At 42.2% G+C, this 268,400-nt stretch overlaps 2 protein-coding genes across 7 annotated transcripts; both read left to right on the top strand.

Annotated features, from left to right (window-relative positions):
- The first annotated feature begins 37,800 nt into the window (after positions 1-37,800).
- On the top strand, positions 37,801-113,436 carry lrp5 (low density lipoprotein receptor-related protein 5). Its single transcript, XM_056281346.1, has 29 exons — positions 37,801-37,944; positions 61,868-62,068; positions 62,610-62,826; positions 74,430-74,498; positions 75,027-75,155; positions 76,206-76,402; positions 77,090-77,221; positions 83,943-84,031; positions 84,125-84,343; positions 86,288-86,376; positions 86,498-86,669; positions 89,635-89,851; positions 90,069-90,222; positions 90,434-90,569; positions 90,914-91,158; positions 92,307-92,491; positions 93,773-93,921; positions 95,715-95,892; positions 96,581-96,777; positions 96,877-97,082; positions 98,781-98,971; positions 107,992-108,201; positions 108,535-108,660; positions 109,148-109,384; positions 109,728-109,838; positions 110,234-110,470; positions 110,836-110,975; positions 111,077-111,174; positions 113,022-113,436. Exons 1-29 carry the CDS (start codon positions 37,860-37,862, stop codon positions 113,344-113,346), a joined length of 4,941 nt encoding a protein of 1,646 aa, XP_056137321.1. The 5' UTR covers positions 37,801-37,859; the 3' UTR covers positions 113,347-113,436.
- Positions 113,437-120,438: 7,002 nt separating this feature from the next.
- Positions 120,439-229,852, top strand: ppp6r3 (protein phosphatase 6, regulatory subunit 3). Of its 6 annotated transcripts, none has more exons than XM_056282741.1 (25): positions 120,439-120,600; positions 141,605-141,791; positions 141,926-142,158; positions 142,800-142,986; positions 156,379-156,516; positions 162,813-162,878; positions 163,440-163,552; positions 163,872-163,985; positions 166,087-166,213; positions 166,681-166,833; positions 181,193-181,351; positions 187,037-187,101; positions 187,579-187,694; positions 189,504-189,589; positions 193,950-194,036; positions 196,587-196,633; positions 204,206-204,260; positions 204,899-205,029; positions 205,506-205,621; positions 208,172-208,367; positions 210,258-210,352; positions 210,621-210,801; positions 224,760-224,873; positions 228,653-228,727; positions 229,203-229,852. In XM_056282741.1, the coding sequence occupies exons 3-25, from the start codon at positions 141,932-141,934 to the stop codon at positions 229,252-229,254; spliced, it is 2,700 nt and encodes an 899-aa protein (XP_056138716.1). In that variant the 5' UTR covers positions 120,439-120,600; positions 141,605-141,791; positions 141,926-141,931; the 3' UTR covers positions 229,255-229,852. The 6 variants fall into 6 exon arrangements, with proteins under 6 accessions (XP_056138716.1, XP_056138715.1, XP_056138714.1 ...); XM_056282740.1 differs by having other exon boundaries at positions 196,554-196,633; XM_056282739.1 differs by having other exon boundaries at positions 196,536-196,633; positions 208,178-208,367.
- Positions 229,853-268,400: the final 38,548 nt, after the last annotated feature.

The raw sequence follows: 268,400 nt of genomic DNA, 5'->3' as shown, positions 1-268,400 counted from the left end.
GGACTGGGGACGTGGCAGTCGGTGCTGTGAGTTTCAGAGGAACATTTGTCATTGTTGTAGTGTGCATGAGGCACGAAGAGGATTATGGACAGCCATTAGTAGACATTAGTGTTTAGTGATTGGACTCTCTCCAGCACTAGCTTAGTACCGTACTGGATTACAGTACTAACGTTAGTGTATTTGTCAGTGAAGCTAGCTAGCTCACTGGTCGTAGTGGCTCGTTAGTTCTGCGCGCGTTCGGATGAACTGTTGGATGCTGAGCAGAGTACTCGGAGGACAGTCGTGTTTTTTAGTATTGTGACGGAAGATTGCTTGCCTGAGTGAAAGTTATTTCAAGAGCAGTGTGAACATTGAACGCATTGCATTGCTGTTGGCGCCATCTAACTCCTACAATGAGTCACGTAGACTACACGCACGTCACGTGGTTTGCCCTGCCGTACGGTCGTCTCTCCAGCGGCTCATCTCGTGTGCCCAGGATTCATCAGACTGGTATTTGTGTCAATTTCGTCATTACTCATTACTAGACTGTGTTAAAAAATAAAAACGAACTGTACTGTTTATGTTTGAACATTCACTGGTTTTGATAACTCAACGTTTAGAGTGAGTGTCTCGTTTGAGGTTTTGTTGATATTGCGTATGCCAAGAGATACTGTGTATACAAAGTCAAACTCTCTGGGGATTTTTTTGCCTTCTTTTTTTTTGCTATTGTCATCCCATAGTATTACATTCAATTAATACTAAACTGTTGTTGCCTATTGATTCATCTTTACTGGGTTTGGAGTTTAGAGTTTATTACAATACTTACCTGAGGGTTTATAAGTATTGTAACGTGCACGGATAAGTAGACACGTTGGTCCTTGACAACCAGGGCGGAGCCTTTAGTCGACTGGTTAACGTTGTCGCTTGCGGAGTGGGAGACACGGGTTCGCGTCCCGGCTGTGGCGGTTCCCGGGCTGCCCCCCGAATTCTCTACAGTGCTTTGGAGTTGTGTACTTACCTTGGAGTAGGGGCTTCTCAACTGTCCTGTTAGTTCTGGGGAGGGAGGGTTATGCTGAGTTGGACCCATAGTACAGCATACACTCTACACGTCAGGGGCCGCCGTATCAAATACCTTAGCGTGAAGCCCACCTCACGATATCTTCTAGGGTGTAATGTACTAACCACTCTGTTTAGCAGGATAGGCATCCACATACTTACCCATGTAGGTACTGAGACTAATTGCATTGGGAATGGGGACCCAGATCCCTTCACTAACCTAATCTTTCAAGGTAAATAAGTACTATTACTACCTCTACAAGGCGTGGCTTATTATGCCCGCTACATTTAGCGCCGCCATTTTTGTGTCCGGGTCACAGCTGCACAACCATAGACATATAAAGAGTAGACGCCGCATCGACCGCTACTGCCTATTGGCGCTGACGAGCCGTGGGGCCGCCATCTTGGACCGGTCACCCGCTCCACTCAGTGTAATGTGTTGGGCAGGCGCAGTGAACTGTCAGCGCAGTTAATCAATCATAACTCGCTGAATACCAAACTGATTTCCACGCCTTTTTTTGTTGCCGAAAACGTCATACATGTAGCTATGATACAGGACACATGGTTTGACGTATTTTAATATTCATAGTTGGCTTAACAGTAATAGAATATTCTGATATATGTGATGTATGATAGGCAGCTACCGTATTGTTCTGAATATAAGACGGGGGTTTTTACCCTGGAAATACGTATGAAAAAGTGGGGGTCGTCTTACATTCGAGGTCTAGACTTTTGAATGTCAATATACATTCTCACTCAGTCAGATTTGTTTCGAGACCGTTCTAAAATTAGACCACTTCGATGGTTAATGCAGTTATTGAAATGTTGAAATGGTTATTTTTTCACTATGAGATGGATAGTCTCAATAGACTACAGTTTATTTTCATTTGTATGCTATTTAAATACCATAAGTCATTCATTTACAAATGTATTTACATTTTTTTATTTAAATGTGACAATTTCATCTAAAATATATTGAAAACATAATTTTATTTAAAAGCTGTTAAACAGACTACCTTGTTTTATTCAATGTGTTTTTATTATCATTATTTTCAAATATAATGTTTTTCTTTATAAAACCAATAGTTGCTCTTCAAAAAGTATTTTTCCAAAAATGAGTCTTGAAAAAAAAGGGGGGGGTCGTCTTATAATCAGGGTCGTCTTATATTCGGAACAATACGGTATTTAGCAAAACACTCACTATAAAAAAAAAATATATATATATATATACACACACACACACGCTAAAATATGATAGAGAGGCAGAAGCAGATAGTGGCAGTAAAGTCAGCTATTTTAATAAGTTGAAGAAACAATATATGATTAGGCTATATAAATATATAAACAATATATGAACACATTATATATCTACAGTATATATAACAACAATATATGTTATAGAGAAAATGAAAATATATATAAATCCCCGCCCCAAACCATATTTACACATGTACAAAGTTGCTTACATAGGTGACCAGTACATTACACACGTAAACACTGACAACAACACAAAATATTTACATGTGAGGGTAGGAAGTATACAGTGTGTGTGTGTGTGTGTGTGTGTGTGTGTGTGTGTGTGTGTGTGTGTGTGTGTGTGTGTGTGTGTGTGTGTGTGTGTGTGTGTGTAATAAAGTGGTATAATACTGTAATAATACAGTAATTATATCCAATAGTATGATGTAATAATAAAAATAAATACAGATATACATATATATTTTAAAGAGAGATAAATATATAAACAATGTAGCATAACAATGTAGGGGAAAAAATAAAAGTTGCTAATTAAAGTTTGACATGAAACCCCTAAAACCCTTGAAAGAGAACTGTTTTGCAGAGTTTCTTTCTCGTGCTCCCTTTCTGCAGGTCAAGAGAGGTGAGTTTTGCAATGTGGTGCAACCGTATCTTGAGAAACACAGACACAACCAAAGACAACAAGTTGTAGTGGTGGTTGTCGATGCCAAACTGTGTCTCCTCAATGTGTTCCCCAAGCAGAAAAACATCCTCCGTGCCAATCTCCTCTCGGTCGATGTGGGTGACTGTAGACAGCTTTGGAGTTTGCTTTGTTGCAGCTTGGCGAATCACCCTCTCTGCAGCTCTCAGCACCTTGTAATAATAATAATACATTATATTGTGGTGGACACGTATTGGGGACAGAATTCACCCCAGGAACTAAGGGTTAAGTCAGGGTTGCCCTGGCAGGTTAACCCAGGGTTAAGTTATGGTTGTTCAGCCAGTTCTCTGATTATTCTTGCCGCCTCCGCTCAGTCGAGCTGTGGTTTTGTTGTCTCTCTGATTTACCGCGGATTAAAGAAAGTTGCCTACACGGCTAAAGTGTGAACCTACGGTCTTCTCCGTTCATTCGGCTCTACACTGGTGACCCCGACGTCGGTTTTCGGATAAGTTTTCTGAAACCACACACATTGCTACGAAGGGGCCCCCGGTCTACGCCAGAGCCAGGCGTCTCGACCCCGCCAAACTCGCCATTGCCAAGTCTGAGTTCGAGCACCTGGAACGCATGGGGATCATCTGCCGCTCTGACAGCCCATGGGCGTCCCCACTCCACATCATCGCTAAGCCTGATGGAGGTTGGCGCCCATGCGGGGACTACCGCCGACTAAATGACGCCACCACGCCCGACCTCTATCCTGTCCCGCATATCCAGGACTTTTCTGCAAACCTGTCTGGCAAACGAGTCTTCTCAAAAGTCGTCCTGGTCCGTGGTTATCATCAAGTTCCCGTGCACCCCTCGGACATCCCCAAGACAGCGGTGACTACCCCATTCGGCCTATTTGAATTCCTACGAATGCCATTTGGACTCAAAAACGCGACCCAGTCCTTTCAGCGGCTGATGGATTCAGTGCTCCGTGGCCTTCCTTTCATCTTCGTCTATTTGGACGACATACTCATCGCCAGCGCCTCCGAGGAAGACCACCTGTCCCATCTTCACGCCCTCTTCACACGCCTCAGCCAGCATGGGCTGATCGTCAACCCGGCGAAGTGCCGGTTCGGGCTGACGGCCATTGATTTCCTCGGGCACCGCATCACTGGGGACGGGGCGGTCCCCCTGCCCTCAAAGGTGGAAGCGGTGGCGGCCTTTCCGCGCCCCCAAACAGCTCGTGCGCTCAGGGAGTTCATCGGGATGGTGACATTCTACCACCGCTTCATTCCCCGAGCCGCCTTTATCATCCGGCCACTGTACGAGGCGCTGAAAGGCATGTCCCCCAACCAGGCGGTCGACTGGACAGCAGAGCGGGACCGTGCGTTCACCGAGACTAAAGCTGCGCTCTTCCAGGCTACCCTGCTAGCGCATCCTTCACCTACAGCGCCTATTTCCACAACCACGGATGCATCGGACTATGCTGTTGGTGCGGTTCACGAGCAGTGGGTGGAGGGGGCTTGGCAGCCTTTGGCCTTTTTCAGTCGCCAGCTTACACCCCGAGAGCGCAAGTATAGTACTTTTGACAGGGAACTCCTCGGTCTCTGGCTCGCGGTCTGGTATTTCCGTTTCCTGCTAGAGGGCCGCGAGTTTACTGCGTACTTGGACCACAAGCCCCTCATGTTTGCCATGTCCAAGACGGCCGAGCCATGGTCCGCTCGCCAGCAGCAACAACTCTCCTACATTTCGGAATTCACTACCGACATCCAGCACGTCGCTGGTAAGTCTAACCAGGTAGCTGACTGCCTCTCTAGGGCAGTGATTGGAGCGGTCCACCTAGGCCTGGACTATGCACAGATGGCCGCTGACCAGGCCACGGACCCGAGCATCCTCCGTCTCCGGACCTCCGACACGGGGCTCCGCCTGCAGGACGTTCCTTTCAGCGACACAGGTGTCACCCTCCTGTGTGACGTCTCCACAGGACAGCCCAGGCCCATCGTCCCGGACAGCTGGAGATGCCCCATGTTTGAAGCTGTGCACGGCCTCTCTCATCCAGGCGGTAAGCCATCCGTGCGCCTGGCCTCTGCTAAGTTTGTGTGGGAGGGACTTAAGAGAGACGTGAAAGCGTGGGCCGACTCGTGTGTTGCCTGTCAGCGGGCTAAGATACACCGCCACATTAAGGCGCCCCTGGAACGCTTCGCAGTGCCGGAGAGACGATTTGACCATGTCCACGTCGACCTGGTTGGTCCCCTACCCCCCTCCCATGGGTTCACCTACCTCTTCACTGTGGTGGACAGGACTACGCGCTGGCCTGAAGCTGTTCCCCTGGCATCCACGACGTCTGCTGATGTGGCCCGGGCTTTTATTGGGTCGTGGGTCTCACGTTTCGGTACGCCTTCGGACCTTTCATCTGACCGCGGGCCACAGTTTACCTCAGAGCTATGGAATGCTGTGGGTGAGGCTCTGGGCGTCAAGCTTCACCGCACTACCGCCTACCACCCTCAGGCGAACGGCCTATGTGAGCGCTTCCACCGGTCCACGAAGGCTGCGCTTCGGGCTACTCTCAAGGACTGCAACTCGGTCGACAAGCTCCCATGGGTCACGCTGGGCCTGCGGACCGCCCCGAAGGAAGACCTATAAGCCTCCTCTGTGGAGCTGGTGTACGGCACGCCGCTGCGAGTCTCTGCGACTTCATGCCAAACGCAACGCGTCCCTGGTCAGCTGTGGACCAACGAGCCTCCTTGCTGGATGGGGTCAGAGCTTTCACACCCGTCCCTACCGCCCAACACGGCACTCCGGTGTCCCAGGTGCCCCCAGGTCTGCAGTCAGCGGACTATGTGTTCATCCGTCACGACGCACACCGCCCCCCTCTGCAACCCCCTTATGACGGCCCCTTCCGCGTCCTGGAACGGGGAACTAAGCACCTGGTGGTGGATTTTGGGGGCACGGCCGAGCATGTTTCAGTGGACCGAGTTAAACCTGCTCACCTGGACTTGACGCAGCCGTTGGAATTAGCCCAACCTCCTCGTCGCGGACGTCCCACGGCTCCGCCTCCTCCCCCCGTGGAGGCCCGCGCTGCCTCTTCTGCTCCTCAGGCCGACCTCTACAGGCCCGCGTCAATGCCTCCCAGAGACACTCCGGCCCCTATTACCCGGAGCCGCCGCGGACGGCCTGTCGTCCCCCCGCGCCTGCCTGACTTCGATTACTAGGGCGAATTCTGGGGGGGGCTCATGTGGTGGACACGTATTGGGGACAGAATTCACCCCAGGAACTAAGGGTTAAGTCAGGGTTGCCCTGGCAGGTTAACGCAGGGTTAAGTTATGGTTGTTCAGCCAGTTTTCTGATTATTCTTGCCGCCTCCGCTCAGTCGAGCTGTGGTTTTGTTGTCTCTCTGATTTACCGTGGATTAAAGAAAGTTGCCTACACGGCTAAAGTGTGAACCTACGGTCTACTCCGTTCCTTCGGCTCTACACTATTTATATAGCGCTTTACATAGTGCTCAAAGACACTTTACAGAACAGAGAAAATAAGAACAAAGAACAAAGCAACTTTAATATACAAAGATTAAAATATTTTTTAAAACAAGATAATGAAATCAAACCTTCACTGTGCCTTGTGATGGAATCACTAGGCCGCCGTTGTTTTTCAGCACTAGAAGGTGGTAGCTCTCATCAAATGATGATGGGACAGCATCTCTGACAAGGCTCGCACGGCACACATCACAGGACAGCTTTCGCTCTACAACTTTTTTAGATAACTGCATATCGCGCCAATTTTTTGGGAGAAGGGAGAGGTCTTATAAACACACACATTGACTTAATTGCATCACGTCCTGTTTTGTAACTTCGAAAAAAGCTCTGTGCTAATTTCGCAGCGTGTTACTTTCGGCCCGGTTCTCCCCTATCTTACTGTTGTTAGGATGGATTACGTGTGAATAATACAGTCTGTGCCACCTGTGTAAAATTCGCTGGTCAATATAATACCAGTAACGTTAATATTGTTTTATTTGTACAATAGCATTCTTTTGTCAGTTGTAAAGTCAGTGTTATGGAATATGACTTATAAAGTCTCAGTTCATAGCCGGGTGAACACCGGCACTGAGCCTAGCTTAGCTAGCTGGCAACGATTTCGCAGTTGGACATAATTACAGTACAGTAATATTATATTCACAAAATACAACCAATAGTGATGTTCAATCTTACTTGTGAAAAGTAATCCCCCAAGCTCTGTTTTCGACGGTCCGTCGATTGGAGCAGGAATATGCTGAACAGTGTTCTGGCATCTTTCTCAGTCGCGTATTCTGCTGCTAGGCAACTCGTAGGATGACCGGTCCAAGATGGCGGCCGTATTTCTCGTGCCCCAACAGCCAATGCGGCGTCTACTCTTTATATGTCTATGTGCACAACCACTACTGCCAGAGTAGACTAGTTGTGATTCTAGAGTCTGTGGATGTGGATGCCTATCCTGCTAAACAGAGTGGTTAGTACGTTACACCCTATAAGATATCGTGAGGTGGGCTTCACGCTAAGGTATTTGATACGGCAGCCCCTGACGTGTAGAGTGTATGCTGTACTATGGGTCCAACTCAGCATAACCCTTCCTCCCCAGACCTAACAGGACAGTTGAGAAGCCCCTACTCCAAGGTAAGTACACAACTCCAAAATACTGTAGCGAATTCGGGGGGCAGTCCGGGAACCGCCACAGCCGGGACGCGAATCCGTGTCTCCCACTCCACAAGCGACAACGTTAACCAGTCGACTAAAGGGTCTGACCCGTTAACCAAGGGCTAACGTGTCTACTTATCCGTACGTTACACTACCCGCCTCTTTCGGGAAGCCCGTACCCGCACTTCGGCATATCAGCTCCCTCACGCCTCTGGGCGCACACGCTTCCGATGACCTCACGGTCTAATCATCCCACTTCTGACACCATTGTAGCGAATTCGGGGGGCAGCTCGGCCGGACCGTCACAGCCGGCTGTGGTGGCTACAATATGTTGTGCTGTTGGCTGTAACAACCCCGGACTACACTTTTATTCAATCCCAAAGGAGCTAGATCGGCAGAATAAATGGCTGGCTTCAATCATAAGGGACCACTGGCAGTCAACACTTTGTCACCGGTAAGTTACGCTTGCCTTTAACTTAGCTAATTATTATTTCTATCTTTTAGCTTCCTTTGCCTGGAAAACGCTTACAGCAGTATCATAAGCTTGTTATTTGCACACATTATGCTAATGTTAGCTAGCTAACGTTATGCTAATATTAGCTAACTAACTATTCAGATTGTGTAGTCAGCTAGCTAACGTTATCTTGCCCTGTGAGGGAAAAGAAGTAATGGTTAGATTTATTACACTAATCACTTGCCCAGCTATTTTTAAAAAAGGGAAAGTGTTAAAGCTAATAGTTCTAGCTTTACTTACCTCTGCACTTAGTTAAATATACAGTAAGGTAGAGAGGAACACTGGAGCAACCTGGGCAGTTGAATCCTTTTTATTAAGGTGCAAGTGAAAGCACCTTCATTCACTTGCACCTTAATAAAAAGGCTTCAACTGCCAGGGTTGCTCCAGTTTTCCTCTCTACCTTGAAGCTTGTCCTCACTGAGAAGCACCAGATTGCCGATCAGCAGATGCGTGCTGAGATCACCCTTCTTGTTAAATATACATTACAGTACTTACCTGCAGCATAAAGGTGAATAAGAGAGAAAAAATTCTGAGAGAAAAAGATGAAAGGGAAATTACCTGGCTCCGGTTGGTCAGTATGTTGATGGTATGCACACATGTAACATTCTACCATTCTTGCCTCTCTGTCTGCTTAGGGAGAAAAAACGACAACCCCATGAGCCCTGATTATTTACCCAGCCTGTTTGCACACACTTCAGCTGGACAGCGACATCTATGCCAACAGTAGGTTTGAACATACCCAGCAGATGAAACAGAAAGGACTGAGTCTTTGGTCCCTAGCAGTGACACTGACCATGAGACTGTGGCCCCTTCCAGCACCAGCGATGACACCGACAACACCATGCTCAAATGCAGCCTGCAAAGCTACAGTCAAAGCATTAACAAATGAGTGTGCTCGACTCAGAGCAGAGGTTCATAGTCTAAAGGACAAAGTTGATCTGCTTTCTTTTAACGAAGAGGCATTTAAAGGAAATTATGACAAGAATATTTAATAGTACATTAGAAGTCATGTATGTTAGACTGTCACCACTTATATTTTGGCCATCAAAAGAACAAATTCAGGTCAGTCTGCTCATCTGTTTCAGGGATAACGATAGCAACTGCACTTCTGTCATTGACTGTTTTGAAATATTTATAGAGAAGCCAAAGAACTTGAGAGCTCATGCACAGACATACTCTCAGTACAAGCATCAGAACACTGTAAAATATCTGATATCAATAACACCATAGGGTGTTACATCCTTTGTGTCAAGTGGCTGGGGTGGACGCACAAGCGACAAGCACATCACAGAAAACTGTGTGTCTTGAGAAATTGTCACCAGGAGATGTCATTCTTGCAGATAGAGGCTTCAGTGTCAAAGATATGTTTGACCTGTATTGTGCACAGTTGAAAATACCAGCATTCACAAAAGGCAAGCAGCAACTGCATCCACTGGAACTAGAAGCAACAAGGGGACTGGCTGCCATCAGGATCCATGTGGAAAGAGTCATCGGCCTGGTCAGGAACAAGTATACCATCCTTCAGACCACCATCCCACTGTCTCTCTGCCAAGCAGCCACTCAAGGACAACCTACCTCCCTTGACAAGATGGTAACAGTTTGCTGTGCTCTTTGTAATATTTCCCCATCTGTGGTCTCCACAGAATAGACAGGCAGTAGTTTCATGTAAAATATAAAACTGATACATCAAGGTAATAAATGTGACCTTTACTGTAACCTGTGGACTTATTGTATTTGGCTTTAAATAAACCAACAGTAATAGAGTTTACTTTTAACACAAAAGCAACCTTAACGTCTCCAGTAGTACATCATTAATTTCATAGTGTCTCCTACCATTTAAAAGAGTAACTATGTAGGGGTTAGAAATCATAAGTTGTCTGCCATCTAGCATATATGCTATCTTTTACATACATACATACATACACACACACACACACACACACACACACATATATATATATATACACTACCGTTCAAAAGTTTGGGATCACCCAAACAATTTTGTGTTTTCCATGAAAAGTCACACTTATTCACCACCATATGTTGTGAAATGAATAGAAAATAGAGTCAAGACATTGACAAGGTTAGAAATAATGATTTGTATTTGAAATAAGATTTTTTTTACATCAAACTTTGCTTTCGTCAAAGAATCCTCCATTTGCAGCAATTACAGCATTGCAGACCTTTGGCATTCTAGCTGTTAATTTGTTGAGGTAATCTGGAGAAATTGCACCCCACGCTTCCAGAAGCAGCTCCCACAAGTTGGATTGGTTGGATGGGCACTTCTTTGAGCAGATTGAGTTTCTGGAGCATCACATTTGTGGGGTCAATTAAACGCTCAAAATGGCCAGAAAAAGAGAACTTTCATCTGAAACTCGACAGTCTATTCTTGTTCTTAGAAATGAAGGCTATTCCATGCGAGAAATTGCTAAGAAATTGAAGATTTCCTACACCGGTGTGTACTACTCCCTTCAGAGGACAGCAAAAACAGGCTCTAACCAGAGTAGAAAAAGAAGTGGGAGGCCGCGTTGCACAACTGAGCAAGAAGATAAGTACATTAGAGTCTCTAGTTTGAGAAACAGACGCCTCACAGGTCCCCAACTGGCATCTTCATTAAATAGTACCTGTTAGAGCCTGTTTGTGCTGTCCTCTGAAGGGAGTAGTACACACCGGTGTAGGAAATCTTCAATTTCTTAGCAATTTCTCGCATGGAATAGCCTTCATTTCTAAGAACAAGAATAGACTGTCGAGTTTCAGATGAAAGTTCTCTTTTTCTGGCCATTTTGAGCGTTTAATTGACCCCACAAATGTGATGCTCCAGAAACTCAATCTGCTCAAAGAAGTGCCCATCCAACCAATCCAACTTGTGGGAGCTGCTTCTGGAAGCGTGGGGTGCAATTTCTCCAGATTACCTCAACAAATTAACAGCTAGAATGCCAAAGGTCTGCAATGCTGTAATTGCTGCAAATGGAGGATTCTTTGACGAAAGCAAAGTTTGATGTAAAAAAAATCTTATTTCAAATACAAATCATTATTTCTAACCTTGTCAATGTCTTGACTCTATTTTCTATTCATTTCACAACATATGGTGGTGAATAAGTGTGACTTTTCATGGAAAACACGAAATTGTTTGGGTGATCCCAAACTTTTGAACGGTAGTGTATATATATATATATATATATATATTACATGTCCTGTGATCAGATAGATAAGCTTTGTCTCCAGATGCTATATCTTTGTGTCGTTCACCCATCCTGCAACTGCATATTGATAGGCATCAGTACTCTTGAAAGCCTTCAGGCTGTCTCGGGTGTATGGGGATGGGTTGTGTACAAGGTAAATATAAATGTCAGGAAAAGTAAGTTGGGGCAGATGCTTCGTGGAAGTTAAGGGACAAAATAAAGCTAAAGATAATAAATAGGGATCGCTACCAATAATTGATTTTTTTTCCCAAATATTGCTCTCTTTCTCTCTCATTCAAATGTGCAGTGTTGGCGGTCATGACGGCAGTGATGATCACAGTACAAGTCACTCAGACACAAATATGGCAGCAGGCATTTCGGAAGTGACGTATTTGGTACCCATGAATACGCGGCGCTGAGTTAAGACTACCCCCCCCCCAAAAAAAACCCAACTCAAATTAGTTACTATAAGATACTGAAATAAGATTTATAACACTGAGTTGAGTTCTGTAGAATATCTATTAAATCAAACTGTACTTTTATTTTTCTGTGCTGAAACTATCATATCTTTTAATAACAAAGTCTAATTCTGGTTTAAGCCAGGTTTCCTGAACACATATGATTTCTGTTTTTTGTTTTTTAAGATCTTTAAAGAATCCTTCAAACTCTTGGCCATTCGCTATCAAACTTCTTGCATTCCATTGTAAAATAATCAGATTGTCCCATCACCTGGTCCTCCTGGCTTTCCATCTGCTTCAGCTTTTTATTAATATGCTCCTAGGATACATATTTTATACCCAAAAACTTAGCTCCCTTCACAGTTATTTTAATTTTCTCCGTTTTGTGTTTGACTTGATTGGAACAGTCAATAACATAGGCAATGAACAGAAACAGCTTATCCACAGTCAGTGCTGTGTTAGTTTTCTCTGTTTGACCGACTTCTGATCTCAAAGGTTGATTAACTCATCCCTTCTCCTTTGTGCTTGTACCTTTTTCACTGCTTCTGCAAAGCTTATGTTGTTAGTACTTTCACTTGCCCAATTCCCGAGGCCCTGTTTCTGACTTCACAACCACCATATGTTACCCTGTGTTGGCCACCAAAATTACAACACTTTTCCTGCACATTATCTTTGCAATCCTCAATTCTGTGCTCATCTCCACATTTGGGACACCTCTGCTCTCCTTTGCAAACTGCTGCTATATGCCCATATTACTGGGATTTGCAACAGCAAAGTGGAGGAGGGATGTAGGGCCTAACTGGAGGGTTCTAATATCCGATTTTAACTTTTTCAGGAATTACGGACTCCTGAAACTCCAGAAGCACAGACAAGCTATCAACTCTTTCGCCATTAATTGTTTTCAGCAACCTCTTTATTCTGCTCACCTTGCTCCCACAAATACCGCGTTTGAGTCTTTCCAAATCTTCACCCACCGGAATACCTGTTATCACACCCTATGTCACTCTACTTTCACCGAGAAGCCTTCTTTCACTTATCATTTTATTGCAAATACATTCAATATCCAAGGCTTTGTTTTTCTGTTCTTCCGTTTTACATGTTATTAACAGGTTCCCACCTCTCAAAATCTTAGCCATTTCCACCTTTCCTAGTTACTTTTTTAATTCTTTAGACAATGCTATTGGACTAAGGTGAACATGCTCATCATCTTTTCTGAATTTAAGGATTATTTTAAAATCCTCCCTCGCAGCCTTTTGCCAAACAACTCTCTTGTCTTCATCTGAGCTGCTCTCTTCCAAGCTTCTTTTACTATTCTTACTTATATCTCGCCTGTTCCCCCAATTTCCTCGTCCTCTCTTACTAGAAACTTGAGGCCAACCATCAAACTTCATATCATCATGCTCTCCATCTACCTGAGTCACCATCCTAATCCAGTCACAAACCAGTTTATGGCAACCGCCAAATCTAAAGTCCAAAAAAATTCATGACTTCTCTTTCCAGATTCCCTCCCGTTATTGTGCTTCTGCAAAACGATATAAAAAAAACGACCAAGCTAGGGAGCCAATCAGGGAAATGGGGAACAGGTGAGCAGGGCAGGAACAGAAATGACAAGCCAAATAAGGGAATGGGGAACATGAGAGCAACGGATGTGCAGGAACAGACATGGTAAGCCAGTCACGTGATAGGGGACAGGTGAACAAGACAGGGGCCGAAATCTACTACTATTACTTTCGGCTGCTCCCATTAGGGGTCGCCACAGCAGCTCATTCGTTTCCATTTCTTCCTGTCTTCTGCATCTTCCTCTGTCACACCAGCCACCTGCATGTCTTCCCTCACCACATCCATAAACCTCCTCTTTGGCCTTCCTCTTTTCCTCTTCCCTGGCAGCTCCATGTTCAGCATCCTTCTCCCAATATACCCAGCATCTCTCCTCCACACATGTCCAAACCATCTCAATCTTGCCTCTCTTGCTTTTTCACCATACCATCCAACTTGATGATGATGATGAAATAGGGTATGTGAAGTGGGAGGGCCCTGGGCCCCTGCTGCTATCTGCTGGAAGCCGCTGTAAAGCAATCTGCAAAGCTGTGCTAGAGCAGCCACTGCCAAATGAAATCTTTATGGTTGGAGCTTCTACCACAAAACCTCGTCCTGCAGGGGTACTGTTGCAGCCCATGATGATACCAAACAATGCTGTGGATGCTAATCAGTTCATAGTTGTGGTCCAGAATGAATCACTGAAAGATGCAACTATACCAGCTGGCACTGTTTGAGGTCACCTGTGCATTACTGATGTTGTTACAACAGTGTCAAAACAGCCACCAGTGACTAGGGAATTTGATCCCAGTTTGATTAACTTTATGGAGTCACCTGTTCTGGAAGAGTAGAAAACTGAGCTCTTCAGAAAAGAACTATCCCGTTCATCAGTTAGAATTCCTGTCTCTTAAGTGGGTGGTTGTTGAAAAATTCCATGATTAGCTATATGGAGTCCACTTCACTGTACGCACTGACAACAGTCCTCTGACATATGTTCTTACCCCAGTAAAGCTTAATGCTATGCGGCATCATTGGTTATCGGATTTGTCAGTGTATAATTTGGACATTATCTATAGACCAGGCAGGAACAACATTGACACTGACCTGTTGTCAAGAATGGAGCCAAGAGAAGGGGAGGCCAAATGGCAAAGCATCTCTCAGGCTGGTGTTAAGTCTATATGTCAACGAGTCGGGGTCCTTGGCTCCTCTGGAGACTCCCCAAGGTATGTAGAACAGCTTGAGGCTCCTCCTGACTGTATTTCAGATGTATATGCTTTTCCTACACGCATGCAGCTTTCACTGGGACAAATGTCGAGGCATGAGTTGATGATAGCTCAAGGGCAAGATTCTCTGATAGGACTAATGATTCAGGCCGTGAAGTGTGGCCAATGACCAGATTATGTAAAGTCCAATCTGGAGATGCTGCCTATGAAAAGAGAAATGGGAAAGTTGGTCATAAGAAATGGGCTACTCCACTGTGTGAGCATAGGTCATACAGGAGAGAAGTCACCAGCTTGTGCTACCTGCCAAATTCAGGGCAGTAGTATTGAAGTCTATGCACGATGACTTATGTAATTTAGGAGTAGAGAGGATTACTGATATGATCAGAAGTAGATTCTTCTGGCCAAAGATGGCTGTTGACGTTGAACAGTATATCAGAAACTGCGGCACGTGCACCACGAGGAAAGTCCATGCCAAAGAGCTGCCTCATTGCACCAAATGGTAAGCACCAGGCCAATGGATCTTGTTTGCATTGAGTTCCTCTCCATGGAACCTGATTCGAGAGGAATAAGTAATGTGTTAGTTATCACTGACCATTTGACAAGATATGCGCAAGCTTTTCCTACCAAAAACCAAAAGGTCCTTACGGTTGCGAAGATTTTAGTGGAAAAGTATTTTGTGCATTATGGCTTCCCGACATGGATCTATTCTGATCAAGGAAGAGACTTTGAGTCTCGACTCATCAAAGAACTGCTGAGGACATTGGGTATATGAAAATCATGTACCACCCCTTATCACCTACCGGGTGATCCCCAACCAGAACGGTTTAACCAAATTTTGTTGCCAATGCTGGGATGGAGCCAGCATGTTGTACACCTTGTTCATGCATACAACAGTACTAAATGTGACTCCACAGGATACTCTCCATACTTCCTAATGATTGGGGGAGAAGCCCGACTCCTAGTGGATGTGTGTTTTGGGACATGGCCAGATGAAAAGGGAGAAAACCAGCACTCCTCTTATATCGCCAAGTTGAAAGAATACCTGCAGAAGGCATGTAGAAAGGCTGCAGACGCACCTGCACAACAAAAAGGCACATGACAAGAGACTTGGGTTTCAGAACCTAGTGCCTGGTGACAGAGTCCAAGATGAGAAATCTTGGACTCAAAGGGTCCAAGAGTGTTGTTGAAAAATCTTGGACTCAAAGATTTTACATAAGCTTGAGAATCGTTGGTGTGATGCCAAACCTGCCTGTTTGTTAGGTGAAACCCCAGAGGGGTAAAGGCAAGTTGAAAACATTGCACTGAGATAATCTCTTGCCGATAGGAGAGTTTGTGCGAATTCCAGTGTTGGAGAAAAATTAGGATTTGCAGACCATACCAAAAGCTCGAGTAAATGTTCATAATAGACATAAGAGAGCCATAACAGACCACTCAGCACAAATGGGAGTGTGGAACATCAACTGAATCTTCTACTCTTGAGTGTTACTGGCCACATAGGCCATACAGAACATATCTGGAGAAGATAATTCAAAGGAGGGATGAGACCAGTACAGACAGGCCCAATCAGACAGAAGCCTGCATCCCATTGAATGACAGCCTCTCAGAAGGAGAAAACTCTTCTGGAAGATCATGATCCTGATATTGCCCCTGAGACTGAGTTGGAGCCTGAGTCTGTTTCAAGCGAAGAAGATGACAGATGACAACCTAGCAGTCCTAACAAAAAAGTGACTCCAAAGCAAGCTAGGCCTAAAAGATCAGTGAAACCAGTTGTGAGACTTACCTATGAGTCAGGAAAGGCTAGAGATCAACCTCTTACTATCGTACACAGAGATGTTACCATAAAGATTGAGAAAAGCTAGAGTAAAAACTGTTTACTGTTTAAACTACATCCTTCACATTGGTGTGTTATGAAAGATTAGTTCATTAGGTCTGATGAGGACAACAGACATTTAGAAGGGGAGGATGTAACCAGGTCAGAAATACCATACATGTAATGGTAATGTTCAAGAGAAAGTTAACATTAAAAGATACAGATTTATAGTTACAAATAATTTGTTTTATTTTGAAGAGTTCATGGCAGTAAGAGGAAGTGGTATTTGAGAGTAAGTGAATACTGGTCATTCATTGGTTAAGGGGGGTTGGATTAGGGAGACGGGGAAAAAGGAAGAGTTTGTGTGAATTTGGGTCATTGGCCTTTTGAGTGAAAAGTCAAGTCAATTTTATTTGTATAGCCCAATATCACAAATTACAAATTTGCCTCAAGGGGCTTTACAGCAACACAGCATTCTGTCCTTAGACCCTCGCATAAGGAACAACTTCCTAAAAAAAAAAAAACTTTAACAGGGAGAAAAAATAGGGAGAGACCTCAGAGCAGCAGAGGAGGGATCTCTCTCCTAAGACGGACAATGTGCAATGGATGTTGTGTTTACACAATTTACACAGTACAACATTGAAAGAGGATAACAGAATTATAATGGAAAGTTCGGAAAATAAGTATGTAGTTGGTGTCTTAGTCTTAGGTGACCAGACGTCCTGGTTTGTCCGGGATTGTCCTGGTTTCCAGCTGGGTGTCCCGAGTCCCAGCTATGTTAGCCTGTCTTTTTTTGGTGGGAGAGGATAAAAATCCTTCAATGTATCATGTCCGGCGAGACAGACAAGCTTGTGAGCACGTGCATATGCGGTAGACTTTTTAGGGTCCCGGTTTGCGATTTTGAAAATCTGGTCACCCTAGTTTTAGATTATCTACTCAACAGTCTTCGACAGGATACTCCTCCTACATATTGTAGCGAATTCGGGGGGGCAGCACCGTCACAACCGGGGCGCGAACTCGGATATTCCGCACCGCGGGCGACTACGTTAACCAGTCGACTGAAGGGCCCGACCCGTTAGCCAAGGGCTGCCGAGCCTATTCATCCGTGATCGTTACAATATCTTCCGTGAGCAGCTGGAGAGATTTCTACTTGAAGTTCATTGTACAGTCTCATTAGCCATCATGTTTGTTAGCATTCATTAGCAAAGGGAATGGACTCATAGCCCCTGTATAGCTAACCCAGCTAACACTATAGGCTTTAGTTCGTGTCCGATGTGGAAACTCTGAAGATTTTTCCAGATAGTGTTACGAGCTAATGTTACCAAGTCAACGCTCTGAGTTTCGGTGACTACACGGACAGACTCGCCGCCGTTGGATGCCTGTGTACTATCTTGTTCCTCCCTGGAGACTGAGAGAATGGTATAAGCTGCAGACTGGAGTCAGAATTCGTTATCAAGGTACAACACTTTTGTTTTGTTGCTCTATTAAGTGAAGCGGCCAAATATTTTGGGCCTCTCCACTCCCAAGCGTCGAATCAGGCCTGCAACAGGGGTTTATTTTAATATCTGCTTGTGTGTGTGTGTGTGTGTGTGTGTGTGTGTGTGTGTGTGTGTGTGTGTGTGTGTGTGTGTGTGTGTGTGTGTGTGTGTGTGTGTGTGTGTGTGTGTGTGTGTGTGTATGTGTATGTGTCTGTGTGTCTGGGCCCACTGATTTATGTGATCAAGTAGACTAAATATTATTTCATTTGTTTGTTTTATAACATTTATAAACGGGAATTCATTATTTGAAAACTGATTCCAGTAGGTTATTCCTTTTTTATAGAGGTATTCAAACGTAGGAAATGGATATTAGTGACACTTTCATAAAGGACTGATAGACATTTCATTGCAGTAGTGTTAGTTTAATTGCTCAAAGGTTGATTGCAGTGTATAGGTGTGATAGGAGAATTAAGAAAACATAGCCTATTAATGTATGCCCCGCAGCGGGCAGAAAATATGCTCGGTTACATTGGTGGCAGCGATGGGATCCGGAAGTGTCCGGAAGCATGCAGATCCTCAGAAGTCTCTTCAGAAAGTGGGAATAACAAAGCACGAGGGCGCACTTCCAGGAGAAGGTGACTACTGTAACCTACAAAAAAGACTCACTGGCTGATCACCAAGGGTTGGCCCCCCACCACCCACCAATGACTACTACTACTACTTTCGGTGGCAGTCGTTGGTAACCCAGGTCTCAACCGATCCGATATGGAAATCTTATTTATGATCCGCATATTTGATTTGGCAAAGATTTTACGCCGGATGCCCTACCTGACACAACCCTCCCCATTTTTCCGGGCTTGGGACCGGCACTAAGAATGCACTGGCTTGTGCATCCTCAGTGGCTGGGTTCCACCATCCACCAGTGTAACCGAGCATAATTCCGCCCAATGCGGGAATCGATCTGGGATTGTACTGCACCATGAGGCGACATCACTCACCACTCGACTAAAGGGGCCGACTTCCTGGCCATCGGCCAGCGAGTCTTTTATGGGTTACACTATTCAATTCAATTCAATTTATTGTCATTAAAAACAATGTGCAAGCACGTTAAAAATGAAATGAGGGCTGTGGCTTCACCAAACAGTGCAAGACAGACACAGACAAACACCGCAAACACAGTATAAGATACATGAAGACCAAAAGCTAAGAATAAGTTAAAAAAAAAAAAGAAGCAAGAGTACAAAATATTTAAAAATATCCACAGACATTCAGTGGGTAGCCAGGTTCAGGTGGGCAACAGCTTGTGGAAAGAAGCTGTTTTTGAGCCTGGTAGTGCAGGCTCAGAGGCTCCTGTAATGCCTCTCAGAGTGCAGGGGGGGAGAACAGTCCATGGTTGGGGTGGGTGGGATCTCTGCTGATGCTCAGACCCCTTCGAAGGCAGCGTTTGTGATAAACATCTTTTATGGCTGGGAGCTGGGTACCGGGGATATGCTGGGCCGCCTTGACGACCCGCTACAGAGCATTCTGGCCAGCTGGCCATCGGCCAGCGAGTCTTTTTGTGGGTTGCACTAGGTTATCAGACTCGTCAGAAATCAGTGAAACAAGAATGCGCGTATGGCCCGACACCATCTGCCAGTTCCTGTTCACGCATGCTGTGAATTGTGCTTTTTTTTTCTTTTAAATGTATTTCTGATTTTTCCCTTTTTCTCCCAATTTAGTGGCCAACTGATCCCTATTTTAGTTCAAACACCCACCCTCGTACTGCATGCGTTCGCCAGCTGCATCTCTCCAGCCAGCAGTCTCGAAGGAGATGCCTCACCACTTTTGTGACGAGGCGAATCCAGGCCGAACCACTGCTTTTTCTGACACACACAGAGACGCATTCATGTGTCGAACACAAGCCGACTCCGCCCCCTCCCGAAGACAGCGTTGCCAATTATTGCTGCTTCATCAAGTCTGGCCATAGTCGGCTCTGACAAGACCGAGGCGCGAACCCCGGTCCCCAGTGGGCAACTGCATCAACACAAAGCCGATGCTTAGACCGCTACACCACCGCAGACTGAATTGTGCTTTACAGGTTAATTATTTACCAATTTGAATTCTCCAGGAGGCAGACTATTAAATTAGCAAAATAAAGACAAAAATCACGCAAAAAAAAAGCCCCCCCCAAAAAAACAAAACAAAACAAAACAACAACTGCTGATTGCCGATATATTCGTCCAGTCGCCCAAGCCTCTCAATTTTGGACCGCCTATGTTGCGGCATCTTCTTGTAAGGCTCTCACACCTCTTGTGGTAAACCAACATAATTCTTCTTGCTATGGTACAATAAGAAACAGCCTTATTTTTGCTCATTTCCCTCCCTCCAAAACATTGTGGCTCACTTCTCTATCCGTTGCAGTGCAGCTGGAGTGGAACATCCTATGGATGCGAATACTGGCAACAGCGGAGATTGGAAAGTCTGAGCATTAGAGAGTATATAACCGGTGGCCCATTTAATTTCGATGATAAGGTGTTTTAATATTCGTATGAGATAACGTACTGAATTATATTGAATTGGCTACCGGTATTTACATGAGGCACCTGTATGGACACCTAGAGCCTGCATATATGGAGATGGAGCGGTTGACATCACAATCCTTATCGCGGCCATACTGGCAGCAAAAAGTTCCATGGAGTGCCAGTCTGTCAGCTGTAGTTCAATCAGCTGATTTGTAGCAACATGGTATCATAAACATGGTAGACAGTTGCTGTGCCCTGGGGTGTAAAAATAAATGTACTAAAGGCAACAGGAAGTAATTTTACCATCTTCCTAGGCATCCACAAAGAAGAAGTCAATGGATTGCTGCCATCAAACGGGTGAAGAGTACGAGTGATAAAAACAAAAGATGGGACCCGACTGCCAATGGAAATCGCTTGTGCAGGGATCATTTTATATTCTCCTATATTCTGCTTGGTTCTGCAACTCTGAAACTCTCATGTTTCCTGCTTCGTTGTCATACAAACTTGTGAGCGGCTGTGGCAGATCTAATGTAAGGCGTTACGGCACATAGGATGCTGCATGCTCTCTGACGGTTGACAACACCGCAGGTTTTATGGCTTTCCGTCTTTTTTACAGCACTTTGCAAGGGTGTCATACAACTGAGCTCTTTCAGCGTTGGTCATGGATTGAAAACCTGAGCTGCTTGCTGCACTGATGGTTGTCTGCTTTTTGCTGTTTTGAGAGTTGTTAAAAATTATGTCCTTTCCTTGCTGTTAAGGCACTTTTTTCACAGATCCCTCGCTTGGTATTGACCATTTGCATTTTTTTGATGTCACTACTACCTCTTCTGTGGCATGGTTGCACTGCCAGAAGCCAAAACAGCACAGCTGAAATATGAAAGCAACTCTCACCTAAACCAGCTGTGCAGTTACAGTGAGCACCCAGCACAACCCCATCCTTATGGATGACAACCCAGGGCTTCAGCTGCGGTTCATTAAGCCTCTGTGAATGAGTCACCTGTTGTGGGAATTAGATTGAAACATTTATGTAGAACACGTTCATTGAAAATAACGATATGGTTTGATCAAAGTGTTAAGGGGGTGGGGGGTGAGGGAGGCTGCTAAATTGTTCGTTACTACAGCTAACGTTAGCCTGAAGGGCTAATGTTTTTAGCCATAATGCTAGCCTAACCAAGGTAATCTAACAAAGTGCTTCGTTTTGAGATTACATCACACTTGCTTTTCCTGTAACAACAGAGAGGTCTTTTGCTGGAATATTCCAAAATTGGATACCTGACACAAATCCCGATTTCGTCCATTTATAGCCTTCCAGACTTTTAAGCCTTTAAAGAGCTGCCGGTATAGACGGAGGGGTAGTTGATCAAGTGGTTATATATGTCAGGATATTGGAGGTCGGGAACGTCATTTGTAACCTCAATCGGTTTAAAAAGGATGCTAGGAAGGTTATAGAGATCGGATATTTGTAATCTTTTAAGTTTTTTAGAATATAGTTCAATTTCGTGACTTTGACAAATGGGAGGTGTACTCAGACGCTACATACTTGGCGATGTCCATTGTACTGCTCTGGCAGTCATTTTTTCCTGCCAGTGGGTTAAAATTCTATTTTTTTGTGACGTAACTGCTACAGCTCTATAGTAGTGCCCAGAGGTCCTTGCTCAAAGTTGTCGCTTGCATTGCATGAGGTAGCTATAGCATTATAAAGCCTAGTGGTTACTCTCCAATAAGCCCTGAGATGGTCTGGCGGCCTGTCCAGGGTGTCTCCCCACCTGCCACCCAATGACTGCTGGGATAGGCTCCAGCATCCCCGCAACCCTGGGTAAGGATAAGCGGTTTGGATAATGAATGGATGGATGGATGGTTTACATAAACATTAAATTTTCACATCTGCATCAGTTTGTGTTAATGTGCAAACTAGCACTCGTGTGTGTGTGTGTGTGTGTGTGTGTGTGTGTGTGTGTGTGTGTGTGTGTGTGTGTGGCCACTCCTCGACAACAAACCTTATTCAACAATTAGGACTGCTTTTTGGCCATATCACAAATCCTGCATTGAATTTCAACTGATGCACATTGACTTGGACAGACTTCCACGTGTTTTTCGGTATCAGGAAGTTCATCATGATTGGAGCTGCACCCCGAATACTGTTCAGTCAGTCTCTGGACCGGGACAGAAAGAGGAACTTGCATCCGGACCCTTGTAATATGTAAGAATTTGAAATGGTTCGGTGGACTTCGGTTAATGGGTGATTGCTGTTATATTGTGATTTATAGTAAAAGTTATATGATTTGAGTCGGCCCTCAACATCTCACAGTTGTTTTATAATGTTAAAGAAATACGGCACAGTGGTGAAGTGATTAGCACTGTCGCCTCACAGCAAGAAGGTCCTGGGTTTGAACCCCAGGGTTGTCCAACCTTGGGGGTCATCTCAGGACATCCTCTGTGTGTGCGGTGGGTTTTCTCCGGGTGCTCTGGTTTCCCCCACCATCAAAAAGACATGCAAGTTAGGGTTAATACTCCTGTCTGTGCCCCTGACCGAGGCATGGCAAGACAAACTGGAGTTGGTCCCCGGGTGCTTCACGGCGGCTGCCCACTGCTCCTAGCTACACAACTAGGATTGGTTAAATGCAGAGTGTAATTTAAATTAAAATATCTCAAAATGTAAAAAAAAAAATCAAAAATGCATAAGAACACACTAGTGTCCAACGTGTGTTTCACATCGATGACACACCTCTCCATGTACAGTACCCGCTGGATCGAACACCCCCCTCCCCCCCATTTTCAGGGACCTCGTGATTTAAAAATTACGATTACATTATTGTGAAGCACTAGCTATGACCAACAGTGCGACAGGACAAAAATGAGGCCCAAAATGGTAAGGATTGATGCCAAACATGTTCTCTATGTGTGCAAAGGCAGAAAATCCATAAGAAAGCTTTAAGTTTCCACTGTCAGACTAAGTTTGCTCTGTTATTTCTGTAGAGATGTCCATTTAGTGACATCACATTCGGTTGAAGGGATTACTGGGCTTTGCTTAATCAGCAGCTTGTGCTCGACTTTACTAATCAATATAGAAAACCCATCAAGATCTCAGGAACATGTGTATATTACTTGATGGGGTTTTCAACATCTTCTCATGAAGGCTGTGGTTTCACTTTAGTTATATACTACTTCAAAGTGGCGTGGGGTAAAACATATGACTTAATAAAATCCATCTATACAAACAACATGTGCAGCATCAAGATTGGATACAAGAGAACATCATTTATTTCTCAAGAACGTGGGGTGAGACAAGGCTGTTGTTTATCACCTGCCCTGTTCAACATTTATATTAATGAATTGGCCACCATGTTGGAACAATCCACAGCACCTGGTCTTACACTTCACAACTTGGAGATCAAATTCCTGCTGTACGCAGATGATTTAATACTGTTAAGTCCAACAAAAGATGAACTTCAACAGAGTTTGAACATACTTGAATGTTACTGTCAGACCTGGGCCCTGGCAATTAACATCAAAAAGACCAAAACAATGATATTTCAAAAAAGATCCAGATGTCATAGAAAAAAATATCACTTTATAATTGGAACACATATAATAGAAAACTGTTTGGAATATAATTATTTAGGCTTGAAAATAAGTTCCATCCGAAATTTCAACCCAGCAGTCAAGGAACTGAGAGAGAAAGCAAGCAGGGCATTTTATGCAATCAAAAGACATTCACATTCAGATTGCAATTTTAATTTGGCACAAATTACTTCAGTCAATTATAGAACCCATTCTACTCTATGGACGCGAAGTGTGGGGCCCGCAAACAAACCTAAACTTTGAACAATGGGAAAAACATCCAATTGAAAATGCACACACTGAATTTTGTAAAAGCATCCTGCAGGTGCACAGGACAACAACTAATAATTCCTGCAGAGCTGAATTGGACCAATTTCCATTATTATTGAAAATCCAAAAACGATCAATTAAATATTGGCTTCATCTAAAAGAAAGTGACCCCCACTCCTACCACCACAAAGCCTCGCAGAGCCAAGAGAGGAGCAAAGACAAAGGTGACCTCACTCAGCTGGTCCTGACGCGCCGTTCCAGTCCAAATAGTGTTCTGCCTCAGGACCAGTCTGACGCCAGGACTATCAGAGTCAACCAAATTATAACACAACAGAAACAAAAAGACTTCACCTATTGGAACACAAAATCATACACACAAAGTAAAATGCAATGTTATCTGGCCCTAAAAAACAGTACACTGTGTCAACCTATCTGACCACAGTCACTGATGTTAAACACGGAAACATGTTAACAAAGTACAGACTGAGTGGTCATAGCCTGGCCATTGAAACAGGCAGATAAACCTGTAAGAAAACATGGCTGCCAAAAGAGGAGCGACTGTGCCAACAGCGTGGAGGAACTGCTGTAGAGACAGAGCAGTACTTCCTCACACAGCACCCAAAATTCAAACTTATCAGGGAACAATTTTTCCCAACATTCAGCAATAAACACCCTCAGTTTATTAAATCAGATAACGAAAAACAAAAAATTGTACTGGGGGAGATGAAAGAAAGTTGCGTTTTCGCAGGACAGTTTATCTCTGCCTGCCACCACACGAGGGAATCAGAATGACCAGGCTGATATACATCAGGCCTCAGTTTTAAGTTACCTTCTTTTTATTTATGTATTATATGTATATATTATTGTCTTCTTTCTGTATGTATATTTGTTAACATTCGTTATTTGTACAATGCTTTGGCAATACTGTATTTTGTTATGGTCATGCGAATAAAGCAATTTGAATTTTATTTGTCTCCCCACCTGCCACCCAATGACTCCTGGGATAGGCTCCAGCATCCCTGTGACCCCGATTGGCATAAACGGCTTGGATAATGGATGGATGGATGGATGGATAGAATATTGTCCAGCCTGTAATCTGACTTAGAGATATTAATGCCTCAAAAAGACCACGGACAGCTGATTTCAGTGTGTTTTGCAAAACGAGAAAAAAATGAACAACATTTATTTGGAGGAATCTGAGCAGCTGATCAGGTGCCACCTTTACATCAGGACATCCTGCCAAATTAATTTCAATTAGTCAGTGGAATTCCATGATGTGATTATTAAAAAAGTAAAAAACCACAGGGGAAAAAAAGAAAGAAAAGGGCAACCCAGTCTCACAGACAAAATGTTCGGACACAAGTTGTTTTCAGTTTCTGAGAAGATGTATATACTTCTATATGTCTGGCCGTGTGACACTATCATGTTCTGTCGCATGCATATGATGCATTTAAATGTATTGAGGAATGAGGACGTTGTTGAGGATATCTGCTCAGATCATCTGCTTTAGTACTACCAGATTAGCGATGGTTCAGTTTATTAGAAATGGTTATGTTTAGGTGAAGTGTAACTAAAACCTGGACCATTTTAGTGAGTTTGCTGACATTTACAGGTTAAAAACCCTTGGAATGCTAACAAGGCTGGGCTCGGTGCTCTGTGACGTTAGCATAGCGAGATAAACACAGTTGCAGCTAATAGCACTAATAATGGCTCTGTTTGATTTAGGGGCAATGGCAAACCTATCAGCACTGACAGGAAGACAGACCAACAGAGCCAGCCCTAACCGCTGTCAAAAATACTGTCAATGCTGGTTCTTTGGCACACCTACATCCAACAGAAGCACCATAACTGGCATTGAGTTAGGGAAGTAGCAGTGATTCATTGCTTTATTCCGTCCAAATGTATTTTTTTGCGGATCAGAATCAGGAGCAGCCAGTGTGATCAGATTTTCACACAGTACATTTACTTGATGGATATTCCATACCCATTTCATGTCTGGGGGGAGGTCAGAGCCTAGCACAAGATGATATAGACCTCCTTTGTTTGGGAGATTTGACCAACATGGTATAGACAGTTACACAATCATACACAATGAATGAATGAATGATAACTTAGTTTTTCATGTTAATTTTCTTTCAGTCTCCCCTTTTTATCATTTTTCATGCTATGTCAATCCTTCAAAACTTAACACCAAATGAAGACATCAGTTATAACGATGAATCAACAAAGACATTCTTGGCAGCAGGCATGGGCGCAAGTCCATGAATACTGGGATGGCATCCAGTGCTTCACCTGTGCCCCCGTCCATAGGATTAGGTAGTGGTTTTGTCAGGAAGGGCATCCGACGTAAAATTTTGCCAAATCATTATGTGGATTGATAAGACCAGACCGGATTGGTCGAGGCTCCATACGGAATCGGTTGAGGCTGACGGCTGCGATTGGTGCTGTGCCTTCACAGGGTACCGATGGAAACTGTAAAATCCGCTGTGGCAACCCCTGAGAAACGGAACAAGCTGAAAGAAGAAGAAGACATTTACTCAATAGATACTTGTTGGTATATATTGGGAATTTCACCAAATATGACAAATGGTGTTAAAATGAGTGTTTCCTGCTTTGCTGTGATCAAAGACATTGTCACAGAATATGGATAAGAACAATACACATTATTTTTCGTACTCCATTGAGGAAGGCAAGAACATAGTTGTACCCGATTCCCTTCTTACTGGAGCCCCTCCACTTGGCTCCTCCAGTAAAGACTTGGATCACATGTACGCTGATTTTAAAAGACTCTGCGAAAAAGACATTCGACTTCAATGGAACATTATCACTCTATCAGACTATTGGAGGGAACAACGTATCCCAAGAGGTCTGCGCATTAAGAAGTTTCCCTCTTTTGGATTAGAGGATGCTGCTTTTCGTGAAAAATGGGAGGCTATATTGAACAACTGTTCTTTTGATCTCATCTTGCTAATCATTGAACAAACGAAAAAAGAGAAAGAAAATGTACAAGCAAGAATGGATGAGTTAAAAACACAAATGTCACAAGCCAGTAATGCCTCACAACAATCTTCTTTTGAAAACGAGTTGAAAGAGAGTCTGGAGAAGTTCACCATGGAATTAAAACAGTACAAGCTGAAGAAATTCAGGAGGGATGAGAGAGACTACGTCGAAGGCAACATCTACCAGTGGAGAGAACTCACAAAGCGACAACCTCGCAAGCGAATGGTGTCTTTCAATCTAAGCACGATTGAAGAGGAGTCTGATGCCACACAAGCAACCACGTCTGCGGGTTTTTTAGGGACCCGATCACGCAAGACCACCAAAAGTCACCAGCAGAAACAACAAAGAAGAAGAAAATCAGGAGGGGGAGACATCGAACCAGGTCCACAAATATCAAGGGACAGTCTACAGAGTCGAACGAGAAATCAACGGTAATCAATATCTCTAAATGTACATTGACACAAGACTCTGTGAATATGCTATCAAAAGGACTAACCTTTGCCCCTATGTGTAATGCTGGTGAATTTAAAATAAAAGTGGACCTTTTTAGATTCTATAGGAATCTTCATTTAAAAGTGTGGTACCATCAAAATAATAAACACTTAAACAGCACACCTAATGTGAACTCTAATTCCACTTGTGGTGCTAAGACACTCTTTAAACCTAAGTCTAATTTCATGCCAATGTGCACCAATCCCACTTTGATTGCTTTTACCAAAAAAGTCTCACATGATATGGATGAAATGTTTTGTAATAGACAGAAAAAAGTGAAAGACAACCTTACAAGAAATGAGAGAGAAGCACTTGAATCTTTGAGAAAAAATGAACAAATTATTATTAAGCCTGCTGATAAAGGCGGTGCAGTGGTGGTAATGGATAAAAGTTACTATGTCACTGAAGCTCAAAGGCAATTGGGCAATAGTGTCTACTATGAACAACTGAAAGGAAACCCAATTGAGGCAATGAAAACTGAGCTAAGGGCCATCTTATCTCATGGTAAAGACCAGAATTGGATCTCAGACAATGAATTTGCATTTCTGATGAATGAGAATCCACAAATGCCATGTTTTTACATGCTGCCTAAGATCCACAAGAATCTGGAGCACCCTGAGGGGAGACCAATCATCTCAGGCAATGGATCATTGACAGAGCCGTGTTCCCAGTTTGTGGACTTTTTTATAAAACCTTTAGTGCGGGATCTCCTGTCTTTCATTGAGGATACCACTGATGTTTTATACAAACTGATGAATATTAACAATGCTACGGACTGTTTCATGGTGACTTTGGATGTAGCCTCTCTTTATACTAATATTGACCACCAGGAAGGCCTGTTAGCTTTACAGCATTATTTGTCATTCCGGTCTGATAGCGTACCACCTAACCAATTTTTACTCACTCTGACAGAATGGACTTTACACAATAATGTCTTTCTTTTCCAGGACTCTTTTTACAGACAGCTTAAAGGCACAGCTATGGGTGCGTGTTTTGCGCCGAATTATGCAAACCTTTTCTTGGGTCACTGGGAAGAAACATTCATATACAATCAATTGAATAATCATTTTTGTGATAAGATTGTATTTTGGGATCGCTTTATTGATGACATCCTTTTAATTTGGTCAGGAAGTGAGGGTGAACTCTTACAATTCCATGGTTATATCAATGCGACAAATTCTAACATTAAGTTGTCAATTGACTATTCCAAAATGTCTGTAAACTTTCTAGACTTATCGATTTCTATTGATGGGAGTGGCTCTCTACAAACCACAATATATAGAAAGAGTACAGACAGGAACACTTTACTCAGATCTGACAGTTTCCATGCCAAGGGACTTAAAGACAACATTCCCTTTGGACAGTTTCAGCGTTTGAAACGCATTTGCAGCAATGATTCAGATTTTGAAAAACAGGCCAAAGACATGAAATTGAGATTTTGTGAAAGGGGTTATTCCCCAATTTTGATTGATGATGCAGTAAAAAAAGCCCAGTTCCAAAATCGGTCTGACCTCTTAACGAAAAAGAAGAAAACTAATATGGTTAAAAACAATCCCAGACCATGCTTCATCACATAATACAGCCGCTGTGCCTCCAGGATGAAACAAATAATCAGGTCCAATTGGAAAATGATTAATAGTTATCCACTTCTAAAGGAAATTTTCCCAAATCCACCTATGACAGTGTTCAGAAAAGCACCTTCTATAAAAGACAAACTTGTCAGGAGTTACCTGCCAGGCTCAAAAGAAAAAACATGGTTGCATAAAGACCTTTGGGGAACTTATAAGTGCGGGTCATGTAAACACTCTGTGGGTGTCATTCAGTGCAAGACATTCCTTGACCTGAAAACCCAAAAAGAATACAAAACCAATGGCTTTATTAATTGTAATTCTGAGTTTGTTGTATATCGCCTACAGTGCCCATGTGGGTGCTTTTACGTAGGTAGGACAAAGAGGAAATTAAAAGAACGTTTTTCTGAACACAAATATGCAATAAGGATCAACACTGAAGATTATCCAATGGCCAAACACTATAGAGAAATACACCATAGCGACCCTTCATCCTTAAGAGTCCAGGGTATTGAGATGATAAAGAAATCTGTACATGGGGGGGGATAGATTGAAAAAGTTGCTGCAGCAGGAAACTTTTTGGATCTGGAATTTTAAGGCAATGGAATATCCCGGTTTGAACGAGGAGATAGACTATAGGCCTTTTTTATAAAAATGTCTAATTTATAGTCTACTGTCTTTCCGAGTCACTGTGAACATGTACCTTTATTGTGCTATGGTTGTGGGTGTGTGTACATTTAATCTGTGTTTTTGTTTTCTTTTTACAAAGAACTGTGTTTGGCACGTGACTGCGCTCTAGGATCTGTGTGAGGGGCGGGTCTTAGCAATTGGCTGCTTCAGATCCAATCAAGCAACTACCACCTGTGCTCTGTGCCTGCACAAAAACCATTCACTCCTGTTTTGTCTCACTATGCCCTGAAGAAGGCCCGAGCCGCTACGCATGGGCATTTTTAGGTCCTTTTTGGATATGTCCAAGTTCCAATAAAGACATTTTAATTACACGGAGTGCCTTGGTCAGAGAGATTTGTTCTCTTTTTCTCATCTGGTGTTAAAATAAAGTTGCCGACAGTGGTTTCAGTGGTTTAAGGATCTCAGAAGTCAGTCAATAATTACATGTAATAATCCACGTTGAATGCAAATTGGGGTTGAAAGCCAATCTCTTTGGATGTCCCCAGTTATGTCCTCATTTATCGATACATATTTTAAGAACTACAAACGGTTTGTTTGTGAGACTGTGCTGGTCAGGCCAGTAAGGAGAGGAATACATTGGTGGGCAGTGGGAGATCCAGCTACCAGTCACCCGTTCCTTGAATAAGCAGTGAGGGAGGTTTCTGTTATGCCGGGATCAGAGTACATGATTTCATCACAATTTTGACACAATTTTGTCATCGCTGACAAATTTCCAGCATCAGGCCCGATTATGAACGCTGGGAACAATGAATGGGCATCTGTACCCTGTGTAGTGGGACATAATAATAATAATAATAAATCAATCTTATATAGCACTTTTCTAACACTCAAAGTCGCTTTACAATAAACGGGGGGAAACAAGACAACAGATACGCATAACACAAACATACAGGGGTGGATGGGAAGGGGGGGCTACGAGAGGGAGAAGCGGCAGCCATCGACGATGCCAGCAGTGCTCTCCAACTTAAACAGATACAAAAGGGCAAGAAAAACAAAAAACAACAACACTATGGACATTGATTTTCTGTAGGGGTTTATTCCCGTAGCCTATTTCTCTCCCAAGGTAACCGCTAGGCAGTGGCACTATTTAACCCATAGCTGGGGGGCTGGTTCATGGACATCAGGGAATATCCACACACCGGTGGGGCTGCGTACCGCACGTCTAGGGGCCAGACCTCCTCCGAGTCCCTTGTAGTTCAGCCAAGGTCCAAGGTGTACCCAGTTACCGTGTATCGCCACGAGGAGGCACTACATAGGGCTTGCTGTAATCGAACTTGACATAATCGAAGAACAGCGATGTGGCATCTGGGACGCCCTATGACACCCCGACGAAAAGTCTAGCATGTCAGACTATTTTGTATTTTCTTGCCTAGTCTGACAGCTCCTATGACATGTTTCTTGACATTGACCAATAGGATGACAATAGGAGGGCTCTCTGGTGCACTTATGTAAACATGGCAAAGAGAAAGCAATGCTGCTGTCAGGTGGAACGACGAAACCGAGGAAAGGTTTGTTGAGCAGTGGCAACATTACCCCCACAGGCCTTTTTGACACTTCCTTGAGGGAGGACCATGACAGAGTAAAAAAAGATAGGCTAAAAGTTGGTGAGAAATAGCGGAGGCACTTGAGCAACCCGGTGAGTAGCTGGTTAAACTATACTAGATTATCATTCCATAGCACTAGCTGCAACAGTATCCATAATCGCTTTTACTTTCTTTTTCATGCCAGAACATAAAACTACCAGCATCACACATACCGTTTCTGTAGCCATGATTGACAATTTCTTGACCCTCCTCCCTGACTACCTATGAACTTGCGCAAGATTGTGAAAGGCAGCATAAGATGATCAGTCAGAGTCATATTTGTAGTGTTGCCAAGTCTCCCGACCAAGACATGGCAAGACTTTATGGCACTGTGATTGCCTAATCTGACATGGTGACCATCGTGAAAGACAAAAATATCGTGTAGTCTGATCCCAGTTTAAATGGTTTTACCGCAAGGCAATACCTATCTTAATGAAGGTGGTGGGTGGCATTGAGTCATTAGGTTTCACATGGCGTGCCATTCTTGCAAACCATTCACAGGCTGTTTCACACAAGCAATAATGCCTGTTTGTTTGGCGTTAGATGATTTTAAATTGTGAGAGAATCATTTGGCGTGTGACAAAAACACTACGAGGAGGAGGAGAGGCGGGCTAGTGGAAGACAGTCCAACTTATTAAAAATTCTCACACCTGCTCTTGCTCTCTCTTGCACATACACACATACATCATCACACCTCACAAAAAAGTATATACCCACACTCGTAAATACCCACCACACATGCACACTCACACACATCTCCCCAGGAGAGCTTTTATCGTTGGTGAAAAACAAAAGATTTATATGTGAAACATGGAAACTATTAAGAGCAGCCCTCTGAGAAAACAACCTTTTGGCATCAGAGGCTTGTTTTTTAGGTTGGGCGGAATAGGAGATTACATATAACTACATCTAATGATCTGATTTCTGCTCCTATACGTCTTATACATTATTATCCATCGGAGTGCTGTGGTTGCTGCTTTCTGTTATTACTATTGGCTGTTTGTAATGTCAGTGGTCTATCAACTGAAGCTTATTTGATTGGTGTACCACCCAATACAGGCCACAGTTAACGGGCCATTTCAGTGAAAAACATTATTTTCCGGCCATCTAGGTGGTTGAGGCGTGGGGGTGGGGTGGGTGGATTCTTTTGGGGGGGGTATATAAGTGTAATTAAAAATCAGAAGTTGATGTTTCAGATAGTACAGTAAAAATTGTCACTAAACTGAACCAGATTGATACTATCTTTGTAGTAGGTAAAATTTGGGATTTTTTTCTTCACATCACAAAATTTAATATAAATCATTGGCTTAATTAATTTTGTCCTAGCCTCCACTGTTCCACCCAAGTTGTAGCTGTTAATGCTGCTACTTGCTAGTCTCTGTAATACTGTGTTGTCCAAGTGAGGATATGTAAACTCTAATGACAGCTACCACCAGTAAGACGCCACACTTGATTCACACTATTTGCTTTGAATCTTGCAAGGTGCAATCGATACAGAGCTGCTCGTGGATCAAGCATTAGCATTGGAGCTATTTCAATGTCAAGTCAGTTTTATTTGTATAGCCCAATGTCACAAATTACAAATTTGCCTCAGGGGGCTTTACAGCAACGCAACATCCTGTCCTTAGACCCTCGCATCAGATAAGGAACAACTCCCTAAAAAAATAAAATAAAAAACTTTTAACAGGGAGAAAAAATAGGAAGAAACCTCAGGGAGAGAAACAGAGGAGGCATCTCTCCCCTAAGATGGACAGATGTGAAATGGATGTTGTGTTTACAGAATTTACAGAATACAACATTGAAAGAGGATAATAGAATTATAAAATATATGAAGAATATGATGAGGAGGATGCCAAGCAGTGTCCAGATGCCACCGGAACAGCCCAGGACCCGAGCCAAGCGACCAGCATCACCATTCCATTCCATTTTCCAAACCGCTTATTCTGCTATCAGGGTCGCGGGGATGCTGGGGCCTATCCCAACATTGATTTGGTGGCAGGCAGGGAGACACCCTGGACAGGCCGCCAGGCCATCACATGGCCTTGCACACAAAATAACACCATGTTAAAAAAAAGAAAGAAAAAAAAGAGACTTTGCAATTGTAACAACCGTAGTGGAAAAACTCGTTTCTCTGTTCTCCAGTGTATGCTCTTTTTATCATGAGCCCAGACCATCATCATGGTAACAAAAATAGGCCCAATTCCCTTTTAATGTTTGGGGGAACTTTGGAAGGTAATTTTTCACAGCTTGCAAAGACTTAAGGCTGTCTTTCAAATTCAGTTTCAACACAAAACTTAGTTACCTTGGTATTGAAAATGAAAAGAAAAGACTCAAACAATGTGTGCCTGTCTTCATCGGTGCCACCAAAATGATAGAGTGTCTGGAGAGCCTCCATTTGTTGTTCTCTATCTGAAGAACTTCTGGCACCCACACTCTGTCTTTGAACATTTTTTTCCTGGCTCTCCTCTCACACCATTGAGCTGGAGGTTCTGGCTACATCTGTGAGGGGATGGTATCAGTTAACATTTCAGGGGCTTGATGGCTTGAAAGATGCGTAAAGACTTGGTCCCTGTTTGTTCATATCTTGTTTGTTCATTTTGTCCACCACTACTGCGAACCTGAGAGTCTGACATGTGTCTGTAAGGAAAAAGACCTTGTGTATGGAAACCTCTCAAGTTTGATGCTAGATTATCCATGTTATGCTTAGCACAGCATATGTCAGCTAGTTTGAATTCAGTTAATTTTAGTCTAACAAGAAGACATCTATCTATCTATCTATCTATCTATCTATCTATCTATCTATCTATCTATCTATCTATCTATCTATCTATCTATCTATCTATCTATCTATCAATCTGTGGGTATAGATATGTGTATATAGATACATCCAAGTATAGACAGATCTAAAATCTTGCTAATGAACAATTTCAACTGATTTAACTATTGATTGTGATAGTTTTTTTTAAAAGTCCTAAGTAATAATTTTACTCCATACTTGCTGATGCAGACGAGCACAAAACTCTTTGAGCTTTATCAATACCTAATCCTGCGGCAGACTTGCTCGGAATACTGTGATCTTTTTCATTTATCATCCATGTATTTTGAATGTTGTTATGTGACTGAATCAAAGTTTGCTTTTAACTTACTGCCATTTAAACAACATCCTGACTCCGGCCTCAGGCAGTGTTTTTTAAGCTTCACCTGTTTGTTGTTATCCAGCAAGGGAGATAGGTATTTGTTACACACAGCCAGTTACTCCTAAGCCTTGGTCTTTTATAGAGAGCAGGCAGACCAATGCAGAGATCCTTTCCACAATTTTGGATGGGGAGAAAGAGCGGCGTGTGGATCAAAGATATGTCTGGGCTGTGCTTGCAGGTGACTGAGGAAAGAAAATATGTTTCATTAAAACATTCTTTGGACAGTAGCCTAGTCTTGAAATATAGAATCGGAGAAGGTAGAAAATATCCTTCCCAGTGGATTGCGGGGATCTTCTCTGGGATGTCTTAGATAGCAATACTAATGAAGATCAATTTGGGCGAGATATAGCTGGAAAAAAAACACACAAAGGAAGCATCTGCCCACTGCTTACTTGACAGGATGTATAAATACATGTCCCATAATCCAGTGTGAGCATTCACATTGAACACCAACGCAGATGAAAAACTTATGTATTAAGCCATGTCCTGACCTAAGGTACTAACTTGATAGTGGATACCATTGAGGACATCCAGCCACAGTGTCATGAATCTACTGTCTCATTTCACAGGCGGTATTTTTCTATGAAACTACCTAAATCAACTATCATTAACAGTTTAAGAGTGGGTATATCATTAGGCTTGTCAAGTCAGCCCCTTCCCTCACTGGTTTTTCATTAAGGTCCACAACATATCAAGAGGGCTTAACAGTGTCTTTATGCACGCTCAATCCAGGTAAGAAAAATCACAAAGTTGAATCAGTTCATCTGGACACAACATTTATTGAGAGAAACATTTCATCACTCATCTACTAAGTGACCTCCTCAGTCTCAACTGACTGATTCAACTTTCTGTGAGGGCTTACCAGTGACTTTCAGCCTCCAGGGACCACCATCTTCTCTACACCAATTCTCAACATACTGCAAAATGGCATGCCTGTGTTAACTCAAGCCTACATTAAATATATTTCTACATATCATCTTGTATCTGCACAGCTAGCACCCGATACGCCTTCACGGACCACCTAGTATCTGTCTACCAGGTCTACCTTAACCTCAGCTGCAATATGTTAAAGGAATGGCAGACTCCTGGCTGGAAATAGCTCATTCAGCACAGAGAGTGGATAAAGAGAGGCATCGTCCTTCAAGTCATCATCTTGCTGTTTGCATCTACTTCATGATAAAGCTTTTGTGTGTCCAGACACTACCCACAATGGATTTTGCAGAGCAGATAGGATAATAAATTATATATATATACATATCACCTATCTGACCTGACTGTACCAATGTAATTTCCAGCTGATTATGAAATGTTCTATGTCAACCCTCTGAAGCACCCTAGCTATATGTCTACCAAGAAACGGTGATTTGCATCATCATTATTTTTAATTTTCATGTTTTTCTTTATTCCTTTATATCATTCAAATGCAAAAACCAAAGACAACTATGTGTACAACTGCTACTACAACTAATAATATTCCTGCTCTATCAGTTCATGATCTATGACTAGGAATAGCTGCCTGTCTCTCACACGCACAGAAAGAGAGGGAGAGATGAGGAGCACATATGCTTTTTGTTTATGGAGTCTTTTGATTCAAGGCCAGTTTGGGATGCAAACCAATCCTGAAGAGAGATCAGCTTTATCAGTGCTGAGTTGATGGTAGGTGTGTTTGAAAGGGGGGACTGTACATGTGGCTTTTTTCTGTTTGTGTTTATCATGAGTCCAAACATTCAACAATATTTACCAGGTCCGTCATTTCTTTTATTTTATTACATACTAAAGCACGGTGCTTGTTATTTTCCAGGCTATGTACTGTTTTGTGCCATGGTAAAGAACAAGACAACCCAGATGTCCAGTCAAGCAAGACGTTTTGGGGTTGAGCTAATGTGAATGAAGAATAAGTTAGCAAATGGAGGGACCCTTTTTGTCATTCTACAAAAAAAAAAAAACAAACAAACAAAAAACAAAAAAAAAACTGAAATAAGACATTTGTTACAATATACATTCCCACGAAACACCACAGAGCTACATTTTAACAGGAGAGGGGTCCATGTTCATGGTCACTCATTCTAAATTGTGAAGCATTCTTGGCTTTTATTCCTCCTTTATTAGTCATTTCTTTGAAGACAAAGCAGGAATAGACTGGCTTGCTGCAAGGATCACAAATGCTGACCCACAAGTGTTAGTGAAACATGTTTCTTGAATTAGCCCTCCGGTCAGTCAGAGGAGAGCTGCTTGTTCTTCCCAGTGTTCTTTCTTATCTTATAACCTCACAACCTTTCTTATCTATTCAGGGGAAAGTTCGTGTTAACGCCAATTAAAGTGCACATACCCCGTTTCTCCATGTCAGGCTTTTTGAGGTGGCAAAATGAGCTCCCGCATAAAAAACGTGTTTTGGTTCCGTTTGACGACATGGGTTCATTTCTGAAGTCTCTTTTGAATTCGGCGGAAAGGCGTTAAGGGGAAATACCAACTCCGTCGCAGAGTTTTGCGAAGATGCGCAAAAAGTGCGCATATGACAACGCACCACTGCAACACATGACATTGGCAGACATGAACAAATTTGCAAAACCGAAAAAGTAAATAAAGATATAAACAAATAAACTTTGCTGCCGCTGTCTGTGACGTCACGCAGCTTCCGCTTGCCTCTCTCCTTCCCTGTTTTCTCTCTCCCTGTTCTCTGTTCTCTCTCTCCTCCGTCTGTCTCAGATTCAAATTCAGAAGGGCTTTATTGGCATGGGAAACATACGTTTACATTGTCAAAGCAAGTGTGAAATAAAACAAAAATTACATACAATCAATGGAGATCTACAAGAATGAAATGTGTAAACAATGTGTCACGTTGCAACATTGTAGTCAAATAAAAATGGTAAAGTTAACTTTTAAATACAAAGTTACAAACTAAAAAATAGTGATTTTGCTGTTAAAATATGTGTATATATACTGACAGCTTAAAACAAAATTAGAAAAATGTGGACATTGCTGTTAACAGAGATACATCTGTCTATCTGGCTCTCTCTCGCTCATTCTCTCGTGTGCGAGCTCACCAATCACAGCATAGAGGGTGGCGCGCATGTCTATGGTGGCGCGTGCACGCCGACAGAACGCACCGCCGATTCTGTCTCTCTCACGAGCTCACACGTTCCCAGACGTCACCCGCGGCCGAACTTCCCCGCAACTTTTCTTCAGGAGCGAAAACCCACAGAAATGGAGCCGCGACTATGGATTTGAAGCGCAGAGGATTTACGATGGGCTTTTTACTGGTGAAAATCCTGCTTTGGAGCTGCCTGGTCCCGATAGTTAAGGGTAGGTTCACTTGTTTTGTTTCCTTTTTTGTTTCGTGTGTGTGTGTGTGTGTGTGTGTGTGTGTGTGTGTGTGTGTGTGTGTGTGTGTGTGTGTGTGTGTGTGTGTGTGTGTGTGTGTGTGTGTGTGTGTGTGTGTGTTCGGGCTCCCTTCGAAGGTAGCTAGCAGCACGATGGAAAGAGAACATGGATTCCTGGAAAGACACTGGGAAGTTATCAGGCTACTGATGAGCTGTGGACTACCAGGGGGGCGTAATAACAGATTAGTTACGATCGGAAACCTTTGAGTGAATGCGAATTTGTCTCCTTTATCCTTCTAACTGAAATGAATTTTCCCGTCTTGTATAGATGACACGTTGCTCCAAACCCTGATCCCCAAAGTAGAGTTTGTAAGATCCCCCGGGCCACACAGTTGGGGAGGTGTTAGCGAGAGAGGGAAAAAAACTATACTTTTGAGTGTAGAGATTAATCTTTTAAGGCCAACGTATGCAAAATCAGAAGAAGTTCGCGTCAAACTGAATTAACGCTGCTTGTTGAAGGGGGCAAAGCAGGACTTAGTTGTAAGCCAGCCTGGTGTGTCTTCTCGGGCCTTGGTAGCTTCCACCGTCTCTACTCGGTGTCGGGTGTCAGACGGAATTTCTGCTTCGGCAAAAGAAGTTGAATATCGGCATTTGTGTGTATGCGTGTAAAAGAAGGAAAAGAAACACGCTAAATGTCCACTTTCCCCCATCCCCGGAGAATCGTGTAACTTACTTGCTCCTTTGGATGAGTTGCAATCTTTACCATTAAGTCGATCGAAATGTTAATCTATCGCGCAATCCTTCAGTGTACTGCTCCGCTTCTTAAGGCTGCAACGAGTTTTGTAACGAGTTGATTCCTTAAATAAATCTTCCCCGTAAAATAATATATATATATAGCCATATCTATAGATATAGCTATAGATAAAGGTTGCACGTATGGAAATGTCCGGTTTCAGGTGGGTTTTCTTGAAAGCCGTGTGTGTAGTACCGTCCGCCGAAACAACCTTCCACTTGTGTTGTGCAAACAAATCAGTGTTGCGGGTAAACCGGTTATTAATAGGTGTTAAACATAACGTACAAGGTAAATGCCACGTCGAGTTCACACACAGAATCCATATTTATGCTTATGCTTTAAATGGGATCTGTACGCTTTACACGCTTTGCACTAAATGTGGGGGGAAAGACGACGCTTGAGCGTGAAACCATTTTACGACTCGGCTGGAGTAAACCTGTTGGCGCATTGTCCGATGCCTTCAAGGATGCACACTTTGAGGTGCCGAGTTAGGAAAATGTCAGCCTTTGCCGATAAGTTTACGAGTAAACGCTAGCAGGGGGCTGCCGGAAGGTCCCGGGTGAAACAAAGTGGAGTACCCGCGCCCCTCCCCCACTCTGCCCAGATCTCCGCAATCAAAAACACAGAAGGCCAGTTTGGCTCTTTTTTTTTTGATGTGGTTTGACACCCCATCCCCAAAAGACTTGGCTCCCTGCTTGCAAACCTCAACACACCATGCGGCGAAAAAAATATACTCTGCGGGCCTCCGTAGGTGGCAGATGTCAGCAAATGTGCAACTTCTATGCTGCCTTGCTGTTTGAGCGTGTATGGCTTGGTTGCCTTGGCTGACTGTTGTCTCTCATGGCAGCGACCGACTTTTTTATGTACAGCCACACATAGATAGCACCTTTAACTCACTAGCCACGTAATTGTTTAATCTAACGTGTGTAAAAGAGATCGAGGGATGTCTGATAAGATGATTCAGAGATGCGATATCTCAAATTCAAACGATTTTAATACTGGAGTTAAGATACCTTTAAAGAAATCAGTATTTAAAGAGAACACTGCATAGTCAACACGTTAGGAAAAAGGTCAGACCAAGCTGTTCCAGACTGGACTGACCATTTTTATATGTCCTCCTGATGTTTTTAAATAGCCCCTTTTCCATTCAAACGGTAAAAAAATTGGACTTAATTGTAAAGATTTGGTGGTTCAAGTAGGGTTAACAAAATGTGTTAATATGTTTTAGATGATACACATCTGTTTTTGTGGCAATGGGCAACAGACAATGTTTGAACAATGTGGTCATCAAAAATGCACTGATTCTGAGACGCGGGGGTCTGTTTTGAAGAGACAAAAGGCAGTTTTTGCAATGTAAAAGGTCGTTATGACTAGTATGAAACATTTATTCAAACCTTGATAAAAAATGAGTTATATATGTTACTTGTAGGCCTGCACCCATCTAGTCTCTTGTAGGTACTGGTGTTGGGGCAGAAACAAGGAAGGGGAAATCATTTTGGAGCCAGATTGAAACACAAAATCGAATCGTCAAAGAAGCTAGATAATAAAGCTGCATTGGATAATAAACATAATCTTAAAAAAAAATAGAAAACAGCGATTTTAAAACCGTTGGGACATTATAACAAGCATTTATACAGGCATATCTTTCTTTTCACAGAGCCTCTCTATCATCGTCCATAAAATCCTCTGTGCTAGTGTTGTGGGGCGTAATTTCTACCATCAGAAACATAACTTAGCCAACAGAATGAGGATCTGTATATTGAACAGTGTGTTCAGAGTAGATTGCAGTATTCAAAATTCTGCTAGGATGTATTTAGTTTTACCGGCAATCAACTGATGCCACGATACATTACTTGGAAGCAAGAAACAAACTCGGTTTCACTTCCGCCTCAGAGATGAAAAAAATATCAGGAACAACTGCAGATGTTTTTCATGTGCTATAACCGTTGCAGATAGAGGTTGAAAAGGTTGAAAATCGGTGAAATTTCCCTTTAAGCATAAGACATGGAAGACACTATGGCTTTCAAACACTTGGAGGCTGAGTGCAAGTCAACTAGAGAATGGCCAGGCTCTTCTGTGATGACCTATGTGTACGCCAGAGGAATTCTGTCTGTTTGAGCCACAGAACTGTCAGAACAATGTAGAAGTTGCTAAGATGCATTTGCAGATAGGAAATCCATTTTGTTTTTTCCTATCATCAGTTTTCCTAGTTTCATTTCTTTTATTCAGATTCTTTTCTTGGTACTAATTTTTTTTTAAATTTCTGATTTTCCCCTTTTTATCCCAATTTAGTGGCCAATCGATCCCTATTTTAGTTGAAACTCCCACCCTCGTACTGCATGCGTTCGCCAACTGCATCTCTCTGGCCGGCAGTCTTGAAGGAGACGCCTCCCCACTTTCGTGACAAGGCGACGCCAGGCCGAACCACTGCTTTTTCCGACACACAGAGGTGCATTCATGTGACGAACACAAGCTGACTCCGCCCCCCCTCCCGAAGACAGCGTTCCGGCCATAGTCGGATCTGACGAGACCGAGGCGCGAACCCCTCAGTGGGCAACTGCATCGACACAAAGCCGATGCTTAGACCACTACACCACCGCGGACCTTTCTTGATACTAATTTTTACTGCAAGAAAGTTTGTGTAATCGGCTTCAATAAGAAACAGTAAAGCAAAATAACATTTTGAGTTTATTTTAATCAAAGTCCTCAAAGTAATCGAAACTTTCAGAACAGCCATTGTCCAGAGTCCTAGATGTCTCTTGGACACTGTTCTGCCCTGAATTTAGCTGGTAATGCAAAGTTTCTTAGTTTTTGTTGACATTGTTGTCTTCTGTGATGCTGGTCACTTTGACATTTTTTTCTCTGTCCCATAAAACAAACCCACGTTTTGCTGCTTACTGATGTACAAACAGGTGCACAGTCATGTGCACAAAGACATAGAAGTTTGACCAGTTTTTGGGTGGAGCAATGGATGGTCTAAGGACAAATTACCATATCTTCCTAAATATATTCAATTTTGTAATCCTCTCTCCCAAATCTCCAAATTGATTGCACTTGCGTTTTTATATCTGAAATCCATTTTTATGTCTGTGTTCTGTGATTCCATCTGTGTTTGCTGCATGGTGGAGAATCTTGGGTGCTAAGCTAGACAATGAGAAGATGAAGCAAGACTGAATGAATTAAGGGGCATCCAGGTGGCGTCGCGGTCTGTTCTGTTGCGTACCAATATGGGGATCACCGGTTCAAATCCCTGTGTTACCTCCAGCTTGGTCGGGCATCCCTACAGACACAACTGGCCATGTCTGGGGGTGGGAAGCCAGATGTGGGCATGTGTACTGGTCGCTGCAGTAGCGCCTCCTGTGGTCGGTCGGGGTGACTGTTCAGGGGGGAGGGGGAACTGGGGGGAATAGCGTGATCCTCTTATGCGCTACGTCCCCCTGGCAAAACGCCTCCCTGTCAGGTGAAAAGAAGCAGCTGGCGACTCCACATGTATTGGAGGAGGCATGTGGTAGTCTGCAGCCCTCCCGGATTGGCAGAGGGGGTGGAGCATTGACCAGGACGGCTCGGAAGAGTGGGGTGATTGGCTGGATGCAACTGGGAAGAAAAAAGGGGGAACCCCCCCCCGCCCAAAAAAAAAGACTGATTGAATTGAATAAACCGTCTGGCATACACATAGTGATAAAAGATTGTGGTAAATGATGACCTGTCTTTTTTCTTTTTTTACATTTTCGACTGATAAGCTTTTGCAAACTGTTTTAGTGCTTTTTGTAAACAGAAGAATGAGCTGTCCTAACAAAACAGACAGGAATTCAAATGGTCCTTGGGATTTTAGGAACACTGGATTTTGGAATTTCATTTTTATCACAAACAGCTTTGAGATGTAAATATAATTGCCCTGCTTTCACTTGCGTCTCATGATCTGAAGGCAGGCAATGCAAAACTGTTGAAAATCCTGACATACTCTGCAATTAGTGGTAGCTGGTTTAGAACTGGCCTACATACAAGAACAGAACCACTATAGAGGTGCCCACCAAATACTTGTGAATTGATATTGTCATTATAATCAACATGAAATGCTTTAGGAACAGAGAGAGCGTGCCAAGTTCTCCATGACATTGTGAAGTGTGCTAGTGCTCTCTCTAGAAAGGGCAAAACTAATTTTAAGGTGTGAAAAATGCAGACCAAACAAGCAAATCCTGATCCTGATTAAATATTGTAGGATTAGACAAGGTTTATAATGTTTGGATCCCTTATCCCGTCTTGATTTTTTTTGGATACATGCAGTCAGAGTTAAAAACATCAGAGAGGGTATATTCCAGGTGATATAGATAGAGAAGTTATTTGGAACAACTATCAGCTGTAACTGGAAAGATAGGAAGCATGTTTTTGTAACTTTGGGGTTCAGTATAACATGCAAAATGTGAAAAGTACTGTAAACCAAGTGAACAAAACAAGAAGTGAAAAGAAAATGTCCTTTGTGTTTTTCTTTCATGCTAACCATATTGATAACTAAGCAGTGGCAGCTGGCGCTAACACTTTTTGGGGGGGGGCAATAATAACTTGTGGACATTAAAGCAGCTGTCAGGTGTGCTGTGCCAAGGTAAATTGTGCCCCCCCCCAAAAAAAATTGTTAGCACCAGCTGCCACTGTTACTAAGTCAATTATGATTTAGACTTGAGATTCCCCAAGTAGAAATCAAACCCCTAACCTTGCCAGTTTTAGTACCATGCTCAAGGCATATACTGCCATAACACATTGCACCCTACTGAGAGAGCTACACAGGACCACATGCTTGTACACTGAGCATCTAACAATTCTGACACCAGGTAACATGAAATAGTGCCTTTTGTAAATGCTTAGATAGTTCCTTTCCAGATTTGGTGTAGCCCACCGTCGGTTAATATCAGCATGAAATAGAATGTTTCATGCAAATGAGGTTCCAGTGATGGGAAACTACAAGATAAACAAGACCAAAGTTTTCCTCACAGGTATATTAGTGGCTACCTATATGCATTTGGAGTCCCATTAAAAAAAAAAAATCTATTTCTGAGAAAATCCACAGTTTATTAACCAGAGGACAACCTTCCCTCTCTCTATCCCTCCCATCCCTGTTCACTCTGCTTCCACATGCTCAGCACATGCAAGAAGTCAAAGTAAATAATTGTCCTTACTCTACAGAGCAACAGTGAGGCAGACACACCAGCACAGATTTCACAGATATTTTGCAAGCATTCGGTGCTAATTGTGTGACTTGTTTGACCTTGGTGGTCGACTCTGCAAAAGAAAGCGTTGCTTGTATCGCCATAGCAACTGTGCTATTACAAATTACAAAGATGGACTCACCGGGTTAACTAAAATGAGATTACTATTTTTTTTTCACTATTTTAAGCCATTTTTTTTGTCAATGGGTCACAGCCTGCCAGTGCAGATTACCACCACAAGGATATATCAGACCTTTGGAAGCACTGAAGGCAGTGTTCCTTATGAAGTGAAACAAGTAAAACTGTGCAGTCTTTTAACACATAAAGAATCAGCAGTCGCTGCAATTATGAACTATAAATGCAACCCTTAATCAATCAAGCCTCTGAGGTGCTCTGTGATTCCCGTTGGGTACCATTATTGTAGGGAATCGGTGTTTGTTGGATTCTGAGATGTTCAATAGTTCATAGGGTGTTAATGCCACTGTTAGTGTTAAGCACATATTGTTATGGGCCAGGGTTTTATTTGTTCATTATCTGCCGCTGGATTTTCCTTTGAACTGAATCCAAAAAGTTGGTTCACCTTTCTGTGAAACCAATCAGTCTGAAAGTTTCAACATGTTGCCATTTTTTTTATTGGGGGTATGATGTCTCTCGTGACAACTGTGTATTCAGTGTCAAAAGTCCCAACTTTCATCTTTGTGTTCAAATTTTTTTTTTATATTGGCTAATGCACAGGTCCAAGCTTGAGCACTGGACTCCTCTATATGAAAGGCATTACTGGACTCGGTCCTGTACTTGTATGTATGTTGTTTTTGTACTCCCAATTGGAAATTTGCCATTTCCTGCTGCATTGACCTTTAAAACTGACATTTTATTTCGATTCCCTTACATGGTTCAGGGTCCATTTGTATTTCAACTCAATGGAAAAATGCATAGGGTTGTAAAAAGAGCATTTCTCACTGCATCCAGTGATATTATAATGGACTACTCTGCTTTTTATATAGCCACAGTTGCACCATGTTGAGATATATTCTGCTTGGCTTTGAAATTGCAGTACAAATCTCTTAAAAATCGCTTCCATGACCTAGCTCAACATAATGGGCTCTATTTTTCTGAAACTGGGCGCAAGCACACATGGACATGGTGATTTGGTGACCTGAGATGCAAGCATAGCCCTGGTGCAGTGGGTAAAGGGGTTGGATTAGGATGAACACATTATAAGTAGGAGGAGTTGGGGCGTGCTTCAACTTGGCCAATCAGATCAGCCCCCTTCATACCCTTAAAACTGCTCTACTCCTCGATTAACTTGGATGTATGAAATCCAACGGTGGTAAATTCTTTGCCTGTACCTCCGCTGTGATGCGATGGGCTTTTTACTGGGGAAAATCCTGATTTGGAGCTGCCTGGTCCTGATAGTTAAGGGTAGGTTGACTTGATTTGTTTCTTTTTTGTTGTTTTGTGTGTGTGTGTGTGTGTGTGTGTGTGTGTGTGTGTGTGTGTGTGTGTGTGTGTGTGTGTGTGTGTGTGTGTGTGTGTGTGTGACATTGACTTTTATTTCTCATCTAGCATTTTAACTTTTTTTTAGGATTTGACCTTATAAGGAGCTCGGCCCCCAAGAGATTTGAGCTTCTTTTTTTTTTAAAATAATCAATTAACTAGTCAGTTAATTAAATTGTAATGTGTGTGAAAGAGATCGAATGATATCCGACAAGATGATTCTGAGATGTGTTATCTTAATTTCAAATGATTTCAATAATGGGTTTCAGATACTATTAAAAAAAATATTTAAAGAGAACACTGCCTTGTCAAAACCAGAGGCATTGTTAGGATCTTGAAACAAGTTATTTCAGAGTAAAATGAGTACAAGATGTGAGCCATTGCTCTACCAAGAGGTCCCAGTCAGGTCCGTAGGCTGGCTTTCACAACATGACATCAAAATAAATTAAATGAGTGCAATCTGAGTTCTTCAGCTTCATTATTATTTTTATTTTCAGCAGCAGGAGTAACAACTTAAGAAAAAATAAGAGCCTTGACATTGATGAATAAATTCTACATACAACACATAAAACAAAAGAAAGCGGGAGGAAGTAAAAGTAAAGAAAATGAAGAAAATTAAATACGTAAATGAAAGGGAGGGGAATCCTAGGGGTTCTCCACAAGTTCAAGTTCTGCCATCAATTCAGAGTGCCATAGCATTGTTCTTCTCCATTAAGCTCAGTGATGAGAAATAATGACACAGTTCCCTATGAAATATGAGGAAGTTTGGCTGCGGTTTCAGGAATCTGTTCTTCTCTAAAAAGAACTTTCCAATCATTGTGTTAATTGCCAAATCATGTGTTGTTCCATCTTTCACAAGAACACGAAAAATCACATCCTTTTCTTTTTTTAGTTCAAAGAAATTGACAAATTTAGGAAACAACCAGTAATACAGGTCTTCCCAAAAGGCAAACTGACATTGATAAAACACATGTTCTGTTGTTTCAATGTAGTTGTTACAGTCTAAACCAAATTGATGTCTTAAAAATTCTCCAGAAGGATATATTCCATTAAGAATTTTAAAGTGTACTTAATTGGAAACTTAAAGAATTTTGTTCTCAATTTTTCAGCTTCATCTTTGGAGAAATAATGCAAAAGCGAGTTTCTGTTTGATGAAAATGGATATAATTCTTTGACAAAGACTCTCCGGATTGTAGTATTGGGCAATTTTAGACCGATGAGATCATGTCCATTCACCAAAAGTTTAGGAAGGTGCGGATCTACATTACTTTGATACAAGTTATAAGACATCACTATTATAGAGTGTGGGATTTTTTTTGATAACAGTATCATATTGTTTTCAGTTCTCATAAGATATAATGTTTCCTGTATTTTCCATTAACTGCATTACAGGCCATATTCCTTTCTCAGGCCAATTTTTATAAAACAAGGATTTATTTCTACATACCACATACCTGCAATTCCACAATGGAGTGGTATGAGGACTAAAATTTTGCTTGTAGATCATTTTCCAATATAGTAATATCTGTTAATGAAATGTTGATAATTTGATAGGGAGTTTTTTAAGGTCATAATTACATTTAAGAAGAAAGTTGATGCCTCCAAGCTTCGTAAAAATTTGGCTTTGGATATGGAATCATAAGCTGTTTTCATTTTTCACAAAGGACCTTCACCAATTTATTTTTGTAGTACCATTAACACAGTCAATGCAATTGCCCTCCTTCCTCAAAATCTTTAACCATAATTCCTTTTCTAATATGGTGTGTTTTTCTTTTCCAGATATAATTAAAGTTGACCTGGTTTATTGCTTTCATTACATTTTTGAGGCGTGACATTGAGTAAGCTGGGTAATTGAATCTTGAAATGCAATCCATTTTTGTGAAAAAACTCGACCAAATTTGGAATTTGTGAAATTGGGCTATACAAATAAAATTGACTTGACTTGACCAATAATAGAGATGTCTCTTTGAGACCACGAATTCAGATAAAATCTAGATTATTCCAAATGTTGAGATTATCCAGAGGGTTATCCTTTGTAATGTGAATACCTAAGTATTTAACAGGAATATTATGAATTGTTGTCAGAGGAGAGTTATGAATTGGAAGTAATTCACATTTTTTAAGGTTTAATCTTAAGCCAGATGCTTTAGAGAAGAAATCGATTGCATTGTGAATTTTTGGACTTTGATTACCATTTTTCATGAATGTGTTTGTATCATCTGTTGGCTGATCATCAGCTGTTTTCCTAAGGCTGTCAATTTTTCAAAATCTGATTTTTTTTAAAAGAATGGAGAGCATTTCCGCTGCAGCGATAAAAAGCAGAGGAGAGATGGGACAACCTTGTTTAATTCCTTTGTCAATTAAGAATCTTTGAGCTGGACCTTGTGGTAATAAGACTGTAATTAGTATCCTTATAAATGAGTTTAACTAAATTTATAAAGTTTTCTCCTAATCCAAACAATTCTAAAATACAAAACATAAACTTGTGTTCAATCATGTCAAAGGTTTTAAAAAAAAAGATAAAACCTTCACCTTCAATCAAATAGTTGTAATCCAAATGGTCAAGTACAAGTCGTATATTGTTATGAACTGAGCTTTTATAAAGCCAGATTGTGTGTCTGAGACAATTTGTGTGATACCGGTTTTCAATCTGTTCGCATAAATATGAGTTAGAATTTTATAGTCATTATTAAGCAGGGTTATGGGTCTTAAATTGCCAATTAAGTTTGGATCTTTATCAGGTTTGGGAATGAGGGTGATGATCCCTTGCTTCATAGTTGGAAGAATTTGGGTTTCGGAGATTTCTATTAACATATAGAAGAATGTTCTTTGAGATAGTCCCAAAAATACTTGTTGAAATTACTTGTTAAGCCATCTGAACCCGGGGATTTGTCTAAGGATGAACATTTCATGGCTTTTTCCACTTCACCCATATTGATCTGTGCATCACATACATTTTTAAAGCTCTGGTGTTTGTGGTTGTCCGTATTTAAGGTTAGCTTTTCTGTAGCACCGACGAGAGTCGCGCTGGGACTGCAGTTGGTTCCTGTGAATTTCTCATCTTTACAGGTTGCGCGAGAACTTCCGTTGAAGTTGCAGAAGTTGTTCTCTTCATAACGTTGTTGGTTGAAACTTCCAACATCGGGTAGTCGTGATCAATCTAGACGCACAAGTCAGTCTCTAAACGCTTTGCTCAACTAGACACTGAGGACATTCTCCCAGCTTTCGTTGCTAAAACTGGGTGGAAACAATTAGAGTTTAAAAAAAAGTTCATTGCAGAACCAATCCAAAGTCTTTAGGGCGAGGCCGTCACATTGGGGCGGTGACATGCAGAAGTCGTGTGCTTGTAAACACTGTCGTGCCAGTAACACTTACGTTATAGGATGGCTCAGGCGCAGTCACCGAAGAAAACTAGACAAACAATACACAGTCGGCGAGCTTACATTAATTCAAACTCACCATTGCTCTACAGTGTGTACTTCGTCAACAGCCACTCCAACCAGCCGCTCCCGAAATAACGGTGTTTGTAGAAGCCCTCTCCACTTTGCTTGGCCAACAAAAGTTTCTGGTGTGCAAAACACAAGGACTTTTGCTTTCAAAAACTGCACCTGCTCCATTATCGACAGCAAAGGGCATATGACCAGCACCATAGATTTCTCTCCCTGTGCGGACAACAAGTCGCAGACAGTTGGCCAGGCTTGACAGACCAAGCTTTTCCCGTAACCAGTTGGTAAACTAGCAAACGCGTCTTTCTTGTCCCTGGTTAAAAGTTTTAAACAAAGCCGCTGTAAATCCTTAACTGCACCAATCTTGTGGACTGAGCACATGTTCGATAAAACTGAATCAAATGAGCTAACGTTACTCGGGACATCCATTTTCGGTGTTTTAAAAAGCTCTCCGCGTTACAAAGTGATTCGCTGTATCTCCAGTTTGTTCCACTACGGAGGAGGATGGGGAGAGAGCATATTGTAACGTGCATGGATAAGTAGACACGTTGGTCCTTGACTAACGTGTCGAACCCTTTAGTCGACTGGTTAACGTTGTCACTTGCGGAGTGGGAAACACGAGTTCACGTCCCGGCTGTGGTGACGGTCTCCCGGGCTGCCCCCCGAATTCGCCACATTGATGTCAGAAGTGGGATGGTGAGACCGTGAGGTCATCGGAAGCGCGTGCGCCCAGAGGCGTGAGGGAGCTGATATGCTGAAGCGCGGGGACGCACTTCCCGAAGGAGAGGGAGAGGGAGAGGGAGGTGGAGGTGTAACGTGCATCGATAAGTAGACACGTTGGTCCTTGACTAACGGGTCGGACCCTTTAGTCAACTGGTTAACGTTATCGCTTGCGGAGTGGGAGATACGGGTTCGCATCCCGACTGTGGCGGTCTCTCAGACTGCCCCCCAAGATTTGCTACAGTATTTTCCGGTAAGGCGTGTCCTTGACAAAACGTAAGGGGCGTAGCAGTAGGCGTAGGCCTTTTAGTGGTCGTTCTCGCCGCCGTTCTAGCAACTATCTTCCATTTAGAAATCCCCAGACGATTGGTAGGCGGAGATCTCCGATTGTCTGGTATCGCGAGACTATGCGCAGTCACGCTTGCTTGGCCTGAGGCTGCACTTAGATTAGCGTTAGCTTCTGTCTTTCCATGCGGCATAGTAGATAGAAGAACTTTCAGGTCCAGCGTTTTACTTTGAGGTAGTCCAATTATTTGTTTAAATGTTCACTTTAAGTTTTTTATCTCGTTTGACTGGCAAAACTTGGAAATTCTCATGAAAATTTAGGGGCAATTGAGCGAGAGCTTAGAAACGGCTGCTTACCCGGTTCGCCGTCTTCCGGAAGCCGTGTATGGTATTGTAAACTACTAATAAATTTATGTTTTCCGTTTTGTTTTTCATGTAAATGTTTTAACTTTTAAAATTTTATTATTCAAGTTCCACAATGTCTCTCTGAAGTTTAAAATAGTGTACCGGGCATGTATAAGTAGACACGTTGGTCCTTGACTAACGGGTCGGACCCTTTAGTCGACTGGTTAACGTTGTCGCTTGCGGAGTGGGAGACATGGGTTCGCGTCCCGGCTGTGGCGGTTCCCGGACTGCCCCCCGAATTCGCTACATTGGTGTCAGAAGTGGGATGGTGAGAACGTGAGGTTATCGGAAGCGCGTGCGGCGTGAGGGAGCTGAAATGTCCTGAAGGAGAGGGGTAGTGTAACGTTGTCACTTGGGGAGTGGGAGACGCGTGTTCGCGTCCCGGCGATGGTCTTCCAGACTGCCCTCCGAATCCGCTACAATAGTATTATAGTTGTTAAACATTAGCGATTTATTGACGTGGTATGTCCCCCCTCGACCATTAAGGTCTGCAGATGGAGCCCTGCTAGTTATTCCCAGATCTCGGTTGGTTACAAAGGGTGATCGGGCTTTTGCTGTGAGAGCCCCCACACTATGGAATGCTCTTCCTGCTGAGCTAAGACGAACTAAGTCTTTAGCTTCTTTTAAATCTCGTCTTAAAACTTTTCTTTTTATGAAAGCTTTTACAAATGTTTGATGATTGTTTTTATTTTTACTGTTTTTAATTTTACTCTTATTTGATCTTACTCTTATTCCTGCTTTGTCAGGTTTTATCTGTTGGTTTTTTTCTGTGACGCACTTGTAACAATGTTTTAGAAAGGTGCTAATACAATTATTATTATTAAAATTTAATTTTGGTGTCAGTCGTTTTCTAACAGACACGCTAACATATGCAATGCATTAATATCTCAGTTGGGTATTTATTTGAAAAAATATAGAATTTAAAAACCGGCAGTCATTTTGACCGCCCATGGTTGTTTTAGGCAAGAGTGAAATCCCGGTCGTTCTAGTGTTTAAGCATAAGACATGGAAGACACTATGGGCTCTAGTTTCCGGGTTATAGCGCGGTCAAAGGTGCTGGCGCTAGTTCACGGTGCCAGTCGAGCTAAGGTATGGCTAATACTTTTTTGCTAATTTCAGGACATGTCGCACTGGTGGTAATCGGTCGCAACAGAGTGGTGGGGGCTGTCTTCAATTACAGCCAATCAAATCAACTCCTCTCATTTCCTTTAAAAGCAGCGTACTCTGTCATGGCGAACTGCAAATTTTGTAATGAATGGTGAAAGTCCAGACCAGCTAAGGCAGAAAAGCTTTTCCGGGGAGGAAACTGATGTTCTTGTTTGGGAGGTGCAGAGTCACCAAGTGCGCATACAACAGACATTAACACCAGTTCCAATGTGATATGAGACAACACGCAAACATGATTGACAGGTTACCATTTAACATGTCTTCGTTCTCACCAGCATCTTTCTCTCTTTCCTACGTATTCTATGAACACAACGGGAGACCTTACATAGTTGTGATCATGGATCAATTAGGCTAGGCTATCAGTTCGTTCTTTTAGGTTGAATGAAGTTAATTGAAATCCCTTTTTTGTATTCGTTTTTGAGGGATAAGCCTTCACATGCCATTTCAGTAACTTTTGGCTGGACCAGCTGGCGGGCCAACCCTACAAGCACAAATGTCTCTGACTGACTGACTGACTGACTGACTGAGTGACCACGTTAGGGTGACTGAGTGAGTGATCATGTTTAGAGTGGTTGACTGACTGTTCGGTTTGACACGATTGGGCTGCTGGATTAGGTGACCAACAACGTAACTGAAGTTATATATGATTGGTCAAGGGAGCACCGAGAGGCATGAGGGGGAGCGCACAGTTAAAGCACTCCAAATAACAGTCAGTCTGACAAAACACTCATTGGCGAATTCACAAAAGGATTGCGCAGCATTTGTGGCCACTAAATCTGCACAAATAAGACAAAAAGAAACCGTGTAATTCTCAAAGCACCCGCAAAGGTTGAAATGCACCCCTAACTGTGCTACCAAGTAAATAGTGTCTCAGTGCTCTGGTGCTAATTGCACATATTTAAATTAGATAATATGCATGCATTTGGCACAGAATTGGCCCCTTTGTATGGAAACGAGCCTCATTGCCACAAAAAAAAAAAAGTCCAATTCACAAGCACCAGCAACAATGGCCACACACAGAGTGAAAACTGCGTATCTTCAGAGTTGTTGGTAACTGACGTCTACACTTTCCAGTGATCATAGCAGCAGTGATTGTAGCCAGGTGAAGGCATCATCATGCCAGGCGTGCTCGTGAGTGGATATTTCGCAGGAGAACATCACATTGATTTAACTGAGACCCAAATCATTCACAGACACAGGTTGCCAGGTCAAACAATTCTTGCTATATATACTTGATGACATCAAGGATGAATGACATTGAACCTGCCTACTGTGTTCTTGGCGCAAAGCCACCATTTATACTTTGCCACAAGGATAATTGCAATCAGACACAAAACAAGGGCAAATTGAACTCAGCTGCAAAACTTTATGGCTTTGTTTGTGCTGTAATGTCATGCCAGCAGCCATAATACCAACATGTACCCTGGTTCTGCTGAATGACAGAAGCTAACCTGGTGTGGGCTTTGATGGCACTTGGATGGGCGATCTCCTGGGAAAACTAGGTTGCTGCTGGAAGTGTTGTTGGGCTAGTAGAAGCCAATCTTCCCTCTGGTCCTACTACTACTACTACTACTACTGCTTTCAGCTGCTCCCGTTAGGGGTTGCCACAGCGGATCATCCGTTTCCACCTCTTCCTGTCCTCTGCATCTTCCTCTTTCACACCAGCCACCTGCATATCCTCTCTCACCACATTCATAAACCTCTTCTTTGGCCTTCCTCTTTTCCTCTTCCCTGGCAGCTCCATATTCAGCATCCTTCTCCCAATATATCCAGCATCTCTCCTCCGCACATGTCCAAGCCATCTCAATCTTGCCTCTTATGCTTTGTCTCCAAACTGTCCAACCTGAGCGGTCCCTCTTATATACTCATTCCTAATCCTGTCCTGTGGTCCTAATAAACAACAAAAATCCCAGTGCAGTGACGGGGACACCGTGTTGTAGGAGATGCCGTTTTTCGGATGAGACTTTAAACTGAGGTCCTTATTCACTGTGGTCATTAAAGATCCCATGGCACTTATCGCAGAGTAGGGGGTCCCCTGGTCTCATCTCATCTCATCTCATCTTCAGCTGCTTTTCTGGGGTCAAGTCACGGTGGCAGCAAGCTAAGTAGGGCACTCCAGATGTTCCTCTCCCCAGCAACACCCTCCAGCTCCTCCTGGGAGATCCCAAGGCATTCCCAGGCTAGATTGGACATGTAGTCCCTCCAGCGAGTTCTGGGTCTACCCCAGGGTTTCCTCCCAGTTCACGAGTGAGGGTAGGATGGAGCGGGAGATTGACAGATGGATTGGTGCAGCATCAGCAGTAATGCGGACGTTGTGGCTCAGCCTTAGAGATAGGGTGAGGAGCTCTGACATCCGGAGGGAGCTTGGAGTAGAGCTGCTGCTCTTTCACATCGAAAGGAGCGAGTTGAGATGGTTCGGGCATCTGATTAGGATGCCTCCTGGGTGCCTTCCTTTAGAGGTTTACCGGGCACGGCCAACTGGGAGGTCCCCTGGTGTCCTGGCAAAATTCCTAACCTGGCTCTCTCCATCTGGCCACCTAATCATCCCCCAGTGTAATTGGTTCAATGAGTCCCTCCACCTCAAGCTGATGTGTGGTGAGCATTCTGGTGCAAAATGGTTGCTGTGCATCACCCAGTTGGGTGCTACACATTTGTGGTGGTTGAGGTGAGTTTCCCTCCTTCACTGTGAAGCACTTTGGGTATCAAGAGAAAGCACTATATAAATGTAATCCATTATTATTATTATTATTATTATTATCAAGAGAAAGCACTATATAAATGTAATCCATTATTATTATTATTATTATCAAGAGAAAGCACTATATAAATGTAATTCATTGTTATTGTTATTAATATCATTATTATTATATCATTAGCACAATATCATTTTTGAATCGGACCTTGAGACAGGGCAGATAGCGGTTGAAATTGATGGACAATTCATGGTGCTATCAGCGGCTGCAATCTATTCTTTGCGAATTCGCCTGTCAGTACAGAGTGACTCTTAGAAAATGAGAGACATTTGCAGATAGAAACAGATTGATTGATTGATTGATTGATTATTTACACATATGAAAATTTAAAAAAAAGATACAGTATATAATTGGAAACAGATTGTAATGGAGAATTGCCTACAACCCTCAAGGGGCTTGAAAAGTGGCATTCTCCAGGCAGCATGCTACGAGAAACAATTACAGCAATGCGGTATGCACAATTTGTATGTATCTGTCAATAATTCCAGACACAGCAAAAGACGGAGACACAGTTCAGCACAGCACCCGACAACAATGCATCCCATAAACACCCATGTTACACAAGTACAATGAATCAGTCAAAGTCACAAGACACACACACATGCGCACACACACACACACACACACACATCAAGAACACTCATTGAAAGAGGAGGGGGAGTTAACAGATAATTAGAATAGGTATACTTGCAATTAAATTAAGTTCTCTTTCAAATCAAACATCCCAAGATATGAGTGTAAAGTATTGTTCTTACAACTATATTTATAACCCTTTTTCTTTACTCAAACATAGCTTAACCACGCTACTTCAGTAAACTTTAACAAAAAAATATTACTGGGACCACTACAGAAAATTGCAGATGAACATTTGATACCCAGGAACTCACATTATAGACACTACCACTGACTATCCCGGTAACAAATTGGCCACAATTTCGAACATTGACCATACATAGTTCATCCATATATTAGGTTTTGACCTAGTCTTTGTAAACCAGGAATGACAAAACAGACAGGAATTCAAATGGTCCTTGAGATTTTAGGAACACTGGATTTTGGAGTTTCATTTTTATCACAAACAGCTTTGAGATGTAGATGTAATTGACCTGTGTTCGCTTGCATATCATTATCAGAAAACACAATGCAAAACTCTGGTGAAAATCATGACATAGTCTGCAGTTAGTGGTAGCTGGTTTAGAACTGGCCTACATACAAGAACAAAACCACTGTAGCGGTGCCCATCACGTACTTGTGAAAATTGACAATTGATATTGTCATTATAATCAACATGAATGCTTTAGGAACAGAGAGTGTACCAAGTTCTTGACATTGTGAAGTGTGCTTGTGCTGTCTCTAGAAAAGGCAAAACTAATTTTAAGGTGTGAAAAATGTGGACCAAACAAGCAAATCCTAATCCTGATTAAATATTATTAGTATTAGGCAAGATTTATAATGTTTGGATCCCTTATAACTTCTTGATTTTTTGGGTACATACAGTCAGAGTTTAAAACATTAGAGAGGGTGTATTCCAGGTGATATAAATAGAGAAATGAATTTGGATCAACTATCAGCGGTAACTGGAAAGATATGAGGCATGTTTTTGTAACTTTTAGGTTCAACCTGGCTTAGACAAATTACAAGTTTACTCATAGTCCTGATCCTGTGACTCGGTGAAAAAAAAGCTCCTGTCCCGTCCCACCCATTGTATTGGTAGTGGAATTAACTCCCATCCCTCAGGTTTGCAGATGAGATGTCAGGATCTAGTCTAGAAAGTTTAGACTAGTGTATATATCTCTCTGGACCAGACAGACATTCACTTTATGAAGTATTTTAAATTTTCCCTGCATCATGATGAGCGCAATTTCAACAATTTTTTCTGATTAACTTATTCAAAATTTTGGATTCATTTAGTTGTTGCTATTGGTTTAATGATTTATTTCAATGGGGTAAAATGCTTAGGCTAACGTCCATTATGACACATTTGGATAGATGTTCCTGTGCATCCTTGACTAGACTCTAACATGAAAATTGCTTAATGCACCAACATCTGAGCTTAAATGTGGTCTACATGCAACAGAGGTGTAAGCATAATTGCAAGTCAAAATAGACAACAGCCGGCATCTGGGTAGCATGGTGGTCTATTCCGTTGCCTACCAGCATGGGGATCACCAGCCCGAATCCCCATGTTATCTCCAGCTTGGTCGGGTGTCCCTACAGATTGGCCATGTCTGCAGGTAGGACGCGGAATGTGGGCATGTGTCCTGGTCGCTGCACTAGCGCCTCCTCTGGTTGGTAGGGGTACCTGTTCAAGGGGGAGGGGGAATTGGGGGGAATAGCGTGATCCTCCCACGTGCTACGTCCCCCTGGCAAAACTCCTCATTGTCAGGTGAAAAGAAGCAGCTGGCGACTCTACATGTATCGGAGGAGGCATGTGGTAGTCTGCTGCCCTCCCCGGATCAGCAGAGGGGGTGGAGCAGTGGCCGGGGTGGCTCGGAAGAGTGGGGTAATTGGCTGGATACAATTGGGGAGAAAATTTCAAAAAAAAAAAAAAATAGACAACAGAATATCATTGATACAACCACAGCTGCACCACGCCACCCATCTCAGTGCAGGCGGGTTCCTTTCGAGCCACGAAACTACTAAACAGACGTGATCGGAATTCACCTAGCGGTTCAAGAAATTGCTAATCAGCCTGCATTTGCGCCTCCACTGGTTCTGCAAAAGCTTGAAAAAAGAGCCCAATATGTCACTTTTTCACAGAGGGGAAATGGTGACAGAACGAGCGCTGTCCTAAGTCTCTTCCTACTCATGTTGTGTGCTATCATCGTATGATCTATCCTGTACAATATATCTGAGCGAAGCTGTAAACTGAAGTGATGAAAGGAATGAAAACCTTTTGTTTATCAGGGCAAATAAAAAAAGTGAACCACACTACAGGGTTAGTCTGTTCCAGTTTGTGAGGGACAACAGCTTTCTCAGAGAAAGATGAAGTTCATCCTTCCAACTGGCTGTTATTGTTATGTCTTTTTTAAAATGTAGTATGTTGTGCCTGTATCACTATGAAGACCTCTTCAGATGGTCGTTGATGACAAACGGCCCTTTTCCCCTGCTATAGGGATAAACCGTGCTTACGGATTCAAAAACTGTTCCTTTCTTTAAGTGAAACAGACACTTAACTTTCAGGAAGTGTCCATTTCACCTGTGTAAATGTTCCATTTTCTTAAAAGGATTTTGTTCTTAAATGGGATTCTGTTTTCCATATTAGCGTCTTTTGTTGTTCCTTCGATTCTATCATACATAAACCAGGAGTAAGTATGTAAAATCTCAGTGTTATTAACTGGGAGAGGCTCAGCCAAAATTGGGCCTTATACTCATCAGAGACATGGAGGAGTTCTCCTTTCTCTGAGGTGGCGGGTTAGATAAACCAAAGCAACATAGGTCATTGCAACACTTAAGCTGTCTGGGAAACTATGACCACTGAATGTGTCACTTGAACCTCGTCATCACTTTATACATTAAAGATAAGCAGTTGTGTTGTTAAAACAGCTTATCTGTTTAGCAAGTCACTGTTTAAAAAGTGTAGCCTCAGACAGGCTCAGTATTCTTTCGAGATACTCTTCTTGGTTTTATATGGGTCGTTAATCTCTAATTAGCACAAACTGTAGTTCTGGTGTACCATTTCTGACCTATGTTCTTGCACTGCTGTTGCAGGTTTTTGTGTGTGTTTTTTTTTGTTTGGTTTTTTTTCCTTCGTTTTGTTTGCCTTAGCTTTCTTTTCTGTGTGTTAGGTAAGAGCAATTTTTAGTTAATAATATGTTGTGTTTCCTTCAAAAATGCACAGGTCACCAAAGTTAATTTTTACTGATTTCATTTATTTATCAAACTTTTGGTAGAGAAGGTTGTGTGATCCGCAGGCTGTGGTGCAGCAACCTGATGAGCCTTTGAACTGAGGGAAGAAGAAAAGTAATTACCCTCGTTTAGGGTCGCACATGTGGATATCCAAAAACCATAAGAAAACCTATTGCATTTAATTGTTAAAAATGGCTCATGTAAGGGAGTGGTTGTTTTATGACTGTGGCAGTGTGTCTCAGTGCTGAGGAAATTGACATTGTGGTGACAAACAAGTGTGCCAGCCCTCGCACCCTGCCAAGCCAAAACCACAAGCTTCTTCTCCATGGGCATTGGGCCATCTACGATGTCAACCACTACCGCGTCACTGGGATAACATCTGCACACTGTATATCTCACTGAGTCTCAGGCTGACGTTAAAAAAAAAAGGTTTTTGGGCTTAGAGTTATTTAACGTTTTTCCATGTTCTTCTTAATACGGTGGATATGTATTTGTTTCTCCACCTGTATCTCCTCGTGACGGTGTCTTTTATGCAACTTAAGGTTAGAAATGCCCTGAAACCTTTATCAGAATCAGAATCATGTTTATCGGCCATGTAGGTTTGCACATACATGGAATTTGACTCCAGTTTCGTGGCTCTCTCGGGGTACTTAACATAGAATAACAACACTACAAACACAACAATCTTCAGATATATACACAAGGATTGACTTACACAGGTGGAACAAGAGGTGATAACGTGCAGTGGTGCAGAGAATATATCTGAGATGCTGAAATAGATGTTAGCAGGTTACTTACATACATGCCTGAGGTAGATGGACATGACAGAGCATACTAGTATACATATAATGTACAGTCTACTACTACTACTTTTGGCTGCTCCCGTTAGGGGTCGCCACAGCGGATCATCCGTTTCCATTTCTTCCTGTCTTCTGCGTCTTCCTCTGTCACACCAGCCACCTGCATGTCCTCCCTCACCACATCCATAAACCTCCTCTTTGGCCTTCCTCTTTTCCTCTTCCCTAGCAGCTCCATATTCAGCATCCTGCTCCCAATATACCCAGCATCTCTCCTCCACACATGTCCAAGCCATCTCAATCTTGCCTCTCTTGCTTTGTCTCCAAACTGTCCAACTTGAGCGGTCCCTCTAATATAATCGTTCCTAATCCTGTCCTTCTTCGTTACTGCCAGTGAAAATCTTAGCATCTTCAACTCTGCCACCTCCAGCTCCGCCTCCTGTCTTTTCGTCAGTGCCACTGTCTCCAAACCATATAACATGGCTGGTCTCACAACCATCTTGTAAACCTTCCCTTTAACTCTTCCTGGTACCCTTCTGTCGCAAATCACTCCTGACACTCTTCTCCACCCACTCCACCCTGCCTGCACTCTCTTCTTCACCTCTCTACTGCACTCCCCGTTACTTTGGAATATATATAATAATAACAGTACAGTACAGTATATACAAAATGGTTGGATTTATTTGACAGTGCTAAGCATCAGTTTGAGTGACAGCCCATGGAAAAGGAACTGTTTTTATATCTGGTTGTTTTGGGGTACAGTGCTCTGTTGCGCCGACCAGAGGGGAGGAGTTGGATCAGGTTGTGACCAGGGTGTGATGGGTCTGCAGTGATGTTGTTTATTACATTATTTACCACTACTAGTCTCCCAATTAACAGTTGAAGTTTGTCACTGGCCTTTAATCTCTTCCTCCACTTGTTCGCCGCAAATAAGTATAATAATGTTTTTATCATGGGGACCGTACGAATTTAGGCCAGGCCACACCAAAACACACTAAACCCAACAGAAATGAAATCATTTCAGGCAGATCTCCACTACTCTCTTTTCTTTCCCAGTTATGATTGTGTACGTATTTTAAGAGTGTTTTCTTGTTTTAAAAGGGTATAAAAATGTGTACTCCACCTCTCAGTAGAGTAGAGACAGTTGCCAGCTTTCTTTTATTTTAATTTATTTTTCCCTCTTTTTTTTTTTTAAATGTGAAGCAACTCGTGAACCTGAAAGGAACTCACTCATTCAAACACAGTTAGCCAATCCATCTTTTTTTTCTTTTTTGGGGGGGTGGGGGGGGGCAAAGAAACGAAACATTGATGTCAGCAGGGCTCTAAAGTTCAAATGCTTTAATCAAAGCATGAGAGGCTTGCCAATGAAACCAAACAAATAAAATCCATCCATTATCCAAGCCGCTTATCCTATTTAGGGTCGCGGGATGCTGGAGTCTATCCCAGCAGTCATTGGGCAGCAGGCGGGGAGACACCCTGGACGGGCCGCCAGGCCATCACAGGACACACACGCACACACACACACACACACACACACACACACACACACACACACACACACACACACGCACACATTCACACCTAGGCACAATTTAGTATGGCCGATTCACCTGACCTACATGTCTTTGGACTGTGGGAGGAAAGTGGAGCACCCAGAGGAAACCCATGCAGACACGGGGAGAACATGCAAACTCCACAGAGAGGACGACCCGGGACGACCTCCAAGGTTGGACTACCTCAGGGCTCAAACCCAGGACCTTCTTGCTGTGAGGCGACCACGTCAATCACTGTGCCACCTTGCCACTCCAAATAAAATCCAAAAAAAAACATAATTGTTTCAAGATCAACGCTAAAATTAACAACTTGAACCCAAAAAAAAAATCCCAATGGATCGTACCATTTGTTTCATGTGTATGAGCTGCTTGCAGCTCGAAAACAAGAGCTTGTAAAAGCCTCACAGGTAATGGGCAGAAGTAACAAAAATTACCTGAATCAAATTCCTGCTTTATTTTTCGAGTCAACTGACCATTTCATTTCTTGTTCATTTTCATCGCATCCATGTTTTTCAGTTAGGTTTTTTTCCCCCCACCCTTTTAATGTTACCCTTAATGATAAATGACAATTTTGTATTACAGTTGATGAAAGATGGAAGGTGCTGGTAAAAAGAAGAATAGGATAGGCAAATACTTTTATTTTATTAGGGTTTAAACAAATACACAGGGATTTTTATTGCTGTTGCTTTCATTTCACACATTTAATAATTTCATCTGATTGTAACATTTAAGCTTTGCTACCCTCGTGCAACTTCTCTCCAAACATAGTGGGTTTATTGAGTCGGCCATTGGCTCCAACCTAGTCACGCTCCAAGATCTGTGTGTCTATCAGTGCCTTTTTATTAATGTTATTACTTATTTTCTGCATACGTTGCTGACCTGACCCCTTGTCAAAAGGATTTCACGGTTCAGAATGGCTCAAGGTTGTTTTGCACATGTGTGACAAATACATTGAACTAGAACAATCAGGCACAAAATCAGCCCTCCCCCTTTATCAGGAGCCCGAAACAATAACTGAATTGTACCCTTCAACATACACTCCTTCTTCCAACTCTTTTCAACTACTGTAGCCCCCACTGCCTCTCCCAAAACTGATCACACCATCTACTGTATGTGTCAAGCACCTACAACAATATTGATCCTTGTCAATAATACTTCTTTTGAGTACATTATTGAATGTGAATACCACATAGTGTGACTACTGTATAGTAGAGGGCACTTTTTCCTTAAGCTTGTAATATCGTTGCTCTCCACATTAATTTCTATTGTCATTATCCAATATTTGCACTAATTAAAATTCTAAATTGCTTGTCTTTTTATAATTTTATGTTATGTAAAGGGGTTTCTTGTGAGAAACCCATTGAGTGGAATTCCTGGCATGTGAAAAGTTCCCTGTGAAATAAAGCAGGTTCTGATTTGGATCCTCTTCTCACCTTCCAGGGTCCCCTCTCCTTCTCTTCGCGAACCGTCGTGACGTGCGCTTGGTGGATGCAGAGGGCACGCGAGGGGAGTCGGCAGTCGTTGTTAGTGACCTTGAGGATGCTGCAGCGGTGGATTTCCTGTACTCAGATGGTCTCATCTTCTGGACAGATGTCAGTGAAGAAGTTATCAAACAGACCCACTGGAACCAGTCATCTAACTGTAAGTCTGCTTACTTTTCACTGACTTTTTCTTCTCCAGCCTTCTGTCCCTTTTTAGACAGACCCACACTTGAACCATCCACCTAGTATTAAATGGTTTACTGTGCACTGTTTGTTTACTGTCTGGACATTTTCACTAATATTTTATCCAGTGAGCTTATGGTCTTAATAAGTTTGTAGAGGCAGAACTAAATCTGAAGACTTTGTAACATGAGTGCGACTGACTTAGTCCGAGCTTTAACTTGGTGCCCTCTTTAAGGGTATACAGTAAGTCATTGGTACTTAGTCATGTGCCATGGAGGGCTATGCGTATGTGGGTTTTCTATCAAACCCAGCCCTACACCAGCTAATTTAACTTTTTCCTTGCAATTCCGTCGACCACAGAGGAGGATGAATTAGCAACATCAGATGGTGCAGTGTTGGGTTGGAATGAAAACCTTCACACACAGACAGTCCTCCATGGCATGTGACTGTTTATCACTGATATAAACATTGGAGTCAGAGTGGTCTGATATTAACAGTATGTTGTATTGCTTTTCTAGCACTTAAGGAGGCCTTAGGAACAGGCCAGACTGTGGTTGTATCAGGATTGGATAGTCCTGATGGGCTGGCATGTGACTGGCTGAGCCGGAAGCTTTACTGGACAGACTCGGAGACAAATCGGATTGAAGTAGCTAATTTGGATGGAACGTCCCGGAAAGTTCTGTTCTGGATGGACCTAGACCAGCCCAGAGCTATAGCTCTTAATCCTGCACACCGGTAAAAAATAAACATTAACTTAAATATGTACTATATCTATGCATAGAGCTGAAGGTAATGTGACTTCCAAGCGACATTAATAGTGACACACACAAACACACGCACTCCATATATATAATGTGTCTCATATTGGGGATTTGGAAAATACAGAATGTGGAAAAATGAATGGAAAAGCTTAACAATATGTAAATATCAAGGAAGTAAAGAGTGAGCAGTAAGACCACCCTTCTAAACAGCTCAAGTGCTCCCTGGAATGCTGGCCACAAGTTTTGAACTTGATGTAGTGAGATACTGGACATCCTTGAGAAGGAAAGCATTCAGACATTTATGGGAGAAAGAAGGTAAAGAATTTCCAAATAAAGTGAAACGATCAGATCTCGTGACCTAAATGATCAGAAATGATCAGCTCTCAGGCCTGATGCAGTACAGTACATTTAGTACCATTGTGTCTTCTTGTGGTTATTGGTTGTTCATTGATATGAGCACCAACAGTAATCATAGAGATGATAAATATCTGATCTTCTCTGCAATATCACTCTCTATCACTCCAGATGAACTGATTCAACCTTCTTTGATTAATCACTCTCTAAATTAAAATGGTTTCGTCACTGAATTATCTAAATGATAATAGATGTTTAGTCATTTCAGGTTGTTACATGAGAAAAAATAAATCAAAGAAAGTTGAATCAGTTCATCTGGACACAACGTTTGTTGGGAGAAACATTTCATCACTCATCTAAGTGACCTCTTCAGTCTAAACTGACTGCAGGTGTCCCCACCCTTATAAGCAATACAGTTGCATAACGACCGAAACCAATGATCAGTTTCATATGCAAATATCGGCGTGACCATTAACTAGAGTTACAATGGCCATGTGTACTATTCACAGAGGATTTGGGAATGATTGCAACCACAGCATTGTAAGATGGTGACAGATGTACTCTTAGTTCAGGGATGTTGGTTCCCTTTTCACATAGATGGCCTCTTTGACTCCCTGTTCAATGCATGCATAAAGACATGAGAGAAAATACTCTTCGTCCACTGAAGAGCAGAAAACATGGACTCCTATGCAAGTAATACCTCTGAAGAAAGACATTTACCAATTTTTTTTCGAGGGAAGGGCTTCCAATGAAACAAGTACTGTTCCCTTTACACCAAAATGACACACTGATAGCCAAATCCAAGGGGGGGGGGGGTGTCATGAACAACAGGAGTTAAATTGCTTCCAAGATCCCCTTGCAGCTAAAATATGCTTCTGCAGAGGTACATGTGAATGTCTCTGTGTTGCAATGCAAAGAAAGGGTTTTTTAGTTTCTCAGTAGCATTGCCACGCCACTTGCCCTTTGGCAATCCCGGTATAAAGACCACCAACATTTTTTTCTAACTTCAGAATACACTCCCCTAAATTACCCAGTAAAACTCTCACTGTACCTCCTCCCTCAGTGATCAATAGTTCTGCCCCTATTCCATATAGCACACAGAACAGATTTTCCACAGAGTGGCAGCTGTTGAGGTACACCTTCGTGGTCCTCGTCCCCGAGTCCGTTGATGTGAAGAAAAAACAGTCACCTCATTTTAGGAGATTATATGCTTTTATTAGTCACAGATCTGGAGACACACAGCCAATCCCGAAAGTATGTCTGCCTTCCTTTGTGTGTGTCGTGCATTATATGGACCTCTTGTTTTCCCTATTACGTCACAAATGGCCTTGCTTTCTTACCGACTTGTTTTACTTCTCTACAATATCCCTTCTTTCTGCCTAACCTCCCCTCTCTGTTAGCTATCCCCCGTTTGGGTAGGGAGGGTTCATCTTGTTTTGACGTGTCGTGCCTGCCTCAAGGGTCTCTCTGTTCCAGACTTCTTACCTCCTCTCGCTGGCCTTGGTTACACAAGCATTACTATCTACATGTAGCAAATAATATAATTCACATAATGACATTTAGTTAACCCACCATCGTTTGATATATATGGTTTATGGTTCCAATAATATTTTAAGTATTACATTTCCCCCTTTTGATCTCCTACCAGAGATCACCAACTCAATCAATTAATATCTTCATCTAGGTCCCTTTCCACAGGTGTCAGTACCAGAAGGGGCATCATGGGAGGTGGAAAATCCCCCTCTCGACGTTCAATTGCTGTAACTATTAGTCGGTTAATGAGAGATCTAAAGCATGGTATGAAACAACAGCCACAGGTAACCAAAATTCCCATAAAAACGGCTAGGGATACAAATACTGACATGATCAGTCCCTTCCATTTTCCAAAGAAGTGAGTCATCCATTTTTCAAAAGGATTGCTAATACCCGAATGATCGTGCATAGTTTTTGAAAGGGTACGTAGACCCTCTAGGGCCCTGGTCACTGACCCGTCGAGGGCTGTGTTATTGGGGATAAAGGTGCAACACTGATCTCCGAACATTGAGCATACGCCCCTTTTTCCAGCCAGCACCATATCTAAAGCCATTCTATTTTGTATAGTCATCAAAGAAGTGGCCGCCAATTGTTCCGACAACCCGGCCACAGCATCTCGCGTCAAGTTGGCCAGGTGGAGTATATTGTGTGTCATTGACTCCTTTACGCGGACACATTTCTAATAGGCCAGGCCCTTCCTCATTCCCTGTACTGGCAGTGTGTCCCGCCAATCCGAACTCGATCCCTTTCTGTCGGTCAACTGTTTGTTCTATCGAGATCATAATGGTCTTACCATCTCCTCCTAATTGAACTTTCATATATTTGCCGTAATCTTTTTTGCGGTGACTCCCTATGTCCCCTGTGTACACGTCTACATAAGACCATTTATAACAGCTGGGCCACAACACCTTCCGGCATATGTAGACTGGCTGGTTTTTCAAATAATCTTCCTGACCTTCTGGACATGGGAACAGGTCGCAAAGCCTTACCTGATATGTGGCAGTGGTGCCTACTGAATGGGTCCAATTAACCCATGAGTTATACCACCCCCTTTTCCCGCCTGGGCCCTGACTGCACCTGAACTCTTCCCCCTTTTTCACTTCATCTCTTTTGGCTCTTAGAAGGGACTGATCCAGGGCCCACAACCCTAAACAAAGGCATACCATCATAGTCATTATCCCCATTATAACCCTTGTTCTCCTTGTCTTCATGACTGTCATTCGTAGTTATATCTGTTAATACATTGGTCTGTCTAGTCGTCCGCCCCTCGGTTCTCCGTCTACGTCTACTTCTGGTCGGGAATTGTGATCGTCCGGCTAGTTCATCTATGACCTAGGGGAGAGGTTACCAGCACTTTCACCCTGACTTCTGCTAACAGTGTCGGCTTCGGGGAGGGTCGGTGAACCTTCGAGTCCACCCGAAGAGGTGGACTCGAAGCCAAACCCTAATTTTGTTGTTTGCACTGTGAGGCAACTCTTCCAGCATACTGTCTGTGTGCAAAAACGCCCAATGAATGAGTGATAAGAATCTGACTGTAAACATGAAATATTACATCAACTAAAGTCCAGACTCAAGAATGAATCGTTCACTCATTCTTTTTTTATAGCCTAAAGCTACTTCTTGTCCTTGGTTATTCTGCTGCCCTACTTCCATTGCTCTGCTTTAGTATATTTATTTGTTGGCTGAAGCGATCTTGTTGGCAATGCTGAAAAACATCCAGTACAATTATATGGTGCAAAAAGACTATTCTGTCTCATTAAGCCTTAGTATTTTCCCCTTTGAGTAATGAAAATAAAACGTGTGCTCAGTTAAACACTAATAAGTAGATTATGAAACATTGTGAATATGCTTATGGCTAATGTTGGCTAATGAGAAAAGAAAATCTCAAATGACTTACACATGGCATCACAACATGCTTACCACACATGGGGCCAAGAAGACCTCGTTATGCTTGAACTGAAGGGAGAGAAATAACAAGTCTTGACAACATTATACTTGTGTCTGAATCCAGATCACTAGACTGTATCTAAACAATTACCTTATGAATTTGTATGCAAGAGGCTCCATTGACAGCTACAGACTACTGCATAATGTCAGCTGGAATATTGCTAAATTTAAGCCCCCCCCCCCATTGAGTCTTGTGTAGGGCAATGATAGACAGACAGACAGACAGACAGACAGACAGATAGATAGATAGATAGATAGATAGATAGATAGATAGATAGATAGATAGATAGATAGATAGATAGATAGATAGATAGATAGATAGATAGATAGATAGATAGATAGATTGATTGATTGATTGATTGATTGATTATTTGCCCTCAAGGAGGAATTTCTTTTCCACAGTAGGTACATACATAGTACAAACAACTAAAACATACAGAATTATACAAAATTGAGGATTTACAGGGACACTCCATTACAGGGGTCACACAACATAGACATAGATTGACACTCTACACACCACACACTGGATTTCTTGTAACTTAATAGGAGGCTACTTATATATAGCTCGTATGGCTGAAGGAACAAAGCTCTTGCTAGCACACATGACAATTCTGATACAGCCCAATAATTACAACAATTTTTACAATTATTATAATCAGGGCAATACAGTAGTAGTTGATAAAGATTTAAAGGAGAGGGGTGATACAATTTGTTACCTATTTCCTTGTACAGTTGCTTGTGCATATCATACATCAGAAAATCATACCTCAGTATGATTACCTGAGTAATTGGACAGAGGTGTGCCACTCACCTTTCAGCTCTGGTTGTGTTTGTCAGCTGTGGGTGTGTCTGCATATAGGACACATTCACAGACATAAGGAGCACTGAAGAAGGATGTAAATCTGATTGCTCAAACCACCTGTGTTCATCTTGATTGACATCGAATCTGACTAACCATTAAGAGGCAAGGTCAGCATTAGTCCTGTATTAGTCAGATTCAGCATCAATTAAGATATTATTGGCGAATTATCTCACTCACAAGCTCTGACGTATGAACGCGTAACCTTACTTTCACTGTCAGTGTCAAAGTGGAGAAGAGGAGACGAAAGCCGTGACTAACATTAAGATCGACTTCGCTTTAATTTCCCTTGAGTGTTCAGAGACGACAAACAACAAAAATGGCAGGAGCCAAACGATCGAAAACTTACCATTTCCACAATGAATGGGAGGAAGATTATTTTTTCGTTTATTCCAACGCAAAATCAATCTGTCTGACCCGCAATGCTATTGTGGCTATACCAAAGAAGGGTAATTTGAAGCAGCATTTTAAAATGGTGCACAAAAGCTATGATACAGATTTCCCAGTGAAAGCACCTCTATGAACCAGAAAATTGCAGGAAATGAAATCTCAATTAGCAGCGCAACAGTCAATTTTTATGAGACCCAACACCAAGGGTAAAGCTGCAACGATAGCATCGTATCACGTCAGTCATGTTCTTGCTAAGCATAAGAAATCTTTCAAAGACGGCAAAATTATGAAAGAGGGGTTTTGTTGTGGCTGCAGATGCACTCTTTGGTGATTTCAAGAATAAAACAGACATTGTGAATGCCATTTAAGATGTTCAACTATCCTGAAATACTGTTACACAGCGCTGTGAGGAAATGGCTGAGAATCTTCACGAGCAACTGAAGGACATTGACGCATGCGAGTGTTTTTCCCTCCAGTTCGACGAGCCAACCAATATGGTAGATGTAGCACACATGCATTTTCATTAGAATGGCCTTTGAAGACATTAGCGCAAAAGATGAGCTGCTCACCATTTTGCCATTTAAAGGACAGACTAGAGGCAATGATATTTTTCAAGCATTCATGGAATTCGTTAACCAGAATAAACTGCTCCTTTTTAAACTCATCTCCATTACAACTGATGGCACATCTGCTATGGTAGGCCGTACTAATGGATTCGTTGGATTGTGTGATTCTTTCCCAGACTTCCTTAATTATCATTGCATAATTCACCAACAAGCGCTGTGTGGGAAGATCTTAGACATGAAAGAAGTGATAGATATTGCTATGAAGATTGTTAGAGCAAGGAGCCTACAGAGGCTGTTTCACGCACAGATGGAGGAGACAGGAGCAGAACACACAGACCTTTTGCTGCACATGGATGTAAAGTGGCTGAGCAGAGGTACATTTTTGGAGAGATTCGGTGAGTTGTTGCCTGAAATCAAAGATTTTCTCGAGCTCGCTGAACATGCTGAATATACACAGCTAGAGGATAACAAGTGGCTTTTGGATTTGGCATTCCTAACTGATCTCAGTAGCATGCTGAATGAGCTGAATGTAGAACTACAGTGAAAGGATAAATTTGTAATAAACACGATCAGCTCAGTCAACGCGTTTAAAAGCAAGCTCCAACTGCTGTCAAGTAGGCTGCAATGCAGTGACCTGGGAAACTTTGCTCACATGCAGGCAGAACTTAAACGTTAGGGTAACGACACAGCACAGCTTGATAATGCACATTATGAGGAGCAAGTTCAGAGCATATTGTCAGAGTTTGATAGGCGCTTTACTGACTTTGCATCCATTGAACCTTTTGCCAGCCAGCTGTGTTTTTCATTTGGAAGTATTGATGTGGATGACACTGCCTTCAAAGTGGCATCGCTGTTTCACCTTGGAAGCCCTACAGTGGAGAATGAGATCCTCACACTTCAAACTGACATTGAGATTAAATCCAGGGTAACACAAGGGATGAAGAGAACGTTCTGGGAACTACTGCTGTAGGAAAAGTACCCCAACTTCAGGAGATGCGCCATGAACTTCACTTTTTGGATCAACCTACCTGTGTGACTCTGCTTTTTCTCACGTGACAATCATCAAGTCGAAGTACAGATCCATAATGAGAGATGACCACCTTCTGGCCTGCCTAAGGCTTGCAACCGGCTGCTACAACCATGACTATGAGAAACTAGCTTCCTCCTCCCAGTGCCAGCGGTCCCACTAAGTTAGAGAATGACATTTGTTTCTACTTTTCTAACACAGAGAACTATACTGTATAGTGCCTGTATTATTTTCTGTTTTTCGTGTGTATTGAATGGGTATTATAGTAATATGGTTCCATATTTGGGCTGGTAGATCTTGGCTGGCTGACAATTGTAAAAGAAGATCTTGGTTCAAAAAAAAGGTTGGGCACCCCTGTCATAAACCATGTATTTGAGGGCATCATGCAGAGGCTCACAGTCTCTAGATAGGTGGTATACACAAAAGCAAAACATGCACACAACATTAGTTTGTAGCCTATTTGATTGCTTGATAAAAGGACTAGACAATGGATTTTTCCTTATTCCGCCCCATTAGCTTTGCCACATAATAGTACCCTACATTAGTTTGGAGCCAACTATACAATAGAATTATTCAGGGATGACAGTTTGTTTTGTAGGTCAATGTGGGGTTCCTTCAGCCTCATCTCCGTGGGAAAAATGAATGAGCTTTTTGACAAATGCCCAAAATAAAGGCTGCATGATGTTCTTATAAAATGTATGGTCAAGGTTGTTGGATTCCCTTTAATTTCGGGGAAGAATCCCCAAATTGCCTGGATAAAACATCACTGACAGTCAGTGTGTTTCTGTTTGAGCTTATGTTAAATAAGGGATCATTTTTTGCCTCTTTATTCGTCTTTGTTCCTCCTTCAGTAAAGGGTATAGTAAAATGCAAACTTTCAACAGTCCAATGCTCTGAGAGGTCACTTGACTAAACAATACACGGGTTGATTGCAATGCAATGGTAAGATTTCAATCCCATTTAGCCTATATTGAACCCTTTGAATGAAACAATATGTTTGTGGAGTGAGTCTCTTTCCAGTTGTCTCCCTCTTTGGGTTTTTTTATTGTGGCTCTACTCGGCTTTGTTTTGGAACATTGGACTGTAAATTCCAAACCTCTTTTAAAAGCGTTTATTTGTCCAGTCCAACAGAGGAGAAATATGAGTTGTGAGAGTGTCTGAAGTGGATTCCATCAGCAGATTGAGAAAGTCCTAGTTTGCCTCCCAAGCAGCTGTGGACAAAGCAAGGGTTAAAACAAAACCTCAGCTCTAATAGGAGAAAAGAATGTGCTGATCAACTGTCTTAAGGGAGGGTTAGCACTGCTGATGCCTTCTCACTACCAGGCCACCGCTAACTGGCTAGGTACTTTCTACATGTTACAGTATAGCTCTACAGCTGGCTGGTATGAACATTAGCTAGCTTGTCAAGTCAGGTTTATTAGTATAGCCCTAAATCACAGTTGCAGTGCCTGAGGGCTTTACATTCACACAATGTAAAACTGGTAGATACAGTAGACAACAATGGATGTCACCCTCTATCCTTAGACCTTTGATTCGAATGGGGAAAAATGTCCACAGAGAAGCAAACCTCAGAGAGAGCGCCAGTGGAGGGATCTCTTCTCCAGCTTGGATTAGACGTGGAAAGTTGCTGGGTGGGGCAAAAAAGACAACGCGGTACCAGATTTGAAAACGAAACACTTAAGAAAAGCACAAAATTATTATATTTAGTAGTAGCAAAAGGAGGCATGGGGAAACGTGGATGCTGAGATAACCCTACAAGCAGAAGCATGTCATGTATCCTCCCCAGACATTGCCACAGAGCAGGAGTGTCTCATGCAGAATCACTAGACGAGTGCCACAGAGCCCTGGAAAAAAGAATGCAGCTCTCACACACTCACAACTCGGATGGATTTTTCCGCACCGGAGTCAAGGGTCTAAGGATAGGGGGTGTCCTTTGAGAGTAATTTGTTAATTTTGGCTATACAGATAAACTTGACTTGAATTGGTAGGAAGACACAGTTATGCAACTGTATTATCGATTGCAAGCCAGTGTATAGCCAAAGTAATCAATGCAACTAAGACCTACGTCCTTGACATAGTTCCACTTAAGCGTAGAAGGACATCTTGAATAGATAATAAAACTTAAATAGATAATACCCAGCCAATGGGATCACAACCAGGATTATTATAGAGGATAGGGGTTTTACTGGGTAAAGTAACTAAAGGCTACCTGACAGCAGTATTGAAAAATGGCCAGGAGCAAAAGGCAGTTTTTGTGTGAAAAGCGGGACGGGACAGAATCAGAATTAGAATCATGTTTATTGGTCATGTATGTTTGCACATACATGGAGTTTGACTTCAGTTTCATGGCTCTCTCAGTGTACTTAACATAGAGTAACACTACAACACAACAATCTTCAGATATGTACACAAAGATTAACTATATACAGGTGAGAGACACGGTGGTAGAGATAGTTTTATGCATATGTTCGCATATGTTCTAGTACTCGATGTAGCAAGTGACACAAAAAAAATCCATTTTCTTGTAAAAATCAATTGTTTAGTGCAAATTTTAAAATCCTTTTTGTTTAGATCGTTAGATAGAGCTATGTATAGTAGAGCTATAGTCGGGTCTGTGTAATTGGCAAAATGGATGTCAAATTTTTCATTTCAGTGTAAGTTGAAGCAACAATTTAAGAATTATTTAAGAATTTATTTTGATAAAGCAACACAAAAATACAGACTTGTGTTTTTAATCACTTCAGTCTTTGTGAAGTTTGTTTTATTTTGTTCCTTCTTCATTGCCCCAACTCCCTCTTGTTTGGGCTTCAGGTCTGTAATTGCTTTTTTCTGTTCTGTTGGCCAAGGGAATGGCAGATTTGTCTGCCAATCTGAAAGTGTGTCAGCACACACACACACACACACACACACACACACACACACACACACACACACACACACACACACACACACACACACACACACACACACACACACACACACACACGTGCATGCACCACAGCATTTAATTAGCCAATACTGGTTGTGTGACAGGGCGGTTCATTGTACCTCACATCAACACACTGCTCTCTTGAGGAGGGCACGAGAGCAGTGGGGCTTTCTTAGTGAGTTAAGGCTTATGTCCTGCTTTCAGGACTGTATGTTCAAATTAAGCATCCTCTTCAATCAGCCTCCATGTTGTTAACTCAAAAATGGAGACCGAGTGATGGATTGAAAGAAAGACAGAATGGAAAAGGGAAAGAATGATTGGAAATAGGTTAGTGGGAAGGATTCAAGAGGGAAGAGAGGAAAAAAGAGATGAACAGAGAAAGACTGGGAGGGATGTAAGGCATGAAGGAAGCAAGTAAGGCAGAGGAGAACAATGTCAGTGCTTGCTTACTGTTTTAAACCTTTATTTGATATTTTGGAGCTAAACATTCAGGCTTTATGGTTCATTTTGTGTTTCATTACGCTGTCTCTTTGGGCGGGATTTGGGCTGTGTAAACTCACGTGATTCTTGGGTATATTGAGATATGCCGGATTGATGTGCTGCTATTCAGACTTGGCCTGTTTCAGTCCATAACTGAGGATTTTGGGCGTATCTTTTGTTGTGTATAGGTTTATTGAAAAACTTGGTTTGTTTGCCCTTCCTATTGTTATGATTGAAAACAAAGCACTGGACTTTTATGTCAGTGTGCCTTTCTGCTGAAGGATTGCCTTAAGGTATTGTGTGCCCTCAATTCTGTTTTGTTTAGGACAGTTGCAGACAAAAATTCAACTGGAAACCTGACCATGGGACTGAATTTGGATAGAAAAAAATCCAATAAGATGTACTTAACAAAATCTGAGGCAGTTTTTGGTATTCAAAATTGTTAGTTCTCAAAGACAAAGTACAGTCTAATTGTAATACTCAGTGCATTTAACGGCACATGAAATAACAAACATCCATTAGGTGTTGTCTTTTCATTCTCTTAGAATTTGGCCTTGTGTGTATTGTGTCGTGATGCTTCATATGTTTACGTGGTGGCATTCAGACTTGGTATTTTGTATCCAGATATATCGAGCTTGTGTCCAGATGTAAGTGAACTGGATTGCTGTTCACACTGGCATTACATTATGTCTGAAATGGTTCAAATGCATCCTGAGTGATCAGACTTCAAGACCTTTTGAGGACGCGTTGCGCGCGTTCAAAGTCAGACGTGTATTTAGAGCTGCCTACTTGTGATCGCATCACTCAGGATGTAATTTAAAACCAGATCTGAGAAGCCCCAGAAGGAACTCCTGCAACACATAAAACCATCTTGACCAGATTCTGGTCAACATATGGGCATGATAAATTGAAGTAGACAGGAGACAGGCCTGAGATATTCTCCAAACATCCCCCCTCCATATTCCCACGTGTAACTAAAGAGTTCATAAATGTTGGGGCATGCATGTGGCTTTTAGATCGTAGTTTGGATGAGGCATAGTGTCTTCCTCTGTCTCCTCCTCTCTCTTACTAACAATATGCCCTGCCAGATTTGCAAATTTAAATTTTCAGCTAGCAGACAATACCGTGAGAGAAGAAGTTTGCATTACAACAATTCTGACAGCATTACCTAAAAATCACGGCAAGGACAAACTGTCAGGGTGGGTGGGGATGGACTTGCAACTTACTTTAAGTTATATATCACTTCTGTATGTCACACACATAGTCACAAACATGCACATTGCAACTATTTATTATAACGTCACTTTGGACAAAAGTGTTTTCTAAATGAAACGACTGCTGGGATAGGCTCCAGCATCCCCGCGACCCTGAGAGCAGGATAAGCGGTTTGGATAATGGATGGATGGATGGATGTAACTTGTATAACTTTTAAAATTCTTATTATGTAATGTAATGTGTATTATGTTTCCCTTGGTCTCCCTGTTTCCAGCTACATGTATTGGACAGACTGGGGGGAAGAGCCAAGGATAGAGCGAGCGGGCATGGATGGTACCAACAGGTGGGTACTATTATCCACTCAGCTGTCAGCTCAGCCAACGTATTCTCATTGTATTCACTGTTCTGTGCATGACTGTTAGTGTCTGTACAAAGCTGGAGACCCCCAAAAAAATCCAACTGTCAGCAATTGAGGGAAATGAGTTTACCTCCGCAAGACTGTTAGTGTCTGTACAAAGTTGGAGACCCCCCAAAAAATCCAGCTCTCAGCAACTGAGGGAAATGAGTTTACCTCCATACTGCAGTATCATCAATGTTTTGGTTTTAGCCCAAGACCATTGAGAAATGTGTTCTAGGTGTAGTAGTAGACTAGGAAAGTAAAAGAGGCAACAGTGGCAAAAGATATGAGTGGAGATGTAAGGTTTGAAGAAAATAGATAAACTATCCATACTGTATTGACACATACATTTTCCACATGTTTTACATATGTAGAGCTCCTGGTTTCTTTTGATCTTCTATCTGAAAAATAATTTGGTCCTCTGAGTAACAATCATTTTTGCCCACTCTTTGTGTCTTTCTCTGTCTTTAAAAGGAAAGTGATAGTGGAAATGGGTATATACTGGCCTAACGGTCTGACCATAGACCTGGTGGAACACAAGTTGTACTGGGCAGATGCCAAGCTCAGTTTTATTCACAGATCTAACCTGGATGGATCTGCACGGTATGAGCCCAGTTGTTTGTAAATGTTTTGGGTGTCAGGGGTAGAAAGACGGGGGTGTCCAGGTGGCGTGGCAGTCTATTCCATTGTCTACCAACACAGGGATCACCAGTTCGAATCCCCGTGTTACCTCCGGCTTGGTTGGGCGTCCCTACAGACACAATTGGCCATGTCTGCGGGTGGGAAGCCGGATGTGAGTATGTGTCCTGGTCGCTGCACTAGCGCCACCTCTGGTCAGTCAGTCGGGGCGCCTGTTCAGGGGGGAGGGGGAACTGGGGGGAATAGCATGATCCTGGCGAAACTCCTCACTATCAGGTGAAAAGAAGTGGCTGGTGACTTCACATGTATCGGAGGAGGTATGTGGTAGTCTGCAGCCCTCCCTGGATCGGCAGAGGAGGTGGAGCAGCGACCGGGACGGCTCGGAAGAGTGGGGCAATTGGCTGGATACAGTTGGGGAGAAAAGGGGGGGGGATAATCTAATTTTATAAATAATTCTAATTAGAAAATAACATCACCATTCAAATGACATTGACATTGCTGAATATGGCGGTACGGGACAGGTCTGCCACACTTAAAATACAAGCATGCTAGCTGCACTAGATTATCCCAAAATTCAATGCAGCATTTAGACTGTTAACTACTGAGGTAACAAAGCCCTTTCAGCTTGTTCAAATTTCATCAAAAGCACCTACATATGTTCACCTGCCAGGAGTATTTTCTTTTCCCTTTTTACACAAATCTGTAACAAACACATCCACAGTCTATAAGGGTGATTTTTTTTTGTCCCTTACAGGAGAAAGTACGAGATTAAATTTCCCCTTTAACGTGTTTATGCTGTAGCTGTGCAAAAACCACACTGAAGACTAGTTTTTAATAAATATAATGAGAAGAGTGGCACTTAGATTTGGAAAATGATTCGTAACAACAAAGTTCAAACTAATTGTGATGCTTTTTAAAACATTGTATGGAACTAAGATGCTTGCTCGAGAAAGTAACATACAAAACTCTTCAACTATTTCCTGTTGATTCCTAATGTTGACTTTACCCCTCCAGGGAAACAGTGGTTGAAGGCACTCTAACGCACCCTTTTGCCCTAACACTGTCTGGGGAGACCTTGTACTGGACAGACTGGCAGACGCGTTCCATCCATGCCTGTAACAAACACAACGGAGATAAAGCTCGAGAGATCCTGAGTGGGATATACTCCCCTATGGACATCCAAGTGCTGGGACCACAGAGACAGCCGTATAGTAAGTGGCAGTGCATGGCAGTGCACTGTTGTGTGAGTATAGGAGAGGCTGAAAGTCTTTTTGGAGAGGGAAGCATATAATGCTGTGTTTTACATGTCTGCTCTTCACAAAATGAGCATCTTTCAACAGATTGTGTTAAAGAAGTTTTAAGTAAATTCTTAAGAAGTTTTGATGTCCCGTGAATTACAGTGGTTATAGAAAAATATTCTAAAAATTTGCAGCAGTTTTTTTGTTTTTACATTTTATTTTATTTTAATTGTTAAGAGTGAAGAACAAAGATGAAACATAGAAAGGAGGAGGAAATATTAAAACATATTGCATTGGTTGTATGTAGTTCAATACTCTGACAGGTACAGAACAGAGATTCCCACAGTTCTGCGGGTTGACCACTCTGCCAGGTATTCTGCCTGTCTAATCAGAAGATCTGAGGAACGTTATTAACAGCCTGCCAAGTAGAAACCCAGCAATACTGTGGGCCTCCTTTGCAACAGCAGTAAATACCAGAATAGTCTCTGACTAATGCTGATAATTCAAGAAACTAAGGTCATTCACCTGGGGTACAACAACACTTGCTGTGGGACTGGTCACAGAACAAAATCAGCATTGCTTGTTTGTTTGGGAAATTAATCACATCTTCTCTCTTGGATTTCATCCTTCTTCTCTCTTGCTCTCTGGCCATCTCCACAGTTAAGACCTCCTGTAGTGAAAATAATGGAGGTTGCAGCCATCTCTGCTTGCTTTCTCCCATCCAACCCTTCTACAGTTGTGCCTGCCCCACCGGAGTCCAACTCAAACAAGATGGAAAGACTTGTAAACCTGGTATGTTGCCACATTACTATTATCTAAACACAAACAAAAACAGACCATTAAACTTGTCGCACAACTCAGAGAGAGTATTCTGTCTGTCTGTCGGCTAGAATCAAACCGCCAACGATTGCGACTATGTGGCCATATGGTATGCGCTCTAATCATTTGGCTACTGAGGTGCCCCGGAATTTGCATGTTTAAAATACCAGAGTATCACTGGCTGTTAAAACTTTGATAGCTCACTGATTATTTTCTCTTTTGTTCAGAAATGGTACCGAGTTTAAAAACTTACCAGAACAATGACTGTTTAGATACAAGAGCTGATGTGTAGAACGTAAAAAAAAGAAAGAAATTCATTTGCGTAATTGCCAATATCTATGCATATGTCTTAACCTGCTTACTCCTGAGAAGCATTACTAATAGAGAATCAGAAAACTCATTTAAATGTACTATACACAGAAAAAAATGGCTACCTAACACAATTTAACAATCTTAATTTGGTGGCTGACATATGCTCACAAAATTGGATGCCTAGACACAAGGATCTGCACTCTATTCATAGCAGGATGCAATCTTTGTTTTATCTTCATTTCAGTGATACCGATATAGTTGAATCACACACATTGGCACAAGGGAATGCGCAGATGGTCATTCTCACTGTTAGATATCTTTCAGGATTAGAAAAAAAGTTGGAATAAGGAAGTAATTTTTCAGATGACCAGTTGTTAAATAACTAATAATATAAAAAAATTCATAACCATTTTTATGGTGCAATAGAAGTCGACACAAGCGGCAGTGGAATTGTGCACAATGTTTATTTTGCAATCGACTATTACCATCAGCTAATTTACATTTTAAAATTTATGTCAAGTAATTCAGTCTCGTTCCAGCTCTGATTTTTTTTTTAATCCCATATTTGACTTTTCTTATCTTCTGTCTGTGTGCTGTGTGTCTGGGAGTTGACTTGACTTATTTGATTTGTGAAGACTTGACTGGCTTGAAACTGGCCATTGACTAGAAATGACTTGTCTGATTCTGTGGGGTTTTGCCAAGGACTTGTCAAAGACCAGGAAGCTGAGGACTTGAGACTTGTGACTTTCTCACTATATGTGAGTTATTTTTCCATCTTATTCCCACGATCACAGTGCAGTAAAGCCTCATTATATCACGAGAAAGACCACGTTGTGATAGTGGATTTTTTTTTTTATCTGTGTGGGTGTCTGTTAAACAATGCTATGTGAAGGCATTACGTTTGCACGGAGTCCAGTCACTTATACGATGTTGACAATCAACACAATAGCTTATTGTATATAGAGAGAGAAAGCCTATTGGGAGAGGGGGAGAGAAAGGGAGGGAGGGAGAATATGCGCAAGCATCCACGCCTCTAATTTGTTATGCTTGGCTGGTTAAATTGAAGCCATTTGTTATTGTGGCAGCTGGGAGCTGTGTGTGTGTGTGTGTGTGTGTGTGTGTGTGTATATGTGGTGTTCCAAAGCTTCGTGTTTATGTGCTGGAGGTCCTGTATCTCAAGTGAAATCAATCAATTTGGATCGGGATTTGAATCACATATGCCTTTCCTCTCTCCTTCCCTCCATCTTTCTTGTCCTTTCTTTCCTTTCTTTTTTATTGGCCTCTCTCTCCAGTCATTTAGTTAAAAATGTCACTGTTCTCAACGTTCAGCCTGATTGGTCTGGTGTTTGACTCTGATTAGTTGATCGGGTACAGCTGGGCATGAGTAACAGATGGGAAAGAGGCCAGCGAGTTTTGAGGTAAATGAGAGAAAGAGAGATGGAAAGGTAAAAAGAATCAGTGAACAAGAGAGACTGTTAATTGTTTCCCAGGAGGTGAGTATGGCGACCCACTTAAATCAGACTTAAGCGCTTGAGGATCGCTTGAAATGCCACAGCTATTTCTCCTCTAATTGGTCAGAGCTGAGAGGGTGTGTGATGATGGGATTTTCTCTAGGGCCGGAAAATATTTTACTCCAACCTCACCCAAAACCAAAGTAAAACATTTTTTTTTGGTGTCTAACAGAACCTAAAATATACAATCTCTTGCCCAAGTTCAAACATGAATATAAGTCCGATCTACTACTACTACTACTACTTTCGGCTGCTCCCGTTAGGGGTCGCCACAGCGGATCATCTGTTCCCATTTCTTCCTGTCTTCTGCGTCTTCCTCTGTCACACCAGCCACCTGCATGTCTTCCCTCACCACATCCATAAACCTCCTCTTTGGTCTTCCTCTTCTCCTCTTCCCTGGCAGCTCCATATTCAGCATCCTTCTCCCAATATACTCAGCATCTCTCCTCCACACATGTCCAAGCCATCTCAATCTTGCCTCTCTTGCTTTGTCTCTAAACCGTCCAACCTGAGCTGTCCCTCTAATATACTCGTTCCTAATCCTGTCCTTCTTCGTTACTCCCAGTGAAAATCTTAGCATCTTCAACTCTGCCACCTCCAGCTCCGCCTCCTGTCTTTTCGTCAGTGCCACTGTCTCCAAACCATATAACATAGCTGGTCTCACAACCATCTTGTAAACTTTCCCTTTAACTCTTGTTGATACCCTTCTGTCGCAAATCACTCATGACCCACTTCTCCACCCACTCCAACCTGCCTGCACTCTCTTTTTCACCTCTCTACTGCATCCTGACCATTCCACTGTCCTCTCTCTCATTCACGCATAGGTATTCTGTCTTGCTCCTACTGACTTTCATTCCTCTTCTCTCCAGTGCATACCTCCACCTCTCCAGGCTCTCCTCAACCTGCACCCTACTCTCGCTACAGATCACAATGTCATCCACGAACATCATTGTCCATGGAGACTCCTGCCTGATCTTGTCCGTCAACCTGTCCATCACCATTGCAAACAAGAAAGGGCTAAGAGCCGATCCTTGATGTAATCCCACCTCCACCTTGAACCCATCTGTCATTCCAACCGCACACCTCACCATTGTCACACTTCCCTCATACGTATCCTGCACCACTCCTACATACTTCTCTGCAACTCCTGACTTCCTCATACAATACCACACCTCCTCTCTCGGCACTCTGTCATAAGCTTTCTCTAAATCTACAAAGACACAATGCAACTCTTTCTGGCCTTCTCTATACTTCTCAATCAACATTCTCAAAGCAAACATCGCATCTGTGGTACTCTTTCGTGGCATGAAACCATACTGCTGCTCGCTGATCGTCACCTTTCCTCTTAACCTAGCTTCTATTACTCTTTCCCAAATCTTCATGCTGTGGCTGATCAACTTTATGCCTCTGTAGTTGTTACAGTTCTGCACATCGCCCTTGTTCTTGAAAATCGGTACCAGTATGCTTCTTCTCCACTCCTCAGGCATCCTCTCACTTTCCAGGATTGTGTTAAACAATCTACTTAAAAACTCCACTGCCATCTCTCCTAAACATCTCCATGCCTCCACAGGTATGTCATCAGGACCAACTGCCTTTCCACTCTTCATCCTCTTCATAGCTGCCCTCACTTCCTCCTTGCTAATCCGCTGAACTCCCTGATTCACTATCCCTACATCATCCAACCTTCTCTCTCTCTCATTTTCTTCATTCATCAGCCCCTCAAAGTATTCCTTCCACCTTCTTAGCACACTCTCCTCGCTTGTCAGCACATTTCCATCTCTATCCTTGATCGCCCTAACTTGCTGCACATCCTTTGCAGCTTGGTCCCTCTGTCTAGCCAATCGGTACAAGTCCTTTTCTCCTTCCTTAGTGTCTAATCTGTCATACAACTCACCATACGCCTTTGCCTTTGCCACCTCTCTCTTTGCTTTACGCTGCATCTCCTTGTACTCCTGTCTACTTTCTTCATCTCTCTTACTATCCCACTTCTTCTTTGCCAACCTTTTCCTCTGTATAATTTGCTGTACTTCCTCATTCCACCACCAAGTCTCCTTGTCTTCCTTCCTCTGTCCTGATGACACACCAAGTACCTTCCTAGCTGTCTCCCTCACTATTTCTGCAGTGGTTGCCCAGCCATCTGGCAACTCTTCACTACCACCCAGTGCCTGTCTTACCTCCTGCCTGAACTTCACACAACAGTCTTCCTTCTTCAACTTCCACCATTTGATCTTCGGCTGTGTCTTCACTTGCTTCCTCTTCTTGGTCTCCAAAGTCATCCTACAGACCACCATCCGATGCTGCCTAGCTACATTCTCCCCTGTCACCACCTTGCAGTCTCCAATCCCTTTTAAATGGCGCCTTCTACATAAGATATAGTCCACCTGTGTGCACTTTCCTCCACTCTTGTACGTCACCCTGTGTTCCTCCCTCTTCTTGAAATATGTACTCACCACAGCCATTTCCATCCTTTTCACAAAATCAACCACCATCTGTCCTTCCACATTTCTCTTCTTGACTCCATACCTTCCCATCACCTCCTCATCACCTCTGTTCCCTTCACCAACATGTCCATTGAAGTCCGCTCCAATCACCACTCTCTCCTCCTTGGCTACCCTCTCCACCATGTCGTCCAACTCACTCCAGAATTCTTCTTTCTCCTCCATCTCACACCCAACTTGCGGGGCATATGTACTGATAACATTCAGCAATAAACCTTCAATTTCCAGCTTCATACTCCTCACTCTGTCTGACACTCTCTTCACCTCCAGCACGCTCTTGACATACTCTTCCTTCAGAATTACCCCTACCCCATTACTCCTCCCATTCACACCATGGTAGAAGAGTTTGAACCCACCTCCGATACTCCTGGCCTTACTCCCCTTCCACCTGGTCTCTTGCACACACAGTATGCCTACCTTTCTTCTTTCCATCATGTCAGCCAGCTCTCTCCCTTTACCAGTCATAGTGACAACATTCAAAGTTCCAACTCTCACCTCCACATGCCTACCCTTCCTCCTCTCTAGCTGCCTCTGGACATGCTTTCCCCCTCTCCTTCTCCTTCGCCCAACAGTAGCATAGTTTCCACCGACACCCTGCTGGTTAACAGTACCGGTGGCGGTCGTTGGTAACCCGGGCCTCGACCGATCCGGTATGTAAGTCTTATTTATGATCCGCATATTTGATTTGGCAAAGGTTTTATGCCGGATGCCCTTCCTGACGCAACCCTCCCCATTTGTCCGGGCTTGGGACCGGCACTAAGGATGCACTGGCTTGTGCATCCTCAGTGGCTGGGTTATGAATATAAGTCCGATATCGCTGCTAATTTTCTAATGATTGATTGCTGATCGGGTTATCATCAACAGTAAGAACCCAAGCCCTTTTCTAAGGTGTTTTGGGGTTCAAGTGTTCAGGTCTTGGCGTCAGTATTGCTCATTTTGATAATATGGTCCAACCGATAGGCCTGAACTGATTTTGGTCTTTTAGAAATCTATTAAGTAACACTTCATATGAAGCCCATGTTTATAAACCATCATGAGTGGACTTATAATGTAGTCTCAACGTGTTTATAATGTTTTATGACACTCTGTACAGCCCAACCACTTCATGAGGCATTACAAAGATCTAATTATAAAGAGTAATTGACAAAGGTTATAGTGGTACAACCCATTTAACAGAAAATCTGTATTACAAAACTGATTCTTGGATCTCATGCCTCAAATATATCTTCTGTTTTGCCAAAATTAACATCGCTAAAAAAATTTAAAGCTGCAATCCGCAATTTTTCTCCATTAACAAGTACTTATTCTATCCATTTGAAACGTGATGACAATGGGGCGATTCTACTAGACAACAGAACAGTATTCCGATATAGGAGGCAGCAAGAAATAAACCTTTTGCAATTTCTTTTCTCGGACTACAGATGGGATGTAGTGGCCATTGTGGCTCATGCCGTCCACTCAGCAGTAAACAGTTCCCTCCCTTGTAAAAAAAATGAGATCCTTGGAGCAAAGCTAACACAGACAATCTAATGTATTACAGACTTCTTCAAACTATATGGGAACACTGTTCTACAGTAATATTGATCATCTATCAAACACAAGCATCGCCACATTGGCATCACATGTCAATGTTCTTTTTCCTGCTGTTGTTTTGAACACGTACATCTTTTCTGCAGCACCAGTTTTCATCCTACCTCATCAAAAACACAGCAACAGCAGTTTACAAACACTGACCCAATGGTCCAGGTGGATAAAATAGTGATTTATTATTGGAGAAAATTCGCAGGATTCAGCTTTATCTATGACAGCATTGACAGAAACCTAAAGAAACTGCACTTAAACAAGTTAACGAAACAGTTCGCATTTGTATTTTGGTCTTCTAACTTAATATTTACAATAAGTATTTTCAGGATCAAGAAAAATGTTATCAATGTTGACATTAGTTATGAGATCGAAGTTACAAAATGGCTTTATGGTGCACGACACCCCCCCCAAACCCAAGCCCAAGTTCCAGTTTGCCACTGAGGCAAATTTGTAATTTGTGGTAATGGGCTATATAAATAAATTTGGCTTGACTTGAGTTTTTTTTCCCATTGGTTTTCCTTAGAGATTTTATAAAGGATGCTTTCAAATGACTGTGATATGTTGTGTCTCATGTCATGACATCTGAAGTCAGCTGAAAGCATACAGTATAAATCACAGAAAGGTGAGTCGGTTCATCTGGAAACAACGTTTAGTGGGAGAAACCTTGTCCAGATGAACCCATTCACCTTTCTGTGATTTCCTTACCTGGATTGTTGAGCATGCATAAAGACATACAGTATAAAGGTCTTTCCAGATTTCTTTTAAAGATTTTGTTTTACTGTCCAACAGGAGCAGAGCAGGTTCTCTTGTTGGCACGGCGGACAGACTTAAGAAGAATCTCACTGGACCTGCCAGACTTCAGTGACATAGTACTACAGGTACATGTTGACATTTACTCACTCTCATACGTCTCCTGTTGTGTTCTACGTTCTTTTCTCTGATCCCTTTGCTAATCAATTAATCTGTCGCAGGTTGATGACATTCGCCATGCCATAGCTATAGACTACGACCCGATTGAGGGTTTTGTCTATTGGACAGATGATGACGTTAAGGCTATCCGGCGCTCCCACATCGATGGCAGCAATGCCATGACATTAGTTAAGACAGAGATCAACCACCCAGACGGCATTGCTGTGGACTGGGTGGCCAGAAACCTGTACTGGACTGACACAGGCACCGATCGCATCGAGGTAAACCAGAGCCTCCCAGTTTATTTTGATTATTTATTCACTGAGAGAGTTGCACTTTTTTTTACACATATCTCACCTTGAAAGATATTTGATTAACTTTATAATGTGATATAGTATACAATAGCGTTTACTAAATATGAGTAGTTTCTCCCAGGCCTCCATTCTAAATACTCCTATTTTTCTGTGGGCTGTGTCTGCGGCTTCCTACCCGCAGACACAGCCAATTGTGTCTGTAGAGATGCCCGACCAAGTCGGAGGTAACGCGGGGATTTGAACCGGCAATCCCTATGTTGGTAGGCAACAGAATAGACTGCTATGCTACCTGGACGTTAAGAATATTCTTTTAATGAAAAAGAATGAGCCTTAAATAATGAACACCGTTAACTCTCAAATACAAAGAAGACAACATTCAGGGCAGGGGACAGGGGGGAACCTGGTCTAGATGGAGATGAAGAAGAAAATACCAGGCTAAAAGAACACTTACAGGGTGAGAATTTAAAACTAGCAGTAAATGAAGATTGCTTTGTGTGGAGTGAAATGAGGAACATTGTAGGCTATAAGAACATAAGCTTGGTTATAGGGGGAAGAAACCAGGAGAGCATTAATGAGCCTGTCTAATTTTGGCTCCACCTAACACTCGACACCTATACACTCATGCTGCCCAACCTCCAAGCCCCTGTTCCCACTTTGAGCATTGTGGCAGGGTGGAGTGTGGACTGGCTGTCCTGAGTTAGTGTAATTAATTCAGGATTAATTGGCTCCACAACCCAGACAAAGGCACACCACTCTTCTGAGCCATCACGGTTGCTGCTTCCCGCCCTCTGCCGATCTGGGGAGGGCTGCAGACTACCAAATGCCTCCTCCGATACATGTGGAGTCGCCAGCCGCTTCTTTTCACCTGACATTGAAGAGTTTCACCAGGGGGACGTAGCACATAGGAGGATCACGCTATTCCCCCCAGTTCCCCCTCCCCCCCAAACAGGCGCCCCAACTGACCAGAGAAGGCGCTACTGCAGCGACCAGGACACATACCCACATTCGGCTTCCCACCCGCAGACACGGCCAATTGTGTCTACAGGGATGCCTGACCAAACTGGAGGTAATGCGAATTCGAACCAGCATTCCCCGTGTTGGTAGGCAACGGAATAGACCACTACACTACCTGGATGCCTCCCCTACAAGACTTTTAAATGGATGTCTGTTTTTAATCTTTTCAATGGTTTTAAACTGGTGTTTTTAATTCTTTGTTTTAATAAACAGGCTCTTGCGCCCTCATTCTCCATCCATATCTGTCTCTCTGTGCCGGAGAGCCCCGGTTGCGATGCAGATTTGCCACAAGCATGATTACATACTAACAAAAACCCAATCTTAAAGTGATAAAGGTGTTATTCTTTTTGTAGAAACGGTCATGTAAATGCTTTACTAGGTTATCGTTATTGGGGTAAGGGGAAAATCAGGGTAAGCATAACCTAATTAGGGCACCAAGATTTAACAACACATGGAAATGGAATAGTTCACAGGCTTATTAGTTTCTTGAAACTGTTAAGTTCACCAGGCGTCATGAAGGGGAAGTTGTTTGAACAATACAAAAATGGCAAAATGCAGTGTTTTTTGGGAGACATGAAACACGAAATTGCTATTGATGTTGTACCGTGGTAAACACCGTACAGCATGGCAGCATCAGTGATCCCAAACAATGGGTTCATGATCCAGTGCTTGTTGTGTCTATTTATACTTTGCATGAACGTATGTTTTTGTCATCCAGCAGACATTTGCACATACAGATATTTTAATACCAGATATAAATAAAGCTTAAAAGCAAAGTCAACAACATCCAAAAACACTAAGCAAAATGATGATCTGAGTTTCTTACAGAATACAGTGATGTAAAACCTTTTGTGTGATCAGAGGGTGTTAAAATGTAATTGTTATATGGTACCCTAGGTGACCAGACTGAATGGAACATCTCGAAAAATTCTGATCTCTGAAAACCTCGATGAACCGAGAGCCATCGTCCTGGACCCTGTGAATGGGTAAGGGTGTGTGTGTGTGTGTGTGTGTGTGTTGCACTGTCTTATTAGAATTAATATTTCAGATGATTCACTGCTGTGATGATTTCCCCTCCTCTCTTTTTTCCCTCTACCACTCTGGCAGCTACATGTATTGGACAGACTGGGGTGATCGTCCCAAGATTGAAAGAGCCAATTTAGATGGTTCTGACCGGATGGTTGTACTGAACAAGTCTCTGGGTTGGCCCAATGGACTAGCTTTGGACCATGTGGCTGGAAAACTGTATTGGGGGGATGCTAGGACGGACAAGATAGAGGTAAGTTTCTCTCAAAGCAAATTTCCCTCAAGGTCCCCATGAATTAACATACATTTATTCTGTCCTCTTTCATAGTCTAAGTATTTTGAACAAAAGAACTTGGACAGCCCCCACCACAAGACTTACAGTTTGTTGGTGGTCTTTATGTCTGTTAATCTGTCGCTCTGTCTACAGACCCATTTCTCTCTGCCTCACTTTGATTTTCTCCTTGTTTGTTTTCTGTATATTGCTTGTTGCCAGTCCACCAGTCTTTTCCCCAGCCTATTTGTATATCATCCTAACACCATTGGTAGATGTTGCTGAGAATTCAGTATTGACAAACCCATCCTTACCTGCAGAAAGATGAAGAGAGGAGAGCAAGTGTCTCCTTGCATCTTCCTTCTTACACCTGTTACTGTTTGTCTATTTGGTGTGTTTTTCCTACCCCCCCCCCCACACATCTCCCCGAAGAGGTCTTGAAGCAGAGTGTACTTATCAAATATTGGTCATATTTTGAAGCCTCTCCAATTGGAGATGACTGAGCACTTAACTTTCCTGACACTTCCATCCCATATGCAAATCTTAAACTTTGCTCAGTTGATTTGCTTCATCAGAGACCTGTCACTTTGTGGACAAAAAGATTTTGGCCCATGTTGACCTCAAAAATATAATTTTACCTGTTTTAGAAAACCTCACAGCCAGTTGGTGCAGGCTCACTGTACTGTGTTGATTAAACATTGTGGAAGTTAAAGGACTCGTTTGGTCTCCAGGGTATTAACTGTGTCCTGCTTACAGTGTCAGACAAACTCGTTGGTATCTATTTTGATGTCTGTGCATGCAGTTAGAAGTTACATTGGATGCTGAGTTTAGCCTAGCTTAGCTCAATTGCTGGATGTCTACTGGGATCATTTGCAGCTCCTCTCAAAAGAAGGGACATGCACCTCATCTGAAGCTGATCTTTAATACTTTTTACTTGTTATCCTAGTGCTAACAACTTTTCTTAACCAGTATGCTTATCATTACATGCAAAATCCTAAAACTTAGATTATAGTTTTGAACTTTTTTCTATAATACACATATCCATCTTCTGCCATGGCTGTACGTGAATTGGAAGTTGAATTACTGGCTTACACTATTTAAAGCAGAACTGGTAGGATTTCCCTAAAAACAATGCATAGACTCATACAAAAATAATCCTTCTCAATCATCACTTATGACCCACTAGACGTGTGTGGTGGTGTCTTGTATCTGCAGAGACCCTGTCCTCTGCCTGTATTTTCTTATTTTGCTGTGTACTGGACGTTACTAGGTGTTAGCCTTTGGGCAGCAGGACTATAAAAACGTAACGACCAGGTGCCAGCTCGAGATCGTAAACGCACATCCAACAGTGAGGCGAAATGCCAAGTGGACAAAGCTCGTTCCAAAACCAGAATGAATCCGGGGTTGGCTTTCACACGCTGGCAAGCACTGAAGGAGAGGATGGGGATGAAGAGCGACGCGGAGTTGGCCTGTACACCAGGATGTGTTCTGGCCACTGCGGTCAGGGGGCGTGCCCTTCTGGTGTCGTTGAGCCGGGGAGGAGGGGCCAACTTTGAATGTTGTGTTTACAAACCGCAACCGTCAAATCCTACTGATTGTACCTTTAACTTCTGAATTACAGTTACAATTTCTATGGTGAAATTTTAAGGTTTATTTCCCTTCTTTTTAGAGGAGCTGCTAACAATCCCAGTAGACATCTAGCAATTTTCTATTTTATCTGTTTTCTATTTTATTTTACCTTAGTATAGTATACATCTGTATTATCTTTTTTTCTATTTTACAAAGTGACACCAAGTCTGAGAAAGGCTCTATACAGATAAAACGCATTGTTATTTTTACGATTACTAACTCAGCCAAACTTGGCTAGATTCACTGTTCAACATACCTTGAAATTGAGTGCACAGACATAAGAAGGTATCCATGAGATTGTCTGAGTGTGTAGCACACATACAGTAGTAGTAAAATCCCCAGAAACCAAACTATCCCTTAATCGTTCAACAAATTATTGAAGTCCAAGTTGTTTATTTGTTTGTGATTAACCTAAACACACACTAAGTGAGAAGTTGCAGTTAAACATAGTATGTCCACGATAAAAATTTATGTCTATTTAAGTCACACTGGGTTCAATAAAAGCTCAAGCAGTGGCGAGGGAGGGTGAGCATGGACTGTAATTGCAGCTCTCAGTTGTAACTCTCACTTGCTGCATGTAATACATTCATACAAGTATACCACATTCTCTCTCTTGTTAACAAGCACACACACACACACACACACTCATAAACATAATCGCACACAGTGGAGATTTGTTAGCAACAATCCCGACGCCAATTTTCAGCAGCCGGGTAAAATGTACCCTGTGAGTGGAAATATTAATCTCTGGACTTTGGCTGATTGAATGCTCAATCTCGTCGTTTTTCACCAAAAGGTTGCACAGAGCCAATCTGCCGTCTCCACTGAAACATATGACCATGTCATTGCTCTTGTCCCAAATCTGAAAACTATAACAGCGTCCCTCAAGGGCCAGTTCACCATGTCTGCTGTTATGACTGGAATTAGATTTATTAATAATTAGGTAAAATGTATTTGTGAAGATTTAATAGCACACTTAACAGAGAAATAAAACCAAGGCAAAATTACTTCAGATATGTCAATGAAATAAACAGCATTAAATACCTAAATGAGCAAATAAAGACATTGCCATTTTTACACACCGCTATCCATTTCTTTCACAGATTATGCTTTTCCTTTGTTGTGTTCCATCTTTCCTTCTCTTTTATTCCCTCTCTCTCCATCCTCTTCAGCTCCTTAGAGGAAAAGGGAGAGAAAGAAGGCAGTGAGAAATATGATGTACTGTGAGATTCCAAGCATGTGATTTTTATTTTTTGATAGACTTGAAAAAAAATCTTTCACAATTTTTTCCCTTTCTCCCATCCACTTTCACCTTCAGGTGATTAATGTGAATGGCACTAACAGACAGACTCTGCTGGAGGACAAACTACCACATATTTTTGGATTTACACTCCTTGGGGACTATATCTACTGGACTGACTGGCAGAGTCGCAGCATCGAACGAGTCCATAAAGTAACAGCTGTGCGAGAGATTATCATTGATCAGTTACCTGACCTGATGGGGTTGAAGGCTACCGAAGTGACAAAGACGTTTGGTAAGCGGGATGGATATAGTGTATATAAAAGGCGACAACAATCAGAAAATAATGTTCTGATTTTTTACATCAAAAAATAGAATGGATTCACTTGCATTGCAGCCACCACATTTCTAGCTAAATGCTTGCTTTTGTGTTGGCATAAACAGTTAATTAAAACCCTTTTTTTCCATTTCCCTTTCTCCATCCCTCTCTCCTCCTATCCATCTCTATCCAGGTACGAATGGTTGTGCAGTGGATAACGGTGGTTGCAGCCACCTGTGTTTCTGGCACTCCCAGAGTGTCCACTGCTCCTGTCCTATAGGCCTGGAGCTTCTGTCAGACCTGCAGACCTGTGTGGTGCCTGAGGCCTTCCTGCTTTTTACCAACAGGTGTTTACATTTCCTCTATTCCAGACATTGAATACATGGATGATAAATAAATACGGATAAGGAAAGAAACAAATATAGTCTGTACGGGTACTTAAAGTGTAGTAGATAGATTTTTTTGTAGGACTCGTGGGATTTCTGTAATAGAACCTAAAATTCATTTTTGCATGGGCACTGCATCACACCATTTTTTCTTGCCCCATTCTCATCCAAGGGACAACATAAGGAGTATCTCTCTGGGTACCAACAGTGATGATGTTGCTATTCCTCTGACTGGCGTTAAAGAGGCCTCTGCTCTTGACTTTGATGTTGCCGAAAACCGGATATACTGGACAGACATACAGGCTAAGGTTTGTAGGGATTTGTAACCTTAATTGATTATAAACACAGATGTGTAGCTCTAAGCTGGACTTTGATTTTTCAGAAATCAGAATTGTACCAAGATGGCTGAAGGTGGAATTGCTAATGTTTAATTGAGCAAAATGTTACTGTCCTTACATACACTTAGATTCCTCAGAGGAATATGAAATATTAGATTGACTAACAGGTTAAAATGAGATATGACATTTTGAGAGCCTTTCCATTTGTAGTCTTCAGTTAAACAGGAATTTTAAACTGCTTCCTTGCTCTGTCTCTTTCACACCATCTTTCTCTCCCCCTCCTTTATGCACACTTTTTTTTCTCTCTGTCTCAGTCAATCAGCAGAGCATATATGAATGGCAGTTCAGTAGAACATATCATAGAGTTTGGATTGGACTACCCGGAAGGCATGGCAGTAGACTGGATGGGTCAAAACATCTACTGGGCCGATACTGGCACTAACCGTATTGAGGTAGCCCGTCTGAATGGGCAATACCGCCAGGTTCTGGTGTGTAAGGATCTAGAAAACCCAAGGTCATTAGACAATCCACGATCATTGGCACTTGACCCAGCTAACGGGTAAGTTTTTGAGATTTACTAAGAAAATAATGATTTTATACAGAATTGTGGCCAAGTACAAGGGTTGATCCCTATCCGATGGGGTGGTCAGGCTTGTTACAAATCTCCCAACCTACACCTTTATGGCATTAGTTTCATTGTACTAGCCATAACAAAGTCCACTATCTTGTATACAGCTGATTGATGTGAGGAACAACAAATTTTATATTTTTTGTGAAATTCTTCTACTGATATTTTGGCGATTTTGTGATCAAGTCCATTATTTCATACCGTAGATAACACATTCTTATAATGAGTTCCTTGAGGCAGTCAGTTTGTATCAAGGACAGCATTAGCTTGGTTGACTCTTCACAAGTAGGGAATGGAGGAAATGCTATGCTTTGGTACATGAACCTTTTGTATGAAACTTCCTACCAATTGATGAGGATCTAGGATTTGAAGTCTGTTCCTGTAGTTCTCAATATATGATTCTTAAAAACACTCAACACAAAGAGAACATAGCGAGACCATACGTCATGCTTTTATGTCACCGTGAGTTTGAATGCCCTGTTTAGCTGCTTTAACACACAAAGTAGAGAAGCTGAAATCTGTTTGAAATTCTTGTTACCAAACTAGAAGCAACAGCATGTCTGCACTGGTTGCTTATCTGTATTCTAAGGAGTTTTGGGTTTTATTGACTAATCTTGAGACTTTAGATGGCCTAGCCATGAGGTGTCTTTCCAAACTTTTGAACCTATATGAGCCAAGATGTAGCCTGTGATTGCCAAGCCAGGGCCCTCTCTAGCAGTTGCTTACTCAAGGTTAAGTGTAAACATGGTTTTCACTGTCAGGGCCCCCTGAGCTCCAGAGTGATTTTTTTTAGAGTAGCTCATGCTGGCAAAGACAGACCTAATTGTAATTCTGGATAAATTAAAAATGTTCTTGTTTCATTGCTAGGGTAAGGGTTTGTTAAAGGTTATTCCTATAGTGACTATTTTTCACTGTCTTCTGTTTTTTTTTTCATCTTCCTCAAATATTTAATTTTTAGGTGTTGCGTGTTATTTAACTTTAAAAAGTACCATGCAGATTATTATTATTTTTTATTATTATTATTATTACCTCAAGGGGTATGTGCTTGACTGAGTATCATACTGTTGTTTTCTCCCAAGCTACATGTATTGGACAGAGTGGGGTGGTAGGCCTCGTATAGCTCGAGCCTATATGGATGGCAGCACCATCGTAACCTTGGTGGATAAAGTGGGGAGAGCCAATGGACTCACAATTGATTACATTGACCACCGACTGTACTGGACTGACTTAGATACATGCATGATCGAGAGCACCAACATGCAAGGTATGGACACACACATATATGTCAAACATGTAGAGAATGAATTTGAAGTCCTTAGTTTGAAAATGCAGTTCAGAAAATATGGCATTTGGCCATTTTTTCAAATGTTAAAGGCAAACACAAAAATTGGTATATTATCCCAAATTTTGCATCGATACTCACACCCTTGTACCCAAACAGACATGGATATGGACATAATTTACAAAGTCTGTTCTCTCCTTTGACTGACTTGTATTTGACTTGATCAGGATAACAGCAGCAACATGAAAGGCCAACAAAGCTTACTGCTGATAAATATACGTATAATCTTAACAAAACTTGTGAGGCTGTCAAGAGCTAGTATTCTGCATCCAGAAATATCCAGGCTATGTTTAGATCAAGGTTAAACAGTTTGCTGTTCACACCTGGCATTAGAGTGTGTTTATAATGCATCATGAACAGCCACTTGTGGTCGGATCTTGGCTCCCTGCTCAGTAATCAAATAACCATGTGCATCACTTCTGTTAATGTAATATACCAGGCCCACCCTCAAAGTCAAAACAATGCATATCTTCACGATGTGACATCAACCGCTATGATGTTTTTCTTGTTGCTACTCATTCTGACATGGAAGTGGATTTTCACTGCTGTTGTGTCCCACTCCCGCAAGACTACTCACATAGCGGATGTGATACATTAGAAAAATCCTCTCATCTTGTCCTGGCCTGGCTGAAGCAACAAAAGTGATTCCTGTCCCATTACCCCCCCTATTATTATTGTCACTATATATTTCTTCATGTCTTTTCAAAAGCACACATCCTCCACTTGTCCTTGTTACTCAAGGTGTCCCCCAGGGATCTGTTACCTCTCCTTTTCATAATCTACATTCTCCCCTTTGGTCCTATAGTTTGCTGCCTAACCTACAAAGCCCAGTATTTGTCTCACCTTCTTCAGCCATACACCTATTTTTGTACGTTGAGGTCTTCTAGATGCTGGTTTACTCACCGGCCCTAGATTCAAGTTTTAATGCCAGGATACATTTTAGATACATTTTAATGTCAGGTTTGAATGGGGCCTTTGATCCTCTACAAGACTGTTGCATAGAACCACCAGTCTGGTTCAGTTGCTCCTCCTTCTCCTCCTTCATCCAGCATGGATCTCCTGGTCTTCCTCCTGAGGCCTTTAGTGGATTATAGCTGATAATTATAAATAACTGTTGTGAATTTCCCATGTCCAAGGTCCTTAGCATTCACAATGTTCAGATTATATTCAAATTCTCCTCTGTTGCTCCTCCTTCTGTTCCAGGTCTTCAAAGAGAGATCATATTAGATGACCTTCCCCACCCCTTTGGTTTGACTCAGTACCGGGACTATATCTATTGGACGGACTTTAACTTGCGAAGTATTGAACGGGCAGACAAGCGAAGTGGGCTCAACCGCACTGTGGTTTTGCAGGTACAAACAACTTGCTGGTTTCTTTTCAAATGGTTATTCAACAGATTCTATAACAAACACAAAGGTGCATGTTAACACAATGACATTATTTAGGTGGACAGATGGTGACTTTTAATAGTAGTTAAAGCTAATGGTCCAAGGTTACACCCACAAATAAAAACTGAAATGAAATGGCTTTTAAAAATAATTGTTTATGTTTTTTACCCTATCTTCACATTACTTAAAATGTTGAAGGGACTACATCCACCCTGGGCTGTTTAATGCATGGAAGTCCCCAGCCTATGACAACAAAGGGCCACCAAAGCTGATAAACATTAACGTTTCAACAAATAAAACTGCAGTAGAATTTTGAATTACTATTTTAATTTGCCTCAATCTGCACAATAGTGCACAGCACTGATGATCTGGGATGTCAGTCACAGTAGCAATAGCTTAGATGTGTTAATTTTATGTGTTGAGTGACAGTGCTGACAGGAGTGTTGTGTGTGGACTCAACAGATCATATAAAGGAATTGTGTTGATAAATTATATTTGACGTTATATTTAGCTTATTTTTCAAATGTAAATGAAAATGGATCTCCTGATCCAAAAAGACATGCAGCAAGTTTTAACACTAACATTTTTTTAGATATATGACCAAAATTGTCATCCAAACATCCAAACACGGTCTCCATAATCTGTCACTATTAATTCAACCTTTGTAGCAAGGGAAAATTAACAGCAGTTAATTCTCCATGGTGGGAGTCACAATCAGAACCATGGACAGCTCATATTGGTCAGCCAAACAAAGTACTAAATAATTTGGTAACGCTTTCCATTAAGTGCATGTAATAAGTTTTAGTTAATAGGTAATAGGCCCTTATAAGTCCTTAGAAAATGTTTATTAACATCATTATATGTTAAGACTATAATAAGTGTTAGTTAATAGGTAATAAGGCCCTTATAAGTCATAACTTTTGCATTTTGTGTATCAAAATTATTTTAATAACTTCTTAATCATGAGGGTGCTTAGATGGTATGTGCAGTTTTATGCAGATTGGATGAGTGTGAAAAAGTAGTTTTTGCACATTTCGCAAGCACCACCTAGTGGCTGTAAATGTGTTTATGATGCTATTAACACATACTAATGTTAATAAGAATTTTATATGGACTTATAAGGGCTTTATTACCTATTAATTAACACTTGTTACATGCACTTAATGTAAAACATTACCAATAATTTTGATTCAACATATCTGTCAGGCCAGGTTTGTTACAATCACGACATTGATTGTAGAATTCAATGATTGTAGTGATGATTATTGTGTCCAAAGTCATTAGTGGACACTACAGTCAATGTTGAAGTTACTGGTAGCACTCCAACCAACAATCTGCCATTAAAATCACATAATTCAAAAATAATTTCTTGTCACATTTCCTACTGTGCCACATTAAGAAAGTGTCTTCTATCAAGCTAATGTAGTCATTTTTAAGGATTGCCAAGCCTACGATTAGTTATTGGGCTATTGTACGATCTGTTAGCTACCAGCCTCATTCTCTCTATAGTGCAGTCATAACTTTTTCAACCCTTCTTTGTGTGTGTGTGTGTGTGTGTGTATGTGTATGTGTGTGTGTGTGCGCGCACGCACGTTTTGAAAGAGTAGGTAAATTTTTGTCTATTTCATTGTTATTTGAGTCTTTCTCAGTCACCCCATTCTCACAGTAAGTTGGAGTTAATGAACATTATATTGCCACACTCTTCTTAGCTGATTAATTGATTGATTGATTGTCCCAATTGATTGATCTATACTCAGGGCCAGTTGGAGTTAATGCTGGACATCCAGGTATTCCATTCATCTCGCCAGGATGGCACCAATGACTGTTCTCAGAACAACGGCCACTGTGCCCACCTCTGCTTAGCATCACCTGCTGGCGCGCAGTGCCGCTGTGCTTCACACTACACTTTGGACCCTGACGGACACAATTGTAGCTGTAAGTACCCTACAGAGGAAGAGTTGAAAGGAGTGGTGCAGGGACAATGTTTTGACAAATGAATGGATAGGTGGGTTGGTGGAATTTGTTTGGGCACACCCATAACAACTAATATAATATCAATTTTTTTTTCTTTTACATTTTTAATTTCTACTATTTTTCAGAGAAATACAGTAATATTCACTGTTTAGTAGAAAAAGTTCGAGATTTGATAGATGGATTGAAGCTGGCGGTATAGAGTGGAGGAAAGGGTGTATTGAATGGATGGAGTAATTTCTCAGATCAGTTTTCTGTTAGCCAGGCTCCACGACAAGCACGCATACTCTGTCTAGGTCAGACACGCACTGTATCATGCTTTTGGCAAAGGTTGAAAGCCCTTTCTTTATTGGTCTCTTCATGGGTCTTTCGATATTTCTCTTTGTTTATTGCGTGCTTCTTTTGCCCTTGGGACCATCTGTAATTGTAGTCTTAACTGATCACATCAAGTGAATTCTTACTGAAGGTTAAGACTTTACTAGCTGGAATCTTACCCTACTCATTTTTTGGAAAACTTGGGCCTTCAGACTCCAAGGCCCAAGGCCTTCAGACTTCATTTGGAAAACTTGGGCCTCCAGACTTCAAGAGGGAATACAGTATCTGCAATACGAATTCTCTTCATTACAATGTCAATATCTTTGTCTGTCTTCAGCTCCATCGAGTTTCTTGCTGTTCAGTCAGAGGTCCAGTATTAGCAGGATGGTCCTGGGAGAGCAGAGTCCAGACATCATCCTGCCCATCCACATCCTGCGAAACATTAGGGCGGTCAAATATGACCCGCAAGAGAGACTAATTTATTGGCTGGATGGACGACAGAACATACGCAGGGCCAGGGATGATGGAACTATGGTAAAGACTTGAGATGGATATATGGGTAGTGAATTGATTCACTGGCATTTGAAAATGAGTCCAATGTTTGAATGTTATAATTTCTGTATTTGTCTCTAGTCTGCCACGGTAGTAAACAGCATGGTTCAGCCAGAGGAGAACCAACCCCATGACCTGAGTCTGGACCCCTACAGCCGCCACATCTACTGGACCTGTGAGACTACCAACACCATCAATGTCCAGAGAATGGATGGACAGAGCGTGGGTGTAGTTTTAAAGGATGACACGGACAAGCCGCGGATTATCGTTGTCAATGCAGAGAGAGGGTAAGAGCATTTTTCATCTTTGTTGCATCTGTGGCTCTACCACACACAGGTTGTAAGGAACAAGACTAGCAGGCCCAGCAGAGTGATGCAACATAAAGATCTAAAGAGGTGACTACAGCTTTCAAGGCTGGTCTTAAATGTTGACTGCTCACTCATAAATGGCTTGTTTTTCATTGATAAACAGAAAGGTGTTCTCAAATGTATGGGTATTTAATTTCAGCAAATGTATTACAAACTTTGTTGCATTCATTGTCTGTATCACCAGCTCAGTCTAATTATGCTGTGTTGCTTGATGCAAATACTCTTCTGCTCTAATGGCAGCAATGCAGCAGAAGCACTAATGACAGTAAAAAGGCAGTACGGCCAAATGAATACTGTAAGCGTTGCATGTGGAATAAAGGTATTAAGGATAATTTAAGTAGAGACCTTTTTTTTTTTGTTAAAAATTCTAAATGTGATTGTTCATGTTAACGTAGAAGTCAGGAAAACAGAGAGTATGACAGAGAAACTGAAGCTAGACAACATGAGCAACCCAAGGATGCAATTGGACAATACTGAGAAAATGGAGGCTAGAGAAAAAAGAAAGAGGGAAACATGAACGAACAAGTGGAAGATATGACGACAAAATGAGGTTAATATGAGCAAATCATCGATTGAGAATGATGGTGAAGGCAAGTTCATTTGTGCAGCACATTTCATACACAAAGGCAATTCAAAGTGCTTTATATAAGGCATAAACAGACCATTAAAAAGTACAGAATAAGATACAAAGAAATGACAAGAAAAAAATGTAAGATAAAAAGGAAAAAAGACATTAGAAAATTAAAATGTGGAGAAATAAAATGGCCTGAATTTGTTAAACAATAAAAGCTAATCAGATGGAGGCAGAGCCTCACAGTAAAACACACCGAAATTCAGCCGACAAGTATAACAATTTTAACCGGGGAAAACTCGGTGCCCCGATGGCTCACCGGGTAGAGCACATACCAAATAAGGCCGAATCCTTACCACAGCGGCCTGGGTTCAAATCCGGCCCAGGCCCTTTACTACATGTCATCCCCTCTCTCTTTCCTGTCTCTCTCAACTATCACTATCTAGTTAAAAAAAGGGTGGAAAATGCCTACAAAATAAAATCTTGGGAAAAAAAATCTTGAAAACTCACTTGAACAACACATAGCCTGTAGAATTAAACGAAGTACCTCTTAATTTCTTGCATATTGTAAGTCTGCATAACACAAAGTTGCAATTCAAACCGAATGACAAACGTTCAAACAGTCACTGAATGAAGGAGGGAGAGGACTGTATTGTCTGGATGTATGAAAAGCTTGTGCATGAACCTTGCTACTGATTGTTGAGGATCAAGGAATTAAAGTGTATGGTCTTGTAGAGATAAGCAGATAATGCAAATCAGAAGTGGAAGTCTCAGGATTAGTTATCCTCTTACTGTTTAGGATGCACTGGGGTCAACCATACTGAGAAAGTGTGCTGTCACTCTGTTATAAAGAGTTTTGGATTAAATTACAGATGTTTCATTACATTCTTCTGTTACACACATACTAATTTGCATCAAACAAGAACATCGTTAAATTTGTTAAACATAAAAACAGGTAAAACAACTTTGTGCTTTCTTTGAATGTCTTAACTCTTCTCTCTGTATCTCCCTCCCTCCCTCTTTGTCTCCTCCCCTTCTGTCTCCAGGTATATGTACTTTACAACAGTACAGGAGCGCTCTGCTAAGATAGAAGGAGCCAGTTTAGACGGAACTGAAAGGGAGTCTCTGTTTACTACTGGTCTGATCAGACCAGTAGCACTGGCGCTCGACAACAAACTAGAAAAACTGTTTTGGGTTGATGCTGACCTCAAGCGTGTTGAAAGCAGCGACCTAACAGGTGAATTATCATCTACTACAAAGGTCAATATAAAATGAAAGTAGGATCAATGGGAGATAATGTGTTTTGAATAGCAGCATGTCAGCTGTTTATACTTATAAACAGGATCTGATGTCTGATATGGTAAGGTACTTATTAGATGATTGGTCTTATGTCAACTGAGGGACTTGTTTCATATATATTGTTACTACTGGTACCTACTGCCCACATCCTTTTGCTGCACCACTATCTCTCTTCACTCAGCAACACTGCAAGAAAATGACCCCTACTGGTAAAGAAATGTAAAGATAACTGTCCATCAGTTGGCTTCAGGGATGGAACATTTATACTTTTAGTCACTACCTGGCTTGTCTGAAAGAGAGCAGATCGGTAATAACAGAAACAAAGCAGGCAACAGAGCTACTCAAATGTAATTTTCCTTAACAGCAAGTAGTGAGAAAAATAACAATTCATAAAGGACCCTTGACAATTTCTGGCACTATGTCCCCCGAAGTAGGGATGCTGGCTACCATTCACAGAGCCAAACCCAGAACTGGCACTTATAGGCAAGCACGCCTCGTATGGGTAAAACCTCCCAAGTTGGATGGACATGGTGTAAAGAGGCAAATTTCGACCACTTAACTTGTACCCCTACCCTCTGCAGTGTAGTACAAGCCATGCAAGTTGCAGGAGCAGGGCAGATCTTCATATTGTTATATTGTTCTCTTAGCTCCTGTTTGCATGTTTAGCGTAGCAGTAATTCATTTACATTTGACAAGCTCAAACTGTTGACAAGAATTCAGCCTGCTAAGTAACTAGTGATTGCATGAGTACAGTTAGAATGTCTGTTGCCTTATTAAGAGTGTTGCTCCAAAGGAAACATTCAGAGCACACTTGTAGCACCCTAGACCACAGGGGGTCCACGACTCCTAGGGGGTCCTCAGAGTTACTGCAGGGAGTCTGCCAAATTATTTGATCCCAAACTTTTTTTTCTTCCAAAAATATGTATGAAAATACACATTAACATAAATACAACCTATAATAAGCAAAGATAAATCTTCCTATTCATTGAAAAAATTACAACATTGAAGATGCCATGAATCCTCGTGCAATAATGTGATCACCTTGAAAGCCGAGCACCAGCTAGCTATCCTGTGCTAAACCACTCTATGTGCAACACCAATAAAACACCGGAAGTATTGCATGCCATTTTAGCCAAATAGCCTAAGTAAATATGATTAGCCTAAGTATGCGGCCATTCGTACGGTAATGTGATCTACAATGGATCGCTTTGTAACTTCTCAACCAAGAAACTCTGACTGACCCTGCACTTCATCATGAACCACTGGCGAAAGTTCAGAGGATGAGGCTAACACAACTGCTAACAGCCATGCTACAAATGAGAGAAGACCTGAAAATATTCAGAGAATTATCTCAAGTTTGGATTTACCTTTAAAGAGACTGGGGGTGTTGAATTACCAGTGTGTGTCATCTGCTCTGCCGTGCTGTCAAACGAAAGTATGAAGCCATCAAAGCTGCAGCGCCGCTTGGAGACAACCCATACTCACTTGAAAGAAAAACAAGTGGAATACTTTCAGGTCCATCTCAAATCTCTCAAAGGCCAACAGACATGATGAGACAATTGGCTAAAGTTGCTGAGCTAGCTTTGAAAGCCACTTATCAAGTTGGTCTTCGGATCACTCAAAACAAAAAGCCATGCACAACTGCAGAGGATTTAATATTGCCTGCAGCCAGTGATATGTGCAAAACAGTGTTTGGGAATGCTCAGTACGTTAATAAACTGAAAAGCGTTCCATTGTCGGACACAACCATTGCTCGCTGTATTGATGACATGGCATCTGATGTGAGGGTGCAACTAGTAGAGAAACGGAGGTTGGCAGAGGCTTTTGCATTACAATTGGATGAATCCACGGATGTGTCAAACGACGCTCAGCTTTTGGTGTTTGTGTGGATTGTTGACCAAAATGAAATGCAGGAGGAATTTTTGTGTTGTACGCAGCTGCCTGAACGCACAACAACTTCTGAAATTTTCAAAGTGATCGATGGTTTTTATCAGAGAAAATGACATACCCTGGGCAAAATGTGTTGTGATGTGCACTGATGGTGCAAGAGCCATGGCTGGTTTAAAAAGTGCACTAATAGGTGCACTAACGGCGCTTGTCAAAGGTGTGGCTTGCCAAGTGGCATGGACGCATTGCATGCTACATAGGGAGTCTCTCGTTCCCAAAGAAATGGGTGCTGAATAGTCAGACGTCATGGACTCTGTCATGAAAGCTGTCAATGTTGTCAAGAAGAGTGCTTTGTGAATGCATGTGTCTTTTTTCCTCTCTCTGTGCTGCTGCGGCAGAAGAACACACGGTACTTTACCATTCTGGGGTTTAATGGCTTTCCCGTGGAGCAGTGCTGTCGCGCGTGTTCGAGTTTCATACGTCTATTCGGGAGTTTGTACTTTGCCAAAACTGCGCAGAACTGGCTGCAAATTTCAGTGACGATGTCTGGGTTACTAAACTTGCATATCTCGCAGACATTTACTCTGAGCTGAACGGGCTCAACAGTTCTTTACAAGGCCGCAATACACATGCTATCCAGCTGTATGACAGAATGGAAGGCTTTCTGAAGAAAAGGAAAAGATGGAGGGAGTGAATCAGGGAGGGCACATTTTCCATGTTTCCATCAGTGGATGAGTTGGGAGATTCTGCAGTGCTCTTGCCTCACGTAACGCGCACAATTGTTGCACACTTGGAGGCTGATGATGTGTCCTGGTGGTGGCAATGTCACCTTGGCAGACATCTCCAGTTTGATCTCCACTGAATCTGTTGCAGTGCAAACACTAGGGATTTTTTTGAATCTTGAATATCTGGAGTAAACCAGTGACCGCTGCGAAAGGGCAGCTGACAATCAGGGAAAGACCAGATGACGGCCTGGAAAGACTGCTGACAGGAGGGAATAGACCCCAACGGGGCTGGTATGGGCTAGCGACTCATACTTGCAGGACCCAACGCTAGTTAGCGTTCCTGGATCCACCCAATATTGCTACGAAAACTTTAAGGAGAAGAATACCCCCAGAGTCTGCGAGAGCGGGGGCGCAAGATGACTCACAGGTGGATCACACGGTAACGGAACAAGGACAGGATTTGACAACGAGTCGGATGACCAGCACTGCAACCGATGGATCATCAGCACTGGCAGGACAAAAGCTGCACAGCTGCATCTGTGGCTGGTCAAAGGTTACATCAGTGAAGGGTCTTAAGATCCATCAAGGCAAAAAGAAGTGCCTTAGTGAGCTCGGTAAGAGGCCTCGCATTGACCAATACTTCTTAAGAAGTAGGCCAAATCAGTCAAGTGAAGCCCGGAGGCAGGAGAACCCCCACAGTCCTCAGGGTATCAGCACCCCAGACGAAGCTCAACTTTGCATAGACCCTCCAGTGGACTCCGGTCTGGAGCCCGGCCAGCCACAGCCAGCAGCAGAGAGGAAGATGGAAGGAAGAAAACCTCAAATCCTGTGGCCCAAGTCCAGCCAGAAGATTGAGTGGGAGACCATCAACTCTGACCTTGTCCTCTTACTAGAAGGTCAAAAGGGAACAGTTGAAAGAAAACTGGAGAACATGGGAGCCATCATTTACAGCTATGGTGTAGAGAGATTTGGGGTAAAGGAGAAGATACCCAGTAGGCAGAAAGACCCTTCAACCCAGCCCAAATCCAGGAGACAGCGGGAAATTGACAGGTTGGTGAAGGAGAGAAGACAACTGAGGAAGCAGTGGAGGAAGGCCACAGAGGGAGAGAGGGTTGGGCTTGACGCACTGCAGGCTGAAATAAAGCAGCGTTTGACAAAGCTGCGAAGAGCAGAACACCTCAGACAACAGCATAAGAGGAAAGAACGGGCTAGGACTCGTTTCTACAGCAACCCTTACAGCTTTGTCAAGAGCCTTTTTGACAGCAAGAAAAATGGGAGCCTTAGAGTCCCCGTACGAGATCTGGAAGAGCACCTAAAGAAGACCTACTCTGATGTCCGGAGACATGAGCCAGTCACCATCCCGGATGACATGCCACCAATTCACCCACCTGACCACCATATGGACACAAGACCCCCCACATGGAGCGAGGTGGAGAGGACGGTAAAGCAGGCAAGATCGATGTCAGCTCCTGGGCCCAATGGTATTCAGTATAGACTCTAAAAGAACACTCCTGGAGTCCAGAAATACCTCTGGAAGCTGATGAAAGTGGCATGGCAGAAAAGAGTCATACCCAGGGCATGGCGAAGAGCAGGAGGCATTCTGATCCCCAAGGAAAAGAACTCTTCCTGCATCAGCCAGTTTTGCCAGATCAGCCTCCTTAATGTAGAGGGAAAGATATTTTTTAGTGTGATGGCCCAAAGGCTCTCCACATTCCTGCAAAGAAACAACTTTGTTGATACATCAGTGCAGAAAGCCAGGATCCATGGCTTCTCAGGATGTCTGGAGCATGCTAATATCATCTGGCACCAGATACAAGCTGCCAAGAAAGAACGGAGAGACCTGCACGTGGTTTTCTTAGACCTTGCCAACGCTTTTGGATCAGTTCCTCACAAGATCCTGTGGACGGCGTTTGATTTTTTCCATGTCCCCAAAAATATCACAGAGTTGGTCAAGACCTATTTTCAGGATCTCCAGTTCTGTTTCACAACACAGAACACCACCACCACTTGGCAACATCTGGAAATGGGCATTATGGCGGGCTGCACTATTTCCCCTCTGGCATTCACCATGGCAATGGAGCTCGTCATCCGTGCATCTCGATGGGTGGTGGGAGGTGAAAGGTCCAGGAATGGCCTGCGTCTTCCACCAATCCGGGCGTACATGGATGACTTGACCACCATAGCAACAACAAAACCATGCACCAGGCGCCTGCTGCAGAAACTCCAGGAAAACATCAAGTGGGCACGAATGGAGTTTAAACCAAGTAAATCTCGCAGCATCTCCATTGTCAAAGGCCAACTAGCAGATGAACGGTTCTGCATTAGTGATCAACCAATCCCCACAGTCCGGGAGAAGCCCATCAAGAGCCTCGGACAGTGGTACAATGCAGACCTCAAAGACACCCAGCAACTGGAGCAACTTCGCCAGGATACAATCAGTGGCCTCAGGCAAATCAACAACACTGCACTGCCCGGGAAGTTGAAGCTTTGGTGCTTTCAGTTTGGGCTGCTACCCCGACTCATGTGGCCAATAACCATGTACGAAGTCTCACTATCTCATGCCAATCGCTTAGAGAGGCTAGTGAACTCGCAGGTGAGGAAGTGGCTTGGACTGCCAAGGTGCCTCAGCAGTGTTGGACTCTACAGCAATGGAGCCCTCACACTGCCAATTTCCAGCCTGGTTGAGGAATTCAAATGTGCCAAAGTGAGGCTGGACATGTCCCTCACAGAATCCCGAGACCCAGTAGTGAGAGGAGGTGCTCCAACCCTAGCAACAGGGAAGAAATGGACCCCGGCTGCAGCTGTACTGGAGGCGAAATCTGCCCTCCGCCACCAAGACGTAGTAGGCCATGTTCAACAAGGCAGAGGCGGCCTTGGCCTGGGAATAAAAACACCTACCTGGCAAAAGGCGACTACTACCGAACGGCGAACTATGGTGGTTGAGGAGGTCCACCGACAGGAAGAAGCAGCCAGATGTGCTAAAGCTGTAGCACAAGCCAAACATGGTCGCTGGATGAGGTGGGAGGGTGTTGAAAAGAGGAAACTCACATGGAGTGAGCTCTGGAGCATGGAATCAAACAGGCTGAGTTTCATCATCAAGGCCACATATGATGTCCTGCCCTCTCCCATAAATCTAAATCTCTGGTTTGGAGAGAATCCATCTTGCTCCCTGTGTACAGCCCCAGCAACCCTCAAGCATATCTTGGTTGGCTGCAAGACCAGCCTTACCCAAGGCAGATACACCTGGCGACACAATCAGGTGCTTGGCAGCTGAACTCGATTGCAAGAGGGTTTCCATCAATGCCCAACCCTTCAACAACCAGGAAGGGCCCCGGCGGTTTCCAGCTTTCATTCGAGAGGGGGATAAACTGAAGGCCAACCCTTCACTTCCCAACTTAGGCTCACTAAAGTCAGCCAGGGATTGGGAAATGCGAGTGGACTTAGGCCAGAAGCTCATCTTCCCGACAGTGATTGCAACAACCACCTTGCGACCAGACCTCGTCCTCTGGTCCAATTCTAACCAGCTCGCTTACATCATTGAGCTCACAGTCACCTGGGAGGATGCAGTCGATGAAGCGTACGAGCGTAAGAAGCTGCGGTACGCCAACCTAGCAGCCGAAGCAGAGGACAGAGGCTGGAAGGTGAAGGTGCGCCCTGTGGAGGTGGGTTGTAGGGGCTTTGTTGCCAGCTCCACAGCAAAACTCCTGAGGGAACTAGGAGTCAGGGGGCAGGCCCACAGGAGAGTGATCAAAGAGCTAGCCAACACTGCTGAGAGGACTAGCCACTGGATCTGGCTCAAAAGGAGAGATGCCGTCTGGGCTGCCAGGGTGAACAGCTAACCACAGGTCACGCACCCAGGACCGATCAACCTGTGGTGGGCCTGCCTCAGCAGAGGGTGTCTTGTGATAAAAGACCGAAACACCCTGTGATGCTGAGGTACACAACTGATGATGTGTCCTGGTGGTGGCAATGTCACCTTGGCAGACATCTCCAGTTTGATCTCCACTGAATCTGTTGCAGTGCAAACACTAGGGATTTTAACAACCAGTCCTTTTTTGAATCTTGGGAATGATGAGTACGTTAATAAACTGAAAAGCGTTCCATTGTCGGACACAACCATTGCTCGCTGTATTGATGACATGGCATCTGATGTGAGGGTGCAACTAGTAGAGAAACGGAGGTTGGCAGAGGCTTTTGCATTACAATTGGATGAATCCACGGATGTGTCAAACGACGCTCAGCTTTTGGTGTTTGTGTGGATTGTTGACCAAAATGAAATGCAGGAGGAATTTTTGTGTTGTACGCAGCTGCCTGAACACACAACTGATGGTGCAAGAGCCATGGCTGGTTTAAAAAGTGCACTAATAGGTGTACTAACGGCGCTTGTCAAAGGTGTGGCTTACCAAGTGGCATGCACGCATTGCATGCTACACAGGGAGTCTCTCGTTCCCAAAGAAATGGGTGCTGAATAGTCAGACGTCATGGACTCTGTCATGAAAGCTGTCAGTGTTGTCAAGAAGAGTGCTTTGTGAATGCATGCGTCTCTTTTCCTCTCTCTGTGCTGCTGCGGCAGAAGAACACACGGTACTTTACCATTCTGGGGTTTAATGGCTTTCCCGTGGAGCAGTGCTGTCGCGCGTGTTCGAGTTTCATACGTCTATTCGGGAGTTTGTACTTTGCCAAAACTGCGCAGAACTGGCTGCAAATTTCAGTGACGATGTCTGGGTTACTAAACTTGCATATCTCGCAGACATTTACTCTGAGCTGAACGGGCTCAACAGTTCTTTACAAGGCCGCAATACACATGCTATCCAGCTGTATGACAGAATGGAAGGCTTTCTGAAGAAAATGGAAAGATGGAGGGAGTGAATCAGGGAGGTCACATTTTCCATGTTTCCATCAGCGGATGAGTTGGGAGATTCTGCAGTGCTCTTGCCTCACGTAACGCGCACAATTGTTGCACACTTGGAGGCGTTCGAGGGTCAATTTGGGAAATACTTTTCTGTGACTGACTCCTGGCACAGCGGCAAGACATGGATACAGTTTCCATTCAAAGATAATGCCGCAGATGGCTCAAACTTGACAATGACAGAGGAGGATCAGCTCATCAAACTATCCATGGACAGTACATACAGAAACATGTATGAGACAAGACCACTCATCCAGTTCTGGATCTCTTGCCAGAAAGACTTCCCGCAATTGACAGCAAAAGCAATGAGGAGCCTTTTACCTTTTGCAATGACATAACTGTGGATTTTTCCTCCCTTACCTACCTGAAAAGCAAGTACAGGTCAAGACTGCAGCCTGAGGCTGATATGGCCCTCTGCCTGACAACCTCCATCTGCCCTAGAATAGACAAGCTGTGTGCCACTCACCAGGGTCAGACCTCTCAAAGTGGGAACTGTGCCATCCACATATAAAGTTAAGCTTAATGCTTCATTGTCCCTCATTTTAATGGGGGAGGGAGTGACAACAATAACTGTAGCACCCTCAAAATTACAGCGTGTGTGTGTGTGTGTGTGTGTGTGTGTGTGTGTGTGTGTGTGTGTGTGTGTGTGTGTGTGCTTAATAAATGAGCAAAATAATCCAGTGAGTCAAGTTAATTTTTTACGAGCCTGACATGAAACAGGCTTGTACTGACTGTCTCATAAATAATTTACTGATTCACTGGATTTTATTTATATATATACACACACACACATTTGTGGGTTTTTTATGTTCACTTATTCAGTTCACTTCAGTACAAGTAATGTAAGTCAATGTGCATCCTTGATTTTCCTAAATAAAAAACAATTACAAAAAAACATGTTCTATAAATATATAAATCTGTCAATAATTATTATTTTAATAGCTTAGTATCGTATACACCATTACAAAGTACTTTTATACATGGCACTGTAGGCCGTCCTGCACATTATTGTTGGCACGATTTCATAAGCAACACAGTTTTATATGATATGTAATAGGGGGTCCCTCCGCCATGTCTCTATCAGCCAAGGGGTCCTTGGCCTGAAAAACATTGAAGACCTCTGTCCCAGACAAAGGTGCAGCAGAGCTATCCAACTTTTTTGTGGTAGTGAATGATAAAAACTAGATTCCACTCAGTAATGAGGGTAAATGTCTCAGCCCACAATTTGTCACAGCTTTTATTACATACTTGTGGGAGGTTCTGGCAGGTACATACTTTGTCAAGTTTTACTTCTGGACATGCCAGCAGTTTTGTTAGATGTATGTGTCAAGTGGTAACTTATACACTGAAGAGGCAGCAACATGTAAACATTTTTAGTCCGAGTTTATTACAACACCATTGTCACATTCTAATTGTCATTGTTATTATTTCTTCCAGGAGCAAATCGTATTGTGCTGCAGGACTCCAACATCCTTCAGCCAATGGGACTGACTGTCTTAGGGGACCACCTGTACTGGATAGATAGACAGCAGCAGATGATAGAGAGAGTGGACAAACTGACTGGGGACAGACGAACACGCATCCAGGGACGCATTACATATCTGACCTCCATACATGCTGTAGAGAAAATGGACCCACAAGACTTTGGTAGGAACAGCCTCTCTCTGTGTCAGCATTACCTCACACATGGCCATGCACTCTATGGAAGCATTTGACCTACAGATGTGTTATGGGTTGGCTGTGTGCACATCAAGAAGCTGGCTAAGACTTTATAATATCTAAAACCCAATAATTTTGTACTCTTGATTCTCAAATACTCTGAAGTTATTGCACTGATTGTTGGATGGAAAAATTAGTGACAGTGCTGCTCTTGAAATAAATGATTACAAATTTATATGGCTGAACCCTAAAGTTGGCTGTTCTTTCTTTCCAATGTGAAGCATCCATTTATACTTTTCTCCATTTTCCTCTCCTTTCTAGAATCCCACCCTTGTTCCCGTGATAATGGGGGATGTTCTCACATTTGCATTGCCAAGGGCAACGGCATGCCACACTGCTCTTGTCCCATGCATCTTGTTCTACTACAGGACCTGCTGCACTGTGGAGGTAAATTAACAATTCGGCTAGAAAGCAGAACAGCTTTAGGTTTACATTTACATACAGAAAGGATGTGGAGAAATTTAGTCTTAAGAGTTTTTTTTTTGTTTTTTTTCCCCTCAAACTACATTGAAAGCCTAAAATGTAGACAAACAATATAAATAAAATCTTGGTTTGGTGTGGTTTTCTTGTCTGTCAACAATGGTTCCCATCATTCATTTGGTTGGTATATCCAGGCTTTAGATCAATTAAATGCTTAAATTGCCACTGTCAGCTCCAATGACCTCCTATGCTATACAAGTGTGACTGACTGTATTCCCAGTTTCCCTGTTTTCCCCATCTCTTTCACCCATTCCTTTTCCTTTTCCCCATTCCCTTTCCTCCATTTTCTTAAATTCCCCTTCCTCTCACTTTTTTTGTCCCACATTTTTGTTATCCTTCTCCATTTTTCTTAACTTCTCAAACCTGTCTCCTCTTTCCTGTCTCTCTCTCGCAGAGCCTCCAACCTGCTCCACAGAACAGTTCACTTGTTCTACTGGGGAGATCGACTGCATCCCCATGGCATGGCGCTGTGACGGCTATGCAGAATGTGACGACGGCAGCGATGAAGAGAACTGCCCTGTCTGCTCGGCCTTCCAGTTTCAGTGTGATAAAGGGGGCTGTGTGGACGCACAGAGGCGCTGTAATGGAGAACCAGATTGCGCTGACCATTCTGATGAACAAGATTGTGACAGTAGGTCTCACAAAAACTTGGGAAGTAGTAATGTTTGGATGTGTTAGTGGGGAATATCATAGATGAGGTGTCGGCAGAGCGATGTAAATCACCAGATAGGGCTTTTTTTTTTCTTAAATGATGACATGAACGTGAGATTTTTAATCCTTGCTCTGGGGGTGCGGGTTACAAAAGGTGGTAACAAATGATAGATGACAGATGGGGATAGATGAAAATAATCGGGGTCAAAGATTTTATTCTAGAAAGGATGCTAATGATCAAAAATAAACAATAATGTGTGTGGTTGCTGCTAACAAACTAAAAAACAATTAAACTAACTGCCTCCCCTCGTCTCTGCTCCCAGCTATCTGTGCTCCTAACCAGTTTCATTGTGGTGACAGCCAGTGTATCACAAAGAAACAGCAGTGTGATAACTACTCTGACTGCACAGATGGATCAGATGAGCTGGCCTGTGGTGCGTGCGTGCGCACACATACACACACATACACACAGTATATAAGGACTTTTTCTCTTCATTCAAAAAGTTTGAAATGTTGTATTTATTTAAAAATGACATGTGAAGTGGTTCCACGCAGCTGTGTTAAGTACATTCTAATCCCGTGAGCACATTAATTAATCAAGTTGCTTAGAAGTTAATTAACGCAACTGAGTGGAACCAAACCAGCTCCAACATTTCAATTTTTTTTTGAATATTCAGTGACTTAATCTCAGTTAACCATTTTTATTTTCCTCTTCTTCTATCTACCCGTTATTTCTCTCCTTTCTCTACCCACTCCCCCAACCCTGCCCCGGCTCTCTCCACCAACTCTCCTTGTCGCTCTGTCCCTCTCTTTCACTTTCCGTAAATAGAGTTCCTACCTCACCCCTCTAGTAACCTCCCTTCCAGCACCTCCACCATTGGACCAGTCATTGCCATCATACTATTGGTATTTGTTATCGGAGGTGCTTACTTTGTGTGTCAGCGCGTGGTATGCAGACGTTACAAGGGTCCTAGTGGGACTTTCCCTCATGAGTACATCAGTGGTACTCCCCATGTCCCCCTCAATTTCATCACCCCCAGCAGCTCACAACATGGAACCTTCAAAGGTGGGTATCAATAGAGGGCATTGTTGTTATGTTTGATTTAATCGCCTAATGTCATTGGATAGAGAACAGCTTGATGTCTTGGTCATGAGTTCTGGGTGAGTTACTTGACTCAGTTCTCACAGTGTGAAAATAGTTTTTCTTGATCGACTGATATCTTAAAAAAATCTGCGGCAGGAAAAGTTGGGATTTTCATTAGATGGTGGTGCATCACCAGTTCCATGAATTACTACTGTTGCTACAAGATTGATATCGTCTGTGTTAAGTTTGATGAGTCCTGTCAACCTTACAGGGCAGCTGCAGCCATAGAGCTGTATCATATGTTGTATTAATTTCATGTTAACAGTTCTTCTGCTTGATATGTCCAGGTATATCCTGTGGTAAGTCTACGATGAGCTCAGTCAGTTTAATGGGCAGCAGCAGTGGAGCTCCGCTATATGATCGGAACCATGTGACGGGTGCATCATCTAGCAGCTCATCATCAATCAAAGGAGCCTTCTACCCTCAGGTATACAAACATTAACACATGCATGCATTTTGATGTATGGTAAAGTTACACATTGATTATTACAGCCTGCCTGCAATAATTTGTTTGTTTTGTGTGTAAAGATACTGAATCCTCCTCCTTCGCCGGCTACTGATCGCTCCCTCTACAACGCAGAGATATTCTACTCTTCAAATAGTCCGTCAACCACCAGGTCATACAGGTAACACCACCACATGCACCCGCTCTCACTCATTCCTGCATACCATCCACACATGCTCATATAAGTAACACACATTTGCAGGTATGTTGCATTGGGCAGTTTTCTCTGTACCATATGGTATAAGCGCAACAAAGATGTTGTTAGCTCCACTCCATCAATGTGTTTTAAAATTTTTGATGTTATTATGAAACTACAAAACATTATTAATATTATTGTACATAACTGCTCATACACTAATGTTAAGGGACTCGGTTAAATGAATATACATACACAACAATGCAATGCAATCGCTGACATTGTAAAAGAGCAAGTGTCACTGTCTAGCCATGTTATGGTGCCAGCTGGTAGTGAGTTCCTGCATTATCTTAGGTAAGATAGAATACTTTTTACAATAATGAAGGCTGTTTTACCTCTTAATAGCATCACAGGTGTAGATATTATACCAAGAGAAGACCCTACTCATTTGTATAGAATGGCCTAAATAAATTTCAAGGCCTATCTTAAACCTTAAATGGTCTCTGGTGGCACTTTGCAGTGTGTATGAATTGGTGCTAGCTTTTACTGTTGTGCCCTTACTTATTCAAATACTATTATTATTGGTGTCTACTGTTGAGCCTTTTTCCACTTGTACTCGCCATTTTTATGCCCTCTTGGCATGATTTCCCTGTTTAACTGTTGTGAACCTACTTTGATTTTCCTAATGTCTTGATGAGCTGAGGTGTACCTACACTATACAAACTCTTGGTTGTGATATGACTACTGGTCAACTACTCTATGATGCCACTTGGTAACATTTAAATTTATCCAGAACTGCTGACTCACTTGTAAGGTGCTTTGAAGGACAAACAAATCTGCCAAATGAGTGATTGTAATACAAATGTTGTATTGATAACACACACAACCCTCAGATAAATTGCACAGATAACACACAGGCACATAAATTAACATGTGGTGGTGAATTTGAAAATGAGTTAAAAAGTACATGTGCCAGCAGCAAGGCAAAGGAGATAGATAGACAGACATCCATGTATATACATACATACGTACATGCATACACCACACACACACACACACACACACACATATATATATATAGTATATATATTTAAATATATAGAGCGTTTTTTTTTTCAGAAACCGTCAATGGTGTTGATAAGAGTGCTCAACTAATGAGGAGTGGAATATCAGTAGTTGATATATCAATACAGATGCAGGAAAAAAAGTTTTAATACATTGCAGTACAGGCCTGTTTCGTGCGTCGCGCACTCGTCAGCTGCTAATGTGGCTTAACAAAGAATCATACAGTTTACGTTGCCCAGCGTCATGCCCCTAATTTCGGTTGGACAGCAACCAATTAGATGAGGAAACATTTAAACTATAACAACCAATGGGGTATGTAGTGATGATGCACAGCACCCAATGGTGGGGTAGAAAACATTATAAACAATGGGGTTAGGGACTGGGGCTTGTTTTGAAAAGCATTTAGGGACCAGGGCACTGTTGAAATAGTGTACATTTAAAATATAACAAGGTAATTTATGTAAATCATATGTGGGTGGTGTTGGGGCACATTTGGAAGGACAGGCAATAAAAATATTTTTAAAAAAACCTCTAATAAATGTCACATGTGTATCATCTAATGGGGGGGGGGTAATAAAGACATTTCACTTATAGTTACAAAGGAGATATTTTTTCGGTGTCTACAGCTGGTGGCCAATTCGTTTCTATTATTCAATGTCTGTCTGGTACAACCAATAATAAACCAAACAAAAACTCAGTGGGCCAGGACAGAAACTAACTCTATTTCTTTCATTCAACTGTTGAACCTCACCCCTTTCTCTTCCTAGGCCCTACCACCCAGTCCATGGTGCTGCCCCACCCACCACACCTTGCAGCACGGACGTCTGTGACAGTGACTATACCCCACATCACCCCATGGCCAGCTCCACCTTGCCAGCATCCCGCTGGAAGACAGCTGGCAAAATGACTCACATCAAACACAACAAGTACTACATAGATCTGAACTCGGACTCAGACCCGTATCCTCCTCCTCCCACCCCTCGCTCTCAGTACCTCTCCGCCGAGGAGAGCTGCCCGCCCTCACCCTCCACGGAACGTTCCTTCTTCCACCTCTGCCCCCCGCCTCCATCCCCCTGCACTGACTCATCATGACCCCTCCTTCTCTGTGGGGTAAACGAGCAAGGGAATCTTACAGGAACAAGGGATTTTAAACTGTTAAATCAACTCTCAACCAAAATAGTAAAAAAGAAAAGAAGAACTGAACTGGCCTCTTTGCCACCATTACAATGGAAATATTCAGTGCCTTCCCATCCTGAACTTCTCACTGATGTTGTTTTGTCAGTGGCAGCACAGCATCAGTGAAGAAGTAGCTGCTCATGGAGATGGAAGAGTTAAAGGACCTCCAGGGCTCTAAGGCGATCGTCCAACTTTTTGGTCATTGCAACATTCCAGTCATCCAGAAGCCAGGTCCTGCTGTTTCAGTGAAAGCAGTTTCGTGGTACCAATAATCTGTGTAGCAATGTTGCATTTATGCATATTTTAGCAGTCAGTTGTGATGTCAGCCATTAATATGTCATAACTTTTAAGTCCTTATTTACCAAGGGGAGGTAGAGTGATTATGTACTCCAGCTCTCTGGGCCTTTTTCAGTAATGGTTTACTCACATTTACTTTATTACATACATTCACTTCTAGGGGCTATGCAGTAAATTTTTTGACTGTTTACCAATGGCAGCTCCATTTCAACAGTTAATTGGAGATGGGTGCCTTGTTCAATTGCATAACAGCGACATTTAGCCAACTCCAGTTTTCATCCTATTCTGTATCTACCTTAACTTTATTGGCAGTACTGGTATTTAAACTGGTGACATTTCCGTCATACATCCACATTTCTGAGCTTAAGGCTGCTATTGCCCCACATGCTTTTGCATCATTGGCATAAGGGGTGCAACAATTTCTTTTTCAGACAGACCTTGAAATGAGAATGAAGAGACTAAGCCCCTTAAGGAGTCTGGCCCAAAATCTAGAAGCCGTGATTGTGAAGGCATTTCACCAAGACTTTGAAGCAACAAGAACAGACTGCTTTAACAACTACAGGCCAAACAGCATTTAATGTACATTTTAGCCTGCAGTTGAGTAAAAAGGTGAGATAGCCAGCTGGAAACTAAATGCTTAAGGTCCATGTTTTGATAATAAGTGGTGCCTCATGATCTCAAAAATATATTATTGTGGGATGCCCGGGTGGCACCACAGAGTAATACGCTAGCGTTCCAATGCTGACCTTCACAGTTTGAATGCCAGCATTTCCTCTGGCTCGACTGGGGATTTCTGCACAATTGGCAGTGCTCTTGGTTGAATAGCCAGTAGGGGTAATGTGTCCCACCATTGCATTTAGTAACTCCAATAGTTGGTGGGGAACCTGTGGCGGGTGGATCTGAGTGAAATAGTGTGAGCCTCTGCTTGTGTTGCAGTCCCCCGAAGAAACCTGTAGCTGGCAGGTGAAAAGAAGTGCTTGGCAACTCCACACATGACGGAGGATGCACATGGAAGTGAACACCCTCCTCAGTCACCATAGGGGTTGTGCAACAGTGTGGCCTTAGGAGAACGGGGAATTGGCATTGTCAAAATTGAGACAAAAACGTATCATTGTTTATGTTTTTTTAGTAATAGTAATGAAGTCAATGCAGTATTCTTTTTTTAATATTGTTTCATTTCAGCTTCCCATACATGGCTTAGTATGATGTCAGTATGATATCAGCTATATCAGTATGATATGGCTCACGTTAATGACTGTCCTCATTCCAACATGACACTGGCCAACATCTGAGTGGAACTAGAGCCATAACCTGGTGCTGCTGTTCCCAGTTGAGCTAAAAGAAACTGATATTTGAAGTGTCCTTTGATGAGAATGGAAATGTAATAGTATAAAATAAAATTATCCCAGCGTTCCTGATACGGTCGCAAGAAGGAACTTAAATTATGCCATTGCAAAGTCATCAGATGCCACACTGTAAACACATTAGACACCACAGTGGTGCTATATTGTCATGGTATGGGCATATCGTTAGCATTACTGAACAGCTATGTTATACCAAGGGCAGATTGAAATGATATAACTTTTTTTGTAGTGGAGTGTGGGTGCGGGAGCGTTTTAACAGTTGCACCTGCACACACTCCACCACACTTTTACTGCAAACCTATACTGAAGCCTTCAAACACTTTCAACTCATTACAGCCGTGCAACACAAATGCCCAGGTGCTTCGCATGTGTGAAAAAAATCACAATATAACAACCATTATCCGTTAACAAGAGTGGACTGCCAAAACATTTATGAGTAAAATTATGAGTAACTTTGTTCAGAAAGATTCCGATTTAAAACAAAAGGGTTTACAATTACCACTACCTTTTGGCTATCGCACATTTGCATTGAATTACAGCTACCGCACATTTGTCGACTAAAGCAATTAGTTCACAGAAGTGTGTTATGATATCACTAAGTTTCACTTGTCCGCCTTGACAGACAAGCCAATTTAGCGTTTTTGAGGGAGGGAAATTGAAAAAAAAAAAAAAACACACACAAAAAACTTCTAAGCAATTTTTGTCAGGTAATGGAAGCTGAAGCTATTCCCTCTACTATGCTTAAGCTAAACTTAGCAAAATATATGATCGTAGTTATAATGTTGAGAGCTATACAATGAATGTTTTTTTTTTCTTTAGCACTATGTTTCATTACCTTGTCAAATATTTTTCGTCTATTGTTATCCCAAGCTTTGACCAACAGTGCTAACGCCATACCAAAACAAATCAAAGACACACGCTCACTGTGATACACTTTCACTAAACCTGTCTCCACATCGGGGCATACCCCTCCCCGTAACAAATCACCCAATGTGATGATAACACAAACTATGCTGCTACAACTTCTCAAGGAGTTATGATGTAGGTTTGACATTAGTGTTTGATGGGTGGAGCAGCCTGGTAACTGGCTGCCCGTGGTGAGTCACCGGTAACTCTTGAGCGGTGACTAGGAACTGGTGTATGTATTGTGATGATCCTACCACTGCTACTTGGGGTTATAATGACACAGTTCTGCTGCTTAATCCAGAGCCAAAAGTTGGGGACACGGCTGTTGAAATTCAAGGCATGGACCACCTTATCAACATCCCAGCTTCCTTCAGTGACTGAATTGTCTTTCTTTCTTCCAGCATTTTCGTAGGCTGACCAGTGCCAGGACTGTATATAGAATTAGAATAATATGAACAAAAATAGATGAGAAAAAATAATTATTTTCCTATTTTTCAATGTTGTCTAATGTACAGCTAGACTAGAACTGTGGGCAGGACATGCCTGCTGTATGTGTGAATGAATGAATGAATGGATGGATGGATGGATTTGAGAACAAATGAATGTGTTGAAAGGTGGAGGAATGTGTGGATGATTAGATGGGTAGACTGGTGCAAGAGTGTAATTCATGCCTGATGTGTGTTTAACATATGATCGTGTATAAATATATGGAAAATTAGATTAATAATTATATGGATAATTGGGTTAATGAATGGGATAGGGCCAAATATTTTGTACATTGTAAATGTACAGAATAGTTTTTTGTTTTTTAGAAAATGTGTGTCCCTTGCATTTTAAATTTAGACTTTTCCCTCATTTGAAACTTTTCCTTCTGTATGGGTGAGGGAATCTGTATTTTTACAATGAAATGCTTTTTTTCAGTCACCCGATGTATAGAGAGACAAAGACATGCGTGGCAGGAATACACTTTTCAGATTGCTTTGCTTTTCTCCAAAAAGATCTTTCGTAATTAAATCACTACTTGATGAAAAAATGTCATGGTTTTTAAAGTGAGAAGATGCTGTATATAAGTGTAATTAAGTAAATAATTGAGTCCTAAGAAGTCAATAATTTTCATTTGTGAATTTGACGCTTTTTATACCATCACCTTATTTTTTTTAATTTTTTTTTTTTACTGTTCTGTTTACCAAAAGTGTGTTTTGCTGCTATCGTGTACATTCAATATCAACTACTATGAATATTATGCAGAAATTCCCAAATGACCAATACCACAATGACAGTAGCGCATAAAGCTATTTTACTATTAACAGCAAATTATTCTTATAAGCAACTTGTCATTCATAGTTCTTTGTGTGAAGACCATTATGTATGTATGATTTTATGTGATTTTATTTTTTATTCATGAACTGGTTTTCAAAACTGTAATGGCTTGGTTAAATTTCAATTATCTTGATATCTCTCATTGAGACAAATCAGAGACGTATCTAAACCCACTATCTTCTTCATATTGCCATGTGTTGTTTTTTTTTTGTTTTTGTTTTTTTACATCTATTTCAGATATATTATTACTGGCTGTTATTTGTCATCATTGTGCCCTGCAAAATAATTCGTACACATCTATACAGAGCTACACAGCACTTTACAGGAATAAACCGGCAACATAAACTACAATTGTGTACAATAAGCAATGGCAATAAAAATATTTGTTTTAATAATTTTGGGCTGTAAAAGTAATTTAAAAGAAGACACCAAGATAGCAATGCTGACCTCATTTGACAGGATGCCTCAGAGCCTTGGTGGGGGAAAGCTTGATCAGAGCAGACGATGGACAAGCAAAAAGAGATCTAACGTGCCATTAAAGTGACCGATAACATTTTGAAGTCAATTTTAAATCAGATTGTTAGCAATGAAGAGCAGCTTAGAGGAGCCAAAACGATATTTCACCTTTGTTACTGTCAGGACATAATCTGCATGTTGATGCGTGGATGTTATCTGCTGGTTAACACCGGTAGGGGGCAGTACACTTAACAAGCGAGACACAAAGCATGAATCAAAATGCTGTCAAAGTAAGAGGGAACACTTATCTAGGCTAAAATTTGAGTAATATTTTCAAAAATATTGACAAAGTTGTTGTTAAATAAACAAAATCCCGTATCTCCAAAATGTCCAGAGCTTCCAAGAATTCTCAGAAAGTAAGTGGATTTCTTTCTTTTTCAGATACAGTTAAAAAAAATATATAATGTGCTACCTGCATCGCTTCCTCCAAATAGCTTTGTTTTCCCTATTTTTAGGCCATTCGTGTGCCTTAAAAAAAGATCAACTCTGTTTTGTAGCGCATGTTCAAATACAGTCTTAATCCTCATGCTGTTGAGCATTTTTCATTTAAATTCATATTGGACCACCAAGACTGGTATTGAACTAAGCAGCTATTAGGTTTCACCGTGCTTTGAATGTCAGTCCAGCACTTCCACAATGCACAAGACATTAATTCAGGTATTCTTTAAAACATCCATCCATCTATTATCTGAATGGTTTATCCTGCTCTCAGTGTTGCTGGAGCCTATTTCAGCAATCATTGGGCAGCACGCGGGGAGACACCCTTGACAGGCCCGCCAGGCCATCTCAGGGCCCTGTGTGGGCCCGCCCACACACACACACACACACACACACACACACACACACACACACGTACAATTTAGTATGGGAAATTCACCTGACTTACATGTCTTTGGACTGTGGGAGGAAACCCGGAGCCCCCGGAGGAAACCCGTGCAGACACAGGGAGAACATGCAAACTCCACACAGAGGATGACCCGGGATGACCCACAAAGGTTGGACTACCCTGAGGCTCAAACCCATGACCTTCTTGCTGTGAGGCGACCGCGCTAACCACTGCACCACCCTGCCACCCTTCTTTAAAATAATGTAACAAAAAAGGGTGCAGTAAGTGAAAGCACTAACATCTTGAACAGATGCATTCAATGAAAAAATAGAAAGCATCAGAAACATGAACAAATAAGGAAGACAGAATTTTTTTTCACCCAGGGACATTTTTTGTATTTGTAAAATAAAATGTTTTGTGTTTTAAACTACTTCCTGGATCCCACCTAAATTATCTTAGATGTAGTCTTCATTTGAGCACCACCTTAATACAAATCTAGAGCTCTAGCGCATGAGTGACTTTAGATAGATATATAGATAGATAGATAGTGAAACAACTGATCTTGATGGATCTTCAATGTAACTTCTAATTAACTCTCCACGCTTAGCCATCAGAGGTGAAGTGATACACTGTACATGGTGTAGTCTCTCTCTCTCTCTCTCTCTCTCTCTCTCTCTCTCTCTCTCTCTCTCTCTCTCTCTCTCTCTCTCTCTCTCTCTCTCTCTCTCTCTCTCTCTCACACACGCTGTAATTTTGAGGGTGCTATAGTTATTGTTGTCACTCGGACCAGCCCAGGGAAAACTTGGAGGAACGCTACCTTTTAAGTTCTCTTTCTGTTGGGAATCCACAGATCATTCGCTCTAAAAGTCATAATCCAATCACAGTATGTTGCATGTGCTTGAGTTTCATTTAATGAATTAATAAGCATTTAATTAGTTAATAAGCCAATAGGATCCCTTCATTCATCCAAACAGCAGACGCTTAGACTGCGGACAAGCCAACTCAAGAAACAGTACATACATACGTTTTTGTCAAATGGAAAGTATGCTTGTTTCAGAATTTTCACTTTCACATCCAATAATCATAATTCCTTAATAATGTTGTCTGTAAAAATACGATTGTTCCCATTTCCAACTGACGCAGTGTGAAAAAAACATTCAGTAAAAAATAAATGACCAAATACTTTAAAAAAACGTTTTAAACGAATAAACAATGTGAGCTTAGTTACTTAACAAAATGTCCAAAGTGTAAAATAATGTCTTGTAATATCATATACCTTGCAATATGTTTGATATAATTACTGAGTATTAATACATAGTAATGAATCACGAATATCCACTCGGTCAAATGTAACGCCGATCAAGCGTGTGAGGTCTTCACCAGACAAGTTGAGGTACTGCATGAATCAGAGGGGTCGAGGACACATGTACCGGATGTACCCGGAAACTCGAAACACTCGAAAGGCTCGAAAGCTCAATTCGCTGAGACGTCTGACTCGAATCCAATGATTCAACAAAAAAGAATCGAACTGTCTGCCAGCCAGCCTATTGCTTGCGGCTTCATTGAACCAGGGATTGTAGGAAGTCTCGGTCTGGGTAAGCTCCGCCCACAGTGACCAGGTGACGCGCTCAGTATCCTATTGAACACCGCTGAGATACTTGAGTGGCGGGTGTAAAACCAATGAGATCGTTGCGGCCAGTTTGAGTGACAGGCCCTGTAGTCGTAGTGGGGGAAGGGGTTTCCAAAGTTGATGTAACCGCCATCTTGAAAAGTGCTCTCTCATGATCTACCTTTTCGCGCCTGGCAGATAGCAGTTTTATAGACCCTTCTTTTTTTTGTCAGCGTACTCGGGCGATATTTGTGTATTCCTTTTATTAACTGTTCGGGTAGATGGCTAAATAAGCTACATGCCGGAGACTCGTCGTGTGTCGTTGTTTATTGGTAGGTACACTTGCCAGTCGTGTTGGAATAACACGAACTGTTTTTAGCAGCAGTTCTTACGATAGCCAGCTAACGTAGCTACCATACACTGGCTAGCTTGAATCATACCTATCCATCTTGCTTGCTCTCAGCTATGTAGTGGTTAGGCTAACAAACTAACGCTATGTTGTGAAGTTTGCACCAAGTATTATTGTTGACTACCTGTAAACACTGACGCTGATTTGAAAGCTTTCTGGCCAATGTTGTTAAGCTGATTAGTTTAGCAGTTATTGGCTGGTACCTAGTCAGTTTTGCGAAATTTCAGCTAACGAAGTTAGCTAATGACAGCTAAATGTCGGCTCAAAACTAACGTTCGATATTTGTCTGCCTTCTGCATCAAGTGTGTATCTGCATCGCTAGCTAAACTTGGTTCGTTTTGTCCTTTAGACCGAAAACTGAACGAAATGTTTCACATCAAACGCAAGAAACACCTAATCCAATCGGTTACCATGTCAAATGCCATTTCCCCGTTTGGCCAAACTAGGGTAACGACAGTCAACATTGCATTAACCAGTAAACTTGGCTGAGGAGCTCAGACTAATCTAAGTGGGACATCCCCAGTATTCTAATACTTTGTAGCTTAATGGCGATTAGTTTTGCCACCTCACAGAATTATTTTATCCGCAGGATTTAACTGATTTGTAGTCTAATTGAGTGCTTTGGTTCTGTTTGCTGCCCTCTATGATGGTTTACTAAAATATGTTGTTGGCTCGGAGTGAACGACTGGAATATTTAATCCCTTTCAGTCCAAAGAGCTTGAATTCTATATGATACTGTGGTTCTGGAGCAGTTTTGTCCCATCTTTGTCAACCATCTAAGATTATGTGGTCAACCATCTTCCTCTTTGTAGAAAAGGGCTATAATTGTCATTGTGGATGTTTCCTGTTTCTGTCTTGTCAAAAAGTCATTTTCACTGGTAGGTGCTGGCGATTTGATGAGAAATGCTGCAATATCCTTCAAGCTCCCATATAATCGTGATCTGAAGAGTTAAATGTAATTTTAATGCAGGCTCATCTGGGGCACATTATTTGAAGCTGCATGTTTGTGAGAACCCTAGTGTCCTACCTAAAGATAGTGGAAAAAGTATTGGCAAAGGCAAAAGGTCTCTCAAATCTGGACTTGATGAGCAGTGTGTTTTAGGTAGCATTGATCTATAAGGTCTGTAGAAGGCAGATGCCATGGCTTTTAGGGTCAAGCAAAATCAAACATGCTGTTTGACACAAAACATTGTACATTTGTACTTATCAGCCTGTGGCTGCTTTGAGTAGAGTAGACAATAGCACTTTAGTGCAGCAGTAAGGAGCTTATAGATCACCACAGGACTTAACCTTTTATTTTTCTAACTTTTAAAATGTAAATTATTTTTTTCTGGCCATTTGATTTATGTGGTATATTCTAGGACTGAATGAACAAATGGAATGGTTTAAAATCCATTTTGAGGTGAGTTACCTCCTTAAATGTGAAGCGCTTTGGGTGTCTAGAAAAGCGCTATATAAATGTAATGATTATTATTGTGATTATTATTATTATCTTTATTCACAAATGATTTATCAATTTACCTTCAGAACCTTGGTGGCATTGAGATTGCCATGTTCCAGTTCTGTAGTTCCAGACATAGTAGCCATGTAGTCCTTTAAATTAATTTGCAGTTTCTTGCACATTAGGTAAACCCCACTTGCAAATCATTTAATTGTTGAGGTTTCTGAGTGAGGTATATTGGCAACTGTTGAGTTTTGGCTGAAGCTGGTACATTTATTTACTCATCAATGTTGAGGTAACCAGCAATGTTTGAGTGGTCTCTTGGTTTTTTAAATACATTTTTTTTTGTGGGTGGCGCAGTGGTTAGCACGATCGCCTCACAGCAAGAAGGTCCTGGGTTCGAGCCCTGGGGTAGTCCAACCTTGGTGGGTCATCCCAGGTCGTCCTCTGAGTGGAGTTTGCATGTTCTCCCTGTGTCTGCATGGGTTTCCTCCGGGGGCTCTGGTTTCCTCCCACAGTCCAAAGACATGTAAGTCAGGTGAATTGGCCATACTAAATTATCCGTGTGTGTGTGCGTGTGTGTGTGTGCCCTGTGATGGCCAGGTGGCCTGTCCAGGGTGTCTCCCTGCCTGCCGTCCAATGACTGCTGGAATAGGCTCCAGCATCCCCGTGACCCTGAGAGTAGGATAAGTGGTTCAGATAATGGGTGGAAAAATATTTGTCTTGTAAACCTGTGAAAAAGAATGTTGGATTTTAAAATTCTTCCATGGCGATGGCAATGTTTTAACTGCAATTCTGAATTAATTTAGAAACCTTCATCAAGTATTTTCTATGTATCACTGATTTTTGAGGATTTTACATAGTGAAATTTAAAGTCAAACTTTTTTTGACCCCAGTGTTTTAAATTTGAAGTTAAGACAGTATTTCAAGCTGTACATGTCAATTTTTGACTGAAGGCAGTATTAGCTGCATATTTGTATTATATATGCTTGTGTTTTATTTGAATATACTTTTGTAATGAATATACAGCTCTGTGATTACAACTCAGAATCTGCCATTGGACCTCTAAAATGCTGCACTGCATATCGAAAATGTTTAACTTGCATCAAATTCATGAAGATAAAAGAAAAGAGAAACACTGAGTTGTGGATGGGGTATGTGTGAAGACAATACATCAGGTGTATTGTCAAATTCATTTTTAGGTGGGCCTAGTGTTTGTTCCTTCAACCAGCTTTCCATCTTAAGGGAAGCTCATGATACATCCATGGAAAAGATCAGTTAGATTCTACAAATTCCATCATATAAGGGCACATTTATTTATTCTCCCCTTTTCACCCCAATTTGCCATGTCCCGTTTCCTTTTCTACTTATGTCCCACCGTTGCATGACCTTACTAGTGGTTGGGAGGGTGTAGACTTTTATGTGTATTTTGCAGCACATGTAAAGCTGGCCAGCCACTTTTTTTTTCTCCATCTGCCAGCTACATCTCCAAGATCCACCTGCAGATGCACAGGTTCCCAAATACTTGTAGGAGTCACTAATAGCAGTGGTGAGACACATTAAACCCACACTAGCTACCCATCCAGGAGCACTACTAGTTCTGCACCCTGGGATGCCAAGCCAGAGGTATCAATCGGGTTTGTACAGTGAACCTCAGCATTGGGAGGCAAGTGTTCTTAAGGCAACGTTGTTGCACGACTAGGCCACTGAGAGAGTTCAGAGATGGAAGGAAGACAGTTTTAGGTGGAACACAGGCTTTATTTTCATGCAATGTCTCTGTATGCATGCTTTGTACAGGCAGGTATGCAATGGGGCTGGAGCTGCTATCTCTCTGGTTTGTGTCCACCTGTGTTCTCATCTGTGTCAGTGTCAGTCTAGGACCCAGCCTCACTGCAGAATATAAAGTATAGCATGTCAGTTGAGTATACCTGATAACTAATCAACTGCTAACGGGTCTGCTGTCCCATGACCCCCCCCCACTGGCGGCTGAGGCTAAATCACACCCCACTATCACACACATCTTTTAAAAAGACAAGTTTGTAGGTTTCTACTGAGCTATGTTCTTCACGACACAATAAAATGCTGAAGGTGAATAAAACATTTGGAGCTTACAGTTGAAGTGTATCTTTTAAAAGATGTACTGTTGATATATGGCATAACAGCCTAACTCATAAGGACACTCCCTTAGCTTTGCATTATTGTATGGGAAGAGTAGTGGGCATTGACTTTTGGCATAAAATTGTCCAATACTTGTGTTTTTAAATGTGCCGTCCCCATACAATACAGAGTAAAACATTGTAAGAAAGCCCAACATCAGCCATTGTAATTGGCAATAAATCAACAGCGGGCCTCTTACTCAGTAGCTTTCTGCGTAGAGTGACTGGAAAGGATAAAAGTCTACATCAGATTACATTTATGGTATGAAAGATTGCATTGGAGAAGCAATGGAATATTCGAATGGAAGTTGTATTCAGAGTTGATCTAAACAGTGTAATCAAGACAAAAGTGAGTAAACTTTTTTACAAGTTTGTAGCTGTTATTACATTCATTCCGATACAAGGTTTACATTTTGTAATCTTTTCTGTGGCTTCACATTTTGGTGCTGAAGACTTTCCGGTAGACTTGGTATATGACATATCAAGAAGTACGAGGATAAGAAAAGGGAGAGGGGCAAAACCCATGGCCTATTGATATTTCTATTAACATAAACTAAAGCAAACAACAGCAGTACGTTCATCAACAGATAAATGGCAACACGTCTGCCATTTTATTTATTATATCCCATTCATATGGGATTAGTTTTATAGGGTAACTGTGGTAATACAATATTGTCATGGGTCTTCAGTAATTTAAGTAAAAAAAAAAACAAAACAAAACCTGACGGTCTTTAAATTTACAGTCAAAGGAGTTGGATTGTGATTGGCAGGATGTAGATGTGGCATCCACATCAATTGAAATCTAAAATCCAATATGGCATCCAAAAGAGCGAAAACAATATGGACAAGAAAAACCCTTTCCCTTGTATCTTTTTGGAGTGAGTAAGTTTCAAAGTCAATTAGAAAACACTATAACCACATGGTATGGGAGTCCATTTTGGGGAGGGTATGCCAGTTGTACCCCTCTGCTTGTACAATGTTTGACTGGAGAAAGTGCGAAGATTACACGATTTATTTATATATGTATTTATTTATTTTACATTTTCTTAAGGTGCATATGTAATAAAAGTGTAAATGGAATCAAAATATAGGCCTAATTTTGAAATCTGAATATTTTTCAACATGTGAGTCAAAATTCTTCTAAACAAATTGTTTTAAACAGCTTGCGGACTCTTGAAATGTCTCAAATTATGTTGGTGTCCATCAATGTGACTGAAATTATGAGAGCACACGTTAGTTTGCTGAAAAACATGAGCTATTATTGGCTGGAATCTATTACTTAGGTATGGGGGGGGGTGACCAACATGGCTCATCTGGATGGCATTAATATGACTGAATAATACTGTAATAAACGATGTTACCCCACCTTCCTTTGATATACTAATCCCCACTGAATGGGGCTTGCATGTCAAATATTGGCCCAAGACCAGTCATCAGGTTTTCAATGCTGGCATTCGTTCTACTCGGCACATGAAGCCATTGCTACCACATGAAATGGCATTTAGGACGTTGTGAGTGTCCCTGATTTAACACGTTTCTGAAAGAAATGGACTGTTGGGTTGGATTAATAAGGGGCGGGTGGTCAGTATGATTGACATCGGTCTACTGTGTACACCGATGGGACTCATTTCCTCCAGGGAAAAAACTAATAAAGCCCATCATGACTGGTGCATAGTTGATAAAGTAGTCCACATTAAAATGCCTCCCTTCTCGAAGTAAATGAATTCCAACCATTGTTTTCATTGTAGCCGTGGAGTTTTGGACAATTGAAAAGAGTTTTTTCTTTTGGGTGTAGATGCAACTGCAAGTATTGTATTTTTTCCTATTCCATAAGGTTTCTGTGATGTACAATATCTTTTACAGAGGGAATTTAGTTATCCATGTTGGCTATGCTGTATAACCTTTTCCTTTATCAATTGAACTTACAAAATGTTTGTGTCATAATCTTAAATTTGTACAATCTCCACGAAAATACTGGTTAGTTATTTTTTGAAGCACAGGCGCTGATAATCCTGGGATAGTAATACGTAGTTAAGAATGCTATTCAGTCTTATACTGAATCTAAGACTGTGGTGACACTGCAATAGATTATATCCTTGACAATTATCACTTGAAAATCTTGGGTGTTTTTTTTTTTAAACCTGGCCCAACTGTGTAATTTGGTCAAATCTGATGGCATACTCTGGTATGGCTTGAGGCTGTGTCAGCCGATGAAACAACAGTATGAAAAAAAGGTGTTTCTCACAAGTGTGCCTTCCAAACAATAGCATGCTGCTGCCATGATGCTGTCAGTGTTTTGTTTAAAAAAGAAAAAATGAGAGAGAGAGGAAAGGAAGCATTCCACTTGGTCACAGAGCATTTTCTTTTTACTGACACATCTTGTGTTTCTGTGTTAATATCACTCCTCACTTTTTGCAGGTGGCCAGGTGTTGTATTTTCTGTAAATGTTCTGATTGTTCAGACTGGAATTGACTTGCAGTGCCAAACACACATGGAAAAAGTTAAAAAAAAATTTTTTTTAAATGTTTTGCAGCATAAAACTGCTTTCCATTGGCAGATTCAATATCATTTATTGTTACGTCTCTAAGTACAAGAGAGTAAAATTCTTGACTGTTGCGTTGAATGAGCGAAGACTTAAACCATCTAGATTTTTGCCGACTATGCAAAGTAGTTATCTTCGTTTTGAAAATAGTGTGGGTTAAAAAAACATGTATAGACCTTAAGAGGTTATGCAAACTCAAAATTCATAGTACTTTCAAAATCGTCCATATAAGGCCTATATGCACCATCTTTATGTAAGTCAATGTCTGTACTCCTTTTATCCAATATATTGCTTTCTCCTCTGATTATCTCAGGATTGTGCTATACTGAGGATTCTTTTTGATTAATGATGTTAAAATTTGTGTAGCATTATGTACCTCAGCCAAGACCCTTCTGGAGTAGGACATGATAAGGTTTGATATGCTGTGCAAGTGTTGAAACAGTGGATCAGTGGGACTGAATTGAGAAGATAAAATGTAAAGTCAAGTAAGTTCTCAGGTGTTTTGCAACAGAAATAACTTCTTAAAAATACATCTGATAGTAGTCAACCTATTTATTGTGTTAACATCTTGTGGTTTTGCTTTTTGTCTAAAGAGATTGTGGTTACTTAATTTTCTCTGTAGTCACTGTGATATAAGCCATCCACCACGGTCCAGTCAACAACAAACTGCAAGTGTGTGGCATGTGCCATCAACAGTGTTGTATCTCTCTTGCATGGATTTATTATGACACAGTTGCATTTTGTTGACAAAATAACAAAGCCACACATTATTGTTTTGAAAACTTGTAAAGAACATTTGTTGCAAGCTAACCTTTCACTGAAGGGGGTGGGGGGTGGAGGGGGTCCATTGGTTGGGTATTCATGATTAGAGGGCGGCTTGCCCACTAATGGCTATGGTAGGCGAAACGCTGCACCACTGAAGGTAGTCTGGCTTGATTGTGATTGGATCTCAGATAGAATCATCCAGATGTAAATGCAACTTGCCTGGCGCTTGTGTTGATGAATAACATTATTTCAAATGACGGAGAGGACCACTGCTTGGAGTGAGCAGTTATTGTGCTTGTGCTTTGTTTTTGATTGTCCATCATTTAAATGTTCTATCAGCATGCTTCTTAGAGCTGGAGTCACAGATGTCCTGGAGGGTGGGCAGCTTGCAGCTGATTGGTGTTCTCCATTAGCTGGTCAGTACTGAATAGGGGTGGGAATCAGAGTAACTCACGATACTATCATGATATGTTGCCCACGATAACAGTAGTATTCACAATACAGCGATTCTGCAATACTCGATACATTGCAAGACAATCATCTACAATATATCACAATATCCTTTTAACTGAAGAAGAAAAGATACCCCTAAAAAGGCAAAAAGCAGGAATTGTGTATTCACTGCATTGTGGTGTCAGTTTGACAGAATTTGACAACTGAAATGAAACATTGTACAACAAAGTGCATAGAGTCTTAGCTTGGTGCCTCTTTAGCACGCACACACACACTGACTGCAACTTGTTGATGTCCACGTGTGCTATCATTAAAATGTAAAATAGCCATAAACTGGTAAAAGGCATAACTGCCAGAAAGCAGAACAGCTCTTGGGTTAAAATGGTTAAAGGGAGGATTCAACTATGCCTCACTAAAATATTATCAATCTGTGTAAATTAACTCTATAGAAAACTTAAAAACAAAAAAAATACATTAATACAAAAAATACACATTTCTCTGTCACAAAATAATCACCTTTGCTCTCGTCTCTACATACAATGCTGGAATAGCTTTTTCAGTGAATTCGACTTGGTATGTTATATCTTGGTTCCAGTGTTTGAAGCATTTGGCGAAATCCTTCATTTTTGACTACACTCAAGGCTCAGCGTTTTCGGTTTTTATTTTTCAAAGCCATCCAGCATGCCGAATTTCGCCACAAGACGACACTGTTACATAACCTCACATGAACAGGAACAACTTTTGGATCTGTGGAAACATAAAATCCGGGTGAAAATCAGTTTAGACCGATATGCTTCTTTTAAAAAATCTGGGTATTTTTTGGTGAAAATCGGTAAAACCCGAAAATGCTGAGCCCTACACTGTATGGGCGAAGGTCTTTGCAAGTAAACCCAGCAATAGACTTAGTAATACTGGTAGCCCTAGGGGATGTAAAAGGAAGCTTTGCTTTAAACATCGTATTTATTGTAGGCTGACTTCCAGTTGTGGTCACGTTAGCCGTTTTCTCCACAACGAGATCAGGATGATGACGAACAAGGTGGCTATGCATGTTCGTGGTGTTGCTCCTGTACTTAACTTTCACGAGACAGTTCTGGATAGCTTGTCTGTATCGTAGTCTTTATCGATTTTGTTTGTCCCATCAGTATTGTAAAAGCCGAAGTGGGCCCAGACTTTTGACTTGAAAGATGACCATGCCTCTATGATTTGCTTTCTCCCGCTGTCCACACTGTCTGCCATTTTCCCCCTGTGGGTTTCTTCTTCTTCACAAGTTTACCCTCATTAATTTGATAAGCGCTACCACAAGGAGTCGGTAAGTCAAATTGGTGAGGGAATCTGTTTAGAGTGCTTGCATATTCTAATAAGAAGTATCGATATTTGGCGCCAGTGTATCGATAATGTATTGCAAGAGGAAGTAATACAATATATTCCCGTATTGATATTTTTTCCCCAGCGCTATATAAAATGTAACTTGGTTGGTTGGTTGAACCCTAGTGCTGAAATCTGGCTCTGTTCTTGAGGCTACTCAGTTAGTTGAATTAGATAGATATATGTTGATAGAAGATTAAATTATGGCATTTTAGAATTAGACCATCATTGCCTGTGTGTGCTTGGAAGGGCTTCTTCAGAAATCAACTGGGATCTCTACTGTTAAAGATCATTAAGCGCTAGGTTGTTTTGGCTGCGCATTAAATCCATCTATTATACCTCCTGTATGTTTTCTAACACCTCACTATCGTGTTTTACCCCATTTACCATGTCAGAAGATTTCAGGTGCTTAATTGATAGGTCCTTGGAAGTACAGAAGTTAGTGGAAAGGGAGTAGAGGAGAGAGTACAGTGGAGCATCATGTGCTGAGAGCCAGGGTGCACACAACATCCATTGTGTGTCTGTCTGTCTGTCTTGGCAGAGCGATCCCTCCTCTATTGCTCTCCCTGAGATTTCATCCTATTTTTTCTCCTCCGTTAAAATGTTTTGTTTTTTTTTTTTTTTTTTAGGGAGTTGTTCCTTATCCCTGATGCGAGGGTCTAAGGACAGGACATTGTATTGCTGTAAAGGCCCTAGAGGCAAATTTGTAATTTGCAATATTAGGCTATACAAATAAAATTGACTTGCTTGACATGTGCTTACCCTCGAATCAGGTTGGTGACCCATTGACAAAGTGTTTTGCAGTCAGCTGGGGAAGATTGTCCTGAAGGAGCTCAGGCACAATGGTGTTGAATGCAGAACTGAAGCCCAGGAATAGTATCCTGGTGTAGGGCCCTGGTTTTGAGATATTTCCTGTATGCTCTGTCTTTTTTGGCTGGAAGTAACAACTTGTGTATTGTAGGTGTCCATGGTGATGATTTGATGGAAGTGTCGAGCATGAAAAGGCTTATGCTGCATTAATGTGGAATCTGGCAAATGGTAGACGGCAAACCAGAAGTCATTGTGGATGAGAGCAGGATGATAAAATCAGATGACAACGACAGATGGCACTGCTGTCCAAAGTTAAAAATGTTTCTTTTTGTATTTTTCTCCCCAATTGTACTTGGCCAATTACCCTATTTTCCGAGCTGTCCTGGTCACTGCTCCACCCCCTCTGCCGAGCCGGGGAAGGCTGCAGACTACCACATGCCTCTTCCGATACATATGGAGTCGCCAGCCGCTTCTTTTCACCTGACAGTGAGTAGTTTCACCAGGGGGGTGTATCGTGTTGGAGGATCACACTATTCCCCCCAGTTCTCCCTCCCCTCCGAACAGGTGTCCTGACCGACCAGAGGAGGCGCTAGTGCAGCGCCCAGGACACATACCCACATCCGGCTTCCCACCCACAGACACGGCCAATTGTGTCTGTAGGGACGCCCGACCAAGCCGGAGGTAACACGGGGACTCAAACCAGAGATCCCCATGTTGGTAGGCAACAGAATAGACCACTACACTACCCGGATGCCCCAAAGTTAAAATATTTTAACTTTTTGATGGAATTTACATCCGGATTTTATGTAGCACATCACAAAACAGAAAAGATGGTGAATTGATTTTATAGGTAAATGGATTGACGGAATTACTGTATATAATGAAATAACACAAACATAAAACACATTTGTACAATTGATTTTTTTCTGGAAACAATACATCACCATAGCAACCCATACATTTTTTTTTTTACTGTTATGTCACACAGTTTGTGTGTCCATTTCACCGTTACCATCCTGCCGTTTACAGTCTCCCCGGATTCCATGTGAATGCAGCATTTGAATACAGCTTCGAAGTTAGTTTACTGGTGTGGCGCTGTCAAATGTATGTTTGTTTTGGATATACCAAAGGGATAAGGTGTGTTCTTCAGGCAAGTTGACAATAAGGAAATGGGTCAAGTGATGGATGGCTAATGCAGTGTATAACGTAACATTTTTCCCAACTGGCCAACTTGGCCAGTAGATCACAGTTTTACCGGCCCCTTGTTTAATTTCACTGGCCTGGTAGGCAAAAAATGAAAATAACTGTTTTCCATCATTTTGGTGACTTATAAATAGGATACATCTAATTGCTTCCTCATATAATGTGTCAAGTAAAATAAAATTGATTCTTGTATAGAACTGATTAATTTTGATAACATTTTAACATTATTTTTAAACATTTGTTTGTGTGCCTTCGACATGCCACATCGATGATTTATTGGGATACCGGGTCTATTCCATTCTTCTTTAGAAGAGTGACCATCTTTTTAGAAGTGGTGAAGGGCTGCTGACGATGTGGTAGGCTGTGTTAATAAGCTTCTCCATCCTCTGGTGAAGTATTCACCGGTCTTGCCCAGATGTTAAGCGAGCCTGATGACGGGCCATCCACAATCCGCTTGGCAAGCATACACGACAAGTGGTTTCTATTTTTGTCGTGTGCATCAAGAGCATATTTTCAATAATTGTCAGTCCCGTTAAAAAATGAAATCGGTCTTTGCAGGGAATCGCCAGCAAACTACAAAACATACCATAGTTGCTGTTTTCCACCCACGAATATTGTTGCTTCCAAAAAGTAGAAAGCCCCTCTTTCTTTTCGTAGCCTCATATGTTTCTTTCACGGACATTTTTTTGAGTATGATAGATGAATGACACTAGGGCGGGAAAGATAAAAGGTTATCTACCCATGACTGATTGCCCTGGATAAATTTTTTCTGGCCTCGGGCCATCGGTTGTGTTCGACCCTGTAATGCCTACTTCAGATGTCAATTTTATCAAGAGCTCAATCAGAAGACAATTCTTTCATAACTGCATTCATTATTAAGCAAAAAGGTTAAGTGGAAAACCTTGCTCAGCACTTTTAGGAGTACATAATTTGGTTGTAGTCATGGCAGACTGCAATTTGAAAATATAAGCTATTACGTTGGTCATTACTTTTCATCTTTATCAGAAGTCATCATTTGTAATAGAATTGTATGTGAAGAATTTTGTAACAAACTACCCCTTAAATCTGCAAAGTTTTGTATTGTGGATTTTTTTTAGCACCATGTGTTGTTACAGTAGTTGTTCCAATAATCCTTGAATATTATTGGGGAGAAGGCATCCATACAGGGATGGGCAACATGATCCAAAAAGGGCCGGTGTGGGTGCAGGTCTTTGTTCCAACCAAGCAGTTACACACCTGAGTTTACAAATCAAGGTCCTTAGCAAAGACTATTGGTTGGCTAATAGAATCAGGTGCGTAATTGCTTGGTTGGAACAAGACTATTGGGTGACTAATAGAATCAGGCGTGTAACTGCTTGGTTGGAACAAAGACCTGCACCCATGCTTACCCTTTCTGGATCATGTTGCCCATCCCTGATGGAATATGAGTCATAATCACTTTATATCTAAAGAATAGCTTCCTGCACATATTTTTAGTTTTTTTTTTCAGTTTTAATTTTCACTTAAATTTGTAGTTGGTGCACATCAGAACCTAACTTCTTTAAGTTAAAAAAAATGTAATAGGTTTTGGAAAAAGGAACATTCATTATTTTGATTAAATTTGGTTGGGTCAACAGGTTTTTAAGGCTTTTGAATGAAATAAAAACCAATCGTGACTAGCCAAAATTTTAAATCTCATCTCATCTCATCATCAGCAGCTTCTCCGGGGTCGGGTCGTGGTGGCTGCAAGCTAAGTAGGGCACTCCAGATGTCCCTCTCCCCAGCAATGCCCTCCAGCTCCTCCTGGGGGATCCCAAGGCTTTCCCAGGTCAGATTGCACATGTAGTCCCTCCAGCGAGTTCTGATTCTACCCCGGGGTCTCCTCCCAGTTGAACGTGCCTGGAAAACCTCCAAAGGAAAGCGCCCAGGACGCATCCTAATCAGATGCCCGAACCACCTTAATTGGCTCCTTTCGACGCGAAGGATTAGCAGCTGTACTCCAAGCTCCTTCCGGATGTCCGAGCTCCTCACCCTATCTCTAAGACTGAGCCCAGACACCCTATGGAGGAAACTCATTTCAGCCACTTGTAGCCACGAGCTCACCTCACTACCCAAAGCTCTTGATCATAGTTGAGGGTTGGAACAAAGATTGACTGGTAAATTGAGAGCTTTGCCTTCTTGCTCAGCTCCCTCTTCACCACAACGGTCCGGTACAACATCCGCATTACTGCTGATGCTGCACCAGTCCGCCTGTCAATCTGCTACTTCATCCTACCCTCATTCGTGAACAAGACCCCGAGATACTTGAACTCCTTCACTTGAGGCAACAACTCTTCCCCAATCCGGAGGGAGCAATCCACCATTTTCCGGCAGAGAACCATGGCCTCAGACTTGGAGGTGCTGACTCTTATCCCAGCCATTTCACACTCAGCTGAAAAACGCCCCAGTGTGTGCTGGAGGTCATGTTCTGATGAAGCCAACAAAACCACATCATCTGCAAAGAGCAGAGATGTAATTCTTAGGTTCCCAAAACGGACAGACTCCTCGCCTTGGCTGCACCTTGAGATCCTGTCCATGAATATCACAAGAAGAACCAGAGACAAAGGACAACCTTGTTGGAGTCCAACTTCCACCGAAAACAAGTTTGTCTTTGTGCTGAGAATGCGGACAGAGCTCTCACTTTGGTTATACAAGGACTTGATGGCTTGTAGCAACTGCCCTGGTACCCCATACTCCCGCAGTACCTCCCACAGAGTGCTCCGGGGTACACAGTCGTAATCCTTCTTCATGTCCACAAAACACATGTAGACTGGCTGGTCAAACTCCCATGCCTCCCTCAGCACTTCCGCAAGAGTAAAGAGTTGATCCGTTGTTCCATGGCCAGGATGGAATCAGTATCGTTCCTCCTGGATCCTCGACAGTCAGTCAGAGCCTCCTTTCCAGCACCCTAGAGTAGACTCTCCCAGGGAGGCTGAGCATTGTGATGCCCCGATAATTGGAGCATACCCTCTGGTCCCCTTTTTTAAATATGGGAAACACCACCCCAATCTGCCACTCCACATGTACTGTCTGACCTTCACGCGACACTGAAGAGGCATGTCAGCCAAGACAGCCCAACAATGTCCAAAGCCTTCAGGATCTCAGCATGAATCTCATCCACACCTGGCCCTTGCCACCGAGGAGCTTCTTAAGTACGTCAGAGACCTCTGCCAGGGATATAGGTGGGGCTTCTCCCGAGTCTTCAGACTCTACCTTCTCCACTGACGCCATGTTAGCCGGGTTCAGGAGCTCCTTGAAGTGTTCTCTCCACCGCCCAGCAACATTCCCAGTCTGGGTCAGCAGTTCCCCTCTCCGGCTTGACACAGCCTGAGTCAAGCCCTGCTTCCCCTTCCTGAGTCGCTGGATGGTTTTACCTGAACTTCCTTGAGGCCAACCGAAAGGCCTCCTCCATAGCCTCACTGAACTCCTCCCACAGTCAAGTTTTTGCTTCTGTGAACGCCGAAGCCGCAGTTGCAGCCCTCCTGGTACCTGTCTGCTGCTTCAGGAGACCTCTGGGCCAACCAAGCCCAAAAGGCCTCCTTCTTCAGCCTGACGGCTTCCCTCACCGCCAATGTCCACCAGTAGGTTCTTAGGTTGCCACCTCGACAGGCACCGATGACCTTATGACCACAGTTCCTACCTGCCGCATCTGCAGTAGAGGCTTTGAACATGGCCTACTTGGACTCCATGTCCCCAGCCTGTCTCAGGATACGCAAGAACTTCTCCTGGAGGTGGAAGTTGAAGACCTCACGGACAGGGGCCTCTGCCAGATGTTCCCAGTTCACCCTCACTACACGCTTGGGTTTGCCAGGTCCATCCGGCAGCCTTCCCCACCATCTGACCCAACTCACCACCAGGTGGTGATCAGTTGACAGCTCTGCTCCTCTGTTCACCTGCGTGTTCAAAACATACGGCCGCAGATCTGATGATACGACCACAAAGTCCATCATTGATCTTCGGCCTAAGGTGTTCTGGTACCAAGTACACTTGTGAACTACCTTATGTTCAAACATGGTGTTTGTTATGGCCAATCCATGACTCACATAGAAGTCCAATAACAAGGGTTCCAATCAGGGAGGCTGTTTCTCCCAATCATGCCCCTCCATGTTTCTCCATCGTTGCCCACATGAGCGTTGAAGTCCCCCAGCAGAACTATAGAGTCCCCAGTCGGAACTCCATCCAGGACATCGCCCAGAGACGCCAAGAAGGCTGGATACTCCAAACCGCTTTTGAGTGCATAAGCACACACAACAGTCAGAGCCGTCCCCTCCGCGACTGCGAGTCGCTGGGGAGAAGCGGCGACCCGCTCAGAAAAGCGCTATAAAAATGCAACTTGATTGATTGATTGATTGATTGATTCCCCGGGGAGAACTCCAACACGGTGGTGCTCAACCAGGGACTTGTGAGTGTCCCCACACCTGCCCGACGCCTGTCACCTTGGCCAACTCCGGAAAAGTAAAGAGTCCAGCCCCTCTCCAGAAATTTGGTACCAGAGCCCATGCTATGTGTGGAGGTGAGCCCAACTATATCTAGTTGGTACCGCTCCACCTCCCGCAGCAGCTCAGGCTCCTTCCCTGCCAAAGAGGTGACATTCCTTGTCCGAGGACCAGTCTACGATGCCAGAAGTTGGCACATCCCGGTCCCTGCCTTTGCCTGCCACTCGGCCTGCATTGCACCCTACCCCAGTGCTCACCCCGCGGGTGGTGGGTCCACAGGGTGGTGGATCCATGTTGTTTTTTCGGGCTGGGCCCGACTGGACCCCATGGGCCAAGGTCTGGCCATCAGACGCTCGTTGGCGAGCTCCCTTCCCAGGTCTGTCGCCAAGAGGGGGCCCCAGTTTTCCTTTTCCGGGTGAGGTGCTGTGGCCCTGCTGTTGTAAATTTATTGGGTTTCTCGGGAATCGCTCTTAGTCTAAATCCAAAAGTCTAAAATTCTGCACAGTAATTCTAAACAGCTTTTCACTTGAAAATGCGAAAACCTGAATGTCAACTTTTCCACCTGAAAATGTTTATTAATGATGGTAATGTAACTTTCACTGAAAATGAACTAAACGTGACCTAAATTCAATTTAATCAGACTCCTCTTCAAAGTCAGAGGTCTTGCAGTCACATCAACAGAACAAACATTATTGATCTTTCTTTTAGAATTACTAAGCATGTTTGGTCCATCCTTGAGTCCTTTTTCCCCTCCCTCACATAAAAACTATATACATACAGCATAAGTGTTGTTATGTATGATGACTTGCGCAAAATTGACAAGTTGAACAAAACTGGCATGTTTGCTTGTGCTAGGTCTTCTTGCACAATATTACCTTAGTGTAGAACTGCATTTAAGTACTCAAAATGCATATTTTCTTCTTCACTCGTTACAAGGTGATAATTTTAAGTATCCATACCTAAAGTTTTATTGTAGAAAATATGCTGTCTAAAATATTTACTTTTAAAAGGAAATAAAGTGTAGACTCACCTCAGAATACAATAACCTGGGCCAAATGCACTTTGAAGTTACTGATAATTTTTCGAGGAAGTGCCCTTGGGTTTTTGAGATAGGACCAGTGTGACAAAAGCGCTCTACTGTACTGTTTTATAGAAAGTGCAAAATGTTTTATCTTGTTTAATTCTTGTTTTTGTTTACAATGAAACACCTCTGATTTATCTAGCTTGTTGGCACCTATGGTCTGTAATAGTGTTGTTAGCTAAATTAATCTGTTCATTTTCTCAAGTACTTTTAGATGACAAGACTTGAGTTTAAATGACTTGTTTAAGAAATTCGTTTTCAATATTATTCAATTTTGTATATATTTTGCTAGTGTTTTTTTTAATCTTTTTTTTTTGTCTTTTTCCATACTATACAGTTTTTTTTCCCTGTTGTACACTAAACATGGCTGAATTAACCACTGTATTGTTAATTGACTATTACAGTAATTTCTAACCATGTGCCATTAAGGTTCTGAGTATTCAGATTTTCAATACAACCAGCACCACACTTGCTAATTTAACTAGTCATTATATTATTACACATTGGGAAAACTAATTAGTTATGTCAGCTGGTGTATTAAATCATTGGAGTGAAAAGCTGCCCACTTTAGCGTTCCATGATGAAAGATTGGAAATTATGGGACAATTTCACCCATAATTGATTTCAATCGGTATTGTGAAGCAAATTCACAGTTAATTGATAATCTCCTTAAAGGTATGACGAGTAGGGTTTGTTGGTTGTGGTTTGTAAACACAACATTCAACGTTGGCCCCTCCTCCCCGGCTCAATGACACCAAAAACACGCGCCCCCTGACCACAGTTCCCAGAACACATCCCAGTGTACAGGCCAACTCCGCGTCGCTCTTCATTCCTATCATGTCCTTCAGTGCTCGCCAGCAGGTGAAAGCCAACCCCAGATTCATTCAGGTTTCGGAATGAGGTTTGGCCATTTGGCGTTTCTGCTCGCTATACGTGTTGGTGTCTTTTCGGCGCTGTGTCCACCATTGTCATAGCTTTCTCTTGGATGCGTGTTTACAATTTCGAGCTGGCACCTGGTTGCTACGTATTTATAGAGTCCCACTGCCTGAAGGTTAACACCCATTAACATCCTGTACCCAGGACAATAAGAAAATACAGACGGAGGACAGGGTCTCTGCAGATACAGACATTGCCACACATGTCTAGTGGGTCGTAAGTGATGATTGAGAGTGATTATTTTCATATGAGTCTACATAGATTTTCAGGAAAATCTTGCTCGTTCTACCTTTTTAACATATTCAGGCTATACCTATTTCAGCCAAATACAAACAGTAAGTTAGAGGCATTAAATAACTTGGAATTAAATAACTTGAGTATAACAGCTGTCTAACATGAAGTCATTAATTGGCTAATGATACCCTGTAGCTGTTTAATAAGACGGGTCACTGAGCTTGCTTAATTAAATGTCAAGGAAAGAAAACCCCAGCCAAAATGTAATCTATAACTGAAATTTTATGAATACAACTGATGGACAACAAATGGCAGTACTGTTTGAACAACAGAATCGGCCCAATTTGAGTGTATGGACAAACTCCTCTGCCTGTCTATTCCAACGGAATAATAATGTTTTGCTCTTGCAGGACTCCACAATTTATAAACCATTTCTGAGTTGCCATATTAAGAGACAATAATGCAGTTATTTAAAATAATAAAAAGTAAAAAAAAAATCAGGATCCTTAACCAAAGCACCACTAATAAAAAAAAAAAACATATCAGAGTTTAGTGCAGGGGTGCCCACACATTTTCGGCTTGCGAGCTACTTTTAAAATGACCAGCTCAACATGATCTAGTTGTACCAAAAAAAAAAATCCTATCACTGAAACTACATAGAAAATGTACTGTGCATCATTGCATGGACCCTCCACAGCACAATATATTTTCAGTAGATTTAGGGTCCCTACCTTATTCTGATGACTTGCACTGAATGGGATCAGCCAGGGTAGCGTGATCTGTACAGTAGCTGCTGGTAGCTAGTCTTAAGCAGGCCTCCAAATGATCATCAGTCATGGTGGAAAGGTATTTGGACTTAATAATCTTCATGTGGGAAAGGCTGACTCACATAAATAAGTTGAGCTGAAAAATGTAGTCAGTGAGGTAGCACATTTCCTGTTGTTTGGATACTTTGCCTCTGTAAGTTCCAAAACTGTCCAGCATGGGCCTACAACTTACAATTGAATGTCAGCCTGCAGTGACAAGATCTCATGCTCCAGCACAGATGAGTTCATATGAAACAGTGTTGTGACTTTTGAAGCCAAGGAATCGACCTCAGTGTCTTCTCCAAATGGAAAGCATGTGAATGTAGAGATCAGCTCAAGTAAAGCTAAGTCTTAAAAGCATTTGTCAAAGTTTCACCAGACATTTTCAATCTGCTCTGTGTTGCGTGTACTGTCAAGCTGCGCACGTTCCTTCTTTTGCTTCTCCAACTCAGTTGTGATCTTTTGAAAGTTTCCTAAATCATGGCGCTGCAGCTTTGAAGACAGCAGTTGTAGTTTTCCTTTGGAAGCTTTAACTGAACTGATTATGTTGACCACGGGTCTTGCCTTTCCTTGCAGCTCTTCATTGAGCTCATTCAACATGTTGGTCAGATCTGTTAAAAATACCAAATCTAGAAGCCACTGATCATCATAAAGTTGTTTGTATTCTGCATGTTTAGTGCCAAGGAGAAATTAGTCTCTCTGGTAGGACCTCTTGATATCTCTGCAAGAATTTGCCCCTCATCAGCCACCGGACGTCGGTGTGTGGCAAGAGGTTAGTGTGGTTGCAGTCAGCCTCCTCCAGATACGCATGAAACAGTCATCTTTGAAGATATCTTGCCCAAATAGAACAGGCAATTTTCATTGACACATCCATGACCTCTTTCATGTTCAGCATTTTCCCTCACAGTGCTTGTTTTTGTATTATGCATTGATAGTTCAGGAAGTCGGGAGATGCATCCTCTACCTTGCATTTAGCAGTGAATCCATTAGAACAGCCCACCATTGCAGGCGCACCATTGGGGGTGATTGACAACAACCTAGACTTTGGGAGCTGGGTTTTGTCAACAATGTTGAATGTCTGAAAAATGTCCTCACCTCGAGTATGTTCTGTCATTGGTACCATTAATAGTTAGTCTTTTACTGTCATGTCTTTTAACACTTGCTTGGCATTCCCCTCATCGTATTTTCTTTTTATATATCTTGTAAATCCATATAATTGTTATTATCCTGAGTTTTTTTTTTTTATTTTATTTTTTTTACACGGTGATGCTGGTCGTGTGACTTGGGTCCTGGGCTGTTCCGGTGGCGTCTGGACACTGCTTGGCATCCTGCACCTCATATTCTTCATAAATTTTATAATTCCATTATAATTCTGTTATCCTCTCTCAATGTTGTATTCTGTAAATTGTGTAAATCCATCTTGGGAGAGAGATCCCTCCTCTGTTGCCCTCCCTGAGGTTTCTTCCTATTTTTTCTCCCTGTTTTTTTTTTTTTTTAGGGAGTTGGTCCTTGTCCGATGAGGGGGTCTACGGACAGGATGTTGTGTTGCTGTAATTTGTGATATTGGGCTATACAAATTACTTGACTTGAACACCATCCTAATGAAAATTCACAATTGTGCTGTATCACGAAGGTCTGTGGACTCATCTAACTTCAGTGAAAAACACTCGCAGTCTGCTATGTCCCTCTGAAGTTGCTGCGTGAAATCATCAGTCATCATTGCACAGCTCCGTGTAACCGTGCTTCTGGATAATTGAACGGCTTTGATAGCGGCTATTTCAGGTTTGTTTTTAAAATTCCAAAACGAGTCCGCTGCCTTAACAAAGGCCTCTTTTACCATTTGTCCATCTTGGAAGGACTTCTTATATTTAATGATGGTATGGCTCACCCGGAATGATGCTTCGGTGGCTTCCTTTGCTTTTGATTTCAGCTGTGTGAAAGTTGACTGCTGTCGGCTTAACTGATTTCAGTTCCCTCACCTTTCTCTTTATCAACTCGCTTTTGGCAGGGAAGTTGCAGTTGTAGCTTTTGTGAAGGGTTCGAAAGTGCCTCTCTGTGTTTCCTTTCTTCGGGATAGTGGGGCTAGTTTGGCAGATTAGGTAAAAACACACTGCGAAGAGGATATGATGGGAAAAAAATTCCTTCCATTCTGCACGGAAGTGGAAAGTTTTTCATTTCTTACTTCGTCCCGCACTCATTTTTATATTCTTTTGCTGTTATTAATTTGAATTGGTAGGCTAGATTGCTATGAATGAGGTTAGTTTTCTACAGCTAGCTTGCGTGAATTTCGCGTGAGGGTGTGAGGTTAGCTCACTGCTGTTAGCTTGCTTTGCATTCTGGGTTTGCAGACTGGCTTCTCTTTACGTCAATCAATTGGCAGATGACATTGACAGAAGGGAGGAAAATGTGGGGGAAAAAATGATTGAAAGACGAGGTTTTTTTTTTGTGGCACACACACTACCAGCATTGCCATTGCAATCGACGTATTGGGCACCCCTGAGTGTATCAGAGTCTAGCAGTGTTTGATTGGTTTTTATGCATTTTGAATGATTTCCCTTTAACTCTTGTTTTTCACAGTTTCTCTCCTGGCTGTGTTTTTTTTTTTTTTTTAATTTCAGCATTTATGCTGTAAATTAATATATGTCTCTCTTGTTTTCTTTCCCGTACATGCCCTCTCTCAGGTGTGTGCTGTTAATGTGTTTAGGAGCTGCTGGGCTGTGTCGCTGTATGTGCCAACTGTCTGTGAATCACCATAGTCTCCTTGCCTGTTTGTTCAACCAGCCTGGAATGGGATAAGACTCTTAAAGAGTAGAAAGCATCTTCTCTAAGTTCCACTCCTTGGACTCCAACGCACATATACACATAAAGGTGAGCAGGGTGAGCAAATTCAAAAATTGAGGTCAAAACTGAAAGAGGTTTTCTAAATTTGACCTGTACACCATTCATTGTAGTGATTGCACATCTGCTTATCAATAAAAGGTAACTGTTTTCCCTGATATCAGAGCATCATGTTTTGGAAGTTTGACCTTCACACCACTTCCCATATTGACTCGCTGCTGGAAAAAGAAGATGTGACTTTGACAGAGGTGATGGATGAGGAGGATGTCCTTCAGGAGTGCAAGGCCCAAAACCCCAAGCTGATAGACTTCTTGCTGAGACCACAGTGCATGGAGGACATGGTTGCCTTCATCACTCAGGAACCGAATACTGATGTTGACGAAAAAGTCAAATACAAGTAAGGAAGAGGGATGGGTGGAGGAGTTGAGGATTCATGCTAATCAAGGGTATTAAATTTAAAACAATGCAACTCTGCAACTCTTTACATTTTGTCTCATGAGCTTTGAAAAAAGAAAACTGCCTATGATATCATTTATTAACATTTGGCAAACTGACATTCTTTTTGCCATCAAATCATCAGCTTTTCTTGCAGAGTAAGGATTTCTAATTTTAGAGTTACTCTTTTTTGAGTACTATGATTTTTAAAGCAATATGTTGTACTTAATTGTAAGTAAAATAGAAATCCCAAATTTTGTCCAAAATACAAATTCTGCTTTGGCCAACAGAGCAGTGATAGCAGTGACAAACACAATTGTTAGATTTTTCAAATATGTCCGACACGACAGCATCAAAAAGCCAGTTTTAATCTTGTATGCTCAGCTGGACCAATCAGTAAACTCCCGGGAGCGATTTAGGCAATGCTGAGCAGTGCTGTATTTTAAAAACAACAGCACTTAATGATGATTTTTATGTTAATTTTAGCCATATTTTTATCCTTTTTAATGCTAGCAATCATGTATCATCAGTGCATGAAAGTATGAATTCGATTTGGCTTTCAACCTTGCTGAATAAAGCTAGTTATTCCTGGTTTTCCTTTAGATACCCTAACATATCATGTGAGCTGCTGACATCAGATGTAAGCCAGATAAATGACAGACTAGGAGAAGATGAAAGTCTGCTGATGAAGCTATATAGTTTCCTCCAGAGTGAACCGCCTCTCAACCCGCTGTTGGCTAGCTTCTTCTCCAAAGTCCTCACAATCCTCATAGGACGGAAACCTGAAAAGGTGAGTACAGCTGAGGAGTAAGCAGGGTGTGCCAGACTTCTGACCGACTAAAGGATTCATTTGTATTTTTCCATTTATTTACTGCCATTGTGTTTCATAATGTTTAAGATTTCTTTTTGAGGCCATAGCTAAGTTTCACACCTCCATCACACCCCTCTGACACATTAGGTCCTCTAACCAGAGATTCCTTAATGGACCCTGGTCTAAGGCTTCATGGCGACCATGGTATGGCAGTCCCTGCCTGCAAACGCTAGAACAACCCTCCCCTACCTATTAGAATGTACCCCACTATTGAATCACTTGAGTCTCACCAGAAATACATTTATTTTCCCCTTGACCCTACCTGTTTGTTTTTTTTCTTAGTTTACTTTTTCCCCTCTTTTTTTTATTCATAGTGCTTTAGTCAAGATCCTAATTTTTTTCCTCCTTTTTAACATTTTTTTTTTAATAACTGCATTATTGTCTCTTAATATGGCGACTCAGATATGCTATGCAAATTGTGGAGTCTTGGGAGAGCAAAGCATCATTATTCTGCAGAATAGACAGGCAGATGAGTTTGTCCGTATTTTTTCAGATTTAAATGACTCATACAATTTAAAAAGTCTACTCTCAAAAGTCTGAGCTAATTAAAACCACTTGTAACTTCATCTTGCATTGTCTGACCATTTGACAAGGTTATAAGAATGTTGTATTTAATGCACAGGATTTCACCACTGTTTTGAGAGTGTATGTACAGTATGGGGGTGGGGGGGGGGGTGGAAAGAGGCAAGTTTGATGAAACATTAAGGTCATTGTGGTTAGCAATTAGACATGTCAGACAAAGCCCATAGGTTTACCAACAGACACTGTAGCATTAGCTATAACAGGGGCCACATGGAATTTACATGGAATGATACATAGATGGATGTGTAAAGAGGCACCTAAATTTCATTGTAACAAAAGGAGGGAAAATATGGTTCAACCCATACTAAAATCAGCTCTCCCAAACTGAGCAATTGGACAAAAAATTGTGATTGTCAAGAGGAGCAAGAGGCCAGCTACAGTGCTTACAAAGTTGCTGAGCACATTGACTGAAATGGGATAAACTGTCTGGGGGCCAACATTTTCTCCAGCACATAGATTCAGACTCTTAGAGAGAATAACTAGAGGGAAGGCCCTTCTGAGAAAGGCCAAAATTAAGTCACGCATGGGGAAGATTTTGCATTTTGATAGCTGTGCTCTTTAGCTTGAACACAAGTGCTTTGTTTGGCACAAACCAAACACAACCTAACGCCCATCCCTACCATCAAGCTTGGTGGTGATAGCTACTACATGCTGTGGGGTTGTGATTCATCACAAAGGACTGGAAAAGTTGTAGCCATTAATGGCAAGGTGGATGGAACCAAATACAGGCACATATGTGAGTAGATTCAGTTTTAGTTGGCAAAAGATCTGCATTTAGGGCAAAGTTTAATGTCCCTGCAGGACAACGACCCAAAGCACAAAGAGGCAATGCTTCAAAAAAGAAGTTTCAAATTTAGTTACGACCAAGCCAAAGCCCAGATTTGTATCTGAAAATCTGTGGTGTGATCTGAAAATGGCCATCCACTAACACGCCCCATCTACTTTGGCAGAGTTGAAAAATATTTGCATAGAAATAGTAAAAAAAAAAAAAAAGAAAGAAAGAAAGAAAAATTAACCACAAGTCTCACACAGAACACTCTTGGATGTAATTGCTGCCAAAGGCCCATTTACAAAGTAGCCATTCTGTGGGGCTGAATTCTTCTGACCATTAGATTTGTCTTTAATTTTTGAAAAATAAAATCAATGTTCTTTGCTTCATAAATGTTTCGAATTTGTGTTGGTGTAGGGGAAAAATATATAACAAAGCATTGGAAATGTTAGTACATTATGCAAATCCTGAACAAGTTTAAATGGTGTGAATACTTTTTGAAGGCATTATATTTTCTGTCATTGCACATTACTTTAGGTGGCTTTTTTAGAGCCTGGGGTGGCTAAGTTGCACATGTCAAGGTATTGCTTCCACAAATGTTCTGTTATTATCAGCCACTGAGGTGTATTCAGAAACCCATTTTAACAATGTCTTTAACTGTCCGAGAAAACGTCTTTATACAAACCCCAATTCCAATGAAGTTGGGACGTTGTGTAAAACGTGAATAAAAGCAGAATACAATGATTTGCAAATCCTTTTCAACCTATATTCAATTGAATACACTACAAAGACAAGATATTTAATGTTCAAACTGATAAACTTTATTGATTTTTGCAAATATTCACTCATTTTGAATTTGATGCCTGCAACATGTTCCAAAAAAGCTGGGACAGGGGCAAAGAAAGACTGGGAAAGTTGAGGAATGCTCAAAAAACACCTGTTTGGAACATTCCATAGGTGAACAGGTTAATTGGAAACGGGTGAGTGTCATGACTGGGTATAAAAGGAGCATCCCCGAAAGGCTCAGTTGTTCACAAGCAAGGATGGGGCGAGGGTCACCACTTTGTGAACAACTGCGTGAGCAAATAGTCCAACAGTTTAAGAACCACGTTCCTCAACGTACACTTGCAAGGAATTTAGGGATTTCATCATCTACAGTCCGTAATATCGTCAAAAGATTCAGAGAATCCGGAGAAATCTCTTCACGTAAGCAGCAAGGCCGAAAACCAACATTGAATGCCTGTGACCTTCAATCCCTCAGGCAGCACTGCATTAAAAACCAACATCATTCTGTAAAGGATCTTACCGCGTGGGCTCAGGAACACTTTGGAAAACCATTGTCAGTTAACACAGTTCGTCGCTACATCTACAAGTGCAAGTTAAAACTCTCCCATGCAAAGCAAAAGCCATATATCAACAACACCCAAAAACGCCACTGGCTTCTCTGGGCCTGAGCTCATCTGAGATGGGCTGATGCAAAGTGGAAAAGTGTGCTGTGGTCTGATGAGTCCACATTTCAAATTGTTTTTGGAAATCATGGACGTCATGTCCTCTGGGCTAAAGAGGAAAAGGACCATCCAGATTGTTATCAGCGCAAAGTTTAAAAGCCAGCATCTGTGATGGTATGGGGGTGCGTTAGTGCCCATGGCATGGGTAACTTGCACATCTGTGAAGGCACCATAAATGCTGAAAGGTTTGGAGCAGGTTTTGGAGCAACATATGCTGCCATCCAAGTGACGTCTTTTTCAGGGACGTCCCTGCTTATTTCAGCAAGACAATGCCAAGCCACATTCTGCACGTGTTACAACAGCGTGGCTTTGTAGTAAAAGAGTGCGGGTACTAGACTGGCCTGCCTGCAGCCCAGACCTGTCTCCCATTGAAAATGTGTGGCGCATTATGAAGTGCAAAATAAGACAACGGAGACCCCGGACTGTTGAGCAACTGAAGTCGTATATCAAACAAGAATGGGAAAGAATTCCACCTACAAAGCTTCAACAATTAGTGTCCTCAGTTCCCAAAAGCTTATTGAGTGTTGTTAAAAGGAAAGGTGATGTAACACAGTGGTAAACATGCCCCTGTCCCAGCTTTTTTTTGGAACGTGTTGCAGGCATCAAATTCAAAATGAGTGAATATTTGCAAAAAAAACAATGAAGTTTATCAGTTTGAATATTAAATAACTTGTCTTTGTAGTGTATTCAATTGACTATAGGTTGAAAAGGATTTGCAAATCATTGTGTTCTGTTTTTATTTACGTTTTACACAATTTCCCAACTTCATTGGAATTGGGATTGTACATGCTCAATAATCCTGGTAAGAAAATCAAAGAAAGTTGAATCAGTTCATTTGGATAAAAGTGTCCTGAACCGATTCATATTTCTTTGATGTCCAAGAAAATGAAGCCATCTGTTAATTAGGGGACAGTCTTCCCTTGCTGCAACTGTTCTCATCCCTGTTCATTCTGCTTCAGCATGCTCGATACATGCGAGAAGAGGATATCCATAATTGCACTTGTTCTGCAAAGAAAGAGACAACAAGCACACATTTTGGGGAGATTTTGCTGGCACTCATTGCTTATTGTGTAATTATTAACTGGCTTTAGCAGTCGCTTTTGATTTCTATAAAAGTAACCATGCTCTAGTATAGTCACAGTAACTGTGCTACACTTAGAAAGACAAATTAACTTTACCTAGGTTAAACTACATATTTTTATACAATAAAACACTGTTTAATATTGCTAATATACATACTCATGGATTAAAGTTCTCCGTTACAACGACAGATTTCCATCAATTGGATTCCAGAGAAGTCATGTATGAAGTCAGTGCAGGGTTTACAAATGGCCCTTTCAAACACAACGCGATTTGAGCTGCGTTCACCGCAGGGTTCAGTGCACATTTTTACAGAGCAAAATAGGCAGAATTTTCAAAACTTATAGCAGAACAAGTTTGTTATTATCTCTTTGTTTTTATATTTTATCTTTTCCTCCGATTTGCCTTCCATGTCTGGCTGGCTGCCTCGTTTCTATTGGCCACACAGGTATTTATCGCAGTGTGTTGCGACTTTGGGCGCAATGCAAAGTTAAGGCGCACTGTGCTGCGCTTTTCTCAACGCAGCAAAAAGCTGTTGTGGTGCAGCCCAAGCCATTGGTAATAATAGGTTCCAGAGCACAACGGTGCAGTTGTCAAGTTGTGTCGGAAAGCCCCGAGCAGTGCCTAAACTGAATGAATGAAAACAAGACTTAATTAAAACCTAGTATATGGCTGGACCATGACTACATTTATTTAACAGCCGTTTTTGCGTGAAAAGCGGCTGTTTTGACATCAGATCTGTGAACAGCTGATGAGGTAATAGAAAACTGTTCGCACGGCCAATGGGGAAACTCCAACTGATCCGTCCGACCAATGGTGAAACCCCAGCATTAACTCAGGCACTCACTCACCGACAACCACATGTGTAGGGCTGGCACCGTTGTTGTGGTCCAGCCAAAAACTATGCTGAGTTCACAGGAAGTTGAATCAGTTCATCTGGACACAACATTTATTGAGAGAAATGTTTCACCACTCATCTAAGTGACCTCTTCAGTCTCAACTGACTACAGTTATCCCCACTCTTATAAACAATACAGTGGCATAATGACCGAAACAACGATTGATTTCATATACATATTGCCGTGACCATTAACTAGCGTTACAATGGCAATGTGTACTATTCACAGAGGATTGAGGAATGGTTGCAATCACAGCATTGTAAGATGGCAACAGATGTACTCTTAGCCCCCCCCCCCCCGTTTCAGTGATGGTCATTCTCTCTTCACATAGAGATGGCCTCTTTGATCCCCCATTCAAACCAGTGTTCCTCCCTATCAAGGATGTGTGCGTCCTCATCCTTGAAAAAGTGGCCACTGGCCTGTAGATGGATGTAGACTGTGGAGTCCTAGCCTGACGTGTTAGCTCTTGTTTATTGTGCCATCCTCTTGGCCAGTGTTTGTTTGGTTTCCCCAATGTACAAGTCACGGCAATCCTCCCGGCACTTAACAGCACGCACTATATTGCTCTGTTTGTGCCAGGGGACCCGATCCTTGGGGTGGACCACTTTCTGGCGCAGTGTGTTTCGGGGTTTGAAAGCAGCTAAGATGCAGTGTTTGGAAAATACGTGTCTCACCTGTTCCAAAACTCCCGCTACATATGGAATCACCACTGGTGTATGCTTAGGCAGCTGTTATCCTTCTCCTCTCCTCAATCGGTTGGTGCACTGTTTGGGCATCTGGCTTTGACGAACGGCCGCTTGACCAGGACCTGTTTAATATGGGATTTCTCCCCTTCCCTGGCCGCTGTGTTGGTGGGGATGTTGTCAGCTCGTGGTACAGCGACCTGATGATTCCTAGATTGTGTTGCAGTAGATGATTGCAACCTGCTGGGATTGCAACCATTCCCAAATGTTAATGGTCACAGCAATTTGCATATGAAACCAATAGTTGTTTTGGTCATTATGCCACTGCATTGTTTATAAGGGTGGGGATACCTGTAGTCAGTTGAGACTGAAGAGGTCACTTAGATGAGTGATGAAACGTTTCTCTTGATAAACATCATCCAGATAAATTGATTCAGCTTTCTGTCATTTTCTCACTTTTCTTCTTCTTGCTGCTCCGGAGAGAAAAGATACAGTTTTGGCCTTAATATAAGACAAATCTTCCCCCCTGAAACTTAGGTTTAAAAAAGTGGGGATTGTCTTACATTTCAGGACTAGACAATTATAGGCTATGGTCACACATGCTCGAATGCAGGTGAATGACCATCGCCTGCTGAGGCGAAATTCGTATTTTGTCATGATGAATGTGGGGAGTGCAGGATTTGACGCACACGGAAATTGGTTTTCCGGTTTGTCGTCCGTTTGAGCAGTTGGTGGTTTTGCGACAGAAAAATTCACACTGAAGTCCAGAGAAAGATAAATGTTTTCACTTAATTGTTTCATTTGCACACGTTAGCATAGTTTCATGGACAGATACGGAGAAAGAACATTGGTGTACAAGTTATATTTTTATACCGCGAAATATGAATTAATGATGTAAATACATTTTCCATTCATTCATGTTCAATGCCTTTCTCCCAATCCACTGTCATCAGGCAGCCTCTCTCTTGTGGGGCAGTTTTTGTAGTTTTCATGGGCAATGTCAAGCAAGCAAGCAAAATTTTATTTATATAGCACTTTTAAAAACATACAGTTACAAAGTGCTTTACACTCCATACACAAAAAAATGAATAAATACATAAAATAAATTGAATGATTATAAAAACATGGCATTGGGAGTAACGGACCAAGCTAAAAAAATTAAACAAAACAGAAGTCGGGGTGGGAATCTATCAAAAGGCTTGCCTGAAAAGATAGGTTTTTAGAAGCCGTTTAAAACAGTCCAAAGATTCAGCAAATCTGATGGATTGGGGGAGATTATTCCAGAGGCTTGGGGCCAAGACTGCAAAGGTGTGGTCACCTTTTGTTTTGCAGTCGGAGTGAGGAATGGATAAAAGACCGAGGTTTGAGGATCGGAGTGGTTGGGAACTGGAATGAGGAATGAGAAGATCAGAAATATAACTGGGGACAAGATCATGCAGTGCTTTAAATGTAATCAATAAGATCTTATAAATTATTCTGAATTTTACGGGAAGCCAATGGAGGGATGCAAAGAAAAGGGGTAACATGGGACCTACGGCTAGTTCTGGTTAGTAGTCTAGCAGCTCCATTCTGAACCAGCTGTAGACAATTTAAAGTAGCTTTGTTGAGGCCAGAGAAGAGGGAGTTATAGTAATCTAGACAGGAGAAAATGAAAGTGTGAATTAATTTTTCGATATCCTTAAAAGTCAAAATATTTCAGATTTTTGCAATATTTTATACCTGAAGAAAACAAGACTGGACATGCTTAGTAACATGGTGATTGAAAGACATTTTAATGATACCAAGATTTTTAGTGGTAGGTTTGACGTTTGAATGAAGTGGACCAATAAATTGATCAACTGCAGTGGCAAAGTTCTCAGGACCAATTAGAAGAACTTCAGTTTTGTCGGGGTTTAGATGGAGGAAATTAAGGGACATCCAGTCTTTGGTGGCAGCTAAGCAATCATGGTGGGAGGACAGTTGATTCAGGTTATTGGGTTTGGCAGAGAAATAGATCTGAGTATCATTGACATAACAGTGTCTTGAAAGTGACTAAACAAATGACCCAGAGGAAGCATGTATAAAGAGAAGAGGACTGGCCCAAGAACAGAGCCCTGGGGGACTCCACACAGTAGGGGAGCTGACAAGGATACAAGATTGTTAATAGAAACATAAAAATATATATTTGTGAGATAAGAGCAAAACCAATTTAACGCTGTACCAGAAATGCGAACCCAGTTAATAAACCCAGTTATGTTGTACAATACCGGCTGGTTAGACACAGCAACAATCAAAGTCACCTCTATCCTGGCTCACTAAGAAAACTATAGCCAGTTACAGCCAAGTGGGGTCACCCACACACACTTCTTTGCAAAGCTGAACTCCACACGAAGTGAATTTCTTTTGCCACCAGAAGCGAATGTTTTGTTTGTCCCTACGCTCACATAGAATGGAAGTGAATGGGAGGTGAATATTCATCAATTATTTATTTATTTATTTATTTTAGATGTTCCCCCTTTGTCTCTCCGATAATACTTGGCCAACTATCTCACTCTTCCAAGCCGTCTCCGTCGCTGCTCGACCCCCTCTGCTGATCCAGGGAGGGCTGCAGACTGCCACAGTAAGGAGTTTCGCCGGGGCGTAGGACATGGGAGGATCACACTATTCCCCCCAGGCGCCCCAACCAACCAGAGAAGGTGCTGGTGCAGCGACCAGGAGACATACCCACATCCTGCTTTCTACCTGCAGACACGGCCAATTGTGTCTGTAGGGATGCCCGACCAAGCTGGAGGCAACACGGATACGAACTGGTGATCCCTGTGCTGGTAGGCAACGGAGTAGACCGCTACGCTACCCGGACGCCCAACCCGTGCATGTGTGCAATTTCGTGCATGTGTGACCATAGCCTTACCTGTTCATTCATTACAACAGATATTCTTTTTGAGTGAAGATTACCAGTGTAACTACGGTATTTTACAGTCTTGCAATATGGGTTGTTGCAGCCTTAATTTTGTTAGGCTAGCGAGTGTTTTTAGTCTTGTCAGCACTGAGTGTTTAATTAGTCCAGTTTAACCTGCACAAGTTTCTGAAGGCTGCTGTAACGTGTTTTCCTGCCACAGAGGAAATGAATTCATGAATGAAAACGAGTTCTTAGTGTCTCCCCACGTCTTTACTGCAGAAATGAACCAGTGAGAAAATCTGGCAAACAGCCGAGAATTATGCCTGTCACAGATGAGGAGCTCAAAAAGACAGTCTGAAAAATGTTAGAGAAAATAATTATGCGAGAGGAATGAGTGAGAGAGATCGCTGTCAGCTGTCAAGTGGCTACTGGGAAAGTGAGCTGTCTTACAGACGTCCAACCAAGCAGCAACTTTGGTAAGCAGCCAAACGCTGTTACATTGTGAAATGGCTGTGAGAGAATGGGAAAATTGCAGTTCAAATCCATGTACTTTAAGGCTTGTTAAGTCTTGTTTTACCAATGTTATTTTGTATGGCACACAGTGCGATCACTTGAAAAAATGTGAAGGATTACCTCAGGACATGGCAGTTAATTCATCAGTGAGCATATATATTTTTATTTTTATTTTATTACTTTATTGATCCCCGTGGGGAAATTCTTCCTCTGCATTTAACCCATCCTAGCTGTGTAGCTAGCAGCAGTGGGCAGCCACCGTGCAGCGCCTGGGGACCAACTCCAGTTCGTCTTGCCATGCCTCGGTCAGGGGCACAGACAGGAGTATTAACCCTAACATGCATGTCTTTGATGGTGGGGGAAACCAGAGCACCTGGAAAAAAGCCTCACAGACATGGGGAGAACATGCAAACTCCACACAGGAAGGACCTGGGATGACTCCCCCAAGGTTGGACAACCCCGGGGTTCGAAACTAAGACCTTGCTGTGAGGTGATGGCCTAACCACTGTGCCACCATGCCGCCTGGTGTTTTTTTTTCACTTTTCTTACCCATGTCTAAGTGTACTGTCACAAACAATAACCTGTGTTATGTTTTGATAAATATTGTAATGATTATGGTCCAAAATGGTGTGAAAATGCATATTTTCACAATGCCCAAACGCCACGACCAAACACCCCCCCCCCACCCCATAAGCCACCACAACACCTATACCTTCCAGAAGATGGTGCTGTTAGTTTTGTGTTTGTCTTTTTCTGTTAACTGATAAGAGGCTCACTTAAAAACAAAAAAAATGTTTTGTTTGGTGTTATCTACTACTGCTACTACTGCTTTCGGCTGTTCCTGTTAAGGGTCGCCACAGCCGATCATCCGTTTCCATCTCTTCCAGTCCTCTGTATCTTCCTTAGTCACACCAACCTCCTGCATGTCCTCCCTCACCACATCCACAAACCACCTCTTTGGCCTTCCTCTTTTCCTCTTCTCTGGCAGCTAGCTCCATGTTCAGTATCGTTCTCCTAATATACCCAGCATCCCTCCTCCACACATGTCCAAACCATTTCAATTTTGCCTCTCTTGCTTTGTGTCCATAACGTCCAACCTGAACTGTGACTCTAATATACTCATTCCTAATCCTGTCCTTCTTCGTCACTCCCAACGAAAACCTTAGCATCCTCAGCTCTGCCACCTCCAGCTCCACCTCCTGGCTTTTCATCAGTGCCACCGTCTCCAAACCATACAACATAGCTGGTCTCACTACCGTCTTGTAAACCTTCCCTTTAACTCTTGCTGGTACCCTTCTGTCGCAAATCACTCCTGACAGTTTTCTCCACCCAATCCACCCTGCCTGCACTCACTTCATCACCTCTCTTCTGTACTCCCCATTACTTTGAACAGTTGACCCAAGTATTTAAACTCATCCATCTTCGTGACCTCTACTCTTTGCATCCTCACCATTCCACTGTCCTCCCTCTCATTCACACATGCATTCTGTCTTGCACCTACTGATTTCATTCCTTTTCTCTCTTTTGCATACCTCCACCTATCCAGGCTCTTGTCAACCTGCCACCCTACTCTTACTATAGATCATAATGTCATCCGCAAACATCATAGACCACGGAGACTTCTGCCTGATCTCGTCCGTCAACCTGTCCATCACCATTGCAAACAAGAAAGGGCTCAGAGCCGATCCTTTATGTAATCCCACCTCCACCTTGAACCCATCTGTCATTCCAACCGCACACCTCACCACTGTCACACTGCCCTCATACATATCCAGCACCACTCCTACATTCTTCTCTGCCACTCCCAACTTCCTCATACAATACCACACCTCTCTCGGCACCCTGTGATATGCTTTTTCTAAACACATGATGTAACTCTTTTTGATCTTCTCTATACTTCTCCATCAATACTCTCAAGCAAACATCGCATATGTAGTGCTCTTTTGTGGCATGAAGCCATACTACTGCTCGCTAATCATCACATCGCCTCTTAACGTAGCTTCCACTTCTCATTCCCATATCGTCATGCTATGGTTGATCAACTTTATACCTCTGTAGTTGCTACAGCTCTGCACGTCACCCTTAGTCTTGAAAATCAGTTTGCTTCTCCACTCTCAGGCATCCTCTCACTTTCCAAGATTGCGTTAAACAATCTATTGAAAAACTCCACTGCCATCTCTCCTAAATACCTCTATGCCTCCACAGGTATGTCATCTCGACCACTCGCCTTTCCACTCTTAATCCTCTTCATAGCTGCCCTCACTTCCTCCTTGCTAGTCCACCGCACATCATGATTCACTATCCCTACATCGTCCAACCTTCTCTCTGTCTCATTTTCTTCATTCATCAGCCCCTGAAAGTACTCCTTCCACCTTCTCAACACACTCTCCTCACTTGCCAGCACATTTCCATCTCTATCCTTTATCGCCCTGACCTGCTGCACATCCTTCCCAGCTCGGTCCCTCTGTCAATCCAATCGGTACAAGTCCTATTCTCCTTCCTTAGTGTCCAACCTCTTGTACAACTCACCATACACTTTTTTCTTTCCCTTTGCCACCTCTCTCTTCTCTCTTGTACTCCTGTCCACTTTCTTCACCTCCCTGCCTATCTCACTTCTTTGCCGACTTCTTCCTCTGCATAATTATCTATACTTCCTCAGTCTACCACCAAGTCTCCTTGTCTTCTTTCCTCTATCCTGATGACGCACTGTCATCTGTACAGTACAGTAATGTCATCAAGGTGAGTACCTTCCTAGCTGTCTCCTTCACTATTTCTGCAGTGGTTGCCCAACCATCCATTAACTCTTCACTACCACCCCATGCCTGTCTTAACTCTACCCTGAACTCCACACAACAGTCTTCCTTCTTCAACTTCCACCATTTGATCCTTACTTTGCCTTCACTCTCTTCCTTTTCTTGGTCTCCAGTTGTCCTACAGACCACCATCCGATGCTGCCTACATTCTCCCCTGTCACCACCTTGAAGTCCCTAATCCCTTTCAGATCGTGTCTCCTATATAATATATAGTCCACCTGTGTGCACTTTCCTCCACTCCTTAAACATCACCGTGTTCCTCCCTCTTCTTGAAATATGTATTCATCACAGCCATTTCCATCCTTTTCCCAAAATCTACCACTGTCTGTCCTTCCACATTCCTTTCCTAGACACCGTACCTGCCCATCACCTCCTCATCACCTCTCTTCCCTTCACCAACATGCCTATTGAAGTCTTCTCCGAGCACCACTCTCTCCTCCTTGGGTACACTTTCCACCACTTCATCCAACCCACTCCAGAATTCTTGTTTCTCTTCCATCTCACACCCAACTTGCGGGGCATATGCGCTGATAACATTCATCATCACACCTTTGATTTCCAGCTTCGTATTCATCACTCTGTCTGACACTTTGTTCATCTCCAACACACTCTTGACATATTCTTCCTTCAAATTTACCCCTACCCCATTTCTCTTCCCATTCACATCATGGTAGAAGAGTTTGAACCCACCTCTGCTGCTGGCCTTGCTGCCCTTCCACCTGGTCTGTTGCACACACAGTATGCCTACCTTTCTTCTTTCCATCATATCAGCCAGTTCTGTCCCTTTACCAGTCATAGTGCCAACATTCAAAGTTCCGACTCCACACTCTTACCCTTCCTCCTCTCCCTCTGCCTCTGGACATGCCTTCCCCCTCGCCTTCTCCTTTGCCCAACAATAACATAGTTTCCACTGGCACTCTGCTGGCCAACAGTACCGGTGGCTGTCGTTGGTAACCTGGGTCTCGACCGACCCAGTATGGAAATCTGATTTATGAGCCGCATATTTGATTTGGCAAAGGTTTTACGCCAGATGCTCTTCCCAACAAAACCCTCCCATTTATCCAGGCTTGGGATCGGCACTAAGAACGCACTGGCTTGTGCATCCTCAGTGGCTCAGTTAAATAAAATAATGTTATGGTGGTGTTATAATAAGATAAATAAACATATGCAGTGCATATGAATATGACCTGGCCTGAATCCATGCTGATCATAAGGGACTATTCAGGGATTGCTTTAGGAATTATATGAAATTGTTTGATGATCCTGAAATATGAATTCTGTCTTTGTTTGCCTGGGTGACTTCCTTTTCTTCTGATTATGACTGGTGCTGTATCCTCTCTCATGTGGATCTCTCTTTTATTTTATAGCCATTTTATTTGTATTAGTGGGGTCACTGGTGAAATGTCTCATTTGATTTAACTACCAACCTTTCAAAATCAATAAAAAAAAAATTGAATTACAAAAAAAAAGAATATGACACACACACGTGAATTTTACTGACTTTTGTGCCACCGGCTTTTTTACTGGAATCTCTTCAATAGCTAATGTTAATGTTCTCATGTGGTCTCTGTATTTTTTGTGTGTAGATTGTGGACTTTCTGCGGAAGCGGGAGGACTTCGTAGGCTTGGTGATCAAACATATTGGGACATCAGCCATCATGGACCTTCTTCTTAGGATGCTCACCTGCATTGAACCACAACAACTACGGCAGAATGTTTTCAATGTAAGTAGTAAGATGAGACTTCACATTTGGTTTAAGATGGTGGATTGTTTTTCCAACTGCTGTAAACTTGAACCTCGATTTCCTGTATAGTGATTTTATTGGGGCAGTACACCCATTTAAAACAACTACCATTTAGTGAACATTTGTTTGTATATTTGATTTCAGGTTTTTAGATGCACTCAGTTGGTCCAAAACCGAAGGCTTCTCTCATGAAGGAAGTTTAACTCGATCATGTTTAGGGATGACCGCGCAGTTGCCTCACAGCAAGAAGGTCCTGGGTTCGAGCCCCGGGGTAGTCCAACCTTGGGGGTCATCCTGTGTTATTCGCTGTGTGGTGTTTGCACGTTCTCCTCATGTCTGCGTGGGTTTCCTCCAGGTGCTCCCGTTTCCTCCCACAGTCCAAAGACATGTAGGTCAGGTGAATCGGCCATACTAAATTGTCCTTAGGTGTGTGTTTTTGTGTGTGTGTGTGTGTGTGTGTGTGTGTGTGTGTGTGTGTTTGTTTGTGTGTGTGGACCCTGTGATGGTCTGGCGGCCTGTCCAGGGTGTCTCCCCGCCTGCTGCTCAATGACTGCTGGGATAGGCTCCAGCATTCCCGCGACCCTAAGTAAGGATAAGTGGTTTGGATAATGAATGAATTAATGTTTAGGGATGGGTTTCGTTAAAAGTTTCATTGATACCACTACTTTTATCAGTAGTTTCATTACATTATCAATACTCTTATTAGTTCTTTTAGTTTATTTCTCAAGAAAAAAATTAGTGGAGGACAGAATGGACATTGGTTTACTATTCTATATCTGCTAGCATAAAGGGACTTTGGGCTTGGCTGGGACCAGTAGAAGATGGAGGAAGGGTGGGCTGAGTTTTGGTGGCTGCAGCCTCAGCCAGACAATCTACAAAAACCTGCTGAATTTCTAAAACATACACGCAGCTAAACAATTAGCTAATTTGTCAGCTTTCATATAATAGCTTGTTGTAGCAATTCATTATTAGCCTGTCAAACTCCATATTTATAGCTCTAATATAGTATTAATGTGATGAATGAGGAAAACAACTGTGTGGGATGGACTGCAAACATAGCAGTGGAAAACTACATCTTTATGTTTAGGTTGCTGAACAAATGTTTGGATAATTGTATTGCCTTGCAAGGGTTTTATTACACTTGTTGCAATGAGCATTGTTGTCAACTTAGGGGAAGTGCAACCACACTAGATTCAGGAAGCTTTGTGACAATGTAATGGAAATTCTTCTTAGACATGGCTTATACATCAGACAACACAATAAATAATGACAAACAAAATTAAAGACAAGTTATTCAGCACGTTGTGGAATGGATAAAGTGTTTATTTTAATTTGGAGCACTTTGTTCTGTCATGCTGATAAGAACACCTCTCACTGTATGTAAGAGCCAGTGGTCTATAATAAACTCTGGCTAGATAGTGTAATGATAGAACAGCCGCTATGACTGAAGCCAATGGAAATTTCTCTGGAGCCATATTTGTATTCCTCAAAAACTTAATTGCGTCTGGGGTTTCTTTCGGCTTGTTACTATGACTAGATGTGCAGCATACGGTTGCACGACAACATGGGGGGGGGGGTTGTAATAAAACCAAACACAGACTATGGTTCTTGATGAAACAATTAGTCGATTGTCAAAAATTAATCCATTACATCTTTGGCAGTCAATTAATTGTTTCTCATTCACTAATATAAACGTCAAACATTCGCTCATTGCAGTTTCTTAAAGGCTTAAGATTTGCTTGCCTTCCTTTGATTTATATCATTATGAAATGAATACTTGGGTTTGTCTTTTGTTTTGGCTATTTGTCAGACTAAACATTTTTAAGGCATCACTTTGAAATCTAGGTATTCATCAGTATTTTTGACTTAACAGACAATGATTAATCGGAATTAAAGTCGATTTTGGAAAAAAAATCATTATTTGCAGCCCAAGTGATGGCAACGTCAAAACAAAAGGTGATTTAGCATTGATTTATGGTTGTAATGTTTTTTTTATCTTTAATTACTGTTAACTGCATGTTCTGAGATGTAATGTTTTAATGGCACATGGTATGAAGCACATTCGTAATCATAATTTACAACAAACACAATAATAGGCAGTATAAATGTTTAACAGGCGGGAAACAAGTTGTTGGCTATGTCCATCTACTTATCTGTGTCTGCTGCGACAACCATGATCAGAATCAGAATCATGTTTATTGGCCATGTAGGTTTGCACAAACATTGATGACATTGTGATCTGTAGCGACAGTAAGGAGCAGGTTGAGGAAAGCCTGGAGAGGTGGAGATATGTACTGGAGAGAAGAGGAATGAAAGTCAGTAGGCGCAAGATGGAAAACATATGCGTTAATAAGAGAGAAGACAGCGGAATGGTGAGGATGAAAAGTATAGAGGTGACGAAGGCATATGAGTTTAAATACTTGGGGTCAACTGTCCAAAGTAACGGGGAGTGCAGAAGAGAGATGAAAAAGAGAGTGCATGCAGGGTGGAGTGGGTGGAGAAGAGTGTCAGGAGTGATTTGCAACAGAAAGGTACCAGCAAGAATTAAAGGGAAGGTTTACAAGATGGTGGTGAGACCAGCTATGTTATATGGTTTGGAGACAGTGGCACTGATGAAAAGGCAGGAGGTGGAGCTGGAGGTGGCAGAGTTGAAGATGCTAAGATTTTCATTGGGAGTGACAAAGAAGGACAGGATTAGGAACGAGTATATTAGAGTGACAGCTCAGGTTGGACGGTTTGGAGACAAAGCAAGAGGGGCAAGATTGAGATGGTTTGGACATGTGCAGAGGAGAGATGCTGGGTATGTTGGGAGAAGGATGCTGAGTATGGAGCTGCCAGGGAAGAGGAAAAGAGGAACGCCAAAGAGGAGGTTTATGGATGTGGTGAGGGAGTCCATGCAGGCGGCTGGTGTGACAGAGGAAGATGCAGAGGACAGGAAGAGATGGAAACGGATGATCGGCTGTGGCGACCCCTAACGGGAACAGCCAAAAGTAGTAGTAGGTTTGCTCAAACATGGAATTTGACTCCGGTTTCATGGCTCTATGTACTTGACAGAATAAAACACTACATAGGGCTTAAAATATTCTGGCACTGTGCCGGATTTCCGGCGTGCGGCGTTTGGCTGTGGGGGAAAAAAAGTGTTACATTTTTAAAAAACCGTCTTGATATCATCACCATCACTTTCGAGTTTATGAGTTCGTCTGCCAATGATATTAGAGGAGCACAACTCTCCTGCTCTCAAACTAACATTATTAGCCAATCAGAAGTAGAATGGGGCGGGTCTTGGAAAAATGTGCTTCAACAGAGTCCCTTGCTGCATAGATGCCCCGAGTAGAGAGATGTCACTTCAAAGGAGAGTAGGATGGAGAGTAAGTTCATGAATCCTGGGGAAGATGCCCTCCTAGTTGATAAAGGATTAAAAAATAAATGGCGCTGGCTGTGGATAGAAGAGATAGGGAAGGACGGTAAGCCTTTTGGTAGCTGGTGTAAGAAGTTAAGAGAAGCAGGTGCTTGCTTCTGCACTTTGTGCTTGAGAAAGCTAGTATATGCAACTAGCGGGAAAAAAGTGCTACACGTCGTGAGTTAGACCCCACTCATAGAGCAGCTGTTCGTGCTCTCCAACACACAACGCGGTTACCGGGAGCAACAACCACAGCTGATGTACCAGCATCAATAACTGACTGTGTGTGTGACTTGAAAATACGCTTGTGCACGTTCATCGTAGAGCATGATCTGTCTTTCAAGCTCGCCCAACCCCTGGTGAATTTATGCAAAAAAATAGCTGAAGACAAAATTGCTTTGACAAAACTGGATATCTAATCAGCATGCCAGCTATTTGAACACACGGCATAACACCAGAGTATAAAAGACATATTTCGGAAATGCTAAAAAACGGCATGTTTTCCTTAAATGTCGACGAAGCCACCAACCACAACATGGACAATAGTCATGGTCCTCGTTCGTTTTACTATTGCCACCTACTGACCTTTCTTGTTATTGCAGTTTCAAAAGGCCCACCATAATCTGCAATCATTCATTTCCATATAATGTTGTTTTTTTTTTTTACCCGGATGTGTCCACACCACAGGACGACAACACCCCCCCCCCCACACACACACACACACACACACGAAGTTCAGGCTCAGGATTTTTTTTTTTTTTGCTTTAACCCCTGACTACAACACAACAGTCTTTAGATACATACACAAGGATTGACTATATACAGGTGAAATAAGAGGTGGTAAGGTGCAATGGTGCAGAGGATATGGATGATGTAGGGATTACCAAGGTGGCGTTGCAGTGGCTTCAAAGATTTTACGTCATTGTCAGTCCAGAGTTTATTATAGATCAGTCGTAAGAGCACAATCCCAGCTTCCACTCAAAGACAAGTGCTGAGAGACAGAGCAGCAACATGATAATCACAACATTTCCATCAATTCCTTGAAAATTGCATTTGATGCAATGGAAATCTCAGTCCCTAATTTCTCCAGTACTGATAGTGGAACCGATAACACCAGACTTTATCAATTCTCTGGGTTTTACTAATTTAATCTGGTTTCAATTAGAACCTAGTTTGGGTGGGCATCCCTAATCATGGTATTTTTGCGATACCCAGTTATAAAAAAGGAAATAACAATTAAGGTGACCTGCCCTATTGAAAGTGGATATGAAATTTTCTGTCTAATCAGTTTTGCTGTAACAAATTTAGTGAGTCAAGCAAATCTTGCAGGTTTTTACATTGTGACATGTGAAAACCTGCAAGATTTGTCTGACTTGAGGCTAAGCTATTAGTGCATTTACATAAAAATTGAGGGGTATTTACCATAGCATGCAACGTGGACAGTTCTAGAGCAGTGTATTTCTCGCAAGAAAAACATCACTACTACTAATTATGAGTGATACAAAAAAACAATGCCAACATTACTGCCAAGGCCAGAGAAGATTGCTGGAGTAAAATTTCAAATAATGTAAATGTTAAAACAAACAAACAAACAAACAAACAAAAAATCTCTTTCTTACACTTTTATTTTAGCACTGGTTTTTCTCTTAGATGCTTGTTTAGATGCACTTCTGACCTCTGATGACTTGTAGTTCTCCTGATTTCCTACATTAAATGCACTTATTGTAAGTCGCTTTGGATAAAAGCGTCAGCTAAATGACTGTAATGTAATGTAAAAAAGGACTTGTTTTGTAAGGTTATATTAAGCGGTATGAGGCTCTAGTTGAGAAGGTTGCCAATTCCTGCTACAGAGTATCTGTAATATTAACTTTTACCAAAAGTAGATCAGCTATTACAAAAAGGGGTTTTGACAAATTTTGAAGCTCTTTGCCGTTCATTTTAGCTATACAACCTACTGTGGTGATATACAATTCTAAAAGGTGAAGCAATATTGTATGAGTGCAAACCCAGGGTTAAGCCCAAAGTTACCTTTTATATCTATTGATTTTTATTTATGAGACAGCCCCCTTGTGATAATGGGTAGGCACAACTTCTGTTTTGGTTTTGCTGAAAGTTTTCCTATTCCTGGGGGTAGGGAAATATCAGTTAGGTGCAGACAAGGTGTTGTACTGGAATGGTGAGATGCTTGAACCCCAATTTCCCACGGTTATATAGTTGTTTTTATTCCTTGAACACATTTTTACTCCCTCAGAAATAAACATGGATGTACATACATATGGTGGTGAAATGTAATCTTGAGTTGTAAGGTATTACGAATGTCATGTCACTTTGGCCTCTCCAATGTTAAGATGTAATGCTATGCAATGTACTAATGGACCTTGATTACGCTGGTGTAAAATTTAATCCTGGTGGTGTAACCTGCTCCTAAAAAGGTAATTTTATAACATTGTGCCCTGTCATTCTCCCTACAATAATAAGCTCATTTGCCTCTGCCTCCATTCTTCATGTTTTAAACATGCACTTGTCTATTCCCTTCTTAAATAAGTCTTGTCTGGATGCTTCTTTTCCCTATAATCACAGGCCCGTCTCGTAAGTCTCAAAATCGTACTTGAGGAAGTTGTGCAAATTTATCAGGTTTGATTGCTTGAGAATCAAGGATCTCTTTATTATGGTTCTAATATGAGCTCTATTTGTAACAGTACAAAGACGCATCACTTTCAAGAACGATTTGTTGTCAGTGGAGGCTTTTCAATGAGATTTGGTTTTTTTTTTTTTTAAGGTGATGGGCTAACCAAAGTTGTAAGACAATATTTGTTTTGTGCCATAACTTTTATTGATGCATTTGCTTCCTCTTTGTTTTTTGTTTTTTTTATAGTGGTTGAATGAGGAGAGGGTGATCCAGAGACTGGTTGACATGGTACAGCCTTCTCAAGATGAGGATGTGAGTCTCTCAAACTATTGTATTCTAGTGGAAAATGTGACAGTTCACAAACAGCAAAAGTAGCCCTCTTTCCTTTGAACATTATCAAGTGTAGGGACACTTTTTATTATCGGAAGTCATGTTATGATTGTGCTTTTTAGTTACAAAAGTTTTGTGCTGCAAACTACACTTCAAACTAAACTGGGATCAATACAAGGACTAATAAAACAAAAAAAAACGTAATTATTTATCTGTGCCGTTGAAGTTATAAGGAAAATTGTCACTGAATGTTCTGTTTTGCACTGCACTAAATAGTTAATTGCTGTATGTATTTTCAGCAAAGAAATACAAGGAAATACAGAAATACAGAAAGAAATACAGGTTTTGGTTTTTCTTAATTTCTAATTCAAATATTCAGTTTGATTTGTGAGGTTATCACAGATTTTTATTTTTATTTTAACAGCAAAGTTCCCTTCAAGCGTGGAAATGTGCAGAATATTGATACAGTATTTTTTTCTTGTTCTTCATTTTCTTCGTCCCATATTAATTTGCCCCATTTTCACATCTTCTTTGTGCTTCCAGAGGCACTCTAATGCATCCCAATCCCTGTGTGAGATCATCAGACTTTGCAGAGATCAGATGTTCCAAGTCCAGGGCTGTTCAGAGCCTGACCCATTGCTGGCCACACTGGAGAAGTATGCACTCATTATGTGATAAAAAATAATGCATCTTTTTGTAGGTACTGCAGTGTTTGTAATTTTTAGAATACCATGAACACTAAATATTCTATGGATTGGAGCCACCTTTATAAAGCATTTCATGTGAATAATTAAGCTAATTAGCTGACCCCTGTCATCGCTTGATCTTGTCAGAGCCAGACGCTAAAACTAGCAACATTTCGCAGTGTGAACTGAAGCTAGTGCAACTGTGAGAGATACTGAAGTCAGTTTTCACCTTAAAAACTCTTTACCTTCCCCATCTCTCTTTGTACCCCCTCTGTTTTCCTCATCTTAGGCAAGAGACAGTGGAGCAGCTGTTGTCCAACATCTTTGACAAGGAGAAAAATGAGTCGGCGATTGTCAGTGTTATCCAGATCCTCCTGACATTGTTTGAGACCAGGAGACCAGCGTAAGTTCAATTGCATAGACTTTTTCTTTTTCTTCTTCTTCTTTTTGTTTTTTGCATTTAAGGCAGAATATAAAATGTTGATGAAAATGGGCTCATTAAAATTGCCATTTGCAATATACCTCAGCATCAATCAAAGACTGATTTCTTGCCTTTTTAAGTTAATTTTCAGATGATATAATTGTTGGATGACATTTAGTAATCTGGCCACTCAACTAATTTTATTTGGAATTTACTAATTAAAACTTGATATTATTGGGACAAAATGTATGATGTTTTGTGTTAAAATAAAGATCAAAACTTCGATACTTTACAATTGTGGACACTTAGTATATTGATTATACCAGCATGGATTGGTAATTGAAAATGTATGTTTTAGGTTAGAATTTAGTTATTGCTCAGTTCTGCTAGTGATGCTACTGTAGTCTGAATGTTTTTGCAGAGTTGATCTTGAAATCATGGTTTACCAGGGCTCCAAACTAACTTTTTACAGTGGTTGCACTGGTGCACCTAACAATTTCATTTAGGTGCACCAGCACATAATTTAAGTGCGCTCAAATTTTTTTGCCACACCTTTTATATAATAATACTATAATACATTTTAACCATTACCTTTTTTGTCAGATCCCATTCACATCGGTAATTTCTTAACCCATTATGTAAATGATTGTAAACAGGAATAAAGGTGCAGACTCTTGACTTCACTCGTTATTAATGTACTGTTGCTTATAGTTTTTTATACATGGGAACGGATCAAATTTACAGCCCAAAGATGCGGAGATGGTGTACACCAAGGCAGATATAGGCAACTAAGTGCCATGAAGTTCCAAGAGTGTGCAGGCTTTTTTCCGGCTAATCAAAATATCGGGGATTTTAGTTATTAGCACATCTCAGGGCTCCAGACTAACTTTTTGCATTGGTTGCACTAGTGGACCTAACTTTTTCATTTACGTGGACCAGCATATAATTTAGGTACGCCCAAAAAAGGTTCACTGCCCCTTTTGGTGTCGCAATAATACATTTTAAGCATTACCTTTTTGTCAGTTCCCATATGGATTGGTAATTTCTTAACACATTATGACCCGATGTTGTCGGGTCTGTGGTGGGCCTTTCAGGGCTAGGGGACAGGTGTAACGGGCACCACAGCATTTTTCTTGATGAAAAAATAATCATAGTTCTCTTCGTTTTGCATTACCAGTATGTTTTAAGGTTGTGATGTTGCTCAAGAAAGAGTACAGGGCGCAGTCTCACACATACACACATGCCTTATTTTTTATCTCACCTGCATTCTGCGAAGACCTGCCCTACTCTGCCTCTGATTGGCTAGTATTCATTGCCTTCATTGGTTGGATAGGTTAGGTTCAAGCATGAGGGTTGAGATGCTTAGGGTAAGAATGTCAGGGTCAGAGCCAATCATAGGAAGAGCGGGATGTATTCGCAGAATGCGGTTGGGAAAAATAATGCTCTACACACACAGACAGACCTGCTAAATTTCAGGCACACTAGTGCAACCAATGAAAATGTTTAGTCGCACTTGACAGATTTTTGATCGCATGTGCGATCACAGTGGTCATATCCTGGAGCCCTATTTATCCATTACTTTGATAGTGGAAATAGCCTATTAATGGGGTTTTTATTATAAAAAAATTTCACAATTGAAATGCTGTTGGTTACACATTTTTTAAGCTCTGTTGCATGCACTAAAGCTTGAATTTGCCAGTGTTGTTCAGAATGACTAAACAAAACATTAATTGTAAATGTGTTTATCAGTATTCTGATGTTAACCAATTATTAGGAAATTTTAGAAAATGTAACATACCCATTTTGCTAATATACCAATGTAATCTATGGGCAGTAAACTAAGTAAGAAAGGGGCTAAAGTGTGCTGATTTCATCCTCCGTATCATGCCCAATACTGTCAGAAGTGCAAATTCCAATGTACTTCCTTAAGTGAGTGGATTTTAGTATTTTTATGTTCATTGTTGCCATTAGTTTTTACCCCCAACACACCTTAAATGTATCCTACCAACAATAAAACCACCAAGGCAGTGTTGGTAAACCCATAGCTAATTGTTACTAATATTGTTAGGTCTCTATTTTTCAGGTTTGAAGGTCATATGGACTGCCCTCCGGGAATGTCCAACCCCTCATTTTCAGTCAACCACAGCATTCTGGAGGCTGTTAGACCTAGACTAAAAGACTTTCACCAATTGTTACTGGAACCTCCAAAGGTGAGGAACAGAGAAGACTAAAAACATGTTCAGTCAATGTAAAGTCACTCAAGAAATTGAGTGAAATTGAGTATCACACAAACCTAGCAGACCCAAGTATAACACAGTCACCAATATTCTCTCTGTATATAGTTGTGTGCAAACTGACTGAAGGTTTTAAGTCAAATTTTTCAAGTTTTTTTTAGCATAGATTTTCTTCCTCAAAGTGATTGTTGGATTTGTCTTATTTTTTGTTATATTTGTCATGATGGCAATCAATACTACCATCCTTAACCCATACCAACATGTTTTCAGTTCAAACAATGAAAGAAAAGTCCCCTGCCCCTTTTTTAAGTTCCTTTTTTATGGGCTAGATCGAGTGGGTGGATTCATCTGTGAAATGTGTTTACAGTATTGAGTGAAATTAGTTATGACTGTCTTCTAAGTAGGTTTTGGGCAAGTTTATGTTGTCTTCTCTCCACCAACAGAAGAGCATGATGAAGACAACCTGGGGTGTGCTGGATCCTCCAGTGGGGAATACCAGGCTAAATGTGGTCAAACTGGTGGCCAGCCTCCTTCAGAGTAACACACACAGCATTAACAATGAACTTATCAACCTCAACACACTGGGAGTCATTCTCGTAAGTAACATATTTACACCATCATCTTGCATCAAGGTTGCTACAAAACCAGAATTTGTATTTTGATACTGATACTAGTTAAAGGAAATACTGCTTCACTTGTATTGACTTTTAAAAGCACAGCAAATATGATAGTTGTGTATCTATTGTACCACTAGCTTGTTCGGAGAAACAAAAAAATGTTTGTCTAAAAACCAAAATATAGATATAGCCTTAGCTGCACGTTACCATTCTGTGTGACTGTCTGTTGTGGCTGTTTTATCCACTCATGAGGCCATGCAATGTTTCACAATATCCAATGATTTTCGAGTTATCAGTCAAGAGTGACTACCTCATGAGCAAGGCTGTGTTTTCGGTTTTAACTGATTTTCACCGAAAAATACCCAGATTTTTTAAAAGGAGCTGATCGGTTTAAACTCATTTTCACCTGGATTTTGTTTCCACGGAGCCAAAAGTTGTTTGTGTGAGGTTACGTAACAGTGTTCTCTTGTGGCGAAATTCTGCATGCTGGATGGCTTTGAAAAATAAAAACCGAAAACGCTGAGCCTTGCTCATGAGGCACCGTGTAGTATCCTTCGCACTAGATTAAAGAAGTCTCCTCTGAAATATGTAATGAAAGTTTTTTAAAGCTGGCTAAGAAACAAGCTCAGTTGAGAGAGGTGTGAAAAATAAATGCAGAGTGGCATGGTTACCAGAGGCTCGAGTTTGGAAACCGGTTGGCACTTGGTGTCAAAAATTGAAAGAACCCAGCGCTCATCTCTGCACTGTGTGCGCTTGAATAAACTTATTGTACTGCAGTAGCTGAAAGAAGTTGCTCTTTTGCCACAAGACTTTGTGAATTGTGAATGTCCAGAGATCTCAGCTTCTACCTAAAAATGTAGATATGCTGGGTGGCACGGTGGCCCAGTGGTTAGCGCTGTCACCTCACAGCAAGAAGGTCCTGGGTTCAAACCCCGGGGTTGTCCAACCTTGGGGATCATCCCGGGTCGTCCTCTGTGTGGAGTTTGCATGTTCTCCCCATGTCTGCAGTGGGTTTTCTCCGGGTGCTCCGTTTTCCCCCACCATCAAAAACACATGCATGTTAGGGTTAATACTCCTGTCTGTGTCCCTGACCGAGGCATGGCAAGATGAACTGGAGTTGGTCCCTGGGCGCTACACGGCGGCTGCCACTGCTCCTAGCTGCACAGCTAGGATGGGTTAAATGCGAAAATAGAATTGCCCCAAGGGGGATTGATAGAAATAGCAAAAAAACTGGGGGGGGGGGCATAAATTCCAAGCTAGGAACACAGGCCAAGACTTTGTTTATTTGAGGAGTATTGTTCATATATTTATTTGATTTAGGATTTGTTTAAAAAAAATTTTTTTTTTTAATTTAAGACAAAAGAGTTTCAGTTTCGCTTTTTCAAAGAAAAGGAAATATGCATTGTTTTGCATAGTTTATAACCTACCACAGAAAGAAAGGATTCTTAAATTTGATAAAGAAAAGATGAGAAAATATATTTTGTCTATATTTGTCTGAGAAATTCAATTTACTGTTTTGTTATTTAAAACAAAATAACTAATCAATTGACTATTGATATAGTCAATCATTGTGTATATATCTGAAGATTATTATTCTATGTTAAGTATACTGTGAGAGCCACAAAACCAGTTAGATTCCATGTGTACAAACTTACACGGCCAGTAAATCTGATTCTGAAAAGATATTTTCAGTTTGACTTTTAAAAAGAAAATGAAATATGCATTGTTTTGCATAGTTTATACCCTACCTCAGAAATAAAAAAAAATTAATTTATAAAGAAAAGAGAAAATATATTGTCGATTTTTGTCTGAGAAATAAAGGAATCTTTTTCAGTCATAATTTCTTTTCAATCAAATTTTGTAAAAAAAAAAAAAAAAAAAAACCCGTCAAAATCATGTCGTGAATCGTATTGAATCGTGAGTTGAGTGTATCATCACGTATGATATATAGATGAAAATTTTATTTAAAGGGACCTTTCATGACACTCAAAGTCACCTTACATCAAGTACAATAAAACAAAGCAGTAAAAAACGTTAGTACATTCAACAAAACACACAATAATCAATACTCAAGTCAAGTCAATTTTATTTATATAGCCCAATATCACAAATTACAAATTTGCCTCCATGGGCTTAACAGCAACACAACATCCTGTCCTGGGACCCTCTCATCGGATAAGGAACAACTCCCTAAAAAAACCTTTAACAGGGATAAAAAATAAGAAGAAACCTCAGTGAGAGCAACAGAGGAGGGATCTCTCTCCCAAGACGGACAACACGCAATGGATGTTGTGTTTACACAATACAACATTGAAACAGGATAAACAGAATTATAATGGACTTATAAAATGTATGAAGAATATGATGCACAGGATGCCAAGCAGTATCCAGACGCCACCAGAATAGTCCAGGACCCAAGCCACGCGACCAGCATCATCATGTTAAAAAAAAAATTATATGGATTTATAGGATATTTTGAAAAAAATGTGATGTGGGGAAGGCCAGGCAGCGTCCAAGTGGTGACCACCATCACCACGGAGACCTGGGAGGAGAACCGACTGCACGTGCACACAAGGGAGACTCACATGACACTATTCACACAGAAAGAGAGAAAGGAGAAGACATCATTCAGAGAGAGAGAAAAAAGACAGCGCATACACCAGAAGGAGTTAAAAAAAATTAATGAATTTTATGCTGTTAATGCTGTTAAAGTGAGTATACTGGTTTAAAAAAGTATGGATTTTAAGAGCAGTTCTGAATTCTATAATGGAATCCAGTAAGCGGATGTGATAGGGAATGGAGTTCCAGAATTTGGGTGCAGCATAAGAAAGTCCTGAATATGGAGCTGCCAGGGAAGAGGAAAAGAGGAAGGCCAAAGAGGAGGTTTATGGATGTGCTGAGAGGACATGCAGGTGGCTGGTGTGACAGAGGAAGATGCAGAGGATAGGAAGAGGTGGAAATGGATGATCCGCTGTGGTGACCCCTAATGGGTCCTAACAGGAGCAGCTGAAAGTAGTAGTAGTAGTAGTAGTAGTAGATAGGAGAAAGCCCTGGCACCCATTGTGCTGAGGTTGATGGCTGGTAGTGCCAATAGACCTGCTGGTGAAGACCACAGAGAGCGAGATGGAATGTAAGTCTGAAGGAGGTCTGTGAGATTAGCAGGGAATAGATTAGGAAGAGCTTTGAATGTTAGTAATACAATTTTAAAAGTAATCCGCTGTGACACAGGAAGCCAGTGTAATTGAATCGGCAGGGAAGAGACATGGTCAGTGGACTTTGAATGTGTAATAATCCAGGCTGCAGAATTCTGGTTGAGTTGAAGTATGTGAATAAGTTTTTTGGGGATGCCTGTCATGATCTCATTGCAGTAGTCAATGCATGATATGACCAAAGCACTGACTAAGACTTCAGTGGAGTGTTGTGTTAAAACAGGGTGTAGTCTAGAAATGTTTCGTAGATGGAAAAAGGCAATCCGGGAAACATTGTTTATATGACTGGAAAAGGAAAGGGTGCTATCTAGGACCCTGAACCCTAATAAGTGGCCCGCGGGTTGCGAGAGCCAAATGTCTGGCCTGCACCCACCCATTGGCACTAACGCACCTGTCATTACATGTGAAATAAAGTGTGCAAAATGTGAAATAAAGTGTGTGCTGCTCTACTCTATTTTGACCACATCCCACACCGTACACTTGACCTATGCCGTAGAGCCACATGTAGACGTAAGACATACTGCACTCTCTACGGTCCTCAACTAGATAGACAGAGCTATCCATCCATTATCCAAACCGCTTATCCTACTCTGGGTCACGGGGATGCTGAAGCTTATCCCAGCAGTCATTGAGTGGCAGGCAGGGAGACACCCTGGACAGGCTGCCAGTCCATCACAGGGTCATTTCATCATCACAGGGTTATTTCATGTTATGCAGAAATATACGCAGCATTGTTTGCCAGAGAGAGATGGAGGATTGGGGTCGATGAGTGGAGACAGGTTCTGTTTTCATTTTGATTTTGATTCTCTATTCACCTGCACCTGTGGAAATTTTACATAATGGACTTATAGTTTTAGTTAAAACTGATTTCAGGTCCGGGTAGTGTAGCGGTCTGTTCCATTGCCTACCAACACGGGGATCACTGGTTTGAATCCCCGTGTTACATTACATTACATTACAGTCATTTAGCCGACGCTTTTATCCAAAGCGACTTATAATAAGTGCATTTAATGTAGGGAATCAGGCGAACTACTAGCATCAGAGGTCATAAGTGCATCTAAACAAGCATCTAAGAGCAAAACCAGTGCTAAAGTAAAAGCGCAAGAAAGAGATTTTTTTTTTAATGAGTGAATACAATAAGTGCTAAGAACAAGTAACAGGGTAGTAGTTCTTGAAGAGGTGAGTTTTCAACCTGCGCCGAAAGATGGGCAGCAGCTCCACTGTCCTGACATCAGTGGGGAGTTCATTCCACCACTGTGGGACCAGGACAGAAAAGAGCCATGACCAGGTCGATCAGCAGCAGGGACCTCTGAGCGACGGGGCAGCAGAGCAAAGTGGTCGAGTGGGGGTGTAGGGCTTGACCATGGCCTGGAGATAGGAAGGAGCTGTTCCTTTCACTGCCCTGTAGGCTAGCACCAGAGTCTTAAACTGGATGCGAGCAGCTATTGGGAGCCAGTGTAGGGACATGAGAAGGGGAGTTGTGTGGGAGAACTTAGGGCGGTTGAACACCAGACAAGCTGCAGCTTTCTGAACAAGTTCCAGAGGTCTGATCGCCGACGCCGGGGCACCAGCAAGGAGGGAGTTGCCGTAGTCCAGCCGGGAGATGACCAGAGCCTGGATGAGCACCTATGCTGTCTCATCGGTGAGGAATGGGTGAAGCCTCCTGATTTTATAGAGGAGAAACCTGCAGGAGCGAGCAACTGATGCAACGTTTGCAGCAAACGACAGTTGGTCGTCCAGGATCACACCCAGATTCCTCACAGTCCGTGTTACCTCTTGCTTGGTTGAGCATCACTACAGACACAGTTGGTCGTGTCTGTGGGTGGGAAGCCGGATGTGGGTATGTGTCCTAGTCACTGCACTTGCACCTCTGGTCGGTCACCAGCTAAATCACAGATAATCAATAACTATTCTAAACCAATAAAATCACCTGCGTGAAAAAGTGCAAAGTCGAGCAGGAAAACCGTCAGTCCAAATCTGACTGGGCTGATTAGTTTTGTTTTATTTTACCGGACCAAGCCAATGCCAAACCAGCATGCATGATATGCATGCAGACTAGCTATTTGCAAAGCAGATAATCTCAAGCGGCAATTCAGCACTATGCATGCTGCCAGTTTTAATGTCAACTACCCTACAAAATCAGGTCACCGCAAACAAAAAATAGTAGATATGATAACATCTTACAAGCACTCCATTTCTACTATCTGTAAATCAACATTGGCACGAAAGAGTGCAACAGCTGCGTCATTGCATGTTTCATGGAACCTTGCTAAAGCTAAGAAGCCATTTGGTGATGCTGACTTGGTTAAATGCGTGCAGTTGTTACGGTTGGTGAAGTTTTAAGTCACGGTGAGAAAAACAAGAAAACAGTTGTGGAGCTATTAAAGCAGATGCCATTGTCGGCTAACACAGGAACAAGAAGAGTAACCCTTTTAGCAGAGTGTTTTTCCAATCTACTCACCGATTTGAAGAAAGCAGATGCCATATCACTAGCCATAGACTCGTCCTGTAACCGAACCGATATGGAACAACTATCTGTTTGCAAGATTTTTTGATGGGAAGACCTTTCGAGAAGAGTTACTTTGTTTGCTTCCTCTTCCTGGGGTGCACAAATGGGGAAATCATCTTTAATGAATTAACACAGTTCTTTGAGAAGAATGGCTTGGATGAGAGCAAAATTGTGTCCATTGTCACTGATGGGGCTCCATCAATGGGGGGACAACACAAGGGCTTGGTAAGCAGGCTTGCCACTGTTAACCCTGCACTCTTAGCATTTCATTGCATTATTCACAAATCAATGTTGTCCACTAAACTGTGTGGGGTAATGAAAGAGGCGATGAATACTGTGACAAGACTGGTAAATTTCATTCGCGAGAGTTCTAGTCTGCAACTGCCTTTTCAGAGCTTTGCTGGAGGAAATGTCAGTGGAACACAAGGATCTTCTGCTGCATAATGATGTTCGCTGGCTGAGCAAAGGCCATGTGTGGGAGAGGGTGTGCGACCTGCGCGATGAGCTTGTGTCATTTTTATCTGGACTTCAGGTCTAAAAAGCCTAAGAATATCAGAGGTTTTTAAGTGAAAATAAGGTGATGGCATATGCTATTTTTTGTGTAATATCATGTCTCATCTAAATCACCTTAATCTGCAATTACTAGGCAAGAACCACGCTGTTGCAGACATGTATGAGGCGGTTGAAGCTCTCCGGTCAAAGCTGAACCTTTTGGAGAGAGACATTCACGGGAGAAAGTTGCATTTTCATGTCTGTGGGAGCATTGCGAGAACAACGAAATGGGGGAGGATCCAGCGATGAAGAATTTCATGACAAGCCTGACAGAAAACTTTCAAGGAACGATTTGAAAGCTCCCTTAAACTCTCGGTTGACATCCTCCTCATCCTGAGACAGCCGTTCTCTGTTTTGGCTGATGGCCACTGGACTGCAGAGGCCAAAATGCTGGTACCTTTCATAGATGAGGCAACTCTTCAGATGGAGGTATGGAGATGGGAACATCTGATTTAGTCCATGGGCCAGACGATATTTCGGTACACTCAAGGTGGCAAAACTTACTTATAATTTTTGAAAGGATCCATGTCTGTAGATGATATTTTGGTATGATAACCATTCCTGAGTGGCAGCTGTATCACAGTTATCAGCTCATGAAGTTAACCACCCACTAAACTAAATTGCATTTTAGACGCTGGTGCATATCCTGGTTTAGCCTCATGGTCAGGACATTTTTCAATGTTCTATAATATTGTCTTTGGTATCATTTTAAAGGGGACCTTCTTAGCTTTCATTCAAGCCCTGTTGTGGATGTTTCTCACAAATATAGAGGTCACTTGAGCTCTTCAACCCGTCAATAACACACATCTTTCTGCAATTTTCGCCTAAACTATATACTTTCTTTTAGCCCTGTGGCATCTAGGAATATCAGGGACACAAAACACAAAAACTGGAATACTGACAGGACTGTAAAGATTCAGGAAATGTATAATATACCCATACTATTTCATTGTGTGAGGTGATTGTGAGCCTTAAATGAGAACTAGACCAAAGCCAGTTAGGTCACAAACTGGTCTCTATACATTTGTTTAAATACACAATCAAAATACATGATAAAAAGGAATACCATAGTGAGGTAATGAACTATTTTAATATTTTAAACAACATTGACATTTACATATACTTAGTCAATGATACATGTAATCCCATATCATTAGTGGGTATATGTAATGGTAATGGGTAGGGTAATGGGTATATGTGAATATGGTTACATTATTGTTATCAAGCTCTGGGTAACCAAGTCCAGAATCAACATCCTGTGCATCAATAGACTACTACCACAGTAATACCATCAGAATCATCACACTGTCATTCATCAAACTGCTCGTTTCTCTCATCATCTGACTCCCCAAGTTCAAAGTCCAGTTCTGGACCATCCTGCTGTTTTTGGTTACTGCAGGTCTGTAACCTGCACATGTCTGTGCATGGAAGTCCATTTGACAGGCACATGCAGCTTGGCATTTTGCATGAATGCACACACTTGCATGTTAGCATTTCCAAGACCACATCTGGTGCAGGTGGGGAGCGCATCCAGTAAATGGCCAGCTTGCCTTCATCGTCTGTCCATCCATACTCAGTAGGGCTTGGCACCACAGGGTTAGCCTGCAGACAGCACTTCCATATTGCTGCCTGATAGTTGGCTCGTTGAACATGCATAAAGAGACAGTCTCTACATGGTGGCAGCTGGCTGGACTCAACCTCTCCCCTTTTGGTGCAGAAGAGCTGGTAACGCAGTTTGTTCACCTCGGCAGTGCTGCTATTAGCAACATACATCCGACAGGTGAACTGCTCAATTTTCTGGAACAGCTCATCACTCACATTCCATGTCTGTCCCAGTTGACTAAAAGTCTCTTGGCAGGAAGTGTGCTTTCTCACTATCTTCAGGGCATTCAGCTTCCCTCGACCAGCGAATGCACTGACAGTGTCACAGCCTGTGAAGGCATGTAAGCCAATTAGGCTGTCACAGATGCTGTCTCCAAGTGAACTTGCCAGTTTGGTGATGTCGACAAACCGTGTGCGGTTCTGAGTCCCACACTTCTGGTAGATGGGACAGGTGATGTCCTTCTGGAAGCCAAGACAAAGCACCATGACATCAGTGTCCTCAGCTGTGATGATAACTGACTTTGAGCCTGCATTTGCTGCATGCAGGAGCAGACGGGTGTCAGCTTCTTCATGTGTGGAGTGCAGTTCTGCTGCTTCCTCACACCCATCTTCTGTCAACTTGTAGCAGGTTTCCTCACAGGTCATGTACAACACCTTGCCATGCAGCATAGCTCTGTATCGTGGGAGTTTCCACTCTTCCACCAGAAACTTGATGAGACTGGTCTTGTTGGAGGAACTGCACAGAAATTTTCTCCACTGCTGGACGTGGTGTCCCCCTGCAAGATTCTTGTACTGGAGAGTGATGTCTCCACCCCGGTTCAGTCGTTCAGCATCTTTGATCGAAGTCTGGTGATAGACATCAAAAACAACATCAATCCTCCCACTCTGTGCTCCCTCATGGAGGACCTGGGTCAAGGCTGACTGTGCCACCTGTGCAAAGGTTTTGTTGTTGCCATTCATTTTTTGGACCAGGCTCATCCCATCAATGATGGAAGTAGATGGGATTGGGATGTCTTCTGCAGGAGATGCATTCTTTTCAAGCTCTCTGGCAAGTGCAGCCTTGTTTGTTTTTCGTAAGGACCCATCAGCATTTGCCAGTGCCCATGGTAGTGGGCCCAATGGGTAGGCAAGGACATCCTTCAGATTCACCTTCCTGCTTTCAGCCACCAGGATCATGTGACTGAAAAGGTTTCTATCTGCCTTCAGAACCACATCCTGTGCTTTCTTTCCATGAGCTTGTTTTGTGCTGACATTGGAGAATGTTTTCAGACTTTGCTTGGTCATCTTGTCGTGGAATTTCACAGGTGGTGGGTCTGCATCTAACCTTGTTTGCTGGAATGCTTGGTAGGCCTCTTCTCCTTTCTCAAGAGCTCTCAAGAGATCTATGGTCACATCAGGTGGAGCCATGTTGCCAGTGGAGAGGCTAACCAAATCAATCTCATCAGGGGACATAGGATTGAGCCAGTTATTCTCCATAAGGTCCATGAGAGACTGGACATCTGCTTCATCTCTCTTGATCCTTGGACTCTGTAGATCTGGATGAGACCATTTGCACCTGCCTTGACCTGTCAGGTCTCTCAGCTGTCTGAGGTACATGCTTCTATACTCAGCTGTGAGATAATATTTGGTCACAGCTCCTGGCTTCAAGCTGAATCCCTTTGTCCCTCCAGCTGTTTGGGTGTCTTTGTTCACCGTTTCTTCTATAGCTTGGTCAACAGGGATTCGGCCAAAGGGATTGGTGGAGCCCAGTTGGACTGAGAAGCCTCCTTCCATGAATTCTGTGTACACATCTGGGTGTGTGATGGGCAGCTCAGACATCTGAGCGTAGTAGTAGGGGAGGTAGCGTGCATAATTCATCCTGTCATAAGCAAAGCACCATGGGATCATTGCTCGAATGCTAGCCAAGTGTAGCATCCAGTCTCCCTCTCTGGATGCTCGGATGAGCCCCAACAAGATTTCAACCATGTCCAAATAGGACATCCAGAAGTTCGAGAGGCTGCCGTTTCCACCTCTAAGGAACTCACGGTAGACTTCAAATAGATACATGATGCGTGTACAAGAGCTGTTCTCGAGGACCTCCTTCAAAGCATGTTGTGAGACTTCTTTCCCAAGGCTGTCAATGGTCTTCAGTGTCTCATTCAGGTGAACCATGTCATTCCTGTGAGTTTCTTCCAACCAGGACAGGAAACCATTTAAGGTCAGTCGCATGAGAGCCTCATACAGGAGCTTGTGTAGTCGCACTGCCCTGTTGTACTTGCGGCCATCCATAACACCAGCAATTGAGCCTTCTGCAATCATGCCAGACTCAATGCAGAGGTCTTTGAGTCCAGCATCTTGGAAACGCTTTCCTATTGCCAGCAGTGTGCAGATGGTGTGGAATACCCCAAGCCTAACGATGATATCATGGAACTTGTCATGGTGTTTCCATGTGATCTCGACAGCCTTCGCATACAGGGCTTGGTCAAAGACACAGACAATCTTCCTCAGGCCTAAGCACTGCATGATGCTCAGTGACTGGTTAAGCACCTCGTTGACAGTAGACATTTGTGTCGCTGGAGCATTGATGGTAGGCAGATAGCCTATATTGTCGGGGATGACCGTCATCTCTCCTCGAGTCAGGATGTTGAAGCCTGTCCAGCTGCTGACTGACTGTTCTTCTTGTTGTGACATGCGTGCTAGGACCCAAAGAAGGTTTTTCTCTCTGGCAAGCTTAGTATTGGCTGCAGTATCGGCATCTGACTTTTTGCTTTGTGGTGGCCCTACCCGTTGTCCAGCATTGTAAGTTGGTAACATTGGTGGGGGTCCATCAATGCTTCTCTTCTTTGTTTTGGGAACAGTGGGCATGGGTTGGACAGGAAGTGGGTTGACTGGCGTTGCTTGCACCGCAATCCCATTGACTCTGTGAGATGTTCCCTCACCACTGACAGTTTCTTCAAGACGGTCGATATTGTCCCAGGCTAAAGTTGTGAATATGCCAGGATGGATGTTAGCTGGAAGGGCAATGCCACTCCCTGATGATGAGAGTTTCTGGAGACACAGGGCAGTGTTGATCTCTTCCATCTGTGAATAGGACACACTGTGACCAAGTCGGTTGAGGATGTTTATCAACTCTACATTTCCTGTCAAAGATTTGACACTGAATGGCAGAACAATGTGCTTGGAAGGCTTGGTATTTCCACATGTCACTGCATATACTATGTCATGGCCAAATGTCTGCAGAAGGCACTGCACTCTCTGGGATGCATGATCAGGATCATTTGAGCCTGTGAGTAGAGAGTACAGGAAGATAATGAGCGACCCTGGAATGGTAGGACATTCTGCTTCTGGTTTGACTTCAGGCGGCCAGGTTTGAGGAACATCTTGACTCTTAATGTCTGCTCTCAATTTGATGGCTGCTTTGGCTATAACATCTTGTGCACTGACACTTTTCAGGGTCTGCAGCTCCCTTTTGAGAGACTGATTTTCTTTGGCAAGTTCCCTCATGGACAAGTTATCGGGATAGAGGAGGAATTTTCCTTTCTCATCAGGGAATATCTGCAAGGCTCCAGCAAACTCACTCTCCAGGTTTCGCCTTATGTGCTTCTTGGTTGATTCCTTGACTTGGGCAATGCCTTGGGAGTTCATTGAAGCTACCAGTCTAGAAGAGAGATCAGTCATTGTCATCACTTGAGGATTGCCAAAAAGCTCCATCCTGATGAAGAGGAACAGCTCATTGTATGCCTTATTCACAGCAGCTTCATACTGGGCTGCAGCATCATCATCTTCATTGCTGGCAACCTCTCCTTTGGAAACCTCTTCTTTGGTGTAAAGTCTATAGCATGACCTGTGGTAGTGCCCTTCAGCTGCTACAAGGTCTCTACTCACAATGGCAAGGATTCTGCTGTCCCTTTTCTTTGTGGCTGCACTCCTGATCTTTGCATCAGCTCGCAGTTCTCGACACTGCACCAGTACTTCTCTCGTATTCTGTCTCTTGGAATATTTGCTGTTTTTCTGACAAAATATGCACTCTGCATCATAAGTCCTAGATGTACTTGGAGCATGTCGAGCTACTCTCTTAGATTGTTTCTCTTCAGCAGAGACACAACTTTTCTTTTCTTTTGCAAGGAGGCCATCAAGAATTTGCTTCATAGTGAAGATACTGCGACACTTTCTGTGGTAGTAGATTGCTGGAATCTGTCCCTCAGGAATGTCTTTTGCCAGTTTCAAAACTGGTGCTTGATTTCGTATCTGAGCTGCCCTGAGCAGAGTTCTCCATGAGTCGACACTTTGTAGTGAAACCAGCTTATCTGTATCATCAGAACAGTGGATAATGCACTCCACCCGTGGGCGCTTTGGTATTGGGTAAAAACTTGCTTGTTCACCAGTGGCCATATTCAGTCAGTTTTCACCTGCCACATACAAACAAATACATGTAACTTAGGTGTATGAACACTACTAAAACAAAGTTTACTTTGCTTCACCAGCGTCATATTACCATTATTTATCTTACATAGCCACAAATAGATACATTACCTAGTTGCTATGCAACAGCTGTATTTTGTCCACATGAGGCCGCTAAAATCAACACAAGATGAAAGTTCCTCGTAGCCACTTTAACTAATCATATTAACATATACATTAAAAGAACATGCTAACATTATTGGAAATGAGCTTACAATCTTCTCCAGAGTGAGACAAGAAGATAGATACCAGTTTCCTCTATATGTGTTTAGTAGAAAGCTATCTGGCTGCACGTTAGCCTAGCTTAGCACAATGAATGGAAGTACACAGTACTGGTTATCCTTGGTTGTTGGCCAACTAAGAACTGTCCCAGAGTTTAAGCTAGGCTAATCAGTACCAGGGGTGTTGAAATGCTATATTTGTAAAAATCTGGGCAAATACACAATCGTGAGAGGCACAGAAACAGGTTTCCTGAAAGAAAAATGAAATAGCTGCTCATTTGGAAAGGTTATCATGTATTATTTTACTTCTGTTAGTGTACCAAATAAAATGGCACCAGTGAAGTTGTGTCACCTTGGGTGATATCGATATCTGGTCTGACCCAAGGACTAACTGGCTTTGGTCTAGTTAGTTTCTTAGTAATAATGCCCTTCTAATTTAAGGTTCACAATCACCTCACACAATGAAATAGTATGGGTATATTATACATTTCCTGAATCTTTACAGTCCTGTGAGTATTCCAGTTTTTGTGTTTTGTGTCCCTGATATTCCTAGATGCCACAGGGCTAAAAGAAAGTATATAGTTTAGGCGAACATTGCAGAAAGATGTGTGTTATTGATGGGTTGAAGAGCTCAAGTGACCTCTATATTTGTGAGAAATATCCACAACAGGGCTTGAATGAAAGCTAAGAAGGTCCCCTTTAAAATGATACCAAAGACAATATTATAGAACATTGAAAAATGTCCTGACCATGAGGCTAAACCAGGATATGCACCAGCGTCTAAAATGCAATTTACTTTAGGGGGTGGTTAACTTCATGAGCTGATAACTGTGATACAGCTGCCACTCAGGAATGGTTATCATACCAAAATATCATCTACAGACATGGATCCTTTCAAAAATTATAAGTAAGTTTTGCCACCTTGAGTGTACCGAAATAGGAAATTTTGGACTCTGGCCCATGGACTAATTTGCTCAGAGCACAACACAGGGACGTTGGGGTGAGTGACTTTTGGATCAATGTGGTTCCCCAAGCTCGATTCAGAAACATGAGAGCTATTGCAGTGCTCCTACTCACAATTTTCCCCTCCACGTACACGTGAGTCATCGTTTTCTTCAATGAACTCAATCAAGAACCAGGAAAGGAACAGACTCTCCAATGCACATCTTGGCTAGTGCCTCAGCCTTGCCACAACAGAATACAGGCCCGACATTAGAAGGATTGCCTCATACTGTCACGCTCACTTCTCTCACTGATTGGTGAATGAACATCCATTTATTTTTGTCCGTTTGTCCATAATTGAATGGTTGGTTTTGGACTTATTTTGTTTCAAGAGTACATTTTTTTTTGTGTGACCCTCAACACAGGCTTTGAGAATCCCAGGCCTGAATTATTACTACTACTAATAATAACAATGATAATAATTAGAGTAATTAATAATAGCTGCAACAAAATCTGCACATAAAACAACTTTTACTGGTGCAATGGGTGGGGGGAAACCTGAACGTGTTGGCCCTTGACTTGACATGCATGACATGATTTGGCCCTTGGGTAAAACTAATTGGGGAACTCTGATCTAGGATCACACCAAGGCTCTTAGCGTGAGCGGTAGCAACAGCAATGGGGATTGAGCAAATATTAGTTTTTGAGAGTGTAGATTTAGTGCCAATGAGGAGTAGCTCAGTTTTACTACTGTTGAATTTGTCATCCATATCTGTATATCATCCATAGTTGACTGCTTTGCTCATTTAATGTTTTTTTGTTTTCTTTTTCATTTCCCTCCTATTTCCCCTCTCTAACTCCAGGACATGTATTTCAAATACATCTGGAACAACTTCCTTCATATCCAGGTGGAAATCTGCACAGCTATGATTCTGGCCATGCCACCAGCCTCCACAAACAGGCCTGACAACCAGACAGACACAGAGCAGGATCACGTCAGGGAAAGCATTCTCATCAGACATGTGAGATTGAATTAATGTTTGCATCCATTTCAACGTTTTAAAGTCTTTCAAAAATGTCAAACTCAACAAACAGAAAAGATTTAACTTATTGAAGGAAAACGCCCATTTCACGCCGTGGCCATCTTGGATTAAAAAAAACAAGTGGTGGGAACTTAGCCACGCCCCCTTCTTACTCAATCGGAAATCAATGCAGCCGGGGCCAGCAGCAAACATGGTTTGGACTACCAACCTCGAGCACCTACAGTCATTTACCACAATATGACAACTAAGCTGGATCTTTTCTTTTTCGAGTACTTTCTGCCTCTCCTGTGCCAGTGAGGAGAGACACACACACAGGGCTGTATTCAAAGAAGGACTCGCTACCAACTCAAATCATCAATTGTTTACTAAACTAAGATAGTGATTGCTCATCTCAAGGTGTGGGCTGAAAAATGGAACTGTACTGAAATGAAGTTAAATATGTTTCAATCTATCTAAGGTTTGTGTGCACTATTTTCTTATCAGCTGAATTTAACAAAGGTTTAAAACAGTGGTCCCTGAAAATTTGTTAGGAGAGCACACACAGTCCACAGTTGGTTGACTGTTCCACTTAGTGAAAGGGGTATGACTCCATCAAAAATGTGGTACTCCTTTATGCGTCTCATTGACCGTTCGACGTGTATTCTCAAGCCAGCAATACTCTGTGTGTCTGTGAGCTCATCACAGCTAAACTGTCCACTTGGGCCTAAAAATGCAGGGATGACAAGTTTTACATCTATTTCATCGAGCAGGTCTTTGATAAGGAAGCCCTTATCGGCCATGACCTCATCACCTGACTCTAAGAGGTCCAGAACACCTGACCTCTTAGTTATCTCCTTATCAGAAATACATCCTGTGTATAGATTACTTACCAGGCTAAGTGACCCTGAGGGAGTGATCCCAATTAGGGATTTCAGTGTAGTGTTACTTTTATAATGGGAGTATGTCATGGTGTTCAAAACCTTCGAATTAGCTGTCTCAATGCGGATCTCAGTGCAGTCTAGTATCACTCTTGTGTTTGGGTAGAATTCCCTGAATACTGGTGGCATTAGCTCGTCTACTGCTGCTCTACTAGGCCATATTGGGAGGGTCCCTAACCTAAAGAGCAAATAGTTGGCCCACGTCGTACAGTTCCTGCTGACTGTGGCCGGCGATACATTGAATCGTACAGATAAATCCAGAGCAAAAAAGCCCTGCCTCACATGGCACAAGAACAGGAAAAACTGATCAATCAGCAATAAATGCTCTGCATGGAAGCCAGACACAGAAATGTGTTCTAGGTTATGGCTGTTCCTTTGCATTTGAGTCCATCGCACCATGGACTCTGCAGTAGGCTGTAAAGCTAGGAAGAGTGCTTTGAGGGTGTGGTAATCCTTAAAACCAGTGTAAAACCTGATCAGATTGGGCGCACGCTGGAAGCGTTCTAGACCAAAACGCTCACTTTTCAGCTTTTTATTTTCGTCCTCCAGGAAAGCGATGCGTTTCTTTACTGCGTCAAGCTGGTCTTCCACAGAAAGCGGCTTCACGTCGTAGTCATGATCAGGTAGAGTCGCCCAAACCTCACTGGACACATGAGGATATGTCATACATGTGGGAAGCAATATAAATCCACACATTTTCCTGTTATCAAGATGATGTGTCAGAACAGATCTATCCACTATTGAAAGATTAGTGAATATATATATATATATATATACACTCACCGGCCACTTTATTAGGCACACCTGTCCAACTGCTTGTTAATGCAAATTTCTAATCAGCCAATCACATGGCAGCAGCTCAATGCATTTAGGCATGTAGACATGGTCAAGACGATCTGCTGCAGTTCAAACCGAGCATCAGAATGGGGAAAAAAGGTGATTTAATTGACTTTGAACGTGGCATGGTTGTTGGTGCCAGACGGGCTGGTCTGAGTATTTCAGAAACTGCTGATCTACTGGGATTTTCACACACAACCATCTCTAGGGTTTATAGAGAATGGCCCGAAAAAGAGAAAATATCCAGTGAGCGGCAGTTCTGTGGGCGAAAATGCCTTGTTGATGCCAGAGGTCAGAGGAGAATGGCCAGACTGGTTCGAGCTGACAGAAAGGCAACAGTAACTCAAATAACCACTCATTACAACCGAGGTATGCAGAAGAGCATCTCTGAACGCACAACACGTCGAACCTTGAGGCAGATGGGCTACAGCAGCAGAAGACCACACTGGGTGCCACTCCTGTCAGCTAAGAACAGGAAACTGAGGCTACAATTCGCACAGGCTCACCAAAATTGGACAATAGAAGATTGGAAAAACGTTGCCTGGTCTGATGAGTCTCGATTTCTGCTGCGACATTCGGATGGTAGGGTCAGAATTTGGCATCAACAACATGAAAGCATGGATCCATCCTGCCTTGTATCAACGGTTCAGGCTGGTGGTGGTGGTGTAATGGTGTGGGGGATATTTTCTTGGCACACTTTGGGCCCCTTAGTACCAATTGAGCATCATGTCAATGCCACAGCCTACCTGACTATTGTTGCTGTCCATGTCCATCCCTTTATGACCACAGTGTTCCCATCTTCTGATGGCTACTTCCAGCAGGATAACGCGCCATGTCATAAAGCTCGAATCATCTCAGACTGGTTTCTTGAACATGACAATGAGTTCACTGTACTCAAATGGCCTCCACAGTCACCAGATCTCAATCCAATAGAGCACCTTTGGGATGTGGTGGACCGGGAGATTCGCATCATGGATGTGCAGCCAACAAATCTGCAGCAACTGCGTGATGCTATCATGTCAATATGGACCAAACTCTCTGAGGAATGTTTCCAGTACCTTGTTGAATCTATGCCACGAAGGATTAAGGCAGTTCTGAAGGCAAAAGGGGGTCCAACCCAGTACTAGCAAGGTGTACCTAATAAAGTGGCCAGTGAGTGTATATATATATTAAACAATGCAGTTTTGAAAAATTGTATTGTACTGACAGTAACAACTCACCTATCTCCCTCATGTTCCTCTTCATGTTCCTCTTCATCTTCTTCCGCTATTAAGTCACCAATGCGACTAAAAACAGGAGCAAACATTTTTCAACGTCAAACTTCTGTCTCCCTTCTAATGTTTTAGTCACAGTGAAACTGGTCACCCCAATATTATTTAACGGGCTGTACATGGTGCAGCCTCTGCAGCTCAATGCATACAGTAACGTTAAATGTACATGCAACCTCTGCAGCTCAATGCATACAGTAGGCCTACATGTACATAATGTCTGTTGCAATAATAGCAGGAGGAATTAACATTTAGCCATATGGCATCTTAATGTGTCAGTTGAATTTAGGATGGTACACAGCAGTACGACATGTTGCTTCCAGCAGTGTTTTCAATTAAGTAAGAAGGGGGCGTGGCTAAGTTCCCACCGCTTGTTTTTTTTTTTTTAATCCAAGATGGCCGCGGCGTGAAATGGGCGTATAGATTAACTTATTTCAGTGGATTGAAATATAGTGGATAACAATAAAGTGGATAACGTTTATAATGTACGTTTTATAGTGGAATGGACAAGACGGCTAAAAGGTCATTGATGATGCCTGTTGACACGGCTGTCATATTGCTTTATGGTCCACATAATGTGTTGCTTTGTTAGTTCATGTGCTTTGCTGCACATGCCATTTTCAACAAATGGTTTTGACAAAACATTTTCATTTGGAATGTGAAAATTTACAGGAGTTTGGACGTTGTATTATTTCTATAATTACTGTCAATTTACATTGATGCTCATAAGGTAATAAACAGCCAATTACAGAAGACATAAGTATAGACTGCTCGACTGTTAAAAGATATTATCCCAAAACTATACTTGACACAGAATAGGCGCATTTTCTACTGCCAAACAATAAACAAGTTAATCTACTAATATGGGCATAGAATGACAGCAGGCTACACACTGCGGCCATTAGATGTGCAGTGTAAACCTGGCCTCAGAGTCCCCCTTTGCATGCTGACAAAACAGCACTGATAATAGTTTGCTCCATTATAGCGATTACCTTTGTGTCAAATGGAGTAAATTCCACCAGTGGCAGCTACACTTTGCCAAGTGCACAGCAATGCTTTTTTGGCCCCGATTTTAATGTCTGATCACTCCTTTAATCATTAACACTACAGGGCTCAGAGCTGATTGTATTTACCTATTTTGCAACATTTTGCCACTCAACACATCCCCTTTTTGTTGAATATTCCAACTGACCCAGATGTTTTTTTCTGGTCTCTACCTCATCAGCTACCATCTCTCTTTCACAGTCTGTGACAAGGTAGTTTTCTGTGAAACGAGGGCTAATCTGCATTTAAATATTCAAAAAGGGTGTTTCAGCATGCATTTATGCCTACTTTTAGATGGTAATAGGTTGTAACTAACTAGGCATGTGCACATGTCAAGTTGCTTTGGGATTTATAGAGAACAAGTACAAGATTTGGCATTGGTATTTTTTTATAAGTTTGATCATTTTCAAACTTGTGCAGTTTTCTTGTTTTATTCATGTGCATCTTTTTAGTGTAGAATGTTTTATACATCAGGCCTGAGGTGATTTCACACATTAGTTTGTCCTCAGGTGTAAGATGCAGGGCTCCAGGGTGCGACTAAACAAGTACAATTAAACATTTTAATTGGTCGCACCAGTGCACCTGAAATTTAGTAGGACTCGTGTGTTAATGTGTGTGTACGGGCGTTATTTTTTCCTTACCCGCATTCTACAAAGATATCCTACTGCATCTTCCTCTGCCTATGATTGATGCGACCCTGATATTATCACCCTAACCATCTCACTCCTCATGCTTAAACCTAACCAATCTAACCAATGAGGCAGAGTAGGGCAGGTCTTTGTGGAATGCGGTTGGGAATAAGGTATGTGTGAGACCGTGCCCTGTACTCCTCCTTGAGGGACATGAAAACCTTAAAACATACTGGTAATTCAAAATGCAGAGAACTTTTGATTATTTTTTCATCAAGAAAAATGTTGTAGTGCCCGTTACACCTGTCCCCGGCCCAGCCCAGACATGACATTATCAGGTCATAATGTGTTAAGAAATCACCAATGCGTATGGGGACTGACAAAAAGGTAACAAATAAAATGCATTATCGCGGCACCAAAAGCTGTGGCAAAAAAAATTTGGGTGCACCTAAATGAAAAAGTTAGGTGCACCAGTGCAAAATGTAAAAAGTTAGCCTGGAGCCCTGAGATGTGCATATCAGTAAAATCGCCTGAAGTTTTTATTAGCCAGAAAGAAAATCTGCATATTCTTGGCACTCCATGGTACTTAGTTGCCTATATCTGCCTTGGCGTACACCATCTCTGCGTTGGGGTTATAGATTTGACCCCTTCCCATATATAAAAACTATATGTAACAGTACTTTATGAGTGAAGGAATCATGTATTCTATTTGCACTTTTCATGTTTGTTGTTGTGGTTCTCTCAGATTACCGCACTATAACCTCACTGCCACAGAGAATCAGATCTTGTTTTGTTTGAATTCATCAACTGTTTATTATTATATATATTATACCAGAAAGGACAGTGCCTGGTTAACAAAAAAGTCTATATTAAATTATTCTTGGAAATTGTTGTTCTCTTTAACCACTTGCCATTAGAAGTACCACAGGATAAATTTTTGCTAAAAAAAAAGGTTTGCCTCTGTCTCAGCTGTTCCAAAAGTGCCAGTTTCTTCAGAGAATTGTGGATGCCTGGACCTCCAATGAGAGAGAGCAGTGAGTATTCCACTGTTCTATCAGAAATGAAGAAGTAGTAAGAATAAACAAAAATAAAATGTTTACTTTTGTTGTCAGGATATCAACTATTCTGCAATCTAAAGAGGTGAAACAGGATATGTACAACTACGTCCGAACACAAAAGAGCATTGACTGTTCTGCTTGTATGTTTGATCCCTTGTTGTTCTCCTTAAGTAAAGATCTTTGCTGAAATTTTGTCAAAAGGACTGAAAAATGTATGGTTAAGATTAGACTTGATGTTAGGTTGGGTTGCAGTTGTAGAAGTATTCATTACCTAGACTACTACTACTTTCAGCTCCTCCTGTTATGGAAATAAGCAGAATGTCCTAAATGTGTGTGTGTGTGTGTGTGTGTGTGTGTGTGTGTGTGTGTGTGTGTGTGTGTGTGTGTGTGTGTGTGTGTGTGTGTGTGTGTGTGTGTGTGTGTGTGTGTGTGTGTTTTTTCTTCTTTTTTTAGGGCAGAAGGTGGTTGTCGGCGAGGCTACATGGGTCATCTTACCAGAATAGCTAACTCTATAGTTCATAACTGTGACAAAGGTCCTAATGGATCGCAGATACAGCAGCTTATCTCTGGTATGTACTCTGGAGTTTTAGGTTTCTCAGTATTGTTTCACTCCTCATTTTTGACTTTTTTTTTTAAATTCAGGTTTGTTTTTTGTTTTTGTTTTTTTTACCCGTTAGCCATTGTTTTTTTTTTTAGCCCCCACTGAATGGAACAGTGGAAACAGACAGGAAACGGGGCATAAAGACAAGAAAAAAAAACATAGCAAAGGTCCTGAGTCTGACCCAAACCAGGATGCTGAAGTCAGGCTCAAATCCACTTGATATAGGCGATCTCGCTGAGCTGCCAGGACACTGTCTGTTTCTTTTCATTTTACTGCCACTTAACACTAGATCATTTAAGTCAGTGGTTTTCAGACTAGTTCTCAGGGACCCACTGTACAACCGGATTTCTATTCTGCCAAGGAAATTTATTACATTCACATTTTAGGTATCCCAACCTTCTAATCAGAAAACCATTTGTACACTAGGTCTGCTTCTAGTTTAAGGAAAGCTGCCATTTTTTCCAGGGGGAGGCCTTTATTAATTAACTGGCCAGCTTTCTTCCTGTGCCATCTATTAGCTGTATTTAATTCCTTCATTAAAGTCTTCGCATAATTTAGAGGAAGCTCCTGGACTGCTTGTAGTTATGCCGCTTTTGAGTTAGGTCTGCTGTCCTTTATTTGTCTTTTTAGGATAGGGTACAAAGCCTGAGAGCATTAAAGATATGCCTGAATAAAAATACTCCTTTCAGAAACACACAAATAGTAACTTTAAAATGAATAACAAATGCTTCTGATTAGTAGGAAAAATATTCAGTTCCATTGCTGGTGATGTGAGCCAGCCAAACCAAGTTGTGAGTAGTGCATCAAAGTCACAGATTGGTTTGGTATTTGAGCTGACATCAGCTGCTCCCCTAGAAAGACAGTCACCACTGTTCAGTGAGGCTGCAGTCTTTCTTGTGCTTGCCGTGGCTCAAGCTCATATTCGCGGTGAGTGGGAGAGAGAGCACTGCAAGCCAGGTCCACCGTCCAGCAGCAAGCATCAAACATGGATGAGCTGTGCATGTCACTGTGCCTAACAAATCACTGATTCCCATTGTCTGCCCAAGAACTTTCTTGTTATTTGTTTTATAGAAGTGTTAAACTTAAGCAAATTCAATAAGGTTAAGTTTCTGAATCATTAAACTGATTAAGGTAACTGGTGTTCTTTTGTCTGCTAGATTGGAGTTCCCAAATTTAGGGGCTGGGGATTGTGGTTGTTGTGTCAGTGTGCATATTTTAAATGTTCCATGAGAACTTTAAAAGTTTATTTGTTCGGTGTTCCCAAGTTGACAGTGGTGGTGGGGTTCTAAATACATATTTTACATTTCAGGTTACAGTTTTCAAACCTAGGTGTTTAGACTTCTTATAATGTTCAGCTTTGATTTGATTCATTTTATAGCTTTTAATTTTAGTAATAGGATAAGACATGGCAATATCCATGGCAAAGGATTTGCATCTAAAATAGGCTCTTAGTTCAAGGTCAGTTTTGGTTTAAGCCCTGCCCACTTCCGGTTTCTACATAGATACAATTACACATATTGTAGTACTGCAACAAATTCAAATACAACTAGTGGCCCCACTGCACACCCCTGGAGAGCATTATAGCCATGTTACATAATTGCTGCAAGTACTTCGCACATTCACCACATTAAGATGTTACCCACAGAACATTAGGACTGATATGTACACTACCCTGGGGTCTTATTGTTAAGCGTTACACGTTTAGCATGTCTTAAACATAAGCAACGCTAATGATTCATCCTCTACTATTTTCTGTATGTGTATATCTGTCTTGCAGAACTCCCAGAGGAGGACAGAGAGAGATGGGAGGCCTTTATTTCTGGCCAGCTGGCTGACACAAACAAGAGAAACACTGTTGATTTGGTAAGTTAAAACACACCTAACAGTTTGGGTTGCCCAAGACGACACTCAAGTCTATTCAGAACGTTAGAATTCACAACATCATCGGTGGCCACTCAGGGTCCAGTATGACTGTCCTCCTTTTAGGTCCCTGTGGGTCTTCATGTGGGCGTAGAGGCTGATCCTGGAGTGGCATATTTTGGGGCAAGGGTGTGAAGAAGTGGTTGAGGATGTGGTTTGGGCCTTTCTGATAACTTGCTCCTTTCTGAGTCTGCGCTCGTTTTCAGCAGCACAGTGGGGGTCATGTTTGTAGCACCCTCACAGACAGCCAGTCTCCAGACCTCCCTGTTTTTTGCTGCTTGTTCCAAGATGTTAGGTCAATGCCAAACTTTTTGATGTGGGCCTTGATGTTATCTTAATATTGCTTCTTTTGTCCTCCTGTGTCACGGCATCCTGTCACGAGCTGAGATAAAAGGACTTGTTTTGGGAGATGAGAGTCAGACATGTGGAAGACATGACCAGTCCATCTCAGCTGATGTTGTGCAATGGTGGCAGTTATAGTAGGCATTCTAGCCTCCTCAAGGACACTGAAGTTGTTGCACTTATCCTCCCAGCTGATCTTAAGGATCTTCCTAAGGCATCGCTGTTGGTATGCTTCGAGTTGCCTTCAGGTGCCTGTTATATGTGGTCCAGGTTTCTGACCCATACAGTAGGATGGGCAGCACTGCCACTTTGTACGCCAGGATTTTTGTTCTGGCCTTAAGGTCACAGTTTTCAAAAACCCATTTGCTCAATCTTGAGAAGGCCCGGCTGGGACAACTGAGACGACGATGTATTTCAATGTCAATGTGGACTTTGGAGGAGAGAAGGCTGCCAAGATATGGGAACTGTTCCACATTTTCGAGTCTGGTGTTGTCTACAGAGATGGACGGGGACAGAGCAGGCATATTTCTGTTGGGTGGGGATTGGTAGAGGATATGAGTCTTTTTTTATGTGAATGGCCAGGCAAAACTGCTTGTGTGCCTTTGCAAAGGTGTCCAGTATGCTTTGTAGTTTCTCTTCTATGAGGGACACTAAGGCGTTGTCATCTGCGTACTGCAGCTCAGTGATAGATGTGGTGGTGGTTTTACTTTTAGTCCAGACTCTGTTACTGTTCAGAAGATTTCCATCAGTTCTGTACATGATTTTTGACTCCCTGAGGCAGATTGGGACCTGTGAGGTGAAGTATGGTGGCTTTGAAGACAGAGAACAGAGTTGGGACAATGACACAGCCTTGTTTAACTCCTGTGTGGACCTTGAATGACTGTCTTGTCTCCATAACTGTTGAGTACTCTAACAGACATATTGCCATGTAGTAGTAGTACACTAATATATTTGTTGGGGCAGCGTATTTTTGCCTAAAAAAATTCCATGGGTGTGTATGCACACATTTGCTCATAGTAACGATTGATACATGAGACCCCTGGTGAGTCACAGAATCAAAAGCTTTGGTTAAGTCTATAAAGGCCATGTATAATGGTTGATTCTGTTCCTGGGCTTTTTCTTGGAGTTGGCTAGCGGTAAAAATCATGTCCATGGTGCCTCTGTTAAGACGAAAACCGCTCTGGGATTTTGGCAGAATTTCCTCTGATATTGGGAGGAGTCTGTTGGCCAAGACCTTAGCCAGGGCTTTCCCTGTGGTGGAAAACAGGGAAATGCCATGGTAGTTTTCGCACTCAGCTTTGTCCCCTTTCTTAAAGACAGAGACAATGAGTGCGTCCCTAAGTTGCGCAAGGATTTCCTGTTTTTCCTATATTTCAAGTAGCAGGGAATGGATATGTCTGAGGAGTGTAGGTCCACCTGCCCTCAGTACTTATGCCGGTATTCCATCAGGACCAGCAGCCTTGTTTTCATCTTGCTAATGGCATCCTGGACTTACCTTAGACTAGGTGGTGCTGCCATGTTCTCCTCTTTGGGTTGTTGGTGGAGTTTGAGGGCATCCTCAGGGCTAGAGTCCCATTTTAAAAGGTCGTGGTAGTGCTCTTTCCACTTCTCTTTGATTGACTCATTGTCTGTTAGCAGTGTGTGCCCATCTTTGGAGTGAACAGGGGTTAGGCGGTGGTGGCTGGGACCATATATTGCTTTAGTAGCATCAACGAAGCCTGTAGTATCCCCAGAGTCTGCACGGTGTTGGATCTTGAGGGCCTTCTTCATCCACCACTGGTTCTTCAATTCCCTGACCTGGCTTTGGATGGCTGGCTTTGCTCTTGCATGGGAAGCTAGTGTATTTTGGCAGTTGATGTCATTCTGCCAGATGGTAAAGGCTTGCCTCTTGATGTTGATTAAACGTTGGATTTCGAGGTCATTCTCATCAAACCAATCTTGGTGGTTCTTCATCTTATGTCCAAGAGTGGTTTTACAGGTGCTAGTGATTGCAGTCCTGAGCATATCCCAGTGGCTTTCAATATCATCTGGATACTGCTTAAGCATTGATGTACTGAGCATGGCCTGGAACTGTTGATGAGAGGAGGTATCAGTAAGTTGTTCAAGGTTGAGCTTTGGGCAGTTCTGTTTTTTTTCTGCACCCCTCTTTTCCAATGAAGATGGATGGACAGAGTGGAGCAGATAAGGCGGTGGTCAGTCCAGCAGTCATTTGCACCAATCATCACTAGTGTTAAGTACCTCTTGCCGGTCTCTTTGATGGACAATAATGTAGTCAATGAGGTGCCAAATGATAGAATGAGGGTGCCTCCAGGTTTTAAATTTGCTGATGTTGTGAGTCAAGTGTTGGAGTATATGCACTGATGACGTTGATGCTTTGGTTATTTACAAGCACCAGTCGTATTGTCTTCAGAAATTCATTGATGCCCAGAGGAAGCTCAGCAAGGTGGCAAATGAGGCTGTTTTTGATGGCAAAGCCCACACTGAATCCTTGGCTCATCAGCTGCTTTTCCTCTCTAGGGGGAAAGTGTAACCACCCTTCACCTCTTTCAGCAGCCCTTGGTTGGCCAATCAGGTTTCAGAGAGTGCGGCAATATAAATCCAGAATCTTCTCAGCTATGGAGCGATGATGACAGTACGCCGTTCAGGTCAATTGCTGGGTTGATTATCCATGAGGACTTGTATGTTCCAGGCTCCGAAATATACGAGTTTCTGTTTCTGACCACATGGTGGTGATCCCTTTGGATGCGGTGGTCCAGACAGGAGGTATGAGGTAGACTATGTTTAGGGCACCTTTTCTAGCCCCCTCCCCAACCGGGGTGAGCAGATCCTTAATAGGCTGCTTAGTCATAGGTGCAGCACCCGAGAAGCCCCTCTGTGTCAGTCCCAGGGCTTAGCGACTGATGATACACCCACCGCCTTTGTTCCAAGTTGTGGCTAGGGCTTCCAGACTTCAATGTCCTGTCACCATCACCTCTTCCTGATCACCACAGAGCTTTGACCCAGGATGTTTAGGGGTTGATTCCCTTGCAGGATGACACCTGCGCGTAACAGCTTTTTTTATGTGGAGAGGCTGGTGTGCCTGCAGCTACCACATGGTCCTTGGCAGGAGGTGGCCAGAGTCCAATGGCATGGAAAACCAAGACAATTGGTGACCACCCTCTGTTGCAGCCTTCTTCTGCCTTCACTGCCATTGTGACCTGAAGACATTTTCTGCCAATTCTGCTGTTGAGGTCTTTGTTGGATTGCGCTTCAACTGGAACCTCCCTCTTGACCTATCCACCTTTGGTGACCCTACCAGGAGCCAAGCTCTGGACAGTATAGCTCTTGGGATCATTAGTAAGTACATGCAAGCTTCTCCACCACAGCATATTGACGATTCAGGAGAAGATGGCCTACAACACTGTTGAATTCTGCATCAATAGACAACCTATGGTGCACAAGCTTGACTAGCCACACAATACAGAAACAATTTTCAATACTTGTAAAAATATTGAAACTTCATTAAGTCTGTGAATGTTCTCATTCATCCAGGTCATGGTTATCCAAGGGAATTGAAACGGATATATACCAAGTCCAGTTGCATTTGTTTCAATTCCTTTGGAAAACTTCATTAAGAGTTCCATTAACATTGCGAGTGTGCTCGTGTGTGTTAGTGTTAGTGTAAGTCTATACACTACAAAAAAAGCCACAAAAACAAACATCTGTTCTGGTTTTCAAAAGCCACAATTCAAACATGTAACACAATAATTCACTTTACAAACATGTATATCTCAACTAACAAAAGACCTGGTTAACTCTTAGGTCTTAATCAGGTCAATTTAATTGTTTTTTCGTTTTGTTTTTTTTACCCATCTTCATTGAGGGCAATAGTCCCCATAAAAATTATGTCAAGATGATGTCTTGGTTTAAGAGAAAGTAAGATCATTCCTATCAAGTGATTCCTGCTCATCTCATTCTCTAGGTAAACACACACCACATCCACTCATCTAGTGACGATGAGGTGGATTTTAAAGACAGTGGCTTTCACCAAGACTCCTCTTTACAGCAGGTAAGACATACAGATATCATGCAGGCCTGCAGCCACACTGTAACTTTGCAAATCTAGAAACACTTTCCATCATTTAGATAAGAGATTATAAACTAATGTAACCTGTTTGTTTAATGATGAATTTGTTAGAACTTTATCTTTATTCAGTGAATATCTCATAAATTAATAATAATAATACATTTAATTTGTGGGTTCCTTTCAGAGCACTCAAGGAAACCTTACAGAACACAGTTAAAAATATTCATCTGTTCTACTTAATGCATACTTGTAAAACAGCCATATACTTGCAGAAAAATTTGCAAGAACGCCAAAATATAAAACCCCCTGACAATTAAAAAAAAACTTCTTTCACGTCTCTAAATGCAAGTTTTGTATTGACATTTAGAAAGACATCTTCCATACGATCTTCATTGAACCTGACCTTCAGTTAGTTCTCCTTTGCTTTCTCTACTTTGACCATAGGCCAAGGTCTTAGTCTATGCCAACATCTCTACATTGAATATATTGTATTGACCTTAAGTTTGTTTTCTAGTGCTGTACAGCTACATTAGAGTTTTTATCAAAGAAGATTAAATCAGTTCATCTGGATACAACGTTTATTGACAGATAGGTTTCATCACTCAACTAAATGACATCTTCAGTCTAAAGTGACTGCAGGTATCCCCACCCCTTATAAACAGTACAGTACAATACAGTGCCTAACGACCGAAACCAACGACCAATTTCATATGCAACTATGGGTGTGACAATTGATCATGTGTACAATTCACAGAGGATTAGGGATTGTTGCAATCACAGCATTGTAACATGGCGACAGATGTATTATGACCGAAACCAGCGACCAATTTCATGATCAAATATGAGTGTGCCCATTAACTAGTTTTGATGGCCAAGTGTACCATTCACAGAGGGTTTAGGTTATAGTTAGGTTATAGTTGCAATCACAACATTGTAAGATGGCGACAGATGTACTCTTACCCCCCCCCACCCCCCGGTTCAGGGATAGTCATTCCCTCTTGACATAGATGGCCTCTTTGACTCCCTGTTCAAACTATCGTGCCTCCCTATCAAGGATGTGCAGATCCTCATCCCTAAAATGTGGCCACTGGCCTGTAGGTGGGTGTAGACTGCGGAGTCCTGGCCTGACGTTTAAGCCCTCCTGTGTTGTGCCATTCTTTTGGTCAGCGTCTTGTTTAGTTTCCATAATGTACAAGTCACTGCAATCCTCTTGGCACTTAACAGCGTACACTATATTGCTCTGTTTGTGCTGGGGGACCTGATTCTTGGGGTGGACCAACTTCTGGCACAGGGTGTTTTGGGATCTCTGTTCAGACCTCTGTTCAGACGATGGTTTGAACGGAGAGTCAAAGAGGCCATCTATGTTAAGAGGGAACGACCGTCCCTGAACCGGGGGGGGGGGGGGGCGCTAAGAGTACATCTGTCGCCATCTTACAATGCTGTGATTGCAACTATTCCTCAACCCTCTGTGAATGGTACACATGGCCATCAAAACTTTAGTTAATGGGCACACCCATATTTGATCATGAAACTGGTTGTTGGTTTCGGTCGTTATCATCTGTCGCCATGATTGCAACGATCCCTAATCCTCTGTGAATAGTACACATGATCAATGGTCACACCCATATTTGCATATGAAACTGGTCGTTGGGCACTGTATTGTTTATAATGGGCGGGGATACCTGGAATCAGTTTAGACTAAAGACGTCACTTTGAGTTGAGTTATGAAATGTATTTGTCAATAAATGTTGTATCCAGATGAACTGATTCAACCTTCTTTGATTTTCTTAGCTGGATTATTGAGCATGTATCAAGACATTAGAGGTTTTACAACTATGTTAAATTGTTTTTGCATCTAATTGCTATAGCTTGTTTGCAGTCACGTGATTCTGATGACGCAAGAGGTTCAGATGGAGGGCAGGAAGTGAAAAGCAGAATGGACAAGATGGAGCTAGTTTAGCCCGAACTGTGCTAGTTTAGACGATATTATGAGAGAAAGGTATAAATAGAAAGTAAGATATGTTGGACATGATCCTTATGTTATGAAGAGTGATTTTTTTTTTTTTGACGAAGTGATCACTGCGCACGCGCATTATCTGACTCCGCTCCTCCTGACTGCAGACAACGGTTCGCAAGCCATTTTTTCCGGTGTTTTCGGTCAATTTCTTGCATTCCCCCCCCCCCCCCTCATGAACATCAACTTTTGGTACGCAATAAAAACTTCTTGTGGTTTCTCAGTTAATGATGCAAAACATAGGCATTTCGAAAGTTTGTCACTTCCTGCCCTCCATCTGTAGTTTGTGATGTCATATGCAAACAACCTATTGCTTTCTTGTGATTTTAATTATTTTGAACTAACCTATCAATCCTACATGTACAATTTAAAAAAAATGTATAATTGCTATTTAATGTATTGCAAATACCTGACATTCCGTGTAGAGCCAAGACTATATCATTATCGTTGGTCCTGGGCTTTGCCAGGCCTTTTCTGATTATCAGATGCAACAAATTACGTCCAATTTTATTGAGCAGTTTGGCTTCAATGACGAAGAGTTTGCTGATCAGGACGATGTCGTTGAGTAAGTACTCATTCTGCATGATTGTACTTTGTTTCTATTACTGTGTAACAATAAAGGGACAAAGTGCCAAACACACAGCAAAAAAAAAGTGTGATTAATTTCCTAAAACCTCATGCATTCCACTTTGTAGTTATTAGAGATAATTTTACCCAAATTTTGAAAGAAAATTTATTTATTTATTGTCCTGAAATTTATAGTCATTTTTGTGGATTAGGGGTTAGTCTTACTTGAGCAGCAAGTGCTTTCCAGTCAAAATCAAGAGGGTGCTGCGTCATCAGTTAAAGATACCTTCGAGTGGGTAGCCCTGTTGTAATGGAAATGCAAATCCAAGCTGCACTGGTCTGATGCACGAGTCATGCCAAGCCAGCACGTGTATGGAAAAGTAGCTTAATTGTATACTTTATCTGGCTGCTCTACTATATCTGCCTGCTCATATCATGACATGCAAAGTGGAACATCTAGTGTTTTTGGTTCACTGTCCCTTTTCTTTAATACTAACAACTCGATCCTTGGTCTGGATGTGTATCATCGACCCTGTTTACACTTGGTTTTAATCTGCGTTTTGAGTGATCGGCTCACAAGTGGACAGTGAGACACATTGCGATTTACACCTGTGTCTATCATGCATCTCCAAATGCGTCCTGCTGACCACTTGTGATCAGATTTTGTTACTCCGAAGAAGATTTTCTATTACGTCCTTATCGGGGACGCATCAGGACACATTAGCGTTTACACTGCAAAAGATATGTAGTCAGATGTGTCCCAGACCACCTCAGCAAGTGGTTTTAGTAACCAGGTCACAAAATGTTTTAGTGGTCGTTTACACTTGTATTTAACGCTGTCCACTTGTAATCCGATCGCAAAAATACACATTTTAAAACAAGTGTAAACGAGGTTACAGTCTACTATAAAGTCTGGAGGTGTGGCTCAAGTAGCACCAACAAATAAAACAAGGCAATACAGCTTTGCATTACAAATTTTCACAAAGTCAAAGCTAACAAAATAAAAAATACTATCTTGGCGGGGGGGGGGCAAACACACACTGACGGTTTTAACCTTAAAGGGGAAGTTACCCAACTTTACACATCAGGATCACTATGGAGTATTACATAGGATGGGAAGAAATTTTTAAAAAAAAACCTCCTGTCTCTTCGGTGAGCAGCTTAGAGTGAGAAAATTACCTCAGTGACATCACTCAGGTAATTTCAGTTGGTACTAAAGGACAAGTTTAGAATAAGCCGTTGCCATATTTTTTTTGGGGGGGGGGCTTCCTCAAACTTCTACTGGGGATGTGTGTACTTTTATCTGGTTGATGTTAGTTGATATTGGGTCTTAGTTACACTAGTACTTTTCTTGTAAAGCAGTTGTGAATTTAAAGTTTAGAGTATTTATAACGATAGCTGCAGTTTTTTCGAAGTGCTGCCTCGATTCGCAAGGGAAAGAGAAGACACTAGCACATAGCATTCTGAGTAATTAAGTATTCAGGGTTTATAGAGACCAATGCTTATTTGGGAATACATTCCAGCATTTCTTTGGATGTTTTGCATTGGTTTTGAAAATTATTTTTGTAAATTGTTTCTACATTCCACAAACTTCATAAACTGTAACACTAGAGCGAGTAACGTCCCCTTTAAGAGGGTATTGCAGGTTGGGTGTGTGAAGTGTTAAAACCTGGCTGGTGAAGCATCTGGGTGGCATAGCGGTCTATTCCATTGCCTATCACCATGGGGATCGCCGGTTCGAATCCCCGTGTTACCTCCGGCTTGGTCGGGTGTCCCTACAGACACAATTGGCCGTGTCTGCGGGTGGGAAGCTGGATGTGGGTATATGTCCTGGTCGCTGCACTAGCGCCTCCTCAGGTCGGTCGGGGCACCTGTTCAGGGGGAAGGGGGATAGCGTGATCCTCCCACAAGCTATGTCCTTCTGATGAAACTCCTCACTGTCAGGTGAAAAGAACTGGATGGGGACTCCACATGTATCGGAGGAGGCATGTGGTAGTCTGCAGCCCTCCCCGGTTCAGCAGAGGGGTTTGTAGCAGCGACCGAGACGGCTTGGAAGAGTGGGGTAATTGGCCTAATACAATTGGGGAGAAAAAAAGGGGGGGGTGCTGGCTGGTAGAGGCTGTAAAATAAAGCTGATACACACCAAAGCTTAAATTAAACAGGGTATTTCTTTCAAAGTAGGCAGTAACTAACAAAAGATTAAGATGAGATGTGGTTGGTTTTTGGTATCAATAGTATTGGTAGTGGAAGCCTAGAGGTTATTTGGTGCAAATTTAGTAAGGTGGAAACAAAAAATAGATGACAAACTGAAGTGTTTGATTCCTTTCACTGGACAATGAAGATTTTGCTTCCTGAACACTTTTGGGTGTATTGTATAGATTTTTTTGGGCTGCTGATCGTGAAAATCACCTTAAAAAATTTCTTATCACATATCGTTTTGTAGATATAACCTATTTTTGTGATTTCCCGTCATATTTTAAGTCTGCTAGTATATTGCCTACAAAGCAACCTGTTATGGTCAGTCCAAGCATGCACTCAGTGTAGGTATTATGCAGATGTTGTCTTCGGCATGCCTGGGCATGCTTAGTCAGGTTAGATGCTGGCAGACAGGCTATAAAAGCTGCTCACATTTACAGATGCTGTTTGGATGCCTGTTGATGCACATGTTCTTCAGGCAATAGCATAGTGAGTATACTTAACAATAGGATTTATTTTCTTCAGGAAGATTTAATGCAGCAGAAATGTCTGGTCAATGTTGCAACAGCTGCGATACATTCTGGTACATCTGTGGCGAGTATACACTTAAGGCCCAAAGACGAACCATGACTGCACATATTAAGAAAGGCTATGAGCTCTACTTCAGGTGAAAAATTGGTGATCAAGAGAAACCTTGGGCTCCTCACATTTGTTGTGCAACATGTGCAGTCAACATGAGAGCTTGGCTCGGTGGGTACTCGGAAGCCAATGCCATTTGCAGTCCCAATGAAATGGCAAGAACATAAGGATCACGTGATGGACTGTTACTTCTGTGTGACCAATATATCTGGCTTCTCTACTAAAAATAAGAAATCTATTGAATACCCCAATCTGCCTTCAGCCATGAGACCAGTGCCACATGATGACGGTTCGCTGGTACTGAAGCCATCAGATACATGGAGCCTAGATTAGACAGATGAAGATGCCACAATGCATGTACCAGATGTGGAAAATGACACTGATCCAGATGTTGAACCTTTATGCCTGATTATCCTCATCTAATAACGCAGCCAGAGTTAAATGACCTGGTCGGGGAGTTAGATTAGTCAAAAGCTAAAGCAAAACTACTTTGCTCAAGATTACAAGGATGGGGTTTGCTGTCACCAGGTACAAAAATTTCTGTCTTTGGGAACAGTCAAAAACATTTGACAAACTTCTTTATGCAGGTTGACAACCTCTGTTTCTACACTGACATTGATGGGTTGTTCATGGCTTTGGGTTGTGTGCATGACCCACAACAATGGCGTCTTTTTATAAATTTGTCAAAGTTAAGCCTGAAAGCTGTCCTGTTAAACAATAGCAATGTCCACCCTTCAGTATCCATTGGCTATGTAGTATACATGAAAGAAACCTACACTATCATAGAACTGTTGTTGAAACATGTACAGTACAACAATTATGACTGGAACATCTGTGGTGATCTAAAAGTATTGGCACTGCTACTAGGAATGCAGCTCAGATATACAAAGTACTGTTGTTTCCTTTGTGAATGAGATAGCTGTGCTAAAGAGTCACATTACATTAAAAAGAACTGGCCGCTCCATAGGTGTTTCATTCCAGGGCAGAAAAATGTGGTGCATAAACCACGTGTCGACCCAACAAAGATATTTCTGCCTACTTCGACTACTACTTTCGGCTGCTGCCGTTGGGGGTCGTCACAGCTGATCACCCGTTTCTATCTCTTCCTGTCCTCTACATCTTCCTCTGTCACACCAGCCACCTGCATGTCCTCCCTCACCACATCCATAAACCTCCTCTTTGGCCTTCCTCTTTTCCTCTTCCTTGGCAGCTTCATATTCAGCATCCTTCTCCCAATATACCCAGCATCTCTCTTCCACACATGTCCAAGCCGTCTCCATCTTGCCTGTCTTGCTTTGTCTCCAAACTGTCCAACCTGAGCTGTCCCTCTAATGTAATCATTCTTGATCCTGTCCTCCTCCTTCATTCCCAATGAAAATCTTAGCATCTTCAACTCTGCCACCTCCAGCTCCACCACCTGTCTTGTCAGTGCCACTGTCTCCAAACCATATAACATAGCTGGTCTCACAAACATCTTGTAAACCTTCCCTTTAACTCTTGCTGGTACTCTCCTGTTGCAGATCACTCCTGACTCTCATCTCCACTCACTCCACCCTGCCTGCGCTCTCTTCTTCCCCTTTCTTCTGCACTCCCCGTTACTTTGGACCCCAAGTATTTAAACTCGTATGCCTTCGTCACCTCTACTCCTTGCATCCTCACCATTCCACTGTCCTCCCTCTCATTCATGCATAGGTATTCTATCTTGCGCCTACTGACTTTCATTCCTCTTCTCTCCAGTGCATACCTCCACCTCTCCAGTCTCTCCTCAACCTGCACCCTACTCTCGCTACAGATCACATTGTCATCCACAAACATCATAGTCCATAGAGACTCCTGCCTGATCTCATCCGTCAACCTGTCTATTGTCATTGCAAACAAGAAAGGGCTCAGAGCCGATCCTTGATGTAATCTGACCTCCACCTTGAACCCATCTGACATTCCAACCGCACACTTGACCATTGTTACACTTCCTTCATACATATCCTGCACCACTCCTACATACTTCTCTGCAACTCCCGACTTCCTCATACAATACCACACCTCCTCTCTCAGCACCCTGTCATATGCTTTCTCTAAATCCACAAAGACACAATGTAACTCCTTCTGGCCTTCTCTATACTTGTCAATCAACATTCTCAAAGCAAACATTGCATCTCTCGTGCTCTTTCGTGGCATAAAACCATACTGCTGCTCACTAATCGTCACCTCTCCTCTTAACTTAGCCTCTTGGATAAGAGGCAAAACGTCTTCACGGATATATACCAAGTCCAGTTGCACTTGATTCAACTCCTTTGGATAGCTTCTATTACTCTTTTCCATATCTTTATGCTGTGGCTGATTAACTTTATACCTCTGTAGTTGCTACAGTTCCGTGCATCACCCTTATTCTTGAAAATCGGAGCCAGTATGCTTCTTCTCCACTCCCCAGGCATCCCCTCACTTTCCAAGATTTTGTTAAACAATCTAGTTAAAAACTCTACTGCAATCTCTCCTAAACATTTCCATGCCTCCACAGGTATGTCATCAGGACCAACTGCCTTTCCACTCTTCATCCTCTTCATAGCTGCCCTTACTTCCTCCTTGCTAATCCGCCGCACTTCCTGATTCACCATCCCCACTTCATCCAACCTTCCCTCTTTCATTTTCTTCATTCATCAGCTTGGCTCTGTTTATCAGGCCGATACCTCCACAACAGAACTTTTTCTGTCATTCTAGGTAGCTCTACTTCCTCTATTGCTAAGTTGAGTTGTGGTGTCCCTCAAGGCTAAGTTCTTGGCTCTCTTCTTTTTTCTATATACATGCGTCTTGGTCAGGCTATTCAGAATCATGTGTTTTACTATTTTTATGCTGACAACACTCAGTTATACATGACACTAAAACCCACAGAATCTTAGCAGCCTAGCAAATCTCACAACTTGCCTCTCTGATATCAAATCCTGGATGTCCCAACATTTTCTTAAATTTAATGATGATGTCTGACATCATTCTGTTCGGTCCCCCAAATTCCATCAGGCTTTTTGGTATTAATCTTGGTGGTCTGTCAAATAGTATTAAGTGGGCTGCTAGGAATCTAGGGGTAAGATTTGAGGCTAATCTCTGTTCTGATAATCAAGTTAAAAATTTTGTTCACTCGTGTTTCTTCCAGCTCAAGATAAACTCTAAAATTAGGTAATTTTTATCAATTGCTGATCTACAAACAGTTGTACATGCTTTTATCTTTTCTCGGCTTGATTATTGCAATGCATTTTACTTGGGTACCAGCCAGGGCTCCCTCTTACATCTCCAGTTGGTACAAAATGCCGCTACTCAACTCACCGGGACAAAGAGGCATGAACACGTGTACCCCTGTGTTTGCCTCCCTACACTTGCCTCCCTGTTAGATTTCAAATTGATTTTAAAATTTTGTTGCTCACTTTTAATGCCTTAAACGGTCTTGCTCTTAAATATATCTCTGACTTATTGACCTGGTATGCACCCTCTCGACCTTTAAGATCCGCAGATGGAGCCCTCCAGGTTATTCCCAGGTCACAGTTTGTGACAAAGGGTGATTGGGCTTTTGCTGTTAGAGCCCCCACACTATGGAGCTCTCTGCCCACTGAACTCAGACACACTAAGTCTCTAGCTTCTTTTAAATCTCTTCTTAACACTTTTCTGTTTATGAAAGCTATGAGAAATGTTTATTTATTTGTTCTGTTTTTATTCCTATATATTAGGTCTTGTTCATTTATTGTCTTTACCTCTGTGCTCATGTTCTTAAGTCTTATTCTCATTTATGCCTGGTTTGGTTTTATTTCTTTTGTAAAGTACTTTGTAACATTAAGAAAAGAGCTATATAAATAACGTTTATTATTATTTTATTTTTATTATTATTAATAAGGTGCAACAACTCCGCACATTTGGATGCAAGCAAACGCCCCAGTAATAATAATAGTAGTAGGGTACAAATAGTACATATCTAACTGATATTGATATGATATTGAACCGCTTGGTAATGTAAAGTTTAACGTCAAACCAAAACAGGTTTTCAAGTAATAGTACGTAAAATATTTAAGACTTCATTTTGTTAGAGATTTTAGGTAACAGAATCTCATAATGAGTATTTAGACAATAGAATTATGTGTCACAATATGACAATATCCAGATTTCATCCCAATGCAATAACATCAAAAGAAGATAAATGATGATATTGAATTATTGCCCAGCAATGGATAAAAAGGACCTTGAAAATTCCTGGTCACATAAATTACATGTATCAAACCAAAATCAATTCAGTTGCATTTTAAGTCCTTAAGACAGAACTTTAATTTTATGACACTTGGAAGTGAAGCCTGTCTCTGCTTGCCACCAGTCTCTTAGTTTTAACATCTTATATAATAAAGGAGATGTTTCTTCAGCACTGGTTGGGTGGGCACAAATTGTCATGAGCCCATCTATGATCGCTCTTCCTTTTTGTTAGACAAATTTGAAATGCACTGTGTATAGTAATGTGAAGATAAAAATGTTTAGGATCATTCAGAAGTCCTGGGTTTACTTTGACTGTAGTTGTGTGTTTCCTTTTTGTTATTTGTAGGGTGCTATCATATTTTGTATGGAGCTGGGTTGTGTGGATTGAATTTCCAAATACTGCCAGTAATTCAGTTTTGAATGGGAACTGGATACTGCTGGGAAAGCTTTTTTTTTTTTTTTGAATGCCATGGCCCCCATCTAAACTAAACTTTTCTCTTTGCCATTACAGTATTCCCTTTGATAGAATATCAGACATCAACTTTTCACTGAGTACGAATGAAAGTGTAAGTATTTTGATGTTATGTTTGGTTCATAATAAGTGGATATGAAAATTACACTAGAAAAAGAAAAGGTGTTCTCATCTTAATATTACTAGTTTTGTGAGGGGAAAACTACTACAGAGATTACCCACTTATGTTTAGGAAGTTTTTGAATCATTGCTTGTGAAATTGATTTTCAAGCCAGTGTTTATTATATTCAAAAGAAGGATGGGAGAAAATAAGAGTTAAAGATACAAGCAAACAATTGCCAATTTAGTGAGCAGTTATGGCACTGGTGATAGCATGGTACTGCAGATATATTTGAACCAAAGCTTAGAGCAAAACAGATGCTTTTCTAACAATATCTTAATTTCCCTCTGTTAATAATGCTATATAATCCTTTGTGGTCTTGTCAGAAAAGGTGGATCTAAAAAGTCATGCTTTGCACTTCATACAAGCCGCCCTTTTTGAAACTTTTCTAAAGCTATTACATTATGGTATCCAAAGATTAGGTCAGTATGGACATGGCCTACGTTAAGAATTAAGAGCTTATATAGTCTTTTCTGAAGCTGTTTAAAGGTGGTTGTATGGACTACAGCCTTACTGTGTAGTAGCATGTTCAGTAGATTTTAGTCTAAATATAATTGCCCTCTGTCTTTCAGGCAAACGTAGCTTTGTTTGAAGCGCGCTGTAAGGAGAAGATCCAGCAGTTTGAAGATGCTGGTTCAGATGAGGAAGACATCTGGGATGAAAAAAATGTCACCTTTGCACCTGAGGCACAGAGACGTCCCAGGTCCATGAAATCCCACCACTATTTCCCTTTTCCAAAGAAAACAAAATAACCTTTTAATAATGCCTTATACTGGGACCTCCAGTCATCCCAATGGTACATTGGATAGTAAATAGAAACTGCAACTTACCCGTTTCAACAGAAGTTGGCATCAATACTAGAATACTTTGCTCCCTAATTACTGAAATTAAGTCTAACAATCCTTGAATTGGTCAGACTACAATGTTTGACTGGCGATAAAGCAGTGCATGCAATGGAGAGAATTATTAAAAATGAATGAAACATCTGTTTATTGTACACAGAGACAAATGTGAACACACCACTAAAAACTAAACTATTTCAGTGTTCTCATTCAAAAATGCAGGCATGACAAATTGTAAAAAGATCTCAAATTCAGAGGACACAACATGGATAAAGATCCATTCACTGTGGAGACAGAAGAGGTATTGGCCTAATATGTCTTTTTCTGTATGCATCAGGAATTCAGGCAGCACTGACAGTGAAGAGAGTACAGATTCCGAGGAGGAGGATGTGAAGAGAGATCCATTTGAGGCTTCCAACCCCAGCAGTGATGACAGAATGGAAGTTGACACAGGTGTGGGTTTTTATGTGTTCTTGTGTCTTTGGAGGTGTGTGTAGAATGCCATTCAGAATTGAGTTTGCCTATTTAAATATGCAATAAATATTAAGCCTTGTATTTTCATCAAGTTAGCAATTTATTGAAGGATAGCCCCTTGAGTTGTAGCGTTTCATTTTCAAGGGGCTCCTATAGACAAATACAAAATTATAAAACAGGTACAAATAAAAACAGCATTACATAACAAACATACACTCTAAATAGTACACAGATAGACAACTCGCTCACCTTCTCCCACCCACACCCCCAGTCCTTGTACAAGAAACGTTGGATAAATGACCCGGATAATAAATCAATTACATCACCAAAAAGAGCAACTGAAGCAGTTTGTCTTCAAGTACACACAAATTCAAAGCATAAACAAGTTGAGAAAATAAAGATGTCCTGAAGCAGTGGAAAGAGGTAATAGATCGCAGAAAAAGAGGAAGATTATTCCAGTCGGATGTAACTTTATATTGGACTGACCTGCGTCAGACTTTGAAAATTCTGGGGATCAAAAAAAGGGATTGCATATGTCTGAGTGGATAGGAAGATCTACACAGAACCAAAACTGTTTCAAATAGGAGGGACAATTAAAGTAAACACATTTAAAGATGAACTAAACCCAATGAAATTGCCTTCTAGGTTTAAGCTGCAACCAATGAGTTCTATATGGACACCTCAAAACAAAGCTACATAGATAATTATACACAACATTAAGGGGCCTAAGAAAAGTGTCAGAGGTGTTCTGATAGAAGATGTCAGCATAATAAATAATAGGTCTTATCAACTGAGAAATTATTATTTTTCTGACTTGAAATATAAAGCAATTAATTGAGCAAAAAAAGTGAACTCAGGCAACCATATATTCTTTCATAATATCAATTTGGGGCTTAAAAGAGAGTTCAGGGTCAAGCCAAAGTCCAAGATATTTGAATGAATCAACTTTCTCAAGGGGTGACCCATCATCATAATACATATGCAAATCAAAGGGATATGAACGACCGTCACATACCAAATACCATGCTGCAGGACTTCTTATTCAGTAGCAGTTTGTTGTTATAAAACTCGTTTTAAACCAAATTAAAAACAAACTGTAAAGAATTCTGGATTTGTAATATAGCAGAGTTGGAAGTTAAATAACTGTCATCAGCAGAAACATAAACAAGACAATTGGAGCATATTTGAAGCAAGTCTTTAATAAGAATAAAAAAAAAAAGAAGTGGTCCCAAGGTAAAACCTTAGGGAACATCTTTTTCAACAATTAGACTGTTGTGAAACAAATTAAAAATGAACTGGAAAGTATTCTGGATTTGTAATATAGCGGAGTTGGAAGTTCAAATAACTGTCATCAGCAGAAACATAAACGATGATTAGAGCATATTTGAAGCAAGTCGTTAATAAGAATAATAATAAAAAAAAGTGGTTCCAAGGTAGAACCTTGTGGAACACCTTTTTCAACAATTAGACTGTGAACCTTGAAAAAGAAGTGGTACACAGAAATAATAAAAAAAATTGAGCTTTGATTTGATGGATGCTGAGATCTTCCAAATGAAGATAGTCATAAAAATCTTTCCTGACAAAACGTAACCTGCATAATAATTGCATTTGGTTAGTTGATGCTTTCCTAGTCATTATTTTGTATTATTAGATGAAATTGTGTTGGCACGGTGGCGCAGTGGTTAGCGCGGTTGCCTCGCAGCAAGAAGGTCCTGGGTTCGAGCCCCGGGGTAGTCCAACCTTGGTGGGTCATCCCGGGTTGTCCTCTGTGTGGACTTTGCATGTTCTCCCCATGTCTGCGTGGGTTTCCTCCCACAGTCCAAAGACATGTAAGTCAGGTGAATCGGCCATACTAAAGTGTGTGTGTGTGTGTGTGTGTGTGTGTGTGTGTGTGTGTGTGTGTGTGTGTGTGTGTGTGTGTGTGTGTGTGTGCGTGTGTGCGCGTGCGTGCGTGCGTGCGTGCGTGCGTGCGTGCGTGCATGCGCCCTGTGATGGCCTGGTGGCCTGTCCAGGGTGTCTCCCCGCCCGCCACCCAATGACTGCTGGAAATAGGCTCCAGCATCCCCGTGAGCAGGATAAGCGGTTCAGATAATGGATGGATGGATGGATAGATAAAATTGCAGTATAAAATAAAGATGTAGATCTTAAAAACACTTCTCCTTTTATAATTCGGGAAAAGATTCTAGCCTTCATGCCACTGCAACGTAGCCTTTTAAATGAATTGGGTTTGCCAACGCTAATATTGGATAATGGGACTAAAATGAGCCATGCTTAACATACCAAAATTGAAGCTGGCCTAATTTGTTCCACCCAGCATATACAGTACACTTTAATTTCATATCTTTGTAACCATCTACGTCTACACAATTTATCCAACATGTTCTGTTCAGTTTGTTCTAGGGTTCTACTGTGCTTTTGTTCACTGTTTCTACTGCTCTCACATATGATGGATAGAACTGATTGAGTTGAAATTGTTCCAGAGTTTTTATTACTTTTGTGGTCTTTGTTTATGTTTTGTTTTGTTTTAAGGGCCAGTGTGGACAGCTAATTTTGATGACATCCCCATGGATACAGGCAACTCCACTGTACCAGCCTCTAGCCCCAACAATCCTACCTCTTCCTCTTCCATGGCAGTGCTCCCTGAAACATCCTGGAGCCCTTCTTCAGCTGCTCCCTCGAATTCAGAAATGGGCTGGGCTGATTTCTCCAACTTCTCCCCTGTCAGGTAGAACAGGGCCCTCCCAAGTGTTGAGGTCATCAGAAAGTTCCTCATACCAAAGATTTACATTTATGAAAAGGGCTAACTGGATATAATGAGTTGTTTGGTCAGAATTTTACAATAGTTTGCTTGGTTTTGAGTCGGATATTTGAAAAATATTGTTAAATGTAGTTATTTACATATTGATATCAGAAATCTCTTCACACTGTACATGGCTTCAGCTAGGTTAGGTTTTGGTTTGAGACAGAAGTTTTTGTCATTTGTAGCAACCTTGATCCACTTCATATATTATATTTTTTTCACCCAATAACAACAATCAATTCTTTTCAAAATACAACCAGAAAAGGGCTAACTAATTTAGATGGGACCAGCCGGGAGATAGATGAAATAGCAGAGTCCTCAATTGGCTCTGAGAGGTTGTTTACAAATCAGCTATAATCTGATTGGACTAAACACCCAGTAAGCCTGTCTGGGCTGGAGTGTTTGACTACAGTAACAAAGGGACTGCTTTCTTGCAGGTCTTTCGGTTTAACTAGCGACTGTGTTAAAGCAACATAATGCAACTTTTTTTTTACCTCAAAATAACAGCTTCAAAATCATTTTGATGGTACACTGACCTGTAATAGGGAGAATGGTGTTTCTTTCATTCCTACTCCGTACCCTGAACGCCTGATCTTGCACTATTTAACTTGGATTGAGGGGGGTACGATCTCCCAAGAGTGACCCCCCCCCCCTTGCTCCTAGGGTTGCAACATCATTGTACCATCAAATTGATTTTGAAGCTGTTACTTTAAGGTTAAAAAAAAAAGGTAGTATAATATTGCTTTAACTGGTGACTTTCAGCTGAGTTTGTCCATGGATGTCATGGTAATGGCAGCTGTTCAAAAGCCTAAAAGTCTTAAATTATCTTAAATTGAATGATTAATATAGTATATATTCGTCTATTCCTTTTTGTCCTACATTATCTAAATTAAACGGTGTCACAGACAAGAAGCATTCACATTTCTTGACATTACTTTCAATGTGGGGAAAAAATATAGATTAGCAGATATAGTGTCTATAACGTTACAGGTTAAATGATTGAATATGGGTCACTGTTCGATTGAGGATAAAGATATAAAATACAGCCGAACTGCCAGCTGTGGTTTGTTTCCCCACATTATAAGAAATGTTACGAGGTGATTGACTCACGCTGAGCACAATTAAACTTATGTAAACGGTTAGCATAAATATTAAAACAGATGAGTATGTATTTAAAATTGATTAAAATAAAATTAAAAGCTTTGAGGAGGACACTACGTGTTGTGTTCGTGTTTTCAGCTGCTGCCGTCACTAAAGTCACCAGTTAACATGGTCACTTGTTAAACCGAAATACAGTGATAGCAGGAGTCTCTACTTTTCTAATTACCTTAAATTCTGTTTATTTAACATGTCATAATGTAGAAAATTACTGTGTATTTAACATGGAATAACATAGAAAATTATTGTTAAAACCAAACAAATCTATTGGGACCACAGCGCCCTCAGCTTAATAACTACGTAGATACATTGCCACTACTTTATTACTGCACAGAGCTAAAACCACAGATGAATGATTAGTCCACAACTATGCACAATGCTGACTAGTGGTTTTGATAGTTGACTATTCTGTGAAACCATACCATGACCTCAGGCATTCTATTTTTTCAATGTATTGACAATTCAAAATTAACTGAAAACTGATTTATCACATTCTAATAAATTACATCCATAGACACTGCAAAGCCTTGGCCTTTTTAAATAAAATGAAGTGCATAATAAATCCATGCATGTCAGTGATCAAAGTGTAGGGTTTTTTTTATTGGTTTCTTCTTCCTTTGTCTGCCAGTGGTATATTGTATTTGTTTTCACTCCCAGCCCTAAAGATCCTCTGAGGTGCAACTCTCCCATAGCCATGGAAACCAACGTAGAGACCATAGACCCACTGGGAGTCAATGTACCGATGCCAGAGGGTGAGATATACAAAAATTCATACTTATATTCACGTAGCCTACTATTTAGAGACATAGACAGTGAGATATACACAAATTCATACATATAATCATGTAGTCTATTATTTAGAGACAGATTTAGACCACTATAGTCTACACACATCTATAGAGCTTTATAGTGACTTTTGTTGATCATGGAATACCTTTGAAATAGCAGCTATTGGCCTAAGATATTTGCTGTATAAAAACTTAAGTAGGACTCGCTATCATCCTCCCTCTTTACCTCTAGACTGTGAGGGTTGGCCAGAAGATAATGTGGCCCCTCCCTCCTCATCACCTAAAGGTTGTAGGAACGAGGAAGAGACGTGTTGTGAGCAGCGCAGCATTACAGAGACGGTCATCAATGGCTCCATGAAAGAAACTGTCAGCCTCACTGTTGATGCCAAGACTGAGACTGCTGTCTTTAAGAGGTTAGATGTGCTCACAAATGAATACACAGAAGACGACAAGCCTCTGTAATAAATATTTGAGACTACTGTAATCAACTTCTTAACATAAAGGTGTCCTGTCCAAAGTGGGAGCTTGTCAGTACACTTCCCATTGTTGATGTACATCTGTATCTCACTTTTAATGTTCATACATTGGGGTTGCTAAATTTGGTGCCAAGTTACTGTTACCTTGACCCAAAAAAAAAAATCCTTTTTGATATTTGGAACAGAAATGTTGGCAAGTTTGAATTTGTGCATCAAAAATGTCTAACATTTTAGTACTGAGTATAGGCTTATCCAAGGGCCAGTAATTAGTCGTCTAACATATGTTTCTGTTAGTAAATGTGGGGTAGCCAGTAGATCTCATCACACATCGAGTTTTCAGGTTATGAAATATACGTCTGAATTGACTTAATTCTATGAATATGACAAGGATTATGACACAAACTCTTTGGAAATTTGTATATGGTATTGATCGCATAGACTTTGGGATGATTGGAATTATATGATAGTGCATTTGAGAGGAGGACTGGAGATTATTGCAAAATCAAGTTTGGTTTTTATATTTAACAGTTAGTAGCTAGAAGTTATTAGCTAACAGTTTGCAGCTACAAATACCATGATGGCTTGTATCACTAGCCAGCCAGCTTATAGATGCATAGACTACATACCATACATTATGCCAATTTATTATTCTCTAACATCTTGTGATCTTCAAGTTGGAGGCTGATCAACTTCAAATTCGAATTCTGGGTCTGATTCTATTTTGATACAGCTGAAAAGCTGCTATATTTCAGAAAAAGCAAGCTAGCAGATGTTGACACACCAGTGCGTGAACCCATGTGGATGTGTTTTCGTTTCACCTGTCAATCAAAAGTTGGATGGGAGGTCTTGTCACTTTGGTCGTACTCACTTCTCAAACAGGATTTTTTTTCCTCTTCTGTGAAAACTGGGTATGTCAAATGTGTTTAGTTCAATTAATTTTTACTGAAATTTAATGAAAATAGATGAATTGCCATTAGGAAACATCACTACATCAGTGTTTCGTAGGATTTGTCATATTCTATGCCACTAGACCAAACCTCTAAGTAAGATGGAATCAATTGCAGATCAAGCTTGTAGATGAACATTTACAGATGATTTAGTTTACATGTAGACAATGAGGACCAATCAAAGAAGGTTGAATCAGTTCATCTGGATACAATGTTTATTGACAGAATCTGTCAATAAACGTCATCAAGTCAAGTTATATGTCAAGTCATCTGTCAATAAATGTTGTATCCAGACGAACTGATTAAACCTTCTTTGATTTTCTTAACTGGATTATTGAGCATGCGTCAAGACCCAATGAGGACCAGCCTATTCTAGCATACAAAGCGCAATGATGGGAAAGTGCCTCACAACCAGTAATAAACACACCAAGACAAACATTGTCTAGCATGTAAACGTATTGAACAAATGCATTTGTTTATAATAGGTCACCAACAAAGAGTGGTGAAAGATGGTAAAACCAATATTTTTCTGGACTCAAAAATAAGATGTTTCTATAGTCCATCGATCCATTATCCAAGCCGCTTATCCCAATCGGGGTCGCAGGATGTTTCTAAAGTAAAACCCAAATTTTAACCTTAATGTTTTTGGAAAAGTTTAGTGATGTATGGTTTAAAAGAGTGTTAATTCAGCTGAAATACCCAAATAGATGTAGTAAGACTGTACCTGTTGGTTTATGATGTGCGGTTACAACTTTGACAACTTTGAAGAAGTTAAGTGTCTCTTTCGCATAGTATGTAAACATCATTAACAATAATCATAATCCTATACATCTGACACTATACAACATTATAAGAAGAGTAAGCAAAAGTAGATGCACAAGAGTAAATTATGGTATAATGTTACATTTGAACCATATTTATTGCTATACATAGTGAAAAGATCTGGCCATAAAACCGTCTCCTGGCCATAAGATTGAATCCCTTGTAATTAAGTTTATGGCTGACTGCCAGAGGGGATACTCAGCCTCTTTGATAAAACTTGGTTAAGTCTTAAGTTCTCAGCGATGGCTTTAGTAGCATAACTAGGGAAACGGCTGATAAGAGTGTCCATTATCTTGAAATGAACTCTTGGACCAATCAAACATCTTGTGATTTTTAATACGTCATGAAACACCTGTAGTCTCCATTTCATGGTCATCTGGTCTTGTTACACTTAAAGGAACTCCTTTGAGCTACGGCAGTGTATTTTCTATTAGTTTAAGGGTACGGTCACACATTCGCAAAATTAACATTGCCGAATATTCGCCTCCCATTCACTTCCATTCTATGCAAGCGAAGAAGCGAATAAAACATTTGCTTCTGTTGCAAAGGAAATTTGCATCTTCACTTCACTTGGAGTTCAACTTTGGTGAACTTTGACTGATGAATCCACAGCCTCAACCATAACAAAGAAGTGTTTGTGGTTGACCCCACTTGGTATCACATCCTGCACTGCGCACATTCAGCACGATAAGATAAGAATTTCGCCTTGGCAGGCGATGATCTTTCGCCTGCATTCGTGCATGTGTGACCATAGCCTAAGTGGGGGTGGGGGGTTACCTTACGTGGAGCTTAAAAATATATCAACCTTCACAGCTGTACACTGGTACAATATGGTTTGACAGATGTCAATGTTTTATTGTAATTCTCAGTGTTGAGGTTTTTGAGGTAAAGCAACTTTGCTAATGATCCTATCACAGTTCTTTCAATTTAAGCAATATCGACCCCAGTCATTTAAACACATTTCAGAAATTTGTGTCTCCAATATTGGTAGCTGTTCTGTGCAGGGTGGGTGGAGTAGAAAACTGTTTGAATCAGTTTTCTTTGACACTTCACAACATGATGATCCCCTCTTTGTCCCCTCAAGTCCCCCTGTGTCTGCTCATGCTCCATAGCATTGAGAATATAAATTGTGACTTGTTTGATTGACTGACACTCATAACCTGAGCTTCCTCTCTCTCTTGCTGTGCATTGTGGGTGTGGTCCTCTTCAGGGTGTTGAAATCTTATCGGTATGTACAGCCAATTAGAAAAGCCTGCGGCCGTAATGTAGTCTTGTTGTCACGTCAACCACCAACCAACCCCCTCTCCCTCCCTGTTTTAATCTTTGACCTCAACTCCTTTTTTATTCCATTTTCTCCATTCTGCATGCTGTTCTTCAAGAGGTGTTGTCAAAGTGCAGTTGTTGTTTTTTTTTTTTTTTAATTAACATAATTGTCTATGTAATAAATTTACTTTTTAAGGTGTAACAGTGCAGCTCAATTTAAGACCGGAGGTTCTTTCTTATAGTGAAAATCAGAACTCATTAATTCGTAACTGCCAATTCAAATTGGTTCATATAGACCAAAGACTGCCCTTTGTTTTTTCTTAACTCCTCATTTTTACAGCCCAAAAGCACTGAAAACGATAATTGATGCTCGTCATTTGACATGCTTTATTTTGAAGGTTTATGACGCACTGGAGGCAGGAGATTTGCCTCCAACCAGGTCTGTTACAGCAGCGGAAACCCACACAACACAGCTGTTTTGGTTGCTGGGTACTGTGTTGATGCTCCAGAGTTGAGACAAGGTCAGAGTAGGAGCATCAAGAGGTCTGATGTGCCAATTAATGCTTGTGGTGCACATTTGGCCATCTAAAAAAGTTATGTACTTAAAAATGCACACATCAGACGCTTTCATTGTGTTTTTGCTTTAAGTGGTATATTTTAATTGATTAAAAACCAACTTTTTCACCACTTATCTTCCTTATTGGCATTTGCCTACGGCCACAGTCCTGGTGAGATGTGTTATTTGAAATAGAATTCACTGATGTTTCAAGTACTTGTTCTCGAACATAATATCTGAGGTTAAGAACCCATTTACAGGTTTTTGACTATGTACTCAGACAAAAAACGTGTTATATCCAGAATGTATGCTAATGAACAGATAAGCCACAGTACGAAACTCGATTGCTCGACATAAATTCAGTTAATTTAAACCATGCAACCCAGCAGTTGTCAGTTGGATGAGAATCTGGTTGTAAGTAGATATTTAGGAAGGGTTGTTGAGCATTAACTGGACTCGTTTAAATGAGCAGTGATTTTTTTTTTTTTAAGATTATTTTAAATTCAAGCCTTAATGAAATTTGAGTGTCTTGAAAACGTTCGTGAGAAGCACAAATGCATGAAACAACTTGAGCTTCTCAATTAAGGCTAGTTTATTTAGAATGAGAAAGGGGCTTTTGCAGGCAACAGTAGCAAGCGTTGGGACATTTTCACATATAACTTTTTAAAGAACCAGACTCCACAAGGTTGTTTTATTGTATGATCGTGAATTCTCAAATTGTGGCAGGAGCCTTTTATTTACCTCAACTGAAGAAAGAACCAGGCCTTTATTTGAGACAGGCTATTAATGGAGACCGGTCATTATTTAAAAACCATTAAACAGGCAATGTGGACCACAAGATACTCTCTTTGAAAACCTGTAGGGGCCAACAGTGACAGTTTTGACCCAATCAGCTCACTATTTATGAAAGTTTGATCGGTTTCTAGTGTCTGTATCACATAATTTGGTTGAATTTATAAGTTTTTATTCAGCCTGGTCAGCAACTATCTTGGCGGCCTTTACTGTAGGGGACGGTGAGTGTATGATAAAAGAGGAGCTAGTATCGTGTATTTCTTAAATTAAGTGTTCATATAGGCTCATTAATTATTAACATTGTCTTGACATGTTGATAAAGAAAAAACAAATTATTTTTCATGCTCTTCTTTAATAAACTTTGACCTCTACATATCCTCAGGAATACGTTGCCAGATTAGGGGTCGTAAAGGGTCAATTTTTTAGTATTGAGAAAACACAGAAATATGAATCAGTTCATCTGGACACAAAGTTTATTGAGAGAAACGTTTCATCACTCGTCTAAGTGACCTCTTCAGTCTCAACTGACTGCAGATATTATCCCCACCCTTATAAACAATGCAGTGGCATAAAGACAAACAACGATCAGTTTCATATGCAAATTGCTGTAACTATTAACCAGAGTTACAATGGCAATGTGTACTACTCAGGGGATTGAAATCACAGCATTGTGCTCTGATGTATTCGCTTAGCCCCCCCCCCCCCCCCCCCCCCCGTTTCAGGGATGGTCGTTCCCTATTCGCATAGATGGCCTCATGGACTCTGTTTAAACCAGCATTCTGCCCTATCAAGGATGTGCACACCCTCTTCCTTGAAGGAGTGGCCACTGGCCTGTAGATGGGTGTAGACGACCATCACTCAAACAGCGAAGCGGGGGGGGGGGGGGGGGGCTAAGAGTACATCCGTCGCCATTTTCCAGTGCTGTGATTGCAACCATTCCCCAATCCTTTGTGCACAGTGCCATTGTAACTGTAGTTAATGGTCACGGCAATTTGCATATGAAACTTGTTTTTGGTCGTTATGCCACTGTATTGTTTATAGGAGTGGATATACTTACAGTCAGTGGGGACTGAAGAGGTCACTTAGGGCCCAGACACACCAAACCGACTAGCGGTGATGAAGGCCGACTGTTGCGTTGCCTGCCGTCTGGGCCAAAAAGTAGCACTTGAAGGCACCAGAAATACTACAGCCGACAGCCCACTAGCATGTACGTTCTGCACTGATTCGCTAAGCTGAGCAGCCAATCGGAGTGATCTCTCTCACCGACGGGCTCTGCCAATTCAACATGCTGAATCGGCCGAAAAGCCTGTCTTTCATTTTCTTCATTTATCAGTCCCTCAAAGTACTCCTTCCACCTTTTCAACACACTCTCCTCACTTGTCAACACATTTCCATCTCTATCCTTGATCGCCCTAACCTGCTGCACATCCTTTCCAGCTCGGTCCCTCTGTCTAGCCAATCGGTACAAGTCAATTTCTCCTTACTTAGTATCTAACCTCTCATACAACTCACCAAACACCTTTGCCACCGCTCTCTTTGCTTTACACTGGATCTCCTTGTACTGGATCTCCTTGTCTACTTTCTTCATCTCTCTGACTATCCCACTTCTTCTTTGCCAACCTCTTCCTTTGTATACTTGGCTGTACTTCCTCATTCCACCACCAAGTCTCCTTGTCTTCCTTTCTCTGTCCTGATGACGCACCAAGTGCCTCACTATTTCTGAAGTGGTTGCCCAACCATCCGGAAACTCTTCACTACCACCCAGCACCTGTCTTAACTCCTCCCTGAACTCCACGCAACAGTCTTCCTTCTTCAACTTCCACCATTTGATCCTTGGCCCTGCCTCCACTCTCTTCTTCTTGGTCTCCAAAGTCATCCTACAGACCACCATCCGATGCTGCCTAGCTACGTTCTCCCATGTCACCACCTTGTAGTCTCCAATCCCTTTCAGATCGCGCCTTCTACAAAAAATATACTCCACCTGTATACACGTTCCTTCACTCTTATACGTCACCCTGTATTCCTCCCTCTTCTTGAAATGTACATTCACTGGCCACTTTATTAGGTACACCTTGCTAGTACCAGGTTGGACCCCCTTTTGCCTTCAGAACTGCCTTAATCCTTCGTGGCATAGATTCAACAAGGTACTGGAAACATTCCTCAGAGAGTTTGATCCATATTGACATGATAGCATCACGCAGTTGCTGCAGATTTGTCGGCTGCACATCCATGATGCGAATCTCCCGGTCCACCACATCCCAAAGGTGCTCTATTGGATTGAGATCTGGTGACTGTGGAGGCCATTTGAGTACAGTGAACTCATTGTCATGTTCAAGAAACCAGTCTGAGATGATTCGAGCTTTATGACATGGCGCGTTATCCTGCTGGAAGTAGCCATCAGAAGATGGGAACACTGTGGTCATAAAGGGATGGACATGGTCAGCAACAATACTCAGGTAGGCTGTAAGGTTGACACGATGCTCAATTGGTACTAAGGGGCCCAAAGTGTGCCAAGAAAATATCCCCCACACCATTACACCACCACCACCAGCCTGAACCGTTGATACAAGGCAGGATGGATCCATGCTTTCATGTTGTTGACGCCAAATTCTGACCCTACCATCCGAATGTCGCAGCAGAAATCGAGACTCATCAGACCAGGCAACGTTTTTCCAATCTTCTATTGTCCAATTTTGGTGAGCCTGTGCGAATTGTAGCCTCAGTTTCCTGTTCTTAGCTGACAGGAGTGGCACCCGGTGTGGGCTTCTGCTGCTGTAGCCCATCTGCCTCAAGGTTCGACGTGTTGTGCGTTCAGAGATGCTCTTCTGCATACCTCGGTTGTAATGAGTGGTTATTTGAGTTACTGTTGCCTTTCTATCAGCTCGAACCAGTCTGGCCATTCTCCTCTGACCTCTGGCATCAACAAGGCATTTTCGCCCACAGAACTGCCGCTCACTGGATATTTTCTCTTTTTCGGACCATTCTCTGTAAACCCTAGAGATGGTTGTGCGTGAAAATCCCAGTAGATCAGCAGTTTCTGAAATACGCAGACCAGCCCGTCTGGCACCAACAACCATGCCACGTTCAAAGTCACTTAAATCACCTTTCTTCCCCATTCTGATGCTCGGTTTGAACTGCAGCAGATCGTCTTGACCATGTCTACATGCCTAAATGCATCGAGTTGCTGCCATGTGATTGGCTGATTAGAAATTTGCGTTAACGAGCAGTTGGACAGGTGTGCCTAATAAAGTGGCCGGTGAGTGTATATTCACCACAGCCATTTCCATCCTTTTCGCAAAATCCACCACCATCTGTCCTTCAACATTTCCCTCCTTGACATCATACCTACCCATCACTTCTTCATCCCCTCTGTTCCCTCACCAACATGCCCATTGAAGTCTGCTCCAATCACCACTCTCTCCTCCTTGATTACACTCTCCACCACTTAATCCAGCTCACTCCAGAATTCTTCCATCTCACACCCAACGTGCGGGGCATATGTCCTGATAACATTCATCAATACACCTTCAATTTCCAACTTCATACTCATTGTTCTGTGTGACACTCCCTTCACCTCCAGCACTCTTGACATACTGTTCTTTCAGAGTTACCCCAACCCCATTTCTCCTCCCATTCGCACCATGGTAGAAAAGTTTGAACCCACCTCCAATGCTCCTGGCCTTAATCTCCTTCCACCTGGTCTCTTGCACACACAGTATACCTACCTTTCTCCTTTCCATCATATCAGCCAGCTCTCTCCCTTTACCAGTCATAGTACAAACATTCAATGTTCCAACTCTCACCTCCACACTCCTACCCTTCCTTCTCTCCTGCTGCCTCTGGACATGCCTTCCCCCTCTCCTTCTCTTTTGCCCAACAGTAGCATAGTTTCCACTGGCACCCTGCTGGCCAACAGTACCAGTGGCAGTCGTTGGTAACTCAGGCCTCGACCGATCCAGTATTGAAATCGGATTTATGATCCGCATATTTGATTTGGCAAAGATTTTACGCCGGATGCCCTTCCTGACGCAACCCTCCCCACTTATCCGGGATTGGGACCGGCACTAAGAATGCACTGGCTGCGTACAGGCTTCTATGTGCCAAAAAATGTTGTAAAACAAATAATTTTGCTTTTATTTATGACATGGTACTTATGGCTTTTGGTATCGCATTTTATTCTTAGGTAAAATCAAATACAGATTCTCCATTTTAGCCTTCATTTGGCCCCTGCATCCCCATTATAGTCTGGATCAGAAGAGCACACCTCCTTCTGATATAAAATGTGCTTTTAATGGTAAATCCCTGGGGTAAAATATGTTGTAAAAGGCACTGTTCTATGAACAATAAATTGTAAATACGCTTGATGTCTTTTGAAAAAAGTTGAGAAAATAGAGAATCAAATTTTTAGTTAACGTACTTCATCAAAGAAATTTTTTTAAATAGATTGAGGATTTTGTCAGGTTTTGTGCCTTAGTAGACAATATATTCCAGAAGATACAACTCATAAAATCTGAGTACAAAATTTTAATGTATTTTATGAAGGGTAAAAATCCACCAAATCAAATGATATTTCATTACACATTCTACTGTTGTGCTTGTTTAAGGATTAATTTTTCCTTTTCAAAAGTATGTTTTGTGCCATAATGTTTAATTTCTAATTTAGGCACAGCAGACATGCAGCAGATTTGCGCTTTTGTGGCTTTTTCCGAAGCTGTTCTGTGACAATAAAAAACTGCTTTTTTTTATTTTGGTGTTCTAACAGCTTTTATTTCATCATTCACTGTTCTGCAGTAATATTGTTTGTCTGTTCAACAGAAGCATCGCTCCATCGGCATCACATTTCAATCTTTATTCCTGCTGGAGTTGTTTCTAACATGTACATGTTTATTGCTGCTCCAGTGTTCATGCAGCCTGATTTTAAATATTCACCTGCAATATACGGAGACTATAATGTCACAATCCATGGTAAAGATGCCAGTTAGTATTATGTAATTTGACGCCATGGTCCAGATAGATAAATAACAGTTCATTAATGGAGAAAAGTCACAGATTTCATTTTTAAATGTGAAACTCAGAGCAACAAAGTGCTGGGTACGGCATGAGTGACTATGATGTTGTATTGATTTAATTACTGCTGTGGAAATATGCTGAATAGACCACCTGAACATTTCTGTAATATTTGTATTTTTTAACCTGTCCTTTATCTGGGACTGACCTTTGCCTAAACAAGCCACACGCCAGGCTATTGCTTGAGATTGGCCAATTTTTGAAACCCAGCTTTTATTGAAAATGTATGGTTGTCTAATTCTTTTCACATTGAACTAATACCAAGTGCACCTTTTGGTGGAAGTACACCAAGAAATTAGAAAATTATTACATGAATGCAGTGCATTGTGGGTTAACATCGTAATGTTTTGGTTGCTTTCAGCCACAGAGAAAGTTTGGCAGTGCATGATTTATTGTCTTAAATCATAGGCTCACATGGTGAGAAAAAAGGGTAAGATAACTAAACTACATGAGCTGAGCACCATATTGTCAGGATGCTCAAAATTGATTCAAAAAAACTGTTTTTTTGCCCTGCCATAAACTGAAAGTGCATTGCATCACGACATAATTTCCTTTATTTTGATCAGAATGAACACTCTTAAAACAACCATGGGCGGTCAAAATGACTGCCGGTTTTTAAACTCTATATTCTGTCAAGATAAATAACCAGTTGAGATATTAATGCATTGCATATGTTAGTATGTCTGTAGGAAACGACTGACACCAAAATTAACATTTTAACAACTATAATACTATTTTTAAACAATTTAAACTTCAGAGAGACATGGTCAAACTTGAATAGCAACATTGAAAAAGTGAAACTATTACCTGAAAAACAAAATGGAAAACACATATTGCTAATCTAACAAACATAGACCTATAAAACGTGAAATGTGAAAAAGAACTGAAAATAAATATTGAAACAGTCCCAAACAATGACTGGAACTTAAAAACTACTAGAATGACCATGGGCCATCAAAATAACCGCCCACGGTTTTTAAACTCTATAATCTGTCACGATAAATACCCAGTTGAGATATTAATGCATTGCATATGTTAGTATGTCTGTTAAGAAACGACTGACACCAAAATTAACATCTTAACCATTTAAAATCGCCGCTGTCCAACGCCTGTAAATACTGCAATGCCTTGGTGGGAGTCATGGTGCATCTGAAACGGCGTCTGTAACGACGTGTTGGCAATAATCAAAAATCAAGTTTAGACTGTTACTCTGCACTAGAGAACACTAATATGTTTCTAGGACAGAGCAATGAACTTCACGAAGAAAATGACGTGACCAACACACGTCATAAATAGTGACATGACATGCAAATTACGAGCTGTCTTTTTGACCACTCATGGTCATTTTAGTTAGATCTTATCGTAACTTTTTTGTGCAATTGATTGATCTAAAATTGATTTAAATGCAACTATATGCAATTTTAGGAGCAGTCAGGGAGCGGCAGGTCTGTGTCTCCCCCCCCCACACACACACACACAAAGTTATTAAACTTTGAAAATCCAAAACCGTCAAAATGGCGGCCTTGGTCGTTCTAGTGCTAATTCAGATTTTCACACCAGAAATGGCTGACTGGAAGTGGATTTCAAAGTTGGTGAACTTTTTGGACTAGATTGGTGTACACCTAAGTCAACATCAAGTGTTCACATCTGTCAAAAAGATCTGGGGCTGTATTTATGAAGTATCATCTTGGGACTAATAGTATTCTGAAGTGTCACTGAAATTCCTTCTTAAAACCAATTGAAGAAGCTGCTGAGACCATCCTTTACTAAGGAATTGGGTGAAATCTTATGAAGGGAGGAAAGAGCGAGGATGACCCCATTGTCATGTAATGTTTCATGAACGTGCTCACTAACTATGCCCACAGTGATTGGTTGATAGAGGACTGGTCTGTGTCAGTAAATTCTTCATAACAAAACTCTTTGACTCTCAGCTCGATTGGGTTTCTGAGACACTTCGGAAAGGATTCTGATGTGGATTCTGTCCGCACAGTAGACTAACAATGCATAGGAGGGAGATACAAATCATGTTACCATAGTCAAATGAAGAGTTTATTTTTTAAGAAAATGTAAGTGCCACCAATTACATACATGAAACCAAAAATAAAATTCTGACTTAATCAAGTATGGTATATTTTCAGGTAATTCATGCAGCCTCTTACATGGCTAAAACCTCCAAAAATGCAGCCTTTTCATTCATAATGTTGGATGACTGACTGACGGCAACAAGTCCAAAATATTGCTGTGGAAATGAAAATCAAATTGAACTTAAGACCAGCATTTACTTATCGCACAACTTGCCCATGAAAGGAAAGAAATAATTAAAGCCAAATTTGAACCTGGGATCATCTTCCAATTTAATAGCAGCAGCTGTGAATGGCAACAGCCATTTCTGGGACTGTCATGGTAAATGGACCGCATTTATGTAGTGCTTTTCTAGTCTACCGACCCCTCAAAGTGCTTTACAGTGTATGCCTAACATTCACCCATTCACACACACATTCATACACTGCTGGTGGAGGCTGCCATGCAAGACGCCAACGTGCTCATCAGGAGCAGTTTAGGGGTTCAGTGTCTTGATCAAGGACACTTAAACACACTCCCTGGAGGAGCCGGAGATTGAACCAGGAGCCTTCTGATTATTAGACGACGCGCTCTACCTCCTGAGCCATGCCGACCAAATAATTTGGTCCTATCGACAACCCCTAATGTTTTACAGATTTAGGAGGTAGTTGTAGTGCTAAAATGCTTCATAAACTACTCTTAGCCAAAAAAATCTAAGAATCTTAAAATTAGAACTGACATGGGCGTCCGGGTGGCATGGTGGTCTATTCCGTTGCCTACCAACACGGGGATCACCGGTTCGAATCCCCGTGTTTTATCCGGCTTGGTAAGGTATCCTTACAGACACAACTGGCCGTGTCTGCGGGTGGGAAGCTGGATGTGGGTATGTGTCCTGGTCGCTGCACTAGCGCCTCCTCTGGTCGGTCGGGGTGCCTGTTCAGGGGGAGGGGGAACTGGCGGGAATAGCATGATCCTCCCATGCGCTACGTCCCCCTTGCGAAACTCCTCACTGTCAGGTGAAAAGAAGTGGCTGGTGACTGCACATGTATCGGAGGAGGCATGTGGTAGTCTGCAGCCCTCCCCGGCTCAGCAGAAGGGTTGTAGCAATGACCGAGACAGCTCGGAAGAGTGAGCTAATTGGCCAGATACAATTGGGGGGGAAAGGGGGGGGCGGTTAAAAAAAGAGAAAAGAAATTAGAACTGATACACCCATGATTTTTAGGATTTTCTCCTAAATAAGCAAGCTTTAACCTTAAGATGCTTCATGAATGTAGTCCCTTAATCACTGTCAATGAAAGGGAGGCCAAACCATTTTCTAAGAAATGGATTTTGGGCCTCATGCAAGAACCATTTATACGTACAAATCTATTCTTAAAAAGCGGGTAAAAACTATGTAGAAAACTTTTGACATTCTTCAATTTTCTTTATCGTTTCAGATTTATTGTTGGTAATCAAAATTTGAAAGTGCTTTTGAACTTTCGTATTCAAATACATACAACAGTTCCATTGCTCAATTGTTTCTTTAAAAGAGTGTTGAAGGCCATGAATAATTTATACCAAATATGGAAATACTATTTGATATTGGAGAATGCTATTGGCAGCTCAAATGTATTGAAACAAATTTGCTAACGAAGAACCTAACATTGTAAAACAATATTCTTCAGAATTTAATGTTTAGCGCTATTATACTTCACCTAACCAGGCCATAGGGATTGAACTGTACAGTAAACAAGACTGATCTGTTTGCCGAGACCGAAAATGTCATGAGTCTTATTTCCATTGTTCCGGCTCAAATTGCTAAGTTTAAGCTAAGATAAAATTTTCACTTAAAAACTGCAGTCATAACTTGATTTTCTTTTAAAGGCTTTTTTTTTTTAAATTAAGCCATGCTTCTGTAACGCTAATTTTTACGTGCTATAAATGGATTTTAAATCATATACTCAGCATTGAACCATTTGAATTTTGGTTGGAGTTTAACTGTTGGCTTGGCCTTAACAAGCTTCTTAGTGATCCTCTGGCAAAAAGCACGAATGGCGGCTGGCAGATTTCTTCCACTAGTATCAAAATCTCTTTATGGTCCTCCCAACAATTATCAGCACTGTGGTTGCAAAGAAGTAGAATAATGGTATGTAAGATAAAAAGAAATGGACATTCACTGTTCACCATCTGCTGTACATTTTATCGATTTGGCAGCATCTTGTTTCTTTAGTATCAAGTCCACATTTCAACACCTTCATCCTTTTCCTGTTTCACCTTACCATGTTATTTCATTCAGCATGCATCTCTGTTCACATCTGTGTTTTGTGTGTCCTGTGTATATGGGACGGGGTTATTTGAAGTTGGCTTTAATGTGTATGTTCTGTGTTTGTGTATGTGTTTTGTTCCAGTGCTGAAGATAAGTGTGGTTCATCAGAGGAGTACTCAATAGGGGAGTTTGGGGAGGTGGAGAGAACAGGCCTCACCTTCAACAACCAAGCCACAGCTCCCTGCCCCCAAACAGGGTCAGACACCACATATACGTTGATTGGATAATCTTGAGCATTATGTCTGCACTGTTCCTGAAACTCAAAGTTGAAATGTTTGAGACAATTGGCACCAAAACATTTGGTCATGTCATACCATAGCCATTATAGCAACTCGGTTTTTGATGCATCCATGGCTTGAAAATTGTAAATGTTACTGAAATGAATAATCCTGCCTAATTTGAAGCCCTGAAGGTAGGTAAGGGAAATGCCCAGTTATGCCTATGCTGTCATTTTTAATTTTATAAAATGTTATATAATGCATCAGAGTCATCATTATAATGGCAACATTACAAGTTGTAGCTTCCTCAGCTACATACCAGTTGTCAGTCAGCAATCAAGAACAATTACCCTTTAAATACCTAATAGCAATCTAGTCCACACCCAAGAGCATAATTCAAATTATCATTGTTGCGTAGGCGAGACTGGATGTGCCAGATTGCCTGCCTGATCAAGCCAGTATAACTAAAAAATAGCATTAACAATATTTGAAATAGTTGTAGTTGGATATAAAGGATTTTGTTTCATTCATTTCTCCACCTGCTAACCAGTAACAAAAGATGACCTGCTACAAGTCTTATACCCTATTTACACCTGGTCATTTCAAGCATTTTGGGTATCCAGATTATTTAGGCTATTATTATTATTATTTATTACTTATTATTAGTTTTATTATTCTGAGAGTCAGCAACTCCAAGTCTTTGAGGCCATGGTTCTCTACCGGAAAATGGTGGATTGCTCGCTCCGGGTTGGGGGTGAGTTGTTGCCTCAAGTGAAGGAGTTCAGGTATCTCGGGGTCTTGTTCACAAGTGAGGGTAAGATGGAGCAGGAGATTGACAGGCGGATTGGTGCAGCATCAGCAGTAATGCGGACGTTGTACCAGACTGTTGTGGTGAAGAGGGAGCTTAGCCGGAAGGCAAAGCTCTCAATTTACCAGTCAGTCTTCGTTCCAATCCTCACCTATGGTCATGAGCTTTGGGTAGTGGCCAAAAGGATTAGATTGCGAATACAAGCGGCTGAAATGAGTTTCCTCTGTAGGGTGTCTGGGCTCAGCCTTAGAGATAGGTTGAGGAGCTCAGACATCTGGAGGGAGCTCAGAGTAGAGCCGTTGCTCCTTCGCGTCGAAAGGAGCAAGCTGAGGTGGTTCAGGCATCTGATTAGGATGCTTCCTGGGCGCCTTCCTTTAGAGGTTTTCTGGGCACGGCCAACTAGGAAGAGACACCGGGGTAGACCCAGAACTCGCTGGAGGGACTACATGTCCAATCAGGCCTGGGAACGCCTTGAGATCCCCCAGGAGGAGCTGGAGGGCATTGCTGGGGAGAGGGACATCTGGAGTGCCCTACTTAGCTTACTGCCACCGTGACCCGACCCCAGAGAAGTGGCTGATGATGAGATGAGATTATTTTGGATAGGGATTTTTTGCTTAAAAATGCAGGTGTAAAGGCACCTGAGATGGATTAAGAACAGATTGAAATCTGATCACCTAAACGACCTTAGGAGGTGGTCTGAGATGCATTCTTGTCGGATGTTAAACAAGTGTAAATGCATTCATCTCTTCAAGTCCCATATGGCAACCTGAACGCCCACTGTATAATGTCCCACAACATAGCCATCCCCCAAAGTGGAAACACATGTAGCTTCATTATCACAAGCATGGAGGACATGTATGGTTAGAGTTGGAGCAAAACTAAAATGTACAACAACATGTCAGGAGATTAGTTACTCAGTCACTGTCACTGAAAGTGTCAAATGCTATCCTGCACGACCAAACACAATGCCCCCCATGTTGCTCTTTCAGTAATTGTTGTATTCATTATGGTACACACTTCTAGCTATGTAAAACCGCTATCTCCCCTACTGCCTTCTATATTGTGATGACCCGCCAGAGCGGGGTTTTCCCTCCAGCGTGCAGAATACACAAGAGTGCGAAGTGCAGGGGGTGTTCGGGTAGCATAGCGGTCTATTCAGTGGCCTACCAACACGGGGATCTCCAGTTTGAATCTCCGTGTCACCTCCGGCTTGGTTGGGCATCCCTACTGACACAACTGGCCATGTCTGCGGGTGGGAAGCCAAATGTGGGTATGTGCCCTGGTCGCTTCACTAGCGCCTCCTCTGGCCTGTCGGGGCACCTGTTTTGGGGGGGGGGGACTGGGGGGAATAACGTGATCCTCCCACGCGCTACGTCCCCCTGGCGAAATTCCTCACTGTCAGGTGAAAAGTGGCTGGCGACTCCACATAGTATATCGGAAGAGGCATGTGGTAGTCTGCAGCCCTCCCCGGATCGATAGAGGGGATGGAGCAGCAACCGGGACGGCTCAGAAGAGTGGGGTAATTGGCCGGTTGCAATTGGTGAGAAAAAGAGGGAAAGAAAAGAATGCAAAGTGCATTTTGGTAGTGTCTGCCATCTCTACACAAACCATAGATGCCTGAAGCTGTGCGCCGTTACACGTTGCGTATATCCACGCAATTGATATTTTTAATTTTTAGGTGCCTGTTTGTTCCTGTTTTAAATTGTAATGGTAATTTGGATATTTTAGTAGAAAAGTGCAATTTGAGTAAAAAAAGAAATTGGGTATAAAAGTGCTGTATAAATGCCATCCATTATTTCATATATTGTTGGCAAGTGACAGTTGTCGATTGCTTGATTTATAAATAGGGGTTTTGTCATATAGTGTTAAAACATGTGCACATGTATGTCTGCAAGCACAGTTGAGTCTTAATATAATGGGGGTATGGTGTTTGTTTGCACCATTCTTGTTCATACTGAGATGGCATTCTTCAGGTGCCACTGACCCACGTTTATAGTTTAACAGAGAAGTTGGTTAAAATTACATGTGGGGTAGTGCAATCTAGTTTCTATCTGGCTAATGGAGACGCATTTCAATGAAAGTCGTAAATGTGGTGGGGATAAAATCACATCCAGATTAAATCTGCATACAAGTCGCATAAAATAGTAAATGTAAATGGACGCTTAGAGTTGGACAAATCAGTCTTTTATTAAGAAAGAAAAAAAATTGATGGCAGTCCTTTTTCATCGTTGTACAATAGCTTGTTCTTTTTGTTGATTTTTACACTAACAATGTTTTGAGTTGTACTGTTTTGTAGTAAATAAATTCTATATTATAAAGAAAAATAGGAATTGTATATCCAAGTTATTAAACTTTTTTTTTTTTACTTGTTTAATGATGGACTTGACGGTGACAACCTGTGCAAAGAGGCTTAAGCTCTCACATGATATGTGCTTGGGTACTTTATCAATGGAGCTAACCTATATAACCTTCTGTCATCAATAGAGCCTCTATTAAAGATAAGTCAAGTCAGTTTTATTTGTATAGCCCAATATCACAAATTACAAATTTGCCTCAAGGGGCTTTACAGAAATGCAACATCCTGTCCTTAGACCTTCAATAACATGTCATTTCAGAAAAGGCCTTCACTGAAGTGGGTGTAGCACCACATGATGTATCCCAATAGCAGTGTTGTCTGTACCTGGGAAGATCAAATTCTACGTAATGTGCGTTCTTAGGGAAAACATGGAAATGGTCTGTTGCACTAATAGACCCATAACTTACATGGGAACTTTACAAAGCAAGTGGTAGCAACTATCTTAGCAGTCAAATTATGATTGCACTGATCATTTATTCGGTGGTAATTATTTTCTAAGATTCTGTTTGTTTCTCTCTCTCCCACTCTCTCTGTCTCCCTACCTCCCTCCCTCTCTTTCTCTGCATTTCCGCTTTCTTCTGTCGTAATTTTAGTGATGAGAAATGCCGGTCCTCAGTGGAGGTTCTCAATGGTCCTTTAGGGGATATATCAGCCATTGCAGAGGCTAAGTATGTCCTAACTATCTATTCTTTTTGGCTCACACGTGTCTGGGATCATACTTAGCAGTTTGTGTCGTTAAACATATGAATTGCTACAATTTGGTCAGTTTTGCCACCATGCCTACCCTGCCAGTGTGTTTGTTTAATATTTCAACTATTTTTCAAGGTTAATAGATTAGACTGAATGGATGATAAACTTGAAAAATGTGCACTCATAATGTACCAGACTTACTTGGTTTCACTTAGTTATATATGTAGAAGAGAGGCAATAATGTGACCAGAATCCATTCTAAAATCCATTCTAAGTTTACATTTTTTAAATCAAATACTGATGTTTTTGGTAGTAGTTTGCCCACACCAAACAGCATAGTATTTATTTAGCACTATTGGTATGGTTGTGCGCTCTGACTATATCTTTTCCTCCCTCTCCCCCTTTGTCTACTTCTCTTTCCTGGAATATCTCCATTTCCCTTTTATCTCCAAGACTGGATCACAGTGAGTTGTCCTCCGAGCCACCTGTAAATGGGCCAGTGTGAGGGTTGCCAGTAGCCAGCTTGCTTTTGCCTTCCAGGGCCCTCCTGGCCAGTCAGCTGAGGCTACTGCTCAGAGCTACATCCAATTACACCACACCACCAGGACCAGCAATACTTCCTCGACAGACAGGCTCCACAGATAGACACAGGTGTACAGCCACACGATGAACTGAAAAGTAAAACAGAAATGAGGCATACTAAGGAGACACATTTTTTGCATTTGTTTATATAATATTGTTCCTATGAGGTGATGTGGCTGATATCTTGTCACCCGAAAGTTGCATAATGTTGCTATAGTTAAACAACTGATTGTATGAATAAAATATTTTATAAAAGAAAAATGTATACAGAAATGAAACCGTGAAGTTAAAGAAAAAAAAAGATTGGTGAATGCCCACGTAAGTGTGACCCAGCAAACCTATAAGCTTACTAGATAGATTTATTACCCTGAACAACAATCTGTGATTTAATTTCAGGGTAAAGACGATGGCTACCATGTTTGAATTCTTTGCTCGGTATTGATCTGTTTCACTGAGCAAAGCCTCCTCTAAGGAATGGAATTGAAACTGTTTTCAAAAGATACAAAAACCTTATTGGTTTATTTTGCCACAGATATTTGTAAATGTTTGTTCTCTTGTATTCTTGTGCATTGAGCAGATTGACAAGAATTTTTGGTATAATTTTTAACTTTATTTATTATGGAAGTCAGATTATGGTAATGTTTTGTTACTGAAGAGCCCATGCTGTGTTAATGACAACTGGGATGTTTTCCAACCTTCCAGATAGAGGAATAAACCAGAAAAGGAATGTGTCAACATAAAGCCGAACCTAGGGAGTTGAAATCACACACTGAGCTTGTGGGTCAGACTCTGAACAGGATACTTTCCCCTCCATTAGGGAGAATCTCTTTTTCCGTCCTCAAACCACATTGACATTTGGCAAATCTGAGTGCAGGCTGAAGATGCATCTAGAAGTGTCCAGTAAGGGCAGTAAACCAGGCATGTTTCATGACACCTAAAAAGAGTTACAAAACAAGGTAAATTGGAGGCAGTTGTCTTGATTATTGGCAACACTAACCTTATTTTTAGGATAGATATTTTTAGTCTCTTGTGAGCAGTATGCAGCAGATATTGCACTTTTTCTCTGTTTAGCTGAGCCCATTGTCAGTTTGATCAGTACACATTGTGATTAATTCTATCAGGCCGCATAAGACCGAGAAAGTGGAAAGCTCAATCATTTTATCAATCAACTATTGATGGCAATATTTTAAACATAGTTTTTGAACAAGTAATTAACTGACCCAACATTTTCAAATAAAAGATCAAATCTGGGAGAACTAAAATTCCCAGGTAGTGGTAATCATCGAGCAGTGGTTGAGCCAGACTACCTACCTATAGTATACCATGCTGCTTATGTGTCGTAATACTCATAACTCTGCTTGAAGAGTAATTTCACTGAATTTTAAGAGAATCTATCTTGAACCTGAGCCTTTCTGGGCAATGTAATTTTCATTGTGATAAGTGCCAACTGTCTGCAAAATTTTTCTGGAAGACAAATGCCAGGTTCCACATGCCGTTGTCCTCTATGTTTTAAAAACTTGACCCGCATGAAGCAACACACCTGGTTTTAAAAAGGACCACCTAATTCACTTTTGTTACTGGGGGGGGGGGGGGTGAATAGTGCAACAAATTGGACCATGTTAGAGATGAGAAATCTAACCAAGAAATCAGTAGACTGAAGATCTGATCTTGATTAGCAGCTGTTTAATCGTGGCATCATTATTAAATGTAATTACACCTCTGTTTAAGTGTGACTTTGAGCCCCAACTAGACAGAAAATCTGCTTTGGATTTAAATGCCAGGTGATGGGTGTTGAAACCAGCCCGTTTGGTAAGGAGCCAACAATTGGCGTACAGCCAGTAACTATTTTTAATATCTGTATCCGCATTTGAAAGGAACTCATTAGCTATCAACTAGAAACAGGCATTTCCTGGAGAAAATGTGTTGGCAAGATATAAATGTTGGAAAGGTGGTTACTTAATACTTGCTTACTGGTTACCAGGTGTCACATGGTGGTTGCTGTGTATGAACAAATGGTCGCCACGGGACATGATGTCCATAGTACCGCACAGCACATCCCATAATAACCAGGATATAGCCCATGGGACGAAGAAAGTATAGTTCATGGAGAAACTGAAAGTAATGGTGAAAGGGGGACAAGGTATTAGGAATAGTAGAGATAGAGAGGAAATACAGCGTGAAAAGAAAAGGGGAAGATGTGCAGCATAGGCCCTGAAACTGGATTTGAACCCAAGATTATTCTTGGTGTTCTGGTTGCAAGGTGGTAACTAGCTTGATTGCATGTGGTTTAGAAGTGGTTACTAGATGGCTGATAGATGAGATTACATGTGGTTACCAGGTCTTTTCCTTGAGATGAAATAGTTTCAAGCATGTTGTTGGCCCGGCAGTGTGGTTGCTCTGTTTTTGCACTGCACTTCATACCTGTCCCCCTGCTTTGGTTTGAATGTGATGAGTTTCAAGGGACAGTTTAGATTGCTGAATCCTCATTAGTCAAAGTTCATGGCTGTTTAACGGCGGAAAAAACATGGATATTTCAAACAATCCTAAATTTTACCTTATATTAAAGAAAGATAAGAGGCTCCCAAGAGTTGTGTTATTGGCTGTTGATGAAGCAATCCACTCCACCTGCCAATTTTTTTTCCCACTGGAGAATGTTTCGCAGTTAAAGATCTCAAAAGTGTTAAAAAAGAAAAGTCCAGTACATGTGCTAAAGTAGTTGCACAGTGTCGACAAGTTTGATTTAAGTTGTCAAGAAAAACAGGAGTATGTTACAAAAAAAAAAATACTGGCACATGGTGTGTTGTAGAAACCATCTTGTCATCACAGGGTTTTCACATTTGACATCTCGCTGCCAGCTGCAACCTGGAAAGAAGAAAAGTCTATCGCATCAAGAAATTGGAGTAAAGTTTTTCCTGTGTTGATTATGTCTTGACACACATTTAAGTAGATGTGGAGACTCACACTTGCCAAGTAATGTGCTGTCCTTTTTACCAGTACTTTCACAAGCTCTGTGTGTGTGTGTGTGTGTGTGTGTGTGTGTGTGTGTGTGTGTGTGTGTGTGTGTGTGTGTGTGTGTGTGTGTGTGTGTGTGTGTGTGTGTGTGTGTGTGTGTGTGTGTGTTCAGCTTGGAGAACCAGTTGAGGGTTTTTTTAACCAGAAGACATGAAAACTGTTATGTTGTGAAAAAAGACACAACAGGCGAAGCTCTACTGGGGGCGTACTCCATTTAATCAAACAACACAACTAACAATGTTCATTCATGTGACTCAGGTCAAAACGTTTAACCGGATCGGAACACGGCATTGTCGCAGCAATGCCAGACATAACAACCCCCCCCCAGAACCTAATACTTGGTCACAAAGTCACACAGGTGCACAGGCTGGGTACATGCATGGACTGAGCGGGGCACAGGTGCAGCACTAGCCACAGGGTTTGGCTCCATGACTCCTAGCTGGACAGGAGGGGCTGAGGTGTCAAGCTGCAGAGGAACTGGGAATGCTGAGGTGTCAAGCTGTGAGGCTGGTAGGGCTACTGTAGTGGCCACACCCAATCCTGGCCCAAGAGGGGCCTGTACCTTGTGTAGGCGGCTAGCATGCTAGCGAGTGCCATCCATGAGCCTGAATGTGGCTGGGCTGAGCTGTCAGCTGACCTGGACAGGATCTGACCAGAATGACTGTAGCTTATTGTCTTGGTGAGGTCGTCAGAGCTGGACCCAGTTGTAAGTGGCAATGGCAGGAGGCCTGGCTTTTCGTGTCCGGTTGAACCTGGCTCTGACGTGTGTTGACTGTGGCTTGAACTGGGTGAGTTGAAGCGTGGGCCAGGGCAGGGTGGAGCCTATCCAGAGGTAACTGAAGCTCCCATCCCAGCATGATTGAGGCTTGGGAGACTCCAGTGGTGGCATGTGGGGGGGCGCGATAGTGTAGCAGTGTCTGGAGGAGGCTGGTATTGAATGTTCACCCTTGGGCAGGGTGCGCTCTGATTCCGTTCTTTAAGGACTGATTCAGCCGTTCCACTGTCCCCCCACCCATTGGCACCTGGGTTATAGAAAGCTGTGCAAATGTGGCAGATCCCTTTCGCTTCCAGGTAGGAGGGCAGTTCATTTGAGACCATCTGGGGCCCATTATCGGTTGTGATTTTCTTGGGCAAACCCCATCATGAGAACAGGGAGTCTAAAATATCAATTAACACCTTGGCTGTAACCGAGCCCACAGGTGTCACCTCCAGCCACTTAGAGTGGAGATCATAAGTCACAACAAGAAACCGCTGATGGTGTGGTACCTCATGCAGCTCGCCACAGATGTTGAGTTGTAGATGCTCCCAGGGTTGGGACTGTCAGTTCAGAGGCTGCATGGGCGGAGGCAGGGCTGGAGCCCTGGTTGCCGCTGAGCAGTCTTTGACCAGGGTCTCGATGTCTCTGTCGATCCCTGGCCACCATACAAGGTCCCGGCATCGTTGTTTGAGCCTGACTATGCCCAAGTGGCCCTCGTGTGCCATAGCAAGGAGACGCGTACGAAGGGTGCTCGGGACCACAGTGCAGAGCCCTCTGGCAACACAAGTGTCATGCCATTTCTTCCCGGATCCTGAAGTAGGGAGACAGCTCATCCAACACTTTCGTGGGCCAGCCCTGCCTGGTGTACGTTGAAACTGAGGAGAGGACAGGGTCAGCTGCTGAGGCATCCTGGAGCTCCATCAGTGACACCATCTCTTTAAGGGGTGTGTGGAGAGGCTGGACAAGGTTATGCTCTGCCTGGTCATGCTCCGAGGCCGGAACCAGGGGTATGAGTAGGTTGGGGATCAAACGTGATAGCAGGTCAGCCACCACGTTGTCGCAGCCTGGCGTAAACTGCAGGCAATAGTTGTACTGCTGTAAGCGGTCAGCCCAACGGTGAAGGTGGAGTGGTTTGTGGCCAGTGCCTGATGTGGCCCGGAGGGTGGTAAGCGCTTGATGGTCCGTCCTCAAGGTGAATTCGCATCCATAAAGGTACATGTGCCAGCGTTCACAGGCCCAGAGGCACGCTAAAGCCTCTCGCTCCCCTACCTCTGTTCTGTGGGGCTGAGTGCTCGGGAGGCGAAAGCAATCGGCCTTTCCACTCCCCCATGCAACTGGGACATCACAGTACCGATGGCGATGGCGGAGGCATCACGTGACGAGGGTAAGGCTGGCTGGGTCGAAGTGCACCACGATCGGTGGTGAGGTGAGCTGTGACTTCAAGCAGCATACCGCGTCAGAGCAGGCTGGTGTCCAGAACCAGGGCTCATCAGTCCTCAAAAGTTAGCACAGCAGCGCTGTTGTGTCGGAGTACTGCGGCAAAAATCGAAGATAATACGCCATCATGCCCAAAAAGGAGGCAACCTGGGTGGGCGAGGTGGGCTCTGGGACATGTAGATGGCTTCCGTGTTCGAGTGAAGCAGGCACATGCCCTTAGCGGAGAGGCGGAACTCCACATACTCAATGGCTGAGGCCCCAAAAACACACTTTTCACCATTTAGTGTGAGGTGGTGCTCAGCTAATGCACCAAGTACACTGTGGAGGCTGTTCGTCATGTACTGCGGTGGTGGCTCCGTGGACAATGATGTCGTCAAGGTAGACAGCCATGCCTGGGATCCCAGCAAAGGTGGAGGCCATGATTTTCTGGAAACAACTTGGAGCTGAACTCAACCCAAAAGCCATATGTGTGTAGCGGAAGACCCCTTTGTGGGTAATGAAGGTGGTGAGGTTGCGGGTTTCAGGGTGTAGGGGCACCTGGAGATAGCCCTGACAGAGGTCAAGCTTTGAGAAAATGGTGGACCCATGGAACTGGGCGGTGAGCTCTTCTGTCACTGGCAAGGGGTATCTATCAGGTATTATGGCTTTGTTTACCGCTTTCAGGTCTATGCAGATGCACAGCCCCCCCGTTCTTCTTAGCCACAACCAAATTGGATATCCAAGGTGAAGCATTCACCTGCTCAATTGTGCCGTCATCAAGCATGCGCTGTAGCTCAGAGGAGATGTCGTCGTGTAGGGCCAGAGGAGAGCGGCGGAGCGGTTGCATGATAGGCAGTACTGTTGGGTCTAATGGGCTGGTGGGTGAAGGCAGTGAGACAGCCCAGCCTGTCAAATAGTGCAGGCCACTGTTGCTGCCAGGGGTTGGCAACGGTGTGAATCTCTGTGCCAGTAGTGTCTTGACAGGGTGAAGCCTAGGCTGCTGAAGAGGTCGAGGCCAGGGAGATTGGCCCCGTGGCATGACATGTGAGACGTGAACATCGGCAGAGTCCTGTCCCCATACGTCATGGGCAGCTGAAGAGAGCCCACAATGTCAATTTCAGCATTGACGTAGCTGTGTAGGGTCGTGGAGGGTGGTCCCAGCGGCTTGTGGGAGAAGAATCGTTGCCAAGTTCAGCAGTGATACTGTGGCCCCCGTGTCGAGGAGGGGTAGAGTGATGTCGTCAACCATCAATGAACACGTTTTAAATTACACTTGTCCTAAGCGAACATAATGGATTATTGTTGCAGGAACAGGCGCGGCAGGGCATTGTCGGTGGGCTCTGGCTGGGACAGACCTACAGACTTTGTGAAAGTGGCTGAGCTTTCCGCAGTTGGAGCAGGTTTTCCCACGAGCAGGACAGGTTTGTGTTCTAGAATTGTGTGTGGGAGAGCCACAGTTCCCACATCGCTGCTGTGAGCAAGCATGGGGTTGTGAGGCTACTTGTACACTGTCTGGGCTGCTAACAGCACTAGCGAAGGGAGTTGGTGTCTGCGGCCGGGTGGTACCCACTGGCTGATCATTCAGGGCCAGCGAGGTGGGAGAAGACCGACTGGCTGCGCATTCCAATGAGACTCGACCTGCAGTGCTATTTTAAGAGCCTGGGCTGGTATCAGGTCGTCGTTTTCGAGCAACAGTTTGTCCCTAATTCTGTCACAGTTTGCGTAAAATGAGTTGGTCACATACCATAGCGCCTCAAATTTGCATATGCTAGCTAGGCCTCGTAGATCAGCCACATACTGGGATACAGACTCGCCCGTTTGTTGGTGTCTGCGCCTGCATATAACGCGCCGGAGAAGAGCGCTCTGTGGAGTGGGAAAATGCTCTTTGAGTAGATTTACAGCCTCTTCATATTTGGTTGATTGTGTCAAAGTTCCTAACATGTGCTGTCCCTCTGCTTCGAGAGAGTGCAGCAATAGTGCACGCTTTCTCCCGTCTGACACGTCGTCCAAGCCGGCAGCGAGGAGATATATGTCTCAGACGAGGATATCCAGCAATTCCATGGCACGGATGGTTCTCCGGGTAACAACACAAACAACACAACTAACAACGTTCACTCTCGTGACTCAGGTCAAAACGTTTAACCGGATTGGAACAGCAATGCCAGCTGTAACAAAGACCTCCATCCTCACGCAGTTCTTCAAGGCTCTGCTGTAGGGTTGGGACTTGAGTTAAGGTTGGACACATAGTGGTGAGAGAATGAATGTAGTCAACGAGGGGCCTAATGAGCAAGGCTGGATTACTGACCATGCAAGATTGGCAACTGCCCCGGGGGTCCTGAATGCCTAGGGTCCAATTGCTTCGTACGCGGTAAAAAACTAAGTGTTAATTTAACTCTGAGAGTGTACAAAAAGATCCATTACACTCAGAGTTAAATTAACACCCAGGAAGTTAAATTAACACCCAGGATTTTACTGTGTAGTAATTTGATTAAATGCGAATTTGTTTGGGAATATCCATCCATCCGTCCATTATCTGAGCCGCTTATCCTGCTCTCAGGGTCGCGGGGATGCTGGAGCCTATTCCAGCATACACTGGGCGGCAGGCGGGAAGACACCCTGGACAGGCCGGCAGGCCATCACAGGGCCGACATACACACACCCCCTAGTTATGGATGTGTGTTTGGGAATATGCACCATAAAAACGTCAACTGAGTCGAGACTAAGGTGGGGCCTATATCCAGTCTTTGTATACGTGCAACGTGCAGCGAGTGGACAGTCAAGCGGGTCGGTACGGGCCCATAGGTATATTTTCGTCCCGGGTCCCGCTACCAGCCCCATACCTCGTGTTATGAGTACAATACGTCATGAAGTGTAACGTTTTCTATTTTCTGTGTTGTTGCTGCCGAGTTAACGCATCAACATGATAGCAGAGAAGTGTAGCTGTTATCAGCTCAAGCGACGCCGTCTTCCCCGCAGTCCTAGCTGCCTCTGCTCTGTGTGCGCATGCGCATCAGCGGCAGAGTAGGGCGGGTCTTCGAAATTAACGTTTGGGTCGGTGTCTCCGGCTGTCAATCACACCTTTTGTGCCTAGGTTCAAGCAGGCAACCCATGCCATTTCTTCCACAAGGCTCGAATTTATGTTGACCATCTTGAACTTGTTGCTTAAACGTTCTGAGTTGATTAAATGTCATTTTGTTATAGGCAGTCGTTCCGAACCTCTGACCTTGAACGAAAATCAGTCCGTTGAGTAAGAAGTTTGGGAACCCCTGCCCTATAGCAACTTAATCTCTGCCGTTACAACGGCGTTGGACTGGACTGGAAACCTGCGTACACATGCGAGGCTGTCTGGCGTGTGACCTGAGTAGCCTGGTATATGCAGGGTTCGGAGAAGAGCAATCTTAATTGTGGAAATACAAAACAGGCGTGGGTCGTGTCGTGGACGAGATCCAAAACCACTGTTTGATTTCGTCCACGAAATGAAGCAACGCTTACCAAAACAACTCGGTGAGGTGCGGTGAATGAAAACTGAATTATTTTGATTCCCTGGACAAAGCTAATAAACCTTTAATCTTGTCCAGATGAACTGATTTTGAGCTGAGTTAGCCCCCTTCGATGTGAAGCGTTTTGGGTGTTTAGAAAAGCGCTATATAAATGTAATGATGAATCGTTATGCTGTATATATTTTAATTCTTATGTATTAGCAGCCTTTCTAAATCACTAGTTGCCTTCGTGGTACTGAGTCAGTCCCGTCGTGCAGAATCATTTTTAGGCGTTTCGTGGGACTAACATGTATGTATGTATGTATGTATGTATGTATGTAGATGTGGATTTCGGAGCAATAATAGATCAACACGGCTCCGTAATGTGCCATTTGTCTTTTATTGCTTCAGATCAGTGAACTTGATCCGTTTCGTGAAAAACGGCGAGGATTTGGAAAGCGTTTCGTCAGTCGGCACAGAGGGGCATCGCTACACTGGCCTATACGCACATTTCAACAGTAGATGGCGCACTAGCTCTGTGGCAGACACAACAAACGGTAATACTCAGATGGTTCGATAAAAGCAGAAACACTCCTTGCATTCGACTTTGCACCATTAACTTTACATCAAAACGAAATTAAAAAAGGTCGCATAGTTGTCTGGCAATATTTGTGAAGTTTTCCATTGGTGCACAGCTGTAGAATTACGAGTACGTTGCTGAATCGAAAGGAATGGCGTTATTGAATTTATAAAGAATTTTTGTAATTACCTCAGACTTGAGCGAACTGGTAAGGATGGGGAAAATGTAATGTAAAATCCATTATGAAACAAGATGACATACTCTGATAGTGGACCTAACCAGGGTTACCAACGGGATTTTGGGGCCCTTGGAAGAAGTTATCACACTGGGCCTCAGGTCAATCCAACCCTGAACAACCTCTGTAACTACACCTCCAGAGGCCAAAGTTGACTCTGCATTTGCAGCTGTCTTGCAGTAACAGTAGGTCTCACTGGGAGTGAGCTATTGAAATAAGTGTTATACTGTGATGTGTTAATGCATGCAACATTTTGCATACAGTGGAGCTCACTGTCTGATGGAAAACTACTGACGCAAGAGGCATTTATTTCAAGTTGGTAAGTGATTATTTTGAGTTGAAGATGGGAAAACTACATCTGTCTGGATAAGGTATGTATATTTTCCTACCAGGGTCATAAAGGTGTATTCTCTGGATGAAGAGTTGGATGTGTGTGGGCACAAGTGTTGATGTGCTAAGGTTTATTTGTGTGGAGAAATTCAGTGCCATCTGAGCGTCAGCAGCAGGAGTTTTTTCTAACTCTGGCTTTGAGGAGGGCTTCTCTGATCAAGTCCTCCTTTTCCTGCAGGAGATTTTTGTCTCCTGTCTAGGAGAAGTAGTTGTTTTTCATTCTCCCAGTTGGCCTCTTTATCTGTACCTCCTAATTTCTGAGGAGTGCCTCTTTTTTAAGGATCTCTTCTCTTGTACGAATTTATCCTTGTTTAGGAGTAACTCCTCCTTCAGTCAACGGTTGGCCTCCATATCCATGTCAGCATTTTTTTCCCAACTCCACAGTTTTGAGCAAAGCTTCTCTAGGAAAGGTCTCTTACAGGAGTCTCTCTTAGTTGAAGAGGAGCGACTCCTTCACCTCACAAGCTTTGAAGTTAGCCTCAATATCCGTTTGATTTCTTTCAGCTTTGAGGAGCGCTTCTCTCGTCAACTTGTCCTCCTGCAGGATTCTCTTCTTGTCTCCTTCACCTCCTCAGCCTTGTGGAGAGCCTCTTTCTGGAGGATCTCCTTCTCTACAGGACTTTCACCTTGCCCAAGAGAAAGGATGCATTCTCTTCCTGCAAGCTTTTAATAAAGCAATCTAATCTTTTGTGGTTTGTCTCCTCCTTTAGAGAATCTTGCAGGTTGGAGGTTCTGTTTTGGAGCTGATCCGGGAATCTGGACAAGTCCTCCACCCGGCTCTGCAGATGAGAATCATCTGATTTCCTAATAAAACTCAATTCCTCCTTTTCCTCTCCAAGGATTTCTCCTTCATGTTGGTTACGCTCACCTGTCTTGATTTGCCTCTCCACAGAGTAACTTGCATGCCTCCAGCTGGGATTCTCTGGATGACACCTGCAGCAAAGCTGGCATTGCGTTCTTGTATTCCCCGTATCTCTTGGGTTGCTGGAAACTCACCTGTTTCCAGTTCCTGCTTTCCTCCAGCTGTGCTTCTTGGGTCTGTCTCTCTGGTATCCATCATGCTGAATAATGAATGTCGTACTGCTGTACAATATGAGCAATTCCAGAAGAAACATAGTGAATCTTAAAACTAGAAATTAGAGAGCCATTCATTCCAGGTGGCCTTCACTACGTTTCACCTGAAGTGGGTCTCACGACTGAAAGGGGCCCCATCTCAAGCAAAAGAAAGTGAATGAGAGAACCTTCATACATACCTTCATTAAATTGTAGTGCTTTGAAAGCAACTAAACAAGGGTGAACTTATCAGAGCTTTTGCAGCACTCCCACACAATAATACAAAGGTCATCCAAACACCAAATTAGCGATCATGTAAGTCTGAAATATTTCTTCTTATTCTGTTGTTTTTATCTTTTATTCTTATTTAGGTGGCAGCACGGTGGCACAGTGGTTAGCATGATCACCTCACAGCAAGAAGTTCCTGGGTTCGAACCCTGGCGTTGTCCAACCTTGGGGGTCATCCCAGGTCGTTCTCTGTGTGGAGTTTGCATGTTCTCCCCATGTCTGCATGGGTTTTCTCCAGGTGTGTCGGTTTCCTCCCACAGTCCAAAGACATGTAGGTCAGGTGAGTCAGCCATACTAAATTGTCCCTAAGTGTGAATGTGTCGACCCTGTGATGGCCTGGAGGCCTGTCCAGGGTGTCTCCCCATCTGCCACCCAATGGTTGCTGGGATAGGCTCCAGCATCCCACGACCCCGATTGGGATAAGCAGCTTGGATAATGGATGGATGGATTCTTATTTAGCTCACATCTTTTTTCTCTCCCTTTTACTCAGTCCATGGAAGTCATGGACAATAACATTTGGCTACTTGATCATTTGCGTTTATGAGCACGTTGCACTTTATGCAGCATTTATTGCAGCTTAAGGGATTATTTTTGTAAACGAAAGGTTGTAATCAGAATCAGAATTATGTTTACTGCCCATGTAGGTTTGCACTACATGGAATTTGACTCTGGTTTCATGGCTCTCTCAGCGTACTTAACATAGAATAACAACACTACAACACAACATTCTTCAGATATATACACAAGAATGGACTTTTACAGGTGAAATAAGAGGTGCTAAAGTGCAATGGTGTACAGAATATATCAGAGATACTGAAATAGATGCTAGCAGGTTATTTACATGCCTGAGGTAGATGGACATGACACAGCGTACCAGTATATGTACAATGTACAGTACAGTATGTACAACATGTTTGGATTTATTTTGACAGTGTTACACGTTCATTTGAATGACAGCCCATGGAAAGAAGCTGTTTTTATAGCTAGTTGTTTTGGGGTACAGTGCTCTTAGTCCATGGGCCAGAGCCCAAAATTTCCTATTTCGGTACACTCAAGGTGGCAAAACTTACTTATAATTTTTGAAAGGATCCATGTCTGTAGATGATATTTTGGTATGATAACCATTCCTGAGTGGCAGCTGTATCACAGTTATCAGCTCATGAAGTTAACCACCCCCTAAAGTAAATTGCATTTTAGACGCTGGTGCATATCCTGGTTTAGCCTCATGGTCAGGACATTTTTCAATGTTCTATAATATTGTCTTTGGTATCATTTTAAAGGGGACCTTCTTAGCTTTCATTCAAGCCCTGTTGTGGATATTTCTCACAAATATAGAGGTCACTTGAGCTCTTCAACCCGTCAATAACACACATCACCTTTTTTCCCCATTCTGATGCTCGGTTTGAACTGCAGCAGATCGTCTTGACCATGTCTACATGCCTAAATGCATTGAGCTGCTGCCATGTGATTGGCTGATTAGAAATTTGCATTAACAAGCAGTTGGACAGGTGTGCCTAATAAAGTGGCCGGTGAGTGTATGTATATATATATATATATATTCACTAATCTTTCAATAGTGGATAGATCTGTTCTGACACATCATCTTGATAACAGGAAAATGTGTGGATTTATATTGCTTCCCACATGTATGACATATCCTCATGTGTCCAGTGAGGTTTGGGCGACTCTACCTGATCATGACTACGACGTGAAGCCGCTTTCTGTGGCAGACCAGCTTGACGCAGTAAAGAAACGCATCGCTTTCCTGGAGGACGAAAATAAAAAGCTGAAAAGTGAGCGTTTTGGTCTAGAACGCTTCCAGCGTGCGCCCAATCTGATCAGGTTTTACACTGGTTTTAAGGATTACCACACCGTCAAAGCACTCTTCCTAGCTTTACAGCCTACTGCAGAGTCCATGGTGCGATGGACTCAAATGCAAAGGAACAGCCATAACCTAGAACACATTTCTGTGTCTGGCTTCCATGCAGAGCATTTATTGCTGATTGATCAGTTTTTCCTGTTCTTGTGCCATGTGAGGCAGGGCTTTTTTGCTCTGGATTTATCTATACGATTCAATGTATCGCCGGCCACAGTCAGCAGGAACTGTACGACGTGGGCCAACTATTTGCTCTTTATGTTAGGGACCCTCCCAATATGGCCTAGTAGAGCAGCAGTAGATGAGCTAATGCCACCAGTATTCAGGGAATTCTACCCAAACACAAGAGTGATACTAGACTGCACTGAGATCCGCATTGAGACAGCTAGTTCGAAGTTTTTGAACACCATGACATACTCCCATTATAAAAGTAACACTACACTGAAATCCCTAATTGGGATCACTCCCTCAGGGTCACTTAGCCTGGTAAGTAATCTATACACAGGATGTATTTCTGATAAGGAGATAACTAAGAGGTCAGGTGTTCTGGACCTCTTAGAGTCAGGTGATGAGGTCATGGCCGATAAGGGCTTCCTTATCAAAGACCTGCTCGATGAAATAGATGTAAAACTTGTCATCCCTGCATTTTTAGGCCCAAGTGGACAGTTTAGCTGTGATGAGCTCACAGACACACAGAGTATTGCTGGCTTGAGAATACACGTCGAACGGTCAATGAGACGCATAAAGGAGTACCACATTTTTGATGGAGTCATACCCCTTTCACTAAGTGGAACAGTCAACTAACTGTGGACTGTGTGTGCTCTCCTAACAAATTTTCAGGGACCACTGTTTTAAACCTTTGTTAAATTCAGCTGATAAGAAAATAGTGCACACAAACCTTAGATAGATTGAAACATATTTAATTTCATTTCGGTACAGTTCCATTTTTCAGCCCACACCTTGAGATGAGCAATCACTATCTTAGTTTAGTAAACAATTGATGATTTCAGTTGGTAGCGAGTCCTTCTTTGAATACAGCCCTGTGTGTGTGTCTCCTCACTGGCACAGGAGAGGCAGAAAGTACTCGAAAAAGAAAAGATCCAGCTTAGTTGTCATATTGTGGTAAATGACTGTAGGTGCTCGAGGTTGGTAGTCCAAACCATGTTTGCTGCTGGCCCCGGCTGCATTGATTTCTGATTGAGTAAGAGGGGGCGTGGCTAAGTTCCCACCACTTGTTTTTTTTTTTATCCAAGATGGCCACGGCGTGAAATGGGCGTTTTCCTTCAATAAGTTAAATCTTTTCTGTTTGTTGAGTTTGACATTTTTGAAAGACTTTAAAACGTTGAAATGGATGCAAACATTAATTCAATCTCACATGTCTGATGAGAATGCTTTCCCTGACGTGATCCTGCTCTGTGTCTGTCTGGTTGTCAGGCCTGTTTGTGGAGGCTGGTGGCATGGCCAGAATCATAGCTGTGCAGATTTCCACCTGGATATGAAGGAAGTTGTTCCAGATGTATTTGAAATACATGTCCTGGAGTTAGAGAGGGGAAATAGGAGGGAAATGAAAAAGAAAACAAAACAAACATTAAATGAGCAAAGCAGTCAACTATGGATGATATACAGATATGGATGACAAATTCCACAGTAGTAAAACTGAGCTACTCCTCATTGGCACTAAATCTACACTCTCAAAAACTAATATTTGCTCAATCCCAATTGCTGTTGCTACCGCTCACGCTAAGAGCCTTGGTGTGATCCTAGATCAGAGTTCCCCAATTAGTTTTACCCAAGGGCCAAATCATGTCATGCATGTCAAGTCAAGGGCCAACACGTTCAGGTTTCCCCCCACCCATTGCACCAGTAAAAGTTGTTTTATGTGCAGATGTTGTTGCAGCTATTATTAATTACTCTAATTATTATCATTGTTATTATTAGTAGTAGTAATAATTCAGGCCTGGGATTCTCAAAGCCTGTGTTGAGGGTCACACAAAAAAAATGTACTCTTGAAACAAAATAAGTCCAAAACCAACCATTTAATTATGGACAAACGGACAAAAATAAATGGATGTTCATTCACCAATCAGTGAGAGAAGTGAGCGTGACAGTATGAGGCAATCCTTCTAATGTCGGGCCTGTATTCTGTTGTGGCAAGGCTGAGGCACTAGCCAAGATGTGCATTGGAGAGTCTGTTCCTTTCCTGGTTCTTGATTGAGTTCATTGAAGAAAACGATGACTCACGTGTACGTGGAGGGGAAAATTGTGAGTAGGAGCATTGCAATAGCTCTCATGTTTCTGAATCGAGCTTGGGGAACCACATTGATCCAAAAGTCACTCACCCCAACGTCCCTGTGTTGTGCTCTGAGCAAATTAGTCCATGGGCCAGAGCCCAAAATTTCCTATTTCGGTACACTCAAGGTGGCAAAACTTACTTATAATTTTTGAAAGGATCCATGTCTGTAGATGATATTTTGGTATGATAACCATTCCTGAGTGGCAGCAGTATCACAGTTATCAGCTGATGAAGTTAACCACCCCCTAAAGTAAATTGCATTTTAGACGCTGGTGCAGATCCTAGTTTAGCCTCATGGTCAGGACATTTTTCAATGTTCTATAATATTGTCTTTGGTATCATTTTAAAGGGGACCTTCTTAGCTTTCATTCAAGCCCTGTTGTGGATATTTCTCACAAATATAGAGGTCACTTGAGCTCTTCAACCCGTCAATAACACACATCTTTCTGCAATGTTCGCCTAAACTATATACTTTCTTTTAGCCCTGTGGCATCTAGGAATATCAGGGACACAAAACACAAAAACTGGAATACTCACAGGACTGTAAAGATTCAGGAAATGTATAATATACCCATACTATTTCATTGTGTGAGGTGATTGTGAACCTTAAATTAGAAGGGCATTATTACTAAGAAACTAACTAGACCAAAGCCAGTTAGTCCATGGGTCAGACCAGATATCGATATCACCCAAGGTGACACAACTTCACTGGTGCCATTTTATTTGGTACACTAACAGAAGTAAAATAATACATGATAACCTTTCCAAATGAGCAGCTATTTCATTTTTCTTTCAGGAAACCTGTTTCTGTGCCTCTCACGATTGTGTATTTGCCCAGATTTTTACAAATATAGCATTTCAACACCCCTGGTACTGATTAGCCTAGCTTAAACTCTGGGACAGTTCTTAGTTGGCCAACAACCAAGGATAACCAGTACTGTGTACTTCCATTCATTGTGCTAAGCTAGGCTAACGTGCAGCCAGATAGCTTTCTACTAAACACATATAGAGGAAACTGGTATCTATCTTCTTGTCTCACTCTGGAGAAGATTGTAAGCTAATTTCCCATAATGTTAGCATGTTCTTTTAATGTATATGTTAATATGATTAGTTAAAGTGGCTACGAGGAACTTTCATCTTGTGTTGATTTTAGCGGCCTCATGTGGACAAAATACAGCTGTTGCATAGCAACTAGGTAATGTATCTATTTGTGGCTATGTAAGATAAATAATGGTAATATGACGCTGGTGAAGCAAAGTAAACTTTGTTTTAGTGTTCATACACCTAAGTTACATGTGTTTGTTTGTATGTGGCAGGTGAAAACTGACTGAATATGGCCACTGGTGAACAAGCAAGTTTTTACCCCATACCAAAGCGCCCACGGGTGGAGTGCATTATCCACTGTTCTGATGATACAGATAAGCTGGTTTCACTACAAAGTGTCGAGTCATGGAGAACTCTGCTCAGGGCAGCTCAGATACGAAATCATGCACCAGTTTTGAAACTGGCAAAAGACATTCCTGAGGGACAGATTCCAGCAATCTACTACCACAGAAAGTGTCGCAGTATCTTCACTATGAAGCAAATTCTTGATGGCCTCCTTGCAAAAGAAAAGAAAAGTTGTGTCTCTGCTGAAGAGAAACAATCTAAGAGAGTAGCTCGACATGCTCCAAGTACATCTAGGACTTATGATGCAGAGTGCATATTTTGTCAGAAAAACAGCAAATATTCCAAGAGACAGAATACGAGAGAAGTACTGGTGCAGTGTCGAGAACTGCGAGCTGATGCAAAGATCAGGAGTGCAGCCACAAAGAAAAGGGACAGCAGAATCCTTGCCATTGTGAGTAGAGACCTTGTAGCAGCTGAAGGGCACTACCACAGGTCATGCTATAGACTTTACACCAAAGAAGAGGTTTCCAAAGGAGAGGTTGCCAGCAATGAAGATGATGATGCTGCAGCCCAGTATGAAGCTGCTGTGAATAAGGCATACAATGAGCTGTTCCTCTTCATCAGGATGGAGCTTTTTGGCAATCCTCAAGTGATGACAATGACTGATCTCTCTTCTAGACTGGTAGCTTCAATGAACTCCCAAGGCATTGCCCAAGTCAAGGAATCAACCAAGAAGCACATAAGGCGAAACCTGGAGAGTGAGTTTGCTGGAGCCTTGCAGATATTCCCTGATGAGAAAGGAAAATTCCTCCTCTATCCCGATAACTTGTCCATGAGGGAACTTGCCAAAGAAAATCAGTCTCTCAAAAGGGAGCTGCAGACCCTGAAAAGTGTCAGTGCACAAGATGTTATAGCCAAAGCAGCCATCAAATTGAGAGCAGACATTAAAAGTCAAGATGTTCCTCAAACCTGGCCGCCTGAAGTCAAACCAGAAGCAGAATGTCCTACCATTCCAGAGTCGCTCATTATCTTCCTGTACTCTCTACTCACAGGCTCAAATGATCCTGATCATGCATCCCAGAGAGTGCAGTGCCTTCTGCAGTCATTTGGCCATGACATAGTATATGCAGTGACATGTGGAAATACCAAGCCTTCCAAGCACATTGTTCTGCCATTCAGTGTCAAATCGTTGACAGGAAATGTAGAGTTGATAAACATCCACAACCGACTTGGTCACAGTGTGTCCTATTCACAGATGGAAGAGATCAACACTGCCCTGTGTCTCCAGAAACTCTCATCATCAGGGAGTGGCATTGCCCTTCCAGCTAACATCCATCCTGGCATATTCACAACTTTAGCCTGGGACAATATCGACCGTCTTGAAGAAACTGTCAGTGGTGAGGGAACATCTCACAGAGTCAATGGGATTGCGGTGCAAGCAAAGCCAGTCAACCCACTTCCTGTCCAACCCATGCCCACTGTTCCCAAAACAAAGAAGAGAAGCATTGATGGACCCCCACCAATGTTACCAACTTACAATGCTGGACAACGGGTAGGGCCACCACAAAGCAAAAAGTCAGATGCCGATACTGCAGCCAATACTAAGCTTGCCAGAGAGAAAAACCTTCTTTGGGTCCTAGCACGCATGTCACAACAAGAAGAACAGTCAGTCAGCAGCTGGACAGGCTTCAACATCCTGACTCGAGGAGAGATGACGGTCATCCCCGACAATATAGGCTATCTGTCTACCATCAATGCTCCAGCGACACAAATGTCTACTGTCAACGAGGTGCTTAACCAGTCACTGAGCATCATGCAGTGCTTAGGCCTGAGGAAGATTGTCTGTGTCTTTGACCAAGCCCTGTATGCAAAGGCTGTTGAGATCACATGGAAACACCATGACAAGTTCCATGATATCATCGTTAGGCTTGGGGTATTCCACACCATCTGCACACTGCTGGCAATAATAGGAAAGCGTTTCCAAGATGCTGGACTCAAAGACCTCTGCATTGAGTCTGGCATGATTGCAGAAGGCTCAATTGCTGGTGTTATGGATGGCCGCAAGTACAACAGGGCAGTGCGACTACACAAGCTCCTGTATGAGGTTCTCATGCGACTGACCTTGAATGGTTTCCTGTCCTGGTTGGAAGAAACTCACAGGAATGACATGGTTCACCTGAATGAGACACTGAAGACCATTGACAGCCTTGGGAAAGAAGTCTCACAACATGCTTTGAAGGAGGTCCTCGAGAACAGCTCTTGTACACGCATCATGTATCTATTTGAAGTCTACCGTGAGTTCCTTAGAGGTGAAAACGGCAGCCTCTCGAACTTCTGGATGTCCTATTTGGACATGGTTGAAATCTTGTTGGGGTTCATCCGAGCATCCAGAGAGGGAGACTGGATGCTACACTTGGCTAGCATTCGAGCAATGATCCCATGGTGCTTTGCTTATGACAGGATGAATTATGCATGCTACCTCCCCTACTACTACGCCCAGATGTCTGAGCTGCCCATCACACACCCAGATGTGTACACAGAATTCATGGAAGGAGGCTTCTCAGTCCAACTGGGCTCCACCAATCCCTTTGGCCGAATCCCTGTTGACCAAGCTATAGAAGAAACGGTGAACAAAGACACCCAAACAGCTGGAGGGACAAAGGGATTCAGCTTGAAGCCAGGAACTGTGACCAAATATTATCTCACAGCGGAGTATAGAAGCATGTACCTCAGACAGCTGAGAGACCTGACAGGTCAAGGCAGGTGCAAATGGTCTCATCCAGATCTACAGAGTCCAAGGATCAAGAGAGATGAAGCAGATGTCCAGTCTCTCATGGACCTTATGGAGAATAACTGGCTCAATCCTATGTCCCCTGATGAGATTGATTTGGTTAGCCTCTCCACTGGCAACATGGCTCCACCTGATGTGACCATAGATCTCTTGAGAGCTCTTGAGAAAGGAGAAGAGGCCTACCAAGCATTCCAGCAAACAAGGTTAGATGCAGACCCACCACCTGTGAAATTCCACGACAAGATGACCAAGCAAAGTCTGAAAACATTCTCCAATGTCAGCACAAAACAAGCTCATGGAAAGAAAGCACAGGATGTGGTTCTGAAGGCAGATAGAAACCTTTTCAGTCACATGATCCTGGTGGCTGAAAGCAGGAAGGTGAATCTGAAGGATGTCCTTGCCTACCCATTGGGCCCACTACCATGGGCACTGGCAAATGCTGATGGGTCCTTACGAAAAACAAACAAGGCTGCACTTGCCAGAGAGCTTGAAAAGAATGTGTCTCCTGCAGAAGACATCCCAATCCCATCTACTTCCATCATTGATGGGATGAGCCTGGTCCAAAAAATGAATAGCAACAACAAAACCTTTGCACAGGTGGCACAGTCAGCCTTGACCCAGGTCCTCCATGAGGGAGCACAGAGTGGGAGGATTGATGTTGTTTTTGATGTCTATCACCAGACTTCGATCAAAGATGCTGAACGACTGAACCGGGGTGGAGACATCACTCTCCAGTACAAGAATCTTGCAGGGGGACACCACGTCCAGCAGTGGAGAAAATTTCTGTGTAGTTCCTCCAACAAGACCAGTCTCATCAAGTGTCTGGTGGAAGAGTGGAAACTCCCACGATACAGAGCTATGCTGCATGGCAAGGTGTTGTACATGACCTTTGAGGAAACCTGCTACAAGTTGACTGAAGATGGGTGTGAGGAAGCAGCAGAACTGCACTCCACACATGAAGAAGCTGGCACCCGTCTGCTCCTGCATGCATTGCATGCAGCAAATGCGGGCTCAAAGTCAGTTATCATCACAGCTGAGGACACTGATGTCATGGTGCTTTGTCTTGGCTTCCAGAAGGACATCACCTGTCCCATCTACCAGAAGTGTGGGACTCAGAACCGCACACGGTTTGTCGACATCACCAAACTGGCAAGTTCACTTGGAGACAGCATCTGTGACAGCCTAATTGGCTTACATGCCTTCACAGGCTGCGACACTGTCAGTGCATTCGCTGGTCGAGGGAAGCTGAATGCCCTGAAGATAGTGAGAAAGCACACTTCCTGCCAAGAGACTTTTAGTCAACTGGGACAGACATGGAATGTGAGTGATGAGCTGTTCCAGAAAATTGAGCAGTTCACCTGTCGGATGTATGTTGCTAATAGCAGCACTGCTGAGGTGAACAAACTGCGTTACCAGCTCTTCTGCACCAAAAGGGGAGAGGTTGAGTCCAGCCAGCTGCCACCATGTAGAGACTGTCTCTTTATGCATGTTCAACGAGCCAACTATCAGGCAGCAATATGGAAGTGCTGTCTGCAGGCTAACCCTGTGGTGCCAAGCCCTACTGAGTATGGATGGACAGACGATGAAGGCAAGCTGGCCATTTACTGGATGCGCTCCCCACCTGCACCAGATGTGGTCTTGGAAATGCTAACATGCAAGTGTGTGCATTCATGCAAAATGCCAAGCTGCATGTGCCTGTCAAATGGACTTCCATGCACAGACATGTGCAGGTTACAGACCTGCAGTAACCAAAAACAGCAGGATGGTCCAGAACTGGACTTTGAACTTGGGGAGTCAGATGATGAGAGAAACGAGCAGTTTGATGAATGACAGTGTGATGATTCTGATGGTATTACTGTGGTAGTAGTCTATTGATGCACAGGATGTTGATTCTGGACTTGGTTACCCAGAGCTTGATAACAATAATGTAACCATATTCACATATACCCATTACCCTACCCATTACCATTACATATACCCACTAATGATATGGGATTACATGTATCATTGACTAAGTATATGTAAATGTAAATGTTGTTTGAAATATTAAAATAGTTCATTACCTCACTATGGTATTCCTTTTTATCATGTATTTTGATTGTGTATTTAAACAAATGTATAGAGACCAGTTTGTGACCTAACTGGCTTTGGTCTAGTTCTCATTTAAGGCTCACAATCACCTCACACAATGAAATAGTATGGGTATATTATACATTTTCTGAATCTTTACAGTCCTGTGAGTATTCCAGTTTTTGTGTTTTGTGTCCCTGATATTCCTAGATGCCACAGGGCTAAAAGAAAGTATATAGTTTAGGCGAAAATTGCAGAAAGATGTGTGTTATTGACAGGTTGAAGAGCTCAAGTGACCTCTATATTTGTGAGAAATATCCACAACAGGGCTTGAATGAAAGCTAAGACGGTCCCCTTTAAAATGATACCAAAGACAATATTATAGAACATTGAAAAATGTCCTGACCATGAGGCTAAACCAAGATATGCACCAGCGTCTAAAATGCAATTTAGTTTAGCGGGTGGTTAACTTCATGAGCTGATAACTGTGATACAGCTGCCACTCAGGAATGGTTATCATACCAAAATATCATCTACAGACATGGATCCTTTCAAAAATTATAAGTAAGTTTTGCCACCTTGAGTGTACCGAAATATCGTCTGGCCCATGGACTATCAGAAGTGCCTACCAGAGGGGTTTGTTGTGTTTTTTACAGTATAAGATGATGGGATAAGGGTAGAGGTGTCTGTAGCTGGTTGTTGAAATGGGCCTCCAGGTGGGGTCCATATCTAGCAATTGTTTATGCATCATTCATGTTTTATAACCCGTAAAACCTGCGGTACTTGCATATTTTAAGATAAGCAACATTGGAGTGGATCTCTAAAAATCAACTTGTACAACTTTTTTTTATGTCTTTCTGACTAATTGTTGCTTTCATAATCATAATTCATACTTAGGTGAACAATTATTGCTTATCAGCATGGAGGGAAAGTGAAATTAGAGTCAAATTTTAAATCCATCCATTTTACAAAAGCTTATGCTTCTTAATGTAACAACCTTTGACATCTGGTTGTTGGGACGCAGATGTACCAGTAGGGATGCAGATATGCCAATAGGGATGTAGATGTGCCAGTAGGGGTACAGAAATGCCAGTAGGTCATCTGATAATCCCTCCCAGTAGAACAAGATAATCCACTTCGACCAAATCTGCAGCACCCCACTATCTATTCTCACCAGGTAGTGTTTACTCGTTTATTTTAATGGACTCATAAATTTTACTTGGAGTTTATTACTTGACTCGGTCCTTTAATTTTTCATTGCTCTCTTACTTCTTATTTGTTTTATTGCCCAGGTTTTACCAAGTGATTGTATCTGTTAAGAAATAACTCGTTTTTATTTCCTGTCTCACATTTTTGTTGAATGTTAATTGTTTTACTTTATTCTAGTGAGCCTATATAATTCTTACCAGTTAAGTCAAAAGAATCTTTGAGTTGTAGGAGGGGGCTTCAAAAACCCACAATCACCCCCCTCAAATCAACCTGACTATAGTCTTCCTATATGAATATTTACCTTTTCAGCATTTACTGTATGTTTAACTCATCAGGAGTGACTGGCAAATTCTCACCATCGTAAAAGCCACTTCTTATGGCCAATAAGCATAAAAATATGCAAATTGTCATATCACATCACCGTTCTGTTGAAAATCTCCAAAGGTCTTCACAGTGGCGTAGTTCTCACAGAGGAACTGATGAATTAGTGAGCATGTTTAGCATGCTTGTATCTCCTAAACATCTGTAAAGACAAGTGGTGGTGAGGAGGTGTGCAGTTTCCTTTATCCAGCAGGCCTTTCTCCTCATGTACCTGCACCAAGTTGGGTGCAAATCTTGGAAGATATCTTAGAATAGATGTGCATATCTGAGAAAAGATGTGCATTTTAACTTCTGGAGTGATTCTGAATTGCTGGTTCATCTAGAATAGAGTAAGTATCATCTTTCTTGCTTAACAAGTTGCTACTAGTCTTATTCCAGCTGCTTGAGTATTAGTGCTTTTCTCTATAGGACTGCTGCTGGTTCCTAGTGGGAACTAGTGGGATCTTATTCTAGCTGTAGCTGTTTTTCACCTAGTGTGTCCTTAAATATTTCTTGTTTTCTAGCTGTTTTGACTTAGTTATCCTTTTAGCTTATAAACATATTCCTTGGTAGCTTGCTGTTTACAGTTTTAATAGTTTTGTGTGAGGTTTGATAGAGTTTTATATAAGAGACCAGTTTCTGGGCAATAGGCGTAGTTGTGGTTTAGCTCTTTGGCCAATTGGGTGTTAAGTGGCCAGGGTCTGGCCTGCACTCCTGGCAGACAATTAGCAATCAGCATTCTTTAAATCACTGCTGCTACCAGGCAAACAAGCTGGGGGTAAACAGGTCTAGGTTGAACGAAGGCTAGAGTGAACAAAGGCAAGCGCGACCTTTTCAAGCCAAGACTTCATCAAGCAAGGACTGCTCTTTTTAGATCCGGTCAGTCATCTGTATTTTGTGTACCTAGTATAGACTATGTGTTTCCTTCGCATTCCTGTCCTTTCCTCTTCCCAGGGCTGGCATAGATGTTGGGTCACTCCTAGGTGCTGTGACCCTACCAATCTCATCAATCCCACTCTCTCTACTCACGGTGAGCAGGTGGTGACGGGAGGGCTCTGGAATTGCCAGTCTGTGGTGCCGAAAGCTGAGTTTATCTCAGGCTACGCATCCTTGCTCTCCCTCAACTTTCTTGCTCTTACTGAGACCTGGATCACACCAGAAAACACTACCACGCCCGCATCTCTGTCAGATGTGTACTCTTTTTCTCACACTCCCAGAGCTGGCAGGCGAGTTGATGGTACTGACCTGCTAATCTCCCCGAAATGGAAATACTTTCTTATTTCCATTCCACAATTTTCTCTGCCCTCTTTTGAATTTCATGCTGTTACTGTCTCTTATCCAGTCAAACTCAACATTGTGGTTGTGTACAGCCCACTAGGCCCCCTTGGTGGGTTTCTGGAGGAGCTTGACACACTTGTCTCGCACTTCCCTGTTGATGACTCTGCACCTATCCTTCTTGGTGACTTCAACATCCACACTGACAAGCTAGATCCTCTTCTCTCTATCCTCTCCTCCTTTGACCTTCACCTTTCACACTCTTCTCCTACCCACAAGGCCGGCAACCAGCTGGACCTTATCTTTACTAGACACTGTCCTATTTCCAATCTCTGTTACTCCCCTCCAGCTCTCTGACCACTATTTCATGTCCTACTCTCTCTCCCCCTCTTCTCCCCCCTCAGCCCCTCCCCCTACCCACATGGTTACCACCTGTAGACACCTCCGCTCTCTCTCCGCCACTGATCTTTCTTCCTCTCTTACCGCTATCCTCCCAACACCTGAATCTTTCTCTCTCCTACCCCCTGACACTGCTACTGATCTTCTTCTCTCTACCCTCTCCTCTTCTCTGGACAATCTCTGTCATCTCACCTCCAGGCCTGCACGCCCAACTCCACCTGCCCCTTTGCTGTCTGACTGAGTACGTACTGACAGATGGAGCTTAAGAGTAGCAGAGCGCAAATGGAGAAAAAGCAAACTCCCAGAGGACCTTCTCAACTTCCAATCTCTTCTTTCCACTTTCTCCTCCTCCCTTTCTGCTGCTAAAGCTACCTCCTATCGCTCTAAAATCCTATTCTCTGCCTCTAATCCTAAGAAACTCTTTGAAACCTTCTCTACACTTCTTCAACCCCCACCTCCTCCTCCTACTTCCTCCCTTCTCCCTGATGACTTTGCTAACTTCTTTGACAAGAAGGTAAACAACATCAGATCCTCGTTTTCTCACCACCCGGTTAGCGCTCCTTGCACTAGCCCACCCTTTGCACCCTCTCTCACCTCCTCATGTCCCACCCTATCTCACCTCGTTCCTCTCTCCCCCGACGAGGTCTTCAACCTCATCACATCCAGTCGCCCCACCACATGCTCCCTTGACCCGGTCCCCTCCCTTCTTCTTCAGTCTATAGCACCTGAACTCCTTCCCTTTCTAACTCACCTCATCAACACCTCTCTCCAGGCAGGATGCTTTCCCTCTGCCTTCAAGACTGCTAGATTCACCCCACCCCCCATCAAGAAACATCACTTATCCCCTCCGACTTCAAAAACTACCAGTTTCCCTTCTACCCTTTCTATCCAAAACTCTCGAACATGCTGTCTTTAACCAACTTTGGTTACCAGTTTGGGTTCAGGGTGGGTCACTCAACAGTGATGGCCCTCCTTGGAGTGACAGAATCGCTGCATGCTGCGAGAGCAAACTCTCTCTCCTCTGTCGTGATACTCCTGGACCCGTCAGCTGCATTCAACACAGTGAACCACCAGATCCTCCTCTCTACCCTCGAGGGGTTGGGTGTCACAGGCTCTGCACTCTCAATGTTTGCATCCTACCTGACGGGTCGCTGCTACCAAGCGACATGGAGGGGACCTGTGTCGGAGCCTCACAGACTAACTACAGGCGTTCCACAAGGTTTGGTTCTGGTTCCTCTCCTTTTCTCCCTGTACACGACATCCCTGGGTTCTGTTATTAGCTCGCATGACTTCTCTTACCATTGTTATGCCGATGAAACCCAGCTGATCTTGCCCTTTCCTCCCTCTGACATGCAAGTAGAGACACGCATTGCTGCGTGCTTGACTGACATCTCAGAGTGGATGGCGACACACCACCTGAAGCTCAATCTGGACAAGACAGAGCTGATGTTCCTTCTGGGGAAACCTTGCCTGCACCGAGACCTGGCCATCACCATTGACAACACCGTGGTGATGCCAACTCAGACTGCGAGGAGTCTGGGTGTGATCCTGGACGACCAACTGTCGTTTGCTACAAACGTTGCATCAGTTGTTCGCTCCTGCAGATTTCTCCTCTATAACATCAGGAGGATTCGCCCATTCCTCACCGACGAGATGGCACAGGTACTCACCCAGGCTCTGGTCATCTCCCGGATGGACTACGGCAACTCCCTCCTTGCTGGTGCCCCGGCGTCAGCCATCAGACCTCTGGAGCTTGTTCAGAAAGCTGCAGCTTGTCTGGTGTTCAACCGCCCTAAGTTCTCCCACACAACTCCCCTCCTCATGTCCCTACACTGGCTCCTAGTAGCTGCTCTCATCCAGTTTAAGACTCAGGTGCTAGCCTACAGGGCAGCGAAAGCAACGGCTCCTTCCTATCTCCAGGCCATGGTCAAACCCTACACCCCTGCCCGACCACTTCGCTCTGCTGCCTCGGGATGCCTGGTTGCCCCGTCGCTCAGAGGCCCCTGCTGCCGATCGACCTGGTCACGCCTCTTTTCTGTCCTGGCCCCACAGTGGTGGAATGAACTCCCCACTGATGTCAGGACAGTGGAGTCGCTGCCCATCTTTCAGCGCAGGTTGAAAACTCACCTCTTCAAGAGCTACTACCCTGTTACTTGCTCTTAGCGCTTATTGTATTCACTCATTTAAAAACAAATCTCTTTCTTGCACTTTTACCTTAGCACTGGTTTTGTTCTTGGATGCTTGTTTAGAAAGAAGATGCACTTATGACCTCTGATGACTAGTAGTTCTCCTGATTTCCTACGTTAAATTCACTTACTGTAAGTCGCTTTGGATAAAAGCGTCGGCTAAATGACTGTAATGTAATGATGCTGAGGGGGGGGGGGTTCTCTGCCAGGGGTAAATGTTTCTCTGACCACCACACAGAGATTGAATATACAACGCATAGAGACCCCCCTCCGCATGCGTGCGCACGCACGCGCACACACGCGCACACACACACACACTAGAATTTGGTTACAAATAGGCAGGATTTGTGTCATGAAACACCCATCTGAAATTTAAAGATTATTTGTATTTATACACGTTAATGGCTTGTCAATGGGCAGTCAAGTCAAGTGATAATCACGATGGAGGAAATCACCCGAAAGTTGAATCCGTTCATCTGGGCACAACGTATAGAGGGAGAAACTTTTCATCACTCATCTAAGTGACCTCTTCAGTCTCAAGTGACTGCAGGTATCTCCACCCTTATAAACAATATAGTGGCATAACGACCAAAAACAATGACCTAACACAGGTTTCATCATTGACGTGGCCATTAATTAGAGTTAAATGACGTGTGTGACAGCAACATTCATGCCCTTAGCAAGGACGTCTTTCTCCTCCTGGGTCAGCTGTCTGTCTTTTGCCATCTTACAATGCTGTGATTGTAGCTATTGTGGTGGCCAATGATACAGAGAAATTGCAAAAAAAGTCAATGAGATGAGGATCCTTCAAAATAAGACTTTTATTGACATATCAACAAAGTCTGAGACAGGTCTGCAGAGTGACTGAAGTTCAAACAAAAGTCTTACTCTTTTTATACCATTATGTTTCGATCTTTTCATGGGTATCCCCCGCCCTTTTCCATTCCTACTAGCAGTGATGATCATAAGACATAAGGAGCATACCTTGGAGCATCCTTGCAAGGATGTCTTTAGTCTAGCTATGCAAAGATGTCTGACACGCTAATGGTCATTTTAACATTTCAATGATTACGCTGACGATTTGGAATCTCACTTACCCTGCCTTTGAGCATAAACAAGTTCATCTTCTAATAACTTTCTGGCCTGGTTATATGGCCATGTGCTTCTTTTCACAACTGCTTGCCACTCTAATCACATGAAATGACATACACACACGAGCCCTTATATGTGATACCATACTATTCCCCATTCCTCTGTGAATAGTACACATGGCTATTGTAACTCTAGTTTATGGTGACGGCAGTTTGCATATGAAAATGATCGCTGGTGTTGTATCAAACTCTGTTTTCCCGTCGAGATCTGTTTCCCCATATGTTAACAGGTTGCGATTACCGGTTACGATTAGGTTAAAGCATCAGTAGGTTAACGTTCCGGTGTTGTATCAAACTCTGGCTAGGGGGGAAAACCGATGTCGATGGGTAACAGAGTTCGATACAACACCAGCGATGGTCGTTATGCCACTGCATTGTCTAGTGGTGAAACGTTTCTTCAATAAACATTGTGTCCAGATGAACTGATTAAAATTTTCTGGGATTTCTACGCCTGGATTATTGAGCATGCATCGAGACACCCTCAGTTTGGCGGTGGGCAGTTCTTCGCCTCTGCATCATGCTGGCTCATCTAACATACACCCTCCAGCCAATCCGAGACCATTATTCTCCGTCCGCCTTTATGAAAAAGATGATCTAATCCAAATGAAAACTTTTCAGTCAATCATCAAATGGTGTCCTTTTATAGACGTATTTTGATGTAGCTATAAGGAAATGTAAATAGATTTTCAAAATGGAGATATACCTACCATGGTTTTTTGAAGGCCTAAACAATTGCGGCAACTCAATATATAAAGAAAATAGTCATGGTCAAGAGGTTCAATTGTGTTTTGACCAAACCTTATAATAGGGAAGATTAGTGATCTAAGTGACTTTGACCGTGGAATGATTGTTGGTGCCAGACATAGTTGTTCCAGCAGCTCAGAAACTGCTGACCACCTGAGGTTTTCATGCACCACAGTGTCTAGAGTTTACAGGGAATTGTGCAAAAATCATCCAGCGAGCAGCAATTCTGTGAGTGAAAACACCTTAACAGGAAGCCCCCAAATACTCCAATAACCACTCTTTACAACAGTGGCATCCAAATAGACATTTTTGAATGTACAACACATTGAAACTTGAAGCAGATGGACTACAGCAGCAGAGGACTACGTCAAGTCTGGCTGCGGGGATGCACGGTGGCCCAGTGGTTAGCGCTGTTGCCTCACAGCAAGAAGATCCTGGGTTCGAACCCCGGGATTGTCCAACCTTGGGCGCCATCCCAGGTTGTCCTCTGTGTGGAATTTGCATGTTCTCCCCTTGTCTGTGGTGGGTTGTCTCCAGGTGCTCCGGTTTCTCCCACCATTAAAAAGACATGCATGTTAGGGTTAATACTCCTGTCTGTTCCCCTGACCTAGGCATGGCAAGACGAATTGGAGTTGGTCCCCGGGCATTGCACAGCGGCTGCCCACTGCTCCTCTACAATAGGATGGGTTAAATGAGAGAAAGAATTAATAAAGTAGTTAAAAAAGCCACCTCTGTCAGCTAGGAAAAGGAAGATGAGGTTATAGTAGATACAGGATCACCAAAACTAGATGATTGAGGATTGGAAAAATTTTGCCTGGTCTGACAAATCTTGATTTATACTGCAACACGGAGATGGTAGGGTTACAGATTTTGGCATAAATAGCATGAATTCATCAATTCACCCTACCTTGTGTCAGCAGTACAGGCTTGCGGTGGTGGTGGTGTTATGGTGTGGGGAATATTTTTTTCTTGGCACACATTATGCCTATTAATACCAACTGAGTATCATTTGAATGCCACAGCATACCTGAGCATTGTCGCTGACAGTGTGCAACCCTTTATGGCCATATTCGACTTGCTTTCCAGTGTCTACTTCCAGCAGGATAATACACAATGTCACAAAGCACACATTATCTTTTATGTCGGTTCCACCAACATAAAGATGTCTTCAGTTAACTACAGTGGCATCTGAAGTCCCCAAATCTCAACCCAGTAGAGCACCATTGGGGTGAAGTGGAACAGGAGGCTCACAGCATGAATGTGTAACTGACAAATCTTCCGGCACAACGATGCTATCAAATCAGAATGGATCAAAACCCTTAAATATCTCCAGCATCTTGTTGAGTTCATTCTATGAAGAATTCAGGCTGGTTTGAAGGCAACATTGGGTCCTGTCCATTATTGGATAGGTGGTATATAAACCAGGTTGTATCACGTTAGCTTGAATCAGAAAAAAAAGCCTCAAAACTGTCAGACAGTTGAAAGGGAGACACAAGGAAGATGTTTGTGGTGAGATTTCATCCTAGGCTTTTGGGGACGAACATGTGGCTCTCAAGGTGGTGGTATTTGCTTTACCATATCTTGGCTAAGCGACTTAAGGTGCATACTGCTTATGTTATGTATGAAGAGCATCTAAATTTTTCTCTAAGGAAAAGAGGAAACTGCAGCCAATTTTCCAGGTAAAAGAAGAAGAGCAAAGCAATTGCATTAGAAATTAAAGATCGTATGAGCCAAAGAGATGCTCCAACAAAGAGAAAGGGTGCCATTATATCTCCTCTTTACAAATAACCCATAATTGCGATATCACGATGTAATGTGTTAGATGGCTGGCATGGAGTTCCATTTAAATGTGACCTAAATCACGAGTGGTTAAATGTAATTTGTACAAATTAATACTAGCTGGAGCTGATGCTGCAGGACAATCAATTAGCACACGCCAGTAGAGTTGTACGTGAATGTTACATCTTGCTATTTTAGTATCCCTGTTATACCCAATAAGCAATAATTTAAGCAATTAGGCTAATCTCTCAAAGACACAAAACTTGAAAGAATTTACCCAACTTTGACAAAAGAAAACACAAGACAGGAATGAAATTAAGATACAGTTGAAATGCTAAATGTCATGAAACTTTATGGAAAACTGAAACAGACTAAATGTCCTAATGCAAAAGGCAGAGAGCAGTCACTGTGCAGCTGCAGCGGTTTGCCTCACTGATCCTTTCAGGGTGACTTCATGCTTTGAGACTGGAATAGGAAAAGAGAAATGACATGGGCAAAGTGTTAACAGAATAAGACACAAACATAGGACACTATGGAGACATATTTCTCAAAATGTTCAGAAATATAACTATTTCACAGTAAAAGAGACGTATTTAGACTGTGTCTGTCTATGTGGCTCTTGTGCAGAGTTAGATATGTAGACAGATATGTGGCTCTTGTGCAAATTTAGATATGTATTTTTGAGCCGTTTGTTTTCAAACTGGGACAATTCAGCATGTGCAACTTCCTATTAAGGTGTGTCCCTTGCATTTGCATTGGTTATATTGGAAGCCTTGGCTTCTTTGTCCTTTCCGTCAGTACAGTGGATTATTAAGCCACGGATATCTCACCTTTAGTTTTGCTGTTGACACACTGCCTTTAAATATTGTTGGGTTTTTGTCCAGTTTTGTTAGGACAACTGTACAAACAGAGCGAATTTGAAATTTGCCCTTGCGACATTTATTGGATGAAGGAAAGATAAAATGTGTTTTATAAATTCAATGATATAGAATATTCTGCATTCTCCATGTAAAAAGAAACAACTGAATGATGTGTTAAACTTATGAAATCTATTTTGTATCCAAACATTACTTTATCAGAGAGAACTGATTTCTAGTAAAGCCAACTACAAACCAGTCTCGGGTGGCACAGCTCAATGCATTTAAACTTCGTATTAGAAGTTTAAGTCCCAGTACCTCCTCGTCCAAGTCTTCATCAGTTGACAATACGGTGATCAAGAAGAAGGGAAGAATCCATCGATTGATCTGCCTGGTTCAACGTTATTAGGATAAACGTGCCAACTACAATCATGTCAAATCTCAGACACCAGAAGAGTATGAAGAGGAGGCAGGGGTCCAGTCTGAGGTTTAGGTTCAGCTCTCTAGATGACTTTAAACAGGCAGGTGATATCTTTAGATCTTTTGACACGTAAATGGGTTGCTTTTATATATCAAATGTAGACATTTCACAGGGACATATTACCATCAAAAGAATCTGAAAGAACTGTCATTGAATTGCAACGCGGCCAAGACCCAGGAAGATGACTTGACATATTCTTGGCTCTTCCTTTTTTTTAAGTACTTTATTAATCCCCGTGGTGAAATTCTTTCTCTGGATTTAATCCATCCTAGCTGTGTAGCTAGGAGCAGTGGGCAGCCGCCGTGCAGCACCTGGGGACCACCTCCAGTTCATCTTTCCATTGCCTCGGTCAGGGGCACAGACAGGAGTATTAATCCCAACATGCATGTCTTTTTGATGGTGGGGAAACCGGAGCACCTGGAGAAAACCCACCGCAGACAAGGGGAGAACATGCAAACTCCACACAGAGGACAACCTGGGATGGCCCCCAAGGTTGGACAACTCCGGAGTTTAAACCCAGGACCTTCTTGCTGTGAGGCAACAGCGCTAACCACTGGGCTACCGTGCTGCCGTGCTTGAATCTACTTCTAGATATTCCTATGTTGTTACCTGAATGCAGAGGTCACTAAGCAGTATAAGTTGCTAGACTCGCTAAGAGGATGCTGCAGCCGGACACTAACCTGCGCGTAACCCCCAGTCATGATCTACGACATCCATTCCTCGGCATCAACTTCTTTTAGAACAGCTCACCCCATAGCTTCCAGTAAATCTGTGTCACAGTCTGGTGTGTTTATCTGTGTGCTGTTGTGGGCAGAAGGCATTATTTGGTTCATTTATTGCCTTCTAGTATGAAGTCCTGCTGAGATGACAACCAGGCACCAACAGAGCTCTCTTAAAATCACCAAAAGGCTCTATTTTCAGGCTGCATGCAGTGACAGCAGATGGGTGAATTATCATATACCTTCACTTACTGTTGAAGATTGCAGTGTTGCATCTATAGGATCTGCTGAGGTAACAGCTGATATGCACAAAACATTCACAGCGTCTCATGAGGGAACAGCTGCTACTAAGACAGTATGGGACTCCTCCAGTCTGGCAGACACCCAGCCATGTCAATGAGATGTTTAAAGGGTTAATGTCTCCTTGTAGTTTTACCAACACCTTCTTTGTAATTTTTTCAGAGGTTGTTGCTAAGGGGAAGAAGGACTGTCAGGTATTTTCCCAGAAGACGATGAAGGCTCTTTGCTGCAGTTTCTCTGGTGATGACAATTTGAGAGAGTCACTGTCTTCATGGCCATGCTGTTAAACATCAGCAACTAGCCCTCTATTTAAAATAAAAGCATCCCTTTCTTGTCAACTTTGCCAACATGCTGTCATTTTTTTGTCATTGCATTCTATTCTTTGCAAGTTTGTTAAGTTTTTATGTGTGTAACGGTACACGTATATTGGCACAAAATCATCCTATAACAAAGTAGATATCTTATATTACATTTAATTTATCCAATTCTACTAAATTGGTGTCTGGGGGAGGACATGCAGCTGTGACAGGAAGATGCAGAGGACAGGAAGAGATGGAAATGGATGATCCGCTGTGGCAACCCCTAATGGGAGCAGCTGAAAGTAGTAGTAGTAGTAGTGTAGTGTGCATCAACTTCTTTATGAATGCAAAATGATGGTGTTTCTAATTGGTTGTATCTTTAAAATGTTTGAATAAACAAAAACTACTGAAGTTGAGAAAATAGCAAACAGCATACATCAAAATGCAAAGTATATGGGCATCCGGGAAACGTAGCAGTCTATTCCGTTGCCTACCAACACTGGGATTGCCGGTTTGAATCCCCGTGTTACCTCCGGTTTGGTTGTGTGTCCCTACAGACACAATTGGCCGTGACTGCGAGGGGGAAGCCAGATGTGGGTATGTGTCCTGATCACTCTACTAGCGCCTCCTCTGGTCGGTCGGGGCGCCTGTTCGGGGGGGAGTAGCATTATCCTCCCACATGGGCCCATGAAACTCCTCACTGTCAGGTGAAAAGAAGCGGCTGGCAACTCCACATGTATCAGAGGAGGCACGTGGTAGTCTGTAGCCCTCCCCGGGTCAGCAGAGGGGGTGGAGCAACGACTGGGACAGCTTGGAAGAGTGGGGTAATTGGCCAAGTACAGTTGGTGAGAAAAAGGGGGAACCCCCCCCCCAAAAGTGCAAATTATACAACCAACCATCCGCAAATTGAGATCACAGTGACTCTTCTGAGACCAGCATTGAATTAAGTACAAAAAAAGAAAAAAGAATGCTGAGTTCTGTTTGACAGAAGTTAGACAAATGTCTAATTATGTTTGACTTGTCTATAATTCAGTTCCCAATAACACCTAATTGGTTTACTTGACTCGAATCAGTATAACAATGAATATGTTACAATATAGATACTGAAACGTTATGAGTGGGATCAGAGGTGAGGTGCAGATACACTCAATGCAGGCATTTTTACAAACATCAGCAGCACCTTGCAGATTTTCGAAAGGACATTTTATGAATCTGATGGAGTTTAGTTAGTCAGGCAGATCCGGCAACACTGAATCCTCTTGCAGCCGCTTGCTAGAATTCCATTGAGTGGTAGCCCGAGAAATGAAATTCGTATTGAAAACACACTGCTTCAGAAATTCACCTTTAATGTTGACCTATCAGTTGTATGTAAACAAATACATCAGGTTACAAATACATGAAGGTTATAAAGAGGCCTTTCCTGAGCTGCACATTTTATGTGACTGCATTGTTAAGGTGGTCGTAAGGTATTCTCAGCATCTCAGCATTTTAAAGAATTAGTATATGAGTTAAAAGGCTGTGTGCACCACCCTTCTTTCTTTGTGCATAACTTTCATACACATTCACAGATGAAATGTACAACTATAAGTTAAGAAAATTGTGAACCTCACTGTGAGCATTCAAAGGAAAAGATTTGACTCCATTGTTAAGTAACAATAGTAAGTTGTAAAGGAGACTGTTGCTCGTGGTTAGTTGTAAAAGTCCAACAAACATTTATACTGAAGAAAACCTTCTTTCATAGGAAAGTTTCATAGCATAATAATCAAGCAAAATACTATATTACACTTCAAGCTGTACACTCAGTAACAGGAATGGATAGCAGATGAACTCAGAATCACCCACAAAATGGATGCCTTCTTGGGTTGTATTTCTCATAAGACTGAAGACAAGAAGAAAACAACCGTCTGGCTTGTAATTTTTTTTCTACAGTGTAATAAGGTAGCCTCTGTAGCTGTAGGGCTATTATATTAAATTATACTCCCCTCCAGGCCCAGAGCTCTCTGGAAAGTCTTCAGCTTACTAACATGCACAATTAGTATTTAGAAAGGATGGGATCCAGACTGACACCCCCCCTCCCCACACACACACACACACACACACACACTTGTACTTGCACGTACATGAGAACATAAACCTAGCTTTGAAACTTATTACTTTCAAACACACAAAAGAGGACACTCAATTGTCCTTTTCTGCTGAATGAGTCTCCATCAATGAGAGCTATTCCATCTGTTTTGTGACAGTGGACAAGTTAAGGACAGGCTTTTATTTAAGATCTTGAGTCATTGCATCTTGACATGTAGTCTCTCCCAAACTCACCTCTCTTCCACCCTCCATGACTTCTCCCCTGCTCACTTTTCCACTCATTTTCCTTTTCATCTTTATCTTCCCTGCAAAACACCCAATTCTTTTCCCACTTCCCTCTTTCCATTCTTCATCAGCCACCCTCTCTACCCTTTCTTTCTTCTCCTTCCATCCTCTCCCTCCCCCATTTTCTTTCCTTTATAACTAATTGTGGCAAGGCAAGTCAAGACAAGGCAAGACAAATTTATTTGTATAGCACAATTCAGCAACAAGGCAATTGAAAGTGCTTTACATAAAACATAAAAGGCATTCAGAAAAAACAACATAAAGACATTAGAAAATAAAAAGATAGAGTAAACATTACAGCGCAGTGTAAGATGATAATCAAAAGCTTCAAATTTGATTTAATAAAAGGCAGTGGCAAACATGAAAGTCTTCAGGCTAGATTTAAAAGAACTGAGAGTTGCAGCAAACCTGCAGTTTTCTGGTAGTTTGTTCCAGATATGTGCTGCATAAAAACTGAAAGCTACCTCCTCATATTTAGTTTTGACTTTGGGGACAGAAAGCAGACCTATCCCAGATGATCTGAGAGGTCTAGATGGCTCATAGTTTAGCAGAAGATCAGAAATGTATTTTGGCCCTAAACTATTCAGTGCTTTATAAACCAAGAGCAGAGTTTTAAAATCAAAATTTATTTGATGGACAGGAAGTCAGTGTAAAGACCTCAGAATTGAAGTGATTTGATCCACTTTTTTGGTCTTAGTAAGGACTTGAGCAGCAGTGTTCTGAATCAGCTGAAGCTGTTTGATCGAATTTTTTTAGAGAGACCGGTAAAGACATTGTTACAGTAGTCAAGTTGACTGAAGATAAATGCATGGACAAGTTTTTCCAAATCCTGCTGGAATATAAATCCTTTAATTCTTGATATATTCTTCAGGTGATAGTAGACTGATTTCTTTTTAAATTATTTTAATGTGGCTATATAAATTGAAGTCTGAGTCCATGACTACACCAAGATTTTGGTTTGGTTTGTGGTTTTAACATTACCAATTGTAACTGAGCGCTGACTTTTAATCATTATTCCTTGGCTCCAAAGACAATTATCTCATCTCATCTTCAGCCATTTTTCCTGGGTTGGGTCGCGGTGGCAGCAAGCTAAGTAGGGCACTCCAGACGTCCCTCTCCCCAGCAACGCCCTCCAGCTCCTCCTGGGGGATCCCAAGGCATTCCCAGGCCAGATTGGACACATAGTCCCTCCAGCAAGTTCTGGGTCTACCCTAGGCTCTCCTCCCAGTTGGCCGTGCCCGGTAAACCTCCAAAAGAAGGCACCCAGGAGGCATCCTAATCAGATGCCTGAACCATCTCAACTGGCTCCTTTCAATGTGAAAGAGCAGCTGCTCTACTCCAAGCTCCCTCCGAATGTCCGAGCTCCTCACCCTATCTCTAAGGCTGAGCCCAGACACCCTACAGAGGAAATTCATTTCAGCCACTTGTATCCGCGATCTCACCCTTTTGGTCACTACCCAAAGCTCATAACCATAGGTGAGGATTGGAATGAAGATTGACTGGTAAATTGAGAGCTTTGCCTTCTGGCCCAGCTCCTTCTTCGCCACAACGGTCCGGTACAACATCCGCATTACTGCTGATGCTGCACCAATCTGTCTGTCAATCTCCCGCTCCATCCTACCCTCACTCGTGAACAAGACCCTGCGGTACTTGAACTCCTTCACTTGGGTCAGCAACTCATCCCCGATCCGGAGGGAGCAATCCACAATTTTCTAGTAGAGAACCATGGCCTCAGACTTGGAGGTGCTGACTCTCATCCCAGCTATTTTTGCAACTGAGTGTCCAAAAACAATTACTCCAGTTTTATCTTTGTTCAATTGAAGAGAATTCTGAGACATCCAATCAATGATTTGTTCACTGCACTTACTCAGTGCTTGTATGGGATTTTAGTCCCCTGGTGATATTATTATGTAATCCCCGCTACCCTGAGAGCAGGATAAGCAGTTCTGATAATGGATGGATGGATGGATCGATGGATGGATAGAAATCTCTGTGTTGTCTGCATAATTATGGTAACACATTTTGTTGCTTTCCATATTCTGAACTGGTGGGAGCATATCGATGTTAAATAGAAGCGGCCCCAGAATGGAGCCTTGGGGAACTCCACACAAATCTGAGTGTACACTGAGTTCAGTGTACACTCAGATTTGTATAGACACAAAATAGTCCCTGTCCTTTAAGTGGGATTCAAATCAGTTTAGTGCTATGCCAGAAAGTCCTACCCAGTGTTCCAATCGTTTTCGTAATATGTTGTAGTTGACTGTCAAATGCAGCACTGAGATCCAATAATACTAGGACTGAAATTCTGCCACTTTCTGTGTTTCAGTGGATGTTATTAAAGACCTTAACAACAGCAGCCTCAGTGCTGTGGTGTGGTCAAAATCCTGAGTGGAAGACATCAAGACTGTTTTTTAGTGGCAAGAAGTTGTTCAGCTGCTGGAAAACGGCTTTTTCAGTGATTTTAATTAGAAATGGAAGGTTTGATATGGGCCTATGATTGTTCATTAGTAAAGTGTCTAGATTATTGTTTTTTAAGAGTGGCTTGATGACTGCAGTTTTCAGGGCCTGTGGGAAGAAACCTGAGAGAATTTGTAGAAGATCTGAGGCCATGCAATTAGAACATTTTTGAAAAAGCCTTTTGGCAGAATATCGAGGAGGATTTCAGATGTTTTATAATGTCCTCCAAGTTTTTACAATTGATGGGATCAAATTGTGTCATGTTATTTGAATTGATTGTATATGGACACAGAGATAAAACATACTGTATACCTAGTATGGAGGCACTGACTGCCTGTCTAATTTTCTGAATTTTGTCATTGAAGAAGGAACCAAATTCATTGCATGCCCTGGTAGATAGAACTTCAGAAGCTACTGCCACAGGAGGGTTTGCCTGTCGACTGTCTGTTGACAGTAGCAAACAAGGCACACACATTGTTTTTGGCAATGATGTCAATTAAGTAGGACCGCCTTGCATTTCTCAGTTCTGAATTATAAATGTGCAGTCTTTCTTTATAGATGTCATAATGAACATTAAGATTTGTTTTCGCCACCTGCATTCAGCTTTACAACGTTCTCTTTTTTTCTATTCTGACCAGCGTGGCACATCTCCATAGATCTTTTCTTACCAGAGACCACCTTCACCTTAGTGGGTATAATGGCATCAATAACATCTGTAATTTGAGAACTGAAATTATCTACAAGCTGATTGAGACCCAAGAGAAGGCGAGTGTGGAAGAGAATGTTGTGGTTACACCGCCCCGAGCTGCCTCCCCGGCACGTTCAAGCCACTCCCCCAGCTCGGACGTGCCGGA

Source organism: Lampris incognitus, chromosome 6, assembly GCF_029633865.1.
Source record: "Lampris incognitus isolate fLamInc1 chromosome 6, fLamInc1.hap2, whole genome shotgun sequence".
NCBI lineage: Eukaryota > Metazoa > Chordata > Actinopteri > Lampriformes > Lampridae > Lampris > Lampris incognitus.
This window is presented reverse-complemented; position numbering and strand designations above follow the sequence as displayed.

What these genes read in the sequence shown, in the direction of transcription:
- lrp5 (XM_056281346.1), top strand. Translation starts at nt 37,860, where the DNA reads ATGGATTTGAAGCGCAGAGGATTTACGATGGGCTTTTTACTGGTGAAA. An exon ending in TGACGGACACAATTGTAGCT is followed by an intron (nt 95,893 to 96,580) that starts GTAAGTACCCTA and finishes GTCTGTCTTCAG; the next exon opens with CTCCATCGAGTTTCTTGCTG. An exon ending in ACAACATGGAACCTTCAAAG is followed by an intron (nt 110,471 to 110,835) that starts GTGGGTATCAAT and finishes TGATATGTCCAG; the next exon opens with GTATATCCTGTGGTAAGTCT.
- ppp6r3 (XM_056282738.1), top strand. Translation starts at nt 141,932, where the DNA reads ATGTTTTGGAAGTTTGACCTTCACACCACTTCCCATATTGACTCGCTG. An exon ending in TGTTACTGGAACCTCCAAAG is followed by an intron (nt 166,214 to 166,680) that starts GTGAGGAACAGA and finishes CTCCACCAACAG; the next exon opens with AAGAGCATGATGAAGACAAC. An exon ending in ACACACTGGGAGTCATTCTC is followed by an intron (nt 166,834 to 181,192) that starts GTAAGTAACATA and finishes CTCTAACTCCAG; the next exon opens with GACATGTATTTCAAATACAT.